At 34.9% G+C, this 243,793-nt stretch overlaps 7 protein-coding genes and 3 long non-coding RNA genes across 10 annotated transcripts; 7 read left to right on the forward strand and 3 right to left on the reverse strand.

Annotated features, from left to right (window-relative positions):
• The first annotated feature begins 2,665 nt into the window (after positions 1-2,665).
• On the forward strand, positions 2,666-4,427 carry LOC138124089 (uncharacterized). The gene is made up of 3 exons (XR_011156998.1): positions 2,666-3,598; positions 3,652-4,063; positions 4,118-4,427. It is a non-coding gene; the product is annotated as an uncharacterized lncRNA (long non-coding RNA).
• Positions 4,428-17,448: 13,021 nt separating this feature from the next.
• LOC138124393 (uncharacterized) lies at positions 17,449-18,552 on the forward strand. Its single transcript, XM_069039419.1, has 3 exons — positions 17,449-17,793; positions 17,846-18,041; positions 18,087-18,552. The coding sequence occupies exons 1-3, from the start codon at positions 17,629-17,631 to the stop codon at positions 18,389-18,391; spliced, it is 666 nt and encodes a 221-aa protein (XP_068895520.1). The 5' UTR covers positions 17,449-17,628; the 3' UTR covers positions 18,392-18,552.
• A 136-nt stretch (positions 18,553-18,688) lies between these two features.
• Positions 18,689-37,601, forward strand: LOC138124391 (transmembrane reductase CYB561D2-like). The gene is made up of 3 exons (XM_069039418.1): positions 18,689-19,006; positions 36,911-37,109; positions 37,167-37,601. Exons 1-3 carry the CDS (start codon positions 18,848-18,850, stop codon positions 37,478-37,480), a joined length of 672 nt encoding a protein of 223 aa, XP_068895519.1. The 5' UTR covers positions 18,689-18,847; the 3' UTR covers positions 37,481-37,601.
• Positions 22,236-35,969, forward strand: LOC138124388 (uncharacterized). The gene is made up of 4 exons (XM_069039415.1): positions 22,236-27,567; positions 27,620-27,827; positions 27,882-28,240; positions 28,301-35,969. Exons 1-4 carry the CDS (start codon positions 27,349-27,351, stop codon positions 28,787-28,789), a joined length of 1,275 nt encoding a protein of 424 aa, XP_068895516.1. The 5' UTR covers positions 22,236-27,348; the 3' UTR covers positions 28,790-35,969.
• Positions 37,602-37,742: 141 nt separating the features above from the next.
• On the forward strand, positions 37,743-50,089 carry LOC138124390 (transmembrane reductase CYB561D2-like). Its single transcript, XM_069039417.1, has 3 exons — positions 37,743-38,049; positions 49,413-49,611; positions 49,659-50,089. The coding sequence occupies exons 1-3, from the start codon at positions 37,891-37,893 to the stop codon at positions 49,973-49,975; spliced, it is 675 nt and encodes a 224-aa protein (XP_068895518.1). The 5' UTR covers positions 37,743-37,890; the 3' UTR covers positions 49,976-50,089.
• On the forward strand, positions 38,056-40,843 carry LOC138124394 (uncharacterized). The gene is made up of 2 exons (XR_011157129.1): positions 38,056-39,640; positions 39,690-40,843. It is a non-coding gene; the product is annotated as an uncharacterized lncRNA (long non-coding RNA).
• LOC138124389 (myb/SANT-like DNA-binding domain-containing protein 3) lies at positions 39,634-42,151 on the reverse strand. The gene is made up of 3 exons (XM_069039416.1): positions 41,506-42,151; positions 41,295-41,441; positions 39,634-41,234 (listed from the first exon to the last, which is right to left on the reverse strand). Exons 1-3 carry the CDS (start codon positions 41,897-41,899, stop codon positions 40,834-40,836), a joined length of 942 nt encoding a protein of 313 aa, XP_068895517.1. The 5' UTR covers positions 41,900-42,151; the 3' UTR covers positions 39,634-40,833.
• On the reverse strand, positions 49,984-243,465 carry LOC138124386 (thrombospondin type-1 domain-containing protein 4-like). Its single transcript, XM_069039413.1, has 12 exons — positions 243,232-243,465; positions 194,164-194,254; positions 174,464-174,618; positions 151,953-152,034; positions 151,607-151,706; positions 139,946-140,109; positions 59,355-59,556; positions 55,106-55,272; positions 54,089-54,329; positions 53,644-54,035; positions 52,901-53,582; positions 49,984-50,737 (listed from the first exon to the last, which is right to left on the reverse strand). Exons 1-12 carry the CDS (start codon positions 243,255-243,257, stop codon positions 50,613-50,615), a joined length of 2,427 nt encoding a protein of 808 aa, XP_068895514.1. The 5' UTR covers positions 243,258-243,465; the 3' UTR covers positions 49,984-50,612.
• Positions 186,563-187,644, reverse strand: LOC138124441 (uncharacterized). Its single transcript, XR_011157146.1, has 2 exons — positions 187,195-187,644; positions 186,563-187,117 (listed from the first exon to the last, which is right to left on the reverse strand). It is a non-coding gene; the product is annotated as an uncharacterized lncRNA (long non-coding RNA).
• LOC138124387 (gustatory and odorant receptor 22-like) lies at positions 194,198-199,844 on the forward strand. The gene is made up of 5 exons (XM_069039414.1): positions 194,198-194,325; positions 194,424-194,738; positions 196,117-196,354; positions 197,140-197,844; positions 199,396-199,844. The coding sequence occupies exons 2-5, from the start codon at positions 194,485-194,487 to the stop codon at positions 199,522-199,524; spliced, it is 1,326 nt and encodes a 441-aa protein (XP_068895515.1). The 5' UTR covers positions 194,198-194,325; positions 194,424-194,484; the 3' UTR covers positions 199,525-199,844.
• Positions 243,466-243,793: the final 328 nt, after the last annotated feature.

Genomic DNA, 243,793 nt, shown 5'->3' on the forward strand with positions numbered 1-243,793 from the left:
GAACGTGTAATAAACATTGCGGTTAGGATTGTTTTCCATGGTATACAATGGCCGGCAAAAAAAATTAGCCATCATTTAAATGTCAGTGTCAAAAAAGCATTAATTACACATTTGGATTTTGACGTAACACAAAAGTGATGGCTAATTTTTTTTGCCGGCCATTGTACCTGATTTTTTTCGAAGAAAAATTTTTCAATAATGCTATTTTATTTATTTATTTTCTTTATACCACACTGTTATTAGGATTTATCAGTACTCAATGCTTGATTGATATGACACCTATAACAGTCTAGGCCGTTATTCAAAATTATCAGACCGAGGCCGTTATTTTTGCTGCCGTTGCTACGGTTACGGCACAAATTACAACTAAATTTAATTTTTGAAGTAAAGAGAAATGCCAGTCTTACAAATAAATCATCGTTAAATGTTAAGTATTATTGGTATAAAGAAAACTATAAAACAACATACGGCCGATATGGATATAACAGACTCGGTTGATTATAAAATCTGGGCTCCGCCTCGATTTTACAATATCTCAACCTCGTCTGTTATATAACCCATATCGGCCTAATACCGTTATATACTATTTCGGGGTTACTGTTAAATGCATTCTAACGATGGATTTATTAGTACTGGATACGGTGTACAGCCATCATAGTTGAACAAGACGTACCATCTATTTCTGTCGCTCTCAACGCATTATCTGGGTATTAGCACTATCCTTTAGAGAGTCCCCCGACTCTGATTGGTTTAAATTCTCAATTTATCAATTATTTATTACTCTCCTGTCATTCGTGTCATCTTTTTTCTAATCTGTTTCTCTGAAGTTTGCGTAGTTCGAGAGTATTTGAACCGTTAACTCTATCAAGTATTATTGTTTTAGAACTTGAACATATTAAGAATGACTAATTCGTCTAAAGCCAGGTATTTTTCACTCTAATGTGAAACACTGGCAATGCTGTTGGTAAAGATTTCACAAAAGGAAATCCAGGTTTGGACTACAAAGGTGAAGAGAGTTGTCTGCCTTCAACAAGTATACTTTTGTGAAGCACTTAACTTTAATTTGTGCGTAAATTCAAACTCACAAGTATCCATGAAATTAAAAAAAAAACACCAAAATAAATACATATTAATCGTAACAGATTCTTATATTTATTTTTACAAAATAATACAACTTTGTTAAGTTTACTTCTTATCTTGTTTTTGTTTGGAGCTTTTGCAGTTTTCTTACATTCGTAGTGTATTTCCCTTTGCTCGTCAACATGTTGGATCATATTTACATGTTGTTGTTACATCTGCATTATATCTCGAATCTACTGATTGAGTAGCCGTAGTTTTATTTTCTAACAATTTTTAAAAATAGGTAAGTAAGTTATGAAAGAGAAATTAAATATTTAAGTTTTATACGCTCTACCTTTGTTGCCACTACAATGTTCTTCTGCGAAATTGAGATTAAAGGGGGCATTAGGTGTGGTAGGAAAATTCAGGTATTTTAAAATCCTAAGTGCTAAATTGCAGCGCGGGGACTGCAGCGCTTATAATCTTAATAAGGGGTCGGCTTTAGAAATTTTCAGGTAGCACTGCACTTCTTAGTTCATTACGCAGATGCATCAAAGGTGTACATGATGCTCTTGAATCCATTCAAATTAAAACTAATCGAAATCAGGATTTTCTTCAGGTGAATGACAAAAGAAAAACATTGTAATTTTTTCTTGCCACAAAAAATTGAAATTTTTGTCAACATCATCAAAAATTTACGCGGACGGTACGTTTTCACACTGTACAAAATTTTTTAAACAATTATTTGCTGTTCACGGATATAAAAATGTACATTATGTGCCTCCTTCGTCTCGATTTTTCAAACTCTTTCTCGATTCTGTTTGTTATTATAATGCACTTCCTAACCTTATATCCCAATCCCAATATACTATTAAAATCGTTCTACTGAAAAATGAGGGTTTTTGAGATGTGTCACTTTTCTTGTGCACCAACGATGTTTCTGTATTTCAATTTACTAAGTCCAATGATTTCGAAGAAAATTTTGTTTCCCGTTAGTATTCTCTTTTCCGAAAATTGCAGACTTTGCAGATGATTAATTAGTTACCTCCTTAAAAGTAGGAGGTAAGAGATAGTTATTATTTATAATCGTCTACCTGCCCACTCCCTGGGGGTAAAATGACAAGCGCTGCTATTTACTTATTTGGAAATCAGTACCTGCTTCCCCTAAAAGATTAGGACTTGACCGCCGCTGCAATTTGATACTGCCCTTGTGAACAAACCCTTTTTAAAATTTTGCATGGTTTTTTACATTCATCCTAATCAGAATTCCGAAAATGTTTTGAACAAATAACCGCATCGTTTGCAACTTTGATTGTCACTTGCACACTGATATCCATTTGTTTCTTAAGAAGGTTTCTTTTGGAAAACTGAAATCATTTTTTCACCCAGGTCTTCGGTATTTGTAAAGAATCGTCTATTTTAGGTACAGTTGCGGCCGTTGAAATCTCAGACAGGAAAGATTTAAACACTCTGTATAAATTCCGAAATTTGATTAGCGTAAACAGGACTTTCATCAAGGATTATAAAGTCAGTGTCAGTATTTGACATATTAGGCCAGAATGAGTGACATTTTTAGAAAGGTCACTTTCAATGCCACTTACAAAGCCAAAAGTTTGGCGTTGTCAAAGTGTCTGAGTTTTCAACGGCCGCAACTGTACATACCAGTGAAAAGATAAGTCTTGTCTTGAAGAACTATAAGGAGTAGAACAAATTCTGCAGGTTTTCATTATTGCAATTATTCTATTTTATGAATGCAGGAAGTTTTATGACAGTTCAGACCAGAGGTTCAGACTTTTGAATTAATTTCAAACTTCAAAATTGACATTTGCGAAACATCAAAACGACATACGTATTGTAATAACAGAGAGAAACATATTTTAATACAGGTTAGAACGAAATGGGGGAAGGTACCGAAGTCTGTGATATGTTTTTTCAAAGTCGACATACGTTTATCGGGTAAACTCCGTCCAGCGAGAGATTGGGAGAGTTTAAATTGTAGGCTTGTAACCCAACACTACAAAATGCACTAGAATACAATACAAAAAAAATTAATAAAATAAATTATTGTGGTGGTACCTTTGAAATAATTTCGCGGGCATTGTAATCCTACGCCAATTTATGCTGTCACAGCAAATTGTCAAATTTCGGCTATTGTCGTTGCCGCTGTCATTTTGAATCATCACCACCGTGTGTGGTTTATTTGCTCTTTCATCTTCAAGTGAGGTATTTTGTTGTGTTTAAAACTTCTTAATTATCTGGGATAAATTAGTTTGTTCGTTTGTATTGACTAAGTTCTGTATTGTTAACCTCCAAGTAATGTGTGTTTTGTTCGTTATTTCTTGCTTAACAATTTTTTTTTGTGGTGTTTAAACTTTCTAAGTTTTTAAGATTAGTTAGTTGTTAGTTTGTTGTTTTAGTTGTTTCTGTTCTATAAGTTCCCTATTGTTTACCTTCGAGTGCCTTTTTTTAAGTGACATTTCTATTTATAAACATTAATCCCTTTAGTGATATCACGAACAATATCTAGACTGATGCAAAGGTATGAAGATAATATTTTTAATTTAATTATATTGCTTTAAAACTGTTTTGTAGGCAACCCGAAGCTATTTGACTGTAACTGGCAACCCAGCAGCCCAGATGATGATGCAAGTGCTTATTAATTTTTCATAAATGAAAAACTTACAACTGAAAGTCCACTGGAGGTTGCTTTTCATACCTTATAACACAAAATAGTATTATACCTATCATAATTTTATTGACATCATCATTGATTAGGTCAGATTAGTCAAGGGATAAAAGTATTTTTCTTAAAGGTCACTGCGAGATACTTAGGAGTTAGCAAAAACACAGTGTCAAAGTGTGAAGGTGGTCCAACTAAAACATCATCAAGAAAGTTGACGAGGCAGCGTCCCAGAAGAGTTACAGCAGACTTGCATTACAATATTAAGCAAGAAGTTCATCTTGTACTCAATGATATGGTGCAGAGCAGTAAGACAAGGGTTGTGTACTGTAAAGATATTTTTTTTTTCAATGGAATGTTTCTTTTTTAAATTTTCAGTCTTCTACCGCCACAGGCTCTTCTGATGTTTATTCAATAAGTAAAGTTAATATTCTAATAGTATATAACGGTATTAGGCCGATATGGGTTATATAACAGACATGGTTGAGGTATTGTAAAATCGAGGCGGAGCCGAGATTTTATAATCAACCGAGTCTGTTATATCCATATCGGCCGTATGTTGTTTTATAGTTTTCTTTATACCAATAATACTTAACATTTAACGATGATTTATTTGTAAGACTGACATTTCTCTTTGCTTCAAAAATTAAATTTAGTTGTCATCTATGCCGTAACCGTAGCAACGGTAGCAAAAATAACGGCCTCGGCCTGATAATTTTGAATAACGGCCTAGTCTGTTATTATAGGTATCATATCAATCAAGCATTGAGTACTGATAAATCCTAATAACAGTATGGTATAAAGAAAAATATATTTTAATAAGATAAATTGAATTCGGACTGGCGCACGATAGTCGGTCATTCAAACAAACGTCTGCAGGAAGTCTCAGGATTTAATTTAAATTAACCCTGACGATCTCATTGTCCATTTTTGTTTTATGTTTATATTACCTACGTATTATGTCTTAAGGATACTCGAGCAGCACTGTCCATAATTTTGTGCAAGTCAGAAATTTAATTTGAAATTAACCAGTTACTGCAGGTGAAAACAAGAACGTATTTGATTTTATTTATTTGAAAAATTAAATACAGGCGTCCTTCAACCCAAGGAATTGTTTTATTTTAACTCCTAGCCCCCTGAGAAGTTCCCCATATTTTGCTTCACGAACTGATCTTCCGCTATTTTGAACACAACAATTTCGTAGACATTAAACGACCAGCAAAATTAAGTCGTTCGATTTCGCATTGATATATAAACGATCTTGTTGGTTGAAGTTTTACTTTTAAATATTCTTGACGCAAGTAGTTATCAAGAGTAGGTACACGTCTTCGTGTAAAATACTGCAACTGTAATATTTTCATTCATTTTATCTTTTATTCGTTAAGGTACTTCATTAATTAGAGCATAATTTCAGGGCACAAAATGTTACTGCTTGAAGGATATATTTCAAATTTTACGCGCGCTAGGTACTACTTTCTCTGCGTAGAATTTAGTGATTTTTATGTCAACCAATCTCTCGCTGGACAAACTATATTGCCGTATCCAGCAAGAACAGTATACCTAACAGGACTGCTAGATGCCATAAGACATGCGTTCGCCAACGTCTCGATCGCTTGTGACGTCACTGCAGTCCTCGACCGGTTTGCTAACATTTGTGAGAGTGTAACGTTTTAACGAGTTTATTGTAAGAATGCGTACACTTTTGTGTTAAATTACAAACTGCTCATTAAACTGTCACGTGTAACTTCTTCAACGGCCCAGACAGAAGCGAGCGCAACCAAGATGGCGATCTTAGTACGCGGGCGGTGGGGAATACGTCGTTGGACAGCGTCCCCTATCGGTCGTCTTGTTACACTCCCCCTTTGGATTCCACTAGCTGCCCTCAGGTGGGATCCAACTGGGCACGCTCGGCTTATGTTTGGACTTCTCGTGGTCGAGCAGCACCTCGACGGCCTCGACGAACTCCTCGGATATGGCGTGGAGGAGAGCGTGGTTGGTTCGGCGTTGTTTCGTCTTCGGGGCGGTCATCGGGCTGCGCTTTCCGGGGGCGACCTCGTCGTCGGAGAGGCGCAACAGGTTCGGAGTGGCTTTCACCTACGGATGACACAAAAGGTCTCAGTGCCGAGACGTGGTATTTACCCAGGGGACGCTCCGGGTCATCTACCGCAGCCACCACGTAGGCGACAGGGCCCTTCTTTTCTATGACGACGTAGGGGCCGTCACGTCGTGGTGCGAACTTGCTGGTATACGAGTGGGAGGCCCTGCTTAGGGCGTGCACGTCGACGAGGACTCGATCGCCGACTTCGAAGGGTGGACTAGGTCTTCTTCGCAGGTCGGCGTACTTCTTGACCTTGTCCTGCTGCCGCTCGTACGTTTCGCGAACGTCCTTTAAGATGTCAGTCATCGTCCTCAGGTGCGGAGTTATCTCCGGGACGAAGTTCTCGTTATCGAGGACGGCACGCAGATCGTGGTGGGCCTCCAGGGGGGTTCTCAGCTCGCGGCCGAAGCAGAGGAATGCTGGTGTCTTTCCGAGCGCCGCGTGTACGGTACTATTCATGGCGAACCTCACCGAAGGTAGCGCAAGGCTCCACCGGTCGTGTGTCTTTTCTACCGCTATTGCTAGCTGCACCGTCAACTCGCGGTTTCTTCTCTCCTCCGGGTTGGCGGCCGGGTAATACACAGGGGTCAGGATCTGCTCAATCCCCAAACAGTAGGCCGTTTGCTGCATGATCTCGCTCACAAATTGCGAGCCGTTATCGCTGATGACCTTGCGGGGTGTCCCATATCGCAGGATCACTTCGTCGACTAGACATTTGGCGCAGGCCTCAGCTGTGGCCTTGGCTAATGGGAACAACTCCATCCAACGTGTGGCGGTATCTTCTATTGCGAAGACCCACCTCTTTCCATCAGAGGTAACGGGTAATGGACCGTAGAGATCGATCGCTAGAGTCTCGAAACGTCGGGCTAACGTAGGGGTCTGTAAAAGTCCAGTGGGTTTCATATTGGAGAATTTGTACCTCTGACAATCTGCGCACTGCCGGACATGTTTTCGAACATCATGCCTCAGCGTGGACCAGAAGTAGTGTCTGCTGACTTTCTCGATGGTCCTTTCCACGCCTGGATGGCCGGCCCGGGTGGAATCGTGGAACTCCTTCAGGACCGCAGGAACCAGTTGCTGTGGTACCACCAGTTGCGGTTCTTCCGTTTCGGAATCAGGAACGTAGCGGTAGAGGATACCACCGGACATGACATAACCGCGGTCGGTCCAACGCGCCAGACCCTCGTCGGCACCGTCTTCGAAGCATAGTACAATTTTCTTAATTGTTTCGTCTTTCGACTGCTCGTTTCGCAGTTCTGTTGCTGAGACTGTGGGGATATTGATGGACGCAAAGCAGGCTTCCAACTTGGAACTTGCGTCAAGATCGGCGATCGGGGGACGAGATAACATGTCAGCTACCACATTTCTTCTTCCAGGGATATAGTCGACGCGCAAATCAAATGACTGCAACAAAAGAGCCCAACGTGCTAACCTACCAGATGGTGATCTCAGTGACATTAACCACTTCAGGGGCTGGTGGTCGGAGGCCACTATCACTCTTGCGCCTTCTAAGTAGCCTCGAAATTTTTGTACTCCGAAGACAATCGCCAGAGCCTCTCTCTCTGTTGTTGTGTAGTTCTTCTCAGCTGGTGTTAACAACCGGCTCGCGTATTCCACGGGTCTCTCGTCCGGGCCCTCCCCCTGCCCCCAATGCGTAGGAGCTGGCATCCGTTCTCAAGGTGTACGACAGGCTGGAATCTGCCTGACGTAGTATGGGCGCCGCACTGAGTAAATCCTTTAACTTTGCGAACGCGTCCTCCTGTGCCGTTCCCCAGGTCCACACTGCCGTCTTCTAAGTCAACTCCGTCAGAGGTTTGGCGACATCTGAGAATCCTGGTACGAATCTTCTAAACCAGCTGCACGTCTGAAGAAAAGACAGCAACTGCCTCACATTCCTTGGTGCCTCCATGTGCAAAATGGCGGAAACTTTATCCGGGTCAGCTGATATCCCTCCCTTCTTTATGATATGTCCGAGAAATTTAACTTCTGCACACGCGAACACGCACTTCCTCCGGTTCGCGCCGAGTTTGAATAGTCTTAAACGGGTGAACACTTCCTCCAAGTCCTCTAAGTGTCTGTCAAGCGTCGGTGAGAGTACAATGATGTCGTCCATGTACGCTACCAGAAACACGTTAGGTAACCCCACTTTAAACCTGTCGATTAGCCGTTGGAAGGTCGCTGGCGAGTTACGCAATCCAAACGGCATCCTCAAAAACCGATAGAGTCCGAACGGCGTGACAAATGCAGTTTTATCGCGGTCTTCTGGTCTTACGGGGACTTGCCAAAATCCACTCTTAAGGTCCAACGTGCTCATGTAAAAGTTCTGTTGAGCAGCGTGCAACACGTCGTCAATTCGCGGTAGCGGGTAACAGTCTGGCACCGTCACCGAGTTCAGCTTTCGAAAGTCTACGCACACGCGGAAACTGCCGTCCTTCTTTGGGACCATTACCACTGGGGCTGCATATGGAGATTCGCACTCTTCGATGACATTTTTTTCAACCATTCTCTGGATCTCCACCTCAAGGACTGCCCGCCGCTGAGGGGACATGCGATACGGGGTAGTAGCTATGGGGCGATCGTCGGGCAAAGTTATGCGGTGTTCCGCGTATGGTGTGGGTTCATCACTCTCCTCGAATACTTCTTTGTGGGAATCAAGCAGTCGAACCAGTTGGTCTTTCTGAACTTTGTCCAGCTCCGTACCCTCGTCATCTCGCAATGGCTCTAATTGGACGGTGCTTGCCGCCAGGGAGACTTCCTTTTCACTAACTAAGGGGCCCCAATTTGGCTGGCCTCTGAAACGCCACTGCATCCTTGGGAAGTCCAAGATAACGTCAGCCGCTTTGATGAAGTCCATACCCAGCAGAGTCTTGCCTCGGCTGTGTTCAGGTATGGCTGTAACAGAAGTGTGTACTATTCGATCGTTCACTTCTACCTGTACTTTATAGACTTCGGTGGCCATCTCCACAGGTTCTCCATCTGCCATCGTCAACTCTTGCGTCAACCTAGTGAACGGCGCTTTTATCCGCTTCAGATGCCCGTATAGGTTGTGTCCGGCTATACTACGGCTAGCACCCGAGTCCACGTAAGCGAGTCCTTCTTTTCTGGCGATTGTTACCGGCATGAACGCTCTGCAGACATCACCCAGACCTGCAGTCAGTATCTCGGCGGTGGTCGAGTTCCTCCGTTGGCGTTCGTTCGGGCACTGCGAGCGCACGTGTCCCAGTTGGCGACAGCCAAAACAAATTTGCCCTGGATTTGTTCGCGTCGTGGTCGCTTGACGTGCTGGGGTGGCTTCCTGACTCCGCGCGAGCTTCCGACACTCCTTCTCTGTGTGTCCATGGGCTCCACAGTATGAACACTTCGGGCGGGTCTTGGTTCCTTTTTCGATCTCTGGGATTTCTTCCTCCTTCAGGGCGTCCTCAGCTCCTCGCGTCTTCGCGATAAACGTCTCGAAGTTGTTAAGTTCGTCTCGGGGAACCAACCTTCGGATTTTGCTGCTGAGAAGCCCATAGATCATGTCGATCTGGTGGATCTCGTGAAGGGGAGGCGTGGGGGATAGTTTCGACAGCAGCGCCCTCGCACTGTTTACGAACATGTCTGTAGCCTCCGTGTCTTTCTGTTGCCGGGAAAACAGCTCCCTAAAAATTTTGTAATTTGGTTTGACCTCACCAAAGCTTCGCCGCAGCGCGTTGATCGCGGTCTCCCAGGTGTCCACGGTGGCCTTGGTTCCCTGCCACCAAGTCGCCGCCGCTCCGTCCAACAGCATCGCCAGCCCTTTCAACGCATTCAAGTCGGAGACACCGACGCAGTCTTTGTATATCGTCACGGCGTCGATGAAGGCTGCAACAGATTCTCCTCTGGCTCCTGCGAACCTACTTTTGCAGTCAGCAAGATTCCCACTTGTAGTCGGGAGCGTCGGGCCTGATCCGGTCTTCAGACTGGCCAACAGTCTCTCAAACTGCTCCGGACTCATCACGAGGTTTCCCGATGTGGCGTTTCCTGGCATTCTCGTTGTTGGTTGCGTACCTGACCTCAAGCCGTATGCGTGTGGTTCGTTGCTCATTCACAAAAATGTTCCTGGTTGAAGTGCAAAACCCTTATCTTCTTTGGTCGTGCGCGTCTCCCAAGGCCAACTTCGCTCAGCGCTGAAGGACGACGGTTTTTCTGCTCTTCTTTCGCAGTCTGGATTTTCACTCTCTGGGGTGCTTCTGTTCTTCTAAGCGCGACTTCTCAGACCAATCCCGACTGGTGCTTGAGAACGACGGCCTTTTCTTCCAACGGTTCTTCGCAAAACTCACGTGTTTGTTGAAAACGGTTCTTCATAGTTCGAGCCCGAGTTGGAGCGCCAGTGTAACGTTTTAACGAGTTTATTGTAAGAATGCGTACACTTTTGTGTTAAATTACAAACTGCTCATTAAACTGTCACGTGTAACTTCTTCAACGGCCCAGACAGAAGAGAGCGCAACCAAGATGGCGATCTTAGTGCGCGGGCGGTGGGGAATACGTCGTTGGACAGCGTCCCCTATCGGTCGTCTTGTTACAAGAGTGCATTTTCAATCTATGAAATTTGTTAGTTCTGTTTCTCTTGGACATTTTTATTTATCCTTAACAGTTTACTTACACAAATGTTCATTCTTCGTTCGAAGAATAACGAAATGACATTTATCCCTTTGACATTATCATTGTTTTCCAGTTTCCACGGCGCGCTTGATTTTTTTTTCACATTCATTTATAAAGCATCGTAACAATGATTTTTTTATACATACAGGGTGCGTCTGCTTAAACTTTATATTTGAATATCTTCGTTATTTTAAATAACTGCTGAATGATATTTAGTCTTAATAAAGGCTGCATTGCCCTCTTTACATAGGCACTACAAAAATTAACAAGGATCTGGACAGAAGAAGAATATTCAAGAAAAAAATTAATGAAAAAAAAATATTTTCAGCATTTTCTAACATTATAACTTTTAACATGGATATCAAATATTTCTGTGTAGATTTTCTGCCTAATAATCATCCTAGTGCTTATTATTGACGAATAAATTAATGTTAAATAAAGACAATTTCCAGACTTCATTCACCAGTGTGTATTTACGTAAAAAAATACTTCACGGCTTACTGATTTACACAACTTTGACAACGTCAAAGTAAAAAAGTTCGTGAAATCTTTGAAATAATCTTTTATACAAGATGTCGTTCTCACAGCAAGAGAAAATTGATATTATTTTTACATATGGAGAGTGTTACCGGTGCTATCGAGCCCCAGCAAGAATTCTTCAGGCCCGTCAAGAAAATGATAAATTTTCCGAAATGAATATCAGATAAATTATAAAGCTGTTTGAAGATACTGGCAGTGTTAAAGAATTGCCACGAGTAAGGAATGCTCTCCCCAAAAATATTAACTTTCAAAATGCCGTTGTTGTTTAGGTAACTGAAAATGCACACACAAGCACAAGAGCAGTAGCGGCTACACTGAATGACTCACAAAACACGATTATTAGAACTTTAAGGGCTAGTTTACAGAAGCGAAATTATGTTAATCGTAATCAAATGCAAGATTAACTAAACACGTGATCAGATTGAACCAATCGAAGTTTCGGATTCATGGGTTAGTGGCGCATTAAAATTTAATTCGAATTAAATATTTAATTCTCTTTCTATAAACTGGTCCAATGTCTTTGAAATTTCATCCATATGAAATGATCCTGCAACAAGAACTTCACTGAGGAGTTTTTATTCCAGAATTGAAAGGTGTGTGGAAGTTAATGGTCGAAATAAATTTTGAGCATCTAATTTAGTTATAATTATTTTGAGGACATTTGTTTAATTTTCTGTGCTGCTAATTGTGTTACATTGTTAAATTTATTGCAGATATTTTAATTGTTATTATTTAGTATGTGCTTAAATTATTTATTCACCTTCACCCCCTCTAAGCTTCCATAACAGCCACTTTTATAAATAAAAACAAAAAAATAAGGAGGGTACCGGCTACCGGGTACCCCATGATTCATTGTTTAAAAAATAAAATTAATAACATTTGAATTCGTTTTATTGAAAACTTACTTTATAATAATTTAGTAAATTTTTCCAGAGAAGACTGATCCCTAGGATGCAAACGTAGCTACACCGGAGTTTGTACATACATACCTATATGAATTTTTATTGTATTTTACCGAATAGTTCAGTAGTAAAAGAATTTAAATAAGATAACAATGCCCCGTCAAATTGACGTATCTAAATTATTTGCTGAAAAATGAGTCATCTGTGAAACAAATTCCTAACAACTTTTTACGCTTAAACGCTGTTTTGAACACAGCTGGAAAATTAGTTTTTTTTAACACTAATTTATTGCGTAGTCATCAGTAAAAGTGTAATAAAAACAATACAGGGAGATACAGAGGCCACAGCTGAATATGTTATACTCCGTAATCTGAGAAAAAGCCAAAAAAAAAAATTTACTGCGGTTATTTTTCAAATAACTCTGTATCCTTGCAGGTTTTGTTAACTTTTGTTAAGCACATGTCAAGAGGTCATTGAGAAATATAATACAGTGGAACTCGGTTAGAACGAACCCGGCTTATAACGAACGCTCGGATATAAGGAACAGAATTGAAAGTCCCGTTTGAAAATCCTATATTATATTAACAAATTTGTTCGGTTATAACGAACCTCGCTTACAACGAACGCTTGCTTTTAACGTCCAATATTTAGGCGCGAAAGCGGTCTACAACTCGGTTATAACGTACGCATGTGCACTTTTTTTACATTCTACGAAACAATAAACACAGCAAGCGTTGACAAGGCAGTCACTGTTTCTTAGTTTACGTCCGTATGGCCAAAATTACGAAGAAAATACTGGCTGTCTTAAAAAAACGGCCCACGCTATAACTTTGCTACTGATAACCCAAATGAAAAAAATTAGACAGGAAACGAAATGGCTCTAAAAACATTACAAACCTGAGTGAGCATATAATTTTTATACCATCTACACATTTATGGGCAATGGCCAACTTTTATTTTTCAAATGGTAACCTATTTTTTTTTATTGTTCTGTTTTTTTTTCTGATTGTAATGGCATAAAAAACTACATATGTATACACTTTGATAACAAAATTTTCGAGAAAAAAAGGAAAATATGTTGCATCAAAATTAGGTTTATTGTGATATTAATGAAAAAATCAAGTTAACCGACCTCCATTATTCGATGATTTTTATTAATTATAATTAGATAAATAAAATATGCAACATGAAACGTGCGTAAAATTGCCATTTAAGTCCAGCACACTACCAACAAATTTTCGTTTATGAAATAAGGATAAATCTAAGACAGGCTGTATAATGAGAGGGATATTTTCAACGGTGATGAAACGGGATTATTTTATAAATAATAAAATAAACACCAAATAAAACTTTGAAATTCAAAGGTGAAAAATTATGTGACGGAAAACAGTCCAAAGAACGGCAAACGATTTTTGTTTTCCGCTAATATGACCGGTACCGAGAAGAGGAAACTCTTAGTGGCTATTTGAATTAAATAAAATGTTTACCATATTATCTTATGTATACCTATGTAATTATTTATCTTTCTTAATAAATAACGACGACGTACGGTTAGAACGAACGATCGGATATAACGAACAAATTCTGAAGTCCCTTGAGTGTTCGTTATAACCGAGTTCCACTGTATTGCTAAATATTGTTTACCTTAATTGATAATTAAAAAAGATATTCGGATATAAAGTTTTAGTAGACGCACCCTGTATATCTTTTTTAAATTTTTATTGCACAAAAGCCAACATGTTGACATCATTGAAAGCAGAAAAAAAAATCTATACTCTACTAGAATAGAAATAAATAAAAATATATTTTAGGAATCAGCCTGTATGAAAACAGTTTATTTGAGTTTCGTTAGTGACTTAAAAGCTTGTGTGTTTAGACGCTAATTTTTTGGTTTTCTATGAAAAAGGACATTTTATTTTCTACTTAGTAAAAGTTTATTATTTTAACTTTAGAGGTAATATTTTAATTGTGCAAAACATGCGTAGCACAATATGTGCGGTGTATGGATGTATCTAATAACACCTATATTAAGCAAAAAGAGATTGCCGAAAAATTTTCATTCTTGTTTCACAAATTATTAGAAAAGAGTGGATTGTTTGTTGTAGAAGGAAATTACGATTACAAAAGAGGAAATTGATGATGATGTAAATGAGTTGCAAAGCAGCTCATCATTCTCATCACCCACCAGTATCTTTAAATGCATCTAAAGAGCGCTCTGATTTAAAAAAAAAAATGCTGAGGAACATAAAAACCATCGGAACAGTTTTCAAAAAAAGTTAGGAAATGGAACTTGCACACAAAAAAAGGGTGGACAAAATTTTTTGGCCGGACTAGTACTTTCAATCTTAAATCCTACCATGGTGAATAATTTCGAAAAGGACAGGACGTATATATCCGGTGTGGCCGGTGTGTCAAAAAGCTACTGGCTTCATGTAGAACTCCGAAAAAATATTTAAAAAATTTTGTCAAAAAATAAAATGAAATTTAATTTTTGAGGTACAATTTTTCTAAATTGTTTTTTGAATCTTCTACGTTGTCCCACAACCTCGTACGTAAAATTTTGGCACATTTTAAAAATACACTTGTATATCATATTTTACAAAATGTACCCCAATGCAAAGTAACCTCTAGGAAATATGCTTTAAAATAAGGAAACCGCATTGGTGTACATTTTATAAAATATGATATACAAGGTGTATTTTTAAAATGTGTTGAAATGTTACCTACGAGGTTGTGGGTCAACGTAGAGGACTAAAAGCAATAAAAAAAAATGTATCATAAAAATTAAATGTCATGTTATTTTTTGACATAAAATTTTTTAAATATTTTTTCCGAGTTCTACATGAAGCCAGTAGCTCGTGGATAAAAGTTTATCCGACCTTTTTGACACACCCGATATACAAAATTGAGCAAAAAAAATCTTCAAAACAGAAGCGACTACCATTCCAATTAATTAAAGATTTTTGCAAGCGAAGCTTAATATGTATGTAATTACGATGAATTTCAGAAATTTAAAATCCAAATTTACAAGGGGCATGAAAAGAAAAATTCCACAGGACGACATCGGTAGAAGAAAAAAAAATTAGAAAGTTACATAAAATTATTAATTAAACATAGTGAAGAATAAAATTTTCTATACCTACCTATTTCTTTCTAGTCCTCCGCAACTTTTTTATATTTTTGTATACGTAAATATTATACAGGGTTATTCTAAATGATTGTAGTCGAAGTAGGCGTGAAAACCGAATGTAAAATTTATGGTTGCCGCTCCACATAAAAAAACATCAAAATGATGTGAATAAGTGAGTACACACCATTCACACACGGGAGTTAAATTGGGTGCAAAACAATTCAATATGTATTTTTAAAACAACTCAATCTTTTTGGATTCAATTGTCAATTTTACAAAAATAAAGAATTTTCACCTAAAAACAGCGACAAAACAGACAGTTCACATGCAAGCGGCAAAAATGTAATAACATAGGCCATGCCCATGTTATTACATTACTTCGACTACAATCATTTAAAATAACCCTGTACATAATTTTATAATAAAATATTCAACAAAAATGGCATTTTTTCAAATCGATTTAATTTAAACACAGCAGATTAATTCTCCCATCCATGCTTTTCAATGGGAAACGCGTCAAGTGAGGACTGCAGTCTACGTCACAGCTAACGAGAGGTTGCGCGGACAGATTCAGGCGATCCAGCAATCCTGTTACTGTTTACTATTCTTGGTATCCAGTACTACGGGGTGATCAAGAATGACCGAGTCTGTTGGTAACAATGAAATTTGGCAAATTTAAAATTTACCAACGAAGGTTCATTTTTGTAATAGTATAAACATAACCTGCATAACCAAGAATGTTTTTAATGTCATCTCAAGTTAAAAAATCCGGTCAGTGCGTGGTCAGTGCCAGTTACTAGACAAAAATCACCAGTATTTTCAATTGTTTCATTGCCAACAGACTCAGTCATTGTTGATCACGCTGTAATAAATCCATGATTCTAACATTATGGCATATCGTTGGATTCAGAAAAATAATCTCTTTCAAAATCAGAATAAAAAAATATACCAAACTATTTGAAAAACCCAAGTTGACTATCATCTGACCTTAAACGACTTTTTGAAAAAAAAAGAGTATATTGTGGTTATAGTGTTTATAAACCGATTTATTTTAGTTTTTCTTTTATTTAAATCTAACCATAAATAACGGAGATATGGCTTGCGGCATTTTTAGGACGTATCCTGTATATTAGATTAGGACTTCGAATACCTGTTTCCCAATAAAAATCTGTTTGACATTTCGCCGCACGTGAAGTGTAGCAAAAATTTTAAATTAACATCGATAAGGTATTCCCTGAAACGAAACAATCAATGATACTCACATGAAAGTGCTTTTAAACTGATTTTTTATTTTATATTATTATCCATTGTTTAATGTTATTGCGTTGTTTATTTTACAGCGTGATCAAAAAGGACTGTTTGAGTTGGCAGTACTGATTTTTACTTTTAAATGGTATAACTGGAGTAACTTCCGGCACACTGACTGTTGACAGTTCAAGTTGTTTCTTTTTGTACCGTTGATTTTTATACATACATAAGTACATAACTTACAATTCTGTAGCTGTTGATTTCACGTCAAATATCTGTCGGTTGCAGTATCACAAACAGCCGAATAACAAAATGCTCTTAATTGTAGGTATTGCCAACTCAAGCAGTCCCTTTTTATCACTCGGTATTTACATTGTAACTGGCTAAAAACAAAATTTGGAAGTGAAATAAAATTTTTAGAGACCGCTTAACGTCTCAAATAGTTATTTTTCACTATTTTACGATGACAAAATATCTAGTTATTAAAGCATCCAAGGAAACTTTTTGGCAAATATTTTTGATCTATCAAAAATGACACACTTTGCGACTTGATAACGATGCAAAAATGTGGCGTTGTTTTGACGGTTCTATAAAAATAAATTTTCACCTTAATTAAAAATGGCCAATCTGAACGACCGAATTATTTCATTTCAAATTCACGTCACAATAGCAAAAATCTTTCCCAAAATTCTCAGAATCGAAGAAGCTATTTTGAAATCAACGAAATAACAACAAAAATACCAATATGTTACGATCAGTTTACGTTGCACTTTACCACACAAGTGTGTTAAAGATTGGTCATTACAACATTCAAATGAATGTCACAAAGTTGACATCTTTGATTGATAGTAAATAAAATAACTTAAAACAGGATATTTGAATTAAATCAAAAACGATCTAGGTTATTTTAATACTAGCTTTCAGATTTATCAGTGATAGAGTAATCTGACGTTATTTGCAAACAGATAACATAATCGTAGACAATACTTTTCAACATCTCTTATCAGTTCTTCACTTTTTGATATTTTTATTATTCGGTTATCCGCTGATTCATGTCAACAAAAACATATTGGAGGAATTTGTTACGGCTAAGCCAACTAATTTAACAAAACCCACATAAAATACACATTTTGACCTAATTTTTTCAGATGCTACGTTTTCAGAGATACGAAACTAATTAACATGTGCTTATCTATGGCTTGACAGTTTCTACATTTTCATTGTTTTTGGAACTGCGCTAATAACCTCATTGTGACCAATAAGAATTTTATCTGTGACTAATCTGTCGATAACATTTTTTGTAGAGAAAATATTTAGCAGTTACCTAATATAGTTTTATCATCCAAGCAAAATGACCGTGCAGAGTGTCAGCATTATCCAAAGACTTTCTTGGATCTTGAACATCCTTTTCCACCAAGCTGTAGCAGTAATCATTGTTTACATCTTAAGTGTGACTTTTATCAACGAGGAGGTAAACTCACTGGGAACATGGCACATGGTGCTGACACCAATTGGGGTAAGATTGACTATGATATTCTTCCTCTTGTTGCACAAAACATATTTTGTAGATCATGCTGATAATGATGGAGAGTCTTATTTTGTTCACGAAAAGCAACATTTACACCTTTGGCATGGCAAGGTCCACCAAACAATACGTTCACACCGCTCTTCAGATCACAAGTACGGTCTTGATAACAGTCGGGATAGCGTTCAGAATCAGTAGCAAAAAGGGCAGTCACTTCAGCACCACGCATGGAATTCTAGGTTAGCGAAAACGAAGACAAAACAAAAACTGAACGAAATTTTCAGGTCTGGTCGCCTGGATCATGATTTGGATGTCCGTCTTCTTGGGCATAACAATTTCCCAGTCTCAGACCCTGAAAAATTACATTTCTCCCGTTTGGCTGAAACTTTGCCACTCCTTGGTGGGTGTGACTGGTTTTACACTGGGACTTGTCACTTTGGGATTCGGGCTGAAGGATTACTTCAGCAGGATGTCTCATGAAACCATAATCCTCGCCGTTATTATCACAATGGCTCTTCTGTACGCCTGGGCTCTTTTTGACACCTTCAAGTCTATTTACGGTCACATTCGTAACATTCTAGGCAGATGAACCAGAAATCACAGATAATATTTGTTTTTAATTTATTATCATAGAGATAAGGATAGATAGTTGTTGTATGAGTAAAACCTCGACCTCGATTAGTGCAATCTTATTTATGCTAATTTGTAATTTGTTATGCATTATTGATGAATATATCAAGTAAATCACAACAGTTGTACCGTCAGATTTGTTTCGTTATGCAATCAACGTATTTCCCCCAGTCCTCTGATTACATTAATATGCTTTTACAAAATTTACACTGTTTCTGATAAAACATTATTTCTAAGAATAACGTTTATGTTGTCAAGGGCACTGATATTTCAGAATAATAAACAAGAATCTGCAACAACAATACCAGATGGCAGAATTGTTAATCTAAAGGGGAATTCCACCGTCCTCTGTAAACTTTAACGTCAAGAAATCGAACAGTTCAAGATTCTTTGTCGGTACTGTGAGCTGCTAGTCATGTCTGGGTTGGGATCATTTCGTGAAAATGCAATCAGATTTGTTGTTAATTTGTTCGCGAGGAATATGCTAGTTTGTGTTCTTGTATATTCCTGTTGGATAGCGATAATAAATTATAATTACTGGTTCTCGTGGCATGTGATTTTGTGCACACTAGGAGTAAGTACTTCTTTTATTAATTGTGGTGGTACCACTTTTACTGTATATGGGTTTTTCCCAGCAAGTATCTTATTGCAACGTCATAAATGTGCTAAAAATTTGTTTGGCGTTATTTTTAATTTAAGGATTCATTGATCAGAGGATTAAGGGATTGAGTTGATTTGGATACGCGGTTTCTGTTAGAGTATGTCAAGTTTAGCATTATTTTATGTTACTTAGGTTTAGATACGTTATCAAGGGCCTATCCTTTAGTTTTGTTGACGGTGTTTTGTTATTAATAATAAGTACCATCATACTGATAAAAATATTAATTATGTGCGAAATAATCATAGGTTTTGATGCCGAAAAAGATGAAAATTCAAATTATGTTTTTATCAACAATGATAGTAGAAATGTGTATCTAGTATTGTTGTATAATTAATTTATTTATAAAGAGATAAAAGTGATAACGTACGGGTGTTAAAAATAGAGTTGTTGTATGACGTCATGAAAATACATATTTAGAAAATAATAATTGATAATATTAAATGTTATATACAACATTTCGTTTCATATTTTATTTTAAATGTAATAATCTAAACAAATGTGAATAACAAATTGGGATAAAAGTCTTGGAGTAACTTTGAAAATATTCAATTTACAAATTATATTATTTGAGTTTGAGCCCACAAGTATGAGTGAAAATTTGATGATACATGAATTCTGTACAATATTCTTTTTCTAATTTTGACATATAAAGTGACACTTTTCAAAATTAATTGACGTTGGGAAACGTCACACTTTTCGTAACTGGTTACGAAAATTAAAATCTCTCCTAACTGGTTAGGAAAAATTTATTGTATCATCAATTTGACACTGTCATATTTTTTGTTTTTAAGCAAAATAACCGTGCCAACTTACCTACTTGATATTTTTTCTAATTTTGACATATAAAGTGACACTTTTCAAAATTAATTGACGTTTGGAAACGTCACACTTTTCGTAACTGGTTACGAAAAGTAAAATCTTTCCTAACTGGTTAGGAAAAATTTATTGTATCACCAGTTGACACTGTCATATTTTTTGTTTTTAAGCAAAATAACCGTGCCTACTTACCTACTTGATATTTTAACACAATAATAATTTATTATTAATGAAATTCATTACTTCGTTTAACGTTTGAAGAAACTTTTTTTTTGTCAAAATTAGAAAAAATCTTCTATGTAACACGTTAGGAAATGCAATTTTGTGTAACTCGTGTGATTTTGCGGGATCTCGCTGCGCTCGTCCCGCAAATATTCCACTCGTTACACAAAATAACGCATTTCCTAACTGGTTACATAAATAGCGATTCTAGGACCCACTTCGATTAAAAAAACAATCAACATCAAAACATAAAACCTAAAATTTTAGATTACTAATTAAAACCAAGATCGCTAGACAACTTCAAGGGTTTTTAATGCACTCTTTTGATTCGGTTTTTCGGTGCATCTAGGAGGATGGTTTGAAATCTTGTGAGCCTCAACAAGAAGCTGACGTTACTCGTCAAAATAATTCTAGTACTACAAGCGTAAAGGCTTTGACAAACACCTAAAAAGATTTCAGCCATTTTGGACGCTTCATTATTGTGTGAGTCTTTCATCATTTCCACGGTGAAAAGATGGTCAGCCCTCAGCCAAATTTAAAGGTGGTCGTACCAGCTTGTTTGATGTTGTCGGCCAGTAACTGCGACCGATAACATCCAAAAACTTGACGAAATGGTATCGACGACCGCCAAATCAAGGTTTGAGAGATAGCAGAAGCTTCGGGCTATCAAAAGCTATCCGCACGTTGGGTGCCGCGCTTGCTCACTTTGGACCAAAAACGAATTCGAATGAACATTTTCACGGCTCTTTTGGAGCGTTTTAAGCGAAACGAGTGGGATTTTTTGCGACTGCCAATGAAATTTGGATTCATCACTATACTCCGGAAACGAAACAACAGTCAAAACAGTGGACTGCGAAAGGTGAAACTGCTCTGAAAAAGACAGAAATTTTCATCGAATGAGGAGGTTATCGCGTCCGTAGGCGCCTATTTTGCAGCGAAAGATTTCAAGTACTAAATAAACTAGGCAAAAATGAATAGGGAATTTTTCCATTTTTTAATTTTTTATAAATATCGTTTAAAATTTGTAATGAATGCTGTTAGAAATATAAATATATACACCTCAAATAGAATGATTCATGTACCTGTAACATTTTAAATTTATCTAGCGTTTAAGAATACGTGGGAGGATTGGGGGAATTATTTTGCTTTCCAAGAAAAATTGTGGAATTCCCTATTCATTTTTGCCTAGTTTATTTGGAAGGGTTAAAGAGGCTAGATCATCACTGGAAAAAATGCATGGACTTAAAAAGAGACTATGTTGGAAAATAAAAATAAATTTGATGCCCTCGTATTTACACAATATCGGAGTAAAATAATGACACGCTACGGTATTTCACTCTTTTTGCTTTGTTTCACTATCACTAAAAATAGTAAAATATAGTTAATTTTTTTATAACAGTCGTGGAAAATAGTAGATTGTGTTATTTGGATTAAAAGTGGTACTTTTTTTGACGGGCAATTAGTTTGCATAGCGAGGCGAAGCGTAAAGGCGGCTGTACACGTATCAAGTAGCTAAAGCAAGTGACTAAATCAAGTACTATGCTTCTAATTCGTTATTCGTTTCAAAGTTGTTCTTAAAATAAACAATACTATCACGAGCTGCATTTACACCGCAATTGTCTATAATATCTGTTTCAGATTATTTGAGTAGGTAATTCTTTATTCGTCAAATTTAATCTAATCTCGACTGATTACTGTTCTCAAAATTAAAAAGGAATACTTTCATATTACTTAAGCAAGATTTATAGTTCCGTATACATATAGCATAACATAGTCAAAAATCATAAACATAACATAACTTTTTAAATTCAATTTATAGTTCATGACAAAACGTGATATGATTGCTGATTTTTTAAGTGTCAAACAATTGTCCAATATGTTTTGTGAAAACGGGGTTTTAGAAGCTGCTGCTTGTGCTGTGGTCTTAAGGTGCAAATCCACGATGAGATATTTTCATGCAATTTTGGTCTCATGATACAAAAATTTCACGAACAACTTGCAGGAGACTCCTCCTCCTCTCCTGCTATATGTTTCAGTGTTTCATGTCTCGCACGAGTGTTTCCACAATGAAATTTAGTTGTTCGTGAAATTTTTGTATCATGAGACCAAAATTGCATGAAAATATCTCATCGTGGATTTGCACCTTTACACGAGATAAGTCGTAATAAAGAAAAAAGGAAGAAACCACGAAAAAAACGAGTTACAAAAACACTGATAAATCAGCTCCTCCAAATCATTTCCTTCTTTACACCGTCCTCAAAGTCTTTGGAATACTTATCGTACAGTGCTTTGAACCTTTCAACACACAGTACGATTAAAATTTCCATCATATTTTCCACCTTTTCAATAATGATTTTAAATTGAATTTATTGACAGCATACCTACACGTAACCGTTTCTATGGAAAAATATTAAAATTCCGTAACTTTCATGGTACATAACATAAAGCAGGATTTATAGTTCCGTATACATACAGCATAACATAGTCACAAATCATAAACATAACATAACTTTTAAAATTCAATTTATAGTTCACGACAAAACGTGATACGATTGTTGACTTTTTAAATGTCAAACTAATTATCAAATGTGTTTTGTGAAGACGACGTTTTAGAAGCTGCTGCCTGTGCTGTAGTCTTACACGAGTTAGGTCGTAATAAAGAAAAAAGGAAGAAACCACGAAAGAAACGCGTTACAAAAACACGGATAAACAAGCTACTCCAAATCATTTCCTTCTTCACACTGCCCTCAAAGTCTTTGGAAGACTTATCGTACAGTGGCTTGAACCTTTTAACACACTGTACGATTAGAATTTCCTTCATATTTTCCACCTTCTCAATAATATTTTTAAATTGAATTGATTGACAGCGTACCTACACCTAACCGTTTCTATGGAAAATTTTTTAAAATTCCGCAACTTTCATGATACATAACATAATAATTGAAATTGGCCAATTCATATGTAAACGGATACGGACTTATGTTATGTTAACGGATCTATAAATGAGTACATTTGATTCAATAGGATTCAATTTTCATATGTTATGCTATACGTACAAGTTACGGAACTATAAATCGGCTTTAATAATTGAAATTGGCCAAATCATATGTAAACGGATAGGGACTTATGTTATGGTAACGGATCTATAAATGAATACATTTGATTCAATAGGATACAATTTTGATATGTTATGCCATACGTGCATGTTACGGAACTATAAATCGGCCTTTACTCTCGTTACGATAAAGTAACGGTGGTGACAGAGGTAAACGAGTAGCTGAAAACGCAAATAATAGTCATTTATGCAACAGGTGCATAAAGTGGTACTTTTTCCACTAATGAGAAGTTTGACTTCATCACTCTTCACTTTATGCATGAGTTTCTTGCAACATTTTTTCTACGATCGTCTGCAATTATCCAAAAAAAAAAAATTAACATCAAAACAGGAATCTAAACTTTGATTCTTTTTTTCACACTTGTTACTAATTTTCATACTGTCCATAAACTATTTCCATGAACAGATGTTTTCCGCACTGTAAATAGTGAAAGATAGTAAATATTTTATTTAACAATCGTAGAAAAACATATTTTTGCCCAAGATTATCAAAACAGTTCATTAGTAGGTAACTGGTAGTCAGAAACTAATCGGTGGTTCGGTATAGTCTGTGTCTATACAGTGCCTTTTTTTAAACGCTGGCCGTAGGGATTTACATGACAAAAACTTTGGATCGTGTTAATAAGCTTTTTAGCAGGAATTTTTAAGTGAAATTTTGCAGAATATTAGATTAGTATTTTATAAATCAATTTAAGTTTATTTTATACTACAGAATAAAATAATTACGGAATTAATTAAAAAAAACTACTTTTAACTTATTACATTATTTCTTGCCCAGAAGGTTTTATAATCGTTACACAGTTACAAAATGTTCGACAAAATTTTTATGATCGTCTTAGTTACGAGTAGTTTAGTGTCTTACAGCCGATGGAAGACAGTTTGAACAATTTATGAAATGAAAATTCAAAAATAATTAAAGTACATAGTTTAAAATTGTTGAAGTAGAATTTTATTTATTTTGATGTAATTATGATGTCCTATGTTTTATGTTTATGAAATAAAACTGCCCATTTTTCAAAATCTCTCCCATTCAATCATTTCTTTATTTGAAAAGGTGTCCATTGAAAATTATTACTGTTTGACGCTTGTTGAGTTTACATTACGTCAGCCTACTTGGCAAGCCACGTAGTAAATTTAATAAACTTCTTTTTGCTCTAACTCCGTGATTATTTTGTTTTGTACGATGGGCCGAACTGAAATTGATTTATAAAATACTAATCTAATATCCTACCAGATTTCACTTAAAAATTCCTATTAAAAAGCTCATTAACAGACCCTAAACTTTTTAGCATGTAAATCCCTATGGCCAGCGTTAAAAAAAAGGCACTGTATAGACACAGTTAAATCTAAACGTTCTATTCTTTGAACACCCGTTATATCAAATAACTCTACATATACTGGGTGCCCCAAAATTCGCGGAACAGCTTAGCAGTACATTTTAAGTAGTGATTAAAATATCAGGTAAAAATGTTTTACAAAAATCAATCTTCTTTTTTGTAGAATATATGGACCTATTCGTTACACTAAATGTAGCAACATTTAAAAAAAATCTATGTATCCCAATAGTCTGCAAATATATATTTCATTCTTGTTGTATCATGGAAATGAGAGAGAAAAAAATCAAAGCCATGTTGTCATATGTTATTTGAGGTAAAACGGACATAAAATTACTACTTGCAAATGTTGGAAATAATGAAGAAAATAATTGCAAACCTGATCACAATCGTTTAGAATTATTATGCGACTGCCTAGTAAAAGACAATAATGAAAATCTTGATTAATATCTAAAATAAACGAGATTAAAGCTGCACCTTTCTTTATTCTTTTTCGCATTATCCTCTAACATGAGTCGACATTGCCCGATTGAGTTGTTCCGCGAATTTTGGGGCACCCAGTATAATATATAAAACAGTATTATAGGCCCATGAATTACTCGTGTCAGATGCCACTCGATATGTTACAACACATTATCTTTGTCGTTCTTCTTCTCTTCTTAACAATTTTTCTCCATTGAGATCTGTTCTATGACGATCTCTTCCAATCGGTTATGTCTAGCATTCTCATGTCTGCTGTAACTGCCCCCACTCATTTCTTCTTCATTCTTCTTTTTTCAATCTTCTCCCTGTAGCAACGATCTCTTCACATGTCTATGATCTGGCATTCTACCAATATGTCCCTGACACCTAAAATCTGTAAACCAATCCTTATTTCCTTGGGTTTTCTACGTCCTACATTTTCTTGCAAACTTTCCTTCATAACATTTTCCTTCCTGGGATATTATTTCAATTTTCATATATTATACTATTGGGGACAAAATACTTTGGTCGTCATTCCTCTGTCACTTCAAAACAAATTAATGTAAACAAAGCATTAACGTCAAGTCAATAGTGATGACAATTTCAAATTATTGACTTTTCTCTTGTCAAAAATATGGCACCTTCCACCATTCAAAAATTTAGAATCATCTCCCTTATTTCTGGGGGATTGTCCATGGGCCAAATTACCTTGTGGAAACCTTTTCAATTTTTCCTCCTAGGAATATCTCCTTCAGTTGTCCATTTTTCGGTATTTAACATTTTGCAATGATGAGTTTGACAGTGACAGTGGTTGACAGTAGTAAAAAATAAGGTTAATCGTCCTAATGCTTGCTTTACAACTTTATGTGAGTCAACTGACTTTGACGACCAAAGTAATTTGTCCCCAATAGTACAACGAGAGGATTGAAAATTCTCGATTATACGAGACGTGTTGCCCGGAAACATCACGAGATCGTAGATCGAGTGGTGTTTCCGGCAACACGTCGAGTTGTTGGTAGACTATATCATGAATAAAATAAATAAATAAATAAATAAACAGGTTCCCGAAACCGACTGGGCGCATTCAGTAGCAGAGCGATTTAATGTGACGGCTAGCGCAAAAATTTTTGTAAGTTGAGGCGGCGAGCGAAAATACAAAGGTTGGTATATTCGAATATACAAAGGTTCGTATATTCGAAATCGCCCTGGTTACTACAATAATCGCTCTAATACATGTTAACTAAAGAAAATCAAAGATTCTTATTGGTTTATAAAGTAATGAATAGGGCCCGGATTTTAGGCAAAATGGACTATTTTTATTTTTTAAGGCACATGTATGAAACTTGTCTATAAATGATTTCTGGCTTAATTAGAGTAATTAGAGCCATATTTGATTCTGCCTATTCGGCCTAAAATGCCCTTTAAATACCTATTTTACCTTTTAACTGCCTGAACATGCCTAAAATGACCAAAAATCAATTTCATTTTTGCGGTTTTTTCCCAATTTTCGAATTCTGGGAAGTTTACGGTATTGAAAATGTAAAAGTGGTACCTCAATAAAATTTACAATGCTTTATGATTTTAAAATTTAAGGAGATGTAATTACTGAAATGTACAAAGTGCAGTACAATACAGGAATTACTTTTTCGCTTTACGGTTGGGACCATGATGTCAGCGGTAAATACTCCGACAATACCTAAGTACCACAAACCATTAGACTGGACTGGCATAAATTACAGAGTTTATCTGTTTGCCTCTGTTCGAAGGGGTGCAGGTATACGCGGTCTAATGTTTTCTGATACTTAGGTATTGTTAGAAGCTTTAACGTTTATAAAATGGTCCTTGCCATAAAAACGAAAATTAAAATCCCGAAGTGAAACAATAAGAGAAACCTTAAGGGTGTCATTTTCTAAAAATTTAAGAAATATAAAATTAACCATCTCCTCTGAAATTTGGTGGGAGACGTAAATATAAGCATTACAAATTTGTCATTTCTCGTTTACTTTATCTCCGTGCAGTGGTCGTGTTTCTTGTGAACCTGTTTAAAGTGAACATAATGCCGAAACAAAAAATTAGTTTACGCGAAAAAATATTACAGTGGACAAGCAAGAAAGATTTATATGAAATAAAATCAACCCGAGAAATGTTTTGTAAAGCTTGTGGTAAACTGGTAAGTTAAGCATAATTAAAAATATGTCATTTTATATTTTTTACTTATTTGAAAATTTTATTTTTTGTAGTTTATATGCGAAAAAAAATGTCACTTGCAACAGCATGAGCAAACGGCCATCCATAAAGAGAACATTATGACACCGCTTCGGCAAACGTTGCTGACACAGAACTTGGAGGAATCGGCAAATAGTACATTCAATATGGAACTTTGTAACGTCTTTTTAGCTGCCAATATACCATGGCACAAACTACAAAATCCTGCGTTTCAGAATTTTCTGACAAAATATTGTGGTAGAAAAATTCCGGATGAGTCTACTTTACGGAAAAATTATTTACCAAAATGCTACAAAGATGTATGAACATACTATCTTTTAATATTTAATTTAAAATTATTTTCACTTTTAGACTATTGACCGCATTCGGAATGAGCTGGATCCTTTTAACATATGGGTTTCAGTTGACGAAACAACAGATGCACTTGGGCGATATGTGGCGAATTGTCTGGTTGGGAAACTTTCAGAAGATGAACCTGGAAAATCTTATCTTTTGGCGTCTAAACAATTAGAAAGAACAAATCATGAGACAATAGCTAGATTCGTAAATCAATCTTTAGGTAAGGGTTTTTCACTTTTTTAAATTTATTTTGATTTAAAATTTCTATGCGTAGAAATCTTGTGGAGTACCAGAGTTGTTGCTGAAAAGTTTCTTTTGTTTGTAACGGATGGAGCACCATATATGATAAAATCTGGTAGACACCTTAAGGTGTTTTATCCAAAAATTGTGCATGTCACATGCTTAGCGCATGCTTTAAATCTAGTGGCTGAAAAAATTCGCTATCAATATGAAGATGTGGATAATTTAATTTCGAACGTGAAAAAAATTTTCGTTAAGGCACCTTTGAGAGTTGAAATGTACAAAGAAAAACTAAAAGAAATGCCACTGCCTCCACAGCCAATTTTAACACGATGGGGAACATGGCTTCAGGCTGCTATGTTTTACAGCGAACACTTTGATTCCATTAAAGAAGTAAGTATATAAAAGATAAGCAAATTAATTGATTGTTAAACTGTTTTTAACTACTCACAGGTTGTCATGTCCTTTGATGGAAGTTCTGCTGTTGCTATTCAAAAAGCACAGTCTATAATGAAGAAACCCGGAATAAAAAACCAATTAATTTATGTTCGCAGTAATTTTAAAATAATCTGCGAAAGTATTACTCAATTGGAAAAAAATGGGTTACCTTTAACCGATTCAATCAAAATTGTTGAAAACGTATTTACCTCCCTAAAAAAATCTCCAGGCCCTGTAGCAGCAGTAGCATTAAAAAAACTTGAAGATGTTACTGAAAAAAATCCTGGATACAAATTTCTTCTAGAATTGGCAAGAATTTTTAGAGGTGAAGATGTGCCGGAACATGACACCAAAATGGAAGAAATTTATTACAAATTTGCGCCCATTACCTCTTGCGAGGTAGAAAGAAGTTTTTCAAAATATAAGTCCATTTTGGTGGATAACCGACAATGTTTTAAAGTAGAAAATTTAGAGCAATATCTTGTATGCAATGTAAATACGTAACAATGTAAATAACTAACAAACTTGTAGTATTGTATATTAATTAATAAAAAATAATTAGTAAATATCTTGTTGTGTGTACCTACTTAAAACTTTAAAAACACATTTTTTAATTTAATTAACCACAACTTTAAGGACCTAGTATGGCTTATTTTCAGTTTTTAAGGGACTATTTGCAGTAGTTTAAGGGACTATTTTAGGCACCTATTTCCGACTTTTTAATTGCCTAAAATCCGGGCCCTAGTAATGAATGATATAGTCTTGTCTATCTCTATTTCCTGTATTATTTCGTTTTTAAGAAGTTCCTTCGTTTCTCATTTCTTATTTCAACTTTGCTATAACTAGCATGTGATCCGAGTTCGCATCGTCTCATAGGAAACTTCGCACATCTTTAATATTCCTGTGTTGTGTATTTTATATCAGCAGATGATCTATTTGATTTCTTGCTTTGTCATCTGGCAAGACCCATGTTTCCTTATGTATGTCTTTGTACTTGAATATTGTACCTACTTTTGATTTTCATGTTATTTTCTTCTGCGAATTGTACCTATTACATATTACCTTCACATTTCCATTGCTCACCTCATGTCTACTTCTTCCTTCCGTTATATTCGTGTATTCTTCTTCTCTTCCTATCTTTGCATTCATATCTCCTATTAAGAGTTTCACGTCGTACTTCGGCATTTTCTCCCATACTTTTCCTACCTCATCATGAAGTTAATATTTGCCTTTTATATCTTTGTCTTCTGTGGGTGCGTCGTCATTAACTAAAGTAATTTTGCTATAATTTCCTTGTAATCTTATTTTACATAATTATTCTATCTGAAATAGCTGGCAGAGGTTTTTACTTTCTCAAGTAGGAAGTCTGAAATAACTATGTTGACAAATAAAGTTGCGTAAATTCACCCAATGTTTTGCTTCTTTCAAGAAGAATAAATCGTGAAACCTTGGATATTTCTTCTGCTTTTTAAATTTTCTCATCAGGTTCAAATAACCTTTCCCGATTTACAGACTTCCATCAGTAAAATAAAAGCAATTGATAATTGGATTTAATTTTAACTAAATGTTATTTTAACATACTATCGCGGCCAAAATAAAAGTAGGACAATACGTTACTGTAGACACTTCCAAAACTCATTCAAACTTATTCATTTTGGAAGTACCTATCTACAGTAACGTATTGTCCTACTATTTTTTGGCCGGGATAGTACATAGTTGCAGAAAATTTGATTTAAGTTATTATTAATATAGGTCTTAACCATTAACGTTAGAAATTTCAATTATGTAGTTCTCTTAAATCTAAATCTAAAATTCTTATACTCATAAAAAATGTACATAACTCTATCGTTCAAGCAAAACCTATAGAATATATCGGGTGTTCATTTAAATTGCTCCTCAACGCCAACTTTGAGGAGAAATTTAAATGAACACCCGATTACAAACTAATTCTTATTTGAACAGTTGCATAAGTACTTGGTACTTTATTATGGTATTTTTTTAACTTCTCGTAGTAAAGATATGTCCATATTGATTTAACCACAATCATACTTATAACATGTGTTCAATTGAATTGATCTTTGTCGCTATCTGTGTCTAACCAACTTAATTTACGATTTTGTTGTCTTTTAAAAAATAAAGTCAAAACCAACTTGATGAACATTTCAATTGAACACTTGTTATTAAACCTACGATTCAAACCAAAACCTCCAAAACCTCAAAATCAAATATAAACATTTGTCACAAAATAAAAACTGTTTTGATATTGGCTAACATATTTGTTGAACGATTAATCACTGTTGGGTGGTGATATTAGCCGTTCAAATGATATAGTCGTCTTTGTATAACTACTTAAAAACTTTATTGTATGACAAAATGTTGATGTACAAGTGTTAAGTACCAAGGATAGTGGTAGACTCTTGTTTTTACCGCTATATCTCGACTTAAATAAGGGTGGGTGATTTCACCCCTCTCACAAAGAAAGTAGGCAGGACTACCTGCTACAGTACCTCTTTCTAACAATAACATTCAAAATTACATTATTTTGTACATATACCGCCCCCCTTGAAGGCACGGACTTCAAAAATATTGGAATTAGCAAAGATCGAACATGGTTATTAGAAAAAGGATTGTTACATAATAAACATGACAAAAAACATTAAAAAATACAAACATTGAAGTCAATTGTAAAAAAAAGGGTTAATGCATAATTATAACAAATATTTACACGATACAAACATAGTCTATTCATTCGCTGGCAGAACGCACACCTTTCGCGTGGCTCTTTTGAAGATGCCATTGACAGTCTTTACGGACACTACGCGCACAACACCGTCACTTCCGGGATGAAGTTCTACGATGCGTCCCAATTTCCATTGTAGTGGCGGCGTGTTGTCCTCAACTAGAATCACCATGGAACCAACTTCCAAGGCGGGGGTAGACGGTCTGGAACCGGAACCACGGAGCTGCTTGGAACGATTGATGTTTTGAACAAGGTACTCCCTTTGCCAGCGGTGCCAAAAGTGCTGCCTCATCTGTTCCACTCTTTGCCATTGCGTCAATCGGTTGATCCTCGTCGTCGTAAGATCTCTTTCGCTTATAGAAGTTAATGGCTCTCCGATGAGGAAGTGACCAGGGGTTATGGGATTAAGGTCATTAGGATCGTTACTCAAGGGACACAAGGGTCTGGAGTTTAGGACTGCTTCAATTCTTGTTAACAGGGTATACAATTCTTCGTAGGAAAGCACGACTTCTCCAATTGTTCTCTTTAAATGACCTTTAATGGATTTTACGTTTATTTCCCAAATACCGCCCATGTGCGGGGATCTGGGGGGAATGAAATGCCACGAGATACCCTTATTAGCCAGATTTTCTGTAATTTGACTAAATGAAGCTGACTTTAGAAATGTTCTTAGTTCCAGTAATTCTCTATTGGCGCCAACGAAATTTGTAGCATTGTCCGAATAAAGATGGTACACATGACCACGTCTTGATATGAAGCGTTTTAGCGCATTCAAAAAGGTTTGAGTCGTTAAGTCACCAACTAGTTCTAAATGAACGGCTTTAGTTGAAAAACAGACAAAGACGCAAATATATGCCTTCACAGTACGCTTACTGCGACCACGACATTCCTTGATGTAAATAGGCCCGGCATAATCTACGCCACTGATTGAAAATGGTCTGGTTGGTTCGACACGGGATTTGGGCAAATTACCCATAATAGGATACATAACGCTTGGTTTGACTTTAAAACATTGCAAACACTGGTGCAAAATCTTGCGTACCACACTGCGTGGAGAAATTATCCAAAAATTTTGACGTAACGCGGCTAAAGTTCCCTGAACACCAGCGTGCAGTTGCTCAATGTGCACGTGTTTGACTAATGCCTTAATCAAATGGTGATCGTTTGGTAGCACGATGGGATGTTTGACATCGTAAGTTAAGGATGAGTTTTGCAACCTACCTCCCGCGCGAATTAAATTATCATTCTTGTCGAGAAAAATATTTAAGCACAGTAAACGTGATTTCTTGTTAATCGGTTTGTTTTGTTTAAGGCAAGCTAATTCATCGTTGAATGCAACTTCTTGAATTAAACGCATGATGGCCTTCATGGAATCTTTTAATTCTTCACATGTTAAAGAACTAGAGATTTGCCTTTGGTTTGGCTTCCTACAATTGTTGATGAACCGTAATACCCATGACATTACGCGTTCAGTTTTTTTGTAATTTGAAAATTTCGTAAGAAGCGGTAGTTGTCTTTCGCGAGAATGAATATTGGTCAGAGTGACAGTTCGCCGTTCTGGAATTTCAATATCCGAAAGATTTACGTTAGATACGGGCCAAGTGTCGTTGTTTTCTGACAGCCAATCAGGACCGTTCCACCACAGTTTATTAGTTTTGAGTTGACCAGGTAAAGCACCTCGGCTTAGTACATCCGCAGGGTTACTTTCGCTTTTGACATGATACCAATCTTTCGCATCCGTTAGCGTTTGAATTTCGGAAACTCGATTTCCTACAAATGTTTGTAAGTTTGAAGATGTAGCGTTTATCCATGCCAGAACGACTGTGGAATCTGTCCAGAGAAATTGCTGATCAATTTTGACATTTATCGTTCGTAAAACTGTATTAAATAATCGCGACAACGTTAAGGCGGCACACAGCTCCAAGCGTGGTAACGTAACAGCGCGAAGAGGAGCCACACGAGATTTAGCGCAAATTAAGTGAACTTGATGATTGCCACTATGATCAGTTGTTCTTAGATAGACAGCAGCGCCATATGCGATTTGTGATGCGTCACCAAAACCATGTAGTTGCACCTGTACGGGGCTTGATTTTATTATGTTTCTGGGAATTTCGATTTCGTTTAAGTGAGCGAGTTCTTGCAAGATCTTAACCCATGCACAATAAATAGTTTCAGGTAATAGATCGTCCCATCCAATTTTCAAACTCCAGCACTGTTGAAGGATTATTTTTGCTTTTACTACTACTGGCGCCACAAGACCCAACGGATCGAATACCTGGGCAGTTTTAGACAGGATTTCGCGTTTTGTTAGTCTTTTCGGAATGTCGCACTGTTTTACCTGATAGCGTAACGAATCGTGATTAGGATTCCAAAAAAGCCCTAACGTTTTAGTGTAAGCATCCTTATCGAAACTGACGTTGAGATTAGGCTCGTGACTATCTGGAATTAATGCAGGATGATTGGCGGCCCATTTACGTAATAAGAAACCACCATGAGCTAAAATTTGAATTATTTGATCTCGTAAAGTGATTAGGTTTTCAAGTGAGTCTCCTCCCGTCAGAAGATCGTCTACGTAAAAATCCTGTTGAATTGCTTTAGCGGCTTCCGGGTACTGATTTACGTTTTGAAGAGCTAGTTCTTTAAGACATCTTGTTGCTAGAAAACTGGCCGGTTTTGTACCGTAGGTTAGAGTGGTTAATCTATACGTTTTTAGCGGATCTTCGGTGTTCTCGCGCCAAACAATTCGTTGATAGTCACTGTGATCGGGATGTATTTCTATCATACGGTACATTTTAGCTATGTCCCCGTTTACGACGTATTTAAAAGTTCTGAATCTCAACAAAATTGCAAAAAGCTCTGGCTGGATTGTAGGTCCTGCCATAAGATTGTCATTTAGACTTAATGCATCAGCTGAGCGAAATGACGCGTTAAAAACAACTCTTAACTTGGTCGATGTAGAATCCTTGAGTACCGCGTGATGGGGCAAATATGTACAGTTCGGTTTATTTAATTCGCAACCCGGAACTTCCTCCATGTGACCCAAAGAGATGTAATCCCGCATGAATTGCACATAATCTGATTTTAGTGTAGGCCTTTTGTTTAGGTTTCGTTCCAGATTGTTAAAAAACTTTACAGCACTATCGCGGTTTGACTTGAGAATTGGAGGATCATTTTTTAATGGCAGTTTAACAAGAAACTTTCCGTTTGTTTGTCTGCACGTATTTTGAATAAAATGTTGCTCGCACATAATCTCTTCATTTGAAAAGCATTTTTGTTCGGAAGGGTTGCTGCATTGTTCTAGTTCGAAGAATTTCTGCACCTGGTTCTCTAAAATGTCGGTTACCGACGTTAGAGAAAGCGAGCAGGTGCTTGAGCTATTGTTATTGTTCATATTTAGTGACCCACCCGCAATGAAACCTAAATGGGTATTTTGCAGCATTAGTTTGTTATGGTTCTTCAGTGTTATTTCCTTGCGGTCTTGACATAAAAGGTTCCAAAACAAATCAGCCCCGATAAGTAAGTCTACTGGTGCAGTTTCTAAGAATTTCGGATCGGCTAGCTGTAATTCCTTTGGAATATTTATTGCAGACATGTTTATGGTCACCAGGGGAAGATTTTCGGTTATTTTTTCCAGAACAAAACAACTTAAGTTCGCCGAAAACTTATTGTACTGAGACTTGATGTTTACCTGGACGGCCTGTTTGATGTTCGTCGAAATTTGACCAATTCCGCCAACGGTTATATTTACGGCTTTCTGCTGTAGACGTAATTTTTTGGAAAATGATGACGTAATATAACTGTTCATGGACCCTGCATCCAGGAGAGCTCTACATTTATGTGACTTATTATTACGATCTTCTATGAGAACGATCGCGGTTGATAACAAAATAATTGATGATTGGGACCTCATAGAATGAGCGTTTAAACTTTCTACCTGTGCTGGTGTTTCATTGGTTTGCGTGATTTGTCTCTCTTTGTGAAGCAGCGTATTGTGGCTTTGATTGCATTTACGGCATTTGAATTTGGACTGACAGTTGTTAACAAAATGATTGGTTCTTAGACAATTAAGACATAACTTCAGGTTTCGAGCTTGAGCGTTTCTTTCCTCTACATTTAATTTTGTAAATTCATTGCATTGAAAGATTGTATGATCGTCATTTTTACAAAATGTACAATGTAGTTTGTTTGTGGCAACATAAGATGTAGTGCTTCGTTTTTGTGACATATTGTTTTTTGCATTATTGTGATTCGGTTTGACGTTCGATTTGGGGTGCAATAGATTTAAGGATTCCAACAACTGACATTTCTTTTCTAAAAATTCGATCGTTTGACCGTAAGTTGGAACCTCGTCGGTTAATGTAGCCTGCCATTCTCTTGCAAGATTGTCGTCTAATTTGTCCACAATTATTACGACTAGAAGAGCGTGCCAAGTATCAATTGGTACTTCTAGCTGTCTTAACGCGGCAACATTTGAATTCAACGTATCTAAAAAACACCTAAGTGACGAATGCGAGGCTTTAATTACTTGGGGTGCCTTTGTGATGGCTATTATGTGATCGTGAACGATCAGCCGTTTGTTGCAGAACCGTTTCTTTAAGATATCCCACGCTACATTATAATTTTCTGATGACACCGTTAATGACTCGACTGCTCGCAAAGCTTCACCAGATAAACATGATCGCAAATATTGGAAACGTTGACAGTTGTTTAGCATGTTGTTTTCGTCTTCAATAATGGATTTAAATGAATTTTGAAATGACAACCATTCCTTATAGCAACCAGTGAAAGATTTTAAATTTAAAGTTGGCAGATTCAATTTGATTGATTGATCACGATTAGAGCAATGTGAATTAGCGCTGGAACAACTACCGTTAGGATTCGCTGTGGCCGCAGTGTGCGGTGGAGGCGTCGTTTGTCTAATTTTTGTTTGAATTGATGATAATACATCGAGATACTTTAAATCAATTTCGTCGCGGTCCTGAGTCTGTGTCTCAATCGCCTCTGATGAAAGATCGAGTGATTCAATTTCAGTCTGTACCTCGTCATATTCTTTGAATATTTGTTCGATGAATGTTTTTCTAGTTTCTAGTGGAGACACATCATTATCATTTGATTGAAAATTAGACACAAAGTTCTGAATACGCGTAATTCTAGCTTTTAATGAGGTTCTTTTCCTTTTTAGAGCCTCTAATTTGGCAATTGATTCATCTAATAAGGATGTCTCGGGCATAATGATTGATTTGATTTACGTGGTCGAGATGAAAATTTGCGAAATTAGGAACAATAGAAAAAGTCGTACGTAGTAATGCAGTTTGGAAGGGAAATTGAAAGGATTGAGAGCCACTAACCTTTGTTGATGTCTTGAGTGATGATCGCTTCGCTGCTACCCAATTCGGTGACTATTCGTGCTGCCCTTTTGCCCTTGCTGAAGGTGACGAAATCGTTGCTGCCCTCTGGGTGTCGAAACTGTTTCTTGAATTGTTGTTGTATTACACTTGTTATTACACTAGACGACCGTCGTGTGATATGGATTTAATCATCCGGCTCGAAGGACCAAAATTATGAACGATTAATCACTGTTGGGTGGTGATATTAGCCGTTCAAATGATATAGTCGTCTTTGTATAACTACTTAAAAACTTTATTGTATGACAAAATGTTGATGTACAAGTGTTAAGTACCAAGGATAGTGGTAGACTCTTGTTTTTACCGCTATATCTCGACTTAAATAAGGGTGGGTGATTTCACCCCTCTCACAAAGAAAGTAGGCAGGACTACCTGCTACAGTACCTCTTTCTAACAATAACATTCAAAATTACATTATTTTGTACATTTGTAATTCTGTTATTTTATTTTTGGTTGCAAATTAATTTCAATTCCTTCCAGATAATCCCTTTCATGACAGAAGCTCTAATGCTCTTTGCTCCCGATGAACTGTGGTCCAGACAATTAACCAGGACACAAAAATATGGAGTTCACGGATTCTTAATGGTCGGTGGCACCATTTTACTCAGTGTTGGATGCATCGACACCTTCTATTACATTTCGGAAGGTTATCACTTGTACACCGTACACGGAATTACAGGTCTGTTTGCATCTCCACCATTTTTAGATCTACCACTTCAAAATTTTTATCTTTCAGGTCTAATTTCCATGATTCTATTGATTCTCTCCATCATCTTCGGTTATATGGCCAACTATTCACAAAAACTGACAAAATACGGACGACCAGTGTTTTTCAAATTTAACCATAACTTTGTTGGACTGTTGGGCTACCTGATTGGAGTAGTTAGCTTATGTTATGCTTTTTATACACACTGGTTTGTTTATTTTACAACAGAAGCATCCAGACTAGTTGCAGTAATAGCAACAATTCTGGGAGTATTGTGGACGATGAATGCGGCTATAGTGTCTGGTTATCATCAAATTAAAACGTTGTTAGTGTTACGAAACTGACAAATTATTTTAGGCACTCGTATACAATTGTGTAGTTATATTTATTAAAAATACTCATCAATGTACGATTAAATTATTATGTAAACTACCTAAAATTCAATAAAGTTTGGACAAAAATTAATCAGTTTGGGTTTGTAGAAACATTTAACTCTTGATTTAGTGCAGATTAGATATCGGCATTGTTTAAAAGACAACAATGTCAATGTGTTACACTACACCGTGGAAAAGAACTTCAATGGTGATAAATTACGATATTGATTAAAACCACAAATTAGTAGATGTAATCTGTTGTCAACGTTTTTTTTTAGAATAGATAGGTTTAAGTCACGTTTCAGATAAACAAATGCCAGTTACAATAATGAAATATCATAATCCTCGTTGATTTGCTTTAATTCTCTACTCTGCTCAACATGTCTGAGTTAGGAACATTTAGTTACAATACTGTCAGATTCTTATTGAATTTGACAACCAGAAACCTTCTGGCTGGTGTTGTTGTGTACTGTTGTTGTATTCCTATAATGTACTACAACTACTGGTTTTCATGGCACGTGATTTTGTGTACTCTCGGGGTAAGTGTCTGTTTGTAGTGGTTTAGTATTGAGAGCAATTCTCTGAAATTACACCTAGATTGACGTACTCTTTTTTGTCAAATAGAAATTATCATTATCACCTGCATGTGCCATTATTTGGAAATTTTGATGTCAGTTACAGTTAATCTTTTTCGATAGGTACCTTATCCAACGCCAATCTTGCACTTCTGTTGACGTTAATTAGTTATTGTAACATATTTTATTTATAACCCTCGATATCAATTTTTAATATTTTTTGTCGTTAACAATAAAGATACTTGAGATTATTGTCCAGACAGTAAAGTATTTGTAGCTTAATATTTAAATCCACATTCTTTGTGTTTAATATTTAATCGTATACTTTTCATAAACACTGTAAATACGTGCATCATGCATCACATAGCAAAGGAAATTTTTTATCAGATAATTAATTACATATTATCTTATATAATAATCTTACTAGATGTGTATACAGTAGGTACCCATAATTATGAATCAATAAGTATTTAAAAAATATCTGTTAAAAACTTTCCAGATGAAAAAAGTTGCTCTACAATTTGTAACAGTTAAATTAATTTTTATTTCTCATTTTAATCTCCACCAAAAAGAGACAACTCACAATATAATAATAACATTTTTGGAACTTTTTAAAAATCAATATTAAAAGTAAAATTGTTAATGACCACTATCATTTCATTTATATTTTATTTTCTGAAGCAGTATCATAAAATAGTATGATGATTTCAAAGATTTTTCCTCCGCTGCTGTTTTACTATTCTGTATAATATTTGTTAGGGAATTATTAATTTATAGAACCCCTTATGTAAGCAGTTAATAAGAAATATGTATATCGTTACAGTTCCAAGATACTGTTGTCATAAACTAGCCGTTGCGTGTCTAGTGTTACAAGAATTTTCACATTTATTTTATTTTAATCTTAATACTCAAATGGCCAATAGGTACATACTGGAATTTTTAGGCTAGCTTTGACTGGTACTGATTCTGAAAATACTCAGCGGTTCTTTATCTTATCATATTCTTATACAATTTCATGCTCTTTCACAAGTTTTTTTATTACAGATTTATACACAAATTACAGTGTAAGCTTTGCACTTGACACAATGGTACATACTTAATTTATATGTACCTTGGGGAAAATGATAAAAGTAAAAAATAGTATATTATGCACCGAGGGAGTGAAGTGGATGATTTTTACCCGAGGTGCAGTTTGTAGCCCGAGGGCGTAGCCCAAGGGTTCTACAAAGCACTAAGGGTAAAAATCATTCCCTCCCGAGGTCCATATTTTTTGCACGACCCAACGATATAGGGCCGGTTGTACCAAATTGGTTTAACTTCAGTTTATCTCCCAGTCTAGATTAAAGTTAGATCATTTTGTTGTACGAACGGTGACTGAGGGTTGTCTAAGCATTGAACTTGGTTTTCAGTGATCGACTGATATCTATCGATCAAGGATGGATCAGTATCATTTTGACATTTATTTGATAGGTCACAATTTATACGTTAAAATAATAACATGGAGTGGATACCAGAATATGATGAAGATGAAGATTTTCTAGAGCTTGTTGAAATCGTAAACATGTCGTATAGAAAAATAACGTCAATATAACATTTCATTTTAGATTAGAAATCCAAGATTGGCTCAAACTTTCAGGGTACGCCCAAATAATTTTGATAAATGGAATGACTGCGATTTTAGAAATCGATTTAGAGTACCCAAAGATGTGGTAAGATTTATCATTGAGGAAATTCATGATGAAATTTCCTCAAAAACGGATAAAAATCACGCCCTTTCACCGTCAGACATGGTGTTTATAACACTTCGATATTTGGCAACTGGAGCAATGGGACAACTAATTGGAGACAGTAATGGCGTTGATAAAGCCACAGTAAGCCGAGCGATTCCCAAAGTCATTAACGCAATAGCAAGACGCCGTGCAGAATTTATAAATATGCCGGATAACGAACAAGCAAAAAATAAAATTAAACAAAGTTTTTTTAACATTAGCAAATTTCCTAGATGCGTGGGAGCTGTGGATTGTACACACGTTAAAATCCAATCCCCAGGAGGCAATGATGCCGAAATATATCGTAACCGGAAGGGTTATTTTTCGTTTAATGTGCAAGGTATATGTGATGCTAATTTAAAAATTCTGGATTTAGTCTGTCGTTGGCCTGGGTCTGCCCATGACTGTAATATTTTTAAGAATTCACGGTTAAGGCATCGCTTTGAAAATGGTGATTTTGGAAACGATTTACTAGTAGGTGATGGAGGATATGGTATTAAACCATATTTAATAACACCTTTACTAAACCCGACAACGCCAGAACAGCAGTTATTTAATGAAGCTCAAATAAGAACTAGAAATCCCATAGAGAGATGTTTCGGGGTTCTTAAAAGACGATTTCCTGTACTGGCTTTAGGAATACGCCTGTCGATTGAGAAAGTAGAACTTCTTGTGATAGCATCAGCAATATTACATAATATTGCTTGCATGCTAAACGACACCGAGGCTCCCGAAACAAATGAAGAAATAGAAGCGGCCATAGCTTTAACCGAAAATGTAAACGAAAATCTTGTGGAAAACAATAACTTAAATGACAACCGAAATAATGAAGTTAGAAATATATTGATTCATTATTTTTCTACACTTGAGTACTGATGAATAATGATAGGTAGCGATTAATAATATTAATTAAATAAACTAACAAATGTTTAAATATTAGGCAATTGTATTTATGAACGAAATTTAATAACAAAATTAACTATGAACAATTTGTGGGGTTTGAATAACCTGCGTTCTGCGTTAAAGTTTTTATTTTATTTAAATGCTCTGCCTCAAGAATTTTCATTTTCAGTTTGCATTCTTCTACATAAAGCTCATGTTTCTCTTTCATCTGTGCAATTGTAAGTGCATGTATTTCTTGCATGTGCTTTAAGCGAAGTTCCTGCTCATTGATGATATGTGTTCTTCTTAAATCTTCCATTTCAGATTTACTTTGAGCCCAGTTGCAGAGTCTTTTGCTTAAAGATCCATCCTTAGTTACCTTTCGTTTTAGTGGAGCAGATTTTGGTGTTCTCAATTTATCTGCAGAATACGATCTCCAGTCACCAGCAACTTCTGAATTATTGTTCAAATAATTTTTATGATGTATAGAATCGGACTCTACAGTATATAAAAAAGTAATAAATAATAAAGTAAACGTGTTCGGTAATATTCTTTTACGTTGTGTCGACGATGATTTTCCTATATCATCATGATCATGACAAACTGTTCTGTCGTTTACTGCTTCATATTCTTGAAATAATGGAAGTGTTGCATCAATCTCGGACGATAGATTAGCAATAGAACTTTCAATAACCAAATCTTCTTCTGGAAGCCAAAATAAATATTGTAAAAGAAGACCTCAAAGTTTAGATAGACACTGAGTACCTACCTAACGTATCGCTGTCATATTTGGAAGTGCGTCCTGTTAATTGGTCTCCAATTATTTCTTTGATTATTTCTTCAGTATCTGTAATTGTACTATTTATTTTTTTGGCCGGTCCTCCTCCTGTGCCCAAAGTGTACTTTTTCTCGTCTGCAAATTTTGACTTTGTTCTTTTTTTTAGATTTTCATATTTTCTTTTAAGAATCAATGCACTTCGATAATTTTCAAATCCAACAATATTAAATTCCTGTTCAATTGCTTTCCATGCATCCTTCTTCAATTGATTTGCATCTATATCTGTTTTTTTATTTTCTATTTTATCTTTAAATTTAAATACCAAGCCCAGTAAATGTTTTTCTTCAATGGTAGAAAAATTGGTGGACCTTTTATTAGTACTCATTGTGAAAAATCGCCATAAAACACATTCACAGACAAATGTCACAGTTGTCGGCAATGACAAATTTAAACTGTTTTCCGCGAGTAACCTGGGTCTGATTCTACCAACATAACTAATTTTGACGAAAACGGTCGCTCAAGTGATCTTACTGTGAACAAGAGATGTACAACGCGTCTATTAAATAAACCCGGTTCAGTAATAAACTGTAGTTCAATTGAACCGAAGTTCAGTGTAATTTGGTACAACCGGCCCATAATGTTTAACATTTAGGCTTTTTCAATTAAAATTTTTGGATTGTGCAAATTGTAGTATCTGCACCTCGGGACTGCATGATTGTTACCGTCGGTTCTTTATAGGACCCTGGGATGTCGCCTCCGGACTACAAACTGCATCTCGAGTAAAAAAACAAATTACATAATTCGAAATAAATATGCATCATAAAAGGTTGAATTGACTATGGTTTTTTGCCCAGGGGGAAAAAAGTGACTAAAAGCTTGAGTTGGTTATGATTTTTTGCCTGAGGGGAAAAAAAACCGGTTTACTCCATCAATAGCCGAACAATTTTCTGATGAGTTGATTTCAACGAAGAGTTTCAAGTCATCAACAAATTAAAGTTTCCGGCATGTTACGATATCCCGAATGTCGTGGACATGTACTATCGCGAGCAATAAATTTTGGTCGTCAATGTCATTTTAAAATTTGGTTAGGTTGTCACAAATTTAAAAATTTTCCCTGCCTGATTATGCCCATGTCAACAAAGTGTCAAAAAAATGAGAACAAAATGACAATTAATGTCATACAACATGATGATAGGTTAATGACATTTACAACTGTTTTATGATGGAGCATTTTCGATTGCGTCAAAGAATGACCTTGACGACCAAAATTTATTGCTCGCGACTGTACCTATGGTTTGACAAAAAATATTCTGAATGCTCGCAATTATCGGTATTTAACTTTATTTCCACCTTCTAAGTAAATGACATTTTATAGGTATTTGTGGTAACTAAGTAAATGGGTAATTACAGGCAGAGCCCTGTAATATTTAACAGGCACATAGAAGAGACCTGTAATAGCTATTTACGTTACAAGACCGGTAGTAACGTTTTTATGGACGAGCTAGTGAATTACAGGTCGAGCCCGATAGGGCGAGACTTGTAAACTAGCGAGGCCATAATGCGTCTACCGGTCGTGTGACGTACAAGATTTTTTAGTATACTTAGACAATTATTTAAAAGAAAATAAATTTAAATAAAAAAATTTGGCTCTGAAAAAGATTGCTATGCCTTGTTACTATGATAACAAACGATTCATCACAATTCAGTCTGTCGAAGTTTTTCGTGTGATTTCTTTCATTTGCGCTAACTTCCTTTAATAAAATAAATTCTCACAACCGAACCGAAGCAGAAGTCAAGTTTTCTTCCCAGACCACCTTTTGGAGAAGGTAGATAGTGCGCGATCAAACTTATTGCTCCAAAAATCATCGGGAAGATATTTCACAGAGTACAAGTTGTTCTACAATTGGAGAATACGAAATAAAGTTGTTTGGATTGATCAAAGGGTAATGCTTGGCTTTAGAAAACCATCTCAATGATGTAAGTAATTGTACATTTAATTTTTATATAAATAAAAACCAATAAATCTGACAAATTATTTGACATTTGCTACCGGCCGCGGTGGAAAGTAAAACGGACTAGACCATAAACATGTGTCTACCGGACTCGTCGTCAAGCAGGTAGACACCTACTACCAGCACAGTATACTAAAAAAACTTTACAAGGCTCATCAAAAAATAAATAATCAAAACTAATTAAATGATTTTTTTAAAAAGTTTATTACAAACACAAATAAATTTAACTATCAATTGTTGCAATTACATACGTTAATAATGCATTTTGATCCGTTTCGCAAGTCATTTTCATATCGCTCCTGGGATCGAATCAATACGGAATCAATAGAGAGCCGCACTTGCAGCGTTGGTAATTCCGTGGTTATTTTATTGCATTTCAAGAAAATCACCTTCAAAGTCTTCATCGGGCATTAAAGCCATTCTTTCTTTTCTTTCTTTTTGCAACAAATTTCACAAAACTTCTGACAGTATTTTTGTTGTTTATCTCAACACCATGACGACGTAGGTATAATTGCCCCACCGCCTTTCATTACAAAATTTTTATAAACATAAATAACAATTAAAAAACGAAATTTAAAGGCTGAAGGTGGAAATAAAAGTTTGTATGCAACTCGCTTAGCAATTAATCTTTACTGGGCTTACTGGCTTATGGAGACTCGTTCCTTACGTCACTCGTCCAACAAGTGCCAACGCGCCCGTAAAGATTAATTTACTAAGCTCGTCACATAAATAACTATTATCTACGATCGCGTAAAAAGTAGGCACTTTTTGCACTAAAAATCGTTGTCAAAGTTGACGTTTAGAGAAACTGACGGAATCGTTCTCTAAAAGTTTTAGAGCACGATTTCTCGCTTTTATGGCACATAACTGTCAGAATACGACAATCGAATTTGTTGGAAACATTGTTTAGGTTGCTAAACGACGTGGTTCTCAAACGACTTTGGTTATTCATGAAATATTGAACCAATGAATTATTTTATACAAATTTATGTTAAAACCGGTGTGATGATCTCACGATCGTAGATAAAATGTTGTAAGACATACGTGTAAAAAGTTCCTTTGTTGCACTCACATCTTTTAAAATACTCCCTCGTACCTCGGTCTTATATCTTAAATAACTATTATGGGTCCTTTACAACACTATGAACAATCCTCGCTGTATATTGGAAAATTACTTGCAATTTTACCTCTCAATACCGGTCATAACTTGTTTTGACAAAAGGTACTTAAAATCCTAAAATCCTTTAATCCTTTAGGTAATTTATACGTCAAATATGAAAGATATGGGTGAAGTGTGTGACAAATTAAGAGACGTAGAAAGTTTTCTATTCTGTCATGATAAAAGTCAACTAACTAGCTATAGAAGTTGTTAACATTTTAGCAAATTGTGATTCTTCAGTTTTACAAACAAAAATTAAGAACTTAAAACAAGCCTCAATTGAAACATATTTCAAAAAAATGTAACTATTACATGATGTAATATGGCAGGTAATTGTTTAAAATATTTTATTGGTAATAAAGTAAGCATAAAAATAATCCATGTGTTTTATTTATTCTTCACTCTCAATAATGGCCACCTCCCTATAGGGGTCATTTTTACAATTCATTTTTGTGCCCGCTATTAGGAGGTTTTATGTAATTGCAATATTCTTATGTTTTTTCAAATGAATAATGCGAAAACGCAATCTTTAGTCGATTTTTCTTTGTAAGTTAAATCCAGGAACATTTCCAAAAGCATAAGAAAAATTAACGTTACAGAAAACACAACGTAATGTTAGTTTACTAAATTTTGAACTTCTTGGCAATGGCGTTTTGAAGATCACGATCGATCATCAGCTTGAAGTAAAATTAGATATCGGCATTGCAGCAATTTCTCCTCTCTTAAATATTATTGTAATAAGATAAAAAAAAATTAAATGGATACCGACAGATTACAATCTTAAAAAACACTTCAAGGTCTGCCTGCATTGCATTTCCAAAACAGATAAATGATTGTTGGATCTGTGGCAACAGCAAACGATCGATAAAATGGTTCGGCAGAGTTGAACTGCCTAAGCATCACCGAAAATCAAGAAATGACCAAAAAGAAATTACTGGTGGTGAATAATTTAAAGATACAAGGATCAGGTGCACCGATTTTCAGACAGCTCTCAAGCAAACAGATATTTTTTTCTCTTGGAAAAATCGGAATGTAACGATATTCATTACTTCTTGTTAAGAATGTCACATCTAGTAATGTTATTTCCGGTCGAAGATGTTCCTCGTCGAGCGTACCACAAGCTTTAAATCTTGCTGCTTTGTTATTCATGTTGTAGTTTGGCAAAAGATATTCTGAACGCTCGCAATTATCCGATTTAACTTTTTGGGGCGTTCACATTAGTTTACAATAGGTATTGCAGGCAATGTTGTAAAAATATTAAGCTGCTGGGCCTTCACAGCTTTGTCGGACACTGTTTGTATCTATTGTAAACTAATGTGAACGCTCCAAAAAGTTCAAGGATGATGGTCGATCGTGATCTTCAAAACGCCATTGCCAAGAAGTTCAAAATTTAGTAAACTAACATTACGTTGTGTTTTCTGTAACGTTAATTTTTCTTGTGCTTTTGGAAATGTTCCTGGATTTAACTTACAAAGAAAAATCGACTAAAGATTGCGTTTTCGCATTATTCATTTGAAAAAACATAAGAATATTGCAATTACATAAAACCTCCGCTAGGCCACAAAAATGAATTGTAAAAATGACCCCTATAGGGAGGTGGCCATTATTGAGAGTGAAGAATAAATAAAACACATGGATTATTTTTATGCTTACTTTATTACCAACAAAATATTTTAAACAATTACCTGCCATATTACATCATGTAATAATTGCATTTTTTTGAAATATGTTTCAATGGAGGCTTGTTTTAAGTTCTTAATTTTTGTTTGTAAAACTAAAGAATCACAATTTGCCAAAATGTTAACAACTTCTATAGCTAGTTCACTTTTATCATGACAGAATAGAAAACCTTCTACGTCTCTTAGTTTGTCAGACACTGCACCCATATCTTTCATATTTGATGTATAAATTACCTAAAGGATTAAAGGATTTTAGGTATCTTTTGTCAAAACAAGTTATGACCGGTATTGAGAGGTAAAATTGCAGGTAATTTTCCAATAATACCTTTGTCGAAGTGGAATCCCACCGTTTGATGGAGGTGCCCACTTTTCGGAGGTTCATTAGTTCGGGATTTATGGTATAATCGGTTCTGGGAACTCCAAAACTGCCCGTTTTTCAGAGGTGGCCGAAAATAGAGTGTTTATTCTGTACGTTTTTAATGAAAATTAATCAATCGATCACTATTACATCAGGAATAATAATTTTTCATATACCTACGTATTATTTATAATTGATACAAATTTTGCCGGTAAAATTTTTACATTGTTACAAGTGTATGTTGCTAATTTATCGAGTGACATTGTTTTAGAGATAAATTGGCAAGAAAATCCAATAAATCAATTGGAAAATTTTGCCAAGACAAAAAGAACCACAAAGACAAAACAAAAGGTGAAAAATCAACCACTATCAGGGCTGTCTAACTGAAATGATTTATAACAATAACAACAAAATAACCATCATAAAACAAAAACTATTGTCGAGTTTTTCTTACGATTCTTGGAAGCTTACAGCTTCCACAAATAAATCTTTTGCATCATAATTATCAAAAATTAATGTAGTCCTTGAAAATGCACAGATTTAAGTCTGTTGTAATCGTAACGTGATGTTCACTGTAATTCATTTCCCTTCCTATGTCCAATCCAATTCCATTTCCTCGTTTTACTGTGGTTTCTTGCCTTGTTTGTGATGGTTTGCAATTTCTTCGTCATATCTTGGTCTACTTTCCACGTTTCAGCATCGTATAGCAATATCCTTATTTTTAATTGTACAGTTACACATTTTGACTTTGTGTCTGCTGAGACTACATTTGTTTTCCACATGCCTCCCAGTTGCTTGAACGCCAGTTGTGCTTTATTTATTCTTGTAACACAGATACAGTAGTGTCTGTGTTACTTCCTCCATTCAATCACTTTGAAGTAATCTTTATCCTTAAAAGTGAATTTCATGGAAACAGGCTCTTCTATTGGATAATCAAATACAATAATTCTTTTATTTTTATTTGTTACAATATTATTTAAATATTTATAATAATTGTCTATCCCTTTTAGAGTAAACAAATGAGTTAAACCCTTAAATATGTTTCCATTTTATTTACATAATAATTTTTTTTGTTCGACACTGTCAGAATTTGAGAATTTTCTCCTATGTGAATGGAACGAAACGTCAAGCTAATTTTAAAGGTTTTAAGCGATTTGGAGCCTTTAAGGGGCTCGCCGAACATAAAAAAAACATTGTATTCAACTCGTTCGTGTGTAAATTGGGCCTTTTTTGGCACTCGTAGGCCTTTAAAACGCTCGTTTCACTCGCGTTTTAAAATGGTCCACGCGTGCCAAAAAAGACCCAATTTACACACAAACTCGTCAAATAAACTACTATTTTTTGACACTAAAATGCGTGCAGAATAGGCCTCTTAAAACACTAATGCTTTAAAGTCGCTTAGGTAACAACAAATTCACCTATATTTTGAACAGTGGTAAATAGCCATTTATACACATTTTATAATAGCAACGAAACAACAACAATTGACCATTTCTATATCAACGGTTAATGACACAGATTACTTCGGAAAAAGTATTTCAATTTACTTTTTTTTTATAATTTTCAGGTTGTAGTGCAGGTATAATAAAAAATAGCGTATGATACACGTTTATAAGGGCCTTTAAAGCACTTGCGACGTTAAACTCGTCGCGCGTGCTTTAAAGGCTTCCTTATAAACTTGTATCATAATATACTATTTTATATACGGCATTAGACATAGGTGACGTTATAGATTCCAATCAAAAATTCATCAAGACCTAACAATATATCGCTTTTATCTTGAAAGACATTTCTAATCAATTTTATCTTCAAATTCCCTTATAAACTACTCTGACAATGTTTGATGTGTTGAGATGTTTTTCCTTGAAATTCTCTTATAAGATCTTGTGATAATTTTAGATATTTTGAGATTTTTCTCCAATTCAGCTTACCTATAAATTATCTTAGATTTTTTTTTCATTTTTGAAAAGCTCATCTAAATTCGACGAAGCTTTTCTGAGAAAAAACCTCGAAGAGGTCAATTTTCTTTTTAAAAAGTGCATATTCTTCAGTACTTTACTTACAGTCCGGCCGCCCTTAGTTGGCAAATTCCGGCGCATACCGAATGGAGCTTCGTGTATAGTCGTCATAGCTGCATTCAGCAACGCAAGAGCGAGCCAGTGGCGTAACATTGAAAAGACTTTAGTCACGTAACTCACATAGGGAATTTATTAATGTTAAGAAATATTTATTAAACAAACAAAACATCATAAAATAGTAAATTAGTACTTTCAATTCAATTCGATGTCAGATTCATCCGTCTTTTGAACAATTATTATTCTATGAATTTGCACCCGCCACTGACCGAGATTTCAAAAGAGGCGACGCTCAAACTTTCTCCCTCCCGCACAACCGAACCAGTGCCCAACATTTGCTTTTGCCAACTAAGGGCGTCCGGACTGTATGTCGACAGCTTTCTATCTCCTAATAATGACGTCATCAATATATTTTTTTAATGATAATCCCCACTTTTTTCTTCTCTTCCTGACAGACCTCCGTACTACTTAAACGATGAATGAAAAAAATTGGTACCTTACATAACAATTTTTTGGGAAAATGACAAATTTCACTTCAAAAGTTAATTTTTATTAATCTTTGTGTTTTCCTTGTTACAATCCTGTTTGTTTCATTTCTTGTTTTATGTATTTTAGATGATTCCTTTCATGACAGAAGCTTTGATGCTTTTCCCACCAGACGAATTGTGGACCAAGCAGTTGAGCAGGAAAGACAAATACTGGATACACGGTTGCTTGTTTACATTGGGCACCATTTTAGTCAGTGCTGGAAGTATAGACACGTTCATATTTACCGCGGAAGGTTATCATCTCTACACCATACACGGAATTACAGGTTTTTCACAGTAAATTGTTGTACTTCATCCTAATCTCGTTTTTCAGGTTTGATATCGATGATTCTGTTTATTTTGTCAATCCTATTCGGAGTTATGGCAACTTATTCCCGGGAGTTATCCAAGTACTCCAAACACACACGTCCAGTTTGGTTTAAATTTATTCACAACTTCCTGGGACTCCTCGGTTATGTGGTTGGAGTGGTCAGTTTGTGTTATTCCTACTATTCAAATTGGTTTGTCTTCTATACTTCAGCAGAATCTCGTTTGGTGGCGTTAATTGCAACCATCTTAGGGACATTGTGGACAATGAACGGTTCCATAATGTCCGGTTACGATCAGATTAAAACATTGTTAAGGAAATAAAACGAGTCTTGTACTTTATTTTTATTTATTATACTAATAAATACATATAAGCTAAAATTATAATACTTACTTTGTAATGTCTATACTTAAAATTAATACAGTGCCTAAAATTAAGTCAATTTGTTTTAAATTAATTACACGTAACACACATTTTGGCAAGTGCGCAGTCGCGCGCTCATTAGCGCAAAATATCAATTAAAGTAATAATAATTGATTTTTGTTGAAATAAATTTTGGCAGTGCTCTTGAAGCGAAGTACAATGAATAAGTAATCACGCACCCTTCTTAACAACTAGAATAGTTAGTGGAAAACAATCACAGACATCTATTAATGTAAGAGTATTCTATCGGTGATGGAAGAATGGTCCGGATACATTGGATCTACTGGGATTTTTTTGGAAGTTTATAAAAAAAATATATTTACACATTTTGACACGATCGACAGAAATAAATAGAATCGGGTGTAGCAACCAATGTATTCCACCTACATGCATTGTTATTTAGGAAGAACATCACATGCACACATTATTTTACTTTCACTCGTACATCACTTTCTCTAAAATTAATAGAATTAAAAATCCTAAATTGTTTAAAGTCAGTACTTGGTTTTGACTACGCATATTTCTTCCAATCACAGATTATTCCAATAGATCTTGTTGCGCCTTCTTGCAGGACACGCAGCAGTGATTTGTGTAGTACGGGTACTGGCAAAGACGTGCCTGCACTGCCAGGTAGCAATTTCTGATTCTGTCGATGCAAGAACCTGTCAACAAAACATAACCTCCTCAATAATTCAGTTACAAATTTTTCAAAAATTAACACAAATTTTGCATTGCCAAGTTCAACTTTGGACGTTGATGGTAGTCTCTTAGTATGAATATTGTTCTTCTGTTAGACCGGTGGCGAGTGAAGTCATAAACCAAAAAAATATAACAAGCCTTCGTTTTTGAAATAAAATTAACTGAAGGGTTAATCAAAATTTTCTGAAGGTACAGACTTAACGTGTAAGTAATCCTGGTTGTCTAGCAGCAACCATGAAGGTAATTTTGATGTCAGTCTCAGCTGTTACTTCGTAATGATGTGAAAAGTACGTAGACAGGGATTAAGTTCCCCTTCACTTTTGATTATTCAATGGCTTGGATTCCCAAAGAATTCACAATTTCTTAACATGCATTTCCACTTATATCGGTGTTCATTTAAATTTATCGTCAAAGTTGGCGTTGAAGAGTCGGTTGTGAACGCACCACGGATTATAGATCACGGTCACGGATCAGCTGTTTAAATCTAACCTCCCTTTTTGCGTTGTTTGTGTTTTACTAACCAAAGTGAATTCTTATTAACTTGACTTTTAGTTTTAAAATGTGATTCATATGTGGAATTGTTATTTTCAAGTTAAAAAAACTTAACAAAAGCGCATATTTTTTTAGTGGTCAGTTTGCTAACCTCTTATGTAGAACTATAACGGTTCTAGATTCTTTTCGAACTAATATTGCTATTTTACATTTGCCAAACTGTAATTATTTGTTCCTTTCATGGCTTTTGCCATAGAGTGCAAAATTTCTTTTGACTGTTTGAAAGGACTTAACCTCACCTAGATTGCCATTCACGTTTTGAGTGATATTCTGAATGCGGCTTCCAAGCAAAAATTTTGCATATCTCTGAATGTTTTCGTTGCAAGGTAAATCTACTAACTAACACATCACAAAAGAAGAAAACATGAAGTATGAGTTGAAAAGATCTGTATTTATTGCAAACATTTCGATAACAATATTCAATGGAGAACTATTAACAAACATAGAGTCAAATAAATCAAAAAATGATCGTTAAATTTTGACGTTTCAAAGTTAAACGAGTCATAATAGATGAGTGATTTTTATCAAATCTATACAGTCGTTTTCAATGACATCCGTGCTGTCAGTGTCTTTTTTAATGTAGCAGATTGTACACACAAATTCATAACCAGTGTTCAGACCCTAGTTAAAAAAATATCAAATAAGAAATTGAGGTTATGGTAAAAGAAAATTTATATTTCGTAAAACATCAACAACAAACAAGAACTCAATCTTCAACATGGTGTAAAAGATGGTGAAACTAAGTCATCCTCGGAATCCGAATCAGACTACATATTTTCCTTGATTTGTCGGAAAAGATAGATAATAATTTGAATTTGTCAATTTGCCGCGTCAAGATAAATTGCCAAATTAGGAAATTCAAAATTACTAAATTGAAACAGCAAGTGATGCCAACATACTGTCATATTGACAGCACAGATGTCACTGAAAAGGAGTATATCGAGTGTTCTAATGAAATCCTGGGCTGGGAAGGCGTTGGAAACCGTCAATTGTTGTGCTTTTTTAAAGCGTAGATTAATTGGAGCATGTTGACAGCTAACCTAAAATTTAGAGCCAAAATTTTTTTCTTTTTTTTCTTTCTTTGCAATGTTTTACATCAAAAATAGAACAACGTAGCGATTCCTATTTTCGAAGCAAATATCTAAGGGCACCCTTTGCTGAAAACAAACATGTTTAATTATGTTGCGATTAAACATAAACAAATGTCATTCGTGTCAAACGGCGGGAAATTCAAACTTTACACTGTTCTAGACGGTTTAATTTTTCCAACGCCTACTCAGCCCAGGATTTCATTTGAACACACGATAGTTATGTCCCAATCAAAGAAAATTACGAGAAAAGCAAAGGTTCTTGTAAATTCTTAAGTGATGGACTCCAAATGTCGCTGAGAATAAATCTAAATGCATGAGTTAATTTGTTTTGCGTTCTACACATTTTAGACATGATCTAAAAGGAATTAATTTAGAATATTTTTTTTCCAAAAAACCAAAAATTGAACATAATCTGAGAACATCACTGGATATCCTTCATAAAATCGGAAACATGGTAGAGACTGCCTTCCTTGAAATACTTACGATCAACGGGTTCATCCTGCGCTGGTTTGTATCTATCCCGATGTTCCTCCACCCTCTGACAGGCGCACTGTCTCTTAGCAATGGGCATCTCGCTGTCAACGCAACCATTGGAGTGTTTTCCGTGGACATCCATGCATCTAACCTCCCTCCTTTGCACCCCGTTGGGGCAATTCCCCTCGCACATGCCCCACTCGCCGAAGAACCACTTCGGGGGACATTTTCCGTTGCAAACCTGCTCAGTTGCAGGCTTCAACCCAGCCGGACAAGTGATCTCATTGGTGACATGCGACTGACCTCGGATTTTGACAACACAGTAGACGTCCCGTTTTTGTTTGGCGGTCTGCGAACAAGAGTCGGAACAGGACGACCATGGACCGGTGAACCATTGACCGCCGCATTGTTTGTCGCTGGAACACGCCCTGGAGGTCTCCGGTTTGTTGGTGTCACTACAATTGCCATGGTGGAAACAGGCGGCTAGACGTGTTTGGGTGCCGGTGCCGCACGACTCGGAACAATGGGACCATTCTGTCAGCAGCCACGGCGAGGTCTCGCCGGTCAACGATGCCGAACAAGGACCGTTCTCGCAGTATTCGGCGTACTTGGGGCGGTCTTCGGGGTGGCACCGGCCGGTGGGGCACGTGACGGAGCGGGTGCGGTGACCAGTGCCGCACGACACAGAACACTGGAAAACAAATACAGTCCTTCATTTTGTACTTCTTTGTAAGATATTGTGGTAGACTTACGGAAGACCAAGGACCGACCGACCACTCCTGTCGGATGTTCCTGAGTGAAGTCTCTGGCGTCTGTGGTAGTTCGTTATCTCGGATGCTATCGCAAGGCTCTTGTATGCAAGGCTTGGCCTGCGAAGCAGGCTTGGGCCTCGGACAAGCCATATCGTTGGTGACAATCTGTCGCCCTGTGCTCAACTCTTGGTGACATTTCGGAACAAAGTGTTGAATTCCTTCTCCGCAAGTCGCGCTGCACGGCGTCCAGTGCCCCTCCCAGTGCGGCGGACAGTCCTTCAGGTTGCACCGGATGGGCTGGGTCATGGGCTTCTCCAGATGGGCACAGCGACGATCGAGCACAGGTGTCTGCGTGTGTTCCCGAACACATGTCACCACTGTCGCTTGCAGACCTTAAAGTGTAACGGGATGTGATGCGTACGGAAGGATTTATTATTAGACGTACCGCCGCCGCAGGATTTCGAACAGGCCGAAACGCCGCTGATCTTCCACGAGAAGCGTCTTCGGAGTCGGGTGCGTCTGTGCACCGGTCGGGCCTCGTCTCTTTGGGTCTCGAGGCGGCGAGGTTCCGGGACTCCGGGGTCGGAAGGACGCTGGATCAGAGGCGGGGCTATCATCGGGGTGTTTGATTCCATGGGCAAGGAGTAACCGTATTTGACGCCTAAGTTGGTTTGGAAGTTGACGATCTGAAACAAAAACATTTTTAAAGCAATTGTGAACAGTCTTAGAGTTTGACGTTTGACGAGGCGAGCTCACTACACCGCGATACAACCCGCATAAATTGATTAGAACCTTTTTTGTACATCTAATACATCATTACTGATTAGTTGTTTTCATTATCGTCTTTGTTCTTAAAATACCTCTATTAAAGTAAAAACGCAACGAATGATTTACTACCGACAAAACAGTTAGTGGTAAACATTGCAATAACCATCACAATTTTATTGGTGCAAATCTATAATCCTGTCAAGTTCAAGTACCGAAAGTACGCTTGACTCGTTGATCCTCCTGAATGCACCAAACTGTCGATATATTTATATCCGAGAGCCTATTTTTGCCAGTCAAAACGCAAAATGCTCATTTAGGCGACTAAATAGATCTGACCAGTCGGTTCTTGAGTGGCGCTTTCTTTCGCAACAGTTTTTATGTGGGGCATGTTGCTCCGAATTGGCGGTCAAACATTAGATAATTAGAAAAAAGTAAACACCACGAAGTGAACACTCAAACCCGTCGATTAGAAGCTATAAATAGCGATCTAAGTGCTTTGATTCTATTTACGCGAAAAAACTCGACCTATGCTAACCCTCTCCCAATAAAAACAAATTGGCCTGCGCTACTGCATCTTAACTTGAACCGGCCATAAACATCGCCATAAATAATAAGTATCCGGGGGGTTCATTAAGAAGACCTTCAATTGAAATCACTTGTCGCACTCATCCCATTAAGTTAACGGGGGACTTACCATGATGTCGACGGGGTTGGCCACAGGTCCTGGCGAGCTGATCGTCTCGAAGGACGGCCCATCCTGCCTGACGTATGTGAACCGGGTGCCTGCTCCTTCCACGACCCCTGGACCGCTGATCTTCCAATCGCCGTTCACTATGAATGATCCGTTGGCATTCCTCAGGGCTATAAAGCAAATCATACAGAGATGAAGCGCCAGTCTGGCATCCCAAAGCTATCTAAACGACGCTGGCTGATTGCAAAAACATTAGTCGTAATGAATTTATTGCTTTCTGCCATTTAGTTCTTTGTGGACGGCGGTTTTAAATAAAGCCGACGCGATTCGCACGTGCTTCCAGATTTTCGTATCGGTTTTTTAAGAGAATTTATCGAGGCCCTTCTGGACGACTATCTTGCCGACATTAATTAACTCCAGTCCCCAAATTTAGACTCAAGGATCATTTATTCCCAGGATATCCTTGCCTGTACGAACACAGAAAGACACATTTCTCTTTAGAAAAAAAAAATCATTTGTGTATTCGTCTCGACTGAGCTAACCACATTCTTTTGATTTCCTATTACACTTATATACACTTTGAAGAAATCACATTTATTAAAATTAACGACTGTTTAATTGTTTAGACATTGATACTTGGCATCTGCTCTAGTGTCACTCGTTTTTATACAGAATTCGAATAGTTAATCGAGAATTGTTATGTTATAGAGGAATTCTCTAAACTGAGTAGTATCTCCTTTCATTTTAATTGACATTCACTCAACAACAGCTAATTTGTTCTTATTGAAATTTTTTAGTTTAGTTAAATGGTCATTTTATTATAAGCTGGTGCAGCTTCTTCGACCTTCAAGTATTGTTATTACATCATCAAATAATAAAATTATTACTGAACGCACTTATGATCAGGAAGAACAGCACTAAAAGCTTGGGATGTATTGATGTTTGCTCTATTGCCGCTATTGTACGAAGTCAATCTGCTGTCCTTGGCTTTGACAAGGTTTGTCATAAATTATTTTATTATCATTGCAAAGCGAGACAAAAACTTTATTCAGTGCGCCGACGGAATAAAAAAAATAATAATGACACAACATACTTTTGGTCATATCTAATTTTCAAAGCTATTATTAGAAGCGATTTCTTCTGTCAAAACGTTCGAAATTTCAAGACAATACAAGAATTACTATAAAACCTTACGGAATTTAAACAAATTCTAGTTCGAAATGTGAAAGAGGTTTAAATAAATTTTGTAGCAACATGAAAAGATTTCTTTTTGTGGAATCTAGCCAAAGTCTTAAAGTCTTGTTGAAACTGAGAAGAAGATTTTTGATACTGATAAAAACACAAATCAGGTTTACAATATGAAGATTTTTAGTAGGTTTTATAAAAATAATTCCGCACTAAGCAATCTGGCGACAGATGATAACAAAATTGTTTTTTACAATTTCAAAGACTTTCTTACTACTAGAGTAATGAGTTTTATTACCTTGATCTCTACTGTGCTGCTCTAAAGAAATATTATACACTATGTAGAAATAATTCAATGGTTTACAATTTTTTTTACACGTTGTCATAAGGATAGACAGCTGCTTCGACGGGAAATTATTATTTAAGGTCAAGTTATTTTATTTTGGACCAATTCATGTATTAATTATATTATTTAAATAATTATGTAAAAGCGAGGAACATTATTTTGTTAAAAGACAAAAATTATTGCAGCAATCGGAAGGTCCTTTCGAGAATTTTTTTAGAAATATTATCAAATTACCATAACAAGGCGTGAAATATTTTCTAAATTATTTATACAGTGCGTTTGTAAAGTTCGGAATAAATTCGATAAAATTGTAAGTGTTAATTTCTGAGAAAAATCCTCGAAGAGGTCAACTTTGTTTTTAAAAGTGCATGTTGTACAGTACGTTATTTAAGTTGACAGCTTGTCGTCTCCTAATAATGACGTCATCAATGATTTTTTTAAATGACAACCCTCACTTTTTTCATCTTTCTCTGGTAGACCTTCTTAGTACTTAAACGACTAATGAAAAAAAATTGATACGTTACATAACAATTTTTTTGAGAAAATGACAAATTTTACTTAAAAATTTTAACTTAATTATTAATGTAAAAATTTTAATTGACCTCAAACAAAATCAAACAAACATCTCAGGTTAACAATAAAATTTAACGCAAATGTTGAAATTGCCTCTCGCCAATTATTTGGCACTCACCGACACTTTGTACACTGAGCTCAATAATGTCAGGGCTTATTTGTTCCGTTTCAGTGCGAATTCTCTACCGCAAATCGTTCTAAATTGTTTGGTCTATTAAAATAAACCTTCCATTGTGACTAAATCTATTGAAAAAACAATTTAAGTTAAAAATTAAATTAAATTTTTTGAAGTAAAATTTGTCATTTTCTCAAAAAAATTGTTATGTAAGGGGTAAATTTTTTTCATTGATCGTTTAGCTAGTACGAAGGCGTACCAGAAAAATACGAAAAAAATGGGGGGTGTCACTTAAAAAAATTATTTATGACGTCATTATTAGGAGATGACAAGCTGTCAATATAAGCAAAGTGCTGAGCAATATGCACTTTTTAAAAACAAAGTGACCAGTTCAAGGATTTTTCTCGGAAATTAATACTTACAGTTTTATCGAATTTATTCCGAACTTTACAAACGCACTGTATAGTTCAGTAGGTACATTCTTTATACATTGTTGCCTTTAGTGCTGGGTTTGATAAGGCAAACATTTTTCGTAAATGAAAACCTCGATAGTCGAGGTCAAAATGCCAATTACTATCTCGTAAGAGTTTGAGACAAAATCTGCGACTCGCGCTTATTCTAATCTACTAAGGCATGTAGCATGTTGCATTAGCATTCTGACTTCACAAAGATGAACGTTAGATTCTGTATTATTCTTACTGTGGCTGTTCTACCTTGGTCATCTTAAATACCATCACACGTTCTACATTGATGACTGCGAGACTTACGGAACTCTATCATTACAGAAAATTGGTGCGATGTGTGACTAATTCTAGCAGATTTCAATTAAATTAGCAATAAAAACCAAAACTTGATTAAAACCGTCATTATGGCGATCCAATATATTGCAGACTTGAAGATCAAATGCAACAGATTTAATTTGAACATGTGCATCGCTTCAGTCATTAAAGCAAATTGTTTAAATCTTTCAAGGATGAAAATCTCTGTCTGTACAAAACGTGAATTCCATCTTGGAATATGCGAATGTCATTTTGGCTACCCTGTCTGTTTTTTACTTTTAGTTTAGGGAACCTGTATAACACCGAACAATTCATTTGACAGTAACCACTACTTGTCACGAACTTCTTGGAGTTTAAGAACTTCCGACTTGGTCGAGAGTTCTGAAAGGGAGATTTAAGTCGTACAATATATCAAATGCTGTCTGTACAACTGACCTACCAGAACAATTTCCTTTGAACGACCAACCCTTTTGAGAATACAAATTCAAACTGAGCAAACGGAAGCTTTATATCGAGATGATGTTTTCGGTAAAGATCTACAATATGTGTGCACTTTGTCATGTGAAGTAAGAAATATCGCCTCATCAGCAAAAAAAAAGTTTTGAATGTGGTATACTCGTAGTTCTAGATAAACTATTAAAAGTATTTTTGAAACAGCGTTGGTCCAAAAACTGACCACTGCGGTACTCCATGATATAGAAAACATTACTTGAAATTATTGAAACTATTTGATACCTTACAGAAAGATACGATGAATTAAATTAAAGTTCTATGTAAAGCTATCAATAACAAACATCCGGATGGTTTTTACAACGGAATGCAGTTCTATTTTTAATATCCTTTTTCATTAATGATTGCCAGTTTATGATCCATTAGCTGCATTGTTTACAGGTTGTTTGTACACTACTTGGTTCATTTAAACATTCTTATTCACGTGTTTTTCCCATTAAATATTTTGAGAACTAAGTTTACAAATTTGAATCAGTATCAAAGAAATTGGAAATGGCAATGTGTTTATCTGTATCTAGTACCATTGCTATTCTACGCTTCAAATTGCTTAGCTTCCACATCTGCGCCTCCATTCCAATCAAAATTTTGATACATTTTTTTTTAATTTTATTGGAAAAACTAAAAACTTAAATTTACCGTTGTTGCAATTTTTTAAATAAATTTCTGTTAGTGCAAATGCACTTGAAATCAAACAAACAGCGACCAGGCCTCATAATTTTTTTGCTAAAAGTGTCATTAAATTACCAAGGTGGTTTCTGGTGTGCTTAAGTTGCTGGATGAGGATCCTGCAGGAGCCTTGGGGAATCTGCGCCACCAGGGAGTAACCAGGAGGCAAGTCGGGCCTCGTATACAATCCATTGATGCTCCTACACTTCCCTTTAAGACAAGCGGCGCACTCTTCCTGATTATCGTCGACACTGCCGATTATGCCATTGGCGTTAACACTCTGAAACAAGATCAAAACAACATTATTCAATTGGCTGCGAGTACTGAAAGCTAATCAAGTGTAATTACATAATTGCGGGCTTTTATGTTCGGACGCAACAATCAAGGTCGTACCTTCGTCTTTACTGCTACATTTGCATACGACGGGGCGTAATTGTCGATAAAAAAATTATTTCACAACAGATGATTGGCGGTGACTTTCGACATTAGATAATCGAATTGTCTGGAAATAAATGGCTCAATTTAAGACACACATCTTAAATTAGGACGATTTATATTCCGTAAGGATCATGGCTCGATGTGTGGCCGTTACCACAATTAACCAGCGTCTGTTACGTTCCAGCCTGTTGGAGTGTTTGTCGATTGTTATCGCTATCACAAGAAAACGATTAGACAGAAGGAAGCTGTCGCAAGATAAAAATAATTCGGATTTGAGTTCCATTACTGGAAGATACATTTAAAATAATTACCTGTCCAACATGTGAATAAAGCAGTACTTTCTTCACAAGTGGGAAGTTGACACGCACGAGCGTAGCGAGTGTCGTAATAATTCCATGTGTAAAATGTGCTTCATAATAAAGAATTTCAATTTACTTTTATATCTTAGTATTAGAACAGAAAAAAGCAATATGCTGATTCTGATGGTTCAAATTTTTTTCCATCAAACAATTTCATTTAAAGATTTTGCGATAAGGAAATTTACACCGACGTTGTCTCAACTTTTTAAATCTTTAAATGGCGTGGCTTAGCCATTTTCAGGTCGAATTACTGCCTGAGTGCTGAATCGGGGTATTAAATTATGTATAATGACAGAAAGGGGTACAACAATGTTCGCCAAACTAAAAGCAACATTTGGCAGTGCAAATGGAGAAAAGCTCTTTTTAATAATGAATAAGCTCGCAGCGGAGCAAGGTGCGCACGAAAATCGATGCATAAAGAAGCAGGAAACATTAAAATTTTATCAAAAAAATACAGGTAATAAAAAGAGGAGAGCAGCGAAAAAATAACGATATTAGACACACGCCTTTTACCTGAATAATGCAAATCCCTAACTAAAAAAATTGTTGCATTAATAATCACGTCGTTATTATTGTTTTACTGTTTTATTATCACGTTGTGGTAATTATTAATTATTAAAATAATTAAGACGTTGAAGATTCATTAATGCGCACGCAGTTGCTCAAGAAGTACTAGTTTTGAGATTGATGTTTCCGCTTCGATAATGATTTCTTGCTATATTTATAAAGCCATTCAATACAAGTAGGTAATCATTGATTAACTAACTAATCAAATACGGATCAGTTGATCACATCGCTATGCCTCGATTAAAAAATTGGTTAATTAGTCAATTGCTTGCTCATTTTTTATCTAATCGATTCTAATTATCACCAATAACATAATTTAACCCGTCAGAAAACTATAAAAACGCAGATCACCACTTGATCTGTTCGTTAAATTCTTGCAATATCTGATTACATTATTTCACTGTTGATTGAATCAATTATTTGCAGATAGTTAATCGATTTTCAACAAGCGCAGAACATTGATTTTTTTGTTGACAGTATCTACATCTTTCAGGTGCAAATTGGTGATTTCATCTTACACCTAAAATACACTTCCTGTTGACTTTCAATAAACGCAAGAGTAATTAGAAAAACTGTGAGACTAAGGGCCAGTTTATAGAAAGAGAATTAAATATTTAATTCGAATTAAATTTTAATGCGCGATTAACCTACGAATCCAAAACTTCGATTGGTTCAATCTGATCACGTGTTCACTTAATCCCGCATTTGATTACAATTAACTTAATTTCGCTTCTGTAAACTGGCCCTAGATGAAACATTGTTAATTACGGAATCGAGGGAAAATAGTAGAAGGGAAAATAATTCAAGCAGAAGAGATGGAATTTTAGTTTCGCCGACTTGAACTAACAAATAGAATAGAACTATGGTAAAAGTGACATTTAAGTGTGCGCGGCTGAAAGTTGGCGACGAGCAAAAGCAATATTATTTTCATATCAAGAATTGTTAAAGAGCACTGACGAGGAAATAAGTGAAAATCAGGAAAAGCACGGAAATTCGTCGGAGTAAATTTCGTCGTTGTTTGGAATGCAGAAGTTGTTAGTCATTTTTGAATTAGTATCGTCAATAACGTCTCCATTAAATGTATAACAACATTTATCTAAATCACACAAGGCAATCAATTGACACATCGCCTACGTATCGCACACCCGAGCCAATATTTCTCAATTAAAATTCGTTGCGATTCAAAGATGGAAATAACATTTGCAAGTAGGTTGGAAATGATGTGGTTTTCTTTGCGTCGAACTGGACATGGGTTGGCAGTGACGGTTCGTTAAGGGTACCTGAATTGGGCATGCAGGATTAATTTCAGTCTAAATTAAAATTTATTTCGTCTGGAATAAGGATCACGGACAATACAGAAATCAAGTAACGAAGCTATTGAGTTAAAGAAATGCGGCGGTTGCTCCGGCGGCCACCCATCCAAATAATGGCAGCATCCGATGTTGCTTCACTCGATAACAGTGCTTTCACCGTCAAGTCTGGTAAAATCCAGACGACAAATTTTTTGCGTCTTTTGATATTTCAATGTTTTCGTGGTTAAAGCGTCATATCTCGTGTGGACCGCCACTGGCGTAAATCGTCTTGACCCATTTTTGCCGGTTCATGTGTAGTGTTTTTATTTGGCAATGATATCTATAAAAGTCCATTAATAAAATTTAATTGTCATAGAGAGTGTGAGTAAGGCACAATTAGCACTGTATCCGTTCGGAATTGGGCAACGCGTGAAATCCGACTACAATGCAGAGCTTTGACGGAATTACCTTTCTTAACGGCACCGATGCGATGGACCGAAATTATTCACGAAACATAATTCCGTCAGCAAGTTTGGAAAATAAAAAATATGCTAATTTGAGGGCGGTACGTGATTGAACAGATAAATCGATTCGATGGTGTCGAGATACGATGATTTGGGATGGGCCGGACTACATGTTTATTATGAGCGGTATCTACGACTATAATGAAGGTATTATATTATTATATTTCGCACGCTCGCCCGTGAAAAATCTTCACTATTGTTGCGTCAACCACGCTGCCATTTTCGACGGGGGACGGTGAGGAAAAATTCGAATTACGTTTGACTGGAAAATTTGCGGACATTCTTGTCAAATAGTAATTAGTAACATTAATTGTAGTACTATCATCAATCGATCGGTGAAGTTAAGCAACGTCGAGGGTGGTCAGTATTCGGATGGGTGGCTGCAGAACCAGAAGTATATTTTTCTAATTAAAAGTAATCTAATGAACATTGTTAATATCTATGATACTCCTTTATTAACTTATTCATTTAGAATTATTAAATGAACTCAAACTGATATTCAGAATATACACTAAAGGGACGACATTATTCACAAAATTCTCTTCATCACTTAACAATATCAGTCAAGGTTTTGTAAATTTACAAAGTCTCCATGTTAAATTGAATCAGAAATTTAGGAAACTACTTTTATTTACAACTATAGGCATGTGCGACGACGTTATTACTAACAAAAAAAAAATTCAAGTGACCCGGGTGGAAAATTTTCCATTGAGGTTGAAAGAAAATGGCTAAATTGCATGTTTTTATTAGGTTTTTTTTTTTTAAATGAAATATTCATTTTATTTTCTTCTCCTATCCCTGGCGGTGCTTTCCGCTCTACTTTCAACGTTTCAGATACATTTTCACGACGTTAACGAAGAACATGACAAACATTACAAATTACTCTTAAATTAAAAATGTAATTACAATAGAAACAGATTTTCGCAAAACTGTCATTGAAGTATGTATTTTTCTTTAAAAATTGATTGTTGTAAATGGTACATATACCCTGGAGGCTTGTTTCATTTCTGCCTCGCGTTTTAGCTAAGCGCTGAGCTTTGAGTCTCAGCAGTAATGAAACATTTTCCGCCTCGGTGTGTAAAACTCGTACATTATTTAAAAAGGAAATATGAAAGTGTACTACAAGAAGTCACTTATCAGAGCAGCTAATAATTATACTGCCCTAAATTAATCTTAAATATGGAGTACTAATTAACTAATACAAAATCAAATAGTGATACAAAAAAAAAATGTTACACGAATAATTTGGTAATAAATTATCAAAAATAAGTTATTACAGATCCTATTATGAATAACACAATTGGAAAATTTGTAAAAATACAAATCAAACAACATAATAATTATTTCATCATATTTGATTTTAGTACAGGTGTCTGCTAATACCAGCGTGTTTGTGTTGCTAAAATAATACTGCACTCTAATTTAGCTGCAAACATTTTGACGAATAAACGAATCGATACAAATGGACCCGACATTGTAATGTCAATAATGAGGCATTTTTATTGTATTGTTGTACCAAACTCCAATTATTATTTGAGTCAGACAGACAGTCTGGACTGGCAGTTTGGCATAATGGAAATAATTTTTCCGCCCTTTTCCGTTTCCGCGCAATGACGCCATCGCCATTTTAAATTGTTTTGCAAATAAACCATCGAGTGCTCAATTGAAAAGTTCATCAAGTAGCCTTTGAATGTTTGACAACTGAACGATTAATCACTGTTGGGTGGTGATATTAGCCGTTCAAATGATATAGTCGTCTTTGTATAACTACTTAAAAACTTTATTGTATGACAAAATGTTGATGTACAAGTGTTAAGTACCAAGGATAGTGGTAGACTCTCGTTTTTACCGCTATATCCCGACTTAAATAAGGGTGGGTGATTTCACCCCTCTCACAAAGAAAGTAGGCAGGACTACCTGCTACAGTACCTGTTTCTAACAATAATGTTCAAAATTACATTATTTTGTACATATACCGCCCCCCTTGAAGGCACGGACTTCAAAAATATTGGAATTAACAAAGATCGAACATGGTTATTAGAAAAAGGATTGTTACATAATAAACATGACAAAAAAAACATTAAAAATACAAACATTGAAGTCAATTGTAAAAAAAGGGTTAATACATAATTATAACAAATATTTGCACGATACAAACATAGTCTATTCATTCGCTGGCAGAACGCACACCTTTCGCGTGGCTCTTTTGAAGATGCCATTGACAGTCTTTACGGACACTACGCGCACAACACCGTCACTTCCGGGATGAAGTTCTACGATGCGTCCCAATTTCCATTGTAGTGGCGGCGTGTTGTCCTCAACTAGAATCACCATGGAACCAACTTCCAAGGCGGGGGTGGACGGTCTGGAACCGGAACCACGGAGCTGCTTGGAACGATTGATGTTTTGAACAAGGTACTCCCTTTGCCAGCGGTGCCAAAAGTGCTGCCTCATCTGTTCCACTCTTTGCCATTGCGTCAATCGGTTGATCCTCGTCGTCGTAAGATCTCTTTCGCTTATAGAAGTTAATGGCTCTCCGATGAGGAAGTGACCAGGGGTTATGGGATTAAGGTCATTAGGATCGTTACTCAGGGGGCACAAAGGTCTGGAGTTTAGGACTGCTTCAATTCTTGTTAACAGGGTATACAATTCTTCGTAGGAAAGCACGACTTCTCCAATTGTTCTCTTTAAATGACCTTTAATGGATTTTACGTTTATTTCCCAAATACCGCCCATGTGCGGGGATCTGGGGGGAATGAAATGCCACGAGATACCCTTATTAGCCAGATTTTCTGTAATTTGCCTAAATGAAGCTGACTTTAGAAATGTTCTTAGTTCCAGTAATTCTCTATTGGCGCCAACGAAATTTGTAGCATTGTCCGAATAAAGATGGTACACATGACCACGTCTTGATATGAAGCGTTTTAGCGCATTTAAAAAGGTTTGAGTCGTTAAGTCACCAACTAGTTCTAAATGAACGGCTTTAGTTGAAAAACAGACAAAGACGCAAATATATGCCTTCACAGTACGCTTACTGCGACCACGACATTCCTTGATGTAAATAGGCCCGGCATAATCTACGCCACTGATTGAAAATGGTCTGGTTGGTTCGACACGGGATTTGGGCAAATTACCCATAATAGGATACATAACGCTTGGTTTGACTTTAAAACATTGCAAACACTGGTGCAAAATCTTGCGTACCACACTGCGTGGAGAAATTATCCAAAAATTTTGACGTAACGCGGCTAAAGTTCCCTGAACACCAGCGTGCAGTTGCTCAATGTGCACGTGTTTGACTAATGCCTTAATCAAATGGTGATCGTTTGGTAGCACGATGGGATGTTTGACATCGTAAGTTAAGGATGAGTTTTGCAACCTACCTCCCGCGCGAATTAAATTATCATTCTTGTCGAGAAAAATATTTAAGCACAGTAAACGTGATTTCTTGTTAATCGGTTTGTTTTGTTTAAGGCAATCTAATTCATCGTTGAATGCAACTTCTTGAATTAAACGCATGATCGCCTTCATGGAATCTTTTAATTCTTCACATGTTAAAGAACTAGAGATTTGCCTTTGGTTTGGCTTCCTACAATTGTTGATGAACCGTAATACCCATGACATTACGCGTTCAGTTTTTTTGTAATTTGAAAATTTTGTAAGAAGCGGTAGTTGTCTTTCGCGAGAATGAATATTGGTCAGAGTGACAGTTCGCCGTTCTGGAATTTCAATATCCGAAAGATTTACGTTAGATACGGGCCAAGTGTCGTTGTTTTCTGACAGCCAATCAGGACCGTTCCACCACAGTTTATTAGTTTTTAGTTGACCAGGTAAAGCACCTCGGCTTAGTACATCCGCAGGGTTACTTTCGCTTTTGACATGATACCAATCTTTCGCATCCGTTAGCGTTTGAATTTCGGAAACTCGATTTCCTACAAATGTTTGTAAGTTTGAAGATGTAGAGTTTATCCATGCCAGAACGACTGTGGAATCTGTCCAGAGAAATTGCTGATCAATTTTGACATTTATCGTTCGTAAAACTGTATTAAATAATCGCGACAACGTTAAGGCGGCACACAGCTCCAAGCGTGGTAACGTAACCGCGCGAAGAGGAGCCACACGAGATTTAGCGCAAATTAAATGAACTTGATGATTGCCACTATGATCGGTTGTTCTTAGATAGACAGCAGCGCCATATGCGATTTGTGATGCGTCACCAAAACCATGTAGTTGCACCTGTACGGGATTTGATTTTATTATGTTTCTGGGAATTTCGATTTCGTTTAAGTGAGCGAGTTCTTGCAAGATCTTAACCCATGCACAATAAATACTTTCAGGTAATAGATCGTCCCATCCAATTTTCAAACTCCAGCATTGTTGAAGGATTATTTTTGCTTTTACTACTACTGGCGCCACAAGACCCAATGGATCGAATACCTGAGCAGTTTTAGACAGGATTTCGCGTTTTGTTAGTCTTTTCGGAATGTCGCACTGTTTTACCTGATACCGTAACGAATCGTGATTAGGATTCCAAAAAAGCCCTAACGTTTTAGTGTAAGCATCCTTATCGAAACTGACGTTGAGATTAGGCTCGTGACTATCTGGAATTAATGCCGGATGATTGGCGGCCCATTTACGTAATAAGAAACCACCATGAGCTAAAATTTGAATTATTTGATCTCGTAAAGTGATTAGGTTTTCAAGTGAGTCTCCTCCCGTCAGAAGATCGTCTACGTAAAAATCCTGTTGAATTGCTTTAGCGGCTTCCGGGTACTGATTTACGTTTTGAAGAGCTAGTTCTTTAAGACATCTTGTTGCTATAAAACTGGCCGGTTTTGTACCGTAGGTTAGAGTGGTTAATCTATACGTTTTTAGCGGATCTTCGGTGTTCTCGCGCCAAACAATTCGTTGATAGTCAGTGTGATCGGGATGTATTTCTATCATGCGGTACATTTTGGCTATGTCCCCGTTTACGACGTATTTAAAAATTCTGAATCTCAACAAAATTGCAAAAAGCTCTGGCTGGATTGTAGGTCCCGCCATAAGATTGTCATTTAGACTTAATGCATCAGCTGAGCGAAATGACGCGTTAAAAACAACTCTTAACTTGGTCGATGTAGAATCCTTGAGTACCGCGTGGTGAGGCAAATATGTACAGTTTAGTTTATTTAATTCGCAACCCGGAACTTCCTCCATGTGACCCAACGAGATGTAATCCCGCATGAATTGCACATAATCTGATTTTAGTGTAGGCCTTTTGTTTAGGTTTCGTTCCAGATTGTTAAAAAACTTTACAGCACCATCGCGGTTTGACTTGAGAATTGGAGGATCATTCTTTAATGGCAGTTTAACAAGAAACTTTCCGTTTGTTTGTCTGCACGTATTTTGAATAAAATGTTGCTCGCACATAATCTCTTCATTTGAAAAGCATTTTTGTTCGGAAGGGTTGCTGCATTGTTCTAGTTCGAAGAATTTTTGCACCTGGTTCTCTAAAATGTCGCTTACCGACGTTAGAGAAAGCGAGCAGGTGCTTGAGCTATTGTTATTGTTCATATTTAGTGACCCACCCGCAATGAAACCTAAATGGGTATTTTGCAGCATTAGTTTGTTATGGTTCTTCAGTGTTATTTCCTTGCGGTCTTGACATAAAAGGTTCCAAAACAAATCAGCCCCGATAAGTAAGTCTACTGGTGCAGTTTCTAAGAATTTCGGATCGGCTAGCTGTAATTCCTTTGGAATATTTATTGCAGACATGTTTATGGTCACCAGGGGAAGATTTTCGGTTATTTTTTCCAGAACAAAACAACTTAAGTTCGCCGAAAACTTATTGTACCGAGATTTGATGTTTACCTGGACGGCCTGTTTGATGTTCGTCGAAATTTGACCAATTCCGCCAACGGTTATATTTACGGCTTTCTGCTGTAGACGTAGTTTTTTGGAAAATGATGACGTAATATAACTGTTCATGGACCCTGCATCCAGGAGAGCTCTACATTTATGTGACTTATTATTACGATCTTCTATGAGAACGATCGCGGTTGATAACAAAATAATTGATGATTGGGACCTCATAGAATGAGCGTTTAAACTTTCTACCTGTGCTGGTGTTTCATTGGTTTGCGTGATTTGTCTTTCTTTGTGAAGCAGCGTATTGTGGCTTTGATTGCATTTACGGCATTTGAATTTGGACTGACAGTTGTTAACAAAATGATTGGTTCTTAGACAATTAAGACATAACTTCAGGTTTCGAGCTTGAGCGTTTCTTTCCTCTACATTTAATTTTGTAAATTCATTGCATTGAAAGATTGTATGATCGTCATTTTTACAAAATGTACAATGTAGTTTGTTTGTGGCAACATAAGATGTAGTGCTTCGTTTTTGTGACATATTGTTTTTTGCATTATTGTGATTCGGATTGACGTTCGATTTGGGGTGCAATAGATTTAAGGATTCCAATAACTGACATTTCCTTTCTAAAAATTCGACCGTTTGACCGTAAGTTGGAACCTCGTCGGTTAATGTAGCCTGCCACTCTCTTGCAAGATTGTCGTCTAATTTGTCCACAATTATTACGACTAGAAGAGCGTGCCAAGTATCAATCGGTACTTCTAGCTGTCTTAACGCGGCAACATTTGAATTCAACGTATCTAAGAAACACCTAAGTGACGAATGCGAGACTTTAGTTACTTGGGGTGCCTTTGTGATGGCTATTATGTGATCGTGGACGATCAGCCGTTTGTTGCAGAACCGTTTCTTTAAGATATCCCACGCTACATTATAATTTTCTGATGACACCGTTAATGACTCGACTGCTCGCAAAGCTTCACCAGATAAACATGATCGCAAATATTGGAAACGTTGACAGTTGTTTAGCATGTTGTTTTCGTCTTCAATAATGGATTTAAATGAATTTTGAAATGACAACCATTCCTTATAGCAACCAGTGAAAGATTTTAAATTTAGAGTTGGCAGATTCAATTTGATTGATTGATCACGATTAGAACAATGTGAATTAGCGCTGGAACAACTACCGTTACCGTTCGTTGTGGCCGCAGTGTGCGGTGGAGGCGTCATTTGTTCAATTTTTGTTTGAATTGATGATAATACATCGAAATATTTTGACTCAATTTCGACGCGGTCCTTCGTCTGCGTTTCAACAGCTGTCGTTGAAGAATCAAGTAATTCAATTTCAGTTTGTACCTCTTCATAATCTTTGAATGTCTGTTCGATGAATGTTTTTCTAAATTTTAGTGGATTTACATCGTTATCATTTGATTGAAAGTTAGCAACAAAGTTTTGAATTCGCGTAATTTTTGTTTTTAATGAGGTTCTTTTCTTTTTTAAAGCCTCTAATTTGGCAATTGATTCATCTAATAAGGATGTCTCGGGCATAATGATTGATTTGATTTACGTGGTCGAGATGAAAATTTGCGAAATTAAGAACAATAGAAAAGGTCGTACGTAGTAATGTAGTTTGGAAGGGAAATTGAAAGGATGGAGAGCCACTAACCTTTGTTGATGTCTTGAGTGATGACCGTTTCGCTGCTACCCAATTCGGTGACTATTCGTGCTGCCCTTTTGCCCTTGCTGAAGGTGACGAAATCGTTGCTGCCCTCTGGGTGTCGAAACTGCTTCTTGAATTGTTGTTGTATTACACTTGTTATTACACTAGACGACCGTCGTGTGATATGGATTTAATCATCCGGCTCGAAGGACCAAAATTATGAACGATTAATCACTGTTGGGTGGTGATATTAGCCGTTCAAATGATATAGTCGTCTTTGTATAACTACTTAAAAACTTTATTGTATGACAAAATGTTGATGTACAAGTGTTAAGTACCAAGGATAGTGGTAGACTCTCGTTTTTACCGCTATATCCCGACTTAAATAAGGGTGGGTGATTTCACCCCTCTCACAAAGAAAGTAGGCAGGACTACCTGCTACAGTACCTGTTTCTAACAATAATGTTCAAAATTACATTATTTTGTACAACAACATAGAGAAGTATGTCTTAGAAGATCAACGACAAAAGTTAGGTTAGGACCACATTAAGAAGTGACATATTTGACTAAATTTATTTTATGTAATGTGAGTGCCAGGTTATCAAAAAGGTTTATTATTAGAAGAGGACATGTCTCTGGCTACATGTTTGGTAACATTGAATCTTCTTGGATAATCTGTTTGGGTAGTGATAAAGATGGAAATTCTTGTGTAACATTGTGCGCATTGTCCCAACAGATAGATTATTGCTGACTGTATTGTCGGATAGATGTTCTTGGTGCATTAACTAAATTGAATTTAATTAAAGTCCAATTCCACAGAAAATAAAAGTCGACTCAAAAAACAATTTTACTCGCAAAACACAAGTGACATCTGTCAAAGAAGCATCACCCCTTTTTCGCTCTCTTCTTTCATCAAAAAGTCGTAGCCAACTTGATGAACTTTTCATTTGAACACCCGTTATTTTTGGATTGATGATTTCTGGATATCGATTTTTAAAAACAGGATGACAGTGAAATTCCAATTTTACACTAAAATTTGTAAAAACATTCTTTAATAAGCGAAGTACACTTAGATAGTTGAGTTTCGTTATCTCAATACCAGAAAACTAATTTCGTTTCTTTCTAGATCCATTCTTTCAGTTTCTTAATTCCAACTCAGTAAATTAAATAGATTTTGTCGATCAAATAAAAAAAATACTAATCCTTAATCATCATACATTGATTTGGCAGGAATAGAAAAATGAGAGAAAGACAAAATTGACCTGTCCCAGTTCTTTTCACAAGCTCAACGAGAAAGAAATATATATTTCCGTTATTCCAAACTTTTGGCGCTCACTGTATTTCAAAATATACAAGGTTGGTAGATCTGACTAATTTGAATAGTAGGTTGCCACGTAAAATCAACCCAGAAATTTTAAGTGTTCGAATAGAAGCCAAGGATTATAAATTCCGTGGGGTTTGTTGGGTAGCTTTTTGGGTTTTATTCTAGTGAGGGAATGATCGACAAACTCTGTATAATGCATTCATTTTTGTAATGACGAACTAACTGGAACTTTTTTTTTGTTAAATTTTTTTGCAAAATAAATGAAAATTCGACAGTTGGCAATGATTTAAATTGTCATATTATTGTCTTATTGTCACTGCCAAAATGAACGAATTTCCAAAACGGAGTAAAGCATCAATAAGCAAGCAGACGAAGCAGCACATTTTAAAGGCTTTCAACAAAATAAAAGAAATTAGATAAAGGAAACGTAAATACGAAAAGTGCAAAATTGTAGAAGCAGTGGTGGATGTTTTTTCAGTAAATCCTAATCTAAAATAAAACTCTCACTAAGTGCTGTACAGTCTTCAGCCCCAGAAGTATGTACAAAATTTTAAATGAAGAACAAGAACAAGGCTTATGGGAAACTTTAGCATCCATGACCATGACATATCCCCAATTATTGTTAATTTGGTTGAAGGTTCCGATTCGGACTTAGAAAACAGCGACGATGGCGAGGCTGAGTAGCAAAATGCAAAATTATTTCATTATTACGTTCAACTGCCTTTTCGTATTTGTTTAGTGCATCTTTCGTTTTTTTTTTCAAAATAATTAAACAAATTTAATTTCACTATATGTACTTTGATTGGGACCAGTTTTGACAGAACAAATGACGTGACCCATAACCTAACTTTTTAAAAGCCCAAATTCGCGGTAAAAAGATGTGTTCACAAGACAAAAGTTACTAAATTTAGTAACTCTAGTTCGTCATTACAAAAGTGAATTGATTATAGTAAAAGTTTAGTGCATTATGACGTCACGAGTAACTTTTGCGTGGGAAAAAAATTCAAACTATTGTTTAAAATGGCAACGAGGCAACCTACTATACAAATTAGTCAGATCTACCAACCTTGAAAATATACGCTACTTGCTACATCTATAAAAAATCAGTGGAACTTAGATAAGATTACGGTTACCACTTATAGATCAAGTCAAAAAAGCAGTATTATTATTGTGTCATATTGTTCGGAAATTTTTAACATGGAATACGAATGTACAAGTCCAAGTAAGAGATTGATTTTAGAATACAGTAAAAGCTCCCTTAACGGACAGCTCCTACGAACGGACAGCTCTATCGAACGGACAGTTCTTTGGGCACCGTTTTAATTCGTATAAGTTTGTTAAGAAAGTCATCTCCATTAAACGGACACTCTGTTGAACGGACACGGACAGCAATTTTTCCCTCTTCTTTGAAAATAAAGCTCCCTTAGGCGGACGCGGCGCCAGTCAATCGCCATCAGCCAGAGCTAGTCGCCTCGTTTTACATGCATCAAAATTTTTTGAGTTACTCTTATTAGTGTATGATTTGCTCTCGTGATAACTTGCGCAATACATATGTAGTGGGTAAAGTTAAAATGAATTCGAAAAACAGACATGGAAAAATTTAAGCATCTGTCATTATATAGAAGAGAGAAGAGTTTACAGCGAAATGGCAATCGAAAACGAATGTCAACCAAAAAAGAAGTTTCTAAGACAGAAGGTTTGAACATAAACTAGTTTATGAAGACAACTCGCAAAATTTAATGCAATGGTATCAAGTATACAAAGTAATAATTTTAAAATGCCAGTTTCAGTTTATCTAATAATGAAATTTATTTAACAATTTCTCTTCATAGTCGTAGAAAATGTATAGTATTCTACTCGCGGATAATGGATATTACTTGCTCGGATAAATTACGCTACTCGGCTGCGGCTCGTGCACAAAATCATCCTCACGAGTAATAGTGATTATTATCCGCTCATTGAATTGAATAATATACTCTTACTTAATATTATAGCCTACATAATTTTTTTCCTTTGAACCAGATGTATTTATTTTGAGCGGACATCTCTGTTGAACGGACAAAAAATTGGCGACCGACGGTGTCCGCTCATGGGAGCTTTTACTGTACATACTTACTATGTACTTACATTCAGTTTTTCAAATACATTTCATCAGTATGTACTTAATAATAAAATCAGTAATGATAAATTAATCCGGCCTGAACGCAGTGTCACCGGTCTCACTCCCTTCATTAGTTTTTAAATATATTTTAGTTATTTAAAACAATTATAAAATAATTAAGACGCGTGGGAATCAACCGATTTTTCAAAATTTTCCCAATGGATTAATGAACACGATAATTTGTTATTATTTAAAGCGGGTTATACCCTATATACAGAGTGAAATCTATATACCCCCTGTCCGTTCTCAAACTCGAACATAGGCAATTAACATTGAATTGAACGTTTTTGCTGATTCCTGCTCGCCAATTGAACTTACAGGTAAGGTAATGGTATCAATAGAAAGATAAAATTATTGCGCTTGAAATGGTACCAGTAATAAGATTAAAGGTGCTATTTTTACTTTAATATGCTAATTTAAAACTTGGCGATTTTTAAATATGACATGCCATGATTTTCAAATTTGACAGCATTTGTCAAAAAATTTGAAATTTGTTGGTTTAAGTCAAACGAAAAATGAATTGTTACTCCAATGAAGAACGAATTTTTATGGTAAAAACCTTTTACAGTGGCGTTAGTTTGCGGAGAGTTAGAGATTTGTTTGCCGTAAAGTTTCATACCAGACCTATACCTTCTGTTAGTACTATTCACAAATCTGTACAAAAATTTGAAAGATGTGCAAATATTTCTTTAGAATCAGAAGCTAGTGGTGGTAAGTAATAATATTTTGTATTGGTAAGAGAAAATATTCAAAAACAATAATTATATCGCAGGAAATAGACAAATAGTTGACCGTACAGAAGAACGTGTTTTGGCGATGGTAAATTTGAACCCAACATCCAGTTTAAGGCAAATTTCCCTTGAAGTAGGTTTATGCAAATCGCGGATACAGACTATCCTCAGAAAATATAAATATCATCCCTACAAGGCACAGTGCCATCAAGAGATATTTGCTGTTGACGAAGAAAGTAGGAGTGCCTTCTGTTATGAAATGTAAGAGCGTGCTAACAATGATCGTCGCTTTCTGTCGGCAATTTGCTTTACAGACGAATGCACTTTTACGTTAAATAACGAACCAAATGTTCAAAACACGCGATATTGGGCTCAGGAAAACCCTAGAGTTAATATTTCTACTCGAACTCAGTATCCTCAAAAAATTAATTCTGGGCTGGGATTTTTAATAACAATATTATTGGTCCATTTGAAATAGAGGGAAATTTAAATTCAGCAACTTATTTAGATTTATTAGTAACTAAGGTAGGACCTGCATTGGAAGAAGTTGCAAGAGAAAATCAGGAAATCTGGTTCCAACAAGATGGCTGTCCCGCGCATTTCGGCCTAGGAGTTAGAAATTTTTTAAATGATTCATTTCCAAATTGTTGGATTGGTAGAGGTGGTGCTATAAATTGGCCAGCAAGATCTCCTGATTTAGCACCTTGCGACTTTTTCTTGTGGGGCCACCTTAAAAGCAAAATTTACAAAAGACGCCACCCAGATACGAGCATTAATTCTTTGAGAGAAGCAATAACTGCCGAGTGCGCGTTAATTACTGAAAGGCAGTTGGCTAATGTAAGAAATGCTTTTTATAACAGATTGGGGCATTGCTTATTTCAAAACGGGGGGTTATTTGAATATTTATTGTAATTTTACCTTTTTCTTTAGTTTCTTTGCTTTTTTTTTATTAAGAATGTTATAATAAAAACTGCTTTTAAAATGTTAATTACTTTATTATTATTAATTCTTTAATGTGTGATGTATAAAAATAATAGCATAATGCCTATAAACTGAATGCACAATGTTAATTGCCTATGTTCGACTTTGAGAATGGACACCCGGTATGTACATCAGAATATGAAAATTATAGGATCTTCAAATCATTTGTGAAAATCACTCACATTCAGTTTTGCGCTATACCTCCGCATGAGGGCAGTACCGTTTAAGCACAAAAGTTGAGTACGCTACTGATATTTCGTTAGGAGGAAATGTAAGATTAAAAGTTAACGAGTGCAACGCAAAAAAGGTGCAAAAAGTTCTTGGTTTTCATTTATACATAGTATTCTTATCTTACGTATTTCATTCATAGTAAGGTTTTGTGACTCTCTGGTTTTAAAGCGTTTTTGCGGCTATTCATGGTTCGATTTATTAGAGTTCCAGAAGCGTCCCGTTCGGGATGGAATTAAGAAAAATTGGACTTGAGTTCAAAATGTTTAACCAGATTTTCGGGTTATTCACTTATTGAAGATGTTATAGTTTGCATATTATGATGCATTTCAATTTCACCCTGTATTACTAATTTCGGGAACTCCAGGAAGTTCACAATACAAACATTTCTATTTTTTGACTTTTTGAAAGAACTGAAAGAAACAATTACGTACTTTTTTTATTTTGTCAGAAGTAACAGTGTTACAGAAAGAATAAACATACAAAAAGCTCAAATTGTAACAACGAATATGTATGTCATCCGCGACTATCGCAAAGTTCCGTTGTAATTTTTCTCTTTTTTTCTAATCCATTACACACTCTCCGAGCATCTGGAAAAGAATTCCGCATTCCCAACCACAACGTGAAATTGTCGCTTTGACGAAGATAAAGACAAAACCGTGTATGCGACATTGTAATTCCGCAGTTTGGGCGGATGCGAGCGCACGGTCGGATTAAAGAGAGAGCAGGTGGCATCCAGTTTAATAAGACGTTATCTCTGGAAACATGAACGTGTCACCATTAAGGACGCCTTCCTCTGCTAAATAATTGGGACGTTTGCCGACAACATTCTTGGCCTATTCCGCTAGGCTGCTACGGCATTAATTATTTTCATCGAATTCCGCACTCACTTCATTATCCTCCAGTGCTACCCGCTCTTTTGATACCCAATAATCACAAAAATGCTAATAGTAATTACTGTAATTAGCTGAATTATTCAGCAGGAACTGAGGCGGTTTGCGTCATCGATTTCTTCGCGGTTCTTAGACGACTGACTGCATCCTCGAAACAAGAAGAAACTCTAACAACTGTAGGTGAAACACCGAAAATCAAGAATTAATAGAACGTCCCGATTTGGAGGCTCTTTCTCCGTGCTTTTGACATTTGTTTCCAAGATCTAAGCAACATAACCTCATTTTTCGGTAACTTGGAAATAAATTTTTTAGTTCCTTTATCTATAATTTTATTTAAAAAAATATATCGTATTTACAATTAGAAAAGATAGTTTGATGATTTTGATGATGTAAAAAATTAATTGAACAGTACCATTTCCGTTCTATTTTAAATGGTTTATTAAAGAAGACGCAGATGCCACTTCTTCGTCTCAGCAAAAGTGACGTTGTCACTGTCGATTGTTCAAAGTGTCAACATTGCATGCAATTTAATTATGAGATAGCAAAACGTGCCAGTGAGTGTATAATTTGATTGGATATACAGTGCAACATAAAAAAGGAGGTAGAATGTCGTGCTGTGATGGCGTTACATGAAGTGGCACTTGTTAACAATTTTGCCGCTTTGATCTTTCGTGCTCTAGCAATGTCGAGCTACCTGAAGAACGTGATCAAGTTTTTCGTCCAAGGACGATTAAATAATGTCGAGATGTGATTTACTGTAATAATCTTTTTATTTAAATTTACACGTTCCTGAATATGTATACAATTTCTAATATTTAGGTAGCAAACTCTGAACAGGTGCAACATTTTACGCAGAATTAGATAACCTATCAGTTCGGCTCTAAGCTTGCTAACAAAAGTAGGTTTTGCAAAATCTAAAAAGGTAAAGGGATCACCCTACTGTAAATTATTAAATTATTACCGCAATATACTGATTTGATAATATCAACTATTTTTTCGTGGAATTTCCAAAGAAATTTTTTAATTGGACTTGTTGATTTTCCTGTTCAGAATAGACAAAAATTAATTGTTTCGGATAAAACGCAATAGACGTCAAAAGAGCTAACTTTGCATGTGCATGCCAAAGATTCCTAAATGATGGTAAAAGCAATTCCTTTATCCCCGGTGGTAAAAATACCGAAAATTGGCACGACACGATCGCTAATACCTCAAACACCACCGTCAGAATCGCCTACAAATTAAACGATGTGCCTTATGAAGATACCATCACCCCATCTCGCACGAAACAAGTGTTTACCGAACCGCCCACACCCAGACGCGATGCACGCAACACTTAATCTCCAGCAGGATAACTGACCACCAAGCATTCTCGACCCAGCAGGCGATGTAAAGCGTTTAAGACACTCGAATCCTTAGCAGGTTGCACTTCATATTTCACCGGAGTCCCCGCTTCAGGCCGGCGCTAATTGCACATTGCATTGCAAGAGGTGTGTTTGGAACGATTTCGTGCCGTTTTCGAGCATTCATGTCATCACGTTCGCCACCAAACAAGCATTGTCCCTTCCAGATCCGCTTCCTGTGCGGATTTTTGCTCTGTCGGAACGTGGCGAGGATCGTGGAATGGGTATTTCAGGTCGTTATTCATGAGACCAGTTTCCGACTGTATAGCTTTGCGCTTGTAATTATTTAGATGCTAATTTGGGTACATCATTCTGGGTGAGGTCCTGTTTGGTTCTAAATGGAGTAATTTATTTCCTTCGGTTTTTCAAACTTCGCCGTCGATACAAGAAAAATTTCTGCTTGAGATAAGTTTTATCGTCAGTGCGGAAACATCCACTTCTAATCAATTTAAAATTCTCAAAAAATTCAGGAATGATTGTGTATCACTCTAGAACAGTCTTTAAAAATTTCAAAATTTTTAATAAAACAGGTAAAGATTTTGTTTTAATTCAATAACTGCTACATTAATTTACATAATTTTCAATGAGAGTCCTTTCAAACATTTAGGAAAAATTTGGTGTCATTGAAATCATGAAAACATCCGGTTTTTGAATAAATGGAATTTGATCAGTTCCACAAAAGAAGTTGACGTAGGTTATTTATGATACCCTTTAGGGACTTAAGAATTACTAGAAAAGTGGTCAACAGATGTTTCCCAACAATGAGATATTTACTTATGACACTGCAGTTGTAAATCTTGGTCATTTTTTGCTCTTAATGTTAAAATGAGAATAATTCAAAAACGAATAATTTCCTTTTGATGCGAATTTCGTAAATGTGTTCTTTGAATTAATTATAAGCGTGTACGAAAAAAATTTTTTTTTTGCTCAAAATCGATTTTTTCAATTTTATGGCTCTGAATTAAGTGATAAGTGAAAATTGATTACATATTTGAAGTCTTATATCAAGAGAATGTAACCCTAAAGTTTCTTAATTTTTGCTGACGATAAAACTTATCTCGCCCGGTATAATAAAAAAGATCTAAACAAAAAAATCATACAAGAAAGTGTAGTCTTGATTTATCTTAAAAAAATTAAACATTCATAAAAAAAAATGGAGAAAATTGACTATTAACTATTCGTCAGATCTACGGCCTCTAATCAAAATACAGGGAAATATTTAAACACGTAAGTACTGAATACTCCCGCGTCAGTGGAAAAACATGCGTTTTTTGAAACACTCAAGAATACGTGGACAAATGTGTCTTGGTTTCATAGTAGAAATTAAAAAAGAGATAGTACAGAAAAAGCGAACTCTCGCTTTTTACACGCTCATATGACAAAAAAGGATCTTCTCATCGGAGGTTGGGTTAGCGTAGGTGAGTCAACAAACGGTGTAGCACTGTATTAATAATCGTGTATTTGTTATTAAATCGGTTAACATGCCAACTTTTACAAACGTGGAATTAACGGATATGGTGTTCCCGTACGGTGCGGCGGGTGGCAACGCAGTGCAAGTGTAAATACTGTACCGGGAACAGTTTCCACACAGTTCCATCCAAGAACGGAAGATCGTGGCAGAAACGATCGTACGCTAAAATTAAAAGTGCTTTGTACGTTTTTTCGACACAATTCAGAATTCAGTGTCAGTGTGAAATTTCTTGCGGGGTAATCGTTTTCGTTGTAGCTTTTTTACCATTTCATTTTCGTTTGCTCTACATCACCCTCGACCACGGGCTGGAATGAGGTGAATTTTGAATTTTTAAATACGCAGTTTCAACCATCTCAAATCGTCTTCAAATGTCTTTGTGGTTTACGGCTTAAAATATTTTCGCCTATTTTGATTACACTCTGTATAGTCGGCGCGGCGACTCTATGGAGTAATAAAATACAGACTATCGTCTGGAAATCGCTTTGTAATCTTTCTTTTCAAAAAAGTACAAAATTCCATTCTTATACACCATTTACATCAGATGGGACGCCAGGAAACAGTTCATTAATAATTTCGTCTTTTTCTGGTTTCATAGTACATTCAATCAATTTAATATAATAATAATTATCATAAAATATAAAAGTATGTCCTATTTAAAAACTCATGAACGTTTCCAGAATGCTTTGTTTATTTGAAAACTAGGAAAGTTTATGAAACCAAATTTATTTTCATCTATAATTACAACCTCTCCAAAAGGTCTTTGATAGATGTGAGATTTCTTTTACAAACGGTAAACATTCGGATACTAATTTTGGATTTCTGTATCGTTTGTCATTTATATTCATTATCGACAAAATCCAATTTTTGTGAAATAGGTACAAATGGTGATTTGAAGTTATTAATAAATTATCTGGATGATTTATTGAACATAAGTCTGGTAAATTCGGTTCTAAAGACCCCCCCATTAGATTTGGTTGAATTTGGTTATTCTGTAATAACTTGTTTATTTGTTGACATTAATGAACAGAGCAAAATCCTTGAAATATACAGGCTGATTCACGTAGCCCGTTCATTAGAAACTTTCTGATTTCCCCAAATCATATTAATATGAAAATTTAGTTGACTATAATCGATTGCTCCAAGTTCAAATGAAATATTTTCAAAATGGTGGCACTTCCGGAAATACCGGATATCGACGCCATCTTTATTTTTTTAAATGGAAAGGCCTCATTTTGACTACACATTTCGATTCTACGTTAAATTTTTAGTTTAGAGCGTCTTTTTGTCAACACTTATCTGTCATCGTTTTTGACCTCTCATCTTTTTTGCAAAAAAGCGAGGTTGCAGGGCTTCATTAACAAATTTATAACTCTTGAACCATTTGAAATAAATAATAATTTTTTTTAAGTTGAATTCCTAAAGACCTGGCCGATCTTTTCCGCCATTAGTGAAATTTTTTTAATGTTTCATACGCCTACTGAAATTTTTCAAAATTGCTAATAAAAAATGTCAAAAACATCCTTTTTTTAAATGGCAACCACCATTTGTGACACTAGATATAAATGTAAAATTTAATTCTAAGCCTACTTTTATTAACATTATGTATGCCTATTCCCAGCCGTTTTGGCGTAATTTCGAATTTTTGAGTGAAATATTGTTTTTTTTTATCAAACAATTGTTTCATTTGAATTTTTATTCAAAAATCACATGCAATAAACGGTAAATAACAACGAAATAATAAAAAATAAGCAAATTAACAAAAACATATTTTCAATGAATTAATTTACATTAAAATATTTTTTTGTTAATTTGCTTATTTTTTATTGTTTTGTTGTTATCTAATATTTATTGCAATGCTATTTTTGAATAAAAATTCAAATAAAACAATTTTAAAAAATAAAATTTTATTCAAAAAATTAAAATTACGCCTAAACGGCTGCAAATAGGCATACATGATGTTAATAAAAGTGGCCTTAAAATGTAATTTTACATTTATATCTAGTATCAGAAATGGTAGTTGCCATTTAAAAAAATGAAGTTTTCGACATTTTTTGATTATCAATTTTAAAAAATTGCAGTAGGCGTATGAAACATTAAAAAAATGTCGTTGATAGCGCAAAAAAGCGGCCAAATCTTTGGCAAGTCAGTAAAGTAAAAATAAATTATTTATTTCTGATGGTTCAGGAATTATAAATTTTTTAATGAAGCCCTGCAACCTCACTTTTTTGCAAAAAAGATGACATAGGTCAAAAACGATGACAGATAAGTATTCACAAAAAGACGTACTAAACACAAAAGTTAACGTAGAATCGAAATGTGAAGTCAAAATGGGGCCTTTCTATTTAAAAAAACAAAGATGGCATCGATTTCCGGTATTTCCGGAAGTGCCGCCATTTTGAAAATATTTCATTTGAACTTGGAGTAGTCGGTTATAGTCAACTACCAATTTTCATATTAATATGATTTTGGGAAATCAAAAAGTTTCTAATGAACGGGCTACGTGAATCAGCCTGTATATTTGCTTTTTAAATATTTACACCTTTAAAACAGGGTAAAAAACCATGAAAAGAGTTGTGTGCTGAACAGGCCCATATGGTAATTAAATTTCTCGCATAAAACTCAAATTTGGCGTGGCAATGTAAATTAGACTTTTCATGACGTCGCGTCGCTAGAAACGATCATGTGAACACCTCGTGACTACTCCACTGGTTCGACGCGTCAACTATAGCCCTCAATGAAGCGATTCGAAAAATATCCATTATTGGGTACAAAAACTTAGGTTAAGAGTAAACAGTGGCTGAGGATTTGATTTTATCCAGAAGACATTATAAAGTAATTGAACTCACCAAATAAATCTTGTACTTAAATTGCATCAATACCAGGATCTTTCTTAACTGAATTAAGTCATTGAATTATGAAATGAATGAAACTATTAATAAAGTGGAAATATTAAATTTAGAAAAATTAACCTAAAATCATCTAGACGGTTACGGTTATTTATAGATGTACCTAATTCTGGAGGAACAGAACTGAACTCGGTACATCTGGCGAATAAAAATCGCTAGTAACAACGTAATGTTCGTGTCGTTTACGGTAAAACTTAAAATCCTGTCTGAAATGTTTAGAGTAAAAGATAAAACTTGCCACCCTATAAGGCAAGTTGAAACATACCAAAAAGAACAAAGCAAGACCCTGTAATATAAATAAGACTTCTAAAAACGGTCGTATGAAACATCTTTATTGCCACTTGTGGTCCCCAGAAGAGAATCTGGGAAATTTATTGGCCACTATCGATTTGAAAAAAATGTTAATATTGTGGAGCAAATTATTTAGAAGGAACGCTCCCACAGGGATAACATAACACGCCCAAAACCACTAAACTGGGTCTCCTTCGATAACTCTCCCAAACGTCGATAGACAAAAAATTGCTCGACAAAAAACCACGCACGCTGTCGTTAATATGTAGATTATTTAAATTCGTCAAGACCAAGACCTTATCCCACAACGAATTTCTTGCCCGAAGCGGATAAGTGCTGGACCAGATGTATGTACTATTTATGCGATTGTGTCATAGTGGCAATACGAAAACGGCGAATTGAAAGTTATTGTCGTTGTTTGGCGACAATTACAGTTTTATTGCCTTTTCGATGACAAATCAATGCCGATAATTCAGGATCAGTTTTAACAGGAAAGTTAATAGCTCCAGATCCGGAAAATCTGATCAGAACCTTGAAGCGCCTCCGGATAATCGTCATCGAAAACGAATGAGATCAGCTCCTCGCTGAAAACTTCCTTGGCGGAGCTTAAATAAACCGTAATAATCAAGAATTTATCGGCTTGGTGAAATAGCAACTGCAAAAACACGAATCCTTTGCACCCGATACGTGAATTAATTATGCCATTGCGTTTGATGTGAGCAACGAAAGCGATGCAAAGAATCTCTTGTACGGTCTGAAACGTGTTTATTTTTCAGGGAGCCGTTCTCAAATTCATATTTTATGGGTTTCAGGCGCGAATTCTTGCCGGCTTTGAGAGCACATTTTTGCTGCACGCGCGTTTTATCGTACATTAAACAGGTAAATTTGTTTGGAAGGCATAAAATTACAGAAATGGTTATGTTTCTATTTAGGCGAACATTTTAGAGCACAACTAATGCGCGCGGTGCTCTACTTAACCGACTCTTTAAAATGGGTAAATTATTCGCTCTTAATAAACACGCTAAATCTTCCACACACTTGCTGAATTTGTTTTAGGATCCTGAAATAATTTAATCGGCGACACAGAAAATATACACTGCTGCTGAGCGTTGCCTTCAATAAACACTGGAAAATATTCAATGAAAGCCACCGCGGCGGACTCGTTTACGAAATTTGAAAATGGGGATCTGTTTTATCTGCCACTTTCGAGCGGGGAGATCCATTGTGTTTTGAATGGAGCTTTTGAGAGACACTTTCGTGGGCGAAGCTCTCGTCAACTCCGTTATTGAATACATGCGGGAATTTTTATCTTCTTTATTTTAATCCAATTTTCACCGAGAAACAAGTTGTTAAACGTATGCTCTTTCATTTTATGAAAATATTTTTACTGAGTGGCTTTGGTTCAGCACACCACCTACTATTCTTTTTTTTTACTTTTTTTTCCTGATGAGGCTTGGTTTCAACTTTCAGGTTTTGTTAACTCTCAAAATAATATGACTTGATTAGCACAGAATCTCTACTGTGGTGTCATTGCATCCAATTGAAATTCGGATTGGGTTGCAATGTCCTGCAGGCGATCTATTGGCCCAATCTTCTTTATAGAAACTAAGTAACGCTCAAAAATACCGAAGATTCCTTCTTGAATCAGAACTGTTGTCATATATATTTGATAGGAACATTGTCACTGTCAAGTAATACTAGATCTTCAATGAAACGTTTGTTTCCACATTTTGGATATAAAAAAAATAATGTGGCTGTCTCTTAAAAAAAGTGTCGTTCCTTCCAGGTATCCTTCTATTATAATTATTATTAGTGAAAAATTCAGGTGTTAACCATTGGAAAACACATTTCTAAAGCACTTTTTTAATATTTACTGTTTCAATTAAAAAATTGCACGGGCCACATCAGTACATTCCAATATTTAGTGTGCTGGTTCACTTCATATATTTAACGCATTTTTCTGTTACATTTCTTTACTTTATGTTAAAGTAGGTATAAGTATGATATCTTAATTACTAACTTGTAGGTCGCACAAATATTTACCTACTATATGTACAAAAAATTTACAGAAAAAATAATACGATAAAAATAATGAAATTTTCAGTTATAATAAATCAAAATGACAAAAACAAAGAGTAAAAAATTATCTATCTGCATCACTATTTTTCATAACTGTTAAAATCACTGAAACAAAATTAGCCCAACAGGAAACTCATGAAAACATTTTTTCACAACAAAACGTGGATCAACAAAATTCCGAACAAAAGAGGTTATGTTGTTAGGCTTTGCGTGTTTGTGATTGGTTTACTGATTTTAGTTTAATCAGTGATACCAACACATAATATATTTAGCATGATTTTTTCCAGAAGTTTACCTCACGTTTTTTCGTCACTTGAAATCTAATAACAGGTTACAAATTTAAATCAGTCAAAAATAAGACAAGCTTTAGTTACTAATATTCAGAAAGTATTTTAAAAACAGATTTAAAAAACTTTCAGTACAACATATTTGGCGCCCTCCACAAACTCTCAAAACATTCACTTTGCTCACTAGTGAGAAAATATTATTTCCTCACTAGTGATTCAATTGCAACTTTGCTAACTATTTTCAGTGAGCAAAAACCACCAAAATCCAATGATCATGGAAAATAAATACGAGGGAAAAGAGAGGAAAATTTTACGGAAATTAGTTCACAAGTACGTGGGATATTCTACAATCTAACACCACTTAAAGTGATAAATTTTGTCACATTTTTATTCTTTAGGCAAACAACAACGGTTGTCGTAGTAAAATTGTTGCAATATGGTGCGAACTTCTTGCTAAACACTGTTACGTTGTCTTCTACAAAAAAATGTGCTTCATTGAAATCTTGTGGTCGTTGAAGCATGATTTATGAATCCAACGTGTGAACACTTGACAAGATGAAACTTGAAGACATGCAACCCTACACAACACCACAGTGTGCGTTGTACAACATACCTTCGTTAGATAATAACATTAAAGAAACACCACGACCTGGCAGGGTAAGTCAATAAATTACGGCAGCTACATCTTGCCCCAGCCCCAACCCCAGACAAATCAGGCCTTTTGTAATGTTAATTGGAACCGGAGGCTTACAGGAAACGTCTTTATCGCCACGATTAAGCTCGGATTTAAACCATTGTGTCCCATTCGTGGGACACCTAATTAGATCCAACATGTGTGTGTGGACCGGTAATTGGTCTAGGAATCGCGGCGGTCTTTTATAATTGTCACTCTTCACCAGCAGGATTACTGTTATTCCGTATTGAGCTGTAATAATTCACGTTTTTATTTGGTGGAAATGCGCGTTGTTGATTCTCATGCTCTAGTATTTTTATTTTATCAACACATGGCCACGAAAAAATAAATGTTTTATTTTTTATCTGAATGATTCTAGTCTAGTCGACAGGCATTCTTTACACTTCCAATTTAAATAATTCATCGGGAAGTCTCAGCATGGGCACTCGCGGCGAGGGAACCCTATACCATCGCCTCCCCTGGGACTTTCGTCTTGTTTATCTGTTTTCGCGCAGTTTGGTAAAGTTGTTTTATAGGGCGAATTCGCACCGGAAAGTTCAAATTCGATGTGTGCAGTTTTTCTTATCGGTAATGACTGCTCGAAGTTCTGAGCAGACTTGAATATAGATTCTGCACGATATGCAAAGTGGATTCAAATACAAAAATCTTGCATGCACATTCAACTTTATTAAAAATCATGCAACATTACACAAACACGTTTTTTCACGATAAAGAAAATCGAAAGCTTCAGATCTTATCTTAAATTAGAAATTCGCTGAATACAATTGCTTGAGAAGTTACAAAGCGTTCTCGTTGGCAACAAACAATGTATGAAATAACATGATTATCAAAATGTAAAATGTGAGAATTAAAGAAATAAACATGACACAAAACAGATTAGGGAATAAAAAATTGATTTTTAAATTACTGATGACATTTTTAATTTAACAAAATTCCCTGTTACATTTAATAACTTTTATACTGTTGTATATTTTCAAATAATTGAAATTTATTTTTCAACTCAATTTCTTTTACAACAATACGGTATTTAAAATAGCCACGGTAACTTTGGAAATGTATTGTGGGTTGCGTTTTCAATTCCGCTGGGCTCATTATATCACTTGTGAAATACCCTGTATACATATTATATCATGCAGAACATTCGTTTAAAAATCAAACTGTTTAAGTTAATTATTTATTTTTGGTTGTTCTTCTTATGTGTTTAACATATTTCACAAACAACTTTCAAGGTCTGCAGAATAAGTACAGTACAAATTGGAATTATTACTTCGGAAAAAAAAATTCACCACTTTTATTTAGCTTGGAGCATTTGCTAAAAAGCTTGTGCGATGCCTAACATGTTATCCATTATAAATAAGGGTCACCTCGTAAATAACCCGAAATGCTAAATATTTTACTGGGATGGTCAACACACATTTCTGATGATAAAGAATTTTCTCCAGTTTAGTCAATAACATCTAGTGCTTTTCAAGAGTTAGACACATTTTTATTTCAAAAACTGGGTCCTTTGACACGGTTTTATTTTATTTGAAAAAATAAACAATTTAAGTTAAAAATTAATTCTATAAAAATATTGAAGGATACTTTCATCACTCTTGCAATTCAAATCTTGGAAAAAAATTAAATTCTATTCTCCAACAATTAAAACTCGTAGTGTAGTCTCATCTCTTTCTGTTAACGGTCCTCGTCAGGTCATGCCATTTTGAGTATTTTTACTCATAATATCAAATTTAAATTTATTTAAATATCAAAAATTGCTTAATTGACTTGACCGCTTGCTAATTAAAAAGCAGACTTATCTAACCATTAGAATAAATAAAATAAATAAAAAGAGTAAATATTTTATTGCGATGGTTAACACAATCACAAATTTCTAATTTGAAAGAAGTTTTTATATACAATTTAGTTAATAATGACTGAATCTTCTACATAATTTTTTAGATAGGTGCTGTATCCAGTATTTTCTGGCTCCAATAAAATAAATATTTACACAGTAAATTTGAAGTTGTCAAAAGAACCTAAAAATTTATTTTGTTTCTATTTTAAGTTACACGTTGTTAATACATGAATATAATCAGAGAATTCTTGGAAAAAATTAATGAAAAAAACTACAACAATATAAACACGTCTCAATTCTTTTCATCGCTTTAATTTTTTTTTAGTAAAATTTAAATTTGGAACCTATCCGATTTTTAATTGTTTTAACTACTAAACTACAACAATGTTTTCTTGCCTCGTAAATGTTAATACGCACACGCGTACTTCACGAATTAGGATTGCCTCTACAATAAATTAAATCGCGACATGTTGGAACAAGAAAATAAGGTATTAATGGAGGCGGAACCCAGAAATAAATATTTACCGCAGAAAAAATGTCCGTACAATAAATAAAAAACCTGTTTCAAAAATTGAATTATTTCCAATTTATTAATAAAGAAATAAATAAAGCCCTGTCTTCAATATGGCGACTTGACACCCGATGTTCAACCGGAATAACAATGAAGCACGCAATAAATAACAAACGGTGTGAGCTTTCGTGGCGCTTAACACTTTCGATCCCGCCAAGATTTTTGTTTATTTATTTTCCGGAGTCGTTGTACTATGATTTCATTATCTCGTATTTATCTCGAACCTACGCAAAGATAATGTACACCTCGCAGCGCCATTCCCATCAATCCGGCTTTTTGACAATGCGTTGCCCATTTTGAACAATCCCGCCGAGGCAAAAGCAAATTTTCGATCATGAAGACATTAATGGTGCATCGTCGGTCAACGTCTCCCTTGGAAATTTATTTAAGACCAGCAACAAGCGGATAATTAAAATTACATAAACGACACGATCCCACGGCCGGATCTTGATTGCATTACGACTGGTATTTATCTTGTTGATGATACGGCGTTTCGAGTCTTTCTTCGGCTCTGATTAATCGGCGATTCTGTGCTCTTGATCGACCACTTAACCTCGACTTATCAGAATTTTTTCAAAATTTCTGGACCAGTTGTTCGAGCGGGGTCAAATGTCGCAACGTCGTACAAATTTGGTGGAGATTACACAGCAATTAGCCTCACTACAAATGGTAATGAAAATTATTTACAACAACAAGGTTATAAATCACGCTTGCGTTTTATGCACGACTGCCTATCGGGACATTAAGTCGAATCGGAAAAAATCTAACAGTACAAATTGATATAAATTAGGAGTTTATTGGTTATTACTCTATTAATTTAATAAGCGGGCATGGGCAACCCATTAAAAATTGCGGCACGTTGGGGCACATTTTATCGGAGTTTTGTTTTATGGGGATCAATTATTTCGTTGATTTATTTTATTGCCGGCGACACCGATGGGGCATTACACCACCGACACCAATTTCTGTCGGATTAGTGACACTCGCTGATATCGGTTATTGTTTCAGAGTCGTTAAAAATGCATTAAACTGAATCGAAACGAACAGCTCTGAGTGCAACAGTTCAAGTTTGAAGAAGACGTGAAGGTGCAGAACCTGTTGGCTTTTTAACACTTCTTGGTGTTATCTTCGACCACAAAGCTTCATTGTGTTTTAGCGAAATTAATGATGCGCGTTTACGAGATAATAATGAAATAATAGTAATTCCCTGTGGTGAGTGCAGTTAGCGTCAGTGTTAATGCCGCCGAGACAACCACGGCCTACGCGAAATTTCGCCTTCGACAAGGTCAAAGATGGACAATAACAAGATGGCAAAAACTATAAATAGAAGATAAATCTCTATTAGCCAAAGTTGGGTCCTTGGATCTGTCACTAATTACTAGTTGGGAATCTACTAATTAATAAATCATATGCTGCATAAAATATGTACATAATTGCAAATTACATAATTGAATAGACCGGAACTTTAGTTACAACGGTTACAAATGCAATTTTTATTCCACATTTAATTATTATTATTTAATTTGAGCTCGTCAAGGTTTTTTTAAAGACTAAAGCCAAACAAATTTTTGACTGATCTGTTTTTAAGATTATAAGAACTATAGCACCTGCGAATTAAAAAATCTTTTCATTAAATTGCAAATCTGTATGTTCCTGTTTTATTATCTTTCGTTCACTTCACTTTCGCTCATCGTTTTTCACTCACTGTCTTTCACTCATTGGTTTTCATTCACTCGTAAATGTTTCCAATTTTTTCAGATAGGTAACGTAATTTTGTTTTTTTAGGCAAAATTTGGTACTTCGCGGCCCTTGCCTCTTCCAGGACATCATCAGGAATATATAACTCTTCGTCATCCATTTCCACAATTTCCACAACGTGCACACAACCACTTTATTGACATTACAGAACTTTGTTTATTTTGTATTTGATTTTTTTCCATGGCAAGAGATCCGTCCAAAAATATGATTTATTTTTATTTAAAGTTTTGAACTAAAAGTTACAGACTCTAAGGAGGTATCGAACAAAACCAAATACAGCACTCGAGAGTAAGGCCGCTTTCGTTCACTTGAATTGCATCACACGAAATTCGCGTGAACGAAAGCTTTGCCTACCTCACTCTTGGTGTAAATAACTATTCTTCAATGGGACAAAGACACTGTCACTACGAAAATAACTGAGTATCTTATGTGAAATAGTCAGAAATTATGTTAGAAGTTCCGTAAGCCAACAACAAAAACTAAAACTAACCACTTCACATCATTATCATTTAGGTTACTGTATATTACAGCACATTACTGTACATTTTCCATTTGTTGCCTCAGATCTTATCGATCGATTCCGGTTTTTTTTTAACCAATAATAAATTCCAACAAATGCTTTCTTTGAAATGATTAATAATGCATTAGTCCAACATGCGTTCATTCGAGATCAATTTTTAATAAAAATATTTAACTTCGACTTCCCTTCGTAACGTTTGCCTCGAGTTGCGTTTTTTAATCAATTGTCTAAAAAATTTATTAAGTCCACAGCTTGAAGGCAATTGAAAAAGCATCAAGTGTACGTTTTCTGTTAAGCGTATTTACACATAGATGAATTCTTTTTTTAGATTTACAACGTACGGATTTATTGTTACATATTTGATCACGAGCAATTTTATTTCATTAAAGATAAAAAAATATGAAAATAAAAATTTAATGAATTTATCTATCAATTAAGAATCTAAGAATGAAATCTATAATTTTTATAATTCTTAATCACTTTGTATTCTTTTATTTGTGAAACCAAACATTAATATTTCCTTTGTTCCTAAAATCCCATTTTTTGTCGGTGGAAAGATGCTTCAAAGAATTCGCGAAGGTTTTTCGTGTATCATGATATTTTTAGAATTTATATAATTATGTACCCACAAAATTGAAACCAAGCTTCATCACCGAAAAAACATTCGTCCAAAACAATATTGTTATTTTGGTTCTTTGATCGGCAATAGTTGTTTCGACTAACAAAATCAAGAGATTTTAAATTCATGCACAACAGAAAATGATAGTCAAACGTGCACATATTTTCTGAAGATCAGGATGAAACTATTAGCTTGCCAAAGTTGCCGATGACACTTAAATTAGAGATTACAAATGATAATCGCCCACTGTAGGATGTTAATAACAGCCTGGTCTAATTCCTTTCACATTAGGTCGCACTTCCACTTCACCAAAATCAGATTCTCGGAGGTGTCAAGATAAAATTTTGAAGTTACTTAATAAAATGGTGAATTTAGAGAAACTCGAAATCATTTGTGTCACATACATCTTATTTATTGCGAAATTCGTGGAAAAACCTCAGATTTGCCCTTTATTCCACAGAGAACCTTTCCCAAGACCTTCCACTTTTATCTGGAATAATAAAAATGTCAAGCTGCTGTTTGACATAAATGAACATAAATAAAGTAGGTACAGGGAGCCTATCGACCAGTCCTGGTCCGCAAACGTAAAACGTGCTTATCGAAACACGAACAGGCCGGAACTTTGCCATTAAAGCTGACGTCGACTATACTTTCCCTCCTAAAGACCCAACAAAAAAAGCACACACCAATGTCGTATATCATTAATAATTTATTGGGAATAATGGTGCACATAAATTTGGCAAAAATATGATATTGCATGCACGGGAAAAGGCGAATGATTAATTCCCGGTATTGAGACGAAGAAGTGAAAAAAAAGTGCGACATTGAGTTATATGTTTGTCGCCCCTGTTGACAATAAATGATTCGAAATAATTCGTCAGCGGCGTAATTGGTGAAAAAATCGAGGCGCTCCTTAAAAAGGCGCGATCGTCGTGAAAATGCAACTCGTAAACAAGCAAGGATAATGGGAAGTGAAATGCTAATTATCATTATCATTCCGTATTTGCCGGTGTTAACACGTCTCGGAATGATCCGGAGTCGGCGCAATTTACGACTGTTGCATGCTAATAAAGGAACGAAATTGGCCGATAATAAAGATTCACTTTGATTTACGCACCTGAAGAAGTGCAAGTCGCGTTACGCAATCAATTTAGTTAATAACCCGATGACTTAATAACAATAATCCCGCGGCTGTATTTTAAGGATTTTAACAGGATAATCATAGTCTTCGTTATTGAGTTTGTTTAGCAATTTAAATTCATGATGATGTTACGACCACTGTTTTCGTCGACTGGTGGAAATAATGTTTGCATGCTCCGTTTCAAATTACTACCCACTTTTTTCCGTGTACAGTTAGTTGGTCAGAAATGTAGTGCGACTAATCGAAACTGCATTCACCGCTCGGAAAAATTCGATGATTGATCGCATCCACTGCAATTTACCTGACAACTTAATTGCCACGATGAAATTCATTTAAACGTTAATTATCGAAAAATGTGGACTAGTTGTCGAGGTTTTTTCAAAACTAATGTCAGATCATCGACAGTGGCGTCATAAAGAACTCCACGTCTCAAATTGAGCAGTAAAAAGCATCTTCCGGTGGAGCTTCTATCAAAGCAGTGTGCATCGTATTTTTGACGCACAACTGTTATCGACAACTTCCCAATAAGAAGAAACGGAATTTAGCTCATTTTTCGCTGTTCCAGATCTTTAAAAGGTGTCCGATGGGGTTGCTTACGCCAAACTGGAATATGGTGGTCTTGATGAGACTTGTTGAAGTGTCATTTTTCATATTCCAAATCGTATCATTTCTTGATATCAAAGAGAGAATGTCTCATAAAAACAAACTGTAAAAAGTATAGCAATATTTTTGTAAAAGACTGGCATCTCTTGAACTAATTGTTTTATGACAAAAAATACACAAAATACAAATTGGACCTAAAATTTGTAACACAAAGATTCTAAACATCAAATGGTTTTAGAGAAAAAAGAAAGATGAAAAAAAAACATAGTTAAACTGTAAAAATCAATGTCGGTTATGCAAAATTATTTAAAAAGGGGGTAGTATCGCTAGATAATGCTTTTAGACGAAGAGTGTAGACGTAATAAAAGAAAGAGGAAGCCAGAATGAAAATGATAATTGATAACTAAACACCGGAAACCAAAGAGCAATAGGAAAATTGTAGCAAGAAAGTAAAGAATGTCTGCAGAAAAAAGAAAAGGCAAAACATAGAACAACAAATAAAGATTAGAAGATAATTATATGGAAAAGCAAAGGAGAGAATTTTATCGATGAATAAAAAATTGAAGAAAGAGGAATGTCAACAGACAGCTAGTGCGAGGAATGTACAAAAGCCTGAATATTTTGGAGAGGTATATGGAATCGGAGAAGAAACATCATAATCAGAGGAAGAAGAAAGTTTAATTACAGAGGACCATGAAGACGCACCGAAAAATGAAGAAATTAAAGAACTTATTTAAAGGTTCAAAAATAATAAAGCCCTAGGAGAGAATGGAATAGCAGCAGAAATATTAAAAGTAGGAGGGCAATACTTGGAAGAAAATATAGTTAAGATAATAGAGAAAGATAACAATATCCCAAAGATGGAAAGAAACCCTAATATGTCCTTTACATAAGAAAGGAGATAGCTCCAAGTGCGAGAACTACAAAAGTACATACAGGGTGTTTCTGAAATAGGTACATTAATTTTAACTGGTAATAGAACTCGTCAAAAGGAACAACTTTTCTATCTACCATTTTGCCGAAAAACGATGTTTAATTCAAAAAAAAAAAAATTGGAAAGATTTTTCACTAAAATAGCCCTACGCCACTAAATACTGCAATGGCTAATTGAGATCAGCGCTAATATGAAAAAAACATCCATTTTCATCCAGAAAACATGTTTTAACGTAGAAATCGAAATTCAAAAATAAATCTACCCGTATAGCAAAAAATCCACGTTTTTAGGTAGCTTAGTTTTGGAGATATGAACGGTTTTAGGAAAATCTTTCCTATTTTTTTAAGCCATTACGCAACGTTTTTCGCCAACATGGCAGAGAAAAAAATTGTTCCTTTTGATGAGTTCTATTACCAGTTAAAATTAATGCACTTATTTCAGAAACAACCTGTATAACTCTGATGGATATTGTATATACAATAATGGCGGTGGCAATAAAAAGTTGAGTAAATGAAGTCGTGGAAAGAAAGATAGGGCAGTATCAATGCGGATTCCGCAAGAATAAATCGGTGATGGACCACGTGTTTAAACTAAAACAAATTATGGACAACAGCATAGAGCAGAACTTGCTTCTTTACATGCTTTTCGTAGATTTCAAGAAAGCATACGAGACAATAAAAAAAGAAAAAGCATATGATGCAATGAGAGAAATGGGCATAAAAGAAGAACTTATAAGACTGGTAAGAATGACTCTAAAAGAGATGGAATAAAAACTATTGGCGAATGGTCAACTAAGGATCGAAGTAACAACAGAAGGATCAAAATATAGTTTCGAGAAAGTGAATAAATTTAACTATTTGGCAGTAACAATAACTGACAATGGCGAAGAAAAGGAGGAAATAAAAGAAAGAATAGCAAAGGGGATAAAGAGCATGGGAGTACTGCTTCATATGAAATGTAAAAAAGAGTATTTCAAGGAATGTGAAAAAAATAAGATATAAAACGATAATAAGGCCGGTAGTTATTTATGGCAGTGAAGCGTGAAAATTCAACTTGAAGGAAAAACAAGCACCAGAAATATTCGAAAAGAATAAACTAAGAAAAATATACACAGGGAAAAAGATAGGACAAGTATGGGATAGAAGAACAAACAAAGAAATATTGGAAATGTATGGCGAACCGTCAATAAGTAATGTAGCAAGGGTGCAAAGGATGAGATGGTTAGATCATGTTGCAAGAGTAAACGATGACATACCGACAAAACAAGCTTCGATTAGGGGAATCACTGGAAGGAGAAAAAGAGGCAGACCGAGATCAAAGTGGATACAAATGGTGGAAAGAGACTGGAATGAAGTGGGAATGGCGGAAAAGACAAACAAGAAATAGAGCTGAGTGGAGGAGAAAATGCAACCAACCCTTCAGTCCACTTGACTCGCAGAGCTGATTTTATATAACAATGCTTTTAGAAGGAAAATATTAAAAATGAAAATAATTAGTTTGAGAGCCTTCATTCTAACTATTTTTCTAAATACTGATTGGCTTCATGTCAAATAAAGTATCTTATGAAAAATAATTTTGTAAATTGAATCCCATTATTAAGTACACTACAAGAAAAGAAAAACACATAGGTGCTGCTAAAAATGTATGGTGTTTGTTACAAGCTCAAGAATGTATCAGAAATATCTTCACTAAACCCTGAAAACAAAAATTACAAAACATGGCAATAATTCTTCTCTTTGGTTCTTCACTATAATTAAACCACATTTGTTCATTGTTTCTTTACCACATGGTGACAATCCAATTGAAAAAATGTTGACGATTTTTTTTTCATACCAAAGATCCATTACAATCAAGTTGGCATCAAATTGGAATTTTAGCCACTAACAAGCAACTAATATTGATAATTAAGGCTCCAGTGTAATGAATGAAAATTGCAGGAGCGTATTAACTACGGTTGTCATTTGATTATTATTGACCAAAGTTTAAAGTCGGCAGTAGTCTGATTGGACTAAATTTTCTCAAAGAAAGAGATGAAAAATGTCACAGCAAAATGTATCAAAAGTCCACTTTACCAACTTTTGAAAGTATCTGAAATAACTATATGTATCTACTAATAATTTTTTTTCTTTGGGTCAGTTAGGAATTACAAAATCAAAAATAAAATGTTAGGAAAAAACAAATTGTTGCAATGCATTTCGTATTTAAATACGCAGTTTTATTTTCAACTATAACATCATGGATGATATCTACGGGCAAAACCGAGCAGATTCAACGAGTGCGTAAGACGAGTTGAACGTGCTGCTCCGGTATCGCGAGTCAATCGCGAACTTATATTTGATGAGAGAATAATGAAATGAACGAGGTACATTTTAATCCAGCAACAGACAGCACGGCTTTAGCATCTTTGTAACTTCTGAAATATTTAAAGTATTTTCTAACACATCAATCAACTATACTCGTATATTTCAGTCAAATGTGAAAAATAATTTAACTCTTCTTATTGTTGTTGGCTTCATCTAACACCACCATAAATTATTTAACAACTTTTAGATCGGAGTGTTGTTTGGCACGTAATAAAAATCTCAGTCGGAATCTAAACTTATTGGCACTTAGATGAGGAATTACCGACAAAGTTGGATTAGCTCGAATCAAATTGAGCTCGATAAATTAACGAAGAGGGTTTTAATTCCGAAATTTTGCCAACCAACACTCACACAAATGGTTCACACTCATATTTATCAAGTACAGATGCACGTAACTACCATTTCATGATTATTTATCACTGGAGCTACTACCAATAAAAAATAATTACGGTTTATTTAATTATACACGGTTTACGTTTAACTTTTATTTATATTTATTTTCAATGAACTTGATTGGTTCGCTTCGATTTAATGAAATCGTTCCAAGACGCTTGCCATGCCTTCCGATGCTCCAACTAGTCTTTTAACGGCGTTGGAAGACATAAAATGCATTACTTACCAAATACAGAACGATACTGGTGATAAAAATCGACGGCCACATGGTAATTAAATTAAATTAGCGCGAAACGTCCGATCAACTCTTACAGTTCGATCATTTGATCCCTAATCTCGAGACACTGCACGCCTAAAATGCACTCGCTCTAGATGGCAATTCACAACTTAATCGTCGCAGGGAATGAATGAAAATTTCTCATTAATTAGTAATTCGGTTAATGGCGGCGGCGTGGATTTTTCAATGAAGTTCAATTTAGAGGCGGTTTTGTCGGCTGTAACCCGAAACGCTCATGAATAAAAAAATTCCTTTTATTCGAGGAGAAACAGTTTTGTTCCACTGTAAACAACTTAATATACATGAATTCGAACTTCTTTGTCGCTTTGTTCGGAGGAAAAGTGTCGTTTTGTTTGAAATAATAATTTCCAATTTGGTCGGGAACGGCCACTAATAACAGTTATCGGATTGACACGCCGTAAAAATTGAATTTTGCCTCGGGGGCGGAAACTTACTCTGTAACTCTTAATTATGAGCGAGTTTGCAAGAAGTTTGGCACGCTTTCGCGCAGTTTATTAAGATTTTCCTCTTAAAAATTTCAGTTCACCAGCTTAATAAACTTACAACTTGGGTCATTATCATATAAATATACGGCGGAGTGGCGGCGAAAATATTTTATTCTACGTTCCAAGGACTCATCATCCACGAAGAAGTGGGTGGTGGGGAAATCCACCCAAATCACGCATCATTATTATTTTTTTATTGCTAATTTATAAACAATTATACCCATATTTATTGCTCTATTCGTATTTACATATCTTCAATAAATAACTGATCTTTCACAACTTGTTAAAAAAGGTTTTGCACTTTTTCAACTTATAATAAAATTAATTAACAACAATTTTGTAATAAGTTCTTTTTAAATAAAATGTTTCCTTAAAAATATGCATCATTTAATACTTTTAATTGTTAAATCTTAGTTTGGCAACAGTGAACGGCTTCTAAATATACCGGGTGTTGGCGCGAAAAGTTCGAATGAATTTATTTCTGTTTCTGGTGTCTAACATTACAAATTTGAAATTCTTGGATGTGTCAATGCGCAACTCTGTATAGTTGTCACATCATTACTGCACCTCCAGCCACCCCCAGCGACCTAACTTTCAAATTTTCAATAAAAGCTGGATTTTTCTATTCGGCAAAAAAAAATCAAATTTTCAAAGTCAAATATCTCAAAAAAGATGTTCTCTTTCACAATCGGTCATTAAAAATGTATGGTATCTTTTAGAATACTGAAAAGGGGGTGGCTGTTGGCATAGTGAAAACATGAGCATCCTTGGGGTTGACTTATACTGAAATTTTAAATGTGTAGGATTAAAGATAAACCCGTTCACGGTAGAGGTATGTATTTGAAATTTATAATGTAAAACACTCGCAGAGAATTTGATTTAAAATAAAGAATAAAGTTCACTTCTACTCAAACAAATACATATTTTTCAAAGTCGAAGTAAGCTATGCAACTTGGTAAACATCGTCATAAGAAGGATCGGCTGTTTTGACGGCAAAATGTTTCTGAAACTTTTCATAACAGATATCAAAATAAAATTTTATTAAAGATATGCGAGGTTTGGTTCTTGGTCCTTTGACAATTTTTTTTTAATCTCAAGGTCACTAGACTGTCATAGTTTATACATATGTATGTATAAACACCATTCGCATTGTTTTGGTGTAATGGGAGGCCATGATTTATTTTTTTTACCATTGGACACACTGTTTGATTTCCGTCACCAAAGTGCCCGACATGCGAACCTATCAAAATGAACATGTCTCAGTATTTTTTTACTGCAAACTAGTAAAACTGCAATGCACTAGACATTGATGCTATTTATAACCTCAAACTTAGAAAAGCATAACCCAATTCAATGGATAGCTTTATTACCAAATTAAATGCAAAATTTCCGAGGCCTCCCATTATGCCTAAACAACGTGAATGCATTTTATTTCAACCGGAAACAAAAGAAAAAAAAGGGGAAATAGTTTGGAATTAAATAAGAATGAAATTATTTTCTACGGTTATTAATTTATACCAGACAGCCGATTCTAGTAAACAACTCAAATTGATTAAAAAATAAATTTAATGTAAATTTTGATCTTTCAAGTTACATTTTTTTATAAAAATGCTAAAAAATTAATGAAAAAACAGGAATAAATCATTTATCTTACAACCTTTAAAAATTCACAAAATTGTTTACAAACTGTACGATGACCTGAGAAATGTTATTTTCATAGCAATAAATTTTTTTTTAACGAATAATATATGATTTTTTTTGGTGATTATATTTCACGTGACCCTGAAATAGATTATGTATTATTTGTGTCAGCAGGTAAATACCTAATTATAAAATTAGTATCGATTTAGTTCTGGTAGTTAAATTGATCACTTAATTTAATTTGAGTAATTCATAAATTAATTTATTAACTATTGATAACCTGTAAAGTGTGATATGTATTTCCAAATAAAGTTTTAATTCAGAATAATTTTGAAAATATTATTTTATAGTAGTTGAAAAATCAGAATTTACAGCAATTATGAAAAAACTGGAGAATCCAACTTATTAGTTGTAAAAAAAAATATATGTATAAAATGTATTGTATTTTAGTTCAATTAAATGAATTTTTACTTTTCTTAAAGAATTTTCCCACATGGAGACGTTTTGGAAATTAAAAAAAAAAAAAACTATAAATCTAATTTTATACATGAAAACCTCGATGAAAACTAAATATGTAGTAAAAAATATTTGGCTCGCTTTTTTTGTAAATTTGGTGAAGTTTCACGAACAGAAAGTGAACTTTCGTGGGTAATTCAGAAATTCAAAACCAAGACTTGTTTAGACCTTCCAGATTTATCGGCAACGGTAAATGCCAAAAGTTTTCTAAAAATAATAAAAATAAAAAACAAACAAAAATCTCTTGAAACACCCCCGAGTCCACTTCGGAACAGGTGTCGTCCTAAAGCTTGTTCCCTTCTCCGATTCCCCAATGACAACAAAACGTGGAACGTTAGAAAAATAAAAAATCGCCGACTCCACTCCCCAAACTGCTTAACTTTTGACAAGCCATATTATTTCATTATTTCTAATTATCAACAATAAATATAAATTGGACGCAACGTGTAATTGCATAGCCAGAACCAACGTGGCACTTACGCGAAACATTTCATTTACAAAGCGATTTGTTACGCATTTTGCCAGGAGCGAGCAGCAACAAATAACTAAAACATCCCTTGCAGCATAATGTTATATAATTAGCAAATACGAAGTTAATCCGTCAATATTTGCCTGCGAACTTTTACGCCGATAAAAACACGAATGCAGAATTAATTAAAATTTAACAAATACGATCCCTACTTTGTTACTTTATTTAATAACAACTAATAATGGTAGCGAGCGTTTCGTTCAAGCTAGAAATTCGCCCGGAGCATTTGATGCGGAGTTTCCCAATTTATTTGTCGAAATTATGCAAAACGACATTATTTGTTAACAGTTAAAAAACAAATAACCTCGTCCTTTTCATTGTTACTTGACTTATGAATAAGTCATGCTCGCAAAAATTTAACAGTTTCGGCTAACCTTGGTGCGTAATTTAATTATTACATCATAAATTTGCTGCATAGTTTGGAAGTTTGTTGAACTTCAGCCACCAACTTATCCACAACAACAAACAGGCCATAAATATTTTTCCGATCAAATCTTCATAAGGAATAATGTGCAAAAACCGGCCGCACAAAAATATTTCACCCGACAGATTGGTCCTGCTGCTCGCGCTTTTGGGCTTTTCTTCCGGAAAAAATTACTCCGGGCGATTTATACAGTCTAGATCTCGTCCGGCGTGCATAAAGACCGTACCGTTACGCACCAATAAATTACTGTTGGGAAAATCTCGGAAACTGAACGGGTTTCCCTGGAAAAATCACAGCTCGTTAGTCGGACAATTTTTAATCGAAATGGCGCACGACAACAAATAAAATAAACGAAGCGTTAAACGATTTTATTAAAATTAATCCGGTGAAGTATTACGAAACGGCTTAAATATTTATGAAGCTTATTTTCATAATCTGGCGAGTTATTTCCAGGTTGACATTTGGAAATTTACGAATCAATACCGCGACCTATCCCAACCAAAGTTTAAAGGAATCTAAATAATTCATTCGGAATAATTATGCGATCGAGCCTTGGTATCCGATGGAAAAAATGCGCAACGAAAATATTTGCTCGATTACCAGATAAGCTGGATCAATATTTTTTTTTTAGTTTAAATAAGTTGTAAAAATAGGCGCCGCATCTATTTTTACCGCGTTTGATTGAGGAAGCGCGCGAAAAAAAATCTTCTGGGTTAACTGACACCGGGATTTGGGGTTTAGTGTCGATAAAAATCTCTCTATTTTTAAGAATCTGCGGTGGAGCGGATGTTGTGAATTGCCACCTTACGTTACTGCTTCCGATCACTCGATCGCCGTCGTAATCCCGCACCGATCGCGCACAAGAGGTATTCGCCTGATTATTCCGAGCGGAGTGTTGATGCGTCTTTCTGCAGCCGACCGAAGCACAGAACTGACACCACAAACAGCACGCGCTAGAACGCCCCACAAGAACGAACCGCCGCCGCCGCTGCTGCTTCGGCGGTTCACGTGCTTCGCTCTGCTTCCCTAATTTATGGTGTGTTTACCTACGCACTGGCACATCTTCGCTGAAATTGTTATTTTTCTGTTGGAATTGTTGTTGTTGCGGTGATCGCACCCACGTCGAAGGATAATGGCGGATTCGATCCCGCGACCGGAATCGATGCGCCACAATTTCCGGATCAAATGGGACGAGGAAATTTTATCGTTATTAATGGGGGGATTAGCGGGGACGGGGAACAATCGGAAGACAACTGTTGTTTCTGAGGAAATTGCGGTTGTTTGGTTGGTGGCGGTTTTGCTTTGCGGCTTTGACCATTTTACTGGTGGGAATAAATCGCTGATTTTGTATTGTTTTCTGTTCAAAAGCCGTACGTTTTCGATTTTATAACTTTGCAATTGCAACTTTGTAAATTCTGCAAAAGCGGAGTCCGGTGCTTCTTGCCAAGTCGTCGACTCGAAGAGACCGTAAAAAGAATAATATACTTTGACTCCATGCAAGTTTTCCAACTGGCTACAACAAATGACAAATAGCTGAACAATGTTATCTAGGAACATGCTTTGTGCTTTTGGATATTGGGTTTAATTTAAAGCAAAAAAAAAAAAATAAGCGTACCTACTCGTATGATAATTTCGCACCAAAACAGTGAAGTTGTTTTTCTTTCACACAGTTAAATTCTACAAATATGATGTAAATGATGGAACCAATTAAGGCTTCCAAAATACAAAAAATATCACTTAAAAAGAAATAAAAAATATCAGACAATTAGATAGATATAAAAAATATAAACTTATCGACAAGATTATAATGCACTTACTTAAATAAGGGAGATTCACAGCGAAAGCCGCTGCTACAGTTCTCGTTCCATGGCTCTTCAATTGATGTTAGGTCGGGTCTATTTTTTACCGTGTGCAGATCTTACAAAATTACTTATGGTGACCTTGATTCGCAAAAATCTATGACGACTCTAAAATAAGAATTTGGTGTGTTCTATTTGAGAGAAAGAAATGATCGGAGAAATTGTGTAGAAAAAAATAACATGATACAAGGATGTCCCCAAAAAAGAAGACGAGTCTATAACTCCCTTATTTATTGGAGGCTTTCAATTATTTGTACACCAGATTAAATGGCTCTGAATAGGCAACAAAAGGGCCTCATAAATTCCCGCATAGCCCTAAGGGCTTCAAGGCTAAATTGTCAAAAAAAAATTTTCAAATGGGAACAAATACTTTTTTTAAGTAATTCTGATAGAGATTTTTATTCTGAAAACAACAATGTATCACAAGTATACATTTATATACCAAAAATTGAAAAAAAAATGTAAAAGAAAAAACCCTACTTTCGTCTATGCTCCCCATTTTGTGCTAAAAATTGGAGGCAAATCCGTGCAATTCCATATGTTATAATTTGTCATTTGTTTTTCCAGCTAACTTAATTTGGTTATTACATTGTAACGCAATGCATTTTCATAGCCTCCGCTTGGTGCTCGTCATTTGTTTCAAAAGTTGGTGTTATTTTTTTTAATGTGAAGTTATACTTGTGATACATTGTTGTTTTCAGAATAAAAACCAGAATTACAAAAAAAAGGATGCGTTCGTATTTGAAAAAAAATATTTTGACAGTATAGCCTTGAAGTCCTTGGATCTATATGTAAATTTAGTAGGCCTTTTTGTACCCTATTTACAACTATTTAATTTGGTGCATAGATAATTGAAATCCTCCAATAAATAAAGGAACTATGGACTCGTCTTTTTTTTTGGGACACCTGTATAAAAGAGCTTTATTTTGTTAAATTATTTTCAGTTTTTCAGTTCTGTTCCCTCAAGGTCAGGCCAGGTGAAATACCTGGTGTCCGATCGAAAAGTTTGGGTAAATTTATTTCTGATGTTTTCAATGTTAGAAATTTGAAATTTTAAGATATGAGTGCATAGGGGATGTATCTCCACCCCAGCCAACCCTATTTCAAATTTTTAAATACACTTAGAGTTTCAAAAAAGTTTACCCACTACAAGAATACTGCAGCGTAGATCAGAAGCAAAAAGAAATACTTTCTTTTAGCCACAACGCGAAATTTATGTAAATTGTGTGGCGAAGAAACAGCAAAGATTAAAAAAAAACATAGAAACATAGAAAACAATAAATAAGGATGATCAAAAGATGACAATAGTCAAAGAAATGTTGAATACATTAGGTTTGAAGAAAGAGATTGTAATCTCTTGATGAAACAGTATGTTCAATATTCAAAAAACATTGCCTATAAAAACGGAGAAAATCAACATTTTGAAAGAATTACTAAAAAATCTCACGAAGTGGAATCTCATTAAGTCATCATTGTCGAGCCAACTCCGTAAACCCTACAAATCAGCTGTATTTATAAATTGTACAAGAATTGGTCTATTGACCGGCATCTCTGTAACATTATCCCATGCCGTTTTCGACAAAATGAATTTTTTGGTTTATTCACGTGAAATGTACTCATTACTAAACTAGAAACATTATAAAAATATCACACTGGCTTTATTACAACAAAATGTTTTCAAAAATAAATTGTATGTGGCTGTTTTAAGAGTCGTTGGCTTTGACACCTACAAAATGCTACTTTAAAATTTTACAAACACTTGTACCAGTTTTTTTGTTATCTCTATGCAAAATAGTACAACGTTTTTAAATGAAGATTTATTGCAACAACTTAATTTAAATTTTTTCATGAGAATAATTTTTACTAAGATTTTTATTAGTGTTTTATAGCTTCTAGATGAAAATAAAAAAAAGAAAGATACGCATGCTAATTTGTTGTAGTAAATAATATTTATTGACTAACAGTGTCAAAACAATTAATGGTTGCTGTGAATATTACTATCGTATCTTGAAAATTATTTCATTCTAAATATCGTAAATTCTTGGAAATTTTCTTTATTCATGTGAAGATATGAATTTAAATGGTTCGAAACCTTTTTGGGTGTCGATATTTATGAGGATTTACACTTCGGCACGATCATTTTTTGTTTAGAACCGATAAACTTTAGTATCGTCACATCATCACTTCCGAGATGAAAGACAGTCAAAAGCGGTTTAATTCCTCGCGACAATTAAAATTTTTATGGAAATTGAGGTTTCCTAATCTATATATATAAAAATGAATCGCCGTTCGTTAGTCTCGCTAAAACTCAAAAACGGCTCGACCGATTTGAATAATTATTTTTTTATTTTGTTCGCTTTACTTCAGGGGTGGTTTAAAAAGAAAAAAAAATCGGAAAAGTTGCCCGGAAAATTGGAAAATTCGGGAAAAACTGAAAGTGCTTTTTTCTGTAGGAACGGCTGGAACGATTTGGCAAATTTTTTTTTTAATGTTCGTAATAATCCGTATGAGGTTTTTATGTAAAGAAAAACTGGAAAAGTTGCCCGGAAAATTGAAAAATTCGGGAAAAGCTGAAAGTGCTTTTTTGTGATGGATATGCATTTTTTTTGTTCGTTATAGTCGTGAAAAACTTTTCAGAAAAAAAAATCGGGACAATTACAAAGGAAAGTCGAAAAATTCGGGCAAACTGTAAAAATTATAATTTTTGTATGCATTCTCGATCATAACTGACGATAGGAACGACATATTTGATTAATTCTTTCTTTTTTGTTCGATATGCCCCGGGATGGAAATAACTCAATTCAAAGTTTTTAATAGAAAAAAAATCTGGAAGATTTGGAGAAAAATCTGGAGAAACTAAATTAAAATAATTCGGGGAAAACTGAAAGTGCTTTTTTGTATGAACTTAAGACCATAACTCAGGATTCGAAAGATGGCTATGCGTAATTCTTTTTTGGTTGTGTTTGTTAGGGTTTTGGATAAGTTTTCGGAAAAAAAATTCGGGACAATTACAAAGAAAGTCGGAAAATTCGGACAAATTTAAAAAATTATAATTTTTGTATGCACTCTCGATCATAACTGACAATAGGAGCTACCTATTTGCTTGATGCTTTTTTTTTGTTTTCAATTGGAAAAAAACCTGGAAGATTTGAAGGAAAATCTGGAAAAACGCAATCCAGTAAATTAAAATAAAATTACATTTGCTTTTACTTTTGTGTTGTTACGCGATCTGTCCGACAAATGTAGTAGTTGTTTTATTTCTATTCCAATTTATTTGCCTACATGCACAAATGTCATGTGACAGCTGATTATGAAATTGGGAATCAAACCAATCGGATTGTTTGCTTGCAATCGAAATCGAAATGTAAATATTGGGTGATTCAAAATAATTGTGGATAAATCTGGCAACTATGTACAAAAATTTATGTGGCAACTGTGTGGGTGGGATAGAGTTGACATTTTTTTGACAGTTCATAGTCGCGCAATTTTGAAAATTGTCAAATCAATGTGTAATGTCAACTCTATCCCATTCACACAGTTGCCACATCAATTTTCGTACATAGTTGCAATACTTATTCATAATCATTTTGAATTACCCAAGAAAACTGCTTGAGATTAATTGTGATTTCAAATTTAATGGAAGAAAATAAATAATTAGTTTGGACATGAAATTCTGACTTAATTAAATTGTGACTTAAATTCTGGAACAAAACCGCATGGTTCCAACTCGATCACATTCCAGGCACATCACACATTTCCAACATTTCAGCAGTGTAGAATACTGCCGATAGAATTCATCTCACATCTAAAATTCCTCATTTTTACTTTGTTTACACATTTCCAATAACTTTTCACAAATTGACAAAACGATCACAAACAAATTTAGGTATTGAAATTTGGACAAGACAACGTCGGTCGAGTCAGCTCTTCGCGATGTTATAATACCTATTGGGTTACCCTTCGCATCGACCACTCTTCTTCTAATTTGAAAAGAATGATACCACGTAAACGTAAAAATTCGCCTGTCAACTCTGTCAAAGCCGACAACCGGAAATCAGAAATGCGTTTAGATCACAGTGGTACCAATTGTATTTATATTTCATGTACATAAAAGACATCAAATTCATTGGAATTGTAAACAACCGTATAAGATATAGCCAGTACTATTGATCTCAATGAATTGAAGTTGGAAGGTTGATTAGGATTGATTATGGCTAATCGAAATGTTACAAAAAAAATATTCAAATCGGTGAAGCCGTTTTTGAGTTTTAACGAGACTAACGAACAGCGATTGTAGGTGATACGAAGTTCACCGGGTCAGCTAGTTTTATATAAAATCTCCTTGACTTCAATATTTTACAAAATAATTTATCAAAGCATCAAATAAATATTAATAATTATGTGTTTTCGCACACATTTGATGTGATTTTTTTAATGGTTCAATCCTCTGCACGGTCATAAATTAAGAAGGCTTGTAAATTCTTTAACGATTAGAACAATGTACATAGAGCTACGTCTCGTCAAATATTTGTTGTTTAAACTTTGATTAAATTAAAATTCTTTAAGTGAAATTTTTGCTAAATTTAATTTTCCGTAAGTCGTACCAAAAATAAACATCAGTTTCTAAATTATCCTGGGAATATCTATTATTCTTATCATTCTTTCAAAACTACGACTGATTATGAAAAGTGCATTTTGAGAAAATGTTGGAAAACAAGATTTTAATTTACTGACTTAATTTTGGCAATAATTTAAATTAAGATATTAAGAACAATTATCTTGTATGTATGTATGTATATTAAATTTTTCTTTATACTTCTCTGAATTATTTTTAATGAATTAATCCAAACTGAAAATACCGAAATTTGTATTGAGTTGATTCTACCTTCGTTCGATTTTTATGTAGAGTTTATTAGTTTGTAGTACTATTGTAATTACTGATAAATAGTGATAAGCGAGCTAAACTCATAAAGCAAGCAATAAAAAGGAATTGCTTCGAAAGCATTTCTATAATATCTAAATATGTAGTTTAAAAAATGGACAACAAACTAAATGTCCATGCATGAACTGCTAATAACCATAAAATAACAAATTTTTATTTTTCTGTTATCTTTTGTTCTGAGTTGTGATTTTAGTAGCACCTTGCAGAAATTATTATTTTGAGGTTTAATAACACATGATCATTTACAGTTTTCTGAAACTTGACCAACATAAATATTTATTTAAAAATAACACATTTATTACACAACTGCAATTACAGCTTTCAGTTGAATGGTATTCAGGTCCCAGTGAAAATATAACATTTTTAAAATAATTTTTTTTAGTATTTTCAGTCAGTATTTCATTCTAATTTTTGTGACAGATTTTAAAATCCAATAAATAAATAAATATTGCAAGAAGGCAATGCAAAAAAATAGAATGTCAAGGTTTTCTAAAAAATCTGTATTTACATCTTGTCGATAAATTGTTCCTTTTTTGAAAAATACAAACAGAATTGACATTCTAAAATTTTCGTGTTTTTGGAAACGTAAACCTATCATCCTATCATATATTTAAATAAATTTCTGGGCAAAAGCCCTTTCACAACATTTTTGTTTTTGTCACGTATGTCGTAACTTACAGAGCATGAGGCGTCCAATTTAACCTCAAACTTATGTTTGTCTCAGTCTCATTGTTTTACTCCCTGTGTCGTATTTTTCATAAGGAACAATTCAAAAGATCTGGTGCTTTCTATACGGCAAGGCAAATCATTACTATTCAAATGCAAGCAATTGAAACATTTTTTAAAAGTAGGTTTGTATTTTCTTAAATCATGTCCAAGACTACATTTTGGACATTAAGTTGATCTTTATAACCAATAGGTAGCAGGATTTGAAGATCATGCACAGAATGCTCTGACAATGACGCTCTACTCGTCATTTTTTTTTTACCGATGAAGCTTGGTTTTATATGTGAATTCACAAAACACCCCCAGAAACTTGACCTTTCTTTTGAAGTCATTGCAAGAAAACGAAATTAAGATGGTAATAAGTTTATGTAACATATCTGCAGCAGGAGAGAAATCATACAACCATTTTTTGAAGAATTGCTTGATAATATGAATAGTTTTGATGACACAAGACAACGAATAATTGATAAGTGTGAGCAAACTAATAATACACGTGTACTTCAAAATGTTATAAAATGTTCAGAACATGTCATGAACAAGGTGGTAGACACCACGTGGACACTGTATCTATCTTTTATAATTAATAAAATAATAATAATTGTTTCATTCCTTATTCTAAAATTTAGTGATGTTATGTTTAGCTTGGAGATATTTTGACACATATTCGTTTGTCACTTAGTTAAAATGTATGAAATTATGAAGCACCTACGTCCTTAATTTACACTTTTTTCCCATTGAACTCTTGACTTGTTGTTTTTAGACATCAGTTACATTTTTTTTTTCATACGTAATAAGTACATAATATGACTCTAAGTTTCAATTTCAAATCAGGAATATTTTATGTTTCTTATTGTAATACATCACACAACAGCACCACCAGCTGTTATCTCTTCTTCAGCCGCTTTAGCGAATCCGCTTCAGACTGGCTTTCGCGTTATGATTACAAAACTGAAACAATACCTCCCGGTGTTATCCTTAAAATTTAGGCTGTTTTTGTTATAAACCCTGCAAACTAAAACTTGTGGAAGATGCCTCCGGGGAGGCGTCCGGATTTGTATGTTTCTTGTATTCATAAGCGTTATTCTCGACGACTTTGTATTCTTTCAGTGTTTGATGTTTGCAAGTTTGCGCGAAATGTATGTAAATTTATTTGAAATGTTTTATAGAGAACGTCGTTTTTCATTTGACGAAATGGGGCAATAAAGGTCAAATAAATGAATAAGGTCGGACAAAAATTTTGCCTTCTTTCTACGGCGGCAATAACGTCCGATGAAAGATCCGAGTGTTTAACTTTCTGAATACAAGATCCGTTCCTTTCCGAAACTTTATCAATAAAAGATGAGCTTCATATTCACATTAAGACGGTAGCTAATGTGGGAACAACTGCGACGAAGAATTTTGTCTCGTCGTTATGTTTACTCATTGGGTTTAAGACTCGAAAAAATGTACATAATGAAGTAGTCGTCGGGTTCTTAAAACAGTAAATTACACAAGGAATAGGACGAAATCTGGGATTACACTAAATGAATTTTCTCGTTGGTCTCGGAATAGATAAAAATACGATTTTTACTACTGACTTAAGTGCGTTTTCTTTTTGCTTCACTAAAAATAGAAATTTAGAAATTAACACCAACTGTTGCAACCGCCATCAACAGTACGGAAGAGTGAGGTTTAATTGGGACGCAAACATGTGATCTCCGGAGGATTTACATTACCATGTATGTAATTTATTTTAATATAGCAAAATATTCACATTAATACAATTGATTTTTTCAATGACACTTGCTTGTTTTCAATTTAATAATTTCAGTGATACATTTAGATTTTTAGCAATTTCAAAAAGATGTATGATTAGATTTGAAAAAATAATGTATACGTTTTTATAATTGATTTGTTTAGCATTATTAATGTTATACCGTTTTGTTACCTCTTCAATTTATGAGATGCATGTTTACTAAAAATAAACCATTAATGATGCAATCATTAACTGACCGGTTATTGGCAATTTGTTCCGCAACATATAATAACAAAATATTTATTAATCGTCAAAACAATAAAACCAATTATCCGAAAAGCAGATTTATGGACTAATAAACAAAGTGCAATAATTATTATCTGAGTTGGCAAAGTAATAGATAATAATCGATTGAAAACATCAACACCAATCCATTAACTTACTCATATTCCAATTTCATAAAATCAGTTTTCAATTGAGATGAACGACTAGTCACAATCTGATGCAACCTACGGTCAAGCAAGACCACACTGTAACTAAGTAATAATTGTCAATTGTATTGCGAACATTACAGACAATTCAAGTACATAACATAATTTGGGCCAATCAGCTAGACTGATCCGCAAAACTTAACCCTGTTTCTTAAATCTACGTAATCGCCACTCCATTTAGTACTAGGTGCTAGTACTAGAAATTTGAGCTGTAATGTAAGGTTTGACACACTAAGAAAACCATAACAATGGAAGTGAAGTAGGTACATATTAGGTGAATTTGTTGCTTTATACTAGAGATTTTAAACTTGGCAGAGAATATTGTACAAATACACAAAGCTTTCGACTTCCAAAAACATCTATTTGATTCACGAAATTATTCTCTGCGACAGCACACAATAGAAAAAAATTTGCAATTCGGTCATTGTTAATATGGAGCTACTCGTAGAACCTGTTACTGTGAATAAAACCTGGATTGATCACTTTAATCTACAGTCAAAACGCCAGAGAAAAAATTTCACCATGTCCTAGAAAATTTTGCACTTAAGCAAGAAATTTGATTGACTATTTAATATTAATGCATTAAGGGAGATTGAACACAAACTTAACAAACAAATATCTTAAAGAATTTGGTTTTTGTCTTTTATGACGAGTAAAGTCTTCCTTTTGCAGAAACCAGCAGAAGTCCCCCATCATTGTCGTATCCCTTCTAGCTTGATACGTTTTTTCCTTGCTGCTGATATCTTGATGAAAATGCTCCCCTTATTCATCACTTACAGCCCCTAAATTTTGTGGAAAGAAGTCGAGATGAGAGTGCAGAAAATGCACTTTCAAAGACATTCAGCAGCGAGGTGTTTTATAATTTTCCAACAATTTTTGGATAAATATGGAATAATTTTCATCTCTACTATTGCCAAGCAGCTAATTCTTCGGTATTTAATTTTTGGACAAAAATTTCATCATAGATCAGTTTCCTGATTTGAGGTTCTACGAAAATTCCTTCTCGGATTTTCGCTTCACATATGTACTTTAAATAAAAAAAAAGATTTGCAATTACAAATCAATAGTAACGGTTCAGATTTAAATTTATTTCGCATAATAATGCGCTAGATTAATGTTTATGAATTTTTTTTTTTTATAAATGTGACATGTTTTTTTTTTAATCATTACCAAATGGCATGTTTTAAGACCGGTACTAAAAATTACGCTTGTTAGAAAAATCATGTCGCATAGTGTAATTATTCTAGCTTTTTCGAAGATGAGATCTTGAAAGCTGTTATGAGTTCCAAAAACTCGTATCAATATTCCTAGTTTTCTTTTAAAAGAATGTGAAGATGTGTGTGGCAAACTGTTCTTTTGCGAATAGACAAATACATGTCAGTTTCAACACACATTTATGGATACACAGTCTACTACTACTACTACTACTAATCAACTCCATTTCTGAGTTCGATGCCGGTATATCGTAAAACCGGGTTGTCATAAATCAATAATAATCACCGCTTAAGACACGCACATGCAACTTTCTTTTGTCGGAGAAGATACTTGCTCTCGGCTCACGTTAACAAACTAGCCATCCTTGTTCTGAATGCTGTGTGCGAGCGTAAGAATGAGAAAACATGATGTTTGGAAGATACCAGGTAAGGGATAGTATATTTAGAGCAGGAAATCGAAAAAGTTGAATTAACATTGTAATACCAGTAGAATGGCCTAGGGAAAATGAGAATCATTAGAAACCACAACTGTGGCGCATCACGCAATGAGAAATTTTCACCGTAGAATAAAACTTTTAAGCACTGGAATCTGTCAGCGCTTCGGTGGTTTTATAGCTTAGCGGCATCCGGCTCAGAAAGAAAAATATAGTATGTTTTTTTCAATTTGTTTTTGAATCTATAGATTCCCAAAAACAAGTACCGTGAGATCATTTAAATTTATAATTAAAGCAGGCTATGACTTTTAAATTAGATTGGCAACACTGTTGACGTTTAGGGTTCTCATGTACTATTGGAAACACGGAAAACTGGGCAGATGTGTGATTCAGTTGTCAATATTTCTAAACCATACCTTAGCTACTCATAACCAAGTTGACAGTTTTTTTGAAAATATCAATCATAATGACGGTAAAGGTGCATTTACATTGACACTTCTTGAAATGACAATAACAGACTGCCCAGGATTCCATGTCCCTCATTGTACAGTCGTTTTAATATAAAAGAAATGAAGCACTAAAACATAATACAGTTTTATTGATAAATAATCATAGAAAATGGTCCGTGTTCTTCCCCGGCTCGCCGTTTCATATTTTGTACAGAATTTTAAAGCGTCACTTTGACAATTCAAACCAAGTTATCAACAGTGTTGCCAATCTAATTTAAAAGTCATAGCCTTATTTTAATTATAAATTTAAATGATCTCACGGTATATAAAATATAATAAGATTTTGATCCAGTTAATCAACATTTCGTGCTGCAAAAATGTATGCTTATTTGGCTTTCCAAAGGCATTAGTAAATTAGTAAATTGTTTCACAGGGTTCAAACCTTTTGTTTCTGTTATTTATCAACCATATTGTTAATGTTGTAGATTAAATTGTTAAATACATACAGGCTGATTCACGTAGCCCGTTCATTAGAAACTTTTTGATTTCCCAAAATCATATTGACATGAAAATTGGTAGTTGACTATAATCGACTACTCCAAGTTCAAATGAAATATTTTCAAAATTGCGGCACTTCCGGAAATACCGGAAATCGATGCTATCTTTATTTTTTTAAATAGAAAGGACCCATTTTGACTTCACATTTCGATTCTACGTTAACTTTTGAGTTTATTACGTCTTTTTGTCAATACTTAACTGTCATCGTTTTTGACCTATGTCATATTTTTTGCAAAAAAGTGAGGTTGCAGGGCTTCATTAAAAAATGTATAATTCCTGAACCATCATCAAAAGTAAAATAGCTATTTATGCAACGAGTTGCAAAATGAGCGTTTTTTTTTTGCACTAGACATGACAATTGGACCACGAGTGTCAAATTGCAAATTGCCATTTTGCTACGTGTTTCATACAAGATTTTTTCTAATTTAGTTACGAAAAGCACACATTCTGATTAAAATCCTGTTTAAATCTGCTATTTCAATAATTTCCCAGGATAATACTACTAATATCACTAATGTCACTTTTTAACACTAGTGATAATATAGTGTCACTTTTTTTCACTAGTTATTAAATGAAGCACGTTTGACAACTAAAATGACATATCACAATGCTTGTTTTTCGTAACTGAATTAGAAAAATGTTATTTAATACTCTCATTAATTAGAATTATTCAGATACAATTTCCAAGATTAATTACATAATAAGACAGCTCTTTTTTCCACCGTAAGGACACATTTTGATAAACAACACTTTTGATGAATTCTGCGTAGGCTTCAAGCCAACTAAAAATTAAGTCAAATCTGTCCTTAATTTTAATTAGTACTGTTGCAAAGTTTTATTGGCAACATATTTACAAATGTGGCAGCGATTATAATCATTAATCAGCACCGTGGTAATTAAAATCACCAATGTTTTTATTGATAAATGATTTTTATTAATTTAGTGACGTCGGTCGCTCCGATAAGAGCTAGACCGAAGACAGTTCGAATGCAGTTTGATCTCGTCCTGCCGAGTGGAAATATTTGATTTCATTAATAGTGGCTCCTCAAGAAGCTGTTCTCTTTGAGACACTAAAAGATACGATAATTTTTCAATAATAGGGGTACGAGACCGTTTAGATGCGCCCTAATTGAGGGCCTTTTCAAAGTGTAGTATCACTCGACTCCGCTGGGACCGCCTTTAGATAAATAAAACACTTAATAAGTTAATTAACCAAAAAATATTCCCAAGATCTTGTCTTGGGCAACATTTTTTGTGTATTTATAAAGACGAGCCGTGACAGCTATTCGAGAGTCCTTTCTTGTGTGAGAACGAGTGGTACCATTTTCCCGGCCGACTTTTCAGCATTTGCAGCGAAATTTGTTTGAGCAACGGTGGTACCGCTCTCGACTTGGAAATCGCCATCGATCAATATTTGGTCAATAGGGACAAACTGTTTACCGTTTACAAACAGGCATTTTGAAAATATTTGAATAAGAAAGTCGTAAAAGTCTCCACACGAATTTTCAGTTTGTGGCCTGTCCTGAGTGTTTTTTTATTTATTGCACGGGCAAAGTTAGTGAAATATTTGGGCCTTTCATGCCCTTTTTTACTTTTGGGATTACTCCGGTATTTATAGGAACCGCCGCGATCTGCATCCATTTTATCACTTGAACTTTCGCTAGAAACCAATAAAACGGAATTTATGCTGTCTCTGCAGAATTACATCTCGCACAGGCCAGATTAGAATGCTTATTTATACGTATTACCCGATAATTTACGGCCCGGTTCAGGGTCGGACTTACAATTCGCCTGATGCATCGTGACTCACCGACGACATCCACGGGCTCCTTCGAGACCCTCCCTAATTATTTTTATGCAAATTTTATTTACTTATAAGTTGTGCCACTTTGCATAAATTAAAATCCCGCCAGCCCGAATAGGAATTCCTCGAGTGTTGGTCGATAGATAACAGTGATTCATGCCAGCTTTCTTTTTCATAAAGGCATGATCGAAAGCACATCCCCGCTCCGTTTTCGATTTCAATGATACACCCCGGAAAAAAAACAATTTGAACAGAGAAAGTAATATTTTATATTAAAAAAGGGACGGATCCGGAACGACATCGGAAATTATTTATTAGACAACGCCAGCACAGACATATGACATAAATGTCCCTGCTTTTTCTCGGGTTATTTTTCCATTAATTCTTTACGAGATTTTTTATCTGCTCCTCTTTTATCTGCCGATGGAATATTCAAAAGGGCGGCCGTGCTCTAGGTCGCACTTTATAAATTGACCCCGCATCTTTGTCTTATTCTTGGAGGTTTTATGATGATGTCGCTCTTGGGTCGGCGTTGCACTTGTGCAAATTGGATGTCGAAGGTCCTCCATATGCCGTAACTCGAAGCACCAATAATTATTCTTGACGGTTTTTCGTTGTGATATGTTGGTTGAACTGATTGACAAGTTGCAAATGGAATTACGGCATTATCATATGATGGATATTGTTTACGACAAACACAAAGTCATACATCAAATAAAAACAGATGATGTGGTGTCAGGGTGTGCTAATTCCACCTAATGCAATCGTAAATTTCATGCCAGATAATCTCATTGAATCAATATTATAACATTGCATGTTTGTAAATTGTTGTGCGGAACACTAAAGTGCAGAGATGAAACAATGAAAAAATGCACCAAAAATTAAGCGAACAAATAGTAGATTTTATCATTAAGAGTAGAAGTGAGCTTTTTATGCCAGTTCAAGCTGGCGTGAAAAGTGGATGTAAAATTTATGGGTGCCGCTCCATATGAAAATGATCAAAATGATGTGAATAAGTAAATACACACAGATCACACTAGTGACAGCTCACGCCACATTAGAGTTATCTTTGTATAGAGCGGCAAAAATTTCAATAGAACTTAAATGACGCCGTTGTCAATAAATGTATAAAAGATATTTTTTCTGCTCTAACTTTATTCATCTTTTTTAAAATAACAATAATTATTGTTAGAATCATATACATAATCTGACACAAATTTTAGTATTCCGCAATTGTTCGGCAGAAAAAAAATAAAACAATAAACAAATAAACTTGCTTCATTTCTTAGAGTTCAAATGTTCAAATTTGCATAAAGTAATAAAAATGAAAACAATTTGTTGACATAACTGTGACAAATTAACAACTCTTAAAACTGTTGTGATTGAGTTGAACATTTTATGATTCTCTGTAAATGGTTTCTTTTAAGCAGAAAAATCCGTTAAAATATTGTGTAAGTAAACAATTTCTGTCTGTCTCTTCACCAGAATTCTTATTCTGGTCCCGCCAATATTTTTAGCTTGAATCATCCCACAAAAAATCGAGAGATGAACAAGTGAAACCACAGTATCAAAAAAATCGAAAGATGATCACTAAAAAAACACAATGAATGATTAATTCTTCGCAAATTGTATTTATTATTTGTAGGTGACCTTATAGTAGTGTTGACGTTACGAAAGATGGTGATTCATTCTACATATTTAGTTTAAAGTGAGAGTCTTGGTATATTGATACAGTCTTGGTGTACTGAATGATAAATCTCCACGAAGTGGGGCAAAGTCAACAATAGTGCAAAAAGTGCAAGACGAGTTCTTCAGCTAACAAGTAAAACAAACAGAAAAATCAATGACAAAAGTTGCGTAATACAAATTCGTCAACTAGATGTCGAAAAAATGGTAAAAAAACTTCCAAAGAAAAATTTAAACTTGAATAAAAAATGCATCACAATTTTTTTTTTTCAAAAATAATAATTTAATAATAGAAATGTCATTATCTCTCTAAAAATATGCAATCATTTTTTTCAGACGACCACTGTGAAATATGGCACATTTCACACGGTTTTTCCTTAGTGAAAATTTAAAATTGCAAACGATTTCAACACGGGCCGATGATTAACGATGTCTATCTCCGCGCAACGGCATAATTATTTTGTCCGCAGCTCTGTGGAATGATATTTGAAGTTTGAAGGGATGCCGAATATTAGCGTTTTTTTTGTGGTCGTCGGAAAAATATCGTGTATACCACGTGTTGAAAATTCGATTTCACACTCGTTTGCTTAAGCCACGCGCCTACGGCTTGTGGCTCAATTCTGCAAACTCGTGTGAAATCTTTCATTTTCAACTCTTGATATACAATATACTATTATGTATGTATGTATGCAAGTATGTATACAGGGTGTACTTGAAATACGTGTGTTAATTTTAACCAATGGAAGAACTCACCAATTTATGAAACTTTTCTTTAGAACATTTTACAAAATTCGCAAAAGTTTTCCGAGATATCTGTCGCATTTTAGATACATCAGATTCAACACGCATGAGCAAATGGGCATTTAATCACTTGTCCGGTTGGGGCCCTCGCCTATGGCTCGGACGCCCAACTTCCGTCCTCGTGATTTTAGATACAGCCTGTATATGTATGATTATGTTGTAATTTTCAATTCAATAGTAACAATTTTTTTTAATTTTTTTTTTTATAAGTATGTACTGTTCTTAGGCGGTTCCAAAAATTTGTTCTTTCACATACACAACTAGAATATATCTGCTGTAATAATTTTTCATGTTTCGGACATAAATCATCTTTGACTGCAGATTCAGGAAGCTGAAATAAGATATCCCTAACCGATATTGATGCTCTAATTGAAAACATGCTGGGACGCATAGGAAACCGCAACAGCACCATTTTATTACATTTGCTTCATAATCTCCGAGCATTGCGAATTTCATGAAGCCAACTTACAACGTTCCGTACTTGTTTCCGATAAATAATTCTGCTGAAGAATCATTCAGTACTAACGATGACAAGACAATGAAACTTACGAGACAAGAAATAAAGATTTATCCCTCGATTAGTTGTCGAAAAAATCACTAAAAAAATTATTAACGACAAGTTAAACGTTGTACTGAAAGTCGTTTTGTTCAAAACACTAAGCAAAGGATGTTATAAACGCGGTTTACGAGTTTTGTTGTGCATAAATACTTTGACGTGCTCGCACAACAATTTATTTGTGGTTATTTGAACATTAATAAACACGTTAATATCAACATAATTCTTGATCACGAACATCAACGGTTATTATTATTAACTGTTACTGTTTATTAGACTAGTAGTGTACACACGGATGAAAGCGTCGACTACCTCATAAAACAAGTTTGTTAAAGAATAAATATTAAACGTTTTATTGGTATTTTATACAAACTTTTCTTCATTAAAGAGTAGTAAATGAGAAGACATTTCAAATAATTTCGACTTCCTCATATGGCCAGTTCAGATGAATGTGTGTAGTAAATTAGTCATTATGTGATTTCATTTACTTCACTCCTTTGGTTTAGTTAATGCAACCTTTACATTCTAGTCATGTGCTGTACAATGCTGACAAACATTCAGTCGTTCCACAATACTATTTCAACATTTTTCAAAAAATCATAAAAAAATTTTGCTATTAAGAAGCTAATTCAATGTAACTAAGTAACATCAACAACAGGATTAGATGACCTAACAACAAGTGGGTTATTAAAATATGACAACTAAAATCTTCAAAAAGAAATAACAAAACCTTTTCGAAAGATGGTACAATAGGACAAGATCCCAGCAGCTTGAAATCGTTATTTACATTACGTATGCGGTAGGCTACATTTTACAGCGCGAGGTTTTTAGTTTGAAACACGATCGCGAAGCGAAAACAATTAAATTATGTTCATCTTTGAAAACTGAACGGATCAATGATGGCAGTATCTTGTCTTAGTATAAATGGACTTTATTTATGATAAGCAATCGGTTTTTTTGGAGGTCCCTGAAAGCTTAAAATTTTCGTACAGTCCGTGCGGTAAAGTGACAGATAGTTTGCTTAGTATGTAAAAATCAAGATACCGTACGTAGCTGTTCAAAATGTGTAATCATGTCAATTAGAGTTGAGGAGGTCAAAAAAATAATACAATTTCGATATTTATGAAAGAATACGACGAAAAGCAATTCGAAAATTACCCAAGGATAATTTTAGAAAAATGTTTGCAAAATCGCATTACATATTTTTATATGTTCAGCAAAAATAACTGTAGCAATTTTAATCACCTAGCGTATCAAAGAAATCACACAACTAAAGCACCAATTACCAAAATTTTGCCAGTTAAACTGAAATTTATCGCCCAAAATTTGTTTTAAATGTCAAACGTTATTTAAAACTGGAGCCAAATTTATCCGCCACGTTTCAACACTGAATTTATTGGCCGTCAAAAATTATGAGGTGTAGGTGAACACGCTTTAAATGTGCATCGATCACATGTTGCTCCAGAATCCGGGACAAGAACCGAAACCGCTGTTTAATTATTTACACGATTTTATTTTGAGCTTTTTTCGGAAACAATTTCTTCCACTTGGTGCTAGTCAGGAATAAAAGAAACTTGCTGAAATATTTCTATTCCAGTTTGTTACACTCGTCGCTAATTTGCCAGTTGCTGTGATCTATTTGTTTCCGAACGAATTTTGTGACAAGTGTTTAATTTGCAATTTTTACTGTATCCGTCGTAGCAAAATTTTTGTCACATGTTGCAACTTTTAAAAATATACCGAACCACATGCTACACAAAAACCGATACCGTCAACTAATACTCCACATTCATCTTGTCATTTTATTTATAGATTACGCATCCGAGAATTGTAAAAATAATCTCGAGCTTTCGGAATTCGGAATTTACGCGAATCAACGGAAGCTAGGAGATTCCTGCAAATTGTCAAAACAATGATGTAAAAGCACATATCCGTTTTTTAAAATACCCAGTACCTATTAGTAATATATGTATGTCCTTATTTTGAGACAATTACAGCTAATGTAATTTCTATTGTACACTAGAGACAATTTTAAAATCTGTTTGTTGCTTTTTTTAGTCCTTTAATTTATTATCTCTTCATAACTTTTCATCAGTGTGGATTATCAAACTTTATTACCCTTAAAATTAATTAGATGTATTGTAAAATTTAATTTGTTTTAAATTCCAAAATAGATTTTAAAAGAGTTTTCCATTGGACATTCGTTCCTTGGAGCTCTCGTAGTTGGGGAGGCTCCGCCAGTGTCCACTATAGTGAAGAACTGTGGGCCGATGCAGGGCACCAAATGCAGCCCCGCCACCCTTAGAGAAAAAAAAACAAAGCATATTTGTGAAATAAAATCGAAGTGAAGTGTTTAATCGTTTCATTTAAATAATTCTTCCAACCTAGGATCAATAAATAGGTTTTTACTTTTCTCACTAATTTTTTGGTTTCGTTTTTTTTTTGCAAAAATATCTTCGGGGAGGGAGCGCTCAAGAACTACAATATTTACCACCAATCGGAAAATCTTACAATTCGAAATAGAGGCAAAGAATTTGTATTATTGTTTTTATTTTACTGTTGCCTTCTTTATGTTTTGAATACGATTGAGAAAAAAAATGATTTCCTAAAGGAACACTCATTTACCTCAAAAATACGTATTGAAATTTTTTCAAATATTTTCGTTTGAAAAACAAATTTCCAGTCCTGAATGAATAACCTGAATGCATCTGCGTCAGATTCTGCACGTTTTCACAAGATTTTTTCACGACTCGTTATGCAGCAGGCATAGATATCGCATTCATAATGCGGCTGAATGGTTATTAATGTTGAACTGTCAAGACCCGGAGAGCTCTTTGAAGTTGTGGAAGACGGCACTAATACGGCCGATAATTGAAATGTCTTAAGTCGACGCCTGTTCAACTTGAAACGTCAAATTTTTTCCACCGCTGCAGATGCACTCCTGACGACGAAACGGCAAAATCCCGACGACATCGCTGGCGAAGCTAATAATGTTTGTTGGGAAGCGGAACGCGACCCGAAGACGATGAGGAACGTTATTTCTGTCATTAGACGCGAAAGTCATTCTACTCCCATCTAATTAAGCTCATCTGCGACCGCTAACGTCAATAATAAAATTGCCGGAGTATAAAGAGTAACATTAACATAAAGGCATGGTTATTATGAACCTGTCTTCGTGGACCGCCCAGATGCACACAATTTGCGAACGGCAATCGGACTCTTCGGAGGTGGAAGTTTCAGCTAAATCTTGCGCTGCCGGGGGATTTAAATAATCAATAAATATGAGGATAAACACGTCGTAAATTCTCCTTTTGAGGCTATGCTCTAAGTGTAAATATAAAAGTTGGTAACACGGCCGAACGATCTTGCTTAGCTTTTAAGAGTAAAAGAATACGGTAGCGGCCGTATTCCTTCAGAACTTGTATCTTCTGGAAAATTTATGACGCTCTGTGACTTATGTTCAACTGCTCATATAGAATGTATCTAAAAGCTACTTGCGTCGCCTTTTGGAAATAAAGACGCTTCTATCAAATAAACCCAATACAAAAAAAAATCCTGCATCTTTGTAACGTTAACATTTTTCATATCCTTTTCCAGGACCAATATTTTTACTACTTTTGAAGAACGAATATTACTCTTCATGTCAACACTTAAACATAATAAGATATTTTTTGTAATCCATTCTGGAGAGACACTAGTAATTGTCCGACAGAACCCAGGTTTCATGCATGTCTTTTAATGGACAACGTACTTCCATTGACATCTTGCAGCAATAAGAAGACTTAAGTCATGCTCGAGCTGAAGAGATAATGTAAAATCGTTTACAAACAACTAATTACTTATTATACAAACACATCACAAAGTTTAACATTCATGACTATTTAACAGAGCACGATTTTGTAATTTGCTTTTCTGCATTTACTTAATTCACTTCAGAACTCAAATTTAAGAGCACTAAAAACTGTGGTAGGTGAATTTCTTGTTACACACCACTGGCCACTAATTTCAGTCAATCAAACGACAAAACCAGAACTTATTAAAACTAAAACAAATAAAAATATATAAAAAATCTTAACAAACTATTTTTTCTTATTCTTGATGACCGCGCAAGCAGTAAGCAACTTTGCTTCAACTAACAGTGCGCGCCAAAATTTTGGAATAATGGCAATATTTTCTTTGCGACTGAGCTTTTCTAAAAGCACCCAAACAGGTAATTTTATTTTTGTAAAAGAAACATTTTCCAATAACTTTTATTTTTCCTCCGTGTTACTTGCAGTGTCGTCATCGCAATTTTTTAAAATGCAACCCTCAGTTTAGTTTGTAGATTATTAAATTCTAATTTATGCCCATGTAGCATAACTTTTGAACTGACGGTTTGTGAAAGCAATGAATTGTTGCTCCTTTTTAATCCGAAATGAGCAAGTTCGACGACGAAATTCCCATTCGGAACGTTTTTACTGTGATTTTTCATTTTTGCCTGTGTAAAAACCAATTTAGAGGAAAAAAATAGTATATTATATACCAAGGTGGAGAAGTTCATGATTATAGCCAGAGCGCCAAGATTAGAGCCCGAGGCACGCCTTGGGTTGTAAGGCGCGAAGGCTATAAGGGACTTCTCCACCGTGGTTTATATACTATTTTTTTCACTACTAGATACGTTAAAACCCTTTCTGATAATAATTATTAATCAAATTATTTTGTCGGATGCGACGTGTCCGAGTTGTCATGTCTTGACAGTTGGTATGAAAATCGTCTACGTTAACCAATGAAATAGACGACAATCTTTCGTTGCTAGGTGACGGTTGTTCCATTATTCACCACTGGTTAATAATGAAAAATTATTTACCTGTCACTGGGGCAACGTAGAAAAACGAAACTTCTCAGTGTTCTATGACAACCGATAACGCTAGACTTTATTACTAGTAGTGAAAAAAAATCTTTATACAGGATGTATTAAATGGCGCATATATTTACATCACATGATTCTATGACGAATCAATAATCTGTTGAGGAATTGCTTGTTGCAGTAGCTCGTTGCAGGAGAAGTATTCTCTTAAATCATCCACCTTATAAATAATATTTAGTTGTGACTTCTGTAGACATTCAGATGAATAGAAAAGCTGTTAATCTTCATTTTAGTCCAGATTTTTTTTTTAACAAAATTTTGGTTCTGTTAAGAAATAGTTGTTTCCTGCGTCTTGTCACTTACTGTGACTTTTAGCAAAAGGCTGAATCTATGTATTTGTTTTAAGGCTCTAATAATAATTACAAATAATCACAAATTTTATTCAGTAAAAAATGAATCTGCAGTTAAATGTCCTTCGTTCAAAACAAACCTGTTGATAAAGAAGAATCATACCTTTTTGTGCGGTATTTATTTTAATCTGAATTAAAACCATTGCTCCGTATTTTAATCGCAAAAACGGTGCCAATTAATAACAAATTAAAAACAGCAGATAAGAACAGGTTTGATTACAGGAAGCGGAAGTTTGAAAAAATTATCAAATAGCTAAATATGTAGTACCTAAAGAATCGTCATCAAGGAGCTTTCAGCGTTGTCAGACTTCTCCAAAAATCATCACTTGTCCATTAGACTGAAGATTTAACAAAGAGAAGACTTTTGGTTGGTTAAGCAGCAGCTTAAAAATAATTTCTCTTTTAATATTCTTAATGATAATTTTATGCATTTTATCACACGAAGCCATAAATTACGTGAACTCTAATTTGTCTTTTTTTTCGCCTTGTCAAGACAAAATATTTGCTTTTTGCAGAAACATCTTGTCTTCATTTTAATATCATTATTAAAAACGTAAAAAAAATTAAAATTAGCATTAAATAGCGATAAATAAAATATACAAAATTTAATCCATAAATCAAAAGAAAATTAAAAATTACTCTTAAATATTTAAATAACAGAGGTTTTCATACTGCTTGATTTTTTTTATTGCATATATATTTGCAAAATAACCTTAAATTTGACTCACATTTAAACATCTTTTACTTCAAAAATTGTATTCACATCGCTTGATTTTGATTACTTGAGCAGGTTTGATTTTTTTTGGAAAATCCTCCTATCCTCAATTTTCTATCTACCAATTTAAAATAAAAATTGATTTTTAAAGTTCATTTTTCTTGTGTGTTAAAACATCAATTTGTGCCAGTGAAACAGTTGAAAAAAAAACTGTTCACAATAAATACGAGTATGTAGTTCTTTTGGTACGTTTGAATTTTCATTTTGAAACAGAAGCACTGTGCAATATGAACAGAGGTCAAAATGTATACAGCTACTGAAGAAAATACCTTCCTCGTATCCCCTTAAAATTTCTCTGGACCATTCTACACGTTGTTGTTTTTTTTTGTTGACACATTTTTGTGATCGATACATTCCATTATTCCCAGTAAGTTATTAATAGCACTCACTCACTCCAATGATGTCCATGGTACTACTATCGGGTGTTCATTTAAATTTCTCCTCAATGTTGGCGTTGAAGTGTCGATTGTGAACGCACCACTCGTGAGTCTGCAGAGTAAAAACACAAACAACGCAAAAAGTGAGATTTGATTTAAACAGCTGATCCGTGAACCGTAATCCGTGGTGCATTCATAATCGACTCTTCAACGCCAACTTTGAGGAGAAATTTAAATGAACACCCGATATACATAATTCTATAGTGTACTCGGTCTACTCCGTGTACTCTCCTGAAAGTCTTATTTTCTTTGGTAACCTACCAGTCGTAAACGGTTCTTTCAAAAACTACTTCATTGTGGAAAGCAAAACGGTGCTTTGCGATGCATTGTTCCTCTGTGAGAGCACTTTTATATTAAAAGAAATCACAATAATAAATTGAACGAATTGGTAAAATAACTGACAAATGAGTTCTGGCAAAAGCTGAAAAACAATGGTAAACAGAAAATTTTACATAAAATGTTGAAGGACATTAATGTTTTACTTTCATTTTCATTGCAGTTTCTAATACTTTTTTATTTTTCTAAAAATGGATTAATATTTTTCACTTTTAGTGCTACACATTTTAGTGTATTAACTTAAATTTTAGCAGCTCTGATTTATCGTGACCATCGAATTATAAAAATAGAACCGATTATAAAACAATCAATTTGGGGTTATAAATAAAATTCCGTGTTAAATGTTATCGCTAATCTGATTTTTGTCGACATTTCCTCCGTAAATAACTCCACCGTGTAAATAGAAAAAATGAACCCCCACGGTGCAAATATGCGCTGACGGAAAATTCCCCTCCTATATTCCACATGTCGTCGGTTATTGGCTTTGATTACATTTAAATTCTATCTTAAATTAATAACAAATACCAAATCGCTGCGGAGCTGTAAAAGTTTAACTGGCTATCAATGTCGTCGTTTAACATTTAATGCGCACCAACAATGAGGAAAAGAGTGTAGCTGGGATTTTCTAAGTCGGTGAAAAATTACCCCCATTATGCAAATTAGCAGTTGCATTGACGGTGCAATTTTCAAACTAAACGGGTCTCATTGGTGTATTTAACCTTTCAATAAAAATCAAAGCAAAAGAAGGGGGCGCTAATAGCTTCACCGATAAATTTATATTAAAGCGCTGGATAGGACAGGCGATTACATGATGGAAACCGCACCGGCGATTAAGCAATCGCCTCCATTATCTGATCTTTCACTTAAATTACAAAATTATATCTATTTCGAAGCCGCGACGACCCTCTTATCTCGAGACATTTTCTTAAATTGTCACTTAAACGGACAAATTATCGGAAATAATCAATTCCTCCGCGTCGAGCGTGTTCTCTTGATAGAGTCCTCTTTTATCGGATACACGACAATTTGTCACAGAGACAAGTTACGATTAGGGATAATGACAAATAATCCCAGATTCTGTTGCAAAATATGCAGCGGAAGCACATTAATATGGATTAAAACGATCGATAAACAAATTCTTGAAATCCTGGATGCGGTTTTATTAGCCCATGTCAAGTATGTACATTAATTAGGATTCAAATTCCAGTGGCGTACGGGATTAAGTCGACAGAACTACATTGAAATAACAAAAATCTACACCAGAATATCTTCAGCTGTGATAACAATATTGTCATACGAGTGCAGAAAATCCAAGATTCCATAGGACGACCTGATTGTGCTGCTCCGGTTTCACGAGTCGTATTGTCGATTACTAATCACATATTGAGTTAATATTTGATGAGAGACTATAATGAATGAATAAATGTGGACCATTTAGACGTCACAGCTTCTCCGCTTTCGTTCCTATTAAAAAAGCAATTTTCGGAATTTTTCCTCTCCATTATTTTATATTCCGAAAACCAAAACCCCGTAATTCCATTTGTTCCCACGAGTATCTCAATTTCAGTGGCACGTAGAAGCCTCTTCCGAATTAGCATACCAGAAAAACAAGGACATATAGTTAATTTTCCGTCCCATTAATGATGAAAATATTTAGAATAATGAAGACATTTCAAATACGAACCGGTTCAAACAATGGACCAGAGAGGCAACAGCGCCGTTTCATTACACTACAAATTATTGGCCAGATTTAATTTAGTTAAGGTCAATCCAAATATTTCAGGCGACGAGTTGATCAGCTGGAAAGTCTTCAGGAAAGTCTTGTTTGTGGAGTAAAGCACGGCTTGCCATAATAGGACATGACGATGGGTTTGTTCGGAAAATATTGTGGCGCCAGGGAACAGGATTGAAGCTGATGTGTGGTCGCAAGGTGAGTTCGTAAATACGTTAAATACACGTAAGAAGATATCAATCGGCCAATTAGGATAGCAAGGAGCTTTGTAATAAGCGAGCGGAGTCACCACTGATTTAATAATCCTGTCAACTGGCTCAAGTTCAGATGAGTTCAAACCTTGGCAGAATGTTGCTTTTCATATAAATATTTCATAAAGCACTTTTAAAAACCGTGGCTCACAACATTTTAAATATACCAAATACATAATTCGAATATTGCACAAATTTATTAGGTATAAAATTATAAATAATGAATACAATTGAGCTTTAAGGTTCTATAAGAACTAAGTATGTAATATGTATGTTTCAAGGGTTTATGTGATGAAGGTTTTTGATAATTACTGTAAAATTGGAAAATCTCCCAAGATGTAACAAATAAGATTGAATAAATTAATGCATGTTTCAGTAAAATACTGTAGCGTGCGAAAAACAATCTAGACACGTCCAGAAGAGCAACCTTCTCGCAACGATAAATAGTAAGCCATGATCCCATGCGAAACACGAGGCCTACCTGGAATGTTCGAGACAGAGACGGCATCTGGACAAAAAGGGGGATGATGTGTATCAGAGTCAGTTGTTTAGAGTGAGCAAAATGTTCCAAAATGATTCTGGTATCGTAGTAGGTTTTGACAATTTGTGTGTTTTGAATTTTGACGCACACTAGAGAAGTGATACCAACTATCAAAAACCGCCAAAATGACAGGTATAAGAGAGGTTAGGTCTATCAACCAAATAATATTAACTAAATCAGTTTGTAAAGGTTTGAAACCAATTACAACTCCTTAGAATAATAAAATGATTAAAATGTTTTGACAAGTTTTCGTTGGGTAAACCCGAGGCATAATTTCAGTTTCTTGTGAATTTTTAAATTTTGACAACAGGTAATTAATGACAGACATGATATTTGACAGTTGCCAACGACTTGGAGGTTATGTTTGGTTTGGTGTAGTGCGGGACGTTATCGTCGAAAGGTGGCAATCTAGTTTTTCCGTTTCAAGCACCCTACAATACCACAATTATTTTGGAACACTTTGTATATGACAATATTTACTGTTTAATCTACATGATTCAACAAGTGGTAGATGTTTGATATCTGACCGGAATTTATATTGTAACTGGGTATACTGAAAGATAACATAAATTAAAAAACAAATAGAAAATAATCTGCATAAAACAGATCTATATGATTATTTTTGTCTGCTCACTTAATTGGCAAATACCATTTAATTTAGAATTTGTCCGTCCTGAATAAATTGTGACTCTACAAATGATCGACAATTATTTACTTTCGCAAATCAACACCGATCCTGAAACTAGAATTACATTTACCAAACGCGGTCTAAAGTCTAGTTCACATCAGCTGAGCGTCAAACGGTTGTCTATTAGATGAGCGCGCGCATAAGAAAATTGATGTTGGTCAGCTGAATGCAGTGAAGTTGATGCGTCAGTTATCCAAATTTTGCACTGACACAAAACGGATGTAATAAAACCGTGCAATTGCGAATTAAAAGTGAAAGGTCGACTTTAGTAGCATCGAACATTGTAAACCTCTTTCCTCCAGACTAAATATTTTGACTTGTCTCTGTCTCTTCATTCAAATGTTTATTGTACGTAAAAAATAATATTAGTGCATTACCTCCGCACTCTCATAAAGGACACGCGCTGTGCTAAAAATACAGGAGAATGTCTTTCTTTCCAATATTCCAGTTTTAAATCGGTTTATATTTTACATGATGACGCCCAAAGCAGATTTAATTAAAATGTCTACTTGTTATAAAAAATATAAGTTAAATGGTGACAACTTTTGTGTTGAAATGCAAGACATTCAAGAGTGATGGTAGATAGTTATGTCTTATGTCTGATGTTATATTAGATTAAGGTTCTTATTTACTGTCGGTGCAACTAATAACACAATTACGTGTATTAACATACACAAATTAATCAAAAATAACATAAAATTCAAACAGGTTAATCTACATTACATTTTCAATTCATGTATGTAACGAGCGTTCAAATCAATTTTATGGTTAAGTAGGTCGTGGTATTCTTTCTCTTTTCTAAATGTAGATCGTCTTTTTAGTTAACAAATCCTTCAGGTACATAACTTCATTTTGATTTAGATCTTCATTTGTGATAAACGACGAATTTAAGTTTTCGGTTCATTTTACATTACATATTTCCTTTTATCCTCTTTCAACGGTTTCTCAAATTCGTATTGATGGTCATTCACTTCCACACTTTAATTCCACCAGGTCTCTTTCACGAATCATTTGACAGATGTCAAATTAACGCCAAAAGCAAGCACCTGTCACTTGCCCACAATATTTTTGGACACACGTTACACATAATTATACATTAGGAACCAGAATTATTTTTTTTAACAAAGTTGGAAAACTAGAAATATTAGAAATTTTATGTTTGAACAGAAACATTAAAATATTCCAAAATTGGAATTTGAAGTCTATCCAAAAGATATTTATTTCGCCAAAAAATGTAACATGTTTTTCATTCCACAAAAACGGTTTTACCTGTCGCGTTTCTTAAGAAGTAAAATTAGAACATCCATCTGATACTTAAGTAAGAAGACCAAGTTCTAAATTTAGCCCAAAATTGATGTAAGAATCGCTGTGAATGCAATTTCATCAAGTTTTTGTATTCGCTGGATCATGTAACTCGATGTACATCGAGTTGTTCGGTCAGTGCATCTTTTAAATTAACAGGAAGAACTTTGAAATAGTATCATCACTATCCTTTCATCGATATAATTTATGTGATTATGTTGCCATGTAATTTTGCCAAATCAACAAACAAACCACAAAGAGACATTAAAGGTTTAATCCTCGTTTTAGTTACACTTGTTGTTAACAGCCATCACAGTTATTTAAGTTGCGAAATATTTGAATAAAGCTCTACAGGTTTAATGTCAACAAGACCAGTGCCGCCATGTTTCAAAAAATACAATATGCAAAGAGAAATAGGAAGAAACGCACAAAAGATATCAACATTGCTTTGAAAATACTGCAACGACGATGAGACTACACAGTAGATTATTAGGTAACATTTTTTTGACCAAATTCTGACTCCAATTTACATTAATATATTTTTATGTTTTTGTGTTTTGTTTTTCCTTGGAGAATTAATAAGGTGTCCATTTTTTGAAAATAGAAAATAGAACTGAAATTGGAAAGCTACAGACTTAGAGGCCGATTTCAAGTTGACTTGCGACGGTCGCACTTGTTGTCATGGTAACGGCGCAAGAGAGAAAGATGACGCGTATTGGTAATTAATGTGTAGGACAAATATAGCTACACATTTGCGCTGCACCACCTATTTGCCACCATGACTTGAAATCGGGCCCTTTTGTCAAACAGACAAAACTTCATTAGAGTACGGTAGGTGTATTTTCCAGCGCGACAACTAATAGGTTTCAGGCTCGAGGCAAAGCCGAGTGCCTGATAAGTTGGAGTGACATATTCCATATTTTATTTTTGCAAAAATAAAAATATTACGCCGACTGTCTGTAAATACGAGCATGAATATTGCACAAATATTATCAAACTGTCTTCCCGAAGGAAACAGCCATCTAAACATCTTAACGTCTTCCAGCTTCCACTCGTATTGATAGACATTCGAAATACGACATTTTCTTATTGCAGTCAAGCAGTCTTCATCTTTGCCAAACAGATTGGCAAACCGAAAGCAATGTTTACTCGATCGGTGCATATTTGCGTTCGTTTTCCTCTTCTGCAAGCACACCACGCACCGTCGTCGCCGGATTGAGTTATCGTCCCTCCCGTGTTTTTTTAATTTATCACCTCGCATAAACAAATTGCTAGCAGGAGCACGAAAACGTATAAAATTTGCACGGAATTTTTCAACAGCCCGAAATAGCTCTTCGTCATTATCTCGCGTTATAAATAATCGGAATGCATCCAGCGAAACGTTGATCGCGGTGTATCAAGGTTCGTCCGAATTCTAAAAATGTGAAATCGCATCTGTTTCCTATCTGAATGCGCGCCTAATGCAATTAATGCAGTGACGACTGTGGTGCCGCATTTATTTAGAAAATTGATACAGACGTCAACTCGCACTGGTGTGGATTGCATTACGGCAGGAGTCGGATCGAATGGGATATTGCAGATTGCAGCGCCGTAAAAATGGAAATAAAAAAGCGAAAAAGATGGAACGCCAGCGGCGAAATTGCGTGCGGGAAAAGGAAGAAGAAGCAGCGCCGCTGAAATGAGTATAATGGAGGCAGGCAATCGGAAATTGAAAAATATGAACCGGCCTTTCCCAGTACTTCAGTATTGATTTGCAAAAAAAAAAAATATTGGAAGTAAACGAAAAAGATGATTTCCAAGAGGATTTGTTATTCTACATAATTAACGTAATTTAATTCAGAAACATCCAGTTGTTTGTTTGTAACTGAGACAAAAATAAACCGAACACGTGCGTCATGCATAACTGAGAACAAATTTCATAACAAATTATATTTATTTTAATGCATGATGTACTTTTTACAACAGATCTAGTTTGCGAAAATACCTCCAAAACAAAAAAGACGAAGAGAAAGTGGACGATTGGGGATATTTTACCAATTAAAAGCATTTTAGCAATTTTTTTTCAGTTTATATAGGGTGTTATGGAAGTCCACGTAATAAACTTAAACACCAATAAAATTCTTTAAAATAAATATTTTTTACATTGTGATTCTTTTTTAATCGAACATTTATTTTACATTTTTACGACACTTCGCCCAGTTGCGACCTCGACTTCGTCTCGATCTTCAATCTCTGGGCTTAGCACAAAAAGACTCACTTCTACTCTTAATGATATAATCTAGTATTACGTACTGTGCGAAAAATTTGAAATTATTTCATTTGGGCAGACACATTTAAACAACAATATAATTTTGGATGGGAATACATACCTATTTGATGCGCAAAAATTATAACAAATCAATTTTGTGTTTATTTATTTGCTTACAATATCAGTTTTTTATTTTGTTATTGTTTATCTGTCCCGTGTTTATAATTTTGCGTTTTGAATGGAGCTGAGTCATAACTGACATTTTACAACTTTTCAAATGTGATTTTTGTGTTGGAGTCGTTCGTTGACGTCACTCCGTAGCCTGAAGCAATAGGAAAATTGACGAAAAATGTAATAAAACACCATAATAAAACGGAAAGATAGCATTTCTGACAGCTACACAAAAACAGTTTTGTCAGGCTCTTACAATGCGACATTAAAATCTTGTCCATGATTTATGAGAGAGCGCCAATCATTCGCAGATGACAAATGCAAAACATTAATTAAAATATCATAAACATTTTTTTCTGGTTATGTATGTAAATTCATTCCAGGAATTTCCTTTCTAAATCTGCGTGTTATTATTTTCCTTAATCACATAATTACAGCACCGGTCTCAAAAGGAAAACTCCGATCGTAGTCGTGAAAAATTACATAATTAAGCGTGCTTCAGGTGCCCGCTGAAAAAACACCCGGAATCGGTTTGAATGGAAATTGACTAAATTAAATCGAAATTTATCGCCGTGCCAAAATTATTCGGCCCGACGGATGTTTAACAGCAAATTCTATTCATCGGTTTACCTTAATAAAAATTCTGAACCCTCGCTCTTTATAAATTGCTGCTCGACAAGCGCGCCATTCAATAAAGTATTCAAAGATTAACCGAGAGCTTTCCTGTGACAAAGTCGAATTAAATTGTTTTGGATATTTATTGACAGCTTAGGAACAATAGAGCCAAGGCTTAGTCTCTAAGAGGATTTATGCTGGTTTTATTTCATTTTTTTCTAGGTCGTTTTGTAGCTTAAATGATTTTTCTGGCGCAGGAACGGCTCCGCATTATTTCGATTTATTCTAATCCCGCTTAACCTGACACGTCGGAAACATAATTAAGTAAATGTACATATAATTTAGCGACTTAACAGGAAAACGGCGACGTTCGGTGGCTTCAAGTCAAGATTCTTTGCTTTGCTGACGAGATGCACCACATAAACTACTACCGAAGGTACAATAAACTACGACTGAACAATTATATGCATATTAAAACTTATCGTTCTTTTTGCTTCAACTGTTTCCAAATTTTGCGTGAGATGTAGTAGTACGTGACTCACTCCACTAGCGAATTAGAGGTGCTGGATTCTCTTATGGGCTGTGACCTTGGAAATATCTGCGCGAAGGCGGAGCGATAAATCAGTGAAAAATCTGCAAATGAAAACTTAACGGGTAATACATGGAGGAACGTCTACGAGACAAAACTAACGTAGCGAATGACTATATTTTCCGGTCGGTTTGTAGCGCCTACTTAAGACCGATATTCGTCGTTTGAGCAGATATGACTCATAGCCCATGAGAAAATCCACGACCTTCGACCTACCACGAAATGAAGGGCTTCGCTATTTGTGTATAGGTTTCTTCTTCAAGCTTTTTTGGGATTCTGGTATAGAAGTACATAATTCGGTAATAGAAGTTTTATTTCCCTCATCACATAGTCTGCACCTTGAAGTGAATCCTAAAACGTCATTAATCTTTAATCTGCTTAATTGCAGAGTTTCTTCTATTTTCTTTTTGGGCAGATTGTCAATGCACCTCGGCTGAGTTCGTACAATAATCACACTAGGGGTGAAACAGTATATTACACTATAAGTGATGAAAGTGCCTGATTTTTCAACGAGCAATACATGATATACTCTCGAGCGCCAGTGAATGAGGATAGTATTGCGAGTTGAAAAATCGCTTAAGAAAATGAGTCTCAATTTTAAATTTTTTTATAATTATTTTACTCCCCTATTTTTTGAATTTTCCGGATCTGGAGTTTCGATTAGTATAAATAACAGTGTTTAAATTTTTATATTAATAAGTAGGTAGTCGATTGTTAATGTAGTAGATTGTTAAATAAATTTTCCTCACTAGTGATGCAAACGCCTATTTTCCTCACTAAATTGAGTGATGAAAGTATCATTTTCATAATCGATGTTGGAAAAAGATGCATTTTAATCTTTTCGTTCCTTGTCATGCCTTGAAGAGAGGGAAATAATTACAGGAGGGATGAAAAGATACACTTTAATCGCTTGTCACACAATAAGCTATTTAGTGGGACCCCTACAGTTTGGTAATGAAAAGTGAATTTAGCGTTGCATACAACAGGCTGCTTAACAATCTCTATTTTACGAGTTGTTTCTTTTGTACCACTAGAGAGTACTTGAGAAAAAGCAAAATAGATGAAATATAGAGTATAATCACTGAGTTAGTAAAATTGTAGTAAAGTAGTCAGTTGATGTAAACGCATCCACGAGGTGAGCAGTTACCCACTAAGTGGTTGTTCGGTATCTAACGGGTAATGCATTATATTCTCCCGGATAATAACAGTTAACTGCGTTACAATTAGACCAATTTATTTCAAGTGCTAATAGGCGCTGTCTCATAAATCTCATTGAAACCGAAAAAATAAAAAAATACTGAGCAATTTGCCAACACTAATTGCCACTATCTCGAGATAGCCGCCTTCCGTGCAGACATTTCCGACAAAAACCGTCGACGAGGAGAGCTTTGCGTTGTTACCTCGAGCCCATCACGTCGTACCGCAAAATAAAATCTCACGCCGCAAAATTAAACATCATGACCGTTAAACCACGTTTACAACCCATCAAATACCCATTTTATTAATAATTTCACAGCAAACCAGTTTTTATTTGACGTTTTCACCGTGTTTATCCCGAATGATCATTATAACCCCATTCGAGGTGTTTGCGGTGACGATAATATAATCAAAAGTTGAATCTGAACAACCTACATTTTACCACATGGAAATTGGATGGACTTATCCGAATACAGACAAAATGAGTGTTTTCGGCTGATGCTTTATTAACGTGATTCCATCATTGTTACAAGAACTGGACCGTTAGCCACCCATATGGGAGCGCATCTATACTACGACGTCCAAACGCGAGAAATTGACTCCAAATATGTGTCCCACGACACATAAAAAATATTTGTACAAAAGCAACACAACGCAACGCCGAAACAAATTTTATTTGGGTGCAGAGAAAAATAACTTCTTTCTTTTTGAGGTGAATTACAGCGAGTGTGAAGAATTCAGTTCTGAAGTCAACTTCTGGAAGTTTTGAAGTGGGACTATAGAAAATGTTCACCCACTCGGATGGATGGGGAGAGGCGGCCACCTGAATCTTGGAGTGACTTATCAATGGCCGTTCTAGGCCGGCGGGGGCTAATTTATGGTGCTATTCCGGCTCTGCCCTTATACGAACAACTGAGGGACATTCGATTTTAACCTTTCTGATACCGCAGACAATGTCTGATATCATAAATTAGGTAAAGTAAAGTGTGTGGTGGTGTGAAAGTCCGAACGAGAATTTTCTCCGTTAGGTGTATCGAAATGGTGTCCAAATCCAACTAGTAACACAAAATTTTAAAATTTAAGCACACAAGGAAGTGATCTTTAACTAGAACTGAATAAATCAAATGTAGCTGATTATTCAATTACGTTTTTGTTTTAATTTATGGTAGTTAATCTGTTCACAATCGATTAAAATGGAAATTTAATGCCCCCAGTATAGTAATAATTGCTGCAATGCCTATCGGCTAACTAAGAACTTGAAGTTGGGTTTTTGTAATAAAAAATAAATCGAATGTATGAAGCTTTAATTTAGAAAAAAATGTGGTGGAGGGAGCATTATTTGTTCAATGGCATAAAATTTTGCGAAAAGATTTGTAGTAGAAGGTAGTAGAGCGGAAGATATTTGTCGTTGACGTTTTTATGTTATATAATTGTGCCTTGCACTCTGTGATGCAATGGGTGCACACTATTAACCCGATTTAGAAAAGCATCCACCATAAATAATGCTAATGGGTAACAAGATGTCTAGGTCAGAGTCGAGCGAAAAGTTCCAAATTCTACAAGAAACAGTTACAAAGTCATCAACTCCTAGACAGAGTAATCTCCTGTAAAGTGTTACAAAATTATGTGCGGTTAATATGCTGTAAAAAGACATGTAGAAAATCGTGAGTAATAATTAGGACTGCGCTACTATATTAGGTGTAGTAGGAGTCCAAGTGACGCATATTATACACAATGTTTCTGTACAAAAAAAAAAAAAAACAGAAAGTAGGTTCTCCTTGGAAGAAAAATAGATTTGTCAGAAGTTAATATTCTGGGTAATTTTTAAAATTATTTATACAAAAATCATTATTTATTAACATTATTAAAACTGATTGAACATATTTTAATCCCAAATTTTTTATACTTCTTTCCATCAATCATTTTCTCTACATATGCTGTTTCATTTCATACTTCCCACTATATTTTCTTCAAAAATTCCTCAAAACGAGTTACAGCCACTAAGAATAAAATAAATTGGAAAATAACGCAACCTTGATAACGACAAGTGTGCTAACTCTGCTTAAATTTTATGGTTTTCTTCTCTAAAAAATAAAAAATGCCTCTTCTTCCTTTGGGTGATTACTGATTACTGCTAATACCGGATTATTGTTTCTAAATTTATTCCGGCATTCGATTTTCGACAAACTGTAAACAACGGACTTACAAAAAACTAGTTGAAGAGATATTGTTATAATTCGACAAACTGGAAACTTCTCAATAGGAAAAGTTAAATAACACAGCAAAATCAGAAAAAACATTTGAAATACCATTGATCACCTTTAAATGATCTAATAATTTGAAGCAGTTGAAGAACGAAAAATAATAAACGAGAATGTATTTACCCCTCGGCAGAAACATATTGGATGGCAGTTATAAAAGAAAATTTAGAGCGATTCCCGAAGAGTTCCAAAAAAGATGAAACTAGATCAATTTAGTGGTAAGATGAAAATGATGGTGTTCAACAAGAGAAAGAGGAAGTGTGAAGAGAAAAGAGTGGAATTGGGAAGGAAGGAAAACAGAATGAGTAAGAGTTCAAATACTTGGGTTGCACATTCAACGAAAGAACCACAGATAAGGCACATATGGGGATGGAAGGAACAAGAAGAGGTAGAGAAAGTGCAAGAAAAACATTTGAGAAGGGTGCTAGGAGTGGACAAAGAAACGCCAGGTTAGATAGTGAGGGAAGAGTGTAAGAAGAATAGGGTGAAGGTGAAAGTAGGAAAGAAAGCGGCAAAGTTTGAAGACAAAATGGATGGAAGGAAAGAGTGCAGGATACAACACGGAGAAGAAGGAGAGAGAAAAATACTACCAGAGAAACGGGTATGCCAGTGAAGAAGTGGAAAGATTGAGAGCAAAAGGAAGGAGGAATGTAGAAGTGAGTGAAAGGGACAAAGACACGGACAAGCAAGAAAGAAGGGAAAGAATTAAAGAATCCAGATACAACAGGAAGTATGAGAGGTGTATGACAGAGGAAATTCCGGAGTACCTGGGGAGAGAGAGTGCAAAAGAAAGACAAATCATGGCGAGATTTAGTTGTGGGAACGAGGACGGAAGGAAAGGAAAGAAGAATGTGCTGTGAGGAGAGAGAAACAATTGAGCACATGTGGAATGGATGTAGCGAAATGAGAGAAAGGGAGAAAAAGGAATAGGGAGAAATACTGAATGAAGACGGAAGGGATATAGGATGGAAAAGGAGGAACAGAAAGGAAAAAGAAAGGAAAATGTTTTTTTTGTTTTTTGGAATTACATATTACTTACAACCGTAAGCAAGAATCCGAAAGCTCGTAGGGCAAATAAAGCATTATCTGGTCAATTTAGTGGAAAGGTCATGGCATAACTCTTTTAGGATAATAACGATTTTTTATTTGCCGTCAGCTCAAACCAACACTGAGGAGTGTTATGTGAATTTTTGGTGTCAGCTTAACTGAAAAATTCGTAGGAAAGTAGAGTAATGGTGAAGAAGGTCTTTTTTCACTACGATCCTGAACATGTTGTTGCTCTCCGAACTTTTTCATTTTACACAAATCGAAAAACTTTTAGCAGGAAATAAATGTCATTGCAGTTATTGAAGTTATTTAATTATAGCACTTATAAATTAAAATATAGTAAAACCAATGTCGTATTTCATCAAAGAATAATCAGGAAATGCCATTGGTACACTGTCAGTCATGTCTTGCAGCAAAATAGTTGTAGACCTTCAATTGACATTTCATGGAATTATCTTGTAGTTTTTCTCAAACCTCATCATTTAGTTAGTCAATACAGAACTCCCAAGGAGGTTCAAGTTCTTTATGGTAAAAACAACATCAGGAACCGCAACCAAAATATCGTAACTTCTTTGCAAACACCACATTTGCATATAAAGTGTCATATTTAAATTTCATCTAAGTAGAATTCTCCCAACTGTCAAAATGCATCTATTTGTTTAAAATTTTAATGTAATCTTTCGAAAAAATCTTTCTCCAGAACAAATTCGAGGAACTCCGGCAAGAGCATTCCACAAATCCCTGCAGAAAAAGGCAAACACAGAGCGAAACAGTGTGGGACGACCAGCTTCGGCCAGGTGGGACTGCATAACAAGACGCCTCATTACGCTAGTTGTACTTAACGAGGTGTAACACGAAATTGCATCCAACCGGAATCTGGAATTATAATCCCGCATTTCGCATATGATATAAACGGGCAACGTTGGTTTGATAAAAACCAATGATAACGTTAGCCACTCTTGTATTGTTTCTTGGCAGCAATCTTTACATCTATGGCTCGCGGTTAGCGCGATAACTGCGACCTACAACTACCACCTCGTTAAAATTCAATCCAGTTTCTCTTATACGATAATTATTAATACGTTGGCTACTCTAAAAATAAATAATCGCTGCCCGGATAAATCCAGACAATGCGGAACTGTGTTTCTATCGAATTGCCGCCGCACAAATAATAGTAATAATAAGAATAATAGTAAATGCGGGAATAACGTGCAATTCCACATTCTCCGCAGCACACAATGTAATATATTTTATTTTAGAATTTATACGAAAAAGACTAGTTGGATGCGTACATGTTAGCGAAACCACTGCAGATCGAGACGCCATACATATACTCCGTACGCTGAATAGATTGCACGTTTTTAAATTCTAGTTCCAAAACATAACGCAGTGAAAAATGCTAAACTCTCCATCTCAATTGTTTCACGTTATGCAGAAAACCGTTGCAATCTTGCAGATTAATTCCCGCCACACTTGTTTCTGTGTGTGTCTTCTGTCAAAAAACGTGCAAACTATCAGAGTACGGAACATACCTACCTAAAGTCCATTTGTTTTTAAATCAATTGTCAGTGTCAAAATTCCCTCAAAGAACAGGCTGTATCACCCTAAAACCTTTCATATCGGAACAGCTCTATCGTAAAATCTCCCTAGATCAGGTTTGAGGTTATGGCAGTAATTTTCAAATGTCAGAAAAGTTTCAGGTGTAACCAAATTTTATACCAAAAGACAAGAAATAAAGACCATAATGACACTGAAAAGTGAACTGAACATGCACAGGAAAATGGGAATTTATTTAATGGGTAACATAAGCAGTTTAGAATCTAACCCCCAATCGTCTTCCGAATATGATTCTGCGGAAAGTTGAATTATTATTGAAAGAATGTCCTCAATTGGTAGATTTCCCATTAATTATTTCCAGTCCTCTCTAATCAGTTCCTTTCAGTGACGAACACCATTGGCCCATATATTAAAATTATAAAAGAAAATACCTCGAATATGTGTGCATCTTTACTGCAATTTAGCATGGTCGGTTTTTCTCTCTACATTTCTTCACGTAATCTAATCATAGCCAATTTTTCTCGTTGAGTTAGATCCTTGTTTTCGGAAACTTATTTAACTTTTTATTTTTATTTAAATGTAATTGCGGCTTCACTAGCGCAAGCGCCTTCACAATTCACATCAGTGACTGACATACAGTTGACATTTTACGTTGCCAACGTAATTACTATCAAATAACCAGTAGCTCATACCAACCGGACAACACTTTGACAATTGATTATAAAAAAAAACAGACTTTAGTTTTATCTTAATAACTTTACAACTACATACTTCCAATTTGCTTATAATAGGTGCGTTTTGTTGGGTCATCCAGACTGAACGGAATGCATCCCACCAACAAAACGGCTTAAAATTTTTGACAGTTTTGTCATAAAATCCCCACTTTCTAACATTCAAACCGACCATTCTATGTAGTTTAACGGAATGAAAAGTTTCGTCGGAGTCGGTTTTGTGCACCAATAAAACGGTCGTTCCACCATAAACCGATTCCGGTTATGTCCCAACAAAACGTACCTATTAATTTAGTTCAAATACGTTATTAAGTACATACTTGGAAATAATAGTAAAAGTGTTATGCCGAGTTTAGCGTGATTTAGAACGTGATAAAATAATAAGGATAATAATAATGGCAGAATAGTTTAAGCAAACTATCAATCAGCTAATGCATAAATCAATCCGTCACAAACCACTGCCTATTTCAACAGCAAACCGTAATAATTTATTTGCACAAGACACACGTATCATGTCCATTTATTGCTTTATAAAAGTCTTTCAGTCGGTCCGGCATCCACATTAGCATAGCACTGACGCCGTCCAAGGCAATAATTAAATAAATATACGACGAATAAATATAAGGAATTGTCGAAGAGAATTCTTGTTGATGCCCGCGGTGCACAATCGACTCCGATGGCCACATAAAATATTATTTATTGCAGATCGAGTAGTGCATGCTGCCAGATTAAAAAAACCGGAGGCCATTATAATAATCAAGTCTATCATAACCGTGCCGGTTGTTTGCATATTACCTACCCATCACATAATCGAAGAACTGACCGTTACGCATCTGATTAGAGGAGCGGTGATGGGCGAACCGAATTACAGATTCTGTTCGAATTTGAAGGACAGATGAAGAGATCGAAGTGACTTACCTTGCAGTACCCGTCGATGCAGACGCCTCGCGTGCCCTTGGGAGCCAGTCTGCCGTAGGAAGTCATGGGACGCGTGCAAGAAGTACCATCAATCACTGTTTTGTTGAGGGTGGCGTAGAAATTCAGCCCGGAAGCGCGACAATTCAGGGCGCACTCGTCGGGGGCTGAAAGGAGGTCCAAGATAGAAAAATGTTTCAACATAAGCTGATACGATAGACAAGAATCAAACAAAAAATAATTTACTTTTTCAAACATGTTTTAAACGGTTTGGAAAAACTGTGGTCTAGTAAGTGTTTCTTTTGATTTATTATTCTCGTAATCAAAATCAAATAGAGAATTTCTAGAGGAGGATTTACTATAAAATAATTAATAGAAAAGAGGAAAGCAAACAATATATGTACATAGAAATGCATTTGCTATTCATTGATTTGGAAAAAGCCTGCGATATTGTACCACCCCAAAGAAAGAAGTAGCATAAAAAATGTTACATATACAAGGTGATTCACGAGTAATAATGAATCCAACAAAATTTGTGATGCAACCAACAATACTCGTACATGTCCTCCATTGTTTTTTAGTTTGTGTTTTTATTGATTATTCCGCATAATGATTATGATTAAATTTGACAAATGCAATGTTGAGAATGTTAAAATTAAAATATATATTTTTTAAATCCACATAATCGGTCCGAATGTAATGTTGGCTGCATCACAAATTTCGTTTGGCCCATTATTACTCGTAAATCACACTGTATACCATTAGAGAAATATATAAAGATCAAAGTAGTGTTATAATTTATGAAACTAGGAAAACATAAATCACAGCCATTTCGAGTAAACAAATGGCTTAGGCAGGGATGCTGCTTGTCTTCAACACTATTCAAAATCTTCCTAGAAGAAATTCTCAGGGGCTGTAAGAAAAAACAAATGGGTATACAAATTTATGAAAAATTGGCAACGACCTCAATGTAAATGGTAATGTGATAAAAACGTGGGATGAATATATCGGGTGTTTATTTTAAATTTCACCACAAAGCTGGCATTGATTGTGAACGCACCACTCGTGTAAAAACGCAAGATTTAAACAGCTGATCCTCCGTAACCCGTAGTGCGTTCACAATTGACTTTCTCGCCAATTTTGAGGTGAAATTTAAAAAAACATCCCATACCAGAGACAAAAATATCTAGAGAGGGCAACACTAAGAGAGAGTTAAATGGAAGAACAGTACACGCAAAGCATGTGACCCAAAGACTGAGTGCGATTCTATGGTCGAAAGAAATTACAAATAAAACTAAAGTCCAAATTTTAAACTCCATCATCGTGAGTATTATTATGGTACGGAGCCGAGAGGTGGACTGTTACCAATAGCGAAAGGGAAAGACTACACCTTTTCCAATTGTAGTTCAGAAAGTAAGAGATTAATTTCAGAAAATATCAAATGTAGTTCAGATTAGTAAAATGTATTTCAGAATGTGTTAATTGTATTTCAGAAATGTAAAATGTATTTCAGAAGGTGCTAATTGTATTTCAGAAAAATTAAATGAATTTCAGAAAAGGTGAATTGTATTTCAGAAAATATCATTTGTATTTCAGAAAATAATAATAAAATTAAAACATACGCAACAACTGATCTTCGGGTTCGACAAGTTAGAAGCATTGGCGTTGTCGAACGAAGGCTTCTTTACTTGGAACAAATTTTATGTACATAGATTTGGCAAAAGACAGAATTGTTCTCCTCGGTAATACACAATTATGATGCGTTTTGAAATGCAAATGATACTTTCTGATTTACAAATGATATTTTCTGAATTTCATATAACGTTTTCTGAAATACAATTTACCGATCTGAAATACAATTTACGATTTCTGAAATACAATTTACTAATCTGAAATACAATTTACTAATCTGAAATACAATTGACATTATCTGAAATACAATTGGAAAAGGTGTAGACGTAGTCGAAATGGACTACTTATGACGAGGATGCAAGGTATCCAAAATAGAACATATAAGAAATATAGAAGACAAATGGATCACTTACGAGAGCATCAGAGAAAATCTAAAAAAAGACAAAGGTACGAACAAAGAATATTCTTCAGAGAAGGACCGGCGTGACAGAAAAAAAAGACGTCTAGAATGCGAAGGACGGTCAACAGACCTGTAAATAACATTCGCAATTTAAGAAAAAAAAAACCTAAATAATGATCGTGGTCTATAATGAGCTGTGTTTTAATAAAACGTAATGATCTGTACATTTATTTTTCTAATATAATGCATGTGTCACATGATCCCTTTTCAACGATTTTAACTGGCTGAAATAGCGTGGTAAGAAGAAAACAGTGTATCACCTTATTTTACTAATTTTATTTTTACATTAATCGTTGAGAAGAAGTCGCTGATATGATAAGGAAGTAATGAGTAAGTCGATCCCAAAAAATACAGACATGAAAAAGAAGAGCCAATGGCGTCTATTTCCAATTTGAACTCATGATATGATTAGTAATCGATGATACGACGTGTGAAACCGGAGCAGCACTTTCAACTCATCCCAGAGACGAGAGTCGTTGAATCTGCAGCTCTGTATCTCTACAATTTGAATTTTTCTGAAAATAAAACGAAATTGGATTATTAAAAAAAATGGAATTTTGAACATTGTACGACTGTTAGGATCTACTTATTATGTTAAATTTATATTCTGCTACCGTAAAAATTACTGTGATTTCAAAAACGCTTGTGAGGTTGGAATTAACATATAAAAAGCTTGGCGTCAAATTTGTCGGTCAAATACGGGTTCTACTAATAGTCTCGCCACTATAATTTGCAACATGTTTATAATAACTTAATTATTATCTGCATGACCGTAGGGAAAACTTGCACCAATACAGGAATAATACAGTGCAAATAAAAAAGCAGAATGTTGTTTCGTTCTGAAGCTTGCTGCAAGATGTCTTTAATAATATGTAATAACATTTTCTAGAACTTAACTGACCAAGTTGTTAATAATGTATTCATTCATTAGTTTGCAGAGATGCCGAAGTTAACACCGACAAATATGCTACAGTTAAGTTAATAGCTCTAATGGTCAATTAAAAATCTCATTTTTAGTGTAGTAGTGGTTCAGAATGTTAAAATTATGGTAACGAAAAGTGATAATGATGGTGATCGAATGTAACTTCTATTAACTAGATAGAGTTGATATGCAAAAATTATTGGTGTGGCTACTATACTACAGTTCAAGATTCACTGATCCCATTTTCACAAGGTAAACTAAATTATTGGAACTAATTTCTTTAGAAAATAATGTATCAAAATGAAATTTTGACTTCCGAAAAGTTTCAAATCACATGATGTTAAAACACCCACTTGTACAGAAAAGGAAGAACAAACCCCAACGTATGTGAAAAAATACCGTTAAACCTCATTATCAAGGTAATAAAATAAAAAAAGGCATGTTTTTTTTTGTTCATAACCCACTTCTTTTTCTTCATTTTAGTAGGTAGTTTTTGCTGCACGTCAAACATATTTCTATTTATTTTATTTTTACCAGAATCCATTTCTCTTTTATTCACTTTGTTTTATTCTCTTTTCCAAAAATACCTACTAGGTACATTTTACGAGTGATAATGAGCCCGGCGTAATTGAAAATGCAACTCGCAATACATTTCCAAAGCTAACCTGGCTATTTTAAATATCGTATTGTTTTAAAATGAAATTACGTATGAAGCCACAATGGGTTTGCTTCCAATAATTTAATTTGTCACAACTAACATTTACGAAAAAGTTAAAATACGACGGTTAAAATGTATTCGAACAATGAGAAAACAGACATGATCCTCATTTATGGCGAATGTAATAAAAATGCTTCTCCCGTTGCGTGTTTATGCAGACAATAGTCATTTTTCCAAAAGCTCTTCGTTTTTCCAGAATTGCATTTAACCAAGCAAATGACGTTAATGCCAAAATTTTCCAAACTTCACAGCTAACTATGTTTTATGTTTTTTAAATTAAAAAACAAATATACACGTTAACTTTGCTAAATGTATTGTGGGTTGCATTTTCAATTCCGTCGGGCTCATTATAACTATTGGTCTTCCTTTAAGGCTTTTTTGACATGCTTTTTACTTAAATTTTACCTTTTTGCATCTTCAAAAATTTCCACACACTTCCACTAAAAATAATATTTAAGCAGGCTACAAGATCTTGTTATTTTTCAAAAATAAATAAATTTTTTAATTAAAACTGTCCAAATAAATACCATTGTACATGTTTAGTACTTTTACGAGTACATAACAAAGACGGGGTAGATTTTCAAAAATTAGTTGCTTGCAGTCTTCAATGATTCGGTTTTTTTCTAGAAGTGGAAATACCACAACACATTAACGTATGCTATGTGACGACATTAATTTAAACAATAAATTACACTTCTCATGTTTAAAAATGTAAAACTCTGTACAAAAAAAGCGGTTCCGCTTTTTGAAAAAATTAACTTCGATTCTACTGATTGCACTAAACCTCTACAGCGATGTAAATTTAATACGATTAGGAACTTCCAAACAGTCGTAAAACACTCAACAACTTTTATTAAGGCAATTTTTGAAGCAACTGTAAGAAGTTACGGCCTTCACCTATTACCTTTTAAACACTCTGTATGTTTTATGTATGATCGACCGCACGAACGTATCTACATTTCATTTCGAGCTTTATTCTTTCAGTTTGTTAAAGACGGCTGTTAAGAACAAAAAATACGATGTGTTTAAAATACCTGCCTAACAAGATGTTTTACCAAACGAAAGAGGCTTTAAAATGACATTTGCAATAAATTAGACTTTAATATTCGGACGTTTTTCAAACCGTTAGTGCCGTCCAATTATTTATGGCATTACATATTGCTTGATTTTTTTATTTATTTCCATTATATTTTATAAATAAACATTTGCATAATTTGTAATAAATAGCTGTGTCATGTTTAGCAGTTTTACAAATGATCACTGGAAGCACTGGTTGTAATCAACCCATTACCGTCTAAAATCTTGATAAATTGTTGGATCTAATAACCACTAATTAGTAATGAAGTGATGCGCAATAGCTTGACAATTATAATATTGATAAATAACCGCCAGTTTTGCAGTAAATTAACACGGTCTTCACAGGCTATAAATAACATTCTGTTCCTTTCAACAATTTCTTTGATTGAATTCCACAAAATTAACCCGTTTCACTCTATTTACAAGGCACCAGTTTTACAGATAATGAAATAAAATTCATTTTCGACAAATCCACTGGATCGATGTTGATATTGGAATTTCTTGTTTGGTCTCGATTTACAATTTATTTTAATCAAAATATGCTTTAAGACAATTTGCATATAAAGAAGATAATTATTTATTTGGCAGCTGGCTTGTCACAAAGTCAGAAATAAATTTATATAATTGAATAACTTTTCATTTAAAATTATTACAGAGATAATTAAAAATATAATAATAAAAACATAAATTTATGGCTACTTTTTCATCGTTTCATTATGTCTTCATTTTCCAACTAAGCAATCACTAAATGGGTTAGATGTTTCAAATTATCTGCCCGTCATAGTTTCTTAGACAAAATTGAAACCGCCAACGTGACCATAAAATAAATGGACCTACAAAGTTTAACGCCTCTTTATCTGTGATTCCAGTCATCATCCAGAGATAGAGTACGACACCAACATCTTGACTGTTTCTAACAAGTTAATTAGATACAACTCTATTGCAGGCGTATAATTGGTTGCATATGTATGAACACTAGACACTAGACAACACATTAGATCTGTTCCAGGCCATTTTAATAATTTCATATTAATCCAATCAAAATGAAAACATTATTCTAAATTAAATATGAATATAAACATGTAACAGTTTATATTATAAAATGTTTGTAATAAAAATGTATTCCCTTGAATACAGAGAGTAGGGAGTAGAATTTGAAAACCATCCATTAAAAGCCATTAAAATTTAAATTAATAAAGAGTATTTTATGGAAAAGGCGTGTCTGAAGTACTTCTGGCTGTTAGAACTTTAATTAAAAATTAATAACAAATAAAAGAACAATTTCATATTTTATTTTATACGCCATTATTCTAACATACATTCATTTTAACGCTACGATAGAAACAAGTGATATTATTTGTCCATTAATCATTAGTCTTTTAAAAGAAACCAACTTTTTTTAGTTAGTGTCGCTAATGTTAAGCCTAGGATTAACATTTTTAAGAGATGACGACTTCACTGTTCGGTAAAATTATAATTTTTACTTTAAAATCACTTTTTTCACAGACATACTAAAATGGTGTTCTCGTTAAATGTGTCATTTAAAATTGGGGTGGAGTTTATTACGGAACAACTATATTCAATCTAAAATCTAAAAATTGAGATCTAGGTGTGAATATTTTGTGAACAAAAATGATATAATTTTTCTTTTAACAAAAAATGACACTGTAGGGTGAAGAATAGAATTGGCACTGAACAATTTTCAATTACAGCGCTGCTAATAACATCGGGTGTCAGTTTGCAAGGTAAAAACACAAACAACGCAAAAAGTGAGGTTAGATTTAAAGAGCTGATCCGTTATCCGTAATTCGTTGTGCGTTCACAATCGACTCTTCAACGCCAACTTTGACGGGAATTTAAATGAACACCCGATATAAAAAATAGTGTAATTGACTTTTATTAGGTACAATTATCTAAGGATTCTCAAAAAAAAATTACCTGTGTATGTATCCGTTAATATGTATTAATTTCAATTAAAAAAATATACTTGTGAGTAGAAATTTTTGTAAAACCCTTTTCGTTGAAAATGATCAATAATAAAACTAACAATAAGATTATTTGTCTCTAATAAATATAAATTATTTTCAGATGAGTAGCGCTGTTAGGTATGAGGCCGAAATTTGAAGCATGAGGCGGTAGCTGAGTGTTGCACAACGGGCTGAATAATTGAAAGTTATTTTGAAAAAGCTTTCGTTATCTCTCAATCCCTCAATAAGTGTACACTCTAATTACACTATGTAAAACAATTTTTATTCTTGGATAATAATTGTTCTTTCTATCATCGGTTTAAACACTAAATAAAGTACAAAACCAGTTGCATACACAACGCTTCTACTCCATTATAGGTATTATCGAAAAAAGTAATTTCCTTTTCTTGCCTTCGGAAGCAAAATTCCTGGTTAAATTTTAACTCTTCTCGTAAATATCAAATTTCATAAAAGCACAGTCCTATGTGGAATACTTGTGTGGAATACGAGTACCTTCGAGGCGGAAGGAAATAAGGCAAAATACACAAAATTTTAATACACTTCTGAGTTCACTAAGGAATCTAGGACCTCTAACTAAAATGCAGATCGAATTTTCCCAAACTTAGATCTAAATTTAACACTACATATACACTAGGTATTCTCTCTAATTCTTAGGCAAATTATTATGTTTCGTATCCCACCTCCACCCGGCGGCACGGCAATTTTGCCGGAGTACATACACTATTACGGATAATACTATCAAGTAATAGTGCAGTGCTTATCAACATAATTACCGGCGTCTCGCCTCCGCATTTTGACTTTTTTGTGTTTTATGCTCTGTGTCAATGTTAAGGAATTTCCTCACGATGTGACATGAGTATAATAATATACCTTTTTGAATTTCAACCACCAATGTGTTCTCTAAGTCCAAAATTTTTAAATTTTTAAAAAGAGATTGGGGTACTATTCCTGTTGCTGAAATTATAAATGGTAAAATCGAAATTTTTTCAAAAACACCAAAGATTTCTCATAGCAACGGAGAGTTCTAAATATTTATTAATTTTTGTATTATATGCTGTGTTATATTGTGTGAATTTGGAACAGCTATATCTAAAAGATATGCTTGCTTTTGTTGTTTATTTAAAATAATAATGTCTGGTCTGTTATGCTGAATGTGAATGTCAGTTAAAACTGTCCGATCAAAATATAATTTGTAATTGTCATTTTCTAAACAACTTTCTGGTTTATAAATGTAATGTGGTTGTGTATCCTTTAATAAATTGAATTTTTGCGAATATACCATGACGTTTTTTATATTCGCTTTGAGCCAAAACGGTGCAAGAAGAAATGATATGTTCAATGGTTTCCCCTCCAGTTCCGCAAATCCTACATTTATCAATGATCGATTGTAAACCGCATATGTGTTTTTTATAATTTCTTGTGTTTATAACACGATCTTGTATTGCAAATATAAAACCCTCAGTCTCAGGATGAATATTTGATTTTTTAAGCCATGCATGAGAAGCTTGAATATTAATTTCTGGCTGTTCTAGCTCTTTAAAATATCTCCCATGTAAAGACTTTTGTTTTATATTTGCTATAGTGTCAGGTATATTTGGTTCAACAATATCTGAAATTATATCATCACTTAAATTTAAAGGTGTGTAACCTTTATCCGCTGAAACCAAAGCATTGAAAAAAGTGTTATCACGAGCTCTATTGAGTAAATAATTTTTTAGTGAAGCAATTTGATTATGTTGTAGAGCTGGTGCGTTATCTCTTGACACGCGAGTAAAAGTTGCGCAGAAGACCAAATTCAGACGACTAGTCCCGAACAGCTCCCACCCGTTTTAAAAAATCGCCGTTGTTGAATTGCTGCTGGACCGATCTTTGTCGATAGTTCTCCTTCTCCCTGCTAAACTCCTCCCACCGCGCATCTCGCGTGTCAAGAGATAACGCACTAGCTATAGAATTTCTAGATTTGAAAAACCCCTACCACCATTTTCGCGTGGTAAATTAAATCTTTCAATAGCAGATTTGGGGTGATGTTTACAAAATTTTGTAAAGAGAACTCTAGTTTGAATATTTATATTCTGTAAATTAGTTTTGGACCATTTTATAATACCAAAAGAATAGGTCAACAATGGAACAGCATATGTATTAACTGCTTTAATTAAATTATTACCGTTTAATTTTGATTTTAAAATAGATTTAATTCTTAAATAAAATTGTTTTTCTAAATTTTCTTTTATAATTGAATGTTGAATATGATTTGATTGATTAATACCTAAATATTTATAAAATTCTCCTTTATTTAAATTTTTAATGATTTCTCCTTCTTTAGTTATATATTCTAAATTTTCGTAATGACCGCGACATATTGATTGCGTTTTACACTTATCAATACCAAAACTCATGCTAATATCATTTGAGAAATTTTCAGTTATTGTTAATAAAGATAAAATGTGATTCTTTTTAGATGCATAAAGTTTTTATGTCATCCATATAAAGAAGGTGATTTAATTTTGATAGTGTGGTATTATTATGTCTAATATTAAAACCGTATCCAGTGCTATTTAATAGATTTGTCAAAGGATTAATGGCTAGACAAAACCATAAAGGACTTAAATAATCTCCTTGATAAATTCCCCGTTTAATTTGAATAGGCTCGGATTTTAATTTAGTATTGTTTATTGATAAATTTAAAGTAGTTCTCCAAAATGTCATTACATGTGATAAAAAGTTAATCAAATCCAAATTAATTTTATAAATTTTAAGAATTTTAATTAACCATGAATGTGGTACTGAATCATAGGCTTTTTTGTAGTCTATGAATGCGGTATAAATATTTCTATTATTTTTTCTAGTTTGTTCCATTATTACCGTATCTATTATAAGTTGTTCTTTGCAACCAAAACACTCCTTAACACAACCTTTTTGTTCTTCATTAAGTATATTTAATTTTTGACAATGGTCGTAAATTATTACTTTAATGCAAGATGTCATAATTTTATAAATTGTAGGCAGACATTGATTGGCCTATATGTATTTTGATGGATTTTTAGTATCGGAGGAATCTTTTGGTTTCAGATATGTTATACCATGGGCCAAAAACTCTGGAAATGTGTTAGGTTCCCTAATAAATCCGTTAAAGTGATCAAGTAAGCATTTATGAATACAAGTAAATTTTTTTAACCAAAAGTTATGAATTTGGTCACCTCCAGGGGATTTCCAATTATGTGAACTATTAATATTTTTAACTAAAATTTCAAGGCTAATTTGAATATGATGTCGATTATTACTATCTGGTATCTCATTTTCTAAATTAGGAATCCATTCTGCCTGATTATTAAATTGAACTTCATTTGACCATATGTTTGACCAGAATTCTTTAATTTCATTTATATTTGGTATACCATTATTATTTTGAGTTTTATTATCTGCTAAATTTTTGTAAAACAACTTCTCATTATTTCTAAATAGTTTGTTTTCAAATTTCCGTTGTTTATTATTTTTATATCTTTTTAATCGTTTAGAATAAATATTCAATTTTTGTAATAAAGTGTCTTTAATTTCTATTAATGTTTCATTATATTCGTTATATTTTAAACAATGTATTCTGTTTTTATTTAAAATCGATTGAATACAGTTATTTAGATGATTAGAATTTATACCCTTTAAATATTGAGTTATTCTACCTAAATCTCGTCTGATATTGTTAATGCGTTTATTTAGTCTTCGTTCCCATTTTGGTAATTCTTTAGCTTTTATATTATTTGTCTGGTCAATTTCTTTTGAACCATTTAATCTGATAATTGTTAAAGCTCCACTATATATAATACTGTGTAATTTTTTAAAACTTGTCGTGTTATTTACAAATTTAGGTAAAATGAATTGATTTAAAATTTCAATCATTGCAAAGAATTTTTTGGAGCTTTGTTGTTTAGGTAATAGTGGTCTATTATTATAACTCAAGTCTAAATTATTTATGTCGTTTTGTATCGTGTTGTTTGGTGTTGAATTATTTTGACAACAGAAAGAGTCATTATGATTTGGTAAACTTTGCGGTTCAACAGAATTTTCAACTAAATTATTAGAAACTTCATTATTGTCAGAATAATTAATTGACAATTCTAACTTTACATCATTTTTGATCTTTTCTAAAATTGCCGAAGGGATATAGTTTTTCTTCATAATGGCTCTCCTCTGGTCAGCTAAATGTATTATTTTTGTTCTCTTTATTTCCTACTTTTAATTATGGCCTTTAATTCTGCTTTTATTTAGTATTTTTTCCATTCGATTTCCCCTTTCCTTGCTAAATGCAATTTTATGTTTCTTGAGTTTCCCTTTTCACTTCTACTTAATCTGGTTGTAATTTCTATTTTGTTTATTTCTTGTTCTGAGCTTTCCCATATCTTTACTTCATTCATCAATTGTCCAAACATCACTTTTATTCTCTACTACTTGTATAACAATTTCACTTTCACTCTTGATCTGCTACTTTATCCTTTTGTCTTACATTTTTTATCAAATTTAGTTTAATAAATGAAAATTGGTCTTGGTTTCCTCTACTTAAGTCACTAGTAAATATATTAGAAATTGCAAAACTTGTCACATTCTCTTCTTTCCAGTCTTTTTTTCACATTTTATTTTTGATGATATCCAAGATTTTCAGCAATGGAGTATTTGCCAATTTCAGAAACAAATTGGTTTCCTAAAGTAAAGCGGTAACAAGAAACTACTTTTTTTCTTAGCTGTAGATAACTCTACTGCTAGTAACGAACTAGTTTAGATAAGTTCTAGAAGCCACGTTTTTTGACAGCAAAATTGATCAAAATTTTCTCCAGTAAAATAGCTGCCGTGAGTTTTTCTTATTGGTAAACCTTACCGTGTAGAAAGGGTTCCCAAGCGTAGGACTTCCCTTTAAAGAGCCTGTTGTTGAACGCGGTGCATTGTTCGTAGCGAAAATCCGTGCCTGATGGACAGCTCTGCAACAATACAACTGGATTTGTCTTCAAAACAATGCTTGGGTGGGCAATGAAATTAGTCGGTAGCAACGAGTGTCAACTTTATAAATGATTTAAAGACATGCTTGACCCGACCCTCTGGCGAAATCACGACACGCACACGTCGCTCGCGTCGGAATTTTTTCGTTTAAAAAAAATCCCGATCAAATCATTGTCCCGGTCTGCTGGAAGCTGACTGGAGATTAATAAGGAAGTAAATTTGTTTACCTGGGTATTGCAGAGGTGAATCCGCTTATACAAACCCACGCAGCCATTAGCCTGTCGCCTCCGTCTTTGTCTGCGGACAAATCTGTAAATAAGAATTGGTGATATTAATTAGAAGAAAATTAAGCAGCTCCAAAAATAGGCATGTGTGTCATGTACATTCCTGCGTAAACGCATTAATAAAATCAATCGAAATGCTAATAAAATTTTGAACTGCTGACACAGTTTTAACTGTTTGGATTTTGACTCAACGTAAACAGTGTAAATGCGAAATTGTTTTATTCTCGACTGTATTTATTTAACTATCTAAAGCTGTAATAAATGCGAGACTGAAACAGTTTTGGTATTGCTCAACAAAAATAGATTTCGATGTAGCAAAAATTTTGACACTTCCAAATCTACTAAAAAACACACTAAAGTGCATTAACACTCTTTCCAACAGCACTCTACATTTCTCAGATAATACAATCTTTTACTGTAATATAAGAACATTTAAAGAAACTACAAAGAATATTCGTAGAATTTTGTACATTTTTAGCTTCTTATACGCTGTTGTCTTCGGTTTGTTTCTGAGTAAAATAAAGCGAATATCAGAATAAATTTTGTAGGAGTAAACACTTGCAAAAAAAAATTCGAACAGATGCCAGTTCTTTCATGTGGTGTCAATTTATACACAAATAATTTATTTTATTATTATTTTAAGAGTGACAAACAAAGATGCAGTTTATTGAGAAAACAAACATAAAACAACTAATTTTGTTGTAAATCTATTTTTGAAAAGCAATAAATGTCAAAACTTGAAAACTAGAATACTTTACAGTAACAGCAACTTGTTGGAGAAATATGTTGTTTATTATTTTTTAACACGATGGGTACGCGATTATTTAAAACATCTTTGAGCAAATAAAGATATCTGGTTCACACAGTAGAGTGAAGAATAGAATTGGCACTGAACAATTTTTGAATTGTCTATTACAACGCTGCTACTAATATCGGGTGTTCATTTAAATTTTTCGTCAAAGTTGGCGTTGAAGACTCGATTGTGAACGCACTATTCGTCAGTCTGCAGAGTAAAAACACAAACAACGCAAAAAGTCAGGTTAGATTTAAAGAGATGATCCGTGATCCGCAATTCGTTGTGTGTTCACAATTCACTCTTCCACTTTGACCAAATAAAGATATCTGGTTCAATAAAAATTTAATTGATTAAATTGAAGATTTCTTTCCTAAAATTTTGAAACCGAAATATGTAGATATAAAACATGAGGGTAAGTCCTCAGGTTAAAAAAAGAAACAGCACGCCAGCCAGTTTAATTCTGAAAGAGACCCTGTATTGCATGCTACTATTTTATAAAAACATACGAGTATACAGTGCGTTCGTAAAGTTCGGAATAAATTCGATAAAACTGTAACTATTAATTTCTGAGAAAAATCCTCTAAGAAGTCAACTTTGTTTTTAAAAAACGCATATTCTTCAGCCTACTTTACTAAAAATTTAATTTAATTTTTAAGACAAATATTTGTTTTCTATGGGTTTAGTTAAAATCGAAGGTTTATTTTAATGGAACAAACAATTTAGAACATTTGCGGCAGAGAATTCGCGCTGAAATGGAACAAATAAGCCCTGACATTATTGAGCGCAGTGTACAATGTGTGTCGGTACGTGCTAAATGGTTGGCGGGAGGCAGTTTCAACATTGCGTTGAATGTTATTGATAACCTTAGATGTTTGTTTGTTTTTTTTTAAGGCCAATTAAAATTTTTACAATAAAAATTAAATTAAATTTTTGGAGTAAAATTTTTCATTTATAAAATTGCAAAAATTGAGAAAGTGCGTAGTGCGACCAATTATGATGTTCAAACAGTTGAAGTTTTGTTCAAATACATAATTCGAAAATCATCTAAAAATAATTCTGAATACATATACTGGGTGCCCCAAAATTCGCGGAACAACGTAGTAGTACGTTGTTAAGTAGTCATTAAGAGATCAGGTAAAAATGTTTAAAAAAATCAATCTTCTTTTTTGTAGAAGATATGGACCTATTCGTTACACTAAATGTGGCAACATTTAAAAACATTCTATGCATCCCAATCACGACCTTCTAAATAGTCGAGACGCTTGACGCTTGACTCTCTCCGGCCTGTTCATTTGCCAGTTTTCGGCGTTCGCCGTTTGGCGCTACTTTGCCGGCGCCGAAATTGGCGCGAAACGTAAAATGTCAAAAAGATGACATGTAAAATGCTATTTGGAGACGTGTAAGGATTATAAAAAGACAAAAACATTTAATGAATTGGCTTCAGAAAGTTTAAATATTTGCCCAGGTAGGGATTTCAAAAATCTTTTAATCAGTAATGGACTTGCAATAATTTAAAATGTATTTGAAAAATATTCTTCACTAACATAACGTTGTAGGCAAGCCTTTCCAATAGTGCTGCTAATGTACCGATCCCGACTGAAACATTCTCTGTCACCGCAAACACTCCTTTGCCTGCTTAAATCTTCATATTCTTTTCCTTCATCTACTTCCAATGTTGTGGGTATTATAGCAAGTACTGAATTCCGTGAAATAATTAAATTCATACTCACATCTCCATAAATTTCGTTGTATTTAAGAATATGTATATTAGGAACGATTATCTATGCAATTAATATGCTTAACTAACCGAAAATTTCGATTAAAATGCCTTTATCCGACAAAGTGACAACACAATGACAGAAAGCCAAGTTTCAAATCGCGTGGTTCCGAACTCAAATCCCCCGTTCACTAGCGCCAAACGGCTTACAAGTGCATAATGGTATTTTGCTCAAATGAACAGGCCGGAGAGAGCGTTTGCGTCTCGACTATTTAGAAGGTCGTAATCCCAATAGTCTGCAAATATTTAATTTTTGTTGTATCCATGGAAATGAGAGAGAAAAATCAAAGCCGTGTTGCCGTACGCTGTTTGAGGTAAAACGAACATAAAATTACTACTTGGAAATGCTGGAAATAATGGAGAAAATAATTGCAAACCTGATCACAATCTGTACAGGACCGACCTGTACCGTTAGTTTAGGTACCTGACCAGGGAGGACCGCACCCCACCACCCTCTCTTAAAAAGCGAGACGCATCCAACAGATACGACAGATACATCAGATCAGTCAAACAAATTCAAACAGACATAACCATTTTTATACAATCATTTACTTATACTTTGTTAATGTTATTGTTTGGAAGTTATTAAATATTTAAAAATCAACAATTCTTTTCCTGCGGTACAACGCCGCAACATTTTGGTCCAATCGAGCCGGATCCGTGATCCAGTGTCAACAAATTGAAGAAAGTCGGATCCGTGATCCAGACAATCAAAAAAGTGCGATCCGTGATCAGCCAACGAGGAAGTCGAATCCGTGATTCATCTTCAGAAGCATCAACATTCAGCATCAACTTCAACAATAAACATTATAATTACATTCAAGAATCCAAGCACCACTGTCGTGTCGTCAATCGCCATCGCATCACAGAGCATCAAAACGTGAGTCTGTCAATTCCATCAAACCTTCCTACATTTTCCGTGCATGCTAAATTTGTATCACTACAACGTTGCATTTCTTCGCGTAATTTGTACCTAATCAATCAAATTCAAAATGACCATTGATCTCCCGGGTTGGAAAAGGAAACGAACCACTGTTAAATCAAAAATTACGAGAATTGAAAGTTTTGTCAAATCCTTTAAAGACGGTGACGATTTATGTCAATTAGAAAGTCGAATACCACATTTAGAAAACGCGTTTAAGGAATTTGAACAGTATCAGGATGAAATTGAACAGTTCGAGTTCGAGGAGGACGATAACACTCGGGAAGAAGTAGAGATTCAGTATCACAATACAGTAGCTAAAATTAAAAACTTGACCAGCAAAGTTAAATCTCCCAGTGCGTCTAATTCTCATAATAACAGCGGTGGTAACAATCAATCGTCACCAGAATTAGCCGTCAAATTACCAGCCCTAAATTTACCACAATTTTCTGGGTCTTACACTGAATGGTTGCCGTTTTATGACACGTTTAATTCATTAATTAATAACAATGCAAATTTAAATAACTGCCAGAAGTTTCACTATTTAAAATCGTGTTTAAAAGGGGAAGCTTCAGCGACAATTGAATCTCTCACAATTTCGACAGATAATTATAATGCAGCATACGAGTTATTAATAAAACGGTATAATAACATACGATTAATTGCGCAAGAGCACGTTCTAGCAATCATCAATAGTCCAGTTATTTCCAAAGCAAATCATGTATCGCTTAGAAAACTGTTAAATGACATCACAACTAACATAGAAGCATTAAGGGTACAAAAACAAGCGGTAGATCATTGGGATTGCCTAATTGTCCCTCTAATTTGCGAAAAATTAGACTACACTTCGAGAAAAGAATGGCAAACCAAATTAAACACAGACATTCCAAAATTAAAGGATTTACTTGAGTTTTTGGGAAAACGGTGCGAACTTTTAGAGTGTATGTCTAAAAACGACAAAGCAAATCAACATAATGAGAAACAAAAAACAAACTTCAACAAGCAAACTAGTCAGTCAAAATATCAAATTGTTCAAACAGTCATCAATAAATCATGCATACATTGCAAATCAGAGTCACATATGGTCTTTAAATGTCCAGAATTTCTCAACTTATCCACTTCAGACAGAATCAAAACCATAAACAATTTAAAAGCATGCAGAAATTGCTTCAAATTAAATCACACTGCATCTGCTTGTAAGTCAGTCAATACCTGTCGAGAATGTCAACAAAAACACAACACTCTACTTCATCTTTCAGAATCCACGTCAGCTAACGACAATTTAACCTTATCAATTTCGAACAAAACAACTGTCTTGCTGGCCACAGCGATTGTTAAAATAGCAGATTCCGCCGGTAACTATCATAATTGTAGAGCAGTTTTAGACTGCGGGTCTCAAAGTAACATATTAACGAGCAATATGTGTAAAAAACTTTCGCTTAAAACCAATCATATCAATCTTCCTATATCAGGTGTAGGTGAAATAGAAACTCGCGTGAAATATTCAGCAAATGTTTCCATAAAGTCATGTTACAACTCGTTTGCGTTAAAAATGCACTGCCTAATATTACCAAAAATTACAGAACAATTTCCAAATCAAACATACTCGCGAGCCAATTTGAACATTCCCGATAACATTGAGCTCGCAGATCCTCATTTTAATGAATGCGATAAAATCGATTTGTTAATTGGTGCAGAATTTTTCTGGAGGATAATAGGTTTTTCCCAAGCAATCGACATTCTCAACAAACAGATTTATTTACGACGCACCCTTTTAGGATGGGTCGTCACAGGCAAAATCATAAATGGTCAAAATAACAGCGGCAAACACTTTGTCGGCTTTACCTCCAATAAAAACCCAGACGTCGAACTTTCTAATCAATTGACAAAATTTTGGCAACTCGAAGAGCAAACCGACAATCAACCACCGTTATCAGCAGACGAATTTGCCTGCGAAAAACACTTCGCAGAAACGGTCAGGAGAGGTAGCGATGGTCGTTTTGTTGTTCGATTACCATTCAAGGGTGACGTGTTACTCATGGGACCATCAAATAAAATGGCCCTCAAGCGGTTTTATTCAGTTGAAAAACGGCTTCATCAAAATCCAACGTTAAAACGCGATTACACAACTTTCATGAATGAATATTTGCATTTAGAACACATGATGTTAGTTTCACCATATGTGCCAGAGGACAACAGTCATGCCAATCAATATTTTCTTCCGCATCATGCGGTAATTAAAGAATCATGCTCCACCACAAGGGTCAGAGTAGTTTTTGACGGATCCGCCAAAACTACCACCGGAATCAGTCTTAATGATATGTTGATGGTTGGACCCACAGTCCAGCAGGATCTGTTTTCAATTATTACCAGATTTCGAACTCATCAAGTTGCTTTTTCGTGCGATATTGTCAAGATGTATCGCCAGATCTGGGTTGATCCACGCGACACCGCATTTCAACGCATTTTTTGGCGTGATGATGTTAGGAAATCTGTCAACATTTATGAACTGAAAACTGTTACTTATGGAACGGCATCAGCGCCGTATCTAGCAACTAAGTGTCTGCAACAATTAGCCATAGACGAACAACACAATTTTACGTTAGCCAGTCCAGTAATTCTAAAAGATTTTTACGTAGACGATTTGTTGACAGGAACTAACACAATTTCAAATTCAATCGAACTACGAAATCAGCTAATCAGCGCATTAAGTAAAGGAGGATTCCAACTACAAAAGTGGGCCTCGAATTATTCAGAAATTTTACCTGCTCATGAAACAGGTGCAAATTCTACAGTTAAGCTTGATCATAAACATGAAGTTAAAACCTTAGGATTAGTCTGGAACTGTAAAAACGATACTCTGAAATATACCGTAAATGCAAATTTCAAAGAATGTCCGACAAAAAGGTCCGTACTTTCAACCATTGCTCAAATTTATGACATCTTAGGATTACTTTCACCTGTCATTGTAAAAGCAAAAATTCTCATTCAAGAAATGTGGGCACTTAAGCTTGATTGGGATGATCCTCTCCCAATTCATATACGTGAAAAATGGATGAAGTTGTCAGATCAGCTGCACATGCTAAATACATTGCAAATACCCCGAAAAATAATATCAAATGCACAAAATCAAGTTGAATTGCATGGGTTTTGTGATTCTTCAATGGCCGCCTATGGTGCATGCATATACATAAGAACATGCGATGAAACAAACAATACATACAATACCGAACTTTTATGTTCTCGATCACGAGTGGCCCCGCTGAAAATCATAACTTTACCGCGGCTAGAACTGTGCGCGGCAGTACTTCTAGCGCGAATGGTTAACAAAATTTTGTCAACATTAAATCTAGAATTTAAATCAGTCTTTCTTTGGACCGATTCATCTATCGTTTTATCATGGCTTAACTCATCGCCAAATACTTGGAAAATATTCGTAGCAAATCGGGTAGCGGAAATTCAACGCCTAACTGAAGTCGACAATTGGCATCATATTGGTTCGAAAAACAATCCCGCGGACCTAGTTTCGAGAGGTGTGCTTCCAGAAAATTTAATCGACAATCACTTTTGGTTTCATGGCCCATCTTTTCTGTCAAATCACAAAACCGAGTGGCCAAACTCACTACCTGATGAAACGAAAACAAATGATTCAGAGAAACGTACCAACAACAAAGTTCTAGCGGTATCGGTTAAATTAGAACTTCCATTCCTAACAAAATATTCTTCTTTTGCAAAAACACAAAGAATTCTTGCATATTGCCTGAGATTTATACAAAATTGTTCATCCAAAAATGACTTAAAACAAACTGATAAAACACTAACCGTCGCTGAATTAAATAATGCTGCTAACATGATAATCAAACTTGTACAAAAACAAGAATTTGAATCAGAACTGAAAGAATTAACGAAAAACCAGCCAGTACAATGGTCCAGCAAACTGTTAAATCTAAATCCATTTTTAGACAATAACGGCATAATTCGTGTTGGTGGTCGATTAATTAATGCACACATAAATTATGACCAAAAATTCCCAATCGTTTTACCATCTAAACATCATATAACAAAATTAATAATTTTAGATCAACATGAAAAAGAACTACACGCAGGGCCATCAGCCACAATTACGGCAATTCGCGAAAAATATTGGCCATTATCAGCCAGGTCAGTTGTGCGAAACTTAATATACAAGTGCCATACCTGTTTTAAAGTAAACCCTCAAACAACAGATCAGTTAATGGGAAATTTACCTTCAATACGGGTAACACCGTCGATGCCATTTTCACACTGCGGCGTGGACTATGCAGGTCCCATTTTAATAAAAGAGGGTAACCGCAGAAGCAAAAAAACAATAAAATCTTATATTGCTCTTTTCAAATGTTTTGCAACAAAAGCCGTTCATATTGAGATAGTTACAGATGCCACATGTGAGGCATTTTTAGCTGCTTTAAAACGCTTCATGGCTAGACGAGGAAAGGTCTCCTCAATTCATTCAGATAACGCAACATATTTTACCGCAGCAAACCGGGAATTAACAAAATTATTTACATCAGCAAACTTTCAAAACGAAATCATCCAGTCTTTAAAGCAACAGAATATACAATGGCACTTTATACCTGCTCGTTCTCCACACCGCGGAGGTTTTTGGGAAGCCGGCATTAAGGCAATTAAATTTCATTTAAAAAGGGTTGTAGGCAATGCACTGTTTACATATGAAGAAATGCTAACAGTATTGGTACAAATCGAAGCGTGTATAAACTCCAGACCTATAACCCCATTATCCAGTGACCCAAACGACTTTTCCCCGTTAACCCCTGGACACTTCCTAATAGGACGCAGACTCACATCAAACAGTGAACCAGATTTAACATTAATTAAGGAAAATCTCCTCTCACGATGGCAAAGAGTTCAACAGGTGACTCAACATTTTTGGAAACGGTGGAGCAAGGAACATCTGAACACACTCCAACAACGAAACAAGTGGCGTCAACGATCACAAGAAGTTCTACAAGCAGGAACTCCCATCCTCCTAAAGGAAGAAAATCTTCATCCCCTGTGCTGGCGTATGGGTGTCATTCTCGAGGTACACCCTGGACCAGATGGACTGATACGAACAGCAACCATCAAAACATCCACAGGAATTGTGACGAGAGCCACGAACAGGATATGTCCCTTTCCGACCGAAGATTTTGAACAGGACCGTTCAAAGGGGGGCAGGAATGTACAGGACCGACCTGTACCGTTAGTTTAGGTACCTGACCAGGGAGGACCGCACCCCACCACCCTCTCTTAAAAAGCGAGACGCATCCAACAGATACGACAGATACATCAGATCAGTCAAACAAATTCAAACAGACATAACCATTTTTATACAATCATTTACTTATACTTTGTTAATGTTATTGTTTGGAAGTTATTAAATATTTAAAAATCAACAATTCTTTTCCTGCGGTACAACGCCGCAACACAATCGTTCAAAACTATTAGGCCACTGGCTAGTGAAAGACAAATAGTCAAAATCTTTTTTATTATTTAAAATAAATGAGATCAAAGCTGCACCTTTTGGGCCCCCATATCTTCAAATCTAAGAGGTATAGAGTTTTTTAATTATTTTTCTCGTTATTTTCTAACATGAATTGACATTACCTCATTGAGTTGTTCCGCGAATTTTGGGGCACCCAGTACACAGTTCCGAGTTAAAAGTTTGGAATATTGGCGCTACTTATTTTCTTTGGCCTTCGGCTTTTCGAAAAGAATTCGAACACGTCAATTTTATTTATTTGAAAGAAACATTTCCAGATCATTTAAATTTTTTCGCCTTTCCATTTCTGTGCTATGACGTTTACGCCATTTTCTTTAAATGGCAAGTTCCGATTTTTTTCAGATTTGGAAAGACCATTCAATTCTGATTTATGCCCATGTATATCAAATACGACATTCAAATTGATGATTCCTCAGATATCTATCGATTTTGAAATGTGAAAACATGGTAGCCGTAAAATTCCAATTTTACACCGAAATTTTTACAAAAAATAATTTCTTTGTAAAGTAATTTTGATATCAACAAATTAAAAGATCAAATTGACAGAACGTTCAAAATGCATATTTTTTAAACCAAAAAATCTTAAAAAAAAAAAACAAATCTTCAAACAATTAAAAGTTTTTTGAACTCAGAACAAATATTTTAGAGTTTTAGACCAAATTTCCCATATTTCATCCACCATTTTTTTTTCAATTGTTCAACAGTTGACCGACTGAGGCAAACCCTGATTTTGAAACAACTTAATAAAAATTCTATTGGGGTGGATCGTGAGACTACGCAGGTCACAACTTTCAAAAAAGTGAATTTTGAATTATTTTAGTGTGTTGATATCAAAATGACTTTGCTGATCTTGACATGTGGATATTCAAACATGAGCCTCATTTTGTTATTGAGGAAATTATTGTTCGTGAAAAAAAAATCTCTGATATTCAATTAAACCAGTTTCTTTGAAAATTATGTCTACATTGTTGAATAATCTTTCCAAATACTACGTGAAGAGAGGATTTTCTTGCGAACAGAACACTTGACGGTTTCCTTAGAAATTATCCATCTGGCAATCACGTTCAGGAGTGACTTTGTTGAGTAAATTATCATTTCCTGCTGTATCGAATTTTTTCAACAGGAACCATTTGTTATAAAAATGAATATCTGAAAAGCTCGCCGTATTTCTTACTCTAGCATTAAATTTTCAACAACCTATCACATTTTATTAACGCTCTGTTTCCTCCAATGCGGATACATACACTTGATAGTTTTTAGTAGATATTTAAACAGCAGTTACAATTTTTCAATCCTCAATCTTACCTAGCACTTAACGTCCGCCTAGTGTAAACAGTCGAACAATTAGCGCATAATTTTATGCGAGAGTCGCGATAATAAAGTACGAATCGGCACCGACCACGACGAAGTAAATCTAACAATAAATTAGTTTTATCTAATTTAGTCGTCGCTTAGAACACGTCCAACGTGGTAATTATGTGTAAACGCGATATAATAACAGATCTGATGTGATTTATCGTCCATCTTATAGGTATAATCATGGCACAATCTCGCGACCACTTTTAAAGAGGTCTCGCCTCTGGTCACAAAAAGGCCATGCTTATCGGTGGGAACCTCCGGCCGGTCCTCGACTTCGGTAAATAATTAATTTTTCGGCGATAATGAGAGACACGCAAGTCGATACTGCATTTAACTCCCGCCGGCTCCGGCGAAAAAATGGACGATAATAGGAGATGACATCGTGCAAGTGGTATGGAGAACAACATTGGCATTTGACAACGATCCTGATTTAATGCCTTATTGTTCCGGAGCAGTGAAGTGGTCAGGGCGTGAGATAACGTCATTTCCTCTATTCTGCACGCCCGATTATGCGGATACATCTTGCAAAGAAGGCACCAAAAGGCGTTTAATAGCGGCGCTCGCGAGATTTTTTTCTCGACGTCCAACAGGTGTTCATTACCATCGCCAGCCGATAAAAGAACTCGACTGCTAACACCCATCGGACTTTGTTACAATTGTTGTATTGGTGTTAAGTCACGAGCGAAAAATTTATAGAATAGGAAGGGTATGGCCACTGGCTAACTGTCAATAATAAATTACAGTAGATATCACTCATTTAATTATACCTTGTCCGATGTGCTTGCATATTTGTTATTATGGCATTAAAGATGTGGCGTTCCTTTTTTAAGTGACGTCTCCGCCATGAAATTTCCTGTTACTAACAATTTACATAAGATTTAGCACCGTTATTAAGTCCGTTTCCAGTAAAATACGGTTTTTCGTTATTTATGTGCAATATTTTTCCAATTGTGCGTTTATCGTAATTATTACTCTGGCGTGGACATGAATCTAGATTTATGCTCGATCGTACTCACAGAGAGAGATATCTTTATTAGCTACTTTTACCCCATGCCTATGTCTCATCAAAGTCGCCTTTTGCAATTTAACGGATGTTCTAGTGTTAACAAAAGACCTTTTTTAGACACCTGTAATGAAAACGGTAATTTTACGTACTCACAAACGGACGAAAAGTAACTCTTTTTCGGAGGCTGACCGTGGCGCCATCTGTTGGTCTGCTTAGTAAGTTAACAATGAGACCGGCAAAACCAATAATTGTCCTGTCACCATAAATTATGTAAATAAATAATTGTAGATATTGCAAATATGCACTTTGTAAATTTCTAGTTTTGTTGGCAAGCTGATAAAAAATACTATGAAAAAATTGTTATAATGTATTAATAAATGTATCTATTTGAAAAAGATAGATACAAAATAAATTTGTAATTGTTCCAATGATGTCTTTTGCTTTGTCCTCGCCTGTTTTCAAGCTTCGGCTGCGCCTCGGCCAGAAAACTCAAACTTTGACAAAAAAGATGCACTTTTTGGCATTGATACACAAATAACTATTTTCAAACAGGTGTTACATTATTATTAAACCCAACAGTTTAACTTATGAATTAATAAGAAGTGAAGAAGATGGCGTTGAGCAATGAACATAAAACATCATAAAGTTCTACTTCAAAAATGGACAGACAATTAGCAAGTCGAAAGTTGCTTGCAAGAACTTAGAGGACGCTTACCTGGAAAATGCTTTCTACAAAGGACTTGCTTACAGGGTAAGTCAATTTAGAGAAACCGGCAGCGGAAGAAGAAAACGACAGGAATCGCAAATATCCCTGCGATGTTATCGACGATGTGAGATATTGATTGGAAGAATAAGAAAAGAAATTTTTGAGACACTTCCGCCAAGAAATCAATTCGTCTGTTGAAACTCTTCGCACTATTGTCAAAAGAGATTTGAATTGGCACCTACGAAAACATCAAGTGTAGAAGCTTGAGCTACTGCCACTTGGTTGTAAGAAGCATGCTGCACCCTGTGGACGGTTTTTGCTTGGTTTCATTTCAGACGATATGTAAATTTTCAAACTTTCCATTTTCAAAATTTCCGTTTCTGTACTTTACTGTGGTGGTTTAGATTAACGTTTCTATAAATTAAACAATGACTCTCTATAAGCCATAAATTCAAATGAGAAGTTTTTTACACATGGTAGATGATTAAATTTTTGTAGATGATACCCGGTGGTTATATATATTATAATTACAAACGATGTATATTGTAATGGGCTAGATGTGATATTTAAAAAATCACCCGGTTTTTTTTTTGAAAAATGTTTAGCAGGCAATGCTTATGTAATAAATCTTGTAGTTGCCTCAAAGCTGGTGGATTTACTACCGGTAACTTTTTCCAGTAAAGAAATTTTCTGCCATTAGCGAGTAAATTAGACCTCATGCTGGTTGGTAACATGATCCACCGCAACGTAACAGCAATTAGCTCGTGTTTTGGCGTCCGCGCCGATTTTTTAACACTTCTTTGATGTATATCCAAAGAAAACAATTTAAATTCCTTCCTGACATTATACACGATATGTGTATAATATTTCATTTTATCGGTTATTAGTTTCCTACACTTAAATATATTAAAACAGACACGTGTTGACTCAGTACAATTTCCTTTGATGCGAAACGACTCCAACTTCCGTTTTAGACTTATCAAGTTAGCATTAATTAAATGTTCCCAAATTTTTTCACGGTCCCTCACACTAAAGCAAAATTTCGAGGTCACTTCCTGTGTGTCGGCAAGCATGTCAAGGCCTCAAACGATAAACTTCCTGGTGGGCACTTATCACGATTTACAACTTTACAACTTGGACCTTATCTAAAACATGTACGGCAGATATGTCAACTAAAAATAATTGTCGTCGAGGAAGCACCTTTGTGGTTATACGGATGTCCTACTAAAATGAGTGGGCAGAAAGCGATCAAAATCAAATAATTAGAAGAAATTTTACAAGACAAATTATTTAAGTTAATTTAACTTAATAATGGTGAATAAATAACAATTTATTATCTACGACCGGGCAATATACATACTGTGCGGTAATAAATATTTTACTGCACACCGTGCGGTAATGTAAACAATCAAAATAATGTTAAAAAAATAAAGATGCTAATTATTAACATTTGGTTCTTGGGTTTCCCGGACGAGAACTGAAATGATGACTTACTTTGGTACTTCTGTATCTGAAAACAGGTCTTCGTCTTCGTAAACTTTGATTTTAATCAGTGCCTATTTCCACTTTGTCTTTGAACTGAATTTTTATTTGGTAATTGTTCACTTTAACTACTTCTGGAATTTTTTTCTCTCTTGTTGTGGTTCAAGGTCGCGTCAAGGTCGCGCCAATGTCTTATTATAAGTAAAGGGTAAGGAAAATTCATTTGCACAAGGTTTGAATGGTGGGAAACGATCTAGGAGGACGCCCTGAAGCTGTCTAGCCAGAAAAAACGCGAAAATTCCAGAAGTAGTTAAAGTGAACAATTACCTTTTATTTAAATAAAATGTGTCGATTTTAATATGTACTTTGAGTGGTCGTCGATAAAAATTTTGACGCGATACGTGGGATATTACTCACACTCACATTATTATCGCAATTTTGTGATTACACGAATTCTGCCTAGAGCGTAGGGTCTCATTGTCCACACTTCACACGGCTTGCAATAATGATGTCTATATCCCACTCGTTGCTTAACCAATTTATCAGATACGTTCTCGTATTTTCTTGGTTAAAATATTATCATGTTATGTATTTTGGGATTAAAAAAGGAATCAATAAATCTCAAAATTCTTACAAAGAGAGTTAAAACGTCAAGATTTTGCTTGTTTTGAGTATTGTAAATTTGAAAAATCCGCTTTTAAACAGTCATCCTACGCATCAATAAATCTGTTCCGATAATAAAGAAGCATTGGTCGAGCAAATTATCAGCTTATGTGAACGTGTTGGTTTTTTTGTGCGCGACTTAAGAGTTAATCCCTCTCTACAGAGAGAAATTAATTTATGAGACACGTAATTATCATTTCATGCAGAATCTGTCTTGTTAATAAGTCCGGCTAATTTATTGAATTAAATGAATTTATGGGATTATTCATAAACTCCACGAATTTATTATAACACATAACGATTTGTTTCGTGCAATAAAATTAAAATAGCACATTCCAATTAATTGTAGCGATGCTCATTACGCACTGGCGTAATAAATAAGTTAATAAACGGGAGTTACGAGACCGTAAAATGCCGAACAACGACACTAATACGTTGATAATGTTTGAATAGAAGTTATGATGGCAATAAGAATATGAAGGAATTTAATCACGGCCACTTTATTAACGTTAAGAATTTATTAGACGGTTTACACCGCACATACAAAAAGTGTTCGTGATTTCGCTCCGGCAGCGGTCATTCCGGTTAATTACCGACGTCTTGTAAAATGATAAAGGGCTCCCTTTATCTGTTTACGTTTCGTTCCTTTTGCTGTCAGGTTCAATTAAAGCCTGCTTAGAGATACTGCACGGATCTCGCATCCCGAACAAGTGTTTGTATGTTTAATGAAGTGGCGCCTCGCCCCTGATGTATCAAATAACTCATATGCTAATGAAAAGAAGAAATCCCACAACGCCGCATGCAAGGCGCTACCCGGACGATTGCATCTATTATACAGTAGGTTTATTCTGGTGGTAACTTAAGAAGAAATAATCTTTGACCATGTTAAAATTAAAAATCCTGTTGGTGATGACTACAAATTACCATTATTCACAATTAAAGTGGTGAGAGAGAGGATAATGGATTCAGTTAAAATGCAGTTGTCTATATTACTATATTTCAGCTGTTCCAAAGCGCCACGAAAGTATTTCCTTTTTGACGAATAGTAAATGAAATTTGACGAAAGTAAGATGTCTTTCAAAAAAATTGTGGTCAATGGTCAAGTATTTCGTGAAAAGGATGTGTAGGACGCAAGACCTAATAAAATTTGAGAAATGGGTTTTTATACAGAGTGATCAACAAGAAAACAAATCAAGAGTGTTACCTCACCTGTTGTTTTATCGAAACGTGTATCTTACCTTAATCGTACACATATGTATACCTGCTAGTTACACACGGTCGTTTTATTGGTTGCCTACCTCTCAAAATCGAAATCGATTTTTTTTTTCAAGGTTAACATCAACACCGTTGCTTTAAAACTGACGTTTCTTTGACATTTCACCGAAAAATGTGCTTACCAGTGGCGTCGCGTCGCACTTATTTAGAAATAAATGAGTACAATATTGAGTATGTACAAGAAAATGGTAGATTTTAAATCTTCCAAAATCTGATCAACAAAACATCAAGGTAAAAATATCAAACGTTTTGAATTTTGAAAAATGTAAAATAAAAAAAAAAATTGCCATTGCGTATGTTGTGGTGCGTTGTGTTTGAAGTAAAGGTAATAATTTCTTCAGCAGTCAATTCTATAGCTTTATATTTAGACGAAGTTTTTACATTTTCATTTATTTTTAGTTCGCCGCATGTAAACTCCGCAGAGTTATATCAACCTGCAAATATGGTGGGCGTAAATGAGATGTTGACCCACCGTTTCACTTTCTTATGAATAAATTACAAATGACACAAACCATGACTACATCCGTGTGAGGTGCATGCAATGAAAATGCAATTCCCGAATTCCTTCGCTCTTATTATTCATCGCACCCAAATCCCGAATAAATCCTGAAACAATTAATCGAATCGTACAACTTCGTCTTGAAAAATTGCGGTCTGAAACAAGCAACAGCAGCGGCTCGTTTTTAATGGGGCATCAGTTTCCTGTCGTGTTTTCAGGTTTTCATAAAAACAAGAAAATGTCATTCTTGTTCCAGACTAGACGTCCGTGTAATTTAAACCGCCGTAAAGCTCTTTAACGGCTGCAGGATGTAATTTTACGATTTATTAAATATGAGTAAGGCAATAAAATGTGTGCCACACGCAATAATTTCGCAATAAAAAATCGACGGCACCAACGGAGTGTCGCCGATAAAAAGGGACAGGTGTGGATTTCACACCTGTCGAGGCTGTTGGAAAAACGCGAAGAGATTAGGCCCCCTTCAGACGAACTGCGCGACCACACTTTGATATCTGGGAAGAGATTATAAATTATCTCGTCTCGTATTCAAACGCGGTCTCCTCTGTGGTACTGAAACAAGAATAAATTCCCAATTTTCCGCGCAGTTGATCTCGGTAATTCGACAATCAGATGGTCGGCCGCGCATTTATGTTTTGTCGTTATTTTATTGCATTGTTGCCGGTGGGCCTATCATTTTTCACGGCGAGGATGAGACGAGATTGATTTTTTTTCAACAAAAATCGATGAAGGGGCATCCTGGTGGCAGCACACGACGATAACAAGAATGAGGAGCGTTTGTGCCGAAGGACTATCAATTTTAATTTATGAGGCGTCAAACTTTCTCTCGGTTTGAAAAAGTGAAGACAATCAATGACGAGTTCATTCGATTTTCTGGTTTCAAGGGTGGCATTGATGCATTATATCAAAGACAAATCAGAATGGACCTACGAAGAAGAAATAATGAACTTCAAGCGCAAAAGATTTTAAGTTTGTACCGTTGAGTACCCAATGAAGACATTATGAGGGTGGTGAATGGAATGAAATTGAACGCTGTGGGTTAAGATGGTTTGATTTGAAACACTTAAAAAAAGCTTCTAAAAAACCGAAATAACGAAATTATTATCCAATATTTAAACGGTGCCACTGTGGTGTAACACGAGTCGCCCATGTGCATGGATGACAGATGTCAAAATAAAAAATAGCAAGATGGCCGTTGAACGTTAAAAAATAAATTTTAGACTTTAGTAGACTTTACTACTTCATATGATTGAACCTTCCAGTACTAATAATATTGCAACGAGACAAATAGGAATTACTGGTGCCTCAAAATTTGAAAAATGTAAAATTGTCATTTTACTGTAACTGCAGCAAAATAAAATAAATGAGTTCATGTCCCGATTTTTTTTTTGTGATCCGCTTGAAGATAAAATAGGTAGTATGTATATGTATATCATTCAGAGTAGAAGATCTTTTTGTGCCTCGCCCTGTTGCAACCTCGACTTTGTCTCGGTCTTCAATCTCTGGGCGTAGCACAAAAAGACTCACTTCTACTCTTAATGATATAATCTACTATTTCGTATGACCCCACTGACTAAATTATAGTAGTTAAAACAAACTAATAAATTCAATATTTGTTCTATTTTTCAGTCTACACCTTTATATGAGGGATATTACCTAAATGAATACCTTCATACGCTTAATACCTACCTCAGCATAGTAAAGGTAAATTAGCAAAACGGTCTCTGTTTGTGTTATTTTAAATTTTGTTTACGCCCATTTTACAAAATAAGCCAACTCATGTAGCATTCTGGCAACATTCTAATACTTTTGTTTACATTAAAAGCAAGCGAGAATATGCATGTTGTTCGGAATGTTTACAAGCATGACTAACCACTTGAATACATAATTCGGTCATGAGATGATACTAGAAAAATACAATTTTTTTCATGAGATGCGATTTTCCGGTTGGCTTCGTTATACGATTCTGTTTGTGTTCCCGTTTCAAGTAGCACCAACATAATTCGATGAATTAGTCGTAATTTAGGCGCCAACAGGGAAAAACGCTTTGTTCCCAGACCTGTAATTTCGTCATTGCTTATTTATCCCGTCTTAAGCCACGCTCGGGGGCATTTTCAATTACCATTACATGATTATTACCTGTTGTAGACATTTATAACCCCAGAATAAACAAATAAATATGCATTAGCGTGAAACGAGTTCAGACGTCACCAGGAAAATGAGGGGTTGTAGCCTTAATGCTTTCAGTACGATGGAAAATCTCATAAAATATGAAAGAGAAATTCAGAGAGAAGTTCGAAAATTAAAAACTATACAGCAGAATGAGGATTAAGCTTGAGTGATGTCATTAGTAAATGAAATGAAAAAATTTAATTTTTGCAAATCATCAAGTGATTAAAACAACAAAAAATGTACCTAATTAGTTGTACATAATTTGAAAAAGATGTCTGAAAAAATTAAATAATTGTTGGTCTGCAAGTTGTGGATAATTAGCAGACTGTCGCCAGGAATCGGTCGGTGTTGTTTGATTTGTTGTATTATTTTGTAATATGTAATTTGTGCCTCAATTGGAAGTGTATTTTAATTAATTCACAGAAGAATATAATATGCGAATATAATATGTAAGTGCTAGAATAATACCTAGAAACCTGTCCCATTAGTTTAATTACACAACTACTAACGGGTTAAATGTAACAATAACATGTATACAGGGTGGGCTACAGAAAAAAAACAAAGGGGAAAATTTCTCCTTGTCAGATGTAAAAAAATCCTTTATAGACAAGTATAACACACCAGTTTCGTTTTAGATGGACCATCCTGTATGAAGATGCAAAATACAGGGTGATTTTGAAAGTTGTGCTTATATTTTAATCACGAGCTACTGGCTTCATGTAGAACTCGGAAAAAATGTTTAAAAAATTCTATGTCAAAAAATAAAATGACATTTATTTTTTGAGCTACAATTTTTTTTAATTGCTTTTAGTCTTCTACGTTGTCAAACAACCTCGTAGGTAAAATTTCGGCACATTTTAAAAATACACCCTGTATATCATATTTTATAAAACGTACACCAATGCGGTTTCCTTGTTTTAAAGCATATTTCCTATAGGTTACTTCGCATTGGCGTACATTTTATAAAACATGATATACAAGGGTGTATTTTTAAAATGTGCCGAAATTTTACCGACGGGGTTGTAAGACAACGTAGAAAACTAAAAGCAATTAAAAAAAATTGTAGCTCAAAAAATAAATGTCATTTTATTTTTTGACACAGAATTTTTTAAACATTTTTCCGAGTTCTACATGAAGCCTGTAGCTCGTGATTAAAATATCTGCACAACTTTCAAAATCACCCTGTATATTATTTTTTGTCACTCCGTCATTAGTACACACAGTGTAATAACAAATCTAAATGAGCTCTTGTGTACCGCGATCCATTAATTAATGCTCATCGATTATTGTCCTAATTAATTGGTGGAATAATTGAATCAGCCAAAGCTTTAATTACACAATTATTCTCTACACCAGTCTTTCAGCTGATCGAAGAAGAAGATAAGTACTAATTACTGAAATAATTAATCACTCCAAATTGCTTCCATTCGTTAATCGTTTAAAAGGAAATTGAAAAACAAGTGAAATTTTAACTGATCTTGTTACTTCGACCGTTTAAAAACGTATTTCATTTAAATGTAATAAAAATGTGGTACAAATATTTGACCCATTTAATTGAATGGTGTTGCCCACTCGAAGACATTTACAATAACATGTTTACGGCTACCTGAATCCCTCACACAGTACTCGTGTAAGACATTAATCAAACATGTTGTGTAAGTTGTTGGTGGCCAGTTTAGTGGCAACATTTTCAAGTCTTGAGCGAGTTTCATGATCTACAATGTCTTTATAACTGGGTCTTTTATACACCAGAGGTGCTACGAATATTACATCTTTGTAATACTGAATGTAAAATAAATTGGAAAGTTGAAAAATGTATATTGAGTGATGCCAAATCATTTTCATACAGATTTCGTATACCTAATAATTATTAAAAAAAAATCACAACTCGATCTTAAAGACACAAAAAATAAAACTATGTTTCCATTCTGCTCTAGATTTGGCTTCCAAAACCTATCAAAACAAAAGCTAACGGGTGTTCATTTAAATTTCTCCTCAAAGTTGGCGCTGAAGAGCCGATTGTGAACGCACCACGGATTACAGATTAGAGCTGTTTAAATCTAACCTCATTTTTTGCTTTGTTTGTGTTTTTACTCTGCAGAATGACAAGTGGTGCGTTTACAATCGCCTCTTCAACGCCAACTTTGAGGAGACATTGAAATTAACACCCGATATAATATTGCCAAGTTCAATAAAGCGGCATTTTTGTACGGTACTCTTGTAGGTACAGCTAAACTTGAATTTTGCTAGTACCGCTCATTGTGGATAACGGGTTGAATACCACATCATCTGATTTCTGCTTGCCGTGCATCCTAAAATATTGTCTTCAAAAAAAGACAACCCCTATTCAGAGTTTAAATGACAATGCTATAGACATGACTCTACTATAGATATTTAACGTAACACAGGAGACACAATTATTGACATTGATTTTAGCACCAAGCTCGAGATTTCCTTGAGATAAATTTCTTTAAAAATGCTTCATTGCATTAACAGCAACTTTATAAGCAATTCACGTAAGTTTCCAGACCTTGCCAAATAACTGTCATGTGTTGTGTAAGTGTGTGCTTGGTATAAATGGATCTTTACAACTCCCAAGATAATGGATCCTGTATTGAAAATTAAAATTATGTTATTACTGTCAAGTCTTTAGAAATTGCAAAGACGAGTCCGGTTTGATTTCTCCAACAACAATATACCGTAATAACGACTGTTCACTAGGCAGTTTTATTGACATTGAGCAGTAAATGTCCTGAAGACTTACTACTGAATAACAAAAGAATTCTTATTTACTGAATAAGTCATTGTATTTCAGTACACAAACCACAAAATATATCTAGAAGCAACGATGATGCACTTTGTACTTGATTATTATCGTTAGCGTTTTGTGGAAATAGTCTCCTTCGATTATTATTGAATCGCAAACATGTTTGAAAATAAAAAAAATTTTATCAGTTCTAATGAGTTTCTACAAAGTTTCTAGTAAATTGTTTTACACCACAATATAGAATCTCTATTCGGAAGTTTAATGGATATTGCTCCTCGCTTTAATTACAAATCAATGTAACAGGCACTTGCCACATTTTCATCGAACAAGTTTCATTAAAGTGGATAACTTTTTATGATTTACTGACGTATTTTCAATGAAAACTTTGTCCAAGACGTTGTTTCATCAGTAATAAAGACCAAGAACAGTTCATATATGAAATTTATCTGCAAAAGCAACCAAAGCAACCAGCGCGCGATCAAAAACAAGACAGTATAGTTCATAAACCTTAACATCAAAATATCAAGGCCCAGTGCAATGAAAAGCTACCATCTCATTAGGCGATACAAATGCGTATTTATTATCGCCGGTCTAGGTTAGTTATAGTCCATTACTCAAAGAGCGCGTAATGATGAAGAGTGCTCTAGCAGGCAATAGCCGTTACATGCGAGTATAATTTCATCATTTTTTCACGGCCCTGAATAAAGTTATTCAATTTTTTTATTTTTGTTCACAATTCTATGGTAGAATGTCTCATTCAATTTAAAAAGAAACCAAAGTTCTCACATGTTAATGACTTGTCGTTGAGAAACTGTTTCTTATTTGATAGTCAACGCTTTACTACAACAAGGACAATAACCATCTTTACAAATGTTTATAGCTGGCAATAATAGCACCTCCAAAACCCCAAAAGTGATGACAAACATTTTCAGCGAAGCTGATGTCGGTTAATTTACGAATCGATTTTAATTTTTTGGAATAACTTTCGGCATTGTCTTGTCTTTATTTTTGTCTGATCTAGTCAGTAATTAAACCTTAAAACTTTTTCCGTCCGTCCTCCAGTCCATAAATTTTGGGAGAGCCATGGCGAAATACTAAAATAAGAAGCTGTCAGCGCACCGACAATATCTCATCATCGATGAAGCAGACCCAGCCCTACAGATTAATCGATAACACTTAATTAATAGATCGATCAGATTGGACAATCCTTCAATCGCATCGATTCTGAGAATAACTGGTCGATTCCAACTGAGCGCATCTTGTTCGAGACCAATCTGGTCCTGATACGATAATAAATTTCGTAAAAAAATCGTCATGACCGACACGTTATTTTTAGAAGGACTGTGATTCATCACGTAGGGCCAGACAATGCGATGAAAATGATAATGGGAAATGATGCAATAAATCAATAATAGATCTCTTACGTGAACAATTGCACTCATTCATGGTTCAAAATTGAATATGTGGACTAACCTCGAATCAGCAGGTCTGGTAACGCAATGTCTCGTCTGTTGCGTGATGCCACCCCCACAGCTTCTCGAGCACGCCGTCCACGGACTCCATGCTGACCACACTCCCACAGTCTTTGGCGTTTTCTTTAGTATACGGTCTCGATACATGTTATGGACCTTGAAAGAGGTAAGTGAGAATCAATACAGACTTCTAGAACAAGACAAAGGAATAGCAGTGTGTGATTTATTACCTGTGGTCATGACCAAACCACAGTTTCAAATTTTACAGGATTATTGCGTTTTAATAGTGGGGTTCATATTTTCGGTCCAATTTTTTAACTATTCCCATATATCACGGCTTAGAAAAATCTATTACTGCAGACAAGTTACATTTGAAATTTAAACATTTTTAATTTATGGACTTCCATAAATTTTGTTATAAAAAGAGCCGGAGTGGAAGTTTTCACCACAGGTCGTAAATGCTCTGTTACCGAGCTTCTTCAACAATTGTGTCCCTTCAACAACAATATTTACGAAGAACTATAAAATAAAAAATGGTTAAAAGAAAATACAATAAAATAATCTTGTAAAAGTTTGGTAGATTTTCTATTGTATAAGTTGTAACTCTTTGTTTTGGAGTAAGTCTGCCTTCCACACAGGGGAATATAATAGGCTGACTATAAAAGGTTATGATTCTTTTTGACGGGTTGGTAATACTTTTGAAAAATTGCTTCGAGGAAGCTAATGTTTAAATTAAATCACTGGCCTGCACAAAAGTCATTTTGACATTTATTGTTAAATGATTTTATACAATTATAAACACTGTTGAGCACATCATCTATTAGATACAACGGCCTATTTCCCAAACGGTTCCATTAATGAAAATGGTTCACAAAATATTCACAACAATTGGCATGTCATCAGTTTCATGTTTTGTATCTAGAAGAAGAAGTATAATATCGTGTTTTCCGAGCATCATCATCACAGCACAATTGACGTGCTACAGGAGCTACACTAGATGTTGTGAACATTTTAAACAATCCACAGATTTCCTTGGGTCGTTTGTCCCAGCAAATAGGTACGGTCGATGGACAAATAAAACTGGGACACTTAAAATTTATTCTATGTTAATCAGACTACTGAACTGTCAATATATTTGTCAGTTTTTATATAATATGTCATACCAAAGTTCACTTATTTGTGATAAAGCCGTCCATCGACTGTACATCTGAATTAACAATTAACCCTTTCCCTTCCCCCTCCAAAATTAATTGTCTTCATTTGTAGACGTCCCCACAAGAAAAATCTCAAAGAAAAATTTACATTTACATCCTTACAAATATTCCTTGGTTTAACAACTACTACATCTTCATTTTATTTCCACGAATCTAATTTTGTCATTGGTACAACGACAATTTGCTTTCTAACGAATTGTGAGACATGATCTTTTTTTTCTGCAGAGGTTTGGTTTCACCTTCTGGTTTCGTTAATTCTGAAAATTATACTACTTGGTCAACATATACCCCACAATGTTATTGACATGCCATTACATCCAATTGACTTTGGTGTTGTAATGTCCCGAAGGAGAATAATTGGCCAATCTTCTTTAATGAAACTATTAACGCTCAAAGACTTCTTCTTGAATCATTTATAAATAAACTCAATGATGTTTAACTAACAAACGGCTGCTTCCAACAAGATTCAGCTACTGCTCACACGGCACGAACAACAATTAATTATTTAGAGGAGGTCTTCTCAGATCGATTGAAGTGTGGGACTGTGGTCAAGCCAATCACCTGACTTGAGTCCTCCTGATTTCTTTTTATTCCCACTTAAAAAACGTAGTGTTTGGAAATTCGATGGACGAATTACAGGAACTGCAACAAACCACGGAAGATGCCATAGCAAATGGGTCCGGAAATGCTGTTTTTAATAATTTTAATAGAAAAGTATGATTAACGTTTGCATCGAGAACATATCAAAAAATGTTACAACCTTTTATGGTCGCTTGATACTCATAAACAAAAATTTAAATATAGAGGGGAAAATAAAAAATGAAGTCTGATGTTTGAAATTATTTTTAATGCAAAATGTTATATTTTCTTCGCTGAATGACTTGCAACGTCATAATTAAAAGTTCACACGATGTCCTTTTTAGTGGCACTTAGCTCATTGACTATTAAATACATAATCCTACCTAATTAAAAATATTTTGCTTTTGTTTATTTTAAAAATTTTACTTATCAACTGTGAATAACACAGAACGCAGAAAGAACAATTTATGGATTATTCGTTATAATTTGCTATTAAAATTATTTAATAGGCACCTACAAGGAAAATAATTTTGAAATTTTGGACCTGTTTAGAAATTATATAAACCAGGTCATCTTGAAGCAATAAAAATTTATTATTAAGTGACATTTCTTTAAGAAAATGGCATCAACTTTACCCTTTCAAGATATAATTTGTGTGTTTTATGAATGCAGACCGTTTTAGTATTTAAATGGTAAACATAATAATATATAACAGTAAACATAAATGTCGTTGTTGTAAAGTTGAGAATTAAACTGCCTCATTCAAATGCTAATCTTTATATTAGAAAATACTGGATGGTCCGTGATTTATTTAAGGACTTACTTTACTATCCACAAATCACTCCTTAAATCTGTAACGCAACAGGAAATGATTTAAAATATATACGATTTACTAACTAGAACTGAAATATTTTAGAAACATTGCTGTGTGGATGATAACCTTGCATTTTTGATACATGTTATCCAAAGTTTTCACAAACCATAAGGAAACACATATTAAATTCCATATACATAATTAATTATATAAATATTAGAGAACCATACAATATTCCTTTGCAACACCCTAAAATTGAAAATGATCAATTTCAAAAGCTGCAAGAGAGAAAGAATTTGATTTACATATTTTCAGAACGAAGTTAATAGAAAAGGTTTTCATTTCCTTTTCACAAGAAAATTCCACCATTAAGTTTGAGCATTTTCGATGTGGCCTTAGAAGCACTATGGCAGTTTTTACTTGGAGTAAATTTAAAACCTTTGGGCAAGATGATTTCAGTCATCATTAGTCATCATAGTCATTACTTCTACTAAAGATAAATATTTGGATAAATAGAATTGAAAAAACAAAAATATTGTTGAAAAGAAATGTAAAACGCAAGCGAAAAGCTTTTAACAGCACTGTCACATAAGATAACAGGAGCTCAATTAAAAAGTTCATCGAATTGGCTTTCACTTTATTTTTTAAAAGACAACGACATCGTAAATTAAGTTGGTTAGACAAAGATAGCGACAAAGATCAAAGCCAATTCGATGAACTTTTCAATTGAACACCTGTTATATCAATAGTATCAATTTCATTTTAGGAGTAATGACTCGCTCAAATTGTCTGAAAGTACTTCTTAAATTTAAGAAAAATAGAGTTGCTGCACAACTGCGGCACATAGAAATAAATTGTCTAAATAAGCAGGTTTGCTAAATGAAAGGAGGAGAGAGGATACCTGTTGATGGAGGTGCTGAAAATACTGAAAATTAACTAAATGAATTATTTTACACGGTTGTATCTAGCAACGACGCAAATAAAGTTATCAACTCAGTGATGCTGGTCGTTAGATTAGATATCTAAAAATGCATTTACGAGAGATGCTTACAATTGAAGGAAGGAAGCACGTATTAGTTGTTAGAGATTGTCTGATCCACCGGAAATTTGCTCATTTGCATCAATTACTTTGATGAGAAAATATTATAGATTTAGAAGAGTGTATGAAACGAACTTTCTGGAAAAACTATGGGATCTTAAATAGAGAGAGATTTTCTGACGTATGTCTGATGAAGAAAATTGGAGAATTGTGCGAGCTGATACCATAATATGTAAGAGTTCCTGAAAGACAATTAAAGCAAAAGATAAACGTTTGCAGGAGTTCGTGTTGAGAATAATGTACAGGATAAAACTTAAAAGTTTTATGAGCAAGAAGTGCCAAGGATCGTCGTTGATATTTTCAAAAGCAGAAATAAAAATTGGGCTCCACACAATATTAGCAAAAAAACAATATATTTTTTTTGTAAGAAATTCTAAACATTTAATAAATAAATACGATAGAAAGTAAAATAAGTGCTATAAAAAATTTGTCAAAGTAGGTTATGAACAAAAATGCGTATGTTGTCTTAATTTGTTTCTTTATTTGCCTTCAAATGAATGTGGATGAAATTGCTCTCTCACTCACACTACCTAGTTCCCCGGCTGTTTTTTATTTAGTCTTTCGCTGCCGAATTTTCTTTCAACACTTCCGTCTTCTCTAAATAATTCAATAGTTTTCCTTACAACTGATAAACTGCGTCATAAGAATGGTCGGCTGCTTCGGCGAGAAAATCTTCCAGAAATTCTTCACACCAGGCAACAAAACTAAATTTAAGAAAAGCCGTGCAAATTCTGGTCCACAATCGATTTTGACATTTTTTTTACCTCATTGTATAATAAATAATCCTTGGGATTATCGAAGCAAAGTTTGATATCTAAGATAACACGATCATGATCTATACCCGAACGGACAAGAATAGTAGAATCAAGAACGTAACCAAAAATAATATTAGAACGGCTTCTAGTAAAAGTCAGTCTCCAATATATCACAGATCTTAACATTCTCGACATAACGAAGGAAGTTAACACCCAAGGTTGTGTTGACATCATTGACGTTGATATTAAAAGGAAAAGAGCCAAGTACAGAGTATTGAGAAACACTTGAAGTTTGTCCAAACAAGTTCAATTTGTTGACAGGTTCACTTAAATGACATTATAAATATTGACCAGTCGAATTTAAAATAATAAAAATTGGATAAAAGATACCAAACCAGAGATAGTGATGCGCCCTTTGAAGAATCCATGTTGATGAAATGATGAGTTGTATTTAGTTTCTTGACATGAAAGTAAAGATGAACCGTAAATATGTAGCTTGGAGTAACTGCAGATGATAAATAGGTGATAGTAGCCCGATTCAGAAATATTGCGAAAGATTAATTTAGGTACACTAATTTACATAATTGTTATCTGATGTACCTACTGATGAAAGATTTGATTTTACTGTAGGAAGGCAAAAGAATGAATTTCGTTTCTCTTCATTGATAAAATTCCAGAAGTCGTATTATTTTTCAAAGTGTTTTCCAAACCAGTGATGGCGTTATTTCACTCTCGCTTTGACTCAAACTTCATAATTCTAAAAGTGTTATAATCAGAATCACTACTAATTAATCTACACTTTGTGTGAGTTTTACAACACATCCTGCATCTGCTACATTGTTTATCTTTCCACCTTATCTCTGAAAAACTTACACCTGCATACACTGCTCTTATCTTAAATTTCATAAGCATTAGAAATGAAGAGTATTTTCATATTTTCAGGGTCACAAATAAAAGACACCATATGATTTTCAGTCCTGCTGACACATTATTGGAAAAACTCCACAAGACGCACTCATTAAACAACCAGAAAATTATTCGGCCGCTTTCAAAATGCAACAATAAAATCCCCGAGGCTTAGAACAAGGCTCTTTTGTGAGGCGACGGAAATGCACATAACGCCCCTCGTCCGGAATTCCATTGTGAATTTGAATGTCGCGTTCAAATTCGATTTTTTCCGTGGACACCACCTTTTAACGGACACATGAACAGTCCTTCGCATTGTTTGATGTCGCTTGCACAGATAGACGCGTCCTATTCCGCTTAAATTATGCTGTAATGCATACTATCCATCTTAATCCATACAAAGCGCACCGCAATTGAGTTGTGCATTGTACATTCGTTAAGCATAAATAATGGCAGCTTTGTGCAAGGAATATCGGTGGATTGTTGGCTATTCATCTAGCGTTCGACGGCAATAACAAAGTTCGATGCATCCGACCAGACGGACTCGCTGAAATTATTTTTACAGTTGGGGAAAAAATCGTCCAAATGAAATTCTTTGAAGTGTTCTGCTAAATTTAACCGGTTCGTTACATCCATGCGTAAACATCTTCTCTCATTATAGCTTGACACCCTTTGTTCCCATTATTGTGACACATCTCGTTTGAAATGCGCTGCACAGCTACAGATTGCGGTAAACTGAACTGAAGTAATGTCTTCCTGTGCTCGTTACTTTGGCTATAACGGAGACTTATGACCCATTTGTTTTGCCATGGACGCCAACCACGAGCCCCTATACCAATCGCCAGCAAGGAAGAACAAGCAAATACTTCAATTACAATTCAAAATCGTCGCACGTTGTTCTATGTCATTAAAACTGAATATACTTCACCTGCTGAAGGAAGGATTATCATACGCCACTCGCTACTGCAGAAACGTGTTGATGAATAATGCTGCCATTTTTCAGGAGGTAAAACCTACAAATCTCACTGACGGGCTCGTTCAGATCGTTAAAGGTTAATTAACAGTTTAGATTTCATTTTTTAGAACCTCTTTTAAAAGCAGAACAGAGACAACTTTACTTTTTACAAAATCATTGCAATTGCATAAATTGGCAATTTGTGTGGCTACTTTGCATGCATCTTTGCTTTTTCTGATTACAGTGAAAACCTTGTAAGGTAGGTAGGTCCGTTGAGAGCTCAATCAAGGTAACTTTCACAAGGTATGATCAAAATTGAACTAAAAATTAAGGTTATGGCGTGTCAAAATTCGATAAATAAGGTCACCCACTAAACTTTTATCTCGTTGGGTATGTTACTCGGAAGAAAGGGCATGAAATGACTTCAAAAATGTCTTGGATTGAAGAGTTTATCCAAATCATACGATGGCACGTGGTGTCAAATTGATCAATGAAGGGTTTACAGACATGGAAGACGCCTCGGTAGAGTATATTATAGTACCACCATTGTATTTTACATGGCTCACTAAGTCACTCTTCATCGCACAAAGTTCCTTTTTGAATCCCAAAAGTCTAGAATTTGACCTGGATCGTTCATAATACTCTTTTTACTGTTGGATAATGTAGTTCTCTTTTGTTTTCTAAGTTTTAGATATAGTTCCTTCCCAGTCAAAAGAAATTAATGAGCGAGGAAATAACAATGAACGGGAAGAGTACTTCATGAAACTTCTGGAAGGGAGAAAGCAAAAAGGAAAGGCAAAAACAGATATGAAGAAAAACCAGACGGTGCCAGAGAAAAGAGCAGAAGAAGTAGAGAGACAAATAAGGAAACTGAAAAAGAAAAAGGCACCGGGGAGGAACGGAGAGCAGAATGAAGCATGGAGGTAGGGGATCAAAGGAATAGTAGAGAGACTGGTTGAAGTAATGAACGGAGTATGGAGAGGAGAGGGATTCCCGGTAGATTGGAGAGATGGTGTAATTTGCCCTATTTACAAAAAAGGCGAGAAAAATGAAGTAGAAAACTACCGCGGAATAATTCTGATAAACACAGGAAAAAGGATAAGGAGGGAGATTGAGGAAAAGGAGTGATACCAGTCAGTCAAGCAGGATTCAGAAAAGGAAGGGGTACTATGGACAATGTATACATCCTGGATCATTTAACAAAGAATGAATTCAAGAAGAAAGGGGGGAGGATCTATGTACTGTTTGTAGACAAGACAGACAGAGAGAAAATATTTTAGTGTATGAGAGAGAGGTAGAGGAATAAGGAATGGCTGGTACGGTAGATTGAGGAGAAAATAAAGTGAAGGTGGGAGAGTAAGAAGGGGAATGGTTTGAGAGTGAGGAGTGAGACGGGGCTGCCCTTTTAGCCCCTGCTATTTACGATATATGTGGCAGATATGGAAGAAAACACAAACGGGGGGAGTGTGATAGGCAGAAAGGGAGTTTGGAGCCTGGCATTTGCGGAATATTTGGTAACTGTTGCAAAGAGTGAAAGAGAAATAAAAGAATGAAGAGCCTGGCAAAGTATGTGAGGAAGAAAAAGCTAGAAATGAATGGCGTTCAACAAGAGAAAGAATGAAGAGAATGAGTGGAACTAGGAAGCAAGGAAAATAGAACAAGTAAACGAGTTGAAAATGGGAAAGAAAGCGGTAAAGTTTGCAGACAAAATGGATGGAAGGGAAGAGTGCAGAATACTAACCGAACGGATATGAAGAAGTGGAAAGATTAAGACCAAAGAGAAGACGGATGAATGTAGAGTTGAGTGAAAGGGACAAAGACAAGCAAGAAAGAACTGAAAGAATCAAAGAATCCAGATACAAGAGGAAGTATGAGTGGTGTGAGACAGAGGAAATTCCAGAGTACCTGGGGAGAGAAAGTGCAAGAGAAACAAAAATGATGGCAATATTTAGATGTGGGAACGAGGAGAGAGAAAACAGGTATTGGATGGATGAATAGGAAAGAAGGTGCAGAATGTGCTATGAGGAGAGAAAAACAATTGAGTACATGTGGAATGGATGTAGCAAAATGAGAGAGATGGAGAGAAAGGAAAGGGGAGAAACACTGAATAAAGACGGAAGGGAGAGATAAGATGGATGAAAGAGCTGGAATAGGAGGGAAAGAATAGAAAAAGAACGGAGCAGGGGATAGGATTTTTTTTTTAATTTGTGGAATTGTTATTTTTATGTCTGTAATCAGGAATCCGAAAGCCGGGAGGGCAAATAAAGTATTTATTTAGTTCCTTCGCAGTCATCCAGTCCAACAAACTCGATAAACGTAAATGATACAAACTGCTTTCTGCTTAGAAAGATTTAAACTCGGGGTGTTATTCATTTATTCCGCTCACAACGCTTCTTCTTTTCTTTTCATTTTTTAGATTTTTCCTTTTCTTGGCGATTGCTTTATTAACATTCATTACGAAGTCTAATAACAAAGAATCGTTTCTCAATTCTATACGATTTCAGTGTCTTGCCACCACCGTTACAAAATCTCAGTTAACTGCTTTATAAACGAAATTTTTCCTTTCTTCCCAGTTTTATGTAAAATTAAGTTTAGATCGTTTCATTTTAGGTATTGATCCTTTTTGTATCTTCCCCATAATTTTAATATTTGCCTAAAATACTTTTTTGTAAACACTTGCTTAACTACTGTTTAACTATTCAACTTGTTAAAAGTCAAATTAGAGCCACATGTGACTGTGAAGATACCAAGTGGTCATTATCCACTCATTTGCCTACACAACAAACTCTTCTCTAGTGCTGTATAAAAAATATCTCCCATGTGTTGTTAAGCAATATGAATATTTTTACGTCTTTAGATACTAATCAAGATTTATTTCTTAATCATGTAAATGTGAACCCTTACATGGTTTGCTGTTAAAAGGTTTATTGTTTCAAAAATTCCAACAGATGTACATCAACATCGAAACCTTTCTTGCTTAACTTACACTGTGTATACATTTAAATTTAAAAAAAATGAAACGTAAAAAAAATTAAATACATATATGGAACAAAAGATAACATTTTTGACACGTCACTCAGGATAAGATAATTAATAAATAACAGTGTCACAGAACTGACACGGATTTTTTGAAATGTGTAATACATACAATACTGCATGTGACGTAGCTCATTACATATATAATCAGGCTAAAGTATAAATTAAAAAATTGCCGATGAAACTAATTGAAAATTATTTCGTCTTGGTGTGTGAATAAGTGGTCTATTCTACTTTGGTACCCTAGAACCACGATGATGTACTTACTGCTCAACAATAAAATGAACACCTGGTAAACATCGCAGAAGTATTATAGTAGTAGGAAACGATATTTAGAACGGCTTATGCTTTATAACGTACTAATACTTTTATGAGGGTTGGAACGGTTAGGACAGTCCATTGCTGTCGGTCGTTATAAACTTCTCAAATTATTGAAGGTTCAGAAATGGGTCGCATTTCTTCAACGCATTTGTGCTCTGCAATTTTTGCGAAATAATAAAAAATAGGTCGCACCGATCAGGATTGTCATAAATGTCATTTTTGATAATAATAATAATTTAAAAATTATTCGTCTGAGACCAAATTCACGCAAAGTTTTTGTTTGCTATTTAACGCAGATTCGCTTGACATAAATATTATGGACAATTATTATTAGTGGTCCTAGGTGGGTACCTAGAGGGGCCATTTGTTATCGAAACAGTCAAAATTTCTAGTCCACATTACAAAATTTTGAGTACGTAGAAAGTATATCTGTGGTGTAACAACATTTCCATCGTAAGTCGGGGATATCTTAATCACTTGCATTTTTGCCTTAAAATAACTCTTCAAATCCAAAAAACAAACTAAAATAAAATAAGGGATCTATTACCATAAAGAGTCTTTATTACCTCACGTAGGTATCGCTCCACTCTTTCCATAACAAATATTTATTTAAATTTATCTAGAGACGCTGGGTGCTTGTTGCACCTTCAAGAGTCCAAGAGCAACCGTAGTTCTTCCGCTTGTTTGCATCTGTAGTAATAACAAACACTACACAATTGTTCTTTCGATTGGAGATTTGATGCGTCAGAATCAATCACCATCCCGATGATGAGTCGATTTCTTTATGCGACTGTCAGACGGTAGCGCAATTTGCCGCCGTCCATCTAATCCGAAAAAAGCTGTCGCTGCCAAGCAGTAATTAAAAAGTATAATCCGAATTTTCCAAGCTCGCCTTTAATAACATTAAAACGAATTTTAATTCGACTTAATCAAATTTATGCAATAACAGTTCAGTGGAGCGGCCGCTTTCAGTAACCTGATTTATTTTTTTAAGCCGCATCTTATGAAATATTCAATGGAAAAATTGAAGAGGAAATTCCGACATTCATCTCCGTAGAATTTTTTCAATTAAAGTCAGCACACAGAAAAAAAAGAAAAACAGGTTTGTTTATACGGGAGGCCGACACTGTGGATATAAAATTAATTCAAATTAATTCCGTTTAGATTGATATTAATTCTATGCTAATGGGAAAAATTTGTTGTAATTTTCTCCAGACGCAAGTCGACCGGTTCAGATGTCCGACCGAATCTCGACTGATGCGATAATTTGTGAAACCACAACAATGGCGGGATTATGAAGTGTTTCACAAACTTAGATGATACTCCCCGATAAGACCGTTAAGATCATCTTAATGTGTGCGGCTGAGGTGCGAGCCTCGAGAATAAATGATGAGCTGTTACAAGCACAGTTATAATACATTTAATGGAGAATACCAAATTATATTGAACGAGCTCTCCCTCTCTCTTCGAGCTATTGTATTAGATCGGTAATTGGTTTCGGCCCTTTGTGGATCTCATTAACCCGGTACACATTGTAAGTACGGCTCAAGCTGCAAACAGCATTTTCTATAATGACCCGAGCTGCTTCATTCAACTGCTTCCACGCCAATTTACTCAGATCACGATCAACATTTTTGACGGAAACACAAAGTGGTCAAAATGTGCGCTAATGTGACGTACAAGGCTGTTAGCACTGTTCCTATAATTCAAAACCACTAACTACCTCATTAATTATCGATAAAAGACGCGCGACCATTCATTGAACAGCATCTGCAAGAAGAAACGTTACAGACGCACAAGCCGATTGCCAAGGAGAATTCTTTTACAATACTTTCAACAGCTCCATACGTTCTAGGCAGAGCAATTTTGACAAAATGCACCATTAAAACATACCAATAAGAGAGAGGTGACGTGTTTGCGTGTATTGTATGTTTCTTTGTATGTTAGTGCACCACTGTAGCCTTAAATTCTTAAGTGATTTCGATGGTACTTTAGTTGGCGGATGGCTCATTTATCCAGAAGTGACATGAGATATATAACATCACGTTACCTTAAGTGTAAGTACAAAAATTAAATAGAGAGAGAGAGAGCTGTAAGTACAATTTTTCGCATCTAATTGTGAAGATCTTCACAGTTAAGTAAGCAGTTTATAATCAAAATAAATCTTTTATTTGAAAACACTGAATCATCATTGCAAATATGTTCTTGCACTTGTGGAGGTGTTTCGCGAGGGTGGAGTTAAATCATAAGTATGTATTTATTGCTTGGAGTTTATCACCTACTTGTTATTCGGATTCCGAATTTCTTCTTGTAATTGCTACATTCACATTACAAGATTCTAACTTATTCTGAAGGTAAGGGGCGGCTAACATCTTATGGATTAGCATGGAAAAAAGGAGAAAAATAAAACACTTTTCCTCGTACTTTTTGTATAGTGTTATTTTAGTCTCCTGAAAAGAGGGAGTAAAGTATGACTTTTTGACTTTTAGACCCTTGGAGGTAAAAGCACATCCAAGATAAATAACTGATAGTCGGATTGTTACGTTGACATGATCTGCCAAAGTAAAAATAACGTAATGTATGAACAAGAAAATTAGCTCTTGAAAAACACAATACAAATATTCATCCATATTACGACTAAAAATAAAAATTTAGTAAGCCCTGTTCTTTTTGTGCAAATTTCTTTTACGATTGAATGATAAAGTGCAGTAGGTCCTGCAAAAAAAAGCACAGATGCAACGGGACCAAAGTGCCTTTTCATCTCTCGTGTAATTATTGGGCTCGCTGCGCTCGTAAAAAGATGTAGATTAGTCCGTTGTCATATAATACACCACTTTGATTTTATTAATACATTCAGAAACTAATTTCCATTTTATTTCGTCCCTTTTCATGCTGTTTTAGTCGTCATGAGCTGCTTGTAATAAATTTTCAAATCAGATAAATCAGTTCGTGATTTTTATTGTGCTGATAATGCGACTATAACACAGGAAAGCAAATTATTTAAAGCGAATAAAGCAATCCTACAATTATTGGATTATCCTTGAACTACTTACTCAGATTTTTATGTCTGCCATGACAATGAACCACATAATCATCCGCACATAAATCCACATAACTACATTCCACGCAGACTATTCTAAATGAATATTAATCTGAATTTTTTTTATTCAACAGACGACTGTTCTTAATTGCGACGCTTTGTAGACATAATTATCTAATACAATGTGTATTGTTTCTTCTTTTGATCAAATTTCGCAGCTTTTCTTTTAGAACAGAGCCTCATTCATAGGTAGATCAGTAGACGTTGGCACAACATAGTGCGATTGTATTTTTCACGGTTTGACGTATAAATGCATAACATTGCAACTTCATCTTGCTTATTTAACACTGAACTAATAGTCGCCTTCATTCTGTATTTATACGCGTATAATAAAGCAATTTCATGAAAAGACTGTAATCACCTTGCAGACATCTACGAGTATAAAGATGACATGCAATCTCATTTCCTGGAAATCTTAATACAAAACATCAATGGATTTTGCCGTTCTGCTTGTGGAAATGTTCCCATAAATACATTTCGTAATTTTATTTGGTCATTTAATTCATTCAAAACAACATAATATGAGTAATTTGGAGATACTGGTCTCGTATTGGTAAAAATTGTTTCGCTCTAGTAGTTTTAATAAATTATTATAAAACGATAGTTATAAATAGGGAATAAGTAAGAACATTGTATTGATAACATAATTACATAACATTTTTGATTTACAATGCAAAAATTTCCGATAATAATGAGAATCTGGAAAAGTGCCCCGAATGCTTGCAGCGTTTCCACGTTGAATAGCAAGGGAAATCCTCTCGAAAAGGAATTTCTTTGATTTTGAATCGCCTGATTCCGCAATAAGTCGGTTTCTGATGACATTAATGAAATCGATGGCTTCTTTGCACCAAGGGCCTAAAGTTTCAAAGGCTAAACCTTTAGATATGTAATTTGACGAAATAATTGAACTATATTTGCTATGTTTGCATTTGCAAGCCATTTCAGCGGCAAAACCTTAAACTTCAGAAGTTTTCCAAACGTAACTATCTGCAAGTGTATCTACAATGGTAACGTCCCAAACTAAACAATAATAATTTAATTGTGGAATACAAAATAAATATTTTACATATTTGCATGTAAGGTATGTCGCAATGGTGGCTTCATAATTTTCTTTTAAATTGTGTAAAAACATCGGTTTGACGTTAATAAAAAAACAATACGTCGTAAATTGACAGTATTTGGATTGTTTCATTGATGATATACAAAACATAAAACGTAAACAGATTTGAAAACAATGTGATTTTACGATTCATTAACTTTTACGGTTACCCTCTTACTGCAACAGAAAAGTTTATTTCAATGGCCTCGTCAAAAAATTGAACATCCTTCAGAATGTTTTTAAAGTTAACTACAGATCTTACTTTAAATACGGAAACTGGTACACTAGTCCCACAGCTTTCAATTTGGCTTTACTAAAAGTAAAAAAACATAATTATAAAGAAAATCAAAATAGTATTGTAAAAAATCTACATTTAACAGTAACGATGATTTATAAATCTACTGATCTAAAATTTCAGAAAATATCAACGAATAAAAATACATACCGGGTGTAGAATTGGTTTACGAGACATAGGATTTTACATGTAAAAATAAGGAGATCCAATTATTGGCTCCCCTAATAATTTTATGGCAAAATGGTTAAAATGAAAGTTAGAGAGAATTAAAAGTACTGTCTAATTTCACTCTTTGTTTTTTTCTAACATCTTGTGGTACTGAAAGAAAAGCAAGAAAGGAGTTAAGACAAAAATACTAAAAAGCAGTACTAGCAATGAAATTTTACTTCTAAAATTATTTGTCGGGTGGTTTTACTATTATTTAATTTTCTTTTGATCTGCCCTTCAAATGAACTCGTACAGGACTACAGGACGAATGAAAAGGTATCTTCCATTAAATGTTCAAACTTCTCTCAAATTCTTCGAATTGTTTCTATGGCTGAAATTGGTCGTTCTGGGAAACCTCAAGCAAATGTTGCTTGGAAGTTTCGTAAAGAAGATCCTCCATAATAAAGAAATAAATAAAATTTCATGCCTAGAAGTACTTTTTAGTATTTTTGTGTTAACTCTTTTCTTGCCTTTCTTTCAGTACCACAAGATGATAGAATAAAACTAAGATTGAAATTAGAGAGTAATTTTAATTCTCTCTAACTTTCATTTTAACCATTTTGCCATAAAATTGTTAGGGGAGCCAATAATTGAAACTCTTTATTTTTATATGTAAAATCCTATGTCTCGTAAACCAATTCTACACCCGGTATAAAAATTCATAAATATTTTCAAAAAAATAATTTTTAACAATAAGACGGGTTGCCATGTTTAACAGTATCCAAAAATCCAAATCTGATACAACCTCGTTTGTTTTTAATCTTTCATAGCACGACCTTTTCTGTTTAAATAAACTTTCTTAAAAGTACAAATAGTTTAACAAGAAATATAAAAATCTAAAAATAAATTTGGAACAGTATTTTTTGGACACATACACCAGAAATCAACTCATATTGGTTAAAACATATGCACTGAGTCACTTACGAATTATTTTGAACCTCTAAAAAAATTATAACACGCCACTGACATTTTTTTAATGAAAGAATATAATATGGTTTAAAAAGAAGTGGATTTTTCCGTAACCGATAACGACAATTATGATGATTCAGTATGGTTAGAAATAGAATATTTGAAAAAAAAAGAATATTCATAACACCGCCACACTATCCTTCAAAAAATTCCAAAAATCAATCGAAATCGTTCTCGTTACTTCATGAATCAATTGGATCTCTGAGGATTTTTTTTTTTTGGAAATGTGACATCAAGTCATCCAGATTGTTGTTTAGTGCAATTTGTCCAGTAGAACGATATGGATTTTCTTTTGCTTCTAATAGAACGTTCAATTTGGATTTTCGTTTATTTAGAGACGTCGAAGATTACGGCAAATATTACACACTTCCCATTTCCTGAAATTTTGCAACGATTCTACTGAGAGTGGAAAGGGCCATAGAATGTCTTTCCAAGTTAAACACAAAACATACCTCCTCATGCCTCCGAAATTACCATACCCAATCATCAATAGTACCTCGAATGTTTTATTTTGTCATTGAAACCACTACATAGAACAATTCAACAAAACACTATTATTAGTACTGACGTTCTTTAAACATAGTGTCATAACAGCACATCTTGTTAATCAATCCTAAAAGTTTTTTTATTTTTTAGGGAAATTTCAAAATACATAATCTATATATGTATATAAAACTGAATGTCTGTTTACATATTGTGTATGCAAATCTACAGTTTTACTCCGATCTTGATGAAATTTTGTACACTTGATCTTCAAAACAAGAAGAAAATTACTGTATACTTTAATTTAACAAAAACCAACCCCTAGTACCATTTTCAACCCTGTTAAGAAAAAAAGACAGTTTTTCCGAGTTGGAAATACCCTCACCTTCGCCGCTTCACCCCATTTCATCCTCTGAGTATATCGTCACCTTCGCCGCTTGACACCCACAATAAGCAACCCCTATTATCATTTTTAAGCCTGTTAAGCACAAAAAAAGTTTTTTCGAGTTGGAAATCGCGTTTGCATGATATGTTCAGATGTCATAGTTACATTTGGTTGTTTATAAAAGTGGCAATTTCGCAAAATGTATTTGAATGATTGTGTTTTACCGGAAGATGTCTTAAATGAAGCAGAACAAGCTTCAAATAGCTTAATACCGGAAAAATCAAAAGGCAGGCATCTGAAATCAAACGAGACAATCAAACAATAGGAGGATCTAAATAAGGTTACAACTGAAAAGAAAAGTGTTATGTTGGCGTATTTTCATGAATTGGTAAGTGATCATAGTGTTAGTTTCTTATCGTATTGATCTTTTTGTTTATATAGTCCAAGAAAAAAATAGTCTACAGTAAAGTTTTAATTATTCTTCGTAAAAAGACAAACTTCATATTGAAATTACTGCGTTTATCACAATACATGAAAGTAGAAACATAATTTTAAAACATTCTGAAATTTGCGGGCGAAGCCGCGGGTAAAAGCTAGTAAGAAATTAAATTTGAGTTTTTATTGTATTTTTTGAATCTTTTATAATAAGCATTTAATAATTCTTCCCGTTTTCTTGACGTAATTCTTAACGATTTAGGGTTCTAGTGACATTTAAAAAATGTACATAGTTCTATTAAAAACAAATATCGTATGATCAAAAAGTCTTTGTATCAGGGTTGCCGTGGAATTAACAAGATATCTTATGTAATTGGATTTATTCGCCTCGTTGATGTTTAAATGAGTTCCGTGAGAGATTAGCAATACTTTGAAATACACATAAAAACTATGGGCAGTAGAAGTAAATATTTCTATAGATGGTTTTTACACTTAAGACTTTTTGATCATACTATATTTTATGACATCATAGTGTCATTACTCATTATAACGGGTGACTATTAAAATTTTCACTTGGAGTTGGCTTTGAACGAGTTTTTATTTTTTGTGTTACTTTAGACACACGCAAGAACGAACGACAATAATGTCAGTCAGTACAATTGAAACATAGCTTTGAAATGTCAAACTTGTCAGTGTCTAAGGTGCAACGGAAAACAAAGAATGATCCATAGCCAACCCTAAGTGAAAATTTTAATAGTCACCCGTTACGAGTAGTAACGAATACACCTGCCAAAATTATTTCTAAATAAAGTTTTTTTTTATTCTCCAAGTTACCTCAGTGTATCACAGACACCTGCAGCCCCGAATTTTGTGCATTACTTTACCACTCTGTAGAAATCCTTTCTCAAATAATTTCTTCCTCAGTTTCTATACTTTTTGATAATTTCTTCTACGATTTAAAAAATTTCGTAATTTAATATAACATTAAATGCAGTAACTTACTGGTAATTCTAATTTCTACACTTTTTCAAATTGTCAAAGTAACAATGACATTGATATGAACTTACGGCAAAATATAAATTTCAATAATTTGATGAATAAAACAATATTCATAATGCGAATTGTATAATTTAAAAATATTCCGGATGTCGTGTAAAACGTCTTTCGAATAACGTAGATAACAAAATGTCACTGTCAAGAAAGGGACACCTGTATATAATTTTAGCCAATTTAAAAATAAAAAGTCGAAATAACAGTTACAATTCTTGAAGGATGACAAAATTCTCGGAACAAGTTGCGTTCCATCCCAACATGATATTGATAGCTTCTTGTGCACGTTTCAAACGATTACTAAATAAGTTTGACAATTGTGACAACAGCATTTACATTTTACGAATGCATCTGACTCGCCGTTACAAGCAGTAGCTCCATTTTCAGCCGAAATAAAAATGAAACAGGACAACGACACCAAAATAAAACTTTACCAATAAATCAGTGAGAGAATGAAACGCGAACGGCAACAATGCCGGCGAGCTTTTTAAGCTCCTTTCTCCTCAAAAACGCAATTTGAATGGACAGTGAATGGCGGGACAAATTCCTGGTAAATAAACAAAATAAATGTGAAAAACGTTGGGTCGGACAGTTCTGGAAGATTAAAACGGCCTTTTCAGCCAGTCAAATCTGAAAATACGATATCGGCTGACATGTAGCGTTGCCGTAACGGACGTATCGCAAGATTACCATTCGGGACAAACAGGGGTTGGGATCTTGCGTTATTTACATAACATGATCACGGATGGATTATCTCTGGATCGTATTCGATGGAGCGTCAGATTTACAACACGAAGAAGTGAAACGGTGAAGATTTCGTCGCGATGCTGAATGAAGATGCGATAAACGCAATCAAGTCTTACTCCACTTGGAAATATGTGCGTCGTTAAAATGTAAACGGCCGTTCAGTTGCTTTATTTGTTTAGAAATTCGTCCTAATTAACATCCAGATACATAAAATGTGGATTGTTTCGTAACATCAAAGCGAAACTACACACCACTGAATCGATACCGCTTTATAAAAATAATTAATTAGAAAACGATTTTCGTCGTCTAATCGAAGAAAAATGTTTTACATTTTATCGACCAATTATCACCGACGACTGCCACCGCCGGAATTTAACACTAATGATGCAACTACCGTATCCCCCAAGTCTTTGGAGACTTTCGTGCATGCAAATATTATGCAAACAAAAGCTGTTTAAATTTATGACAAGCAATTTATTTAATAAGACGCAACAATTTATTGCGTTCTGAAATTACATGGCGATTTTTAGCTCGGTGCGAAATAATTTATTGTATAGCGTTTTTAAAACGGTTTAATCAATGGCGAAACCTTGACTTAGAAATAACTAGTCGAGCTGAAAATAGATGTGGATGTCTTCATAAATTGGACTCGGTACAAATTGGATGTCTATTGTACAGCGATCGACTGGTGAAGACGAGGAAAAACAGAAGAGGTTATCACTTTATATCGAAATGTTAAAAAGACGGTAAAAGCGAAATGTAATAGTTTTCTAAATTGGATATGGTTTGAAGGTCATCAATCATGTTCTAAAAAAATTCTGCTAGACACAAATCAGGTAACTACAATGGTAAATAGAGAGTAGAAAGTCGAGAACAGTGTAATAGTCCAGTTTTTTCAGTAAAGTCACTACCAGCGTGGTTCCACCTTGTGCACCCACGTTACGCCACTGGCGCCCACCAACCTCGTTGGTAGTCCTGTCGGTTGTAACAAATTCCCCTTTAGCCTTGATCTTTGTACAAAGTGTCGGAAAATAATATTCTGGTTAAACGGTATTGATGGTTTTATGATAATCGAAGCCGTTAGAGCTACTATGACAAATGGAATCCGGCGTGCGAGGTACTCAATAAATAAAAAACAAAGCGGGTTTCCATGTAATCCGATAAGAAACAATTTATCAGATAGGGAGATACAAGCAGTGGGTGTATTTGTATAGAGATGTTCACACTGACTGGTTCATAAAACTGTGCCTACCTCGAGAGGATACGTCCCCGGAGTTTTGACTATCCTCGACTTCGACTCGTACATCATTCCTGCATCAAACAGAATGAGGGTTGCCGCCGCCCTGCAACAAAAAAACAACAATTAACCCCTTGCGCAACACGGATAGGGCGAGACAAATTAATTGCGGAGAAGGTGGGGCCCAATTCGGTCAATTATTAAAATGATTGATCACTCTGTACGGGGTCCGTCGTAAACCGTCCAAATAATTAAACAGGATTATATTTTTTAAGCCAACACCTTGGTAACAACTTGCATCACGCGATAGCTGAAATATTAGTCCAATAAAACACCATGAACCAGCCGTACAAGACCGATGAAAAGCAGCAACATGCCAACTATTTACACCCGGAGTATGCCGTCCGGAGGAAAAATATTGTCAAGGTGGTTGCTTCACCGTCGGTTACTAACGCCGACGAAGAACCAGATCCGGAGTTGCTGGACCAGTATGACAATTTTTACCAAACCACTAAGAGTCTGCTGGTGCTCTTCCAGATCATGGGAGTCATGCCCATAGAGCGATCCGGGAAAGGGAAAACGACGTTCAGGTAATATGTAGTAATAATAATAGTAATTGCGCGTTCAAACGAAATCCTGGGTTGGGAAGGCGTTGGAAACCGTCAATTGTTGTGCTTTTTTAAAGCGTAGATTCATTGGGACACAGCTAACCTAAAATTTAGAGCCAAAAAAAATCTTTAATTTTTTTTCTTTGCAATGTTTTACATTAAAAATTGAATAACTTAACGATTCCTATTCTTGAAGCAAATATCTAAGGGCACCCTTTGCTGAAAACAAACATGTTCAATTACCTCACGATTAAACATAAACAAATGTCATTCGTGTCAAACGGCGGGAAATTCAAACTTTACACTGTTCTAAACGGTTTAATTTTTCCAACGCCTACTCAGCTCAGGATTTCATTTGAACGCGCGATAATCGAGAGATGAAGTTGGCCGGTTGCTCGACTACATCTCGGGCTTAGCACAAAAGGACTCACTTCTACTCTTAATGATATAATCTACTATTATTTCTTGGGTCCTGTGATATTTTAACTAATTGTTTTAAAACAGATCAGTTCATTTATTCGTAAAAAGGCGGAAAATCATTGGAAAAATTACAAATCTATTATTTTTGTATTTACCTTTTTCAAATTGACACACATAATACATACATGTAACTATTTTTTTATCAGCTTGACAACAAAACGAGAAATTTACCATTTGCGATACAATTACATACTTACTTACATAATTTATGGGACAGGACAATTATCGGTTTTGTCGGTCTCGTTGTTAACTTACTAAACACACCAACAGACGGCGCCACGGTCAGCGTCCGAAAAAAAGTTACTTTTCGTCCGCTCGTGAGTACGTAAAATTACTGTTTTCATTAAGGGTGATATCTGACGGTTTTCACATAACAGCTATAATAATGAATAAAAGGCTGAACTCGTGTCGGTGTATGTAATCTTTTGTGTTTTGATATTAAAGCGTAATCCTTTCTGTGGTGTTAAACGGGTAATAAAAGAGATTATAAATATCGCACATAAGTCCGTGATAAATTTTCCAAATTAAGAGCAGTTAGAAGTATCTGTAAAATAATGGAGCTCACATTTCACCTAAAATTACTTAAGCCGTTCCTATTTAAATGAACACTAAATCACTGCCAGCGAACGATTTATCAAAATTTTAATATCTGGAAACCGCTGTTGAACATATAGTTACACCCTCGCGATTCGGCGAAAATTACCACTTCGCATAATAAATTAAGCATCTAAAAACATGTGGCGAAATACCCACACGGGTCTGGTAAAAAATGGCGTAATTAAAACATCACCAACAAATTAATATCTCATATTGGTGAAATATCTACGGGATAATGAATGAAAATTATAATGAAAACATCACCAACAAATTAATATTTCAGATGGCTCTCGTCGACATCGATTTACGCCTACTTTTTATTTGCTGGCGAGACGATTTTTGTCAGCATGGTTTTCAAGGAGAGATTAAACCTAATACTCCAACCTGGAAAGAGATTCGACGAATACGTTTACGGAATTATATTCTTGAGTATTTTAATACCGCACTTCCTCTTACCTGTGGCGGCGTGGACTAATGGAACTGAGGTGGCGAAGTTCAAAAATATGTGGACGAGGTTTCAGGTAAATCCCATTCAATATCATATCACAATTAGCGCATGCAGAGATTGTAAAAGTGTGACATATTTTAATTGAGTTTTTTTTTAATCACAAAATAAAAACAAACACTTTTTTGTATTAATGATATGTAAAACAAATGCGTACTAATTTATCATCTTATCAAATGTCAAACAATTTTTGTCGCCTCATTACTGAAAGATTTTGTGTCTGACACTTACATTGATAACGGTTTGAAGCTGTTATTGTATGTTGTTTTGATTCTTCGAACTTAGAAGTCAGATATATCGTCTTGACATATATCAATCAAAAAATAAAATAAATAAATAAAATATCGCCACTAAAGTCAGGTTGTTCTAACAATTTAATTACGGATATCTATGTATGTATTTAGAGACGTTCTTCAAAATTTACAGTCCACGTTATGAATAAGCATAACGGTTCATGCAGTAAAAAATCTTTTGTTGAAAAATAAAATCCAAAAATACCTGATTGGGATTGCGAGTATGATGGGAGGATGACTATTCTCCTCGTGACAGTCTTGATATTAAATATATTACCGTTAGCGGGAGCAAAACACAGTTGAAATTTGTTAACAACCAACAACCTAACCTAAAAATGAGACATTCATTATTTTAAGCGGCACATTCAAAATTTGACACTTTTTCATAGCAAGCTGGACCAGACAATCATTTCCAGATACCCTGTACATTCTTAGCAAATAATTTGTGTTTGTTCGTGCTTTTCCGTTAAAATTAAATTAAAATCCAATTAGACTCTTGTCGTTTCAGCTGAAATACTTCGAGGTGACTGGAACCCCCATAATTTTCCACAACTTATCTCTAATTACCTACTCCCTGTGCGTAATATCCTGGGCGGTCGGTATCGCGGTGATGTTGGCCCAGTTCTATTTGCAAACCGACATGCTCTTCTGGCACACATTCGGCTATTACCACATCCTCGCAATGCTGAACGGCCTTTGCGCCTTGTGGTTCATAAACTGCACCGCGAAGGGCCGCGTGGCCACCTGGATGGCCCAGAATCTGCACAACGCCCTCGAATCCACCGATCCCGCCAGTTTGTTGGGCGCTTATCGAGATTTGTGGGTGGACCTGTCCCACATGATGCAGCAATTAGGCAGGGCCTACAGCGGAATGTACAGTGTGTACTGCCTGCTGATTTTACTGACGACCATCGTGGCAAGTTACGGTTCTGTGACGGAGACCATGGACCAGGGGTTGTCGTTCAAAGAAGCTGGTTTGTTTATTGTCGCTTTTTATTGCATGACGCTGCTTTATATTATATGCAACGAGGCGCATCACGCGTCGAGGAAGATGGGCCCCGAATTCAGGGAAAGACTACTCAATGTTAATTTGAGCGCTGTCGATCAACGGACGCGACAGGAGGTGCACATGTTCTTGACGGCCATCGACAAGAACCCCCCGATTATGAATCTCAACGGCTACGTCAATGTCAACAGGAAATTAATATCGTCGGTGAGTTCCATAAACTCTCTCGATTCTACAATTCACGAACGCAAACTCTGACGACAGCCTGAATTTCAATATCAAATCAAATTGTATCGTCGCTTTTTGATAAAGTTTGTTGTGTGAGATCTCCTGAAAGGGGGATTTTTGGAAGAAATGTTTCAAAAAATGTTACTCGAATTGATGAGTTCTATTAACAATTAGAAGAGTGGCATTCATTTCCAGAACACCCTGTATATCATTAGGTGTCAAGATCCTTTGAGTACCCACCATAAGAAACAAAGATGTATCGACAAAGCTAAGTGGTATTTGTCTTCGTCAATTGAGGAGTCAAAATCGCGATAAAAATCACATTCGACTAGATACACGATCTAAATACTCGTATTTGTTCTTGTTAGAATTAGATGTGTCTGACACTGTTAGATAATACCGATTGAGACAATCTTCCATACGCGATCATATCATCAGTTTTGTCAATACAGTTAGAAATGATCAGTCACTTGACAGAATTGATAAAGAAATATATTACCTGAAGATGTACATAAAAAATCATTTCGCACGAGATTGATGTCTTACCACTAACAAAATATTCATCTAGTGGTATGATCATTAATCATCATGGATAATATCTATGAATCGTGGAATCGAACTGTAAATTCGACGAGTTCATAAAAACAGGTGCTGCTTCGGTTTCACGAGTCATATCATCGATTATTACTCATATCACGAGATTACATTTGGTAAAAGAATAGATGAGGAAAGTTTGAATTCATAAACGCTGGTTTGCATTTTGATCGTATCAGCTTATAATCAGCAATTTGAAGAACTTTCTTTTGTTTCATATTATGGCTCTTGCTACTCTATTTCAGCCAAATAAAATTGTTAAAAATGGATCATGTGGCACGTGAATTATTTTCTCTTGTATCGCGCGTTCAAATGAAATCCTGGGCTGAGTAGGCGTTGGAAAAATTAAAACGTTTAGAACAGTGTAGTTTGAATTTCCCTCCGTTTGACACCAATGACATTTATTATAAATATGTTTGTTTTCAGTACAGGGTGCCTTTAGATATTTGCTTCGAGAATAGGAATCGTTAAGTTATTCTACTTTTAATGTAAAACATTGCAAAGAAAGAAAAAAGAAAGATTTTTTTGGCTCTAAATTTTAGGTTAGCTGTCAACATGCTCCAATTAATCTACGCTTAAAAAAGCACAACAATTGACGGTTTCCAACGCCTTCCCAGCCCAGGATTTCATTTGAACGGGCGATATATGACGCTACACTCGTAACATATTAGATTACAATCGTATTTTAATAAAACAATATTGTATTTTTATATTTGCATATAACACTGATAAGATCATAATCAGACAATACAATACTATCGTAATTACAATCGCTAGTAGTATCTACTATTGTTTACATTTTGAAGACACGAGCTTTAAGATTTGGGTAGTGCTAGTTTATCATCACGAAAAGTTTGCGAAAAGCACTCTCCAACCCATATTATCAATGATTTAATTTTTTTGTTTGGTAGGTTGCTAAATAGAGACTTCTTTCAGACGGTGACATCAATAGTAACGTATCTAGTTATGCTAATGCAATTCCGGCTAACACTGATGAGGAATTCGTTACTTGCCGCAAGAAGATCCAATGCTTCTTTGTCCTCCGGGAATACGACGATATCCTGAAGTGGCAACACTTCTTTATAATACCAATGTTTGATATTTGCATGACATTTCATATTTGTAGGTCATCTACGGTCAAATTAGAGATCGCACTCGGCACACAAAGCTTATGGAAATCGACGGGGTGATTCCCCGATTGATTAAATATTTATAGGGTGTAGGTTCCCACTTTAGTTCTAGGCTAATTGCATGTTTTAAACATTTCCAGGTGCACCAAATCAAAAAATCTTGTCGCTGGCATCAGCGTAGCTTTTCAAACAAATCGCAATTAAAATTTTCGCTCGTGTTAAAAAACTAAGAAGCACTTAAATTGTTGTATTCTAAACTATCACTCCATTACCATTTTAAATAAAATTAATGTTTCGAAAATCTTGTAAAACCAAAAATGTAAAAAATATTTTTAAATTTTTGTGTTATCAAAATAATTCCGCACCTACATAATTTCCCAATTCAACAAATTTTTACAATCACCAATTACAGCCCACTGTCTTCAGATATACACATTTCAGTCAATCTCCCACATATTTTATGTTAGGACCAAATCTGGACAGTACCTCTCACTCCGCCACAAACAGCGAATGTTCCATAATGTACGACAAGAGATTTACAAGAAGAAATATGATCTGACTTAAGATTGTAAAATCATAATCGACTAGTCTTCTGTCTAAATCCGTTGTACTACATAGGTGAATCCCATGTAAACAGAACACACATCTTGTAAGTATTTTATTATAAAAGATAAAGGTCTTAATACTCTACCGCATATGTTCCGCTGTGTGGAAACATTTGTTAATGCGTGAAAAAAATTTAAAGCTGTATTTACATACTACAGATCAAAGATAAGTTCCTCGAATGGTTAATGTTCGAAAATGCAGCCTCCGGATTTTTTGTACCTCCAGTAATACACAAGGAACAAATGACAAATTCCACCATTAAAGAGTACATCGGTATTTCACTGGATTATTGAATCGTCACGTATGCCTGAAAGGCAATTTGAATAACTTACTGAAAGGAATGCCGCCATTAATAATAATTCAAAATGTTTGAAAAATATGGCTCGGTACTACCGACACCGTCGAGGTATTTCTTTGTGCTGGAGGCGTTTCACTCTGTTCTCTCTGGGTACGACCTTTATTAAATCAAAAATTCAATGGGTCCTGGAAACAGTGTGCAGCACAATAACGCTTTGTGTCCCCCAATTTTATTTCCATTGTTACAAATGGGTCATTTAGCCTGCCATAAATTCGTATAAATAAAGCTTGAAAGCTTGTAGGTAGGTGTAGCCGTTTTGTCCTAATTTATTTTACACTTCCACTCTTCCCTGAACTCGTTCTGGGACTGATTCCTTAAAAAAAAAACTCAATTGACTTAATTGGGCTAGACGCACCCTTGCTAATGATAGCTTGATATTATCTTCCACTACAACGAAGTCAAAGGTTCCAGGAGGGGTGACTTTTTTATTGTTGAAACAATTTGTACGTCTTCCAAACAGGATTTTAATTCCGAAATTTATGGGTGTAGCGTGCTCTCACACATTGTTTTAATTTATTCAGACTCATGTTTAATTCAAGAGATTTTTTTCAAGTAGTTATTTACTCTCATTTTCACAACGAACACATTCGTTGCTTCATAATACGGCGTTATCTCCTCACTCTACTGGGGTTAAGTAACACTTGGATTTGCATTTGGACTAGGACTACACGGTTAATGGTGAGGTGCTGCACGTGTATTGATCGACAAGGATCATCAAGGAATACCGTTGGCTCTGGATGGAGAACAGTCCATCAAAATGATCTGCCGCTGAAGATTCTTAATGGATTTAACGATAAAAATCTCCGTGTTTTTATTTTTCAAGAATTTCGACTGGTCGAAAATAATGTCGATCAGAATGGCGGCGATTTACAAGGGGATTACCAAATTCGATTATTCAATGGACAGTTTAACTGACATTAATTAAAGCAAAACCGCGACAACGGAATTTAATTCCACATTTAACGCATCACGCCGTGATGGTTCTAATCTGATTGACGTTTTTGAGAGATACAAATTGATAATGCCAATAGGTGTAGACCTCAAGTTGCAAAATGAATTCATTGAAATGCTCATATTGTGAAAATTCATTAGCTGCTAACAGCTAACTCGTCGGGTCATCAGTGTGACTTAACAGGCGGTTTTAATTGACGGTTTAATTCGCAAATTGCTTCAAGATAAGATAGCAGCATCCAGTTTGTGCCAATAATATCTTCACCATAGCAAAGAAAACGAAAACAATTTGCAATGAACAAAATAAAAAGTATTGTATTTCACAAAATGTTATAAACATGAGTGCATTCTGTACATTTAAATAACCACCGATTGCTTTAAGTTTTCTTTCGACATTCTTACAACACTGTTGTTAATTATTCAATCATTTTTATCTAAGAATTTGACTGAGCTTTTGACAGGCTGTTGCATATGGTTATAGAACGAATAAGATAGTTCAAATAATTATTAGGTGTTTGATTGATCACATTTTGTTAAGTAATAATTACACATATCACACGCATTACAAGTGTGAAAAACGCGGCAAAATTTATTCCCGGTGTTTATACAACCTCCACCTTGAAGTTTATTCACACAATATAAAATGAAGTAATGAAGCTTACAGTTAGAGACCTTGGATTTTCTCATGGGCTATGAGTCATATCTGCGCAAACAAATATCGGTCTCCAGCAGGCGCTACAATCCCGACCGGAAAACATCGTCATTCGTTACGTTAGTGCTGTCTCTCTTTCGTCTAATTGCATGTTTTGAGTTTCCAATTTTCCATTTACAGATTTTTCACTGGTTTATCGCTCCGCCCTCGCACAGATATCCCCAAGGTCACAGCCCATGAGAGAATCCAACACCTCTAGGACGGAACACAGTCACCTATTCAAATACTGACCGTGTCTGACACTGCTTAGCTTCACTAATCGAATGATTATAGTGCGTTCATGGTGGAGGGGTCGGCGTAAAATATGTAAATAAAAATGTTTCAAAAGTTCTATTTTGTATTTTGTTTGAGTTTATCAATTTTCAATCAAATTTTAAAAAAACAAAAATTACCGCCAAGGAGAATAAGTTGGAGAGCATTTTTCACAAAAATCTGAATCGCTCATTGACTCCTGTTGCTAGTAAAAAAAAAAAAAAAAAAACTACAAAAGCTATCAAACCTATTGCAAAACTTATTACAGTAATGTTTACCACACTTATACAGGTGTCCTCGAAATACATGTCAAAAAAATCATCGGTAGTTGGTGACAATTAATAAAAGTTAAATATGTATGTATTTTTTTTTCTAGGAAGTCTTTGTTTTTGAAATATAAAGCATTGAAAGTTTGTTGGAAATTTCCAGTACGCTACTGAGCTGAAGTAATTGAGAAAAAAGAAAAAAGATACTGAAAATTTCGAGCAAATTTTCAATGCTTTATATCTCAAAAACAAAAAAAACTTTCCTAGATTTTTTTTTTAATTAACTTCGTCATACTCACCAAGTGCCGATATTTTTTTTTACATATATTTCGAGGGCACCCTGTATATCCTACTTTCCATTTTTTGAGTGCATATTTCTTTTTTATGGGTAAAAAAAATTCTGTGTTTCCGACAAACCCGTTACGAATTCTATTTACGTGTTCCATTTCGAGAAAAATTTGTTGGAGCACCGCAAGGAAGAATAACTAATAACTTTATTAAAAATTCAATTTTTAGAATTACCCAACCAAAACAAATAACTCGTTTCGGAGATTGGACAAGATCCAACGTTTGAAATTCATAAAGTGAAAAAATCACTGCTACTGGTTTAGAAATTACAGTCGCCAATCATCAAGACTGTCACACGTTTAAAATCGTTTTAACAAAAAAACGTGAAAAAAACTGTCGCTTCCACGAGATACAAGTTGTACAAATGTAAAAATGAACGGTGCTCAACATCTTGTGCTAGAACCGTGACGGTCGGATGAAAGTGTGGCGCCTGACAAGAAGAAGCAAGTGTGCAAGAATGTAACGATTCAAGTTTTCGCAGCACGTGTTTACAAACACACGTGGTTAGCGACATTTATGGCCCATTCAAATGCTTTGTGAATTTCAATATCGGTCAAAATGAAATCGTCGACGCCGCCACCGAGTCTTTCGCATCAATGAGGAAGTTATAAATACTCGTGGACATAATTTCAAGCCAATTTAACAATGGTCGCTCGTAATGGCCGCAATGCATTATTAAGTTATTTACCCGCGTTAGTGGAGACACGGAAAACGAAGCACTACCAGCTTTTAATTACACACATCATCCGTTTCGCCTTTGATCATCATCAGGGTCTTTAATCTGGCACTGGTGGCGCTTCTTCGCCTTTAATTCATCCGAGCAATGACACTTCCCGGTAGGTGTGAACAACTCTTATCACTTCATAAATGCTAATAGCTGCGAGTGTCGGGTTATCTCGAGCTGATCGACGAGCCCATGGTACGACCCAGGTGCGCTAGACCCATAAGTAATACCGCGACTGATTTATTCGTACCACCCATGGTCAGAGTTAATCGGTAATTAAATAAAATGGTAAATATTGTGGGTGAAGCCGGGGTTTGTTTAAAAACTATAATTGACTCGTCAATAACCAACCGATAATTATAATTTCGGATGGGCGGGTAATCAAAATACCATCGACACGGCATATTAACGAGATATCCGTGAAAGTTATTGCAAAGTCATTGGGTACATTAGAGATGATTAAATTTATTGCTCTACATATTCTCCTTGCAGATGTTCGACTCAATTGAACTTGACTCATGCTGAATGATTCCAAGCCCAACTAATTCGCCACACATTAGACGATATTGCAACCCAAGAATTCCAGCTAGTTATGCTCTAACATCACTCCAATCAGACTGAAATGCCACCATGAAGTCGGTGGGTTTCTGCGACGTTTGCCTTATAAGGCATGTCAACAGGCTTGAATGATTAACAGAGCTGTGGCAAAAATAGAGATACAACCCGAACTGAATGTGTTATTGACTTCCTAAAAAATTCAATCAATCCAAACATGGGCATAACGAAATGAACCGCTAACAGATTTACTAACTGCAAGAAATTGATATAATCGAAGCGGTTTGCTTTACCAAAAAGTTTATTAAGAGGTGAATGACATGTTTCAAATTTAAATGGTCGTTAATTTGTATTTTTATGTACATACTCGTAATGCAAAATATTTGTGGCATTTTTTGATTTATTAACATTCCAAAAAGTCTACTGCGTACCAAGCACAGCTCTATTTTTTCAAAGATTAGAATTCTAATTATGGGCTAATAAAATATGTATATAGGTAGTTAAAATTAGGAACTCAAGAAATGTTCTTCTGTGTCTTGATTCTTCATGACACATTTAAGAATTCATTTTCGAAAATAATAATGCTAACTGAAAACTACTGCACCAGGTTTAACTTCGTGGTTCTACTAACAATTTTCTACCACCACCAACTCCAACAGTTTCGCAAAAACGTAAACAATAACATAAACATTTGAAATAGTAGATTATATCATTAAGAGTAGAAGTGAGTTTTTTTGTGCTAAGCTCCGAGATTGAAGACCGAGACGAAGTCGAGGTCGCAACTGGGTGAAGTAGTTTCGGTAAAAGAACAACGACATCCACAACGTAAAAACTAGAAATACATTTGAATAAAACAAAGAACTCAGACAATTCAGAATTGATAAAAGCAATAAAAATTAAAATGAAATTATCTTCACTTCAGATTAACTTCAATATATTTTTATCATTCCACGAATGCCACAAATCTGAAACAACACGACCAGAAACACAAAACACTTTTATTAGAGCCGCCTTGTCACATTTCCAATTTAAATACTTGATGACCACCGTCGTGCACTATAAAATTTTATAAAGCTGCATTTTATACTCCAACGTTTAAATTATTTAATGCGTTACGCATTAAGAAACCTGAAATAACAACTTCAGCTGAGACACTAAAAACGGAGATAATCAGTCCTGGAAGAGGCGCCACTTTGTTCCCAGATTCTGGTTTCCTTTATGATAAAAACGTTCTAATTAAATTATTTTTTTATTATTGCGCTAAGGGTGACAGTAATGTGGCCGCCTGGGTACTTTAATCATAACGTAATTAGTTTAAACAAAACGGGAAACAACGACTGGATTCATCTCGAGCAAGATAACCATCCAATGTTTCGAGAAAAATTGATAACCCATCGAGGATTTCTACTATAACAACAATACAATAAAACATGAATGAATGACAGTTGTTCCTATTTAGTCGTTATCTTAATTATTCCATCCTAGTGATAAGACTAATCGTAACATGATTTAACGGTCGAAATTATGGAATCTTTGACGGCGGCGCCTTCAAAAGTAACCCAATTTGTCAAACGTCAAAGAAATGCCTCCGTTTCGTCTTTAAATCCATCACCTGACAGTACTTCGATTTTTTGTAAATTAATTGGAACATGTTCAACGACCTGTAAAGAGAATACGTTGCTCCCACCCTATTTTATGTCAACAATTTAGACCTCCTGGGAGCATCAAGACTCAAAACGTTTTCACTAATCTTCCGGACAAAGTACACCACGTCACAACTATAACATTTCATGCCCGGATATAGTGTTACCATCTTCGGTGAGTAACATCTACGCTAATACGTTCTGAACAAAAAAATCATGTTTTCGACATGGCTTTAGGGTGGCAGGATTGAATCCGACTTGTTAATTATTCCGATTTTAAATTACTCCGTTGGCTGGAGCGGCCCAAATCCACGAAGAATGCCGCGCTCGATTGACACGAGATGCGAAGAATATGCGTGGGCCCATCTGTTTATTAAAAATGTCGAAAATGATCTGGATGTGTGTCGACATCGGCCGTGCACACACCGAGAATGAGGTTAATAAGATGATAATGGGGAGGTAAAGACAAGAATTACTGTGCTTGGTGTTTCGAAAAATCAAACAAATGACAATGAGACGCAGCGAACCAGATCTGTTATTTGTGACAGCCGATCTAAAACTAGAAATTCAAATGAAATGTACCATAGACATTTTTGAGAGTTGAAAACAGTAAAATTAAAATATACCACTCGTGCTGTAAAATCTGGATAAAAATGTAGATAATAAATTGATTATAGAATGTAGTAAACTGTAAATGTGCCATAAATGTATCCATTTACCTGTACTTATTTAATGTGTCATTTTATCGAGCACTAAATAAAATGATTAAAAAATTAAGACAAAAGTATCAATTTGAGATAGGTTTGGATTTACGAGTCTCGACAACAGAGACATTTATATGTTTCGAAAGAGATTAGGAGATGCTTTAGGCCTTGATAATTCAACTTACCTCAAAAATACTTCATAAAATTTCGTAAAACTACGTAAAACACTTAATTTAGCTTATATCAAGGTTCCATTAAGCAAAATTCATATTTAACTTCTTAAATTTATTAAGGCACTTACCTACTTTGTGGGTTGTAATTAGCCAGTTAATGACGGGTGTTTAAATATAAAACTGATCACGTGTTCTGTGGAAAAAATGCGAATCGGAGATGTAGCTGCTTCATCTCAAAGCTAAACATAACCTCACAAACCTTCCAGGAAACGCAGATAGAATAAGAAGTGATTTATGGTATTTTATTATAAACGTTGTTCAAAGTGTCCACCAGCTTCTTCATGATGTATTTTGCTTTTTATTCCCTTTATAACTTTTTGGAGTAAGTATATTCTCAAAACTAAAGCCTTTGTGGCTACAGTTCCGGAACACAGGTCATGCGGTAAGAATATACATAAATCTAAATTCATTTTTAATATTGTGCGACAACTTTCCACAGCACTCACTTGCAGAGATAAATGCTGAAGGGAAGTTTTTGGTTCATTCTTCACAATTTCAACATCATCAAGAACTTCTGAAGTAAATTGGGTTGGCCTTCGGCTAACTTTTTTTCGGATTATGCTTCAGTCTGCCAAAACAATTTCACAGTACGATCTAAACACTGCTGAAATTGTTGCAAACAATTTTGCGCTAAATAGGACCAACCATCTAACCATTTTAGTTTTGAAAAAAATGTTTCTAGGAAAAATACGACACAGGATGAAAAACCATGGCAAATAAGACCTGGACAAAAAAAATTTTAACTTCCAGTACATATTTATTAAAAAAAAAACTTTATAACAACTAATATCCTTTCGATATTTAACAGCTCCAAGCTTCGTTCAATCCATCAAAGAGATCGTTCTTATTGCTACCCATAATTTTAAATTTGGTTGTCAACATGATCCCAAAGATTTTCAATTGGGTTTTATACCGGAAGACTGCGAAGACCAACGCATAACTTAATCTTTTCTTCCCTAAACCGAAAAAGTGGCCGTATACCATATAAGGAAAAGCCTCCCCATGCCGATCCACCACAGTGCTTCACTGCGGGTAAAGTGTTTTTCCTTTCAAATTTAAACGTTCAAGGAATTTACTCGGTTTAGAATTACCTACACGGTTGATTTATTTTTAAAAACCCCCAACATCTTGTGCTGTTGCGCAATCCGCCGCGGTGTAGACGCACCTTTAGTTCTTCGTCCACGCGCTGCTCGGGAAATAATTCGGGAAATGCAACAATACCTATCGGAGTCTGTAGGTTGAAAGTTGAACGACCTAATTGATCCATAGTTGTTTGATTGGTTATGGCCGTCGCGGCCGCATGAATGAAACTGGCGAATCTACCAGTATCGAGATCAATGTTAGGCTGGGCTTCCGGTGGCATTTACTACAATGATGATGCACCAGGCTTAATAGTTTCGCGACCTTTCCTCTCGATTCTTAGGCGCCAAAAGTCATTACCTCCGTTTTTCCATTATATTAATCGATTTGTACAAGGTAAGCCGCGTTTGATGGGTGGGACGGTTTAAGACATAGGTGTGTTTGTTGCCAAACAGTAGTGGAGTACCTACGTTCTTTCGAAACATTTTTTTCAATCGTTGAACCGAACATGACAGGCTTTAAGCCACTTATAATTAATTAACGAGATCGTGACTCTTAAAATACCGACGTGTAATATCATTTTCATATTTGTTTATGATTTTTACCGGCTTGTTTATCCTAATTAGCATCCAGAGCAAGATTTTTTTCTGTATTGTTATTAATATTCATAATTTGGAAATACGCCCTCCGGTTCTATTTTCGTTAGATTTCTCACGCTCGCTTTGACTGATTAAAAACTAATTTAATTAAACATCGGCGAATGAAATGGAGCAGTTTTTCTACGGTTTTGGGAAAATATTGCGATTGGTTCGAGAGAAGGATTATGTAATGCCGACGGGTTTCAGTTTTATCATATTAGTATGCCCGGCTGTCAAGAATTATACCAAATAAACAGAGAGGAGGCTTCGGGGCAGGCACAAAGGTCACAGTGCGATGTGATCCAGACACTCGTTTCTACAAAATCAAGATTTAAACAAGAAGTATAATTTAGAAAACTGGAAAACCCGAAAGTTAGAATCTTGCTAATGTAATTTGTAAATTATTCATTTGTAACTTGGAGATATTTGACACTCTTAGTTTCTTCAAGAGGGGTTGGATTCTCTCATGGGTTGTGACCTTGGAAATATCTGCGCGAAGGCGGAGCGATAAACCAGTGAAAAATCATCATTTAGACAGATAATTAAAATAACATTTGCTTAAATATTCTTTGAGTTTAACGCGTTGCTGAGTATCAGTCGATGTTAGTTGTTCGGACTACATAAATAAATTTTTCGGATATTTTGACTAGTGATTGGGTTTGAGAGTTTTGAGATTTAAAATGAGGTGAAACGCTGTTAAAAATAACACTGATGGTCAACGGTCTGGGATTTTTCGTTTATTATTGTGGTTGAATAAAATATTTACCTCCATTAATCTTCGTTACAGCGAAAGAGTTCACTGAACAAAGTTTCCGAGAAGGTTTAAACAACAAGAAATTTTGTTTAAAAAATAAGTTTTACTTGTTTGTGTACTTAAAAATAAGATTAAATCAATAGTGGACGATTATTTGTTATACACATAAATCTTTAAAATGTTTTCAAAAAGTAAAAACCTTACTGGATCGGTTAGTTTCTTAGTTAGCGAAAAATAAGTAACAAGGCTCTCTTTGTGTCATACAAAACTTTTGTTCGTATTCTGAATTCCATTGTAAAAATATGCCAACGACCAAAATTTTAGAACTCCTAGAAGCCAGTAGTGTTGGAATTAGGAGGGTAAAAGCTCCAATGTAAAAGCAATGAGTGGATTTGATAAGCTATTGATCACTTTTTCCCTAAAGTTGTTCTTGTTGAAATTAATAGGTTAACCCCTAGATAATGTCAAAATCAAAACCTTATAGTATCTAGTATCACCCTTCTTACAGCGAATGTTTTATACTTTTTGTGCTATAGTAGCACCACATTCTTCAAAAACACTTTCTCGTAACTTTTGAACCCTCCTACTTTCTACACCACTGGCTAATTCGTCCTAATTTTCTGATCATGAGTATATTTGTTAGCCCAAATTCAGACTATTTCTATACGAATAAAATAGCTTCGAATGTAAGCTTGGTTAAAAAATATTCATTTCTTAAGAGCTTTCAACTCAACATGACTTCATTCTTACCAACGTACAATAGTTATTTACCTAACTTATGCGGGAAATTTCTTCCCGCAAAAGTTAGATACAAATTTTTTGTAAGGAATAATTTAAAAATATTTAAAAATAAAATTAAAAATGTAAATCATTTAACATTGGTAATTATTTACCATTGAGTTGGTAGCACCTTCCGCGCTGATTAGTAGATTATTAAAATTTAAAGGGTCGGTGCCGTCTACTACGATCACACAACACGTTGAACAAATTCTTCCCCTGTTATTACTCTTACCTTTTTGAATTGCTTATTTTTTGTGTTGATGAGAATTAATTTTACAACTGCAAATGTGACTAAACGTTCATTTTGTTCTGCTCACGTTATTACAATGCAATTTCCCCTGGTTTATGATTGCAAAGTAAAAAACACGGCGTGCGGAAAATCGTTGTTTCCGCACTCTGAGGACAACCGGGAAATACCGATTTTTAGGTTATGAATACAAATTCTCCATTTTCTTCAAATTAGGTATCTGCAAGTATTTATACCTACCAGATTCTTCGAAAGGTCGTATACTTCAAAAGAATTTGTAATAAACTGTTTCAAAAATCTACGCAATCTACGCCATGCTTTGAACGTAAACCGACCTTAATATACCACCTGCCCACTGCTTACAACACATCGTAACATAATAAATACAATCTGTTATAGTTACTCGAGCAGACACAACCCACCTGCTTATTTGTACATTTTCTTAAATCAAACAAAACTGATTTACCTTTAATTACGCCAAATTTCTAATCACCGAGTAATTAAATAAATCACGAAAGTACGCCTGAAATCTGAATTTATAATTGGTGGGTGTAGGACGTGGGTGGAAATTTGCCAGAGGGGACGTTCAATAACTTCTGACAGGTTCTCATCATATTCGGAATATTTCATAATCCCAAACAAAACCAACGCTGTAATGTTTTCATTTTAATTAAGGGAGTTATAATGTTTACTAAGATAAAAATTGTTAAAAATGGAGGTCAAGGGTAATAAATCCTTCGGCTCTTGGTTGGATGGCCATGCACATTTTCTAAAGCGTTTGTCACATGATAAATACAAAAGGAAGAGATGCGTGGGGAACCCATCACGTTCGTGTCAAAATTGAAAATTTATAATTTAATGTTCTGATTGGAACGGAATTTAATGTCCTGTTAAAATAACTACAAGACGTACGTTCAATTTAAAAGCAATTAAGTGTGAGACAGCTGTAAAAAATTCACAGCCATAAAAGGGAATTTTATTTGTCACAGAATATGTGAAAACAGTATTACAGTCTGAAAGTGGTTAAATTACAGCGATAATCATATCGAATACTCGCTGTGCGTGCAAAATCTTGGATACAATTTCTAGAATTATTTTACATAGAGTAACGTAAAGTAGTAAATTAATTGTACTCAATAGACGAGCTTGAGGTATTTATTGTCTGTGATAAAACCTCCAGTTGGTTCGTTTTACGCCTAGGAAAATCGCTTCTGGTTTTAATGTTGAGCCAACAAACAACAACGAAAACTAATCACAAACAGTGTGTACTGAAAGCAAATATTGGCACTAATTTTGTGGTTAATTTAAACAGCTTCCGGGTGAACCGGAATTGGAGTGCCTTATATTACCCTCGATGACACTTAGGAGTGAAGAAAATTTAGTACATAATTGTTTATACTGTCAGTATTTTGTTGGTAAACAATTTAAATAAAATTTACACACAATGTCACCTCCTTATCTTAAGAAGCGAGTCAACAATTTATTCACAATCCGATTAATGTTAATTCGAGATGCATTTCGGTGTTAAAAAAATAAACAAAGTGCATCTCATCATTTCAGTTACGATTTCTTTTGTGCGTCCATTTTCGGCAAAAGTAGCCCAACCCATAATTTTAAGAATCACTGATAACAAACAACGCAAACGAATTAATCATTCACTTGAGCTGATCTCTATAGAATTAGGAATTTGTCGTTTTAAACTTGGATGAGATTCCATTTTCGCGCTCAAATGAATAATTTATGCAAATTTGCAAATCCGTTTTCAGTATTGATTAAACCGACAATGGCTCACACTAAAAGCCTGAAATGCGAATAAGGATTAGTTAATCTCGTTCCTGTGAGACTGGAACAATAAGATAATGAATTTGTACGACCTTCATTGTCTCACATTAATTAAAACTGCCTTTTTTACTGGACTTCGTTAATGCTTATTGTATTTGAAAATTGAACATCGCAAAAAAATTAATGCAATGTTAATTTAACCGTGAAGAATACAATGAAAGTACAATTTACGTTTCCAGTCTGTGAAAAAAAATAAAATCTAAACCAAGTTTAGCTAAGACAATTCTTTTTAAATCCAATCTATTGCAATTGGATTTCAGATTTTTTCTGTTGTTCCTAAAATTAAGAGATCATATATTTTTTTATTCTTAATTTCTTAACCGCTATGAAATTAATAGCTTACAAAAACGCAATTTTTTGTTTAGTTTCTTGGGCTTTCCAATAAAACAAAAACCCACCAAAGGTGCGAAAGAGTCGGTTTTAAAGCATGTTTCATAGCTTGGTGTAAGTTTACCGGATGACATAAGGTCAGAGAGCTTAAGTTTCACATTTGTTAAATGTGTGACAACGGGCTTCTGAGAAATTGATTTTATTTTTGTGGCACAAATTTATAACACAATTTTACAAATTATTTTATTTGAGCGCCAAAGCTTTTGAATTATAGAAATCTTTTCTTTCGAAAAAAATTGCATAGGTCTACTTAGTTTTTTTTTAAAGAATAATTTTCCATTTGGACTCATTTGGATAGATTGTCGTATTTTTTATGTTCGCCCATGTCCCATGTAACGGGTGTTCACATGAAAAGTTCATCAAGTTGGCTATGAATTTCTGATGAAAGACGATGCCTTTTTTAACAGATGTTAAGTTGTGTTTTACGAGTGTAACTCTTTAACTACTTTGGATACATACTTTATAAACCTTGAATGATAACAAGCCCAATTATAATCATTTCTTGTTATGTATGTAAAAAGTTAAACTACCATTTTAGTGGTGCATCAAAACGCATAGCATGACCAAATTTCAAAAATGTAACCGAAAAAACCTGTGTTCACAAGATTTTTTTATTGCCTGCTTCTCACCGATTACTGCGGGCTCCACTTAATTAATTATAATATAATTAGACGATAATTTGGTATTTTACAGTTAATGCAGGTGTTAACCCTACCTATCATTTAACAACTCTGAACCGAAGTGAATTCGAAAAAACATTGCGTGCCCAGCACACTTCGTTCCCGAAACGAGCTCCTAAATAAATCGTACGGGTAATAACACGGTCTGGAGACAATTTGATGATTGCCATAATACCGGTCTTACTCCACTTTTTTCTCCAGACAAAATTAACACTAATTTAGGTGCGCCAGTCGGACTCTTTTTACTTCCACTACCAATACTTACCCCATTATGTGTTAAGAATCTGACACGATTTTCGCCACAAGAACGTAAAATCTCTGCCGATGATTTAATCTTCGGAAAGAGGTCTCCACGTCGTGCCAAATTTAGTGCTTGTCAATGACACGATCTGGACATTCGCGACCAACTCCAATATTTTCAGATCAGATACGCTGACAATCTTCGTCAAGTGCCATTTATGGCTTAAGCGCTGTGAGATTACTTTCAATTTTTCTTTTTGGGAAATGTGTGTTAAGGCGAGTGTCCACAGGAAGGATGTCTGCGACTGTGTAAATATATCTCGGGTCATTTAGAAACTTTAATCTACTTTCGCGAGATAATTCGGCGAAGTAATGGAGGTCAATGGGCAACCCTCATCTCTTGCTCTGTGACAGAGTTGAAACTTAACTGTGAATGATCTAGAAATTCTTGACTAAACTTGTGAGATAAATGAATAAATATTAGATAAACAAATTAATTTCTTCCACAAAACATTAGCTGCTCAGATGCATATTTAAGGGTTGAATCACCCCTTCAAAATCGATACTTTATCGATCTTCGCTTTATCTTGAAAACTGAAAGAGAGAACCTACCATTGACAAAAGTCTTACCAAAAAGTACATCAATGTAATATAAAATCATAAGATTTCGTAGTTTTTTCAAACAATTTTTTTTCAGAATTTATTTTATAATTTAATTTTTTCTATAATTGCTTCAAAAAATTGATATTCACGCACAGTTATCTATGGGTGAAGTGGGTCATTTTCTTACATATATGTATATTTTTTTTACACTGTTGTAAGATTGAAACCATAGAAACCATACATAACAGTGTGTGAAATGCGATTTTACACACTTAAGCTTTTCTGTTTTTCACTTCACGCACTGTTTTCTATTAGAGCAAAATGGTCACTGCGTTGATAATTTTAAAATTTACTTCTGAAAACAATTATAGAATAGTTATTTACGAAATGAGTGCTAGAAGACATTTTTTGCGCATGAGCGCATTATCTGAGGCACGAGCGTCGAAGAAGCGAGTGTTTCATTTGAACGAATGTGCCGAATACGTCTTCTCGCATCGAATTTCGTACAATATTTTTTGAAACGAACATTATGTCTGATTTGTCGTATACCCTTTGTGCATAGGATGGCGCTTATCCATGCGATTACCAAAGTGTCAATCGAATTAATTACATGATACCGATTTAATTTCACTCTTTCGAAATTTTATTACTAGCAAGTCAAATTATTTTTAGAATGATCAAAGAGGCGAATGCCCTTTTGAAGCACAAGTGCGCGAAATCGACGTTCGCGCACTACTATCCGGTCGCGAAATGTTATTTTGAAGGTAGTGAGCTCAAAAAATGTATTTTCGCGGGAACTATTGTTAGAAATACAAAAATTATCCCTTTGAAAATTTCCTCTATTTCCACATGGAAACAGTTGTCCACTTTGCAAGTTAATTTGACCCGACATTTAATTTTTTTTTTGTCTGATATAACTATTCTTGTAAAATTTCAAATCCTCTTTCTCTGTAGGAAACAAAATTTCTGATTAATATTGGTGAAGATCGACACATTTTCCAAATGAAAGAAGTTAAACGTTGACTTATCAAAAGTTTTGGACTACCAAATAAAAAATTTAACCCAGATAAATTTGAAATGTCTAAATTCTTACAAACAGTTGCTAAAAATGTACAATAAATTCCACTCGTGATAAGATACTTGCCAGTGGCCATGTACACATCTTTGCGTCGTCTTTTTGTAGCAATCTCGCGATTTTAACGCTCCGCTCCATACCTGCAACAAAAATGTGGCCTTTACCGCACTGATTGCATCCATTGAAGTCAGCGCTTGATTGATCGATTGATTGTGGCAGCGCCACGGTTGAATTAGCTCGATTGAAGTGTTTACACGATTCGTGTATTAAAAACCGGCGTTAATTTAGCGGACGACAATCCTTGGGGTGGTGTCGCAACACTTCCAACCAAATCCTCCATCAAGTTTATTTTGAGAGCATTTTACCAGTCATCCGGAAAAAAATCGTGTGGAATGCAATTCCGTCTAGTTTTCACATAACGTATACATTGTAAATTCATAAAGCGAAGATGTTTCCGATACAGACGGGATTTTGTGGGATATTTGTTGATCTTGTTTTGGATTTCACAACGTGCAGCAAAACGTTATCTCGAGGCGAGAAAGGCCCCACTTGTTTACCTTATCAAATTCATCACGTTCCAACAGGTTGTAAACGGGCCGAGAAAATTTCAACAAACAGAAATTTTTGTGGGAAGCGTGAATCCATTGTTACACTCGAGATCTGGACCTCATGAATAAATATTTATTAAGTTTACATTGTTGTAAATTGAATCGAGTCATAATTCATGTTTCTTCATGCTCGTACGGCTTCACATCACTACCGCTGACAAGACCGAGGCTACAGCATTTTCGTGATTTAACCTGGTGCACGACATGTGGAAACGACTCGCCCACGAAGATGAAAAAACGAAGAAAACATATCGAAAACCAGCAGCAAGTAAATAACGCGCTCAGATTATAACTACCCGTGTAACGAGGATAATATGATAGAGCACCTTGTGTGGCCCCAGCTGAAGACCGATTGAAGATATCGGTTTAATGTTGGGACCGTATATGGAGGATTTGCTTCGAAAAACTGTTACCCTTCATTAGGTACATTAAATGACTACGAAAGCATCGTGACGGGATACTAAAGAAAACTGCCTTTTAAATCTTAGAACAATACCAGACGATGCTTCATAGGTGAGGCACTTTAGAGAACCTCGTGTTAAAATAATGGGGAAAATGACCGTGAGCGCCCACATCAAAATGTTTAAGCACCATTAGAAAACTCCAGACGAACGCAAAATTTTACGCATGTAAATATGCAAATTCCTTGTATTTTTTTTATTATATTTGCGAAGCACAATGGACAAGGTCTGCTCGGCGCCAGTTTGTCAGGAGGAAATTAGATAACTATCTGTTTTCCAATGGAGCGGCCACCGCGTTCGCCAGATTTCAATACTATTTTTGTGCGGACAGACTAAACACGTACAAAGATTGTTCTGAATGGGTTTCCGTAATCAAAACGAATAGAATGTCAAGGTCGCGCGTTCTAAAATTAGACAAAATGTGGAAGACACCACAAGTAATTTACTACTATTGTTTTGAACAGCAGACTAATAATTTATTCGAACTGTCAGTTAACGTGACGTTTTCTTCAAAGGCTGCATAACAATTCGGTCATAACCTTGACAGTTCCGATATTCGTCTTCGGTAAAATACCAAATTTTGGGTTCTTTGTTGAAGCAGGAAATCTAGAACGCGAAATTATTTGGTCGTCAAGTCTGCAAAAAATGTTTCAGCAATGTCATAATAAATAAAATTGTGCCAAAACTTAGAAAGTTTATTATTCTTTGATCCGTATTTCGACATATTTACAACCGACTCCTTGATTTTATTTGTGCAATATTTACGGATGTTTCATGAGGTCTAATTTAATCGGCAATAACTTCAACTTATTTTTTGCACGTTACGTCCTGTCGAAGTCAAGATTAAGGGAACATCTGTTTTTGAAATGTTTATAGTGTTGATTGGACGTAGAAAATATAAAAAAGTGATAACTTCATGTAAATAAATATGATACTGGAAAATAGAATACAAAAAAAATAGTGTGCAACAACAAACAGTTAAAAGGTCAGGACCAAAGGAATAGAATAAGAAGTAAAAAAAACATAACCTCCAAACTTTGTACCGAAAAGATGGAAATACATGTAATGGTAGGTATTCTTTATCTTCAAGCGGTCGAAAATCGTGCCTTTATGTATCTCTAGACAAACGGTTGCAGTGGCTTTTTTTGTAACCGGACTTGAAACACTTCTCACGATTTAATTATCTATAATTACAAGAAATATTTCATAATTAAAGTAAAAAGAGCTCTAAAATAGCGAAATAACGAAAATATTAGCCAATATTTAACCGGTGCCAGTGTGGTGTAACACGAGTCGCCCATGTGCATGACAGATGTCAAAATCAAAAATAGCAAGATGGCCGTTCAACGTTAAAAAATAAACTTTAGACTTGAAGATAAAATAATATCATTCAGAGTAGGTCTTTTAGTGTCAAACATTTTCTTATTTGTAGAATACGTATTTTTGATTTTCACATTTGTACAATGTTTTTTTCTAAATAAGTACTTACGTAAAGAAAATAATTTATATTTCTCTTTCTTGTTTAAACTTAAACAAAAGCGTCTCGATCTTCTTTTTATCAAAAAAATACATATGCCTAAAATGGGACTGGAGGGAAATAATTGTTTCAAAGAACAAAACAGTGTAATAATTATCAAGCAGTGAGGTGGAGCAAGATCGGATGTTTGGATGGAGGGTCGAAGGGAGAAATCGCGAAAATATCCAATCAATAAATTCGGTCTGGATGCCGTGCCCCCTTTATAATAATATAGGAATAGTTTTAAAAGAATTATCAATACTTCCCTTTTACAAAAATAATAATACTGATAATACATAATACGTAATTTGCACCAATAGTTTGTGCACTAAAATGAAGTGAATTTGGTTCTTCCAAAAATATTTTTATTCCCCCCTTGCAGTTATGCATTTGATGGACCCAACACAGAAAACACAAATTCCACTCTTTCTGAGTTAGTTGAAAAACAAGATTATTTTCATTTTGAGCTACAAAAACAAATCACATGGTGCCAGCTCCGGACTATTAAGCGGACGTTTTAAAAATTTTGCTCTTGAAGCCTTCAAAACATTTGTTGTTGCCCAGATGAAGATTTCATTATTTTCACTCAGTGTTGTTTGATTTTTTTTTTTTTGACGAGCAGCACAAACAAACACCTAGTACTACTTCATATAAACATTAATCAAATTAGTAAATTCACGAAAATTTCAACACGAATTCGGAGGCAATTTGTTCCCACCTTATGCAAATAGAGCGATCAACCCAAGACCACACACACATCTGCTACCATATTGAAATTTTGTAGATCCGAGTGACATTCAAGAGTTAATTAACTAAACAGTTTCGAGGAAATTTACGCGACCGATAAACAATTTAGATATCAACTCCGAAAAAATGTGAAAAATCGAATTCCGATCAAAATGAAGTGGCACTCTCTTAACCAAATCAGTTTTTTTCCCGAGCATTTCTTTCGCCCAAACTGATTTATTCACGCTTGCACATTTCAACACAAATTAAATTAAACACACCAAGTTCAAATCTGTAGTGCAAATACGTGTCTCAATGATTTGTTACTCTACTGTGTGCACAGTTAATATTTACAGCGTGTGCAAATTGGAATATTCTCAACAGCAACAGTGGTAACAGTGGTAATTGTGAGAAGTTCCAGCGGCGACGAGATCATTTGTCCCACTTGAGCCCTCGACGCCGCTGTTAAAATGTGAGGCGCCACCAAAATTTGACTCCAAAGGCGACGAGAGTTGGGATATCAAGTTTTATCTGTAATAAAATTGTTCCAGGAGTTTTGTTTTGACCGCCTCCAATAACCAGCAAAAAATTGTGTGTTTTTAATGAATAAATTTGAATACATCGGTGTCCCAAGCAAAATGCCTATGCAAATAACATTTTTAGCATTGTTGTTAGCAGCTGATAAAATTGTTTAGACAACTTGACATAACAAGCGTGAAAATAAATTACATAACTTCGGCAACCGTGCTAAGGTTACGTCTTTAATATAATTATCAGATGAAAAAAGTTGAGTTTATCCCTAAAAAAACCCCGTCCTCATTTACATTCACTTAACATACATGTGTCAAGCTAATAGTAACAAGTGTTGAACACGACCACCTATCACTAAACCTTTTACGGCACTGTGACTCCTGACAGATAAAAACCAAATCGTTTTGATTCAGACTGTTGTTCAGTCAAAGTGCCAATCTAGTTCCACTCAGACGTATTTGTTTGCACTAGTTTTTCTCTTTGATCCTTAATTAAAGAAGTACAAACAAACCGCCCAACAGAAATTTCCATATCTTCGCAGGAATTTTGATGGGTCCCAAGTTTACGAGGCGCGCGCATTTAGAATACATACGGCAAAATTATACCATATTTGTGCTGCCCAGAGAAATTCCCTTATCGGGCTCTTTTACGATCAGATAAAACGAGAGGTGTGATAAGGGCCCCAAAAAAGGTCCGGCCGTAAATAGCCCAATGTCATGTGTCACATTGAGGAATTAATTGTGGAATTATTGGCCGGATTTATAGCTCGAACAAATCCAAACACATAAACCGCATTAATGCTTGCTTCTAAATGTTTTATAGTTGTATTTGATATTGGTGTGTGTGTACATTAACCAGCCCCACGGGGCTTGGTTGCTCTTATTATTTATTAGCACTTCAAGTCCTCGCTGTCCGAACGACATAAATGTAGACGAGTGTGAGGCGATCTTGCTTCTCAAAGATTAATGCGACTAATTAAAATGTTGTCGGTGGAAATTATGGTGGGCAATAGTGGAAGCGCAACTGCTCTCATAAATCTATCTGTTACGTAAAATGAACAAATTAAATAAATCAATTAACAATCAACAACCACCGAATATTTAAGTCAACAGCTGGAATGGGTGCGTGTTCTACCGCACACATAGATGCAGTGTAATTTATGGACTTGTAACTGCATTGTTTTTGGTTAACCAGTTTTATTTGCAAAAAAACTTCTTTGCCTAAATTTTGGACATATTCAGTGTAGGCAAATTCAAATAATTTAAGCTTCATCCTTATCGTTCGTCGTTTTGAAGACAGAAAACCCTATTACACTTATTCAGTAGATTTTACGTTAGTTTGTTTAAATAGTAATTTGTGTATCAAGGCAAAAAAGTGCATCTTTTTCGTTCAAGTCCGAGTTTTCTGCCCGAGGCGCAGCCGAGACTTACAAACAGGCGACCGCACGCACGACAAAGCAAAAGACATCATTGGAAAAATTACAAATTTATTTTAGAAATATGTAGATACATTTATTACTGTAGTACGTATTTTTTTTATCAGCTTGCCAACTAGAAATTTACTACATATTTGCAACACAATTACTTATTTTACATTCATTTATGGTGATAGGACAATTATCGGTTTTGTCGGTCTCGTTATTAACTTACTAAACAGACCAACAGATGGCGCCACAATCAGCGTCCGAAAAAGAGTTACTTTTCGTCCGCTTGTGAGTACGTAAAATTACCGTTTTCATTAAGGGTGCCTAAAAAGACCGTTTTTGAAAGAAATTTTGATTAGGCGCAACATTTGAATATGAACGTGAAAAGATTTTAAAAATTCTATTTGCTGTCACCGGTCATTGAGAAAGCACAGAATTGAATTGTAGAGCTTGGAAAAATCTAAAAATACACATTTTTGTAAAGACAAAAATGCATTTACAAAAACAAAATATGTATAAATAAAAAAAATAAGTTTTTGATTTTAATAATTTTCACATTTTTGTAATGTTTTCAATTAATTTTCTGTCAAATCTCAAATTTTTTACCTCCGAATGACAATTTGAAGGTGATTTTTCAATTCTGTTTGATTTATATTGAAAAATTTAAAAGATATATCAGTAAACACTTAACATAAAAAATTATGTTTAACAGGTTAGGACATGGAAGAAGACATTATTCCAGACACACATGACAGATCTGTGGCTCCTGAATATTTGATAAGCTGATCAAAGCTTGTCGAAGATTTGGACAGGTAATCATGGGTGTATGTGCCTCATAAATATTAATCAGGAGATCATTCAGCAAACAACAGAGCCCAATTAGGAACCCCACATTATGGACATGCACAAACTTTACAATTCTACTTGCACTGACAACAGAAGATAAAAAGTGAGTTTAAATGAGGGATGAGTGTTCGTAAACGAGACAAAATAACATACTGGGTGCCCCAATGTCAACTAATGTTAGAAAATAATGAGAAAAATAATACAAAAATTCTATACCTTTTAAATTTGAAGATATGGGGGCTCAAAAGGTGCAGCTTTGATCTCATTTTTAAAAAGTTTGACATTTGTTATTTCATAAAAATCTGCAAAAGTGCAAAATAAAATATTTCGTCAGCCGAAAAGTCTAATACAAATGTCGTACGGTAGATATTTTACAGAGCTCCAACTAATAAGGCACTCGGCTTCGACTCGTGCCTGAAACCTAGTTTTCGCGTTGTAAAATACTCCTAACGTAATCTAATGTAAATAACTAACATCGTAGTGTGCTTTGTAAATTTTAACCTTATGGTCCTACTGGACCTACACTACTAGGTTCTAGATTACTATAACACCAATTTACTTCGCCTTGTTTTTCACAATACAAGGTGTTTCTGAAATACGTGTGTTAATTTTAACTGGTAATAGAACTCGTCAAAAGGAACAACTTTTCTATCTACCATTTTGCCGAAAAACGATTTTAATTCCAAAAAAAATTGGAGAGATTTTTCACTAAAATAGCCCTACGCCACTAAATACTGCAATGGCTAATTGAGATCAGCGCTAATATGAAAAAAACATCCATTTTCATCCAGAAAACGTGTTTTAACGCCGAAATCGAAATCCAAATAAATCTACCCGTATAGCAAAAAATCCACTTCGTAAGAATCTGGTTGTTTCACGTTTTTAGGTAGCTTAGTTTTGGAGATATGAACGGTTTTCTAGTTTTTTAAGCCATTCCGCAACGTTTTTCGCCAAAATGGCAGAGAGAAAAGTTGTTTCTTTTAATGAGTTCTATTACCAGTTAAAATTAAGGCACTTATTTCAGAAACAGCCTGTATATGACAAAAATCATTGAAAGAAAAAAATTGTAGGTAAAAGAAAACGTTCTGTTCCATTCTAATACCTTAGTTTCTATCTCAGTTCAGTAAAATTACAAAATACATATACCCTCATTAGAGGGTAGTTTTCTACCTAAACGCAGGTTTTCCTTTATATTAAATTGCCTACGATTTTATCTCCTTCACCTAATTCCAATTTCCGATCGAGTAATTTTTTAGTCTGTCAAAGGTCTCGGCCTAATCGATAAAAGAAGCAAATAATTTCCTTTCCGTCTCACAACAAAGCCATTAAATTGAGTGTAGCTTGTTTCAATTAGTAGTTAGCACAAGATTAAACAAAAACACCGCCAGCTTATCTCTACCCACATAAGTCAACTGACAAGGGGACAAAACAAGGGTTGATCATTTTGTATCCAGGTAAACCTCCACAATTTCTCCCAATTATTCACGTCCCAGGTAAATTGAATCCACCTTTGTAATGCGACCAAAAACACAACTATCCATGCGGACCATCACTTTCCTAATGACAAAAAATTCCATCAAAGTACCACAGAATCACAAACTGTTCCTCTTTGGTGTCCCACGTTGCGTAAAGAATCAATTTTTGAAATCTCGACCTTCTCAGTCAATAAACATAAACAGTGCACCGTTTGATTGCAATTCCAGTGATAAAACTCGCCGCTGCTTCATTATCTGCCCTATTAATTTCCCGTTTTCCGAAATGAGGTAATCCTTTACGGTGCCTATAAATAGAGCAATGGTTCCACTTCATAATTGAGATTTGAACATTGACCCCGCATTTTTCACTTATTTTAATTACATCGTCCAGACAAACGTTTCGGTAGGCTCTAACGGTTAACTGTTATTGCTTTATAATAGAATTTGAGACAATTAATTTACAGCGGTGATCTTCGGTTTGTCCTTCCGGACGGAGCGTCGCTCCTCGGTCCATTCTTGAGGCGAACACGTCCAAATCACACTCTGCATAGTTACGATCGCGATTTAAAAAAATGCCAATGCGTACAGCTCAAGTTCTATTTTTAGTGGACGATATTTCCAAACGGCGAACGACATTTAATGGGAGGAACTGGAAGGTTTTAATATTGACTCCGGTGGCGTCACAACGTGGGCGCCTCCTATAACAACAAATTAAACTATTTTTTATTGCAGGAACAGTTCGGCACAATGTTGTCCGACTGGAACTAGTCCAAAACATTTATTGTGTAAATTAGACAACTAAATACTAATTAGTCTACATTATGGAGAAATAAATTGGCTATTAAATAACCGATTCGTTTCCATCTCTAATGAGTCTTTAGCACTAATAATTTATCTTTAGACGGCAATGCTTCAGAGGGGGCAATGGGCAGGAGTCGTTCTCGTCTAAAAAAAAACCCGATGAAACTGAACCACAAATTAGAATCTGTTCATTTTTGTTGCTTACAGTTCAAGGTCATTATTCATAGATTTTTTTTTATATTTTACGAGAGCAATGTATTTTTAATTATCTACCATACTAGAGAATATTATGTTTTAATTAGATTAATTAAGCAAAAAACGCCAGATTCTAAATTATCTACATCTTCATTTGTCAAGCTCACCATCCCAAATTTCTTCAGTTAATGTCGGTCATTTCAGAATTGTTGTGACACGCGAAAGCATTGATTTGTATCGTCACAGAATTCTTCACGATAGACTTAAATCTTATCCAGTGTCAAAACTGCAAAATATGCAGTAGAATAATAAGAGTTGACTATTTTTTCGAAATTTTTTATTATTATTATTTGTCGCAGTGATAGACTGTATGTAATAGGAGAATAATGTGCTAAACACCGATGTCATCAAGTAGGAAAGGTGAAAAAAATGTTATGTTCAATGAGAACGCTTTCACCCTGAAGAGCTTTGAACAATAAAGTAGAAAATACCTTTTCCAAGGACGCCAAATCTTTTGTTTTTAAATAATAATGGTTCTACATTGGAGTTAATGTATGTTCAACCGCCTTTGTAAATTAAGGTTATGGACACGTTATTTAGATTAAGTGTCAAATATTTTTGTTGACCTATCATTGACTACTAGTGATAAAAATGTGTCCGTTAATGGTTACTAATCATATCAATGAACACAAAGAAAATATATGGATTCAATTAAATAGATTATCACAGTTATTGCATTATTCAAATTCTATTAAAAGCAGTCCATCAAACGGATAGAAAAAGAAAAAGTTCTGCAGAATCTGAAAATTTCTTGCACTAATCCAGTCTAGAGAGAAAGTGTGGCGCCTGGCGTTTGTGGACAACTTGGTAATTGTGGCAAGGGTGAACGAGAAATGAAAGAGAACCTGGGAAAGTATGTGAGGCAGAAAAAGCTGAAAGTGAATATTGAGAAGACGAAAATAATGGTGTTCAATAAGAGAATGAGGAAGACTGAAGAGAATGAGTGGAACTGCGAGGACGGAAAATAAAACAAGTAAACGACAATAAAACGTTCAAATATTTGGGTTACCCATTCAATGAAAGAGCCACGGACAAGGCACATATCAGAGAGATAATGAGGAAAGCAAATAAGGTAGTGGGATGTTTTAGGGAATAGGAGAGAGAAAGTGGGGAGGTGATTTTAGGAGGAGAATGATGATGTTTGAGAGCATGATAGAGAGTATATTGATGTAGGTGCGGGGCAGAGATTTGGGAACAAGAAGGAATAAGAAGAGGTAGAGAAAGTGCAAGAAAAATATTTGACAGAGGTGCTAGGAGTGGACAGAGAAACGCCAGGTTTACATAGTGAGGGAAGAATGTAAGAGGAAAAGGCTGAGAGTGAAAGCGGGAAAGAGAACGCCAAAGTTTGAAGACAAAATCGATGGAAGGGAAAAGTGCAGGATACTAACCGAAAACTGGAAAGAAATGAGAACAATACGGAGAAGAAACAGAGGGAGAGAGAAATACTATCAGAGAAACGGGTATGCCAGTGAAGAAATGGAAAGATTAGGAGCAAAAGGAGGTAGCTCGGTGGCCGCATGGCTGTCGGAGACAGTGCTCCGAGGTCGCGGTCCCGGCGCCAGTGGGTTCGAATCCCACCGAAGGGGAGGCTTTTTTCGAAGGAAGGAACCTCCGCCGGGCCATGGATGTGTGTATGTCTATCAGGGGCTGACGTTAGGGTGGTGGAAGGAAGAGCGACGTCAGCAGGGTTCGAATCCCAGGCCGGATGGGCCTCCCTCCCATGGATGTTGTGTGTTGTTGTATTCGTGTTGTGTCGTCCAGAAAGAGGAGAAGAGAAAAGGTGGGCGTGGGTGGTCGGGGAGCCCCGCCGCACTACAGGAAAAAATGAGAAAAACAAGCCGACCGTAAAGGTACCTGATAGGAAAGGGGAAAGGCTAAAAAAAAATATATTAGGAGCAAAAGGAAGATAGATAAATGTTGAACTGAGTAAAAGGGACAAAGACACAGACAAAGAGAGAGAAGGGGAGAAAGGAACGGGAAGAAATTACTAAATGAAGACGGCAGGGAGATAAGATGGATGAAAGAGATGTGAAAGAGGAGGGAAAGGATAGAAAAAGATAGAAAAGAAAGGCGTGGAGGATAGGGGAAAAATGTTAATTTTTGTGTTCGTTATCTGGAATCCGAAAGCCCGGAGGACAAATAAAGCAATAAAGCGTAGAATTTACGTAAGTATCATATTACATTAATTTAAAACGGCACGAGGTGTAAAATGTCACTTTTCCACTGATTTACCGTGTAAAACTGTAGTTTGCTACCTTTTTAATGTCTCCGAATTACTTCGGCAACGTTTTAAACTTCAATAAGTTCTACTTCGTATCACGACAGTAGACCTGCTATCTCCTAAGAATTATTGATAGAATTGAGAACTTGAAAAGGGTGTTGCTGTCCACACCCCTTCCTTACCGCTTCCGATGTTACCGTCGCTTTAATAAAATATCTCAATTAAAATTGACGTTAAATGATTTTATCTGAAACAATTTTTTTATCAGTGCCATTACTTCTAATTTATTTACTCTCCGTGACCGCCGTAAATTACCGTTTTCTCGTGACTTCAACACGTCCAACGGAGGTAACATCGTAATTGTTTTAAATGGGCTTTCTCGATAGGTCAATAGAAATTAATGTGATTTATGGGCAAGGTGTATTTGCGTTATTATTATAAATCTGTTCCTGTTATGAATGAGAGACTCGAAAGACATGACTAGAAGAATAATGTTGCTCGGAGCGAAGACGAAGAGGTCATCTATAAAAAAAAATACAAAACAACATTAAAATATTATTATCTATAATGATGACATTGTAAGGCAGATCAGACTCAATTCAAGTGCATTTCCTATTACGATCGATGATGCGACTACGTTATCGCTTCCTTCGATTATTTACCAGTTGCGATTATGTAATTCTTGAATTACGATTCTGAGAATTGCTCAACGCACATTTGCTTTCATTATTATTTATCGTTTCATAATGTTTGAAGGATCGTTTATGATCACGGCAATTAAAACGATTTTTTCGGCCTGGTTCCTCATCAGTCATAATAAAAGGCAAATTTAATATTTTATTGACATAATAGAGTTAAAGGGAGCCGTATTAAGTTCTAAAGACGAGACAGCTGGGTCAGAGGTCTCGTAGACCCAACAAAAATCGCCAGTCTAGACGGGCGACTAAATACTGGCCCAGTCTATAAACAACCATGACGAAAACTGACTCCAGTCGATTTGATTAAACAACAAAACAGTCTCTTACATCAGTTCTCTTTGTTTTATTAAATTTCTTCCGGTTTAGGCGTTCCATAATTCGATTGCCGAATTTAAGAAGAGCTTTTTCCCCAACGCAAAACAACAATGGCGCAGCACGAGCTACGTTTTATGTCCTTGTAAGGGGCAAAAATACAAGTAATTAAATTACTGCAGCAAGAGCCTGTTCAGCAGCCATAAACATGAAGAATGGCGGTCAATAGAGAAATTGAGATAATGAATTATTTGTACGTAGGGATTAATTTCCAGAATGGTATTTTCGGGAAGGATAGCGAACTAGGTTAAAATCTGATAGTTACAATACCAAGAGCATCAGGAGTAGTTTCGCTAAAGCGAAATGAAAAGATTTTATCAATCTCTTTCTTCTCCTTAACTTGGTCGGATAGGTTAAGATTTAGTTATTGAATGTTTTACACTGTGCATGATCGTAAAAGGTAAAAAAATAATAAACTACACTAAGCTCCAAAAAATTTTTCTGTAAAAAATTTTGCAGTGAAATGCCATCTAGTCCTTTCAAAAGTATGTATGTATACTATATGTAGTACATTTTATCCCAAAAAACAGGAAAAAGAAAAAATTAAAAATATGACAAGCAAGGGACTTGGTACACTTGCATCCACGAGTAATTAACATTTAAAAATCCGTTAAGTACCTACCGGGAGACTTCGATTGCGACAAATGTAGTGGGTTGGCACTCCCGAATAATTGATACGCCTAGCCATTTGTCAAAGAGTTGTCTGTTGATTCGCTTTTTAGGTTAAGATTGTAGAAATAAATAATGGCAATTTGACAGTCAACTGTACTAACATAAAATCGCAAATGTGTTGCCAACCGAACAAAAATAATTTCAATCATTAAAAGTCACACGGTAGTTTCGTGACTAGTATTGATGAAATTTTGTTCTAATCGCTAATGGTGGAAATGTGAAATAAGCCACCTACAGGACAAAAACTTTTAGTAAAAACTGTATTTGCAGGGGACTTTTTCGCTTACCAACTGCAAAAACAAACATTTTCCGTTCTTCAATACATAATATGCAGATGTGGATCATGTTTTGTTAATGTTATGTAATTGTTTAAGAATTTCGGTTTACTTTTTATTTTTATTTTTTCTCTTGTCATATATTTGTTAATTTCTAAAGTTAAATTAATTTATTATTTTGTATGTTTAATATTTAAGTTACGTAAGTACCTATTGTCCTGTAGTTTGTTTTTCTCTTGGACCATAAAGGAGTATTATTATTATTATATTATCTTAGCAACGCTGCATGTGATTATAATTTATTGTTCATCGTCATTATTTAAATTTAAATCTATTAGCGGGTTTACGAAGGAAAATGATTTTTTTATTCAATTGGAAAATATCGAATCAAATACGGTTTCTAAAGGAATGAACAAAGAAAACCAAAATATGGCATCGAAGTAAATTTAGAAAATGTTGGAGTTAATAATAACTCAAGATAACCGTTAATTGCCAATAACTCGAAGAAAATTGTTCATTATCCGTTTACACCAATCCATCAAAAATTTATTTCACCAAGCATAAAATTTATTATCTTATTTATTATCAACGGTTTAAGTGGAGAACTGAAAATTTGCCGGCATTTTCCAAAATGTCGGACAAAGCGCAAGGTTAATCTTAGGGAATTTTTAATATGCGGCAATCCCTTTCTTATTTTGATCTTTACAAACTGACATTTAGCTCAATTTGTTCTACACAATTAAATTTGAAACATATTCTTACATTCAGAATTTGTCTTTGATTGCCATCTCTATAAGACCTTTAACAGTAATTTATGCAACAAGTGCATAAAGTAGTACTTTTTCCACGAATGGGAAGTTTCAGACAATCCCATAAGTAAAAAAAAAAATAATTTTATGCATGAGTTCCATACAATATTTTTACTAAGACTGTCTGCAATGAGAAAAAATCACCATCATAACACAAAATTTGACATTTCTAAAGCAAAAACCTTAAGACAACTACAGTCGTTTTCAATATATCCTTATGATTTGGTTATGCCAATGCATGTTCAAAGTGAAATAATATTCCGGAGTGAAATAATAGTACCTAATAACAAATTATTCACACCTTGTATTGAGTGTTTTTTTTTCCACCTCGTAGTAGGCGTTGAAGAATCGATTGTGAACCACTCGTGTAAAACGTAAGATTTAAACAGCTGATCCGTAATCCGTAACCTGTATAGTGCATTCATAAACTCGCAGACTCATCAACGCCCACTATGAGGTGAAAAAAAAAACTACCCGATATTTTTTTGACTTTTTTCATTATTACCATAAACAGTATAACTATACTCTATAAGGAGTGAAATAGTCTTTATCTTACAGGTGGAGTTTTTGAGCTACCTTAGACCATTGTTTTCGGTGACGGAAGTAAGTCAAATTTTAATCACAAGTGAGATAAAGTACACACTAGTGTGTAAATTTGACAGCTGGCATTTAACTTGACATAAATTACTCACAAGGGACTAAATTTGACAGCTGTCATTTTACTTGAATGAAACTTCATTTCGTGGATTTTTTGCAATAGTTGCACCTGTGAGATAAAACGTCGTAATACTTAAAAGAAATGTTTCTGATTTCCTGTCCTACCTAATTTTTGTTAAACATTATTTTTCACATTTACAACTCATATAACATTATTAACTGAATTATGCATGATTAAGATGTAATAACAATTAAACCCTACCAAGAAACATAATTTATTACTTCCGTTAAAAAACATATTCTACCGTTTACTCAAAATTAAAAAGTATATTAATCAGGAACGCTCTTCTATGCTCTACAGAGTATAATAAAAATTCTCATCACGTGTTAAAGTCAATCCACTAAATTCCTAACGCGTTATGAATATTTTTTCGGCTTGTCTTCGCTTGGAAAACAAATAAATATTCTTATGTCTTGCTTGGCGATAACTATTAAAAAGCATGTACACATGTTATCCAGTAAAAATAGATAATTGAAATTTACTACAATTAAGGTCAAGAAGTTTTTTCAATAGATTAAAAATAGCTGTCTCTTTAATTTAGTAAATAACAATTTGTTCCATTATAGACTTAAGATTATTAATGTCCATGGTGACACATTTTCTGAAAGGTTATCAACTGTAATTGATTTTATTTTACTTTAATGTACTTTAAACACCGAGAAAAAATTTAATAATCTTGTTCTTATTCTAAAAATATGACGCTTTAATTCTGAACCTATTTTGCACATCGTTGTTAATTATGCGTACGTCATCTTCACTGCATTTTGTTTCAATTAAATAATGTAACTTTGTTTCAGGAAGTTGCAAAAGTCTGGATGCATCAGGTTTGAATTTCTTGCTGGCCAGTCTGTTACGATAGATTTTCCAAGTTGTTTCTGCGATATTCTTGTCTTTTTACTGTGTGGAACTCAAAATCGCATCCGAGACCATAATGGTTTTCTTATCTACAACACCTGACGGCATTTCCTATTTCGCAGAGAACACATGAAGCTCCTGTTGGGTCACAATTTTAACACGTACGTGGGGGGATTTAATTTCACGTAAAAAAATTTAACAAAATACCCTCGTAAAAATTTTACACATTTATTAATCGCTTCGAAATACAAAATATAGTCACGTTCGCACGTTCCGGGCCACTGCATTTAGTCATTTTATGAATTGTTATTTTACGATTTCCTATTTGTTTTTGACAGGTTGAAAACACTTATCACGTTCGTTTGATTGACAGGAAAATGGGCTACTTCCTACAGGTTATTACAGGACGAACGTTACGCCGTGTAAGAATTTTCCACATTCAGATTACTCACTTTATTTATTGACCACAAAAATACTTTCTTCACAACATCGTACGAATAAAAATAAAAATACCTGCGACGATGAGTCAAGGTGTAATACAAGCTTCTTCTGTTTTTTACATTTAAAAATACATACATACAAATCCCAAATAATATACAGGGTATCTATAAATGATTGTCGGGTCAAGTCAGCTTTCGAAAAAAATATTCTTGTGTCGCCATTTTTAACTTTTAGTAGGACAACTCTCTTCTCATCTGTTGGAATTTTCTTTGTACCTTCTACGGTCGAAACAAAATCTTCGGTGTACAGATCGTTGGGACACTCTGTATATTTGTATATACAATGAAGTTCACAACAAGACTCCAGACATATTTAGTAAAAATTTTCATACTTAAATCAGCAAATTTCGACGAAGATGATAATGACTTACTGAACACAATCAGTAAAGGTTTAGATAACGTGGCACTAAAGTGAAGAAATGTAATGGGAATGCATTACCAGGACCATTATCATTCTTATCTAATGAGGTTAATTTTCCAAACACATTATTTAGAAAGATATCAATAAAATGTAATTTTTTTTATAATTTTTGTCTATGTGTTTCTCTGTTTGAATCCACTTAACTCAAAAACTAACACATCGATTTTCTTCCTTCAACGTTTGGTAAAAAAAGAAAAGTACTAATTGCGTTCTACACTTGGTTTCATCACAACATGAGGTCAGCAAACTGCGCAGTAACGATAAATCTGTGTCGACAATATGTGGTGTAGTAAGCTCTCCTCACCCATTTCTATTTCGTTGAATTTAATTTAACCAATGCGGTCGTGTCACCTCACAGAAATGACATTTTAATCTCTTTATGGTCTAAGGTACGATTAGTTGCCAGATTACTTCTAATCTCTTAATTGCTTTAAATTTTGAATGTGCTATCAATCTGATATTGAGGTTACATTCCTAAACACTTTCATTGAGCGCGTTAACTGTCAATGCAAAAATTTAGAATATTGGGCGATTCAAAATGATTGTGGCCAAGTATGGCAACTATGTACGAAAATTTATGTGGCAATTGTGTGGGTAGGATAGAGGTGACATTTCTTTGACAGTTCATAGGCGTGCAATTTTGAAAGTTGTCAAATCAATGTGCAATCATGGCCAGCTCCATTAAACCTATGATAATAATAATAATCATAAGTTTAATGGAGCTGGCCATAGTGCAATTGAATTTAAAAAATCAAATGCACGCGTATGAAATGTCATACATACAAATATCGGGCGTTCAAATGAAATCCCGGGCTAAGTAGCCGTTGAAAAAATTAAACCGTTTAGAACAGTGTAAAGTTTGAATTTCCCGCCGTTTGACACGAATGACATTTGTTAATTGAACATGTTTGTTTTCAGCAAAGGGTGCCCTTAGATATTTGCTTCGAGAATAGGAATCGTTACGTTATTCTATTTTTGATGTAAAACATTGCAAAGAAAGAAAAAAAGAAAACATTTTTGGCTCTAAATTTTAGGTTAGCTGTCAACATGCTCCAATTAATCTACGCTTTAAAAAGCACAACAATTGACGATTTCCAACACCTTCCCAGCCCAGGATTTCATTTGAACGTGCGATATGAACCCTACCCCATTCACATAGTTGCCATACTTGACCACAATCATTTTGAATCATCCAATACGTACCACAGTAGCCTTCAAAGGGTTAATTAATACAGGCGAGCAAAGTCACAGGCGCACAAGCTAATGACAAATAAAATTGCTCATTTACTATAAAGGATGCAACAAATAAATCCAACAAAACTCAATTACTAATCGGAAATGATGGTCTAGCGATACAGCCGGTGGTTATTTATTTGTATATAAACAATAGATAGATTGGATTTACGCCCGTGCCGTAAAATCGGTCGTTAATGATCCATGGTAATGCTAAACCACAATAACTGTTCCCCCAAACGACTTATTACGTGTTGATAAACCCGTTTCACACCGGCGCCTTAAAAATCGAGATAAATAAAATATTACAAGTTAATTTCGTGGTCGACACCGAAAAAAACGAGTCACGCCCACGTCAACTCGTACAAATTTTCAACCACGACCTAACAATATGATAAAAACATTATTCCGGGCTCGCATCCGTAATTAATGAAGCCTCTCTGTAGCTAGTTCGACACTGAAATATCACCGAACTCAGTTCGAACCAGCCGAAACTCCGGTGCTGACAGACCGAATGAAAAAGTCGGTGCGAATGTTGTAATTTGTATAAGCAGCACGCGTTCGACAAAAAATAATGTTTGGTGTTGTGTTTCACTGGGATGAACAGAAGAGCATCGTCCATTTTTTACCAGAACGAACGTGCCGGTACTAATTAGGTTTATTGTCCGATTTCTGGGATCATTCAATTTGGCCTAGTTGAAAGTGTTTGCGTTTTCTAATTTTACGCTGGCAAATTTATTTTTATTGGGGGATAATGGGCCCGTCGATAAGGTTGGAAAAACACCTTCGGCCCATTATTCGCAACACCAGCTGTCTCGCCTACTCTTCCGGTACTTTGTAAACAAGGATTTGGAACCCATTGAAGTTGTAAATTCACGTCACGGAGGCTCTGTGAAATATGAGTCGTTTCCTTCAATGTTGCGCCTTGTTTCATTCACAAAAATTCCAACACATTGCACATTGTTGATTCTTGTTAACTTTGATACTCGATGATCGATTGTTGCTTCTCTGTGTGTACCGGAAAACTCCAACATGATTGGCCTACACTATTTTTAAATCGGTTTTGACCGCCGTTGTGTTCTAGTTCTTTCGTGGGATGATAACAATGTAGTACCAATGTCACCTATTTTCTTTGTGTTGATCTCGTTTCATTTCCCAGATTACAAACTAGTATTCGTTTGATGACGTCAGTTACGACTTACCAACTATAAATAAAAATATTTACTGGACTTACGAAGGACGCCGAAAATACACGTGGAGCAAATTTTCTATTGCCACATCACAAGAAGACCATTCAATGAGAAATTAACGTACATTATTGGATAATGTCACGAATAATATTAGGTAAGGTATGTACCAGATCTTGATGTTAGGCTTTGAAATCAATTTTGACCCAAAAAATTATTACAAATATTACGAAAGAGTGAACAAGCGATTTTGGCTTACGAAGAGTTACATATTCTGAATTAGGTACTATTGCTTGGCTTATCAATTTTAGATTTACTGAAACTGTACTTTTTAAATATAATTTGCCAACGAACTCTTGTTTTCAAATATGACTTTTGCAATAAAACAATTTGTAACAATTATTGTTGAACGAATAAAAATCACCAGGTGATTTTCAAAACATTTTTACCTTCATTTCGGATTTTCTGTTATTATGTAATTAATTTGTGTTGATACTGTTGGCAGAAAAGTTCGTGGGTTTAATTTGGTCCTTTGTGTTTATAAGCAATGGAAATTTACTTGCACGAGAATTATAAAACAGTCATAAAATTAAATGAAAACCTATAAACTCCAAACTAAAATAGATTTGAGATCTGGTAAGAATCTTAAATTATGATTATTAAGTAATATCGATATTTGAATGTGCGTGAACCATAAAATTGGATCTCCAAACAAGTTGATGCATAAAATTCGTATTTTCGAAAATGATTTCAAAAATATAAAATTATGTGGGGCGTACGTGTTATGATTTACAAAATAGAATGAGTACCAATTTTTTGGATACCATCTGGAATGTTCTTTGGTTCATATTCCTTCTATTCAAAAAAAAAAAAAGTTAATTTTTACAAAAATTCATTTGATCTACTTTGAGCATGTTTTGAAAAAAAATAATTTCCAATCAGATTTTGCAAGATTTTTTTAAATTTGGTTCCTCCGATAGTATGTATGTATGTATGTGTGTAGACGTTGTCGTTAACGGATTAACCAAACTTCAGGTTTGAGATAATAGATTTTTTAATTTATTTCAAGTACACATTATTCACTCTATTGCATAATTGTTCCTTGTATTGTACTAACTACTTCATCAAAAATCTCTCAAGTGATGCTTGTTGTCAATACAAGATATTGAGACTGAGCAATAACTCTTGATAACTATGTATTCCGAGTAATCTTCCTGGAAACATTACTTTGAGGAAATATGCTTTTTAGATATGTAATTATAAAAATGATTTCAAGGAACTACATAAAGTATAGTCGGTAATTGTTCACTTTAACTACTTCTGGAATTTTCGCGTTTTTTCTGGCTAGACCATTCCCACCATTCAAACCTTGTGCAAATGCCTTTTTTTTTCTCTCGTTGTGTTTCAGGGTCGCGTCAAGGTCGCGCCAATGTCTTAGTATAACTAAAGGGTAAGGAAAATTCATTTGCACAAGGTTTGAATTGCGGGAAACGATCTAGGAGGACGCCCTGAGGCTGTCTAGCCAGAAAAAACGCGAAAATTCCAGAAGTAGTTAAAGTGAACAATGACCGTATAGTCTTTGCCAAAACCAAATAACCACCAACACTGCATTCTATCCAAAAAATCAACCCGCAACGTTGTGTACTCAGATTTGATTGGTCCTAGCATTCTACAGTAATATCAAAATTGCCATTATATATTTAGTGTAATTTTGTTTTCATCAACTTAATTCAACAGGTGGTGGTTATTTGGGTTTGGCACGGCCTATAGAGTGATTAGTAATATTATTGTTTTTACTGGTCTTACTTTAAGTAAGAATTTTTCAGACTTCGATAATTTTTAAATAATTCAAAATTCAACATGCAAAAACATTTCAAACTTTCCCTATACAGGGTGTTTTCGAAGTTGAGGTGTTCCTTTTAACATGTGATAGTATGCGTTGTTCTAAAGAGTTTTAGCCAAAATCACCTTACTAAAATGTGTACGGCATTAAAGATACAATGAGTTAATTTTTTTGAAATTTTTGAAACCGGTCCTGCTCAAATTGGCGCTGATTTGTTAGAAATTAGAATTGACAAAAAAAATCAAATTAGCATGGACGTTAATCAAAAATACTGTCAGAGTTGTCACCTAATTAGTCGGAATTGCTTTATCATTACGAAAATAATGAGCCCACGGATATGTTGCTAATGTATATGGGCAATGTTATCACGTTTTCAAAATGCAGCTGCGGCGTCCAGAGAGTACGCAGAGCGACTCAAAATTTTAGAAAACCATAAAAATATACAATAAATTATCTCCGTTAATACAAACGTTTTACTAAGAAGATTTAGGCTAAAATTCTTAAGAACAATGTATAGTACCTTGTGTTACAAGGAACTCCTCAACTTCGAAAACACCCTGTATAAATGAGTTTGATTATCTTAATTTTTATATTTTCAACGAAATTTTCATAAATATGTACATTAATGTGCAAAAATTTATAAAACCACCGCCTTAAAAAAATTCTAATCTAACATGAAGTACATAATGCGAATTTGTTGGGAGATTTTTTTCTCATTAAAACCAATATCCATTACAAGCAGAATGCTTATCACAAGAAAATTGTGCCACATGGATCACTTTATGATAGGCAAATTATTTTCGGAATATAAACGTACTGGCAAATAACAACAAGAAATTGATTTAAAAAATTACAATCGTTATTGTATGTACATATATAAAAAAAATTACAAACCATAAAACTGCTCGTATTTACCAAACACTTCACGTGAAGCAGAATTGATTTCACTTTTATGCGCAATATTATGCATTCACGATAATACTACTTGCAACATTTTTGTTTGATCTCCTTTTTACGTGTTTTCTTCTTTCTTTCTTCCTTCTTCTTCTACCCCTGTATTGCTTTAGTTTCGAAATAGATACAGGGTATTTCACGAGTGATAATGAGCCCGGCGGAATTGAAAATGCAACCCACAATACATTTCCAAATGTATGAAAACAGACATATAGCGAATGTAATAAAAATACTTCTGCCGTTGCGCGTTTATGCAGACAATAAACATTTTCTCCAAAACTCTTCGTTTTTACACAATTTCATTTAACCAAGCGAATGACGTTTATGTCAAAATTGACTAAACTGCACAGTTAACCGTGTTTTATGGTTTTTAAATCAAAAAACAAATATCCATGTTAATTTTGGAAATGTAATGTGGGTTGCATTTTTAATTCCATTGGGCTCATTATCACGCCTGAAATACCCTGCATAGGTTAGCCGTAAACAGTGTCATATTTACTGATGAAAACAATTTAAAAGAAAAGCCAACGTGAAGATGTGACTGGATATTTTCTGGCATTTTGTTTTTCCAGCACTGATTGTGGCCCCTCTAATGATTCGGTCGCTGCGACCGACTTTAAAACTCGTCCACACTTAATAAAAGTGTGAAATCATGAATTTTCAGTTCGTTGAACAGCCACATGTGCCCCATTTTACGGCTTCAATAATGCATTGTGCCAATAAAATTGATATGATAATAACTGTGGTTGCATTATGATACTTTAATGGGTGTCTGTACCGGAGCCCGGCTTGAATTATAATTTTAAATTAATTGAGCCCCGTCTCGAAATAATAACAATGGCCCAACTAGGACTGAATCGTTTTATTAATTACCTCTAGTCAAAACACATTAGCACCTAGTCCAGACAGTTCCTTTTTGTTTAAGATTTATGTGTGGCCACTCTATTTGACACTCTCTTATTATCGGATGATTGCATGATTTATAGTCAGCCACAATCTAAAATGCAGTCGTACATACAATTCATTTCAGCCTCTCTGACAACAATAGGAAAGAGCGACTTTTTTTCACCGAGCCGGTCCAAGGACTAATTATTTTCGAAACGGGCGAGTGTAGATGGCACATGATTGAGTTGAAGATGGGTCCATGTAAAGAATCCCTCCCCAACAATGGAAACGACGTGACTTACGAAAACGTTTCCGCCTTTTATGCACCATCAAAGGGGGCCAAATGAACGGAATCGGCGATCCGGTGCGCGATAGCGTGTTTTGTAAACACATAAGACTTTTTGCTGAAAGCAAGAACATCATCAAATTTCCCGAGATGCGATTTTCCGGCCTGGAAAAGCGAAATAACATAAAACTTATTTCGACTGGACCGTTTTTATCGCCCCACTTAAACTTGAATATCGTATAAAAAATGTGTTTGTATAAATTGAAGTGGTCTGTTAGGAAGTGACGATCTTTCACAAAACCGCGCCATAAAAGCATAATTGCGTTAATAAAATGTACAATCTAAACACGTCAGTATGATCGAAATGAGCGATGTCGGGAGGCGATGTTGAGATAAGACGGCATTTATTATCAAAGTCAACAGAGGAATAATAAAATTTTGTAAATATTTTTTTCGACTTTACGAATTCTACGCATTCCACGACCACGGCGAACAAATTTATTACAGAAATTTCGACGATCCCAAAATATTAATGGTGTTGGGTCTTCATAAAACCATCGATTAGCCTTAAATGGGGAAAACTGACAAAATGGCTTGGAATGTGTGAGCGCCGTACAGTAAATATGCTGATGTTGAACTGTGATATGTCTTAGATCTTGTCTGTTAATATTACCCTAGGATATGATAATTATTGGGTACTGCAGGTTTTCTATTGGACTTGTCTTACACGTCGCTCTCCACACCACAGCAACTTGGGAAAATTGTAGTGCCACACGATCCCACCGAACAATGCTCAATTGAAATTAGACTTATCACGCAATTGGCAGTTCTTTGTGATGGAACAGCGCCGATGCTCGAAATGTTGCAATAAATTGCTTCGAACAAGAATTATCTAGAAACGTTTACGAGTCAAGACTCTATTATGGATTTTGCTAATCAGCTAATATTTACTCTCTAGTCAGTGCCAAGGTTCTTGGTCTTTTTTACGATATTGAAGCTTACGCAACGTTAATAAAATAAAATTTGTTATTTCTCACTAAAACAAACCCTAAAAAAACAACAAAATACTCCTTTACATTAAATTGAAATGTTGAAAACCAATTGAAGAAATTACGTTTGCTCAAAAATAAAATCAGAAGTTATCAAGATTTCAATTTGGTCATAATTGGCACAAAGGGATGTTTATTTTTAATTTCTCATTTTATCTTCTTTACTCTTGAGATTAGATTTACCACATTAAAAAACACACTCAATAAAATATAAATTGAACTCGTTCTATCATTCTTAATGGAGACAATACTACTCCCCAGAATGTTCTTCGACACAACGTTATTGATTTGTTAACATCATTCCAAAAATGATGATGAAAATAATTCCAATAGTCCTTTTAAAAACCACAACTTTAAAAAATCTAAATTTGTTCAACATCCTTGGAATGGAAAATATTCTTTGAGGATAATAATAGAAGGGCATGGACGAAACAACATTCTCTATTTTATTTTCAAAGATATTTCAAACCGACGTCACTTTGAAATAGCAAAAATCCCAAAAGCATAATTTATGTGGTAGCAAATGAATTTTATTACACTGCTAAATAAACTAGGCAAAAATGAATAGGGAATTCAACAATTTCTCTTGGAAAGCAAAATAATTGCCTCAATCCTCCCACGTATTCTTAAACACAAGATAAATTTAAAATCTTACAAGTACTTGAAACATTACATTTAATGTGTAGATTAATAACGGGTGACTATTAAAATTTTCACTTGGAGTTGGCTTTGAACGAGTTTTTATTTTTCTGTTACTTTAGACACACGCAAGAACGAACGACAAATGTCAGTCAGTACAATTGAAACATAACCAAATTAAGAGAAGAAATATTTATTGAAATGTCAAACTTGTCAGTGTCTAAGGTGCAACGGAAAACAAAGAATGATCCATAGCCAACCCTAAGTGAAAATTTTCCGTTATATTTGTAACACATTTCATTACAAATTTTAAACGGTATTTATAAAAAATTCAAAAAAGGAAAAATTCCCTATTCATTTTTGCCTAGTTTATGTTTGAAAACATCTAAACGCTCATAGTTAAATGCAATTACTGTTGACAATGTTTAAAAAAAATACTTTTGAAATTCTTTTCAAAATCACTGATTTTATGATTTTTATAAATCTCAAACACCTCACCAATTATTTCAAAACTTTCCTCCCAGCTCAGGTCAACGAAACGCCACAACTTTTTAAATGAGAAGGAAGTTAAGGGTGTTGTCGACGTTTTCAGTTTTCATTTACAGATTTTTCACTGGTTTATCGCTCCGTCTTCGCGCAGATATTTCCAAGGTCACAGCCCATGAGAGAATCCAATACCTCTAGTAATAATAATAATGATCATCATACAATCACTGGACTTTAGCAACGGATAGCACGATCAATGTTTGGATGGGTGGCCGCCGGTGGACCCGTCTTTTGTTGCTTCATAGCTACATTACTTGATTTCAGTGTTGTTTGTAATCCGTAATATAGCATGAGGACACTTGGATGTCGTGTAAAAAGTGGGCGTATAGCAAAATAAATGATAATATAAAAATACTACTTTCAAAGGAATCATCATTACTTGCGGCCTCGATACTGTGCCCTTTTATGATAGGTCTTTATTAATGAAAAAATAAAATACAATGAGGCCAAGTCTAGCCACTTAACCTCATACAAAATATGTAAACCAAAAGACGAAAAGAAAATGTTGGAGAAAATTATAAAAATTAAATAAAACGCTTACAAAAGCTTACAATTGCAAATTATAAACACGTAAAATGTGTCATTGTCCCCTCTTAGTTAATAAAACGAAAAAAATATATTTATACAAAGTGAATTTAATGCTGTAAGTAATAAACAAGGAAAGCATCAATCTGCATGTGTCGGAAGACTCATTTATGCCTATAAGAATGCCAGTAAAGTCCACAATAAGGAAAAATTCTGTCATACCGCTGTCACCATAAATACCTTCGTAATACCGGATGCTTAATAAATTTTAAACGTGCCTACTTCATCAAGTTATGACTAGGAATTTGGACACGGTTATATTCCACATTAATGTATATTACTGATGGTTCCACGTCCCAAAATTTATTTCTTGTCATCGAACTCCTCACTGTGTAAACACCAATTCCAACTCTTCCACACGTCGTGATGACTAGATATTTATACGACACGTCTGCTACTGTTCGAGCTTTTACAAGTGTAAAATTACCTAGAAATTTTAATTGACCTTATACATTCTAGGGTCATTCCGCCAAAACCGCAACCGACAGAGACGCTCAAAATTTAATTGAAAACCAATTTGAAAAATTAACAACCCGATAGTATAAATAAAGTGCGGTTTCAAAGAGGAAGCAGCGCTGCGTTAAAGCTTTTACATTAATGTAACCGGCGACATGTAAATAACGAGGTTACAAGATTACATGAATCACTGGGCGCAGATCGTGCGACTCCTCCTCACTCCACGAGAAAATTTCAAATTCTTACTTTCAGTGTTTACTCTCGGCAATTTCTCCAAAGCAATTTTGAAATACAAACGAGAGTCAAAGAGAATTTGAATAACAATGTCTTCCATGACAACAATAAATTTTAAACATTGTGCAATAAAGCGATAATAGCTCGTGGAGCACAAAAGAAACGTCTTTCGAACCCGTAACTCACTCTGCACACAACAACTTTGTCCAAAATTTATTGTAAATAAACACGTAACTAAATACCAGACAGACAACGCAACAACTGTAATATATGGTGTCAGGAAGAGATCATTTTTCTCAATGTTGAGACATTATTAATAATAAATCTGACAGCTCCCGACCAATAACTTGTGTTACATTCACTCATCACTCAAGGTTAGTCAAATTGAAAATTTGGAAAAAATTTAATTTATCAAGCCGGGTCAAATCCAATAAATCTAGATCGCATTAAGAATCAATCAGAACGCGCTTTGATTGATGATGGTGCTAATTAATTGGCTAAAAGCGGAATTGTGACGCAAAATTTGTTGCGTGATGAATTAACATCTATTAATAATTATTATTATTGACACATCACGAACATTTTACGACGATCTGTCAGACATACACAAAAATTATTCAAATCCGAAATTTTTCAATGCCTCAATACAAATAAATTACGCAAATAATGGCAATTGTACATTTACTCACAAAAAGATATTTTGTTCTTTGCTAACTTAATAAAATATATTTTGTAATGTTAGCAACTTATTAGTCGATGCAAATGATTAAATAAGATTTAAATATGTACAGAAAACGTACGTATGTATTTTATTTACAACAATTACGAATATTATTAACGTTGACATTCGAATCTCTCTGGAACTGGTTAAACGTGACAACACTGTAACAAAGCTTGACAGCTATCTACACAAATGTCATGTGCATAGTTTGAGGTTAGTTGTGATCACCTTACGTTGTTGTAAAGCCGCTACATCTCTCATATTACCTCATTATCTCTAAATAAAAACAACATCAAGAAGAAGCCTTACGTGACTGTATTGTAGAAAATTTCGGCTACGGAGTCGTTTCATTTGCTCAGATGACTCCAGAGTTGCCACATTTCTACAATCTGTCAATTGGCGCGCCGTGTATGAATTAATTAATTCCTATACAACGGTGTAATGAAGACAAAAACCATACTGTGAAAATTAAAATTGTAATAACTCATGGCTTAGTAAATTTATTTGAATTTTTTGTTGGCACGTCAAAAATACGAAAAGAAATTTTTATGAATTTTGTAATATTTTTGGACTGGTTCGATTTTCGGCGAGTGAGAAAGTAATAAAACTGAAAAATAGAATAGAACTACCTACGTCAATCTGTCACTGTTTAAATCTCAGCTGTCAAACAAAGCGCGCAAAAAAATAAAATTAGAACGACTTCGATAAGTGTTTCTCACTGGGTTTTAATTCCCAACAGTGACAAACCAGATGACAAAGTCGAGAGTGGGGCCTGCGCTGCGGAACAACCACTTATCAAAACATTTGATGTGACAATTTAATAAAATCAAATAGGAACCGGTGCCAAGTCGAATTTAGAAGGAAAAGTAAATGTTAAGTGGAATTGCGAATTTTTGTTTCCATTCGTATCATTTCAGGATAAATTCTTCACTGGAACAATGTAAACAGGTCATGTTTTAAAATTAACCGAAGCGTGCCTCCTTGAGGCCGGATTCTCATTCTCGTCTGAAAAAGCTCCGAATTTCAGCGTTGCAGAATTCGGCAGAATCGGGCGAAAGGAGCGAGTCGTCCGTTTCTGACCGCCCGAAATGTCCCATTCGAATTAATGAAACCGTTAATTGATCGCGTTTTAACATAATCGACTGGTTCGGCGCACTCACCTGAGGATAACAGCAGGAACGTGCATCCTGACGGCAGAAATGGACGAAAACGGAGCACAACACTACATATCACCGTACACATTCGAAAAATCCCGCCATCGCACTAGGCCCCCGTCATCGTCCTGCACCGGCACAAAATCGTCCTGAAGTCCTGTCACGTGTGAAATTTGGACCACCGCAGCCTGTCCGGTCTGCTTAACAGCGCGAAGAGCGAAAAGGAACTAAACGTGTGTTGTATAGCAGTAGACGATACGGACTTGGTCTGTTATGTCCAATCAGATTCCATTTCGACATGTGCCCAAACCTAGTGCAGTTCGGTCGAGGATATTGTTTTAAATGGAACAATGAGCTTTTATTGCCAAAGTTTAGTGGCTGGAACGACCCAAGAAAATTGCCATTCAAATTAATTTTTAGGAACGGACACGTGGCGCTCGTGAATTATTGGGACCTCACAGCGACGATACCATAAATTAGCGGGACTGGTTCCAGTTTTTTACACACTCGTACAGGAAATTCGCGCTAATCGACGGAGAAAATACCGATGTGTAAGAGCGTTTTCGGG

The sequence above is a fragment of the Tenebrio molitor genome, chromosome 2 (genome assembly GCF_963966145.1).
Source record: "Tenebrio molitor chromosome 2, icTenMoli1.1, whole genome shotgun sequence".
NCBI lineage: Eukaryota > Metazoa > Arthropoda > Insecta > Coleoptera > Tenebrionidae > Tenebrio > Tenebrio molitor.

Excerpts from the sequence above, each read along its gene's own strand:
- LOC138124393 (XM_069039419.1), top strand. The coding sequence starts at position 17,629 with ATGACCGTGCAGAGTGTCAGCATTATCCAAAGACTTTCTTGGATCTTG. Across the intron at positions 17,794-17,845 it reads TGGTGCTGACACCAATTGGG|ATCATGCTGATAATGATGGA; the intron begins GTAAGATTGACT and ends CATATTTTGTAG. Across the intron at positions 18,042-18,086 it reads CACCACGCATGGAATTCTAG|GTCTGGTCGCCTGGATCATG; the intron begins GTTAGCGAAAAC and ends CGAAATTTTCAG.
- LOC138124387 (XM_069039414.1), top strand. The coding sequence starts at position 194,485 with ATGAACCAGCCGTACAAGACCGATGAAAAGCAGCAACATGCCAACTAT. Across the intron at positions 194,739-196,116 it reads AAAGGGAAAACGACGTTCAG|ATGGCTCTCGTCGACATCGA; the intron begins GTAATATGTAGT and ends TTAATATTTCAG. Across the intron at positions 197,845-199,395 it reads ACAGGAAATTAATATCGTCG|ACGGTGACATCAATAGTAAC; the intron begins GTGAGTTCCATA and ends GACTTCTTTCAG.
- LOC138124388 (XM_069039415.1), top strand. The coding sequence starts at position 27,349 with ATGACACCGCTTCGGCAAACGTTGCTGACACAGAACTTGGAGGAATCG. Across the intron at positions 27,568-27,619 it reads TACCAAAATGCTACAAAGAT|ACTATTGACCGCATTCGGAA; the intron begins GTATGAACATAC and ends TTTCACTTTTAG. Across the intron at positions 28,241-28,300 it reads ACTTTGATTCCATTAAAGAA|GTTGTCATGTCCTTTGATGG; the intron begins GTAAGTATATAA and ends AACTACTCACAG.
- LOC138124391 (XM_069039418.1), top strand. The coding sequence starts at position 18,848 with ATGTCTGGGTTGGGATCATTTCGTGAAAATGCAATCAGATTTGTTGTT. Across the intron at positions 19,007-36,910 it reads TGATTTTGTGCACACTAGGA|ATAATCCCTTTCATGACAGA; the intron begins GTAAGTACTTCT and ends AATTCCTTCCAG. Across the intron at positions 37,110-37,166 it reads CACCGTACACGGAATTACAG|GTCTAATTTCCATGATTCTA; the intron begins GTCTGTTTGCAT and ends TTTATCTTTCAG.
- LOC138124390 (XM_069039417.1), top strand. The coding sequence starts at position 37,891 with ATGTCTGAGTTAGGAACATTTAGTTACAATACTGTCAGATTCTTATTG. Across the intron at positions 38,050-49,412 it reads TGATTTTGTGTACTCTCGGG|ATGATTCCTTTCATGACAGA; the intron begins GTAAGTGTCTGT and ends TATGTATTTTAG. Across the intron at positions 49,612-49,658 it reads CACCATACACGGAATTACAG|GTTTGATATCGATGATTCTG; the intron begins GTTTTTCACAGT and ends CTCGTTTTTCAG.
- LOC138124389 (XM_069039416.1), bottom strand. The coding sequence starts at position 41,899 with ATGAGTACTAATAAAAGGTCCACCAATTTTTCTACCATTGAAGAAAAA. Across the intron at positions 41,442-41,505 it reads ATATGACAGCGATACGTTAG|AAGAAGATTTGGTTATTGAA; the intron begins GTAGGTACTCAG and ends TTTGGCTTCCAG. Across the intron at positions 41,235-41,294 it reads AAAATCATCGTCGACACAAC|AGTCCGATTCTATACATCAT; the intron begins GTAAAAGAATAT and ends TATATACTGTAG.
- LOC138124386 (XM_069039413.1), bottom strand. The coding sequence starts at position 243,257 with ATGCACGTTCCTGCTGTTATCCTCAG. Across the intron at positions 152,035-174,463 it reads ACCAGACCTGCTGATTCGAG|ATTTGTCCGCAGACAAAGAC; the intron begins GTTAGTCCACAT and ends TCTTATTTACAG. Across the intron at positions 59,557-139,945 it reads GCATCGACGGGTACTGCAAG|AGTGTTAACGCCAATGGCAT; the intron begins GTAAGTCACTTC and ends ATCTTGTTTCAG.